This window comes from Pleurodeles waltl, chromosome 8 (genome assembly GCF_031143425.1).
Source record: "Pleurodeles waltl isolate 20211129_DDA chromosome 8, aPleWal1.hap1.20221129, whole genome shotgun sequence".
In the NCBI taxonomy this organism is placed as follows: domain Eukaryota; kingdom Metazoa; phylum Chordata; class Amphibia; order Caudata; family Salamandridae; genus Pleurodeles; species Pleurodeles waltl.
Genome location: NC_090447.1, coordinates 1,538,848,962 through 1,539,137,319, shown reverse-complemented (window position 1 = coordinate 1,539,137,319; position 288,358 = coordinate 1,538,848,962). Strand labels below are relative to the sequence as shown.

Sequence of the window (288,358 nt, the reverse complement as noted above, 5' to 3'; positions counted from 1 at the left end):
TCCAATTGTGCCAAGTATCACAACTGATTTAGGGAAAGAGCTCTGGCCCAGGGAGCCTGGTTAGCAGGGGCCCTGGGCACTACCAACTTCTAGAACACATCAACATCAGGCAAAAAGTGGGGCTAACCATGCACAAAGAGGCCTCCTCTCTCACTACCCCCCAAATGAAAGAGGATGAGACTACCCTTTCCCTAGTGAGTCTTCATCTTCTAAGTGGAAGAACCTGGAGAGGCCATCTGTATTGGCATGAGCAGTCCCAGGTCGGTGTTCCACTTTACTGCCCATCCCCTGTAGGGAAATAGACCACCTAAGCAGCTTGGGGCTTTCACCTTTCATTTGTTGTAGCAATCTGAGAGGCCTGTGGTCAGTCTGAACTGTGAAGTGAGAGCCAAACAATTAGGGCCTCAACTTCTTCAGAGCCCAAACCACACCAAAGGCTTCCCTTTCTATGGCACTCCACTTTTGTTCCCTAGGGAGCAGCTTTTTTCTAATAAAAACAACTAGCTGGTCATGTCCATCATCATTTCTCTGGGAGAGGACTGCTCCTATTCCCATCTGTGAAGCATCTTTCTGGACTGTGAATTCCCTAGAGTAGTCTGGTGCTTGTAGTACTGGAGCAGAGCACATTGCTTTCTTCAGAGTGCCAAAGGCCTCTTGACAACTCACTGTCCAGTTGATCTTTCTGGGCATCTTTTTGGAGGTGAGTTCTGTGAAGGGGGCAACCATTGTGCCATAGTTCTTCACGAACCTCCTGTAATATCCAGTCAAGCCAAGAAATGCCTTGACTTGTGTCTGGGTTGTAGGCGTTTCCCAAGCCAGAATAGTCTGAATGTTGGGATGTAGAGGTGTACTTGGCCTCCACCAACTAGGTGGCCCAGGTACACAACTTTTCCCTGTCCTATCTGGCACTTACTGACCTTTGTAGTGAGGCCTGCTTTTTGCAGGGCCTCAAGGACCTTTCCAAGGTGGATCAGGTGATCCTGCCAGGTGGAACCATAGACAGCTATGTCATCTAAGTAAGCTGCACTAAAAGTTTCCAACCCAGCAAGGACCTGGTTCACCAACCTTTGGAAGGTGGCAGGTGCATTTTTGAGTCCAAAGGGCATAACAGTGAACTGATAATGCCCACTACGAGTAGAAAATGTAAGCCTCTCTTTTGCTCCTGGGGTCAGGCCAATCTGCCAGTACTCTGATGTCAAATCACAAGTACGCAGATATTTGGCTTCCCCTAGTCTGTCAATAAGCTCATCAGCTCTTGGAATTAGGTGTGCATCAGTCTTGGTTACTGAGTTGAGGCCCCTGTACTCCACACAAAACCTCATTTCTTTGTCACCCTTGGAGTGAGGTTTGGGGTCTAACACTACTGGGCTGGCCCAGGGGCTCTCGGAGGGTTCAATGACACCCAAATCCATCAATTTCTTGACTTCAGCTTCTATGCTTTCTCTGACATGGTCAGACTGTCTGTACATTTAGTTTTTGACAGGCAGGCTGTCACCAGTGTCCATATCATGGGTACGCCAGTTTGTCTTCCCAGGGGTCAGAGAGAAAAGCCCAGCATACTGGTTGAGCACTTTCCTGCAATCAGACTGCTGTTGTCCTGAGAGGGTGTCTGACAAGATCGTTCCATCCACAGAACCATCTTGGGAATTGCTGAAGAGGAGATCAGGGAGAGGTTCACTCTCATCTTCCTGTCCCTCATCTGTGACAGTGAGCAAGGTCACATCAGCTCTGTCAAAGAAGGGTTTTAGGCTGTTGACATGGATGATTCTCTTGGAGTTTTTGCAACGGCCTAGGTCTATTAGATAAGTAACCTCTCCTTTTCTTTCAAGAATGGTATAGGGCCCAGACTATTTGTCCTGGAGGGCCCTTGGAGCAACAGGCTCCAACACCCAAACTTTCTGCCCTGGTTGGAACTCCACCATAGCAGCTTTTTGGTCATACCAGAGCTTTGAAGCTTTTGGCTGGCCTGAAGACTTTTGCTGGCTTTCTCCATGTACTCAGCCATTCTGGAACGTAGGCCAAGCACATAGTCCATAATATCCTGTTTGGGCTATTTGTGAGGTCTCTCCCAGCCTTCCCTTACAAGTCTCAGTGGTCCCCTAACAGGGTACCCAAACAGCAGTTCAAAGAGTGAAAAACGTACTCCCATTTGTGGCACTTCTCTGTAGGCAAACAGCAGGCAAGGAAGTAGGACATCCCACCTCCTTCTCAGTTTTTCAGGGAGTCCTCCAATCATGCATTTTAGGGTCTGGTTGAACCTTTCTACCATCCCATTGGTTTGTGGATGGTATGGGGTAGTGAATGTATAGGTCACTCCACATTCCTGCCACATATGTTTCAAGAATGCAGACATGAAGTTTGACCCCCTGTCTGATACTACCTCCTTAGGGAACCCCAGCCTGGTAAAGACACCCAGGAGGGCTTTGGCTACTGCAGGTGCAGTGATTGTCCTAAGGGGAATAGCCTCAGGATACCTAGTGGCATGATCCACTATACTAAAATGTATCTATGTCCTGATGCTGTTGGAGGGCCAAGGGGGCCAACAATGTCAACCCCTACCCTCTCAAAGGGAACCCCAACCACAGGCAGTGGAATTAAAGGGACCTTTAAGCGCCCACCTGCTTTGCCACTGGCGTGGCAGGATGGACAGGATTGGCAAAAGCCCTTCACTTTTTGTGACATGCCTGGCCAGTAGAAGTGGTTAACCAACCTACTCCATGTCTTGTTCTGGCCCAGATGCCCTGCTAGGGCGATGTCATGGGCTAAAGTGAGAAGGAAGTGTCTGAACTTCTGGGGCACTACCACCATCCTGGTTGCACCAGGCTTGAGGTCTCTGGCCTCAGTGAACAGGAGCCCCTCCTCCCAGTAGACCCTGTGGGTACCACTGATATTTCCTAGCTCCTCCTGAGCAGCTTGATGTCTCAGGCCTTCAAGAGTGGGACACTCATTTGTCCCTGGCATGGATCCTCCCTATAGGTCCCCCCTGGGCCCAAGAGCTCTGGATGGTAAGGCCCAAGCTCTTCAGGCTCAGTTTCCTTTAAGGTGGATGACTTCTGCTCCTGAGGAGAGGGGTCCTGTCTTGTGATCTATTATGAAGCTGGTCCCCCAGTTTACTTGCCTCTACTCTTGGGAGGCTGGTCCACTATTTCAGGAACCAGCTCTCCTTTTTCTCTCTGAAGTTTTCTCTGTGCCCTAGTCTTGACACAAGCCCACTCAGGGATTCCAAGCATTGCTGCATGGGTCTGTAGCTCTACCTCAGTCCAGGGGGAAAGCTCAACATCAGTACCAAGGATGGATGAGGACATAACCATTTCTTTCTGCCCTGCTACTCCTCCCCATTCGAAGTTTACCATAGCCATGAGGTGGAACTTGGTCTCATTGTCAGCATTTGTGACAGGATAAGACCTCCCTACTAGGAACTGAGATGAGGGAACTAGATGCTGAGACACCATAATGATGCTATCCCCTATATCCCTTAAGGCTTCTGTTTTTCTCCCCATTAATCACAGGGTACTGCCAGTATTTGTTCGTTATTAGTTGACCAGGCAGCACAGGATAAATCTACCCCACCCTCGATGACTAATGTTGCCTCTGTGGGGACACTGACATGGTCAGGCCACACCTCTGAACCCATCTGGATATTGGAAACTGCATTTACTGCAGGTTGACTAGAGGCATTCTTTTTGTTTGTACAGCAAGAGTGTCCAGTTTGGTGCCCTTTTGTCTTATAGTCTTGGCACCAAGCCTTGCTGGGGTCAAAGTGTTTCCCTTTGTACCCTCCCCTGGACTGTGAGTAGTCTCTGGGCCCACCCTCCTGTGAAGATTTTTTGGGGCCTTGAGAAGACTCTTTGTTGTTTTACCCTGGCTCCCATCTTTCCCTTGCAGGGGCTTTTTGGCTTCTTTCTTTTGGTCTCCCCCACCAGTGGTAGTTTTGGTAATTCTTGTTTTGATCCCATGGTCTGCCCTCCTCCCCGATTCTTTAGGGGAAAGTGGACTCAGGTCTACCAGATGTTGATGTAGTCTATCATTGCAACAATTACTCAACAGATGCTCTCTCATAAATAAATTATACAGCCCATCATAATATTGTACCTTGTTCCCAACTAACCAACCACCCAGCATTTTTACTGAATAGTCCACAAAGTCAACCCAGGTTTGGCTCTGGGATTTCTGATCCTCTCTGAACTTTATCATGTACTCTTCAGTTGTAAATCCAAAACCCTCAATCAGGGTACAATTCATGACATCATAGGATTTAGAATCTACCTCATTCAGTGTCAGTAGCCTATCACTGCACTTTCCTGAGAATAACTCCTACACCAGTGTGCCCCAGTGTTTCCCACCCAATACAGGGTCTTTAAAAGGCAGAAAAACCATTTCACTATATCATCCCCTTCAGTGAAGGGAGGGACAACTCATTTTGGGAGTCTAATGTTGAAAGCTTTTTCTTTCAACACTTGAATGCTGCCACCAGAGATGGGTGCCAAGCCCAACTCTTTTCTTTGCTTTTCTATCTCCAAAAGCTGGCTTTCTAAAGCCAGTCTCTTGGTCAGCCTGGCAATGTCCACGTCTGTATTTGTGGGTGCTCTAGAGCCTCCGAGTGAAGAGGAGCTACCCTCCTCCCCATTCCCCACAGGATCTTCATCCATCTCAGATGCATCATCATCATTTACTTCATCTGTGGGGTTGTCTCTTTCATACTCGACCACCAGAAAGAAGTTTCTCTGTTTTGGGGCTTTTACCAGTATGGATTTTGTACAGTCTGCAGAGTTTCTTTAATTGGTCATAGCTATATGCCTCATAAGGTTCCAGGTTGAGCTCCTGGTTTCTGGACTCTGAGTCAGACATTTTTATCTTACTAAAGTTGGAACCTTTTTGGAATTTAGAGTTCACCTTGTTGGATAACCAACTAAAGCAAAAACTTTTTAGAACTTTTTCTAAGTTGTAGGGACCTAACCAGGGCCCTGACAGATATTTTAGAAATTTGTAAAAAATGTTAGTCAATTAGAAAAATCAAAGACAATTTGGAGCGTTATTTGTGTGTTAACACAACTGTAAGAAAGTATCAGCAAACTCAAAGGCCCTCATTATGACCTTGGCGGTCGGCGGTAATTTGGGGAAAGGTACTGCCAACAGGCTGGCGGTACCTTTTCCCAAATTATGACATTGGAGGTGTGCTTCAAGCCAAAATGCCAATGTACCACTCCGTCCGCTGGGGTGGTAACGGCCAGTGGGCTGGAGACTTCAGTCTCCAGCCTTGCAGCCGTCACAATCCCACCCTCGGGATCATGACCGCTCCTACTGCCATGATTTTTGTGGCAAGCGTACTGCCACGAAAACCATGGCAGTAGGCACTATCAGTGCCAGGGAATTCCTTCCCTGGAACTGATATGGGTCTCCCATCCCCCCTCCTCCTCCCGAGAGTCCTCCCCCACCCCCACCCTCCCTCTCCTGCCCCCCACACATTTACACATCCACACGCACACACACATACACACACGCATACTCATATCCACCCACGTATGCACACATACATACCCACACACCGCAACACACACCAACATACTTTGTTGCACACTTGCATTCATAACACACAACATACACGTACACTCACATTCAGGCATTCACGCATCATTCAATGCGACACACACCCGCATGCATGCATTAAAAAACAGATACCCTCCCACACACAACACCCCCACACACACACACAACACCCCTTCCACCCCCCTCTACCGTTGAAGAACCCGACTTACCTGCTTACAGTGGGTCCTTTGGCAGTGGGATGCGGCGCTGCTTTCAGCAGCACTGTCTGCCAGAAAAACGGCGCCAGGCCGTATCATTGCTCATGATACGGTAGGTGGTGTGGCGCTGGTGTGGCGCTGCTGCTGACAGCAGCACCACCTTACCGCCGTCCGCCGCTATGACCGTCGGCGGTATTCCGCCAGCCTTCTGGCAGAATTCTGTCGAGGGTCATAATGCAGGTGGGAGGCTGGTAGCCACGGTGACAGTATGTTGGTGGCCGTCGACGTGGCAGTAGGTGGCAGTTAACACCAATGTTGTAATGAGGGCCAAAGTCTTTATTCCACCGCTGATATACCAATTGTTGGAGGCTGGCCCTCTATGTAGTGTACGAAATCGAGTACACTATTCAGAGGGTCCGGGCAACCACACGTTGGTTTGCAGAGGTAAAAATTACACCACCTAATGCTCCAATTTTTAAGGTACCTGGTCGAGCAGTTAGGCTAATCCAGGAGATGTGTTAAGTATTTGCTGTACTCACAAATCCAATGATGCACCACACATTCAATGAATAACTCAAGACCAAATTTTATTTACAAAACATACTTCAGACTTTTATATACATTTTAAGACCAAGATCTTTCAAATATGTTAAATACTTTTTGAGTTATGACTTTTTAAAGTTTTGATAAAGTTAGTCTTTCTGTGCATAATTATGCAACATAGGTTTCAATAGGCAGTCACTTTAAAAATGCATTAAAAATCGTACAGTTGAGTTACCAGTCTCTCCTTTTGCAGGGTGGTTGCAGCAGTTGGTAGTCACCTTATGCTAGCTGGAGAGTCTCAGGCGGGTTCCGGTTCCGGCGGGAGCAGTGTTGGAGAGGTTCTTGGCACAGTCACAGGGCCACCTGAAGGGGCTACTTGGAAAAGGAGCTGGTTTGCTGATTTTAAGATGGTGCCTTGGGGTCCTCTTGGGCTGTGGAGGACGCAAGGGGTGGAGGACCTGGGACGCACAGCATATCCCGCGATGCAAGGCCCAGGGCGGCCAGATGCAGGGCGAGTTGGAGATCCAGGAGCTGTGCGCAACGGAGTCCTTTGGAGCTGGAGGTGAGTCACTTTGAGGGCTGCTTACACGACAATAGGGGTGCTCTGGTTGGAGGTCCAGGGTGATCCTGAAGTTCCTCGACTGGGGCTTCCTCCTGATCCTTTTTCAGCTCTGGGGGAGCTGGTTTTCTGCTTGTCCAATGTTGGATGACCAGTACACAGAGTATTAGCGTAACTCGGCCACTAGAGGGCGCAGTGCCAACAAACGTGGCACACTTGTAGGTCACATCCGGGCGGCCATCCGTGTGTCGTCGGGTCCGGCTACAACGTCCGGTCATGGAGATATTGGCCCTTCAGTGAACTGACCCTCACCCATTTGTTGGTTCTTGCTTGGTTTTTGAGTAGTGCCTCCACTCAGAAGGAAGATCTGGAATGATTTTTGAAGCCTGGAGGTCCCCTGGGTTTCTTGGAATTGGTCCAGTGTCCAGCTCCTCCTCAGCAGCGATTTTTGGGTCCTCGATACAGCAGGCAGGGTCTGGCGCTTTTTCTTGTGCAGCAGGTCCACAGTTCTTCTTTGGTGCTGGTATTCTTTGTCTCTTACAGTTGAATCAAATTTCTTGGTCAAGGGGAGCCCACTAAATACTGAATTTAGTGGGTGTTTTAGGGGTAACCTGGTAATGTCCAATGGGACACTAATCCTTAGGTGGCTTCACCCACTACAGTGACCACGCCCTGTGGGAAGGGGCACTTCCCTAAACACTATTGGGTATTTTCCTACCATCCAATATGGAGGAAAATGAGATGGAGGGTCCAGTTTGCCTGCAAGCCCCTTGGGGTGCTGCATGCTCAGCGAGGCCACTCCTCCTACCCTTTGTCTGGTTTCCTGCCCTTGCTCCCCCAAAAGTGGGGGTTTCCAAAGGGGAAAGCCCTCTGCTGCTAGCAGCAGGGCTGGGGGCTCAAGTTTCAGGGATAGTAGCCCTTTGAAGCTCACCGCCAGGGTGTTGCACATTCCTGGAGAAGGGGGTGTTAGCTCCTCCACCCAGGAAAGGCATTATCTTACAAACCAGAGAGCCATGGCTTGCCCCCAGGTTTGTATATCGGCCATCTAGAGTGGCAGGCGGAATGGAACCAGTCAGCAACTGTGCCATTTAGGGATAGCTTTTGCAGGGTGCACCTCTAAGGTGACCCCTGGGTACATTTATGGTTAAATCCAACACTGGTACCAGTTTGGTTTTAATACTCTGAGTTGGTTGATACCAAACAACCCAGGATACAGAGTGGCCATCATGTAGCTTGGGAATTCGTGTTTGACCAGTGTCCAGTACATGTACTTAAAATGGCTGCTCTGTTCACTCACCATGTCCCCAGTTTAGCAGGGACACCATGGTGGCATATTGCTCATGCACCTATGCCCTCACATATAGTATGGTGCACTCTGCCTTAGGGCTGTAAGGCCTGCTAGAGGGGTGACTTACTCATAACTTGCGCAGTGTAGGGTGGACAGGGCACACAGAGTCAAGTGTCAAGTTTGTATTTTAGGTTTGCACCAGGGCACTCAGCCTGCTATGGCAGTGCTGGGTGCATCTGGGTGTAGGGCCCTTGAGGGTGGCACAATCAGTGCTCCTCCTCTCAGAGGTCACTCTTAATATCCCATGCCCTGGGTAGTGGGTTACCCATTTACTAGGGACTTATAGTGATATTTAGAGTGTATCCAATTGTGCCAAGTACCACAACCGATTTAGGGAAAGAGCTCTGGCTCAGAGAACCTGTTTAGCAGGGGCCCTGGGCACTACCAACTTCTAGAACACATCAACATCAGGCAAAAAGTGGGGGCTAACCATGCAAAAAGAGGCCTCCTCTCGCAGCTTTCACAGGCCTCATCCATGCACATGTCCTACTGAGTATGCTTTCACTGTCTTGGTTTATGCACAGGTCCTACTGAGGGTGCTTTCACAGCCCTGGTCCATGCTCAGGACTTACAGCGGATGCTTTCACAGTCCTGGTCCTTGCACATGTCATGCTGAGGATGCTTTCACAGTGTGGGCCAAGGATGGCCTACTGATGATGCTTTCACAGTCCTGGTCTATGCACATGTCCTACTAAGGATGCTTTCTCAATCCTGGTCCAAGCACATGTCCTACTAAGGATGCTTTCACAGATGTGGTCCATGCACATGTCCTACTGAGGATGCTTTCACAGACCTGGTGCATGCATATGTCCTACTGAGGATGACTTCAAAGTCCTGGTCCATGCACATGTTGGATGACTTCACAGTTCTGGTCCTTGCACATGTCCTACTAGGGATGCTTTCACAGCCATGGTCCATGCACATGCCCTACTGAGGATGCTTGCACAGTACTGGTCCATGCACAGGTCCTACAGAGGATGCTTTCACAGTCCTCGTTCATGGTTAGGTCCTACTGCGGATGCTTTCACAGCTCTTGTCCATGCATGTGCTCTACTGAGTATGCTTTCACAGTCCTGGTCCATGCACAGGTCCTACTGAGGATGATTACATTGGCCTGGCCCATGCAAGAATCCTACTGAGGATACTTTCACATTCCTGTTCCATGCACATGTCCTACTGAGGATGATTTCACAGTCCTGGTCCATGCATATGTCTTACTGAGGATGCTTTCACCGTCCTGGTTTATGCACAGGTCCTACTGAGGATGCTTTCACAGTCATGGCCCATGCACAGGTCCTACTGAGAATGCTTTCACAGTCCTGATCCATGCACGTATCCTGATGAGGATGCTTTCACAGTCCTCGTCCATGCACATGTCCTAGTGGGGATGCTTTTACAACCCTAATGAGGATGACTTCATTGTCCTGGTTCATGCACATATCGGATGACTTCATAGTCCTGCTCCATGCACAGGTCCTACTGAGGATGCTTTCACTGCCCTGGGCCATGCAAGTGTCCTATTGAGGATGCTTTCACTGTCCTGGTTCATGCACGGGTCCTACTGAGGATGCTTTCACAGTCATGGTCCATGCACAGGTCCTGAGGACGCTTTCACAGTCCTGATCCATGCACGTATCCTATTGAGGATGCTTTCACAGTCCTGGTCCATGCACATGTCCTAGTGAGGATGCTTTTACAACCCTAATGAGGATACCTTCATCGTCCTGGTTCGTGCACATATCGGATGACTTCATAGTCCTGGTCCATGCACAGGTCCTACTGAGGATGCTTTCACAGTCCTGGTTCATGAACATGTCCTACGGAGGATGCTTTCACAGTCCTGGCCCATACACTTGTCCTACTGAGGATGCTTTCACAGTCCTGGTTCATGCACATGATCTACTGAGGATGCTTTCACAGTCCTGGTCCATGCACATGTAGGATGACTTCACATTCCTGGTCCATGCACATGTCCTGCTGAGGATTCTGTCACAGCCATGGTCCATCCACATGTCCCACTGACGGTGCTTTCAGAGTCCTGGTCCATACACATGTCCTACTGAGGATGCTTTCACATCCTCATCCATCCACATGTCCTAATGAGGATGCTCTCACAATCCTGGTCCATGCACATGTCCTAATGAGGATGCTTCACAATCCTCGTCCATGCATATATCCTGCTGAGTATGTTTTCATAGCCCTGGTCCATGCACATATCCTTCTGAGGATGTAGTAGATAGTGGGCCGGGGAGAGGAGGCCCCCTAGATTTACTTGTGCGGGGGGGGACTCTCAAGCTTTGTTAAGCTACTGCCATGCACGTGTTCTACTGAGGATGCTTTCACAGTCCTGGTCCATGCAAGTGTTCTACTGAGGATGGTTTCACAGTCCTGGTCCATGCACATGTTCTACTGAAAATGCTTTCACATCCTGGTCCATGCACATGTCCTACTGAGGATGCTTTCATTTTCCTGGTCAATGCACACATCCTACTGAGGATGACTTCACAGTCCTGGTCCATGCACACGTCCTACTGAGGATGCTTTCACAGCCCTGGTACATGCACATGTCCTACGGAGGATGACTTCACAGCCCTGGTCCATGCACATGATGGATGACTTCACAGTCCCGGTCCATGCGCAAGTCCTACTGAGGATGCTTTCACAGCCCTGGTCCATTCACGTCATACTGAGGATGGTTTTAGAGCCCTGTTCCATGCACAGGTCGTACTGAGGATGCCTTCACAATCCTGGTCTATGCACAGGTCCTACTGCAGATGCTTTCACAGCCCTGGTCCATGCATGAGTCCTACTGAGGATGCCTTCACAGTCCTGATCCATGAACATGTCCTACTGAGGATGCTTTCACAGCGTGGTCCATAGGCATGTCCTACTGAGTATGATTTCACAGTCCTGGACCATGCATATGTTGTACTGAGGATGCTTCACAGCCCTAGTCTATGCAAGTGTCTTATTGAGGGTGCTTTCACAGTCCTGGTCCATGCACATGTCCTACAGAGGATGCTTTCACAGCGTTGTCCATGGGCATGTCCTACTGAGTTTGCTTTCACAGTCCAGGTCCATGCATAGGTCCTACAGAAGATGCTTTCACCGTTCTTCGTCCATGCGCATGTCCTACTGAGGATGTTTTCACAGCGCTGTCCATAGGCATGTCCTACTGAGAATGCTTTCACAGTCCTGGTCCATGCACAGGTCCTACTGAGGATGCTTTCACAGTCCTGATCCATGCATGTGTCCTACTGAGGATGCTTTCACAGTCATGGTCAAAGCATATTTCCTACTGAGGATGACTTCACAGTCCTTGTCCATGCACATGTCCTACTGAGGATGCTTTCACAGTCCTGGTGAATGCCAAAATGGCTTGGCAACTCTGACTCTGGAGAAGCTAATTTGTTCAAATCATTGTAAAGAGGCATTGGTAGGCGATGTTAGCCTCTCTGAATCAGACCTCACAGAATAAGAAGGCATAAATTGCTTCTGAATATTCTGAATCTTATCTTCAAAGTATGAGGGGATCTGATCACAGAGGTATTATGGTGGAGGAAGATCCCTAGTCAAAGTTTTAGGCTGTACGAGGGATCTAGCTATATTAAACATAGGCCCTCATTACGACCCTGGCAGTCAGTGATAAAGTGGGGGTAATACCGCCAACAGACTGGTGGTAACTACCACCAAATTATGACTATTACGGAAAGATCTCCGAAAGACAGCCAGTGTACCACACCGACCGCCTGGGCGGAAACAACAGGCACCACAGCGGTATCTGCCTACAGTCCGGTGGAAGTCAAAGTTCTGCCCACCATATTATGACCAAACAATCCGCCACCTTTTCCGGGGCGGTACCAACAACATCAAAAGCTTGGCAGAAACACTGCCCAGAAGTGAAAAGACTCACCACTGGAGACACAGGGAAGAACCACGCCGCCATGGAACCCAAACTGCAAGTATTTCCGATGATATTCTACGTTCTGCTCCACCACGAACACCAATGCCAGAGAAGACGACGACAGTGACTACAGGCGCCTAGCACACAAGGGAGGGGGGGAGGAAAGCAACAGTGACACACCCACACACCATACACACACACCCCACACACACACCATACACACAATCAGCTGCCCAAGAAAACAAGTTAATCGCCCTAAATTGGCTGAATAATGCAAGGACAACAGGAATGTACCATAGAGATTGTAATAAGATCAACACAGTATAAATAATAATTTAGCCAATGCTACAGATATGTACAAATACACAGAAAAAGGGACACTGCCCAGTCCTCAGTTCGCATGGACCACATGGCCGCAGGGCAAAGTCCAACTCCCCACTTGTCACCTGCATCAATACGGAGAGAACACTGCAAGGGCATCAGTTTGCAAATAGGCAGGCACCTTAGGGGGAGGGGAGGGGCATCTCAGATGGAAGCGGAAACAAGACCACTGGTTCTGGAGGGGGCAACATGCCCTGTGCTTTGTCCTGGGGAGTGAAAGGCCGCAGTCTTTTGAGTGGGTGTCTTCCCCACTGGTTCTGGAGTGGAGAGGCTGCACAGCAGCCCATGGATGCAGGATCACATTGCATCCACCTGCGGTGACGGCTGCACTGTGGTGGTGGTGGTGGGAGGCTCGGTGGGAGGCTCCTGCACAGCTCCTGCACCCTCGGATGGCTGCACTGTGGATGTGCTGGTGGTGGTGGTGGGAGGCTCCTGCACAACCCCTGCACCCTGCGATGGCTGCTCAACCACGGTTGGTGGTGGGGGCTCCGTGACAGCTGCTGGTGCAGGCTCCTTCCCCTTCTTGCCAGCTGTTGCAGGCTCCTTGCCCTTCATGCCTAGTGGTGCAGGCTCCTTCCCCTTTCAGATGGCATGGTGCAGGCTCCTTCCCCTTTCGGCTGGCTGGTGCAGGCTCCTTCCTCTTCAGTATATGTGGCCTAGAATCCTTTCCACCACAAGTAGGGGAAGATTGAACTGGGCCCGTGGACTGTGTGGCTGAGGTGCTTGGCTGGGTTCTTGATACCCTGGCCATGCGTGCAGAACGGGGGGGGGTAGGGAAGAGGTCAATGGTGGAAAGGAAAAGCTTTTTAGGGACATTTGGGAAGGAAGAGGGAGAAGTGATGGGAGTGGAGGATGAGGGAGTTTTTGTTGGAGGTGTCTGTCTGTTGGATTTGGATGCATGTGCATGGGCTTTATGCTGTTGTGAGGTAAATGGCTCTTGGGTATCTGAGTGCTTGCGTTTGTGTACTTTAGGAGGGGGGGGGGCAGACACACAGGGAGAGGACACAGGGGATGTGTGCATGGCTGTTGTGGAAGTGCCTGCCAGTGAGGTGTGTGTTCTGCTTGTGGTGATGATGCAGGTAGTGGATGATGATGTAGTTCATGCAAGTGTGAGTGTGGATGTAACTGGGTGGGAGGTGGAGGAGGAGGAGGAGGAGGAAGAGGGGGAGACAGTGGAAACAGTGGAAACAGTGGATGTTGTTGTGTCTACAACTGGATGGTGTTTGTGTGGGTGCCTGTGGGATGAAGTGTGGTGCTTGTGTTTGCCTGTGACACTCTTGCGTGTTGTCCTGTGTGCATGCTTGTCTGGCTGCGTGCTTGGGATGGGTTGGGGTTGAAGGGAATGGGACTGGGAAGTGGTAGTTAGAGGGGGGACGGTAGAAACAGGGACTATGGCTGCCATCAGAGAGGAGGCCAGATCCTGGATCGATCTCTGTTGGGCCATCAATCCACTATGAATGCCCTCCAGGAATGCATTAGATTGTTGCATCTGGGCTGCCAGCCCCTGTATGGCATTCAAAATGGTTGACTGCCCTACAGAGATGGAACTCAGAAAGTCGATAGCTTCCTTACTCAGGGCAGCAGGGCTCACTGGGGCAGGGCCTGAGGTGCCTGGGGCGAAGGAGATGCCCACCCTCCTGGCTGAGCGGGCACAGGCAACTCGCTGAGGGGCTGCTGGGAGGGCGGTGCTGGCACGGGGGTGGTGACTGTTCCTGTAGCTGGGGTGGTCACAGAAGTGTCCGCCACCATCAGGGAGCTTCCATCGGAGGACGTATCTGAGTCTGAATTGTCCCCTCCAGTCTCTGCCATGGTGCTCCCCTCGCCCTCCGTCCCACTGGTGCCCTCAGCATCGGTGGACTCTGCCTCCTGGGTCCTGTGAGATGCAGCTCCCTCCGTCGCCGGTGCCTCTGCTCCTCCGCCAGATGATGCTAATGCACATAAGGACAGGATGACAAAACAAGAAAGGGGGGGAGAGAGACAAAGGATACACTGGGTCAGTGGCTGCACCAACACCACAGTTGGCGTACACAGTACCCTCACACACAGGGAACAGTCTTATGCACTATGCATTGCATCACCACTGATATTGCTAGCCACCAAGGCATGAGGAGGGGCACACACCGCCAACTGCAGCACACCTGGGACCCACGCAGCCCTGACCAGTGGTGGATGCTTACATGCTAGGTAGGCAGGATTATCCCTTCAGAACCCTAGCCACCAGAGGATCTACGCTGCTATGTCAGGCCTGGCCTAGGGGTACCAACTAACACATATCTACCACCCCGATACCACCCCACCAGCCGTCAGTTGTAATGATAGCCACTGTACTCACCCCTTGTGGCTGCTGTGATGCCCTCAAGCACCCATCCAGCTCTGGATAGGCCACCACCAGTATGCAGGCCATCAGGGAGGTCAGGGTCTGACAGGCACCCCTTCCTCGTTGGGAGGCCATCCCCAGCTGGGCCTCCACCAACTTCCGTGCCCAGTGTCTCAGGTCCTCTCACCATTTCCTACAGTGGGGCCTCCGCATGCCATAGACACCCAGGGTTCGCACGTCCTTGGCGATGGCACGCCATATACCCTTCTTTTGATGGGCACTGACCTGCAGAGGCAATACACACAGGAAAACACCGTTAGACAAACAACCCAGCCGATTACACATATTGCCCACCATACCCGTTTCCATCACCATTGGCACACACATAACCCACCACACAATGTGTACACTGCAAAGAGGACATCCACCCATCCCCCTTACACGAGGCCTTTACACACACAACTCCATGCATTCATGCCACATGCATCGTGCCCACAGTGTACTCGCCTGTTGGTCTGGAGGCCCATCCAGCAGTCCGTACTAGGGTAGGACCCCATCCACCAGTCTTTCCAACTCCTCCGAAGTGAAGGCTGGGGCCCTTTCCCCGGTCACACAGGCCATGGTAGGTTCCAGACACAGGTCACAGCAGCACATGGAGTGTAGGTCCTCTCCTATGGAAGGTCAGGTAGCAAGTGAGGAATCAGATAGAAAATTACGGTCACGTCTGTGGCGGTGCATACCATCACCGCTGACGTAGATAACCAATGGCCACTGTACACCATAGGGCCCAATTTTAACCAATGAGGAATTGCACAGCGGTTCCCGACTGCCTCCCTCCACGGCGCATAACGTCAGAGAAATTACCTCACTTCCACCTGTCCCTCCACACAGGACGGGCAGAATTAATTTCATGGGGGGGGCAGCCCTATGGAATCATGCTGTGTCACAGGAGAAATAGGCACATACTGGACAAATCACACTTACCCATTACATGTTTACAGAATGCAAACTACTGTTGTGGCTCCAATGTTCATTTCATGACAGCCTCCTCACTCTTGTATCCCTTAAATACCTACCACTGTGGATGAATAGGAGATGGAGACATACCCCTGTGTACAGACCCCTGGTGGACTTGGCTACACTGGAGGACAGGCACATTATCCTCACCTATAGACTTGACAGGGCCACAATCACAGAGCTGTGTGCCCAATTGGAGCCTGACCTGATATCTGCTAGCCGTCACCCCACTGGGATCCCCCCTCTTGTGCAAGTGCTATCTGTACTCCATTTCCTGGGAACTGGTTCTTTCCAAGTGACAGTGGGCTCGGTAGCAGAAATGTCAAAACCTATGTTCTCAGTAGTGCTGACAAAAGTGTTGTCTGCCCTGATAAAACACATGTGCAGCTCCATTGCTCTCCCCCAGGTTGAGAATTTGGCCACTGTGAAGGCCGGGTTTTATGCAATGGGACATATCCCCAACGTAATTGGGGTGATCGATAGTACACATATTGCATTTGTGTGTCCCCCGGCAGAATGAACTGGTGTTCAGGAATCTTAAGAGTTTCCACTCCATGAATGCTCAGATGGTGTGCTTGGCGGACCAGTATATCTCCCACGTCAAAGCTAAGTATCCTGGGTCGGTGCATGATGCCTTTGTCCTAAGAAATAGCAGCATCCCAAATGTGATGGGCCAACTACAGAGGCACAGGGTGTGGCTAATAGGTGAGCCCTGGTTCCCACCCTGTAAATGCTGGTGCATTCCTGTGGTGTTGGCCATATAGGATAGTATGTGGCTAAATGTTGTCCCTCAATATTTGCAGGTGACCCCGGTTACCCAAACCTATCATGGCTGCTGACCCCTGTGAGGAATGCAGGACAAGGGCAGAAGAACATTGTAATAAGGGAACATGGGCGAACCAGAAGGATAATGGAAAGGACCTTCGGCCTTCTGAAGGCCAGGTTCCGGTGCCTCCATTTAACAGGTGGATCCCTGGGCTACTCACTCAAGAAGGTCTGCCAGGTAGTGGTGGCATGCTGCACAACCTGGCCCTAAGATGCCATGTCCCTTTTCTGCAGGAGGAAGAGACTGGAGATGCCCCTGTGGCAGCAGTAGAACCTGTGGACAGTGACGATGAGGGAGCGGAGAATGAGGAGGAAGACAACAGAACATCTGTGATCCAACAATACTTCCAATGACACACAGGTAGGAGAGTGTAACTTTACATTTCAATGACTTTGGTTGTAATCTGTGTGGAAATGGCATGCTGATATTGCTCACTTCTATGCCCACTTACTGTTCCCTCTGGCAATTCATTTTGCAGATGTTGGTGATTTGACAAATACTCCTGGTGTGATCACTACAGCCAGCTACAGGTCATTAATCTGTGCTCATTCTATGTACAGTTCATTTGTAATGATTGTACCTCTTTCAAAAAATACATATTTGATATTCATGAAATACCCCAAATTGATTTTTCAAAAGGTGTTTATTGAAGTGCTAACATATAGGGGGAAAGTGCAATGGGATGGGATGATGATTGAGGAAAGTCCAGGGTATTGTTCCAGTCTGTTTGTAGCACAGGTGCATTGTCCAAAGGGACATAGGAAGGGAAGCAATGACAGTTCAAGGTGGACAGGGTGACTGGGACACAAGGGGGACAATCAGGCGAGTTTAATTTCCTGGTGGGGGTCTTGGCAAGTGTCTCTGGCTCCTGTCTGGATCACAGGGAACGTTTGCAGGGTGGTTCGCCTTCTGCAGGGGGAGGGGTGCTGGTGGCCTGTGAGTCCTGTGGGAGGGCCTCCAGGCCACTAGCGGCAGCGGAAGTGGAAGGCTGTTCAGATGTCTGGCTAGTGGCAGGGGCCCGCTGGTGTGAGACTGCCTCCCTCATTATGTTGGCCATGTCTGCCAGCACCCCTGCTATGGAGATGAGGGTGCTGTTGATGGCCTGCAAGTCCTCCCTGATCCCCTGGTAGTGTCCCTCCTGCAGCCGCCTGTTCTCCTGCACGTTGTCCAGGATCTGGCCCATCGTGTCCTGGGAATGTTGATAGACTCACAGGATCTCTGTGAGCGCCTCCTGGAGAGTTGGTTCCCTGGGCCTGTTCTCCCCCGGCACATAGCAGTCCTCCCAGTTTCCCTGTTGGCCTGTGCCTCTGTCCCCTGAACCGTGTGCCCACTGCCACTGACCCCAGGTCCCTGATTGTCTTGTGTGTGAGTTGTGGCCTGGGGTCCCTGTAGAGGTGGACACACTGCTGATTGATGTGTCCTGGGGACAGAGGTATGGGTACACTGGGTGGATACTGTGGTGTTGTTTCCTGATGGAAGAGGCTCTGTGGTGGTCTGTGATTGGGCTTGGGTAACCGGCTGTCCAGTGGTCCCTGATGGGCCAGGTAGATCGTCCAGATCCTGAAGACCAGAGTTACTGTCATCACTGTGGGCCTCTTCTGTTGGGGGACTGGATAATGCTGGCAACTCCTCTCCGGTGACATTGGCTGGGGTACCTGTGGGGATGTAAATGATGTGTTATGGTTGATGTGTATGCCATATTGTACATGCCTGGCTTCCCCTCTATGGTTGGATTTGCTCTGCCAGCTTTCACGTTTGTATGTTAGTGTATGGTGGGATTGTTAGTTCTCTATGCTGTGCATGCTTTAGTGATGAGTGTCCATGCAGGGCTGTGAGGGTTGTCCAGGCATTGGTACAGCATGCAGGGCTTGGCATTGGGATAAAGGAGATGTCATGGTGGAGTGTGTGGGATGTAGTGGAGTGATGGGAGTTAGGGTGAGGGTATGTGATGGCATGCAGGTAGGGGGGTGATAATTGTTGAAAGTTCACTTACCAAAGTGCAGTCCTCCCCTGACTCCGGCTAGGCTCTCAGGTGCAGTATTGCCAAGACTTGCTCCACTCATGCTGTGAGTTGTGGGGGAGGAAGTGGGGGTCCAGCGCCAGTCCTCTGAATAGCGAGCTGGTGTTTTGTTGCTATGGAACGTACCTTCCCCCGTAGGTCATTCCACCTCTTTCTGATGTCATCCCTAGTTCTGGGATGCTGTCCCACAGTGTTGACCCTGTCCACGATTCTCCACCATAGCTCCATCTTCTTGGCTTTTAGAAATCTGCTGCACCTGTGCTCCAAATAGCTGTGGCTCTACCATGACAATTTCCTTCACCATGACCCTTATCTCCTCCTCTGTGAAACGGGGGTGTCTTTGTGGTGCCATGGGTGTTATGTGAGGTGTGTTGGTGAGGGTGTGTTGGGTAATGTGTTGGGGTGTGTGATGTGGAGTGAGTGAGTGGTGTATAGGTGTGAATAGTGTGTGGCTCTAGTTGTCTCAGTGATCTTGGTGTCTCTCTGGTGGCAATGATTTATAATTATAAAGGGTTGTGGGTGTTTTATAGTCGTGTGGGTGTGGTGTGTGTATTGGTGTCAGGTGTGTGTTTGAATTGTCCAATGTGGTGTTATTTTGTATGTGGGTGTCCACTGTGAGCGGTATGTACCACCAATGGTTTGCCGCCATTGAATGTCCACTGTGGTGATTTGTGGGTCATAATGCGATGGGCATTGTTCTGTTGGCATAACGGTGTGGGTTTTGATACCGCCAGTTTATCACTGGTCTTTGGACTGGCGGATTTGTGTATGTGGCTGAATTCTGTCGGATTGGTGTGTGTGTGTCATAATATGGTGAACGGATATCCGCCCTTGCGGCGGTAAGTTGGCGGCCGTCAGCGTGGCGGTAATTGGGATTTACCCGCCAATGTCATAATGAGGGCCATAGTGTTAGGATCATCTTTTGAAACTTCAATTTGATTGGTAAAGTAAACCCTTTTAACTAACCGAATCTGCTTATGATATTTCTTGAGGGCGTCTCTGTAATGCTGTGGGTCATGGAGATTGTATGCTCGTCTCCATTTTCGTTCAAGCCGCTTGCAGTTAAGGTGTTGCTCTGTAAGGGCTTGGGAGAACCAGGGGGCGAAGGGCCGTGATTTACTATTCTTCCTAATGGAATATTAGGGTTGAGCTCATCAATACCACAGCTTATCCAATTGTCAAAAAGTTGAACATCTGCTACATTACCTGACAATGTGGGAGTCGTATCGGAAAGCAGTTTCGCAAATTTAGGGTTGGCATGAAAATTACCCCATTTATGAGCCAATTGCAGGTTGATGTAAGGCAAGGGGGGATGTAGGAGGCTGGACTGGCTTGTAGTGAGTACCAAGGGGTACTTGCACCTTGCACCAGGCCCAGTTATCCCTTATTAGTGTACAGGGTGTCTAGCAGCTTAGGCTGATAGATAATGGTAGCTTAGCAGAGCAGCTTAGGCTGAACTAGGAGACGTGTGAAGCTACTACAGTACCACTTAGTGTCATATGCACAATATCATAAGAAAACACAATACACAGTTATACTAAAAATAAAGGTACTTTATTTTTATGACAATATGCCAAAGTATCTTAGAGTGTACCCTCAGTGAGAGGATAGGAAATATACACAAGATATATGTACACAATACCAAAAATATGCAGTATAGTCTTAGAAAACAGTGCAAACAATGTATAGTTACAATAGGATGCAATGGGGACACATAGGGATAGGGGCAACACAAACCATATACTGCAAAAGTGGAATGCGAACCACGAATGGACCCCAAACCTATGTGACCTTGTAGAGGGTCGCTGGGACTATTAGAAAATAGTGAGGGTTAGAAAAATAGCCCACCCCAAGACCCTGAAAAGTGAGTGCAAAGTGCACTAAAGTTCCCCAAGTGACAAAGAAGTCGTGATAGGGGAATAAGGCAGGAAAGACACAAACCAACAATGCAACAACAATGGATTTCCAGTCGAGGGTACCTGTGGAACAAGGGGACCAAGTCCAAAAGTCACAAGCAAGTCGGAGATGGGCAGATGCCCAGGAAATGCCAGCTGCGGGTGCAAAGAAGCTTCTACTGGACAGAAGAAGCTGAGGTTTCTGCAGGAACAAAAAGGGCTAGAGACTTCCCCTTTGGTGGACGGATCCCTCTTACCGTGGAGAAACGTGCCGAAGTGTTTTCCCGCCGAAAGACCGCCAACAAGCCTTGCTAGCTGCAAATCGTGCAGTGAGCGTTTTTGGATGCTGCTGTGGCCCAGGAAGGACCAGGAGGTCGTAAATTGGACCAGGAGGTAGAGGAGACGTCGAGCAAGACAAGGAGCCCTCTTAGTAGCAGGTAGCACCCGGAGAAGTGCCAGAAACAGGCACGACAAGGATGCGTGAAACAGTGCTCACCCGAAGTTGCACAAAGAAGTCCCATATCGCCGGAGAACAACTTAGGAGGTCGTGCAATGCAGGTTAGAGTGCCGTGGACCCAGGCTTGGCTGTGCACAAAGGATTTCCGCCGGAAGTGCACAGGGGCCGCAGTTGCTGCAAAAGTCGTGGTTCCCAGCAATGCAGTGTAGCGAGGTGAGGCAAGGACTTACCTCCACCAAACTTGGACTGAAGAGTCACTGGACTGTGGGAGTCACTTGGACAGAGTTGCTGGATTCGAGGGACCTCGCTCGTCGTGCTGAGAGGAGACCCAAGGGACCGGTAATGCAGCTTTTTGGTGCCTGCAGTTGCAGGGGGAAGATTCCGTCGACCCATGGGAGATTTCTTCGGAGCTTCTAGTGCAGAGAGGAGGCAGACTACCCCCACAGCATGCACCACCAGGAAAACAGTCGAGAAGGCGGCAGGATCAGCGTTACAGAGTTGCAGTAGTCGTCTTAGCTACTATGTTGCAGTTTTGCAGGCTTCCAGCGCGGTCAGCAGTCGATTCCTTGGCAGAAGGTGAAGAGAGAGATGCAGAGGAACTCGGATGAGCTCTTGCATTCGTTATCTAAAGTTTCCCCAGAGACAGAGACCCTAAATAGCCAGAAAAGAGGGTTTGGCTACCTAGGAGAGAGGATAGGCTACTAACACCTGAAGGAGCCTATCAGAAGGAGTCTCTGACATCACCTGGTGGCACTGGCCACTCAGAGCAGTCCAGTGTGCCAGCAGCACCTCTGTTTCCAAGATGGCAGAGGTCTGGAGCACACTGGAGGAGCTCTGGACACCTCCCAGGGGAGGTGCAGGTCAGGGGAGTGGTCACTCCCCTTTCCTTTGTCCAGTTTCGCGCCAGAGCAGGGCTAAGGGGTCCCCTGAACCGGTGTAGACTGGCTTATGCAGAATTGGGCACATCCGTGCCCAAGAAAGCATTTCCAGAGGCTGGGGGAGGCTACTCCTCCCCTGCCTTCACACCATTTTCCAAAGGGAGAGGGTGTAACACCCTCTCTCAGAGGAAGTCCTTTGTTCTGCCATCCTGGGCCAGGCCTGGCTGGACCCCAGGAGGGCAGATGCCTGTCTGAGGGGTTGGCAGCAGCAGCAGCTGCAGTGAAACCCCAGGAAGGGCAGTTTGGCAGTACCAGGGTCTGTGCTACAGACCCCTGGGATCATGGGATTGTGCCAACTATGCCAGGATGGCATAGAGGGGGCAATTCCATGATCATAGACATGTTACATGGCCATATTCGGAGTTACCATTGTGAAGCTACATATAGGTAGTGACCTATATGTAGTACACGCGTGTAATGGTGTCCCCGCACTCACAAAGTCCAGGTAATAGGCCCTGAAAAATGTGGGGGCACCTTGGCTAGTGCCAGGGTGCCCTCACACTAAGTAACTTTGCACCTAACCGTTACCAGGTAAAGGTTAGACATATAGGTGACTTATAAGTTACTTACGTGCAGTGTAAAATGGCTGTGAAATAACGTGGACGTTATTTCACTCAGGCTGCGGTGGCAGGCCTGTGTAAGAATTGTCAGAGCTCCCTATGGGTGGCAAAAGAAATGCTGCAGCCCATAGGGATCTCCTGGAACCCCAATACCCTGGGTACCTCAGTACCATATACTAGGGAATGATAAGGGTGTTCCAGTAAGCCAATGTAAATTGGTAAAATTGGTCACTAGCCTGTCAGTGACAATTTGAAAGAAATGAGAGAGCATAACCACTGAGGTTCTGATTAGCAGAGCCTCAGTGAGACAGTTAGTCACTACACCGGTAACACATTCAGGCACACTTATGAGCACTGGGGCCCTGGAGAACAGGGTCCCAGTGACACAAACAACTAAAACAACATATATACAGTGAAAAATGGGGGTAACATGCCAGGCAAGATGGTACTTTCCTACACAACCCCCCCCCCAAACGAAGGACAATAAGACTAGCCATGACCTGATGAGTCTTCATTGTCTAAGTGGAAATATCTGGAGAGTCCATCTGCATTGGAGTGGCTACTCCCAGGTCTATGTTCCACTGTATAGTCCATTCCCTGTAGGGAGATGGACCACCTCAACAATTTAGGATTTTCACCTTTCATTTGTTTTAGCCAAAGTAGAGGTTTGTGGTCTGTCTGAACAATGAAGTGAGTGCCAAACAGGTATGGCCTCAACTTCTTCAGAGCCCAGACCACAGCAAAGGCCTCCCTCTCTATGGCAGACAAACGCTTTTCTCTAGGGGTCAACCTCCTACTAATAAAAGCAACAGGTTGATCCTGGCCCTCAGAATTAAGTTGTGATAGGACTGCCCCTACTCCTAATTCAGATGCATCAGTTTGGACATAGAATTTTTTAGAGTAACAAGGGCTTTTCAGGACAGGTGCAGAGCACAAGGCCTGCTTCAGCTCCTCAAAAGCTTTCTGACAGTTTGCTGTCCATAATACCTTTTTAGGCATTTTCTTGGATGTGAGGTCATTAAGAGGGGCTGCAATGGAGCCATAGTTCTTAATGAACCTCCTGTAATACCCAGTGAGGCCTAGGAAGGCTCTCACCTGAGTCTGAGTGGTAGGGGGAATCCAATCAATAATTGTTTGGATTTTCCCCTGTAGTGGTGCAATCTGTTCCCCACCAACAAGGTGTCCCAGATAAACCACCTTACCCTGCCCTATCTGGCACTTTGAAGTCTTGATAGTGAGGCCTGCCTTTTGCAGGGCCTCCAAAACTTTCCATAGGTGGACCAGGTGATCATCCCAGCTGGAGCTAAAGACAGCTATGTCGTCCAGATATGCTGCACTGAAAGCCTCCAGCCCTTGCAGGACTGTGTTCACCAACCTTTGAAAAGTGGCAGGTGCATTTTTCAAACCAAAAGGCATTACAGTAAACTGGTAATGGCCTCCAATGGTTGAAAATTCAGTTTTAGGTTCAGCATCTTCTGACAATTTGATCTGCCAATACCCTGCAGTCAAATCAAAAGTGCTTAGATACTTGGCAGATGCCAGTGTATCTATGAGCTCATCTGCCCTGGGTATAGGGTGAGCATCAGTTTTGGTTACCAGGTTGAGACCTCTGTAAACTACACAAAACCGCATTTCCTTCTTTCCATCTTTGGAATGGGGTTTTGGTACAAGTACCACAGGAGAAGCCCATGGACTTTCAGAGTGCTCAACCACTCCTAGTTCTAACATTTTCTGCACCTCTTGCTTTATGCAGTCCCTGACATGGTCAGGCTGCCTATAGATCTTACTTTTGACAGGCAAGCTGTCTCCAGTATCTATAGTGTGCTCTCACCAAGAAGTGGTACCTGGCACAGTAGAGAAGAGTTCAGAGAATTGATCTAGGAGATTTATGCAATGGTCTTTCTGCTCAGCAGTAAGACAATCAGCCAAAACTACACCTTCCACCAGAGCATCTTGTTCTGTGGAAGAGAAGAGATCAGGTAGAGGATCACTGTCTTCTTCCTGTCCCTCATCAGTTGCCATGAGCAGGGTGAGATCAGCCCTGTCATAGTAGGGTTTCAGGCGGTTGACATGGAGCACCCTAAGGGGACTCCTGGCAGTGCCTAAGTCAACTAAATAGGTGACTTCACCCTTTTTCTCAACAATTGTGTGGGGTCCACTCCATTTATCTTGGAGTGCTCTTGGGGCCACAGGCTCCAAGACCCACACTTTCTGCCTGGTTTGTACTGAACCAAAACAGCCTTCTGATCATGCCATTGCTTCTGGAGCTCTTGGCTGGCCTGAAGGTTTTTACTGGCCTTTTTCATATACTCAGCCATCCTTGATCTGAGGCCAAGTACATAATCCACTATATCTTGTTTTGGAGCTTTTAAAGGTTGTTCCCAACCCTCCTTGACAAGTGTTGGTGGACCCCTAACAGGGTGACCAAAGAGGAGTTCAAAGGGGCTGAAGCCCACTCCTTTCTGGGGTACCTCTCTGTAGGCAAAAAGGAGGCATGGTAACAGGATATCCCATCTCCTGCGGAGTTGTTCAGGGAGACCCATAATCATGCCTTTGAGAGTTTTATTAAATCTCTCCACCAGTCCATTTGTTTGTGGATGATAGGGTGTAGTGAACTTGTAAGTTACACCACACTCCTTCCACATGGCCTTTAAGTATGCAGACATGAAATTGCTTCCCCTGTCTGATACTACTTCCTTTGGGAAGCCCACCCTAGAAAATATTCCCAGGAGGGCCTTTGCCACTGCAGGTGCTGTAGTGGTCCTTAAAGGAATTGCTTCAGGATATCTTGTGGCATGGTCCACTACCACCAAGATAAACCTATTGCCTGAAGCAGTAGGAGGGTCAAGGGGGCCAACTATGTCAACCCCTACCCTTTCAAAGGGAACCCCAACCACAGGCAGTGGGATAAGGGGTGCCTTTGGAGTACCATCTGTCTTGCCACTGGCTTGACAAGTTTCACAGGACTTACAAAATTATTTTGCGTCCTCAGACATCCTAGGCCAATGAAACAGGGGAACAAGTCTGTCCCAAGTTTTCATTTGCCCCAGATGTCCAGCTAGGGGAATGTCGTGGGCTAGAGTTAGGAGGAACCTTCTGTACTCCTGAGGAATCACTAACCTCCTGGCAGTTCCAGGTTTAGGATCCCTTGCTTCAGTGTACAAGAGGTTGTCCTCCCAGTAAACTCTGTGAGAGTCACTGACATCCCCATTAGCCTGTTTGACAGCTTGCTGTCTTAGACCCTCTAGTGTGGGACAGGTCTGCTGTGCCACACTTAGCTCCTCCCTGGCAGGCCCCCCTTCACCCAAAAGCTCAGCAGTGTCTGCTTCCAGCTCCTCTGGTGTAGGTTCTGCACAGAGTGGAAATTCTTCTTCCTCAGAAGTAGAATCCACTGTAGAGGTAGGGATAGTAGGAAGTGGTTTGCTTCTACTAGCCCTAGCTTTAGGGAGCACTTGGTCCATTGTTCCAGGATCCAAGCTTCCCTGTCCTTTTTGCTTTTTGGCCTGAGCCCTGGTTAAAGCAAAAATATGCCCTGGGATGCCCAGCATTGCTGCATGGGCCTCCAACTCCACATCTGACCAAGCTGATGTCTCCAAATCATTTCCTAGTAGACAGTCTACAGGTAAATCTGTGGCTACCACAACTTTCTTTGGACCAGTAACCCCCCCCCCCCAGTTGAGATTTACAACAGCCATGGGGTGGCTAAGTGTGTTGTTGTGAGCATCGGTTACTTGGTACTGGTGACTAAGTAGGTGTTGTTCAGGGTGGACCAGTTTCTCTATGACCATAGTCACACTGGCTCCAGTGTCCCTGTAGGCATGAACCTCAACACCATTTATTAGGGGTAGCTGCTTGTACTTATCCATATTAAGGGGACAAGCAACTAATGTGGCTAAATCAATAGCCCCCTCAGAGACTAATATGGCCTCTGTGGTCTCCCTAACCAGACCAACCCCAACTAAGTTACCAATAGTGAGCCCAGCTACTCCCTTGGATTGGCTATTAGTAGGTTTGCTCCCACCACCACTGCTATTAGTAGGGACACTAGGTGTAGCAGTAGGGGTTGTAGTGGTAGGAGGCTTGGTGCTTTTCTTTGGACAACTGGGATCTGTTGTCCAATGGCCTTTTACTTTACATAAATAGCACCATGGTTTCTTTTCTTTGTTTTGATTAAAAGAGGATTTGGGCCCACCACCCCCACCAGAGTGTTTTTGTGGGCCTGATGAAGACTCATTTTTAGATTTGTCCCCACCCTTGTCAGAAGACTTACCATCCTTCTTTTTGTTGCCATCTTTGTCACCCCCTGTATGAACTTTTCTGTTCACCCTTGTTCTGACCCATTTGTCTGCCTTCTTTCCCAATTCTTGGGGAGAGGTCAGATCAGAGTCCACCAAGTACTGGTGCAACAAATCAGACACACACTTATTAAGAATATGCTCTCTCAGGATCAAGTTATACAGGCTGTCATAATCAGTAACTTTACTGCCATGTAACCACCCCTCCAAGGCCTTCACTGAATGGTCAATGAAATCAATCCAGTCTTGTGAAGACTCCTTTTTGGTCTCTCTGAACTTTATCCTGTAGTGTTCAGTGGTTAAGCCATAACCATCCAGGAGTGCATTCTTAAGAACTGTAAAATTATTGGCATCACTTTCTTTCACAGTAAGGAGCCTATCCCTACCTTTTCCACTAAATGATAGCCATAGGATAGCAGCCCACTGCCTTTGAGGGACATCCTGTACAACACAGGCCCTCTCAAGTGAAGCAAACCACTTGTTAATGTCATCCCCCTCCTTATAAGGGGGAACTATCTTGTGCAGATTCCTGGAATCATGCTCTTTTGCAGGATGACTATGGGGAATACAGCTGCTGCCACCATGGGTTTCTAAACCCAACTTCTGTCTTTCCTTCTCTAATTCTAAAGACTGTCTATCCAAATCCAGCTGTTGCTTTTTAAGATTCAGTCTGGTTTGTTCCACCCTCAACTTATTGAGTTCCCTCTCTAACAATCTGTCATCAGGGTTGGTGGGAGGGACATTCCTAGATACAGAGGTATGATGGGAATGAACAGAAGGAGACCTGTCCCTTACAGAGGGCACCCTAACAGCTTGGCTAACAGAAACATCAGTACCACTGTGGTGAGAATAAATGCTTTTGCTATGATGTGAGACAACACTATTTGTATGGTGTGGCTCTTCATCATTACCAACTATGCTAGACTGTCTAGTAATGGGCAGGCAAGGAAGTTTCTTTCCTGAACTTTTTCCTGGGGGAGTCCCTGGATCAGATTGGGAACCATTAGCTACTTTTTCAACAGATGGGGCACTTTTAGCCTTATCTTGTTCTCTAAGCATGTTAAGTAACAGTTCCAAGGAAGGATTCTTCCCTACACTCAAACATCTCTCTACACAGAGACTCCTTGCTCCTTTCCAGCTAAGGTGGTCATATGCAAGTTTGGACAGATCAACATTTTGGCCTGTGCCAGACATTTTTAGAGAGAGTTAAAAGTGATAGAAAAAGAGAAAAAAGTTTGTTAGAGCTTTTTAGAAAGACAGACATTTTTTTTTTTAACTTTTAAGAACTTTTTGAAAGTTTAGAAGTACTTTTCAGCACTTAGAAAAGAGTGAAAAGAGGAAATGCAAAACTTTTTGGTTATGTGTATATACACTGAACTTGTTTTGTATATTTTTCTCTTATGAAAAGTACAATGACAAGAGTGGTAAGTAGTCTCAAAGCACTTATCCCACCGCTGCACAACCAATGTAGGAGGCTGGACTGGCTTGTAGTGAGTACCAAGGGGTACTTGCACCTTGCACCAGGCCCAGTTATCCCTTATTAGTGTATAGGGTGTCTAGCAGCTTAGGCTGATAGATAATGGTAGCTTAGCAGAGCAGCTTAGGCTGAACTAGGAGACGTGTGAAGCTACTACAGTACCACTCAGTGTCATATGCACAATATCATAAGAAAACACAATACACAGTTATACTAAAAATAAAGGTACTTTATTTTTATGACAATATGCCAAAGTATCTTAGAGTGTACCCTCAGTGAGAGGATAGGAAATATACACAAGATATATGTACGCAATACCAAAAATATGCAGTATAGTCTTAGAAAACAGTGCAAACAATGTATAGTTACAATAGGATGCAATGGGGACACATAGGGATAGGGGCAACACAAACCATATACTCCAAAAGTGGAATGCGAACCACGAATGGACCCCAAACCTATGTGACCTTGTAGAGGGTCGCTGGGACTATTAGAAAATAGTGAGGGTTAGAAAAATAGCCCACCCCAAGACCCTGAAAAGTGAGTGCAAAGTGCACTAAAGTTCCCCAAAGGACAAAGAAGTCGTGATAGGGGAATAAGGCAGGAAAGACACAAACCAACAATGCAACAACGATGGATTTCCAGTCGAGGGTACCTGTGGAACAAGGGGACCAAGTCCAAAAGTCACAAGCAAGTCGGAGATGGGCAGATGCCCAGGAAATGCCAGCTGCGGGTGCAAAGAAGCTTCTACTGGACAGAAGAAGCTGAGGTTTCTGCAGGAACAAAAAGGGCTAGAGACTTCCCCTTTGGTGGACGAATCCCTCTCGCCGTGGAGAGTCGTGCAAAAGTGTTTTCCCGCCGAAAGACCGCCAACAAGCCTTGCTAGCTGCAAATTGTGGCTAAGCGTTTTTGGATGCTGCTGTGGCCCAGGAAGGACCAGGAGGTCGCAAATTGGACCAGGAGGTAGAGGGGACGTCGAGCAAGACAAGTAGCCCTCTTAGCAGCAGGTAGCACCCAGAGAAGTGCCAGGAACAGGCACTACGAGGATGCATGAAACGGTGCTCACCCAAAGTCGCACAAAGAAGTCCCACGTGGCTGGAGAACAACTTAGGAGGTCGTGCAATGCAGGTTAGAGTACCGTGGACCCAGGCTTGGCTGTGCACAAAGGATTTCTGCCGGAAGTGCACAGGGGCCGGAGTAGCTGCAAAAGTCGCGGTTCCCAGCAATGCAGTCTAGCGAGGTGAGGCAAGGACTTACCTCCACCAAACTTGGACTGAAGAGTCACTGGACTGTGGGAGTCACTTGGACAGAGTTGCTGGATTCGAGGGACCTGGCTCGTCATGCTGAGAGGAGACCCAAGGGACCGGTAATGCAGCTTTTTGGTGCCTGCGGTTGCAGGGGGAAGATTCCGTCGACCCACTGGAGATTTCTTCAGAGCTTCTAGTGCAGAGAGGAGGCAGACTACCCCCACAGCATGCACCACCAGGAAAACAGTCGAGAAGGCGGCAGGATCAGCGTTACAGAGTTGCAGTAGTCGTCTTAGCTACTATGTTGCAGTTTTGCAGGCTTCCAGCGCGGTCAGCAGTCGATTCCTTGGCAGAAGGTGAAGAGAGAGATGCAGAGGAACTTGGATGAGCTCTTGCATTCGTTATCTAAAGTTTCCCCAGAGACAGAGACCCTAAATAGCCAGAAAAGAGGGTTTGGCTACCTAGGAGAGAGGATAGGCTACTAACACCTGAAGGAGCCTATCAGAAGGAGTCTCTGACGTCACCTGGTGGCACTGGCCACTCAGAGCAGTCCAGTGTGCCAGCAGCACCTCTGTTTCCAAGATGGCAGAGGTCTGGAGCACACTGGAGGAGCTCTGGACACCTCCCAGGGGAGGTGCAGGTCAGGGGAGTGGTCACTCCCCTTTCCTTTGTCCAATTTCATGCCAGAGCAGGGCTAAGGGGTCCCCTGAACCTGTGTAGACTGGCTTATGCAGAATTGGGCACATCTGTGCCCAAGAAAGCATTTCCAGAGGCTGGGGGAGGCTACTCCTCCCCTGCCTTCACACCATTTTCCAAAGGGAGAAGTCCTTTGTTCTGCAATCCTGGGCCAGGCCTGGCTGGACCCCAGGAGGGCAGATGCCTGTCTGAGGGGTTGGCAGCAGCAGCAGCTGCAGTGAAACCCCAGGAAGGGCAGTTTGGCAGTACCAGGGTCTGTGCTACAGACCACTGGGATCATGGGATTGTGCCAACTATGCCAGGATGGCATAGAGGGGGCAATTCCATGATCATAGACATGTTACATGTCCATATTCGGAGTTACCATTGTGAAGCTACATATAGGTAGTGACCTATATGTAGTGCACGCGTGTAATGGTGTCCCCGCACTCACAATGTCCGGGGAATTGGCCCTGAACAATGTGGGGGCACCGTGGCTAGTGCCAGGGTGCCCTCACACTAAGTAACTTTGCACCTAACCTTTACCAGGTAAAGGTTAGACATATAGGTGACTTATAAGTTACTTAAGTGCAGTGTAAAATGGCTGTGAAATAACGTGGACGTTATTTCACTCAGGCTGCAGTGGCAGGCCTGTGTAAGAATTGTCAGAGCTCCCTATGGGTGGCAAATGAAATGCTGCAGCCCATAGGGGTCTCCTGGAACCCCAATACCCTGGGTACCTCAGTACCATATACTAGGGAATTATAAGGGTGTTCCAGTAAGCCAATGTAAATTGGTAAAATTGGTCACTAGCCTGTTAGTGACAATTTAGAAAGAAATGAGAGAGCATAACCACTGAGGTTCTGGATAGCAGAGCCTCAGTGAGACAGTTAGTCACTACACAGGTAACACATTCAGGCACACTTATGAGCACTGGGGCCCTGGGTTACCAGGGTCCCAGTGACACATACAACTAAAACAACATATATACAGTGAAAAATGGGGGTAACATGCCAGGCAATATGGTACTTTCCTACAGGGGATCGTTCAGAAGTTTGAGTTTGAATCTTAGAAGGGATTAGTGCATGATCAGACTAGGCCTGCTGAATACCGTCCTTTACTGTCAAATATGGATAATTTGAACTGATACCATCAAGACTATGCCCTACTAAATGAGTAGGGGACAGGACTAATTGCTTCAGGTAAACAGTACTTAGCGAGTCATTAAGATTAATTGTATCAGGATCACTAAGACATTCTAAATGGAGATTAATATCTGCTAAAAGAGTGAAATTGGGGAAACAAATGATAAAAGGGGAGAGAGCTTGGCTAACAGAGGCAAGGATGACTTCACAGTCCTGGTCCATGCACATGTTCTACTCGGGATGCTTTCACAGTCCTGGATCATCCCCAAATATCAGGTATCCATCATGGGATCTTAACATTACACACCATGTTGGCCTTGGCATACAAATCGTATGGCCTTTCTAAAACTTAGAGACATCATCTAGGCCTCACTTTCATGATGCACACAATGTATACTCCACCTATGGGAATGTATATAGTCTGATTCTGCACTTTGAGCCTCTAAAACTATACCTCTAACATGGACTGTACGGCAAGTCCAGTGTGACAAAAGGGCATAAACATATTTACTCTCCTAAAGATTAGGACACAAAATTGGTAATGCTGACCCCAGGCAAAAAAACGTATTACATTTTGTGAGCAGTGAGTCATCTGGATGCGCAAATCAGCATCCATTAAGTCAATTGACACCAAAAGCATGCCAGGAGATATGAGAAGTAAGATATCCTAAAGACAAACCATCTTGAAACACTGATAAGGAGTGTAGAAGTTGATGTCCTTTAGATCTAAAACAGGGCAATACTCTCCTGAACTTTTCTGCACCAGGAATAAGAGCATATACCACCCCTGACCTCTCTCCCAAGGTGGTTCTGGAATAATTGCTCCCTTATTTAGCAGATCTTGGATCCCTTTCTGCTATCCTTGAAGCTTCAGAAGGTACGCAGAGTTGGTTTTGGAACAAAGAAGTCTTCTGAAGGAGAAGAATAAACAATTTCGTAATCACTTTCACCAAGCAGAAAACCCACGTGTCTGAAGCATCTCGCTTCCAGGCCACAAAACAAGTTGTTATTCTCCTTCCATCCTCCCTCTTTGCCTGGATAGTCATGACTTGGAGGATTAAGAGGTAGGCTGGGGAACTCAAGGCTGCTGCAGGGATTTTTGGGAGAAGGAAGCGCCGGGCTACTACCCTTCCTCGAAAGGGCTGACTATCTCCTCTTTTTGAAGAGTCCTGACCAAAGGTTCTGCAGAAACCACAGCCTCTTCCTTTTGAGGGAGGTTTCACAGGAGTGAGGAGCTTCTGATGCTCCACCCACATTTTCACAAGATCCTCAAGCCGAGGGCAAACAACTTTCCCCCACCAAAAGAAAGATGACTTAGAAGGCTTTTTAGGTATTATCCTCTCTCCTTGTACGCATACAGAGGTGCCGTCTGTCAGCAATAGATGATCCTGCAGAAGCCACAGTAGCCCAAAGAGAGTCAAACAAGATGTGGGAGAGAAATCTGACCTGTTGTGCCATAATGGCCAGTCTCAAAGCTGTATCTTCTCTTTCGCTGATGTCCCCGGCAAGAGTTTGGAAGTCATATAACAGGGGCTGCACAATATATAGCATATGCCCAGGCTCGAATTGCAAAATTGGCATCAGAAAAATATATTTTTATTGCAACTTCAATGTTTCTGTCTACTTGGTCAGATGGAGCGGCTTCCTAAGAAATTATAATGGCTCTTGATGCAACGACCGCCATGAGGGAATCCACCTTTACTGTTACTGGAAACTCTTCTGGAAAATTCATGAAAGGGTACAGTATGGCCAGAAATCTGGGGAAAGATGCTCTTTCTATGTCCAACCATGTTCTGGAAAGTTGTCCCCTTAAGTAAAGACTCTGGCTCTTTCCTTCTATGTTGTAGAAATAAATCCTCCTCATCAGACTGGAAAGGAGCATCTTTGAACTAAAGGTTTTGTCTAAGGTGAGCAAGTATCTCCTTGAGCTCAGGACTCTGCTCATACATTCCTCTGTGTTCTCCCTCATCCTCTGAGGGGTCAGAAATATATTTTTCCCCTGCAGACACCAAGGGGACCTTGGCCAGAGTTGGTCCTTCAAGAGCAGCAAAAGCTGCCTCCATTGCTTTCTCATCAGCTGCATAACTTCCATGTCTGCAGTAGGATCAGGATGAGAGATTGTCCTTGGTGCCTCCTCCTCCGAAGATACCTCCAGACGCTTCTCCCCCATGACCACGTTAGACAGATCCTGGAAGAGAATTCACAACTAAGTAAAGGAGAACATCATTTGTGATTTCTTGCGGGACCACCGCCATATTGAATTGGGCTGGCTGTCCAAAAAGTAGCCATGCACTCACAAATAACTTATTTCAAAGACGGCAATAGCGTGCTTATTCTTTCATGCATTAGATGCCGGCCTAGATGCTGGCAAGAATTACAAGGGACACTGCTGAAGCGGCCAACCAGCCTACTGGTAAGAGCGGCCAATTGAGCCCAGATTAATCACAATAGCAGAGAAACCACTTATCGGTCTGTAGCGGGTGAATCATATGAGGCAAACAACAAATAAAAAGTCTGTGCTTGGCCCATCCTATTTTTCCTTTCAGGATCTTTACTTCCTGCAGTGGCCATGTTGGGAGGGGCATGACTTGGAGTGTGTTTTGAAAATATTTGAGGGCTCAGGGGTGGGCGGTGATATGAGGAGGTCAAGGTGACTTAAGGGAATTGGGGGGTAGAAGTAATGGGAGGTGAGGGTGACTTGAGGGTCAGGGTTGGGTAAAGGTAAAGGGAGGTGATGGTAACTTTGGGATTCAGGGGTGGGTAAGGGTAAAGGGGGGTGAGGGGTGAGGGGTGAGGGGAAGCAAGGCTGCCTTAGACAGAATGCACCCCAAAGGAGGACAAGTCATAAACAAATCAAACCTTAGTGAAAGCTGCAACATGTAACTTTATTGCAATGTAATACATTTTGTTGTTGTGCTGTTATGTGGCTTGGACAAGACTGGCCGGAGAAAAGTGGCATACCGGAAAGTGAAGTTTTAAAGAATCCGGAAAGCAAACAATGAGGGAGGGAGGGGAGCATGGGACCAAGACAGAAAAGAAAAAAGAAGGGGCTGAAAAGCAACTAAAAAAACTGAGATAGAGTGGTATGGGAGCGTGTAAAAAAATAAACAATACATACTCACAAAAAAGTGCCACAATCTGAGCGCAAGCAGCGAGGAAGCACACTAATTAAGGAAGTCATCAGTGCATGGTCCCTTATCCAGGGAATGAAAACAAAAACACTGAGCCAATGAGAAGCTGACTGGCACTGACACACTCGCCAATGAAAAGGAAGAAAATAGCAGTGACAAGGAAGTCAACGAATGGTAAGTCATGGGCGAGCAAGAAGCCCCTATTTAAAGGTATTTATTTATGTTTTTCAGAAACAATGGGTCATTGCAAATGACAGAGCATGCGCACTGTCTCAGGGGAGACTTAAAACAATACTGCTGGGAAAGCACACTGTAGATGCAGAGGTGCCAGCCAGACAAAGAGATTGTACAGAGACTATGCTCCAGAGGAGGGACAAATACACGATGAAGAAGTTGGGACACAAATAAGAAACAGGTAAGTGAGTGTGACAAGGAAAGTGGACCAATGGTAAGCAATGGGCGGGCTCCGAGCCCCGGTGTGTTCTTGATCAGTCACAAGATGCCTCGCAACAGACCGTGCATGCTCTGGCCAGCAGGCTCCCCTTAAAAAGTAAGGGAACTGTTTTTATCAAATTAAAAAAGTATGGGCATGACGTTCCGTTCCCCACCCCCCTTCCCCACTTGAACCTCTGCCTACCGAATGCTCAATTCAATCATTTGTATTCTGTTTAAAAATCTCCAAATTCCATTTTATAACATATTTGAATGTTGTAAATACATATATGTTTATGTTAAAATTAAAATATATTGTACAAGTGAATGAAAAATAAGAGAAGATTCTTCTCTTTCAGCATTTTTTTCAACAAAACCACAATTACCACCTATCAAGTAAATAACCTGGTGACATTGCAAATGCTTGTTTTGTAAATTCCAGGGGTTAAAATTGAAATGAGATAGGGCCAGTGTTCAGTGTGCAAGAGTGTCTGCTGAATCTGGATTCAAATGCAGTTTCTCCCCCACTGGAAACATTGCAGTCTGATGAGAAAGGCCCCTAATCCTTCTTTCATATAAAAATGCAATATCAAATCAAGGTCATTTCTGTTCTTTTCTCAAATACTAATGCTGGCCACTGTGACACGGGGTGGCGGTAAAGTGGCTTCATAGGTGAAAGTGGTGAGACGCAGAGGGGGTGGAAGCCTGACGCCAGATGTGCAAAGCATTTTCACATTTGCAAATGGCCCAATGAACAGAATCGGGCATTTTTGTATGTACGAAGCCCAAACTGTGATTCAGTAACCCGTAACCGAATTGCAAATTGCGTTTGCATGTCAGTATTAGGAGGGGGCTTGTTTGGGGCATCCCTTCCTAACACCAACTGGCAGTGGTGTGTGTGAATGTTTTGCAACTGAAATGCAGTCGCAAATAATTAGCATTTTACCACCAACTTCAAGTGGGTGGTAACCTATTCGCAAATGGGAAGGAGCCCCCAAGTGTAGGAAAGTACCATCTTGCCTGGCATGTTACCCCCATTTTTCACTGTATATATATTGTTTTAGTTGTATGTGTCACTGGGACCCTGCCAGCCAGGGCCCCAGTGCTCATAAGTGTGCCTGACTGTGTGTAGGAGGCTGGACTGGCTTGTAGTGAGTACCAAGGGGTACTTGCACCTTGCACCAGGCCCAGTTATCCCTTATTAGTGTATAGGGTGTCTAGCAGCTTAGGCTGATAGATAATGGTAGCTTAGCAGAGCAGCTTAGGCTGAACTAGGAGACGTGTGAAGCTACTACAGTACCACTTAGTGTCATATGCACAATATCATAAGAAAACACAATACACAGTTATACTAAAAATAAAGGTACTTTATTTTTATGACAATATGCCAAAGTATCTTAGAGTGTACCCTCAGTGAGAGGATAGGAAATATACACAAGATATATATACACAATAGCAAAAATATGCAGTATAGTCTTAGAAAACAGTGCAAACAATGTATAGTTACAATAGGATGCAATGGGGAAACATAGGGATAGGGGCAACACAAACCATATACTCCAGAAGTGGAATGCGAACCACGAATGGACCCCAAACCTATGTGACCTTGGAGAGGGTCGCTGGGACTATTAGAAAATAGTGAGAGTTAGAAAAATAACCCTCCCCAAGACCCTGAAAAGTGAGTGCAAAGTGCACTAAAGTTCCCCTAAGGACAAAGTAGTCGTGTTAGAGGAATAATGCAGGAAAGACACAAACCAGCAATGCAACAACTGTGGATTTCCAATCTAGGGTACCTGTGGAACAAGGGGACCAAGTCCAAAAGTCACAAGCAAGTCGGAGATGGGCAGATGCCCAGGAAATGCCAGCTGCGGGTGCAAAGAAGCTTTGACTGGACAGAAGAAGCTGAGGTTTCTGCAGGAACGAAAAGGGCTAGAGACTTTCCCTTTGGTGGACGGATCCCGCTCGTCTTGGTGAGTCGTGCAGAAGTGTTTTCCCGCCGGAAGGACGCCAACAAGCCTTGCTACACGCAAATCGTGCGTTTGGCGTTTTTGGACGCTGCTGGGGCCCAGGAGGGACCAGGAGGTCGCAAATTGGACCTGCAGAGAGAGGGGACGTTGAGCAAAACAAGGAGCCCTCACTGAAGCCGGTAGCACCCGGAGAAGTGCCAGAAACGGGCATTACAAGGATGCGTGAAACGGTGCTCACCGAAGTTGCACAAAGGAGTCCCACGTCGCCGGAGACCAACTTAGAAAGTCGTGCAATGCAGGTTAGAGTGCCGTGGACCCAGGCTTGGCTGTGCACAAAGGATTTCCGCCGGAAGTGCACAGGGGCCGGAGTAGCTGCAAAGTCGCGGTTCCCAGCAATGCAGCCCAGCGAGGTGAGGCAAGGACTTACCTCCACCAAACTTGGGCTGAAGAGTCACTGGACTGTGGGGGTCACTTGGACAGAGTCGCTGGATTCGAGGGACCTCGCTCGTCGTGCTGAGAGGAGACCCAAGGGACCGGAAATGCAGCTTTTTGGTGCCTGCGGTTGCAGGGGGAAGATTCCGTCGACCCACGGGAGATTTCTTTGGAGCTTCTGGTGCAGAGAGGAGGCAGACTACCCCCACAGCATGCACAAGCAGGAAAACAGTCGAGAAGGCGGCAGGATCAGCGTTACAGAGTTGCAGTAGTCGTCTTTGCTACTATGTTGCAGGTTTGCAGGCTACCAGCGCGGTCAGCGGTCGATTCCTTATCAGAAGGTGAAGAGGGAGATGCAGAGGAACTCGGCTGAGCTCATGCATTCGTTATCTAAAGTTTCCCCAGAGACAGAGACCCTAAATAGCCAGAAAAGAGGGTTTGGCTACCTAGGAGAGAGGAAAGGCTACTAACACCTGAAGGAGCCTATCAGCAGGAGTCTCTGACGTCACCTGGTGGCACTGGCCACTCAGAGCAGTCCAGTGTGCCAGCCTCACCTCTGTTTCCAAGATGGCAGAGGTCTGGAGCACACTGGAGGAGCTCTGGACACCTCCCAGGGGAGGTGCAGGTCAGGCGAGTGGTCACTCCCCTTTCCTTTGTCCAGTTTCGCGCCAGAGCAGGGGCTAAGGGGTCCCTGAACCGGTGTAGACTGGCTTATGCAGAATTGGGCACATCTGTGCCCAACAAAGCATTTCCAGAGGCTGGGGGAGGCTACTCCTCCCCTGCCTTCACACCATTTTCCAAAGGGAGAGGGTGTCACACCCTCTCTCAGAGGAAGTTCTTTGTTCTGCCATCCTGGGCCAGGCCTGGCTGGACCCCAGGAGGGCAGCTGCCTGTCTGAGGGGTTGGCAGCAGCAGCAGCTGCAGTGAAACCCCAGGAAGGGCAGTCTGGCAGTACCAGGGTCTGTGCTACAGACCACTGGGATCATGGAATTGTACCAACAATGCCAGGATGGCATAGAGGGGGCAATTCCATGATCATAGACATGTTACATGGCCATATTCGGAGTTACCATGGTGAAGCTACATATAGGTAGTGACCTATATGTAGTGCACGCATGTAATGGTGTCCCCGCACTCACAAAGTTCAGTGAATTGGCTCTAAACAATGTGGGGGCACCTTGGCTAGTGCCAGGGTGCCCTCACACTAAGTAACTTTGCACCTAACCTTTACCAGGTAAAGGTTAGACATATTGGTGACTTATAAGTTACTTAAGTGCAGTGTAAAATGGCTGTGAAATAACGTGGACGTTATTTCACTCAGGCTGCAGTGGCAGGCCTGTGTAAGAATTGTCAGAGCTCCCTATGGGTGGCAAAAGAAATGCTGCAGCCCATAGGGATCTCCTGGAACCCCAATACCCTGGGTACCTCAGCACCATATACTAGGGAATTATAAGGGTGTTCCAGTAAGCCAATGTAAATTGGTAAAAATGGTCACTAGCCTGTCAGTGACAATTTGGAAAGAAATGAGAGAGCATAACCACTGAGGTTCTGATTAGCAGAGCCTCAGTGAGACAGTTAGTCACTACACAGGTAACAGATTCAGGCACACTTATGAGCACTGGGGCCCTGGGTTACCAGGGTCCCAGTGACACATACAACTAAAACAACATATATACAGTGAAAAATGGGGGTAACATGCCAGGCAAGATGGTACTTTCCTACACAACCCCCCCCCAAACGAAGGACAATAAGACTAGCCATTACCTGATGAGTCTTCATTGTCTAAGTGGAAATATCTGGAGAGTCCATCTGCATTGGAGTGGCTACTCCCAGGTCTATGTTCCACTGTATAGTCCATTCCCTGTAGGGATATGGACCACCTCAACAATTTAGGATTTTCACCTTTCATTTGTTTTAGCCAAAGTAGAGGTTTGTGGTCTGTCTGAACAATGAAGTGAGTGCCAAACAGGTATGGCCTCAACTTCTTCAGAGCCCAGACCACAGCAAAGGCCTCCCTCTCAATGGCAGACCAACGCTTTTCTCTAGGGGTCAACCTTCTACTAATAAAAGCAACAGGTTGATCCTGGCCCTCAGAATTAAGTTGTGATAGGACTGCCCCTACTCCTAATTCAGATGCATCAGTTTGGACATAGAATTTTTTAGAGTAACAAGGGCTTTTCAGGACAGGTGCAGAGCACATGGCCTGCTTCAGCTCCTCAAAAGCTTTCTGACAGCTTGCTGTCCATAATACCTTTTTAGGCATTTTCTTGGATGTGAGGTCATTAAGAGGGGCTGCAATGGAGCCATAGTTCTTAATGAACCTCCTGTAATACCCAGTGAGGCCTAGGAAGGCTCTCACCTGAGTCTGAGTGGTAGGGGGAACCCAATCAATAATAGTTTGGATTTTCCCCTGAAGTGGTGCAATCTGTTCCCCACCAACAAGGTGTCCCAGATAAACCACCTTACCCTGCCCTATCTGGCACTTTGAAGCCTTGATAGTGAGGCCTGCCTTTTGCAGAGCCTCCAAAACTTTCCAAAGGTGGACCAGGTGATCATCCCAGCTGGAGCTAAAGACAGCTATATCATCCAAATATGCTGCACTGAAAGCTTCCAGCCCTTGCAGGACTGTGTTCACCAACCTCTGAAAAGTGGCAGGTGCATTTTTCAAACCAAAAGGCATTACAGTAAACTGGTAATGTCCTCCAATGGTAGAAAATGCAGTCTTAGGTTTAGCATCTTCTGACAATTTGATCTGCCAATAACCTGCAGTCAAATCAAAAGTGCTTAGATACTTGGCAGATGCCAGTGTATCTATAAGCTCATCTGCCCTGGGTATAGGGTGAGCATCAGTTTTGGTTACCAAGTTGAGACCTCTATAGTCTACACAAAACCTCATTTCCTTCTTTCCATCTTTAGAATTGGGTTTTGGTACCAGTACCACAGGAGAAGCCCTTGGACTGTCAGAGTGCTCAACCACTCCTAGTTCCAACATTTTCTGAACTTCTTGCTTTATGCAGTCCCTGACATGGTCAGGCTGCCTATAGATCTTACTTTTGACAGGTAAACTGTCTCCAGTATCTATAGTGTGCTCACACCAAGAAGTGGTGCCTGGCACAGTAGAGAAGAGTTCTGAAAATTGTCCTAGGAGATTTATGCAATTATCTTTCTGCTCAGCAGTAAGACAATCTGCCAAAACTACACCTTCCACAAGAGCATCTTGTTCTGTGGAAGAGAAGAGATCAGGTAGAGGATCACTGTCTTCTTCCTGTCCCTCATCAGTTGCCATGAGCAGGGTGAGATCAGCCCTGTCATAGTAGGGTTTCAGGCGGTTGACATGGAGCACCCTAAGGGGACTCCTGGCAGTGCCTAAGTCAACCAAGTAGGTGACTTCACCCTTCTTTTCAACAATTGTGTGGGGTCCACTCCATTTATCTTGGAGTGCCCTTGGGGCCACAGGCTCCAAGACCCACACTTTCTGCCCTGGTTGGTACTGAACCAAAACAGCCTTCTGATCATGCCATTGCTTCTGGAGCTCTTGGCTGGCCTGAAGGTTTTTACTGGCCTTTTTCATGTACTCAGCCATCCTTGATCTGAGGCCAAGTACCTAATCCACAATATCAAGCTTAGGAGCTTTTAAAGGCTGTTCCCAACCCTCCTTTACAAGTGTGAGTGGACCCCTAACAGGGTGTCCAAAAAGAAGTTCAAAGGGGCTGAAGCCCACTCCTTTCTGGGGTACCTCCCTGTAGGCAAAAAGGAGGCATGGTAGAAGGATATCCCATCTCCTGCGGAGTTTTTCAGGGAGACCCATAATCATGCCTTTGAGAGTTTTATTAAATCTCTCCACCAGTCCATTTGTTTGTGGATGATAGGGTGTTGTGAACTTGTACGTTACACCACACTCCTTCCACATGGCCTTTAAGTATGCAGACATGAAATTGCTTCCTCTGTCTGATACTACTTCCTTTGGGAAGCCCACCCTGGAAAATATTCCCAGGAGGGCCTTTGCCACTGCAGGAGCTGTAGTGGTCCTTAAAGGAATTGCTTCAGGATATCTTGTGGCATGGTCCACTACCACCAAGATAAACCTATTGCCTGAAGCAGTAGGAGGGTCAAGGGGGCCAACTATGTCAACCCCTACCCTTTCAAAGGGAACCCCAACCACAGGCAGTGGGATAAGGGGTGCCTTTGGGGTGCCACCTGTCTTGCCACTGGCTTGACAGGTTTCACAGGACTTACAAAATTCCTTTGTGTCCTCAGACATCCTAGGCCAATGAAACAATGGAACCAATCTGTCCCAAGTTTTCATTTGACCCAGGTGCCCAGCTAGGGGAATGTCATGTGCCAGTGTTAGGAGGAACTTTCTGTACTCCTGAGGAATCACTAATCTCCTGGCAGCTCCAGGTTTAGGATCCCTATGCTCAGTGTACAAGAGGTTGTCCTCCCAGTAAACTCTGTGAGAGTCACTGACATCCCCATTAGCCTGTTTGACAGCTTGCTGTCTGAGACCCTCTAATGTGGGACAGGTTTGCTGTGCCACACTCAGCTCCTCTCTGGCAGGCCCCCCTTCACCCAAAAGCTCAGCAGTGTCTGCTTCCAGCTCCTCTGGTGTAGGTTCTGCACAGGGAGGGAATTCTTCTTCCTCAGAAGTAGAATCCACTGTAGAGGGAGGGATAGTAGGAAGTGGTTTGCTTCTACTAGCCCTAGCTTTAGGGAGCACTTGGTCCATTGTTCCAGGATCCAGGCTTCCCTGTCCTTTTTGCTTTTTGGCCTGAGCCCTTGTCAAAGCAAAAATATGCCCTGGGATGCCCAGCATTGCTGCATGGGCCTCCAACTCCACATCTGACCAAGCTGATGTCTCCAAATCATTCCCTAATAGACAGTCTACAGGTAAATCTGAAGCTACCACAACTTTCTTTGGACCAGTTACCCCCCCCCAGTTGAGATTTACAACAGCCATGGGGTGGCTTTGTGTTATGTTGTGAGCATCGGTTACTTGGTACCGGTGTCCAAGTATGTGTTGTTCAGGGTGCACCAGTTTCTCAATCACCATTGTGACACTGGCACCTGTGTCCCTGTAGGCCTGGACCTCAACACCATTTATTAGGGTTAGTTGCTTGTACTTCTCCAAGTTATGGGGGCAAGCAACCAAAGTGGCTAAATCAATAGCCCCTTCAGAGACTAAAGTAACCTCTGTGGTCTCCCTAATCAGACCAACCCCAACTAAATTACCAAAAGTGAGCCCAGCTACTCCCTTGGATTGGCTATTAGTAGGTTTGCTCCCACCACCACTGCTATTAGTAGGGACACTAGGTGTAGCAGTAGGGGTTGTAGTGGTAGGAGCTGTGGTGCCTTTCTTTGGACAACTGGGATCTGTTGTCCAATGGCCTTTTATTTTACATAAATAGCACCATGGTTTCTTTTCCTTGTTCTGATTAAAGGAGGATTTGGACCCACCACCCCCACCAGAGTGTTTTTGTGGGCCTGATGAAGACTCATTTTTAGATTTGTCCCCACCCTTGTCAGAAGACTTACCATCCTTCTTTTTGTTGCCATCTTTGTCTCCCCCTGTATGAACTTTTCTGTTCACTCTTGTTCTGACCCATTTGTCTGCCTTCTTTCCCAATTCTTGGGGAGAGGTCAGATCAGAGTCCACCAAGTACTGGTGCAACAAATCAGACACACAATTATTAGGAATATGCTCTCTCAGGATTAAGTTATACAGGCTGTCATAATCAGTAACTTTACTGCCATGTAACCACCCCTCCAAGGCCTTCACTGCCTGGTCAATGAAATCAACCCAGTCTTGTAAAGACTCCTTTTTGGTCTCTCTGAACTTTATCCTGTACTGTTCAGTGGTTAAGCCATAACCATCCAGGAGTGCATTCTTAAGAACTTGGAAATTATTAGCATCATTTTCCTTTACAGTAAGGAGCCTATCCCTACCTTTTCCACTAAATGATAGCCATAGGATAGCAGCCCACTGCTTTTGAGGGACATCCTGTACAGCACAGGCCCTCTCAAGTGCAGCAAACCACTTGTTAATGTCATCCCCCTCCTTATAAGGGGGAACTATCTTGTGCAGATTCCTGGAATCATGCTCTTTTGCAGGATGACTATGGGGAATACTGCTGCTGCCACCATGGGTATCTAAACCCAACTTCTGTCTTTCCTTCTCTAATTCTAAAGACTGTCTATCCAAATCCAGCTGTTGCTTCTTGAGCTTCAGTCTGGTTTGTTCCACTCTCAATCTATTGAGCTCCCTTTCTAACAATCTGTCATCAGGGTGGGTGGGAGGGACATTTCTAGATACAGAGGTATGATGGGAATGAACAGAAGGAGACCTGTCCCTTACAGAGGGCACCCTAACAGCTTGGCTACCAGTATAATGTGAGAGCACACCATCAGTATGGTGTGATTCAACCTCTGTACCAACTATGCTAGACTGTCTAGTAATGGGCAGGCTGAGAAGTTTCTTTCCTGAACCTTTTCCTGGGGGAGTCCCTGGATCAGATTGAGAACCATTAGCTACTTTTTCACCAGATTGGGCACTTATGGCCTTATCCTGTACTCTAAGCATATTAATTAACAGTTCTAAGGAAGGATTCTTCCCTACACTCAAACCTCTCTCTATGCAGAGACTCCTTGCTCCTTTCCAGCTAAGGTGATCATATGCAAGTTTGGACAGTTCAACATTTTTGCCTGTGCCAGACATTTTTTAGAGAGAGTTAAAGTGATAGAAAAAGAGAAAAAAGTTTTCAGAACTTTTTGGAAAGACAGAAAAAACTTTTTAAACTTTTAAGAACTTTTTGAAAGTTTTAGAAGTACTTTTCAGCACTTAGAAAAGAGTGAAAAGAGGAAATGCAAAACTTTTTGGCTATGTGTATATACACTGACGTTGTTTTGTATATTTTTCTCTTATGAAAAGTACAATGACAAGAGTGGTAAGTAGTCTCAAGCACTTATCCCACCACTGCACAACCAATGTAGGAGGCTGGACTGGCTTGTAGTGAGTACCAAGGGGTACTTGCACCTTGCACCAGGCCCAGTTATCCCTTATTAGTGTATAGGGTGTCTAGCAGCTTAGGCTGATAGATAATGGTAGCTTAGCAGAGCAGCTTAGGCTGAACTAGGAGACTTGTGAAGTTACTACAGTACCACTTAGTGTCATATGCACAATATCATAAGAAAACACAATACACAGTTATACTAAAAATAAAGGTACTTTATTTTTATGACAATATGCCAAAGTATCTTAGAGTGTACCCTCAGTGAGAGGATAGGAAATATACACAAGATATATATACACAATAGCAAAAATATGCAGTATAGTCTTAGAAAACAGTGCAAACAATGTATAGTTACAATAGGATGCAATGGGGAAACATAGGGATAGGGGCAAAACAAACCATATACTCCAGAAGTGGAATGCGAACCACGAATGGACCCCAAACCTATGTGACCTTGTAGAGGGTCGCTGGGACTATTAGAAAATAGTGAGAGTTAGCAAAATAACCCTCCCCAAGACCCTGAAAAGTGAGTGCAAAGTGCACTAAAGTTCCCCTAAGGACAGAATAGTCGTGTTAGAGGAATAATGCAGGAAAGACACAAACCAGCAATGCAACAACTGTGGATTTCCAATCTAGGGTACCTGTGGAACAAGGGGACCAAGTCCAAAAGTCACAAGCAAGTCGGAGATGGGCAGATGCCCAGGAAATGCCAGCTGCGGGTGCAAAGAAGCTTCGACTGGACAGAAGAAGCTGAGGTTTCTGCAGGAACGAAAAGGGCTAGAGACTTCCCCTTTGGTGGACGGATCCCTCTCGCCTTGGAGAGTCGTGCAGAAGTGTTTTCCCGCCGGAAGGACGCCAACAAGCCTTGCTACACGCAAATCATGTGTTTGGCGTTTTTGGACGCTGCTGGGGCCCAGGAGGGACCAGGAGGTCGCAAATTGGACCTGCAGAGAGAGAGGACGTCGAGCAAGACAAAGAGCCCTCACTGAAGCCAATAGAACCCGGAGAAGTGCCAGAAACAGGCACTACAAAGATGCGTGAAACGGTGCTCGCCGAAGTTGCACAAAGGAGTCCCACGTCGCCGGAGACCAACTTAGAAAGTCGTGCAATGCAGGTTAGAGTGCCGTGGACCCAGGCTTGGCTGTGCACAAAGGATTTCTGCCGGAAGTGCACAGGGGCCGGAGTAGCTGCAAAGTCGCGGTTCCCAGCAATGCAGCCCAGCGAGGTGAGGCAAGGACTTACCTCCACCAAACTTGGGCTGAAGAGTCACTGGACTGTGGGGGTCACTTGGACAGTGACGCTGGATTCGAGGGACCTCGCTCGTCGTGCTGAGAGGAGACCCAAGGGACCGGAAATGCAGCTTTTTGGTGCCTGCGGTTGCAGGGGGAAGATTCCGTTGACCCACGGGAGATTTCTTCGGAGCTTCTGGTGCAGAGAGGAGGCAGACTACCCCCACAGCATGCACAGCAGGAAAACAGTCGAGAAGGCGGCAGGATCAGCGTTACAGAGTTGCAGTAGTCGTCTTTGCTACTATGTTGCAGGTTTGCAGGCTTCCAGCGCGGTCAGCGGTCGATTCCTTATCAGAAGGTGAAGAGGGAGATGCAGAGGAACTCGGCTGAGCTCATGCATTCGTTATCTAAAGTTTCCCCAGAGACAGAGACCCTAAATAACCAGAAAAGAGGGTTTGGCTACCTAGGAGAGAGGAAAGGCTACTAACACCTGAAGGAGCCTATCAGCAGGAGTCTCTGACGTCACCTGGTGGCACTGGCCACTCAGAGCAGTCCAGTGTGCCAGCAGCACCTCTGTTTCCAAGATGGCAGAGGTCTGGAGCACACTGGAGGAGCTCTGGACACCTCCCAGGGGAGGTGCAGGTCAGGGGAGTGGTCACTCCCCTTTCCTTTGTCCAGTTTCGCGCCAGAGCAGGGGCTAAGGGGTCCCTGAACCGGTGTAGACTGGCTTATGCAGAATTGGGCACATCTGTGCCCAACAAAGCATTTCCAGAGGCTGGGGGAGGCTACTCCTCCCCTGCCTTCACACCATTTTCCAAAGGGAGAGGGTGTCACACCCTCTCTCAGAGGAAGTTCTTTGTTCTGCCATCCTGGGCCAGGCCTGGCTGGACCCCAGGAGGGCAGCTGCCTGTCTGAGGGGTTGGCAGCAGCAGCAGCTGCAGTGAAACCCCAGGAAGGGCAGTCTGGCAGTACCAGGGTCTGTGCTACAGACCACTGGGATCATGGAATTGTACCAACAATGCCAGGATGGCATAGAGTGGGCAATTCCATGATCATAGACATGTTACATGGCCATATTCGGAGTTACCATGGTGAAGCTACATATAGGTAGTGACCTATATGTAGTGCACGCGTGTAATGGTGTCCCCGCACTCACAAAGTTCAGTGAATTGGCTCTAAACAATGTGGGGGCACCTTGGCTAGTGCCAGGGTGCCCTCACACTAAGTAACTTTGCACCTAACCTTTACCAGGTAAAGGTTAGACATATAGGTGACTTATAAGTTACTTAAGTGCAGTGTAAAATGGCTGTGAAATAACGTGGACGTTATTTCACTCAGGCTGCAGTGGCAGGCCTGTGTAAGAATTGTCAGAGCTCCTTATGGGTGGCAAAAGAAATGCTGCAGCCCATAGGGATCTCCTGGAACCCCAATACCCTGGGTACCTCAGTACCATATACTAGGGAATTATAAGGGTGTTCCAGTAAGCCAATGTAAATTGGTAAAAATGGTCACTAGCCTGTCAGTGACAATTTGGAAAGAAATGAGAGAGCATAACCACTGAGGTTCTGATTAGCAGAGCCTCAGTGAGACAGTTAGTCACTACACAGGTAACAGATTCAGGCACACTTATGAGCACTGGGGCCCTGGGTTACCAGGGTCCCAGTGACACATACAACTAAAACAACATATATACAGTGAAAAATGGGGGTAACATGCCAGGCAAGATGGTACTTTCCTACACTGTGTTACCTGTTTATATGACTAACTGTCTCACTGAGGCTCTGCTATCCAGAACCTCAGTGGTTATGCTCTCTCATTTCTTTCCAAATTGTCACTAACAGGCTAGTGACCAATTTTACCAATTCACATTGGCATACTGGAACACCCTTATAATTCCCTAGTATATGGTACTGAGGTACCCAGGGTATTGGGGTTCCAGGAGATCCCTATGGGCTGCAGCATTCCTTTTGCCACCCATAGGGAGCTCTGACAATTCTTACACAGGCCTGCCACTGCAGCCTGAGTGCAATAACGTCCACGTTATTTCACAGCCATTTACCACTGCACTTAGGTAACTTACAAGTCACCTATATGTCTACCCTTTACCTGGTAAAGGTTGGGTGCTAAGTTACCTAGTGTGTGGGCACCCTGGCACTAGCCAAGGTGCCCCCACATCGTTCAGGGCAAATTCCCCCCCTCTATGCCATCCTGGCATTGTTGGTACAATCCCATGATCCCACGGGTCTGTAGCTCAGACCCGGGTACTGCCAAACTGCCTTTTCAGGGGTTTCACTGCAGCTGCTGCCAACCCCTCAGACAGGTTTCTGCCCTCCTGGCTTGGCCCAGGAAGGCAGAACAAAGGACTTCCTCAGAGAGAGGGTGTTACACCCTCTCCCTTTGGAAAAAGGTGTGAAGGCAGGGGAGGAGTAGCCTCCCCCAGCCTCTGGAAATGCTTTCATGGGCACAGATGGTGCCCATTTCTGCATAAGCCAGTCTACACCGGTTCAGGGACCCCTTAGCCCTGCTCTGGCGCGAAACTGGACAAAGGAAAGGGGAGTGACCACTCCCCTGACCTGCACCTCCCCTGGGAGGTGTCCAGAGCTCCTCCAGTGTGCTCCAGACCTCTGCCATCTTGGAAACAGAGGTGCTGCTGGCACACTGGACTGCTCTGAGTGGCCAGGGCCAGCAGGTGACATCAGAGACTCCTTCTGATAGGCTCCTTCAGGTGTTGCTAGCCTATCCTCTCTCCTAAGTAGCCAAACCCTCTTTTCTGGCTATTTAGGGTCTCTGCTTTGGGGAATTCCTTAGATAACGAATGCAAGAGCTCATCAGAGTTCCTCTGCATCTCTCTCTTCACCTTCTGCCAAGGAATCGACTGCTGAACGCGCTGGAAGCCTGCAAAACTGCAACAAAGTAGCAAAGACGACTACTGCAACTCTGTAACGCTGATCCTGCCGCCTTCTCGACTGTTTTCCTGGTGGTGCATGCTGTGGGGGTAGTCTGCCTCCTCTCTGCACTAGAAGCTCTGAAGAAATCTCCCGTGGGTCGACGGAATCTTCCCCCTGCAACCGCAGGCACCAAAGAACTGCATTACCGGTACTCTGGGTCTCCTCTCAGCACGACGAGCGAGGTCCCTTGATTCCAGCAACTCTGTCCAAGTGACTCCCACAGTCCAGTGACTCTTCAGTCCAAGTTTGGTGGAGGTAAGTCCTTGCCTCCCCACGCCAGACTGCATTGCTGGGAACTGCGTCTTTTGCAGCTACTCCGGCCTCTGTGCACTTCCGGCAGAAATCCTTTGTGCACAGCCAAGCCTGGGTCCACGGCACTCTAACCTGCATTGCACGACTTTCTAAGTTGTCCTCCGGCGGCGTGAGACTCCTTTGTGCAACTTCGGGTGAGCACCGTTTCACTCTTCTTTGAAGTGCCTGTTCCGGCACTTCTGCGTGTGCTGCCTGCTTCTGAGAGGGCTCCTTGTCTTGCTTGACGCCCCCTCTGTCCCCAGATGCAATTGGCGACATCCTGGTCCCTCCTGGGCCACAGCAGCACGCAAAAACCTTTACTGCATGATTTGCAGCTAGCAAGGCTTGTTGGCTGTATTTCCACAGAACAACACTTCTGCACAACTCTCCATGGCATGGGGGATCCATCCTCTAAAGGGGAAGTCTCTAGCCCTTGTTGTTCCTGCAGAAACCTCAGCTTCTACTGCCCAGTAGCAGCTTCTTTGCACCCACCATTGGCATTTCCTGGGCATCTGCCCATCTCCGACTTGCTTGTGACTTTTGGACTTGGTTCCCTTGTTCCACAGGTACCCTCGTTTGGAAATCCATTGTTGTTGCATTGCTGGTTTGTGTCTTTCCTGCAGAATTCCCCTATCACGACTTCTGTGCTCTTTGGGGAACTTTAGTGCACTTTGCACTCACTTTACAGGGTATTGTGGGCTATTTTTCTAACCCTTACTATTTTCTAATAGTCCCAGCGACCCTCTACAAGGTCACATAGGTTTGGGGTCCATTCGTGGTTCGCATTCCACTTTTGGAGTATATGGTTTGTGTTGCCCCTATCCCTATGTGTCCCCATTGCATCCTATTGTAACTATACATTGCTTGCACTGTTTTCTAAGACTATACTGCATATTTTTGGTATTGTGTACATATATCTTGTGTATATTTGCTATCCTCATACTGAGGGTACTCACTGAGATACTTTGGCATATTGTCATAAAAATAAAGTACCTTTACTTTTAGTATATCTGTGTATTGTGTTTTCTTATGATATTGTGCAAGTGACACTAGTGGTACTGTAGGAGCTTCACTCGTCTCCTAGTTCAGCCTAAGCTGCTCTGCTAAGCTACCATTATCTATCAGCCTAAGCTGCTAGACACCCTATACACTAATAAGGGATACCTGGGCCTGGTGCAAGGTGTAAGTACCCCTTTGGTACTCACTACAAGCCAGTCCAGCCTCCTACATTGGTTGTGCAGCGGTGGGATAAGTACTTTGCAACTACTTACCACTTTTGTCACTGTACTTTTCATAAGAGAAAAATATACAAAACAAGTTCAGTGTATGTACACCTAACCAAAAAGTTTTGCATTTCCTCTTTTCACTTCTTTTCTAAAGTGCTGAAAAGTACCTCTAAACTTTCTAAATGTTTCTAAAAAGTTTTTAAAAACATTTTCTGTCTTTCAAAAAGTTCTGAAAACTTTTTTCTCAATTTTTCTGTCACTTAAACACTTTCTAAAATGTCTGGTACAGGCCAAACTGTTGATCTGTCCAAACTTGCTTATGATCACCTTAGCTGGAAAGGAGCAAGGAGTCTCTGCATAGAAAGAGGTTTGAGTGTAGGTAAGAATCCCCCCAGAGAACTGTTGGTTAACATGCTTGTTGAACAAGATAAGGCAAAAGGTGCCCCTTCTGTTGAAAAAGTAGCTAATGGTTCCCAATCTGATCCAGGGACTCCCCTAGAAAAAGATTCAGGAAAGAAACTTCCTAGCCTGCCTCCTATCAGACAGCCTAGCATAGTTGGTACTGAAGTAGGGTCACACCATACTGATAGTGTGGCCTCACATCATAGCAAGAGTATTTCTTCTCACCACAGTAGAAGTGATGTTTCTGTTAACCAAGCTGTTAGGATGCCATCTGTTAGGAACAGGTCTCCTTCTGTCCATTCTCACCATACTTCTGTTTCTAGGAATGTCCCTCCCACCCACCCTGATGACAGAATGTTAGAAAGGGAGCTCAATAGATTGAGAGTGGAGCAATCCAGACTGAAGCTTAAGCAGCAACAGCTGGATTTAGATAGGCAATCCTTAGAAGTAGAGAAGGAAAGACAGAAATTGGGTTTAGAAACCCATGGTGGCAGCAGCAGTATTCCCCATAGTCATCCTGCAAGAGAGCATGATTCCAGGAATCTGCACAAGATAGTTCCCCCTTATAAGGAGGGGGATGACATTAACAAGTGGTTTGCTGCACTTGAGAGGGCCTGTGCTGCACAGGATGTCCCTCAAAGGCAGTGGGCTGCTATCCTATGGCTATTGACCCCCATTCTGCTTTGTGAATGTTGGTGAAAACATTTTTTAAGAGCGGGCTGTGGTCCAAGGAACCGTTGCCTACTCTAAAACAATGAAAGGAAACTTTTAATTTGTCTTTTTTAAACGCATCCGTTTTCCTTTAAGAAGAACGGGCTCCATTAAAAAAAAAAAAAAAAGAATGGCTTTATTCAAAAGATATCACAGACGGGGAGGTTTGCTGACCCCAGCAGGCAACCATCCCTGTGATTTTGCAATTCCCAATGGGTCGCAGAGACCTACCTATTTGCCCCCCACGGGGAAACACAGTGTGTAAAAAACATATTTCAACTTTGATGTTTTCAATGACCAAATAGAGAATCACAAAAAATCTCTATTTAGTGATCAGAAACAACTTTGTACAACTGACCCTTCCACACTCCCTTACACCCACCTACAAGGTAACTCCGAGGTTTCTAGTAATCCAACCAAATGCAGAACAGAACTGGTGCTGAATATCTTCACCTCGGGGTCCAGGCAGACACGAAGACGAACCCAAAAACCATTTAAGTGTCTTTAAATTGTAGCCAAAGAGAATTGCACTTACAAAGTTCTTTTTCGTCCTTTTCCACAGTCAAAACATTCTCCAAAGCATGTTCCACGTGGAGAAACGTGTTAATGAATACATTCAGGATATGTAAAGTGCAGCAGAAAATAACCAGTGAGAGTCTCAAGGCGCTGAATTGTAGGCACGGGGAGATTAAGGGTTCAAAGCATTTTCGTTTTGTGGCTTGAAAAATGCTTTTCGGGATGTACAAAGCCCAAACTGCGATTCAGTAACTTGTTACGGAATTGCAATTTGGGGTTTGCGATTCGGTATTCGGAAGGGGCGTGTCAAGGGCATCCCTTCCTAATACCGAATCGCAGAGGTATGTATGATTGTTATGTGACCGTGAATGCAGTTGCAAAACAATCACAGTTAGCACCAATTTCAAATTGGTGGTAACCCATTCACAAAGGAGAAAGGGTCCCCAAGGGACCCCTTCCCCTGTGAATGTATATGGAAATGTTTTTGAAGAGCAGGAGTGGTCCCACAGACCACTGCCTACTCTTAAAAAATTAAACTGAAACGTTTAATTTACATTCTTTTTAAACGCAGCCTGTTTTCCTTTAAGGAAAACGGTCTGCGTTTAAAAATAAAGATTGCTTTATTTAAAAGCAATCACAGACATGATGGTTTGCTGACCGCAACAGGCCAACATCCCTGCGATTTTTGCAATTCCCGGTGGGTCACAAATTGCGACCTACCTCATTAATACGCGCGAGCACTCACCAGCTGGGAATCTAGGGACTCCGTGTCCCAGAAAGGAGAGGAGGCAGGGGCGGAGCCAGCCCCAGTGAGCGCTACATAGCGCGAGGCACAAAATCGCCGCAAGGGACGCGTGCAGGGCGTACCCGGGCTTTGCCCGGGCTGCGCCGGGGCCAACGGCGGGCCCATCCTTCGCCCTTCATCGACCGACAGAGGCCAGGCTGGGCCACCCCCCTTATTCCTGTGTGGAGGGTGAATGTGAGTATTCTTTAGTGCCTTTAAGCTCCCTCCAGAGGCAATAAAAAAAACTTTTAAAAAACTATTATTATTTTTTTTTACTTGTGACTGCTGCTGACACGTCCTGTTAAAAGGCATCTCTTGTGTTTTATGAGGATGGGTAGAAAAAGGGGTCAGCAATCTGGAGTCCTAACTGGTGGTGGAGGGCAGGGAAGCTCAAATACTACACTGGATTCCTTTCTCGCCAGAGCTGTTGGGGTTGTGACCAAGGAGATTGATCTGGCGGAGAGGAGGCTTTCCTTGGAGATGGATGATTGGTGCCAAGTTTCTGCAGTAAATGATGCCGCGGGGTCCTGGAAGATGAGGTGGTTTATTCTGGGAGAGAGCAATGTGTTGCTCCTGAAACCCCCCTACCCGCAGAAATAGGGGCTCATGGTGGGCCAGGGCCTTCGAGGAAAAGTAAGAGGCTCCTGATGGTCTCCCCCCCGGCTAGTCCCTTGGATAACTGTAGCCCCCCCCCGAGAAAGAAAAAGGCATTGAAGAAAGCAGAGAATAAAGCGAAACCGTCCCTTTTCGAAAGTTCTTTGGCCTGACGGATGGCATTGATTCCTGCCAGCCCTCGGGATGTGGTCTAAACAAGTTACTGATGAAATTCAAGGAGATGGTTGAGGCCAGCTTGACTCCAGTTTTTGTGAAACTATTGGCCATTGAAAAAGCAGTCTCCCGGCTGTGTGAGTTGGAGAGACTTACCCAACTCACAGGTGGACCCTTGGCCCCCAGCTGTTTTAACCAACCAAGTGAGGGGGTGTTTCTGCATGAGGGTGCTCCTAGAGAATTGGAGAGAGTAACAGAGCAACCGGCTAACTTTGTAAATCCAGGGGCACAGGGCTCTTGTGTTGAATCTGTGCTGGCCCCACCAATTGTTTTATCAACATGTGCGAGGGAAGAAATCAGACCTAGTTGTGGAAGACTATCCAGCAAATAGTAGTAAGGGTGGTGGGTGACAACTGAAATTTGATCACGGGTATACTTCTATACTTCTGGCAGAGACCGCTAGTCCAAAGGAAGTAATGACTGCGACGCTTAGAGTGAACGAAGCCTTTAAAGACTGTCTGCTCTCACCCATTCAGCCCCCCTGTAAGCATATGGGTGGTTGGTTCAGTAAGGCCTGCTACGATGCTAAGAAAACCTTGAAGAGGGCCCTTAAAGACCACCCGTGAGATGTGGATCGTGTTAGAGATGTGAGTGTTAAGTATAAAAGTGCTCTGAGGGCTAGAAAGTTAAAACTCAAGGAACTAGCCTGGGAGACATTGGAACGTGCAGTAGAGCTCAAGAATCCTGGTCTGTTTTGGAAGGTTGTAAATAGGGGTCTCCTTGAATCTGAAACATCAGAGGGCCTGGGCTGTAATATTGCCCCTGAGGTCTGGGAGAATCATTTTTGTAGAATTTTTCAGGGGAGCCCTTTAAGAAATAATTGGGAGAGACAGTTTGAGGTGTCCCCCAACTTAGCTATTAGGTTCACACTCCGTGGAGACGCTCCATGGTAGCGCTAGCAGTAAAGCTCCGGGCCCGGATTCGATTCCCACGGATCTCTATAAATCCTGTCCCCAGTTATGGGCGCCCATCCTGTTGAATGTTCTCAATGCAGCCGTTAGTGTGGGAATTCCCGCCACTTGGAGATCGGCTTGTATCATCCCTGTGTTCAAAAAGGGGGAACGGAACGATCCCAAGACTTATCGGCCTATTTCCCTTCTTGGGCCTGATTATTTTAAGGCGCATTGAGGCTTGGATGGCTGATAATGAAATTCTGAGCCGGGTTCAGTACGGCTTCAGGGAAGGGCTTGGTACCCGGGAACAGTGTCTAAACCTGTTGATGGTGATTGGGAAATACACACACGCCAGGAAAGGCACCCTCTATGTTGCTTTTATGGACCTCTGCTGTGCCTTTGATAAGGTAAATCAGGCTGAGCTGTGGGAGAGGTTAAACCAGCTGGGCGTGGATCCTCATATCGTGGAGTTGCTTCGGTTCCTCCACTTAGGAACTGATGCTAATGTGAGGGTGGGGACAAATGGGGACTGGCCGGATGCTTTTGAGCTAAATAGGGGTGTGCACCCCTTCCCCTGTGAATGCATGCGGAAATGTTTTTGAAGAGCAGGAGTGGTCCCACGGACCACTGCCTACTCTTAAAAAATTAAACTGAAACGTTTAATTTACTTTCTTTTTAAATGCAGCCTGTTTTAATATTAATGAGGCAGGTCTATATGCGACCCACCGAAAATCGCAAAAGAAACTCAGTGGAGTTTCTTACATTTGGAATTGCGATTCCCATGGAATCACAATTAGGAAATCGCAAATCCAAATATTTGTACATTTGGCCATAAGTGATTTGGGGCCAGATGTATAATTCTTCACAATAGCGATTACCTAATTGCCATTTTTAGCGAATCACAAATAAGTAATCGCTATTGGAATGTATGAAACTCCAGGAGTTTCATACTGCGATTCACAAGGGCTCGCAAATGGACCTACCTCATTAATATTCATGACATAGGTCGCAATTTGCGAGCCATTGTGAATGGCTACAATCACAGGGATGGTGGCCTTCTAGGCTCAGCAGACCACCATGTCTGTGATTGCTTTTCAATAAAGCAATCTTTTTTTTTTTTAAATGCAGCCCGTTTCCCTTAAAGGAAACGGGATGCGTTTAAAAATTAAAAATTAAAAGTTTTCTTTTCATTTTTTAAGAGTAGGCAGCGGTCGGTGGGACCACCGCCTGCTCGTTAAAAAGCGTTTTTCATGCATTCACAAAGGGGAAGGGGGCCCTTGGGGAGCCCTCCCTCTTTGCGAATGGGTTACCAACAATTTGAAATTGGTGGTAACTGCGCTTGTTTTGCGACTGCATTCACGGTCACAAAACAATCATACACACCTCTGCGATTTGGTATTAGGAAGGGACGCCCTTGACACGCCCCTTCCGAATACCGAATCGATACGTAGTCGCATATGCAATTTGCGATTCGGTAACAAGTTACTGAATCGCAAATTGGACTTGTTACATACCAAAATGCATTTTTGCGATCATCAAAATTTTTTCGATACATCTGGCCCTTGCTCACCTCTCACCCTCACATCAGCTCAAGGAGTGCGCCCTCCTCGTCCACACCTCTAAAATGCATTTATTCCTGCTTTTAACAGGAGCAATCTACACAGGTTTTTAGTGCAAGAAACTCCCTGTGAAACTCGTGTGAATATTTTCATATCAGACAGTGTCAACTTTGCTTGCTCACCAACCTTTGCTGCTGGAAGAATTCTCATCCGGCTGCCAAACTGGGATAATTTAAACCTGCCGAGTGGAGCCGTGTGATCTGTGGCACCTTAAAGAGGTCCTGGCTTCTTGTGCAACACCGGCGTCCACTATGGAATTTTCACATCTATATATATCTTGTGGCAAAAAGCAAACCAAAGTTTCCGAATGCAAAGTGTTGTTGGCTAACAAAGAACGAGTGTTGCCTAACAGTGTGCAGGTGACATGAGGCGACCTTGGCACCTTGACTGTCATTCTGTCCTCCATGTGAGTGCGATGGGGTGATGGCTGCGCACTGCCCCCTGCCGGAGCATGGCTTTTAGGCAGCCCTCGTTATCTGGCCAAGGCTGGGGCCTGTCGATACTTGCAGTGCAATGAAAACTGTGAAACTACAAATCCCAGCATGCTCAGCGACGTCAACTGAATCAGAGGGCAGTCTTTGGATGCAAAGCAGTTTGAATTGTGTGGATTGTCATGTGTGACACTTTTAGTCACTCTTCGTTGTACTGAACATCCTGCGAGTTTTCAACCCGAACCAACAAACTACAAATCCCACAATGCAGAGTATTTTTGGATAAGTAGAACTGGCTGGGGCCATTTGGTAGTTTGGGACACAGATGTGCATATGGGTGATACAGGTTTGATATGCCCTGTCTCGAATAGCAAAAAGAAGCAAACACCGCTGGAATGGAATGCACCTATCATCAATCATACCGCAGGACCAGCGTTTTGTGTGGCAACAAATTGCATTCTGGGAGATGAAGTTTTGGTTTGTCTCCTTTGCGTAGACACGCCTGATAGCAGCAGAGTTCTAAAGTTTCCCAGGTCCATGCACAAGAGGCGCATCCAGGCCAGGCTTTTTGGTTTACATTCTAGGCTTGTAGTCCTGATTTTATGATGGGAACAGGACTACGATGCAAAGCGAGTATAAAAACCTGGACTGGATAAGCGACTTACACATAGAAATGGATGACTGGGGCGCTCTGCGCCTTGTAGTCCTGGGCCTTTGGAAGTCAGTGGTCCGGGGCCGGAAGCAGTGGTCCTGATGGCCGCCAGGTATGATTGATGGAAGTCTTGGTAGCCCTGGCTATTGTCGTGGGCCAGTGGACCGCCGTTCTTCACAGCCCAGCGCCCACACGCCCACACGCCCGGGTTTCAGGGCGCTAGTTACCTGGCTGAAGTTTGCTTCACATCATGTTCTACAGCGGATGAGCCAGAGAGGGGGATGGAGTGAGGGGCATTACTGACCAGCCACCCTCTCCCCCCGGGCACGCACGGACCAGGTTCATCGACCTCCCCGGCTTGTCAAACTTCTCAGAAACAAAGCCAACCTCTGTCAATCATTCACCCTGTGGGAGGCTGCCCGGGGGGCTTGTTTACTGCCCAGTGTGGTAGTTGCGGAGTCTGGAAACATGGTGGCCAGGAGACACTCGGGGGGTGCCCTGGGGGCTGCAGCCTTCTTCCTTCTCGCCTTGGCTTGTACAGGTAAGAAACACTTGGCTCTGCATGTGTCCCTTAAGCCAGCCCCTGCGCACGGCGCACCACACACACGCCATGTATGCCTTAAGGCAGACCCTGCACAGGGTGCACCACACACGGACTGTGTGTGCCTGAAGGAAGCCCCATACACAGGGCTGTCTCCACACACAGGCCCGTCTCCACACACAGGCCCGTGTGGGCCTGAAGGCAAATCCTGCACAGGGCGCACCACACACTCACCATGTGTACCTTAAGGCAGCCCCTGCACACATGCACCACACGCACAGCATGTGTGCCTGAAGGGACGCCCTGCACAGGGTGCACCACACGCCCATGTGTGACTGAAGGCAGACCCTGCACACCACACACACACAATGTGTGCCTGAAGGCAGACTTTGCACAGGGCACACCACACACAGATCATGTGTCACTAAAGGCAGAACCTGCGCATCACACACAGACAATGTGTGACTTAAGGCAGCCCCTAGACACAGTGCACCAAACACTCACCATGTGTGGCTGAAGGCAGACCCTGCACACCACATATAGACCGTGTGTGTCTGAAGGCAGACCCTGTGCATGGTGCACCACACACAGGCCATGTGTGTCTTAAGGCAGGCCCTGTGCACAGCGCACCAAACACACACCTTGTGTGTCTGAAGGCAGCCCCTGCACACAGCGTACCGCACATGGACCATGTGTGTCTGAAGGCAGCCCCTGCGCATGGCGCACCACACACGGATCACGTGTGACAAAAGGCAGCACCTGCACACGGCGCACCACACACACACACCATATATGCCTTAAGGCAGACCCTGCACAGGGTGCACCACACACAGACTGTGTGCCTGAAGGAAGCCCCATACACAGGGCTCTCGCCACACACAGGCCATGTGTGCCTGAAGGCAAATCCTGCACAGGGTGCACCACACACTCACCATGTGTACCTTAAGACAGCCCCTGCACACATGCACCACACACACACACCATGTGTGCCTGAAGGGACGCCCTGCACAGGGTGCACCACACGCCCATGTGTGACTGAAGGCAGACCCTGCACACCACACACACACACAATGTGTGCCTGAAGGCAGACCTTGCACAGGGCACACCACACACAGATCATGTGTCACTAAAGGCAGAACCTGCGCACCACACACAGACCATGTGTGACTTAAGGCAGCCCCTAGACACAGTGCACCAAACACTCACCATGTGTGGCTGAAGGCAGACCCTGCAGACCCCCCAGCCTCACACACACACCGTGTGTGTCTGAAGGCAGCCCCTGCACACCACATATAGACCGTGTGTGTCTGAAGGCAGACCCTGTGCATGGTGCACCACACACAGGCCATGTGTGTCTTAAGGCAGGCCCTGTGCACAGCGCACCAAACACACACCATGTGAGCCTTAAGGCAGCCCTTGCGCACAGCGTACCGTACATGGACCATGTGTGTCTGAAGGCAGCCCCTGCGCATGGCGCACCACACACGGATCACGTGTGACAGAAGGCAGCACCTGCACACGGTGCACCGCACACACACCATATATGCCTTAAGGCAGACCCTGCACAGGGTGCACCACACACAGACTGTGTGTGCCTGAAGGAAGCCCCATACATAGGGCTCTCTCCACACACAGGCCATGTGTGCCTGAAGGAAGCCCCATACACAGGGCTCTCTCCACACACAGGCCATGTGTGCCTGAAGGCAAATCCTGCACAGGGCGCACCACACACTCACCATGTGTACCTTAAGGCAGCCCCTGCACACATGCACCACACACACACACCATGTGTGCCTGAAGGGACGCCCTTCACAGGGTGCACCACATGCCCATGTGTGACTGAAGGCAGACCCTGTGCACCACACACACACACCATGTGAGTCTGAAGGCAGACCCCTCACAGGGATCTCTCAACACACAGACCATGTGTGCCTGAAGGCAGACCCTCTGCGCAGCTCTCTCAACACATGTTCCATGTGAGTTTGGTGGCAGCTCCTGCACACGACTCTCTCAACACATGCACCATGTGTGACTGAAGGCTGACTCTGCAAAGGGCACACCACGCACACACACCCCATGTGTGACTGAAGGCAGCCCCTACGCACCACACACAGACCATGTGAGTCTCAATGCAGTCCCTGTGCACCACATATAGACCATGTGTGTCTGAAGGCAGACCCTGTGCACCACACACAGACCATAAGAGTCTGACAGCAACCTCTGCACACCATGTACAGACCATGTTTCTCTGAAGCCAGACCCTGTGCACCAGATACAGCCCATGTGAGTCCAAGGGAAGCCCCTGCACACTACGTACAGGCCATGTGTCTGACGGCAGACTCTGAGCATCACACACTGACCATGTGAGTCTGAATGCAGACCCTGCACATCACACACAGAACATGTATGTCTGAAGGCAGCCCCTGTGCATGGAGCACCACACACACCATGTGCGACTGAAGACAGACGCTGCACACTGCGCACCACACACAGACCATGTGAGTCTGAAGGCAGTATCTGCTGCCTTCAGACTCACTGATGATGTGTGTTTGAAGGTAGCCCCTGGGCACGGTGCACAACACAACACATACACCATGTGAGTCTGAAAGCAGACCCTGTGCAATACATATAGACCATGTGTGACTGAAAGCAGACCCTGAGCACCACACACATCATGTGTGCCTGAAGGCAGCTCATGTGCACAGCACAACACACACACACCATGCGTGCCTGAAGTAGGACCCTGCGCATGGCCCTCTCCACACACTGGCCTTGTGTCATTGAAGGCAGACCCTGCACATGGTGCACCACAAACGCACCATGTGAGTCTGAAGGCAGACCCTGCACCCCACACAGTCCATATGTGCCTGAAGGCAGACCCTGCGCGTCACACACAGATCATGTGTGTCAGAGGCAGACCCTGTGCTCCACACACATATCATGTGTGTTGGAAGGCAAAGTCTGAGCACCACACACAGACCATGTGTGTCTGAAGACCGGCCCTGTGCACCACACACAGACCATGTGAGTCTGAAGGCAGCCCCTCTGCACCACACACAGACCATGTGAGTCTTAAGGCAGACCCTGCGCACCACACACAGACCATATGTGTCTGAAGGCAGGCCCTGCACACCACACACAGACCATGTGAGTCTTAAGGCAGACCCTGCGCACCACACACAGACGATATGTGTCTGAAGGCAGGCCCTGCACACCACACACAGACCATGTGTGTCAGAAAGCAGACCCTGGGCACCACACACAGACCATGTGAGTCTGAAGGCAGCCCCTGCACACCACACACAGAACATATGATTTTGAACGCAGCCCGGCATACCACACACAGACAATGTCTCTGAAGGCAGCCCCTGTGCACAGCACACCACACACAGACCACGTGTCACTGAAGGCAGACACTGCACACCAAACACATGCCATGTGTCACTGAAGGCAGACTCTGTGCACCAGACACAGACCATGAGTGACTGAAGGCAGACCCTGCGCACAGTGCACCACACACTCACCATGTGAGACTGAAGGCAGCCCCTGCAAATGGCACACCACACACAGACCATGTGTGACTGAAGGCAGACCCTGCACACGGAGCACCACACACGCACCAGACACAGACCATGTGTCTCTGAAGGCAGCCCCTGTACACAGCACACCACACTCATACACCATGTGTCACTGAAGGCAGACACTGCACACCACACGCATACCATGTGTGACTGAAGGTAGACTCTGTGCACCAGACACAGACCATAAGTGACTGAAGGCAGACCCTGCGCACAGCGCACCACATACTCACCATGTGTGACTGAAGGCAGGCCCTGCACATGGTGCACCACACACACAATTTGTGCCTGAAGGCAGACCCTGCACACCACACACAGACTGTGTGTCTGAAGGAAGGCCCTGTGCACGGCTCTCTCCACACACACACACTATGTGCGACTGAAGGCAGACCCTGCACAGAGCGCACCACACATGCACCATGTGAGACTGAAGGAAGCACCAGCGCACCACACACAGACCATGTGTGTCTGAAGGCAGACCATGTGGCCCACACACAGACCATGAAGTCAGATCCTGTGCACAACATACAGACCATGTGTGCCTGAAGGCAGACCCTGTGCATCACACCATGTGTGCCTGAAGGCAGCCCCTGTGCAAGGACCACCATGTGTGCCTGAAGGCAGACCCTGCACATGGGTCTCTCCACACACAGGTCATGTGCAAATGAAGGCAGACCCTGCACAGGGAGCGCCACACGCCCCATATGAGTCTGAAGGCAGCCCCTGTGCACTATACACAGATCATGTGTGTCTGAAGGCAGACCTTGCACGTCACATACAGATCATGTGTGTCGGAAGGCAGACCCTGCACACCACACAAAGACCATGTGTGCCTGAAGGCAGCCCCTGTCCACCACACGCAGACCATGTGTGTTGGAAGGCAGACCTTGCACTCCACACGCGCTAGATGTGACTGAAGACAGCCCCTGCACATACCGCACCGCACACAGACCATGTGTGACTGAAAGCAGACACTGTGCACCACACATGTAGCATGTGTGATTGAAGGCAGACTCTATACGCCACACACAGACCATGTGTGACTGAAGGCAGACCCTGCAGATGGCGCATCAAACACAAACCATGTGTGCCTGAAAGCAGACACTGTGCACCACACATGTAGCATGTGTGATTGAAGGCAGACTCTATACGCCACACACAGACCATGTGTGACTGAAGGCAGACCCTGCAGATGGCGCATCAAACACAAACCATGTGTGCCTGAAAGCAGACTCTGCACACCACACACAAACCATGTGTGCTTAAAGGTAGCCCCTGTGCATGATGCACCACACATGGAGCATGTGTGTCTGAAGGTAGCCCCTGAGCGTGGTGCACCACACACAGACCATGTGGGCCTGAAGGCAGCCCCTAGGCATGGCACATCACACACTGATGATGTGTGTTTGAAGGTAGCCCCTGCACACGGTACACAACACACATACCATGTGTGCGTGAAGGCAGCCCCTGCGTATTGCACACCACACACACAGACCATGTGTGACTGAAGGCAGCCCCTGCACACATAAACCGCACAAGCACCATGTGTGACTGAAGGCAGCCCCTGCACAGGTGACAGCTCACACACACACCCACCACGTGTTCATGAACTCAGCCCCTGAGCACGGCTCTCTCCACACACGCGCCATGAGTAACTGAAGGCAGCCCCTGCACACGGCGCACCACACACACTCCATGTCTTCGTGAATGCAGCCCCTGTGCACTGCTCTTTCCACACATGCACCTTGTGTGTCTGAGGGCAGGCCCTGCACACAGCTCTCTCCACACACACTAGATGCTAATAAATAACATGCTTCACTCTTGCTGGTATGCAAGAGGTGCCTGGGAAGTTATTCACACATTTTGGGAACAGTGCAAGCCATGTGACTGATAGCATTGCCAGTAAAAGTTTTGCAGTTTTATTTGAACCAACATTGCTGTCTAAAGTCTGCTTACATAGTGCAATGTATATTAAGTTCTCTCATTCTTTCGTGCAGATTATAATGATTTCCAGTGCTTTGATACCACTGTGCTTTACCCAATAAGAGCCATTTCCAGGTTATTCGCATGGTTTTGAATTCATTGCATTGGGAAACTCCACTGGGGAAACTCCCAGTGTAGGCAGAAATTAGAGACAGAGTGCTGGAGAAGTATATAATTTGCTCAGTATCACACAGTGCTACAGAATACGAATGCTGGGATCAGAGCCCATGTCTTCTGGTTTACATTATGCTCTAAAGAGCAAGGTACGTGTATGTGGGCTGCATTATTAGAGTGAATTGTACAAAAACAGTGTCCCATCAAAAATGAACACAGGGTTCTCCAGGGAGCCTCACAAGAACCTGCAGGGGCTGAACTGAAGCACTAGTGACAAGTCAGACTTACTAAGGCTTTACACAAAACTAGTGTAATGTAGGGCTATGAGGTGTCACGTGACAGTGGATAGCAAGATTTCTTTTACCTGGCTGTAATACATAGATCCCTTTAGATCACAGTTGGGATATTTGTCTGAAAAAGCCACAATTTTGCAATGATTCTTTTGAACATTTCTTGGGGAGGATGAACTCAACACCTCTGAGAAGCACAAGAGTTGTCTGGTAAAACACAAAAATATTGTAATATTTCCTTCAGTGATTATTGACTTTTCTAGTTAATTTATGTCCAGTTTATGTTGTAAAATGCACCATTTTTGCTTGTGTTTTTTCAGTCTTTACTCAGGTCAGTATGTCGAGGTCCCTGGACTTCTACAGGGTCACGCCGTCTCCTTGGTCAATGTTTACATCCCACCTCCGCTGTCTGCGGACTTCTTGAAAACTGTTGTGACTTTCTACTGCAGCTTCCTGTGGGACACTGGGTGCTAGGGGGAGACTTTAACGGCATTGGGGAACCATAGATAAACTGATCCACAGTGGCCCCCAGGCTGCTAGGGACCCGACCCTCTTGCCACGTTTCTGGTGACCATGTGTCTGACCAACGCTTGGTGTTTCCTCAATCCAGTGGAGAAGGGCTTCACCTTCTCCTCCGAAGAACATATGATGTTCTCATGGCTGGACTATTCCCGTCCAGATCCGAGATTCCAAGTTTGGTGGATGCCCACATCTTAGCAAGGGGTGTACTAGATCATTCCCCCGTTAAACTTGTTCTCCAGCAAGGGTTGCACTTAGCTGGCGCAGACTGGCAATTTGATGCCTGTTGAGGAGCAATCCTAACTTCAGGGACTTTCTCCACAACACCATAGAAGACTACCTCTGGACCAACACAGGATACCTTGTCTCCTCCGGGACATTGTGAGATGCTTTTTAGGCCACTCTGAGGGGACAGATCTTTAGCTACATCTGGCCTTGACACATGCATCTTCAAGTTGGAGTCACAATGCATCACATCCCAAGATCCTGCCCTCCACATACTTTACACACAGGCCGTGCTTCAGCAAACCTTACATGAGGTGCAGACAGTATGGCTGGCCGCCCAGAGTCGCATCTACCAGTGGGATGACAAAGCCAGAAAGACCTTGCATCACCTTTGCTCGAAAGCAAGGACACAAGCCACAATATCCTATATTCTTATTGAGCAAGGTAATAAACATGGGGCAAATCCCCTCCTTTTCCCTTAGATTTGCAGCTCATTGCAGTTCCCTCTACACACAGCCAGGCCACACCTCACAACATGATCTGAAGTCCTTCATGGTAGATCGCCTCTTCCCCTTCCATACATTGATGCGGAATGATCCTGCAGGCAGATGTCATGGTTGGGGAGATGGTTGAGGCTCTAGCCCATCTACAATCGGGTAAGACCTCAGACTCAAATGGGTTCCCAACTGAATTCTACAAATCCGAACAGTCACGCAGCTTCTAGACATATTGTGGTTACAGCTGGAGGATGGAGCGTTCCCACCTGATGTGTGCATGGCAGACATCATAGTGCTCTCTAAGCCGGGGCAACCACCTGACCACTGTGCATCCTAAAAACCAATGTGAAGATTTGGGCCAAAGTCCTGATGAATCGCCTAAGTGGTGTCATAATTGGTCCATTCAGACCAATTGGGCTTCATGCTCAAACATGTCACAAGGCACAATATTAGATGCGTTCAGAACACCTTGTCCCTTTCCAGATTGCTTCCCAGCCATCAAGAAATGCAACCAATGGTGGTGGTCGACTTGTACAAGTTCTTCAACTCAGTGGGGTGAGAGTATGTATTCTCCCTGCTAACAAAAATTAACTTTGGGCCACGCTGCATTAAATACATCAAAGAGGGTTGCCTGCTGTGCCTTTTGCTCTTCGCCCTAGCCATAAAATCTCTGGTAGAGTGGTTGATGCCCAGTTGAAGGGATTAGACTGGGCACTGGGACGCTCTACGTGGGCAGCGTCCTATTTTTTAGATGAATTGCAGTGGTCCAGGTCGCGTGTCCTCCAGATCCAACGGATTTTTGGAAGTTTCTCCAGTCTTTGATCAATACGGAAAAATCATCCATATATGCAATTAGGTCCTGCCCCTCTGATGTGGCTTGGACTGGAGACGTTCAGGTCTTTCGCAAGGGATTCCAGTACTTGGACATGTATGTGTCAGAGGACAGAGAGTGGGCCTGGGACCTAAATCTTCAGCCACAGCTAGACAGATTGATTAAAGATTTTGAATTCTCATCTGCTCTTCCCCTCTCCTTCATGGGCATGTCAGTGTTTTTTTTTTTTCATGATAGGATTACCACGTCTGCTCTATCGGCTCTGAAATGTCCCCTTCCCTATCCAGAAGACCCCTTTTCAGCCACCTCAAGACACTTCTAAGGAGGTTCATATGGAATCACCGACCCCCAAAATTAGCTCTTTGTAAATGCATTGAATCCACTTTTGAGGGCAGTATAGCCACTCCAGACATCATCTCATAGAACAGTGCCTCCCAGCTATTAGTCCTTAACGCAATGTGGTAGGGGGGGGGGGCTAATGCCCAGCTTATGTCTCTTAAGTGTGCGCAATGCATGAGTTCTACATCTCCAGCATGCTGGATGGACAGTCACCCCCCAGATACCCTCTCCCAGCCACGAAGAGCATACTCGGCATGTGGGGGTGCCATGATCATGGCACATGGATGGCATAGGCATCTAATGAAAGAGACCCCTCTAAGGGCCGGAACCTGGCTGCAGAGTTTTAGAGGGTAGGACACAGGGTGGGACACTAGCGGGATCTCTAAGTAGGGTATTTGGTGAGTAGGACCACCCACAAATTGCTCCTGAAGTTACAGGACAAATATGACTTACAGCAGGGCTAATTTTGGAGATATCAACAGATCAGACATGCCCTCACACCCTACATTTCAAACTAGGATGATAGGCCCCCATCACATCTTCTTAGATGCCAAGGTCCTTCCTGAGGGCCGACAGATCACAAACCTATTATATACAAACCACTTGTGGTTAACATCCCTGACACGTTCATCCACCTACGTAGTGTATGGGTTCGGGCCTACGTCCTCTCACAGATGATGGTTGGTGGGAGGCTCTGGCATTTCCTTGAGAGACCACTATTGAGGCCCAATTTGGTGCCATAGAGTTGAGATACTTACATTGAGACTAGTTCACGACGGACCGACTCATGTTGGGAGAGTGTACTTGCATGTTTGGGACAGGTGCCCAGTTGTAGCCTGTACAGAAACCCCAGGCTCACATTATCAAACATCACAGATGCTATTGATAATAACAGATACAAGAGGTCCCTTCTACGGCTCGGCTCGGTCGTAGCCAAGAAAGATATCAGTAAAGCCTGGAAGGATACTACAACCCCTTCGCTAAAGGGCTGGGGAAAGAGCTGGATTGCTTTCTAATCTTGGAATTACCCCTTTTTAGGTCACAGCCTACCAAACAGAGCAGCTGTCTGGTTTGCTATAGACATCTTGGGGACTTTCACAAAGTTAACTTAGGAATGCATTTCGCCCATTGATCACCACTGGCTTTGTGGTTTGTAACTCAAATTTTTTGGCTTTCTATTTGCTGGCTTTATTTGCTTTAGGCTCTCCAAGTTCAGTTTGCCCGTCCCGTTGCTTAAACCATGTTTAATGTATTCTACCATGAACTCACTTTCTGTAAACAGCCCTTTAAATCTTGTTCTTATCTTGTCACATGTGCTGTGTATTTAAAGACTGAGGTCAAATGTCATATGCTGTCTTCGGAGGGCGCTTATATAATTTTCTTTCTCTGATTTGTTATAGCTAAGGGATATCCGCAGACTTGTTATAGCTAGGGGTGTCCACAGAAACATAGCAAGCTATGGAAGAACTAGGGCCAATACCCGCGGATCCAGGTGGAGCGGTGCCATCAAGGGGCCCTGAGTGTTGAACAAAGAACCACATGTCTTTGAGACTCCGGGAGCATCCTAACTGTGAGAGACTCCTCAATCTTTGCAAGACACAGCCTGTGGGGGCTAATGAGATGGATGCCAGATTTACAATAGGCCATGTACTCCTCAACGGGGAACTTTTGATTTTAAGCTGATTGTGTTTATCTCTACATATGGCAGTAAAAAGTTTTATAAAGAAATTGTCTTGAGGAATAACCCAATAAACTTTTAATAAGATTCCTCGGACAATATAAAAAGAAATTGGAAGATGCAACAGGGTGTCAATCTCCCCAACATCCTATTCTTGTCAACATGTTTCGGCCGGATCAGTTTGTGGGTTTCATCAGGACGTCGCTGACAGTATAGACCCAACAAGAATCCTCAAGTAGTAATGGTTATGTCCTGGTATGTTCAAGGCATGTGTTCTAGGCTGTGACTCCTTTCCCAGAGTTTGATTAACAAGCCCAGAAGAGCTCCCCCTTCCAGTCTCATCAGCAGGTTTTTATTAGAGGCACTCTCTCACTCTAATTTGGCCTTGCAACAGTACAGGGAGGACTGCTATGGCTTTGGGTGAGTTCCCACTTTGCCATACTGCATTTCATTACTTACCCCGTTGTAGCAGTGGGCCAGGTGATAATAAGGACTCGGATGCTTGAGTGGGTGTGAAACCGTGAATTTATTTATACTTCTTTATAGTCTTTTGTTTTGTCAACAGTGTAGGGGTGGTGTGCTTCTTCCCATGGAGTGTCTCTTCTCTCTCTTTTCCCAGGTCCCCTCTTGACCGGCGAAGCTGTTCTTCATTAGCCACATCCCTCCTGGGGCGTGGCAGTATGCGCATGTGTCACTGTTCCTTTCTGTTCCCCGCTGGTCGGCTGCTTCCGAGGGAACCACGCTGTTCCCGTTCCTCCTGCCGTCGTCGTCGTCCTCCTTCCCTTCCTCATTCTCAGTGTTTTCTTCGTTCTCCTTCCTTTCTGGTTTCTCTGCGTTCTCCGCACTCCTCAAGGGTAGTCCGTCCTCCCTTTTAGTTCTGTCGGAAACCCGGATATCCGGGTTCCCGAGGGAGGTTCCGGCGTCTCCGTTGCCCAGGGAACAGGGCAAGCCGTCTTTCTCGCCGCGGACGCCGCGCGGCAACCGCCACTCTGGGGCGTCATGAGCCGGGTCCACCGACAACTGGCTACACACCCCATCCCAAGATCGGGACTGATACTGTACCGAAGGATCTGGAAAACGAGACAGAAAGTCCGCGGGACCTTGGAGAGCACACGAAATATGCCGGATCTGAAAGGAAAAGGGCTTAAGTTCCATAAACCATTGAAGTATTCGGGAGTTGGAATCCTTATGAGAAGCTAACCAAGTCAAAGGAGCATGGTCTGTAAACAGCACGAAAGGGCGGCCCAGTAAATAATATTTCAGGTTGTCCACAGCCCATTTAATAGCTAAGCATTCCCGTTCAATAATCGGATAATTACATTCCCTGGGAAGCAATTTTCTACTAATGTAAACAATAGGTTGGTCTCGTCCCTCCTTGTCGGGTTGTGAGAGTACAGCCCTAACCCCACATCCGATGCATCTGTGTGGAGATGAAAAATCTTAGAGAAGTCAGGACACTGTAAGACCGGCTCTGTAGTGAGGCATGTTTTCAATTGGTGGAACTAGATAATTGTGTATCTGATAGGGATGGCAATTTTGACGGGAAGTTTTTCTTGAGGAGATCAGTGAGGGGGGCGGCTAAGGTACAATATTGTGGTATAAATCAACGATAATACCCAACTAACCCCAGGAAGGAGCGAAGCCCCTTTTTTGTAGTGGGTATGGGGACCTGTTGGATGGCCTCAACCTTGTTTTTCTGTGGGCGTAGCTGGCCTTTCCCTATGAAATATCCCAGGTATGCAATGTGATCGTATCCTAGATTGCATTTCTTTGGATTGGCTGTGAGACCGGCCTGGTGCAAAGTGCGGAATATTTCATGGAGGTGCTTTAGATGGTCATCCCATGTGTTGCTGAATACTACAATATCGTCTAAATATGCGGCAGCGAAAGTTTGGAATGGTTTCAAAAGGTGGTCCATTAATCTTTGGAATGTGGCTGGGGCCCCGTGTAGACCGAAAGGGAGTACTGTAAAGTGGTACAACCCTGACTGTGTGGAAAAAGCTGTTTTTTCTTTATCAGCTGGCACGAGTGGCATTTGCCAGTGTCCCTTTGTTAGGTCTAGGGTTGACATATAACGGGCTTTTCCCAATTTTTCTAGTAAGTCATCAACTCTGGGTATGGGATAGGTGTCAAACAGTGATATTTCATTCAGTCGGTGGAAGTCAATACAAAAACAGATTGACCCGTCAGGTTTTGGCACTATGACCACTAGGGAGCACCACGGGCTCGTTGATGGTTCTTTTACTTTCAGTTTTAGCATATTTTGTACTTCTTCTTCAATTGAGTGTCTACGGGCTTCGGGAATACGGTAGGGTCGTAAACTTATTACTTTTCCCTCAGGGGTTCTTATATAGTGCCGGATTAAATTGGTTTTTCCAGGACTTCCTGAGAAGAACTGTTGATGATTTTTTTTTTAATAAGTCCTCTAGTTGGGTCTTCTGACCCTCTGTAAGATAGATATTGATATGGGGAGTGTTAACTGTTTCCTCTGTGTTTGCAGGATATAATTCTATGCCTAGGGGTTCTTCAGGGGTTACTAAGAAACCTGTAGCCAATTGCGTTGGTGTCCCGGTAGGTTCTTCCCACCTTTTTAACAGGTTAACATGGTAAATCTGTGTTATTTTGGGGTGTTGGGACAGTTCTATCAGGTAAGTAACCGGGGAAATGACTTTTAAGATGGTGTACGGACCCTGCCACCTGGCTAAGAGTTTATTATCAGAGCAGGGTCTTAATATCAGGACTTTATCATTCGGTTGAAAAGACCGGGTTTTCGTTCCTTGATCATAATATCTCTTTTGGTTAATTTGGGACTTTTCTAGATGTTTACGAACGTCTTCCCATACGGACTGTAGGTGAGTTTTCAATTTATGTACATATTCTAACAGAGGCTTTTCCTCCCCGCCCTCTTCTTCCCATAATTCCGCTGCCATGCCTAACAGACTGCAGGGTTGTCTCCCTAAGACCAGTTCAAAGGGGCTGTGCCCTGTTGAAGCCTGCTCGTGTGTCCTTATGGCATATAGGACTGTAGGGAGCTTTTGATCCCAATCACGTCCCGATTCAGAGAATGTTTTCCGTAGTAGTGTTTTTATAGTACGGTTATAGCGCTCAACCAACCCATCAGCCTGGGGGTGATAAACCGAGGTTTTTAGTTGCTTGATCCCAAGGATCTTACAGATATTATTCATCAGTGAGGACATAAAGGGCGTTCCCTGATCAGTCAGGATTTCCTGGGGAAATCCAACCCTAGAAAAGAAAGTGATCATAGCTTGGGCCACTGTTTTAGAGGTCATGCTAGAAAGGGGTATAGCCTCGGGATACCTCGTAGCATAATCGACTAACACTAAAATATAGGTGTATCCCTTTGTGGAGGGCAAAAGGGGACCTACCAAGTCCATACCGATCCGGGAGAAGGAAACCTCAATGATAGGAAGGGGTTGAAGTGGCGCTTTTCTGTGGGGTCCCGGATCTATTAGTTGACACCATGGGCACTGCGCACAGTATTGTCTGAGTTGAGCATACACCCCGTGCCAATAAAATCTCCTCAATAGGTATTCCTCTGTCTTTTCCCTACCATAATGTCCCCCTCCTGGTTGGTTGTGTGCCAAAAAAAGGACCTGTAAGCGATATGGTTCTGGTACAACTAGTTGCCTTTTTTTCAATGTTGTTATACTTTATGACCCTATAAAGGAGATTATTTTGGATAATAAAGTAGGGACCCACCTCATTAGTGGACTCGGATTTTGCTGTCCTCCAAGCATGACATAATGTCGGGTCTTCTCGCTGACTGACTCAAAACGACGGAGGAGGGACTGTAGCGTTGGCCACCACTCTCTCTACAACCCTTCCCTTTCCAGTGGCCTGATAGGTCTGTTTTACTTGTCTCTTTTCTCGCCTAGTAAGTCTTGTGCGACATGGGTTGTTTTCGATGTGACTATCATGAAATGGCGCTTCTGTCCACCAGTCTTCGGACAGGGTCTGCAATTTTACCCTGTTTAAAAGCTCAGGGAACCGTATATAGTCCGTTCCCAGAATACACTCTTCCACTAACCGGTCCATAACCCCAACAGGTAGTAAATCCTGGTTCTCTTCCCATTCTATGTGTACGAGTGACAGGGGGTAGTTGTTTTTGTCCCCATGTATGCAACAGATTGATACCCATTGATTGGTCTGAAGGGTTTATCACATCTGCTCGCACCATAGATTGGCTACATCCTGAATCTATGAGAGCCAGGAGTACCTTTCCATTCACTTTAATTGTTTGTACTTGGGATTACCCCCACCGGTACACAAGACCCTCCCTCTAGTGACCCCGATTTCTATGGGTTCCGCTCTTGCCCCTTTTCTAGGGCACAATCTCGCTATGTGGCCCCACTCGGCACAGCTATAACACTGTGGTTGCTGCGGTGGGTTTTCTCCAATTCTGGGAGGTCCTGCCTCTTCTGGGGGTTTTCAAGAAAAGTTCCTGAAAGGTACAACGGTCGGTTTTGGTGATATCTTAGGGCTAGGGTTCTTGAAGTCGACCGACCGATGGTAGGCACAAGCTAAGTCCACAGCCATATCGGTATTAACATTTGGGTGCTGCCTTATCCAACTTTGAGTGGATGAGGGAAGAGATTCCAAATATTGTTCCAATATTACGGCCTTTATGATGTGCTCCCTCTCAGTCCCTAGAGGTCTCAACCATTTCAAACCGAGGTCTTTGACTTTAAAATAAAAGGCCCGAGGATCCTCTGTCTGCCCCTACTTGATCTTCCGGAAGCGTAGATGGTAATATTCAGAATCATGGCCTACTCGCTCCAATATACTTCATTTGATCTCTTTGTAGGATGTGGTACCACCCAGGTTGGCAGCTTGATATGCCGTTTGGAGGATACCGGTTAATAGCGGTGCGATAGACTGACGCCAACGCTCTTCTGGACATTGGGCAGAGGAGGCCACTCATTCAAAATTAGTGAAGAAAGTGTCAGGATCCTCACCGTCTTGGAACTTCTGCAGCACTGAGCTAGGTACATTGGGGTGGACCTTACTAGCTGCTATGGTATCCGCAAGCTTTTGGAGGGCCGTCTCATGCACTAATTGGTTATTGGCCATGATGGTGGCTTGGCTCTTTAGTGCACTCTGTAGTGCTTCCCGGTCCTCCTTCGCCTCTCTCTGATGTGCCTCCCATACTAGCTGAAGGTGTCGTTGTCCTTCAGCCAGTTGTTGTATCATGTCCTCCAGTGTAGGTTTTTCCCCCATGGTTTCCTGTTTACGTTTATCCTTTTATCACCTTTCACAATCCCACTTCTGACACCATTGTAGCAGTGGGCCAGGTGATAATAAGGACTCGGATGCTTGAGTGGGTGTGAAACCGTGAATTTATTTATACTTCTTTATAGTCTTATTTTGTCAACAGTGTAGGGGTGGTGTGCTTCTTCTCATGGAGTGTCTCTTCTCTCTCTTTTTCCAGGTCTCCTCTTGACCGGCGAAGATGTTCTTCGTTAGCCACGTCCCTCCTGGGGCGTGGCAGTATGTGCGTGTGTCACCGTTCCTTTCTGTTCCCCGCTAGTCGGCTGCTTCCGAGGGAACCCCGCTGTTCCCGTTCCTCCTGCCGTCGTCGTCCTCCTTCCCTTCCTCGTTCTCGGTGTTTTCTTCATTCTCCTTCCTTTCTGTTTTCTCTGCGTTCTCTGCGTCCTCCACACTCCTCAAGGGTAGTCCGTCCTCCCTTTTTAGTTCTGTCAGGAACCCGGATATCCGGGTTCCCGAGGGAGGTTCCGGCGTCTCCGTTGCCCAGGGAACAGGGCAAGCCGTCTATTTAGCCGCGCGGCAACCGCCACTCTGGGGCGTCATGAGCTGGGTCCACCGACAACCGGCTACACCCGTATTCTCTTTCTTTCTCCAGGAGAGGGTGTAAAGTTTCAGAGAACATGCAGAGCAGGGTTGGTTTCAGCTGGCTTTAGGGAGGTAACTGTGAATCTTTTCCATAGATGTCTCTGTGGTACTAATTAAGCAGTGTGTGTATATATAGGACTGCACCAGCTGTTATTATACCTTCTTAAACTTTACAAAGAAAGCACTACTGTCCCAACCAACAATTTTGTTTTCAGCCTGTGTTATTCCCAATCTTGGAGTACATTGATGGACATAAACATGTTTTTACGCGTTCCTACAAGAGCTGTGGATTTTTATGTTACAAAAAGGTGAGTTAAAAGGCAGTGAGCTTAATTCTGTCCTTCAGTATTTGAAAGTGGGTTCAGTGAGGGAGTATCTGGGCAGGGATAGCATGACTTGAAGCCCCTACTCTACTGACAGTACTGGAAATGACTCTGAGTTAGGCTGGTGGTGTCAACAGGTCAGTTGCTAAGGATGCAATGTTCTGCATGAGTTACTTCCCTTCCCCTGTTATTCTACAAATAGGTCTGAACCAGAAATGGATATGAAAGCCCTCCAAAAATGCAGAGAGAATTGCAGAGGGGTCAGAACAGAGCCGGAGACCAAGAGTGTCTTTAAATGATGAGGTGTTGGGGACATATACCATGGCCATGTACTGGAAGGCATCAACAGCCCCCCACAGTAGTGAGATGGTAGAGGGAGCTTGTAAGATGGACCACAGATGAAATCAAGGTTATGATGCACATACATAGGCAGACTGGGCAAGGGACATCTACCACTGCACGGGACACCCTACTGATGGTGACGCAAGCGGAATATGATGAACTTCCCCGTTGATCATTAATGGGTGAATACAGTTGCACAGTCAGACAGCAAGGAAGGCAGGAAACCGCCACACAGGGCGAGCCAGATATCCCTTTTCAGCAGGCATGGGTCGAGATATGTACCTGAATATAACTCAGACAGAGATGGCAGCTGTGAGGTGAGCTAATGGTACCAAGGACAGTGGAGGATAACCAGAGGGGCAGCGGGCACTGGGGGCTCCTCTAAGTGGATGCAAGACTATGGACCTGATTGAGATATTGGCGGATGAGTTACACCGTCACATATTCCATAGGATTTAGATTTCAGCGGACGGGATACCCATCACCATTGTGATGGAGTAACTCATCTGCCAAGACCTCAATCAGGCCCATCATTTTGGTCCCAATGTGCAGATAGCCCAGAGAGGTGTCGACTATAACAGACTCTGTTAGGCTTGATTACGGTAAACAAGTTTATATGGTTATTTGTTCCTCTTATACTTTGATGAAGCCCATGTAACAGACGGACGTAAACAACAAAACAAATTGTTCAACAGTTGTTTACCAATAAGGGTACAGTTGAGAACTGTACATGGAAACGCTGTGCCATTATATGTAAAACAAATAAAGAGCTATCAATAAAAACTTATGAGATGTATAGAAATGGAATACTCCCGAGTACCTCAATAGTGCATTGTGTGCACTCATCGTCAGCATACAGCCTTGAGGTACATTCGACTTGCCTTGAAGCATTTTCGCAATTCTTTGTCGCTTTCTGTTAACAGTTTTTTTAAAATCTTCTTCGTATCTCATCACATTTGCTGTGCATTCTAAGACCAAGGTTAAATGTCAGCCACTGTCTTCCAAGGCTGCTTGTTTACTTTTCTTTCCCTGACTTCAAAGTGTCCCCCCTCGCAGACATCGTCAGATCCCACGGCCGCAACATATTTTCTTATGCAGACGAGACTCAACTCATCCTCTCACTCACTGAAAACCCCTCCCCCACCAGAATCAAATTCTGCAACACCATGACCAACCTAGCCAACTGGATGAGAGACAACTGCCCTAAACTCCACTCCGATTAGACAGAGTGCTGATCCTCAGGAAGAACACATCCATATGGAACTACAGCTGATGGCCAGCAGAACTCGAACAAACACCCACAGGCTATGTACCCATCATCCTAAACAGTGAACTGACCATGAAACAATAAATCAACGCAGTCACCTCTTTCTGGTTCCATACCCTTCGCGCTGTCAACAGATTCTTCAGGTGGATCCCAGTCAACACCAGAAAAAACATCACCCCGGCCCTTGTTATAGGCCTCCTCAATTATGCAAAACTATCTATGCCTGCATCTCCACACAGCTCCTCAAGACGGATTACTGCAGCCAGATTCATCCTGGACCTCCCAAAATGGACCCACTTCACCCCCACCTCAGAAACCTCCACTGGCCCCCCCATCCAGAAAAGGTGCCAGTTCAAGATCCTCACACACGCCTACAAAACTCTGCATGAGCAAGGACCCGCCTACATCAATCATTGACTGACCTTCCCCTACCCACTAGACACCTGCGCTCTGCCTCGCTAGCACGTGCACCCCCGCCATCCATCGCACCCACAGCAGGGGTCGCTCCTTCTCCTACATCGCCACAGAGTCCTGGAAGGACCTACCCCTCCATCTTCATAAAGCGCCCTCCCTGGTGGATTTCAGGAAGAAACTGAAAATCTGGCTTTGAACAGAGATGTCGCACCCATAGCTCCCAGATACCCCCAGGGGTGACAGTGCCACGCTATATAAATACAAATTGATTGAAAGTCAGAGGATTTATACAACAATCTTGCTGGATACTTGGGGTACGAAATATTATTTTTTATAGCACACAACAACATTTAAATGAACTGTATAAGTATTTCAGAATATATCAGAATTGTGAACACAAAAATGAAGCATAATTTTTTGTTATTTCTGAAGTATATTGGAAACAAATAATTTAATATGATCAAAAGAAATCATTAAACTAGGTGATGCAATTTCCACACATTTTTGTCTGTGCACTGTAGAGTTGTATTAGTAAAGCTGTATGTCTGCAAAAGTAATGGTCCTTTTGAAAATGTGTTGTCTGTAATGGCAGTGTGCTACCACAGCATGAATACTCCACTCTATGCCACTCCACTCTATTATGCACCACTGCACTTTACTCTGCACCACTCACACTACTGCACTCTCCACCTCCCCACTCTATGCCACTGCACTCTACGCCACTTCACGCTACCCTTCTCTATCCTGTACCACTCTACTCTAAGCCAATGAACTCCATGCCACTCTAATCTGCGCCACTGAACTCTACACCACTCCAGTCTAGGCTGCACCTATCTACTCTAAACAACTTTCCTCTATGCTGCTGTACTCTATGGCACTATGCAACACTGCACTCTATGCCATTACACTCAATGCCCTTTACTCTGTAACACTCAACTATATGCCCCTGCAATATATGCCAATCCACTGCATGCCACTCTAATCTACTCTGCACCACTGCACTCTACACCACTTCACTCTAAGCCATTACACTCTACACAACTGCACGCTACCCTGCACCACTCCACTCTAAGCCACTTCACTATACTCTGATACAATCTACTCTATGCCACTGCACTCTACACCACTCTGTGCCACTCCATTCTATGCCACTGCACTCTACGCCACTCTATTCGTAACCACTGCACACCATGTCAATGCACTCTACACAACTGCACTGTCACAGCACTCTGTCACTGCACTCTACTCTGCATCACTGACCTCTATGCCACTGCTCTCTACTCCACTCTGCATCACTGTACTTTGACACTCTACTCTGCAACACTGCACTCTCTGCCACTGAAATCGACACCACTTTAGTCTGCACTACTCCAGTCTATGCTACTCCACTCTATGCCACTCGCCAATACTCTGCGCCCCTCTACTCTACTCCACTTTACGCTACTCCACTCTGCACCACCCCACTCTATGCCTCTTGGCTCTACTCTGCACCACTGAACTCTGCACCACTCTACTCTGCACTACTCCACTTTACGCTACTCCACTGTGCACCACCCCACTTTATGCCTCTTGACTCTACTCTGCACTACTCAACTCTATGCTTCCCCACTCTATTCTACTCCAGGGCACTCTACTCTGTTCAACTTCACTTTGTGCCACTCCACACCACTGCACTCTACAATGCGCCACTCTAATCTTCACCACTGCATTCTACGACACTGCATTGCACGCCACTGAATGCAATGCCATTGTACTCAAAGCCACTGTACTCTACACCACTACTGTTGGAGGCGGCACGTTTGGCTAAAGCAGGGCCCCAGCCAGGCAGAGCCTACCACTCCTGTCAAGGGTGGGTGATTACACTCACAGTATAACCTGCGCTCACCCTTGGGTAGCTTGGCACAGGGCAGTCCGGCTTACCACAGAGGCAATCTGTAAAGCAAAGGCACAGCACTTCCCTGCCACAACCACACTGTATGGCACAAAGGAGACTTCACACACAGTGTATGTATAAAAAGATTGCATTCAACATACACATTGTCAACACAGTATGATCATAAGGTAACTCTGGGCCCATACCCCAATTAGCAATTGAAGTCATGATATGAAGCCCAACTGTGCTAGACAGTAGCTGCTGTATGTACACATGAGGAAAAAAGTACAGTCCCTCCCCACACCCACATAATGTGTCAAACGTTGCCAGCACAAGACCCACCCTAGAATTCCCCACAATCAGTGTAACACATAAATTTAGGGTGCACCCCGATTCCCAATGTTAGAGGCAAGGTTTACACATGGTTTGCACTGCGGTTGAAGCCCCACTAATAAGACGCAATGCCAACTGTAAGAACGTCCTGACAAGAGAAACGTGGCCAGCAGCACCACAGTACTGCCTTTGCATTCACATGCACTCACTCCTGCACATCCACTCTGCTCCATCGTGTGCTGCCATGGGTATCAGTCGGCATGTGCACCCACTCTATCATATGCGCTCACTCCTGGCACTCTAATGTGGTGCCCTGATATCCAGATAGTGGATGCCACTGTGCTTGCAAGCACCCTGGGTCCCAAACCACCCCTACCTCTATCTGGACTGAGGCACACTGGCACACAAAGACTTGTAGTTGCACCACACTCCCCAGTCACACACTTCAATGCAAGTTCAGCCATGCCATACGGGGCCAAGTACAGCACAGCTCAGGTTGCACCCCACCTCTGAGGGTTGCAACCAATGAACAGCGCACTGCACGCAATCAGCATGCAGCCGAGGCTCACACAAGAGAAATGCAACACAATCAACTATAGCAGGCCCCGCGGAGTTCCACACTGTGTGATCCTCTTCACACCAAGAGGATGCAGTGCTTAATTTGTGCTTGTTGTTTCCGGTGCTGAGCACCGGCACTTATTTTTGAGGGCCGGGGCTTATTATTCTGCCTCAAGCATTTGCTGAGAGCAAAAGACACATATGGGAAAGACGGATGAAGGGAAAAACAAAAAAAGTTACCAAAGGGAGAAAGTAGAAAGGTGCAAGAGTAAGCTGAAGGGGCAGGGAGTGGTTTTATATGGATTGAAGAGGCCAGAGGTGGCTTCAGGATTACGCCGCCTCAGTATTGCGTGTTCGCACATTTAATTGCAGCAGCCGCGCGTTTAAGAGGAGGGCTTTGGGCACCAGCACCTTTTTATTTACAAATTAAGCACTGAGAGGATGTTTTAGTGTGCAGTGGTCTCCACTCACCTGAAGTGTGGGCAGTCCTTGGCAAGCTCCGCAGCAGGCAGTTCAGGTCTCCAGACTCAATACTTAGGCCACGTTAAACCTGCTGCTGCCAGGTGAAGTCCAGCCTACGATGTAGACGCAGCAGCAGGCACGGCTCTCCAGGTATTACCGGTCATCGATGGTCTTTGATGTCCCTGAAACCTCCTCAGAGAACAAGGGGCAAGCCAACCTGCACTAGGAGAGTTTTGCTTCGGGATGCTACAGAGCAGCAGGCAATCAGCCCCAGGCCAGGCTCTGTGCAAGAACGGGAGCGAGGTTCCCATCCTCAGACAGTTATCCTCCTGGGCACAACAGATTGCTCTGGCAGTGTGCTCACACGGTCCAGCAGCATTGATCCTGCGTCACCATAAAGGTTTCTCTGCCTTGCAGATGTTGAGCACCCCTAGTTATATTAGATGGTTCCTTTGAAGTGGGGGTGGGAGTGAAGTGTCTCCCCTAAATCACCTGCCTGTTCACCCCAGGCTCTGGAATGCAGATCTTTATCTTAGGTGGGACTATGCTCTGGCTCCAAGAGTCCAAGTGTCAAAACCCTCTCCCCCAGTCCTACCAATCCAGGCCCCAAATGGCAGGGATCTGTCGTTCTGAATGGCCAAGTTTTATAGCTGTCTTTGGGGGAATGTGCTCTACTCCATGTCCCACGGAATGAAGCCTAATTTACAAGACATCGGAACCACTTCAGAACGTAGAAATGCCCACTTCCTAGAAGTGGCATTTCTAGGGCATAGATTACAAAACCACCTTTACCCTCAGAAGGGGTTTGTCATTCTGAATATAATTATACTAAATATCTTGAGGCTGCTCCCCTGTAATCCATTATTGCAGCCAGACCTAATAAGACTCATTCTCCCGTGTTACCTTATGGGTAGAGCAGCGCTCGTAAGTAGTGCAAACATGCCTGGGTGTTCGGCACTCCCTGGGGCACATATGCCCTGGCACACACCCATGCCTGCCAGGGCATGTGGGACACTTTTGTTAAAGCCACCACAGAGGTGCAAGTGCGCCAATAATGCCCTGCTCTTTCAGGCCTCAGTTCCTATATTAGAATACCCGTATGCAAGTCTGCACACCCAGGGAAGTGATGCCAGCTCCCGTACCTATATGGAAAAACCCTCCAGGTGCAAGTTGCGCACCCGGGCGAGTGATGCCAGTCTCCACTTACACATGGCAACACTTGTGTACAAGTATGCAGACAGTGGCAAGTTGTGCTAGTCTCATTTAAGCGTATGATGCCCTGGTGCAAGTAGGCACCTAGAGGCCATCTACGCCAAGTTCACAATATATGTGAACTCCCACATGCACATGGGTATGAAGAGGGCCCTGGGCCCGGCTCACTATATGATCCGGCACCCCTCGACAAGGGTGAACATATTGGCAAGTTGTGGTAGGCACAACTTACATGAAATCCCCCATCGTGTAAGTGTGCAACCACTGGCATTGTTTACCAGGTGGCTCAGTACCTCTGAAGACCCCATGGCCTCTCTGCACACCCTCAGGCCTGCCATGGCAGGGCCCACACACGCTGGACAGCGCCACCTCCCCTCCAGGGGAGGACATGCACGCACTTCCACTCTGCCCATACAGTGGGACAGTGCCCATGGTCCAAGGCCACTAGTAGGGGACTGTCCCACCCTTACGGATGCAGCCGACCCCAGCTTTTGTTAGGAGACACCCATATTTGGGTGCTTCTCTGCCCGGACAAGGTACACCTTTGTATACCCACCCTCCCCTGCACCTACCACCAGCCCCGCTGTCAGGCCTTCTGAGGAAGGCGTAATGCAGCTCAGGGTTGGACCCGCATAGGGACTGCCACCCTGAGCACAGGGGCACTAACAGGGCTATCCCATAGGCCTAGGACATGGTTAATGAGGTCTTCTAGGGAGTAGCACACCCAGTGCACATCCCCGTAGGAGCCAGGACCGTACCCACCCAGGTATGTGGTATACCTGTTTCACAGGGCCCTCCTGGGAAAAGCGCCTCAACTGTGTCCTTACTTACCCCTTCCTATCATAGGTAGGGTGGACCCCCCTGAGGGGCGGTTGCTTCACTCTCTGTTAGTATCTGGAATAAACTGTGCCAAGCTGCCCCCAGGTGCGCACCTGTCCCGACACCAGGAACATTTTGCCTTCTTATAATTTACTGTTCCAACTTGACCGAAGGCTGTCTTGGAACGGTAAAATAAAAAAAAGACAAACAAACAAACATTGGTAAAGCCAAAAGATTGGCATCTGCTTGCTTGAGACACTGAGAGGCGGAGGGGGCAGCCGGGTCACCAGAGCCCCTCAAGGTTCCCACGCGTTCTTCACGTGGCTCAGCCACTGACAGACCCTGTGTGAGAAAGTAGCCTCTTTCTAGCCTTGTTACCCCCACTTTTGGCCTGTTTGTGAGTGTATGCCAAGGTGTTTTCACTGTCTCACTGGGATCCTGCTAGCCAGGGCCCAGTGCTCATAGTGAAAACCCTATGTTTTCAGTATGTTTGTTATGTGTCACTGGGACCCTGCTAGTCAGGACCCCAGTGCTCATAAGTTTGTGGCCTATATGTGTGTGTTCCCTGTGTAGTGCCTAACTGTCTCACTGAGGCTCTGCTAACCAGAACCTCAGTGGTTATGCTCTCTCATTTCTTTCCAAATTGTCACTGACAGGCTAGTGACCAATTTTACCAATTTACATTGGCTTACTGGAACACCCTTATAATTTCCTAGTATATGGTACTGAGGTACCCAGGGTATTGGGGTTCCAAGAGATCCCTATGGGCTGCAGCATTTCTTTTGCCACCCATAGGGAGCTCTGACAATTCTTACACAGGCCTGCCACTGCAGCCTGAGTGAAATAACGTCCACGTTATTTCACAGCCATTTTACACTGCACTTAAGTAACTTATAAGTCACCTATATGTCTAACCTTTACCTGGTAAAGGTTAGGTGCAAAGTTACTTAGTGTGAGGGCACCCTGGCACTAGCCAAGGTGCCCCCACATTGTTCAGGGCCAATTCCCCGGACTTTGTGAGTGCGGGGACATCATTACACGCGTGCACTACATATAGGTCACTACCTATATGTAGCTTCACAATGGTAACTCCGAAAATGGCCATGTAACATGTCTATGATCATGGAATTGCCCCCTCTATGCCATCCTGGCATAGTTGGCACAATCCCATGATCCCAGTGGTCTGTAGCACAGACCCTGGTACTGCCAAACTGCCTTTCCTGGGGTTTCACTGCAGCTGCTGCTGCTGCCAACCCCTCAGACAGGTTTCTGCCCCCCTGGGGTCAAGCCAGGCTTGTCCCAGGATGGCAGAACAAAGGACTTCCTCTGAGAGAGGGTGTTACACCCTCTCCCTTTGGAAAATGGTGTGAAGGCAGGGGAGGAGTAGCCTCCCCCAGCCTCTGGAAATGCTTTCTTGGGCACAGATGTGGCCAATTCTGCATAAGCCAGTCTACACCGGTTCAGGGGACCCCTTAGCCCTGCTCTGGCGCGAAACTGGACAAAGGAAAGGGGAGTGACCACTCCCCTGACCTGCACCTCCCCTGGGAGGTGTCCAGAGCTCCTCCAGTGTGCTCCAGACCTCTGCCATCTTGGAAACAGAGGTGCTGCTGGCACACTGGACTGCTCTGAGTGGCCAGTGCCACCAGGTGACGTCCGAGACTCCTTCTGATAGGCTCCTTCAGGTGTTGCTAGCCTATCCTCTCTCCTAGGTAGCCAAACCCTCTTTTCTGGCTATTTAGGGTCTCTGGGGAAACTTTAGATAACGAGTGCAAGAGCTCATCCGAGTTCCTCTGCATCTCTCTCTTCACCTTCTGCCAAGGAATCGACTGCTGACCGCGCTGGAAGCCTGCAAAACTGCAACATAGTAGCAAAGACGACTACTGCAACTCTGTAACGCTGATCCTGACGCCTTCTCGACTGTTTTCCTGGTGGTGCATGCTGTGGGGGTAGTCTGCCTCCTCTCTGCACTAGAAGCTCCGAAGAAATCTCCTGTGGGTCGACGGAATCTTCCCCCTGCAACCGCAGGCACCAAAAAGCTGCATTACCAGTCCCTTGGGTCTCCTCTCAGCACGACGAGCGAGGTCCCTCGAATCCAGCAACTCTGTCCAAGTGGCCCCCACAGTCCAGTGACTCTTCAGTCCAAGTTTGGTGGAGGTAAGTCCTTGCCTCACCTCGCTAGACTGCATTGCTGGGAACTGCGACTTTTGCAGCTACTCCGGCCTCCGTGCACTTCAGGCGGAAATCCTTTGTGCACAGTCCAGCCTGGGTCCACGGCACTCTAACCTGCATTGCACGACCTCCTAAGTTGTTCTCCGGCGACGTGGGACTCCTTTGTGTAACTTCGGGTGAGCACCATTTCACACATCCTCGTAGTGCCTGTTTCTGGCACTTCTCCGGGTGCTACCTGCTGCTAAGAGGGCTCCTTGTCTTGCTCGACGTCCCCTCTACCTCCTGGTCCAATTTGCGACCTCCTGGTCCCTCCTGGGCCACAGCAGCATCCAAAAATGCTAACCGCACGACTTGCAGCTAGCAAGGCTTGTTGGCGTTCTTTCGGCGGGAAAATACTTCTGCATGACTCTCCACGGCGAGAGGGATCCGTCCACCAAAGGGGAAGTCTCTAGCCCTTTTCGTTCCTGCAGAAACCTCAGCTTCTTCTGTCCAGTAGAAGCTTCTTTGCACCCACAGCTGGCATTTCCTGGGCATCTGCCCATCTCCGACTTGCTTGTGACTTTTGGACTTGGTCCCCTTGTTCCACAGGTACCCAAGATTGGAAATCCATCGTTGTTGCATTGTTGGTTTGTGTCTTTCCTGCATTATTCCTCTAACACGACTTCTTTGTCCTTAGGGGAACTTTAGTGCACTTTGCACTCACTTTTCAGGGTCTTGGGGAGGGTTATTTTTCTAACTCTCACTATTTTCTAATAGTCCCAGCGACCCTCTACAAGGTCACATAGGTTTGGGGTCCACTCGTGGTTCGCATTCCACTTTTGGAGTATATGGTTTGTGTTGCCCCTATCCCTATGTGTCCCCATTGCATCCTATTGTAACTATACATTGTTTGCACTGTTTTCTAAGACTATACTGCATATTTTTGGTATTGTGTACATATATCTTGTGTATATTTCCTATCCTCTCACTGAGAGTACTCACTGAGATACCTTTGGCATATTGTTATAAAAATAAAGTACCTTTATTTTTAGTATATCTGTGTATTGTGTTTTCTTATGATATTGTGTAAGTGACACTAGTGGTACTGTAGGAGCTTCACTCGTCTCCTAGTTCAGCCTAAGCTGCTCTGCTAAGCTACCATTATCTATCAGCCTAAGCTGCTAGACACCCTATACACTAATAAGGGATACCTGGGCCTGGTGCAAGGTGTAAGTACCCCTTGGTGCTCACTACAAGCCAGTCCAGCCTCCTACACCCTGCAGCGACGTGTCAGTGGATGAATGTCACGGGCAGTGACAGTAAACATTCAGGACAAGTGGTCGACATTCAGGACAAAAGGATAACATTAGGGACCCCTCTGAGGCGGGAAAGCAATGACGTAAATGGCACAACTAGGTAGTATTCTTCGGTTTGTGTGACGCGGAGGACCAATGAGCAAACACTTCGATGTAGCTGGACTTATTTAAAATTAAAAACCAGCAACCTCCACACTAAGCAGAACTTGACGTGAGCTGAGCGGGTTTCTACCCGGTAACAATGGATGACCGGAAGGAAGCCAAATAGAGAGGGAGTCTCAGAAACACAAGCCACAGGAGCAGAACTTGAATGTATGTATATATATATATATATATATATATATATATATATATAAGTCATCCTAGCTGGAGAGAAGTCTCAGCAGAGAGGCCTTGCACTGTAGGGACGTCAGATGTGGCTGCATGAGTAAGTACACTGATAACCATTTATAAAGAAACAACTAAAGAGCTTGTTAACACCCAGAGGAAACCTGGTTAGTGATGTTAGGAGAAGGAGAGATTACGAGAACAGGTTAAGGGTCTTCATGCTGAGTCATATCTCACTGAGCTGCACTACAAGGACTGTCACTTCTCACCTGCCGGTACCACAAGAATATCTGTAGCCAACATGTGACACACTGGGCTATCTGCATAACCTACATGCTGAGCTCAGTGCTCTGTGGTGGGCACCTTAACTGAGAACAGCACAGTCACCTGAGCCAGAGGGCCCCTGATGGGAGCCCCTGATGGGAGCCCCTGATGGGAGCCCCTGATGGGAGCCCCTGATGGCAACCACTGATGGGAGCCACTGAAGGGAGCAGCGATGAGAGCTAATGATGGAAGCCACTAATGGCAGCCACTGAAGGGAGCAGTGATGAGAAACAACAATGGAAGCCACTGAAGGGAGCAGTGATGGGAGCCACTGATGGGAGCCACTGAAGGGAGCCATTGATGGGAGCCAATGATGGAAGCCCCTGATGGCAGCCACTGAAGGGAGCAGTGATGAGAGACAATGGCGGAACCTCTGATGGCAGCCACTGATGGCAGCCACTGAAGGGAGCCACTGATGGCAGCCACTGAAGGGAGCCATTGAAGGCAGCCACTGATGGGAGCCACTGATGGAAGCCCCTGATGGCAGCCACTGAAGGGAGCAGTGATGAGAGCCAATGATGGAAGCCACTGATGGGAGCCACTGAAGGGAGCAGTGATGAGAGCCAATGATGGAAGCCACTAATGGCAGCCACTGAAGGGGGCAGTGATGAGAGACAACGATGGAAGCCTCTGATGGGAGCCTCTGATGGCAGCCACTGAAGGGAGCAGTGATGAGAGACAATGACGGAACCACTGATGGCAGCCACTGATGGCAGCCACTGATGGGAGCCACTGATGGGAGCCACTGATGGGAGCCACTGATGGGAGCCACTGATGGGAGCCACTGATGGGAGCCCCTGATGGGAGCCCCTGATGGCAGCCACTGAAGGGAGCAGTGATGAGAGCCACTGATGGAAGCCACTGATGGGAGCCACTGATGGGAGCCACTGAAGGGAGCAGTGATGAGAGCCAATGATGGAAGCCACTAATGGCAGCCACTGAAGGGAGCAGTGATGAGAGACAACGATGGAAGCCTCTGATGGGAGCCACTGAAGGGAGCAGTGATGAGAGCCACTGATGGCAGCCACTGATGGCAGCCACTGATGGCAGCCACTGATGGCAGCCACTGATGGGAGCCACTGAAGGGAGCAGTGATGAGAGCCAATGATGGAAGCCACTGATGGGAGCCACTGAAGGGAGCCATTAAAGGCAGCCACTGATGGGAGCCACTAAATGGAAGACGCATTAAGGAGCTAACAGGAAGGGAGTTGTAGCTGAAACAGCCCCAAAATCCTCCTACCTGGACTTAGGGATGCCACCGTTGTGGAAAAACATACAGCCAATGTGACCCCTCCCCCCCCACCGCCTTCACTCGATCAGAGGCACTATCACCACTGACAAAAACACACAGGAGAGCAGGAGGTTCAAATATTACTAGAAGAAAGTGAGTGACAGCATCCTGTCACTGATGTCACCTTCCATTCACACCTCATCATGTGATGGAACTTTACAGTATGTTTCTAAGCTACCACATCCCCTCCCCCTCCCAACATAACAACATCAAAATAACTAAACAATAAACAAGCTATCATTAAACAAAACAGCATGTAAACATGTAGAAATATACAAATGTCCCTGAGACATATACACCGGCCTTGTGTTACACATTGGTCCGAAAACCGCCAGGGTAAAGGTGGTGGTTTACCCGCAGACGGGCTGGCGGTGAAGACTGCCATATTATGAGATTGAAGGGTTGGCTGCAGTCAACAGCCACTTCGCCACTCATACCTCCATGGTGGTATGAGCCGCCGGGCCAGAGATGTGAATCTCCAACCCGGAGGCCGACAGAGTACCGCCCCTGGCGTTATGAGCCGGCCTACAGCCATGATTTTCTTGGCGTTAGCAACGCCACAAAACCCCTGGCAGTAGGCCCTACCGGTGACAGGGAATTCCTTCCCTGTCACCGATAGGCGGCTCCCCCACCCCCTAACACTCACTGGATGCCCCAAAACCCCCCCTCTATCCAACCTCACACCCCCTTATACACACACAAACCCCTCAGACCCTCTGATACACATACTAACACTCCCACCTCCCTCTGGTCCACTCACTCACCCTCCCACCCCAATACATTCACATACCCCCACCCCCATACACGCACAGACCCGCAGACACGCACACACACACACACCACACAACTGACCCCACCTCTCACAGCCACACACGTACACATCACCCCTCCCCATCCACACTAAAGTCACAGCGACCCTCGCCCCACTCCCACTCCCCGCATACAAGCACACAGACACCCACACGCACCACGCATACACCCATTCACTAACACTGCCATACACGCATTCAAACATGCATACTTCCAGACATACTCACACACATTCTTTCACACATTCACACTGACATGCAGACACGCACTCACTTCACCATTCTTACATGCATTCACTCACACGCATACAACCACGCAAAACAACATAACACACACAGATGCTGTAGGAAGTTGGCTCTGTATGTACTATTTCAAAGTAAGAAATAGCATGCACAGAGTCCAAGGGTTCCCCTTAGAGGAAAGATAGTGGCAAAAAGAGATAATTCTAATGCTCTATTTTGTGGTAGTGTGGTCGAGCAGTAGGCTTATCAGAGGAGTAGTTTTAAGCATTTGTTGTACACACACAGGCAATAAATGAGGAACACACACTCAGAGACAATTCCAGGCCAATAGGTTTTTGTATAGAAAAATATATTTTCTTAGTTTATTTTAAGAACCACAGGTTCAAGATTTACAAGTAATACTTCAAATGAAAGGTATTTCATGTAGGAACTTTAAGAACTTTGAATTAGCAAAATAGCATATACAGTTTTTACACAAATGACATATAGCTATTTTAAAACTAGACACCGTGCAATTTTCAACAGTTCCTGGGGAGGTAAGTGTTTGTTAGTTTTTGCAGGTAAGTAAACCACCTACGGGGTTCAAGTTTGGGTCCAAGGTAGCCCACCGTTGGGGGTTCAGAGCAACCCCAAAGTTACCACACCAGCAGCTCAGGGCCGGTCAGGTGCAGAGGTCAAAGTGGCGCCCAAAACACATAGGCTTCAATGGAGAAGGGGGTGCCCCGGTTCCAGTCTGCCAGTAGGTAAGTACCCGTGTCTTCGGAGGGCAGACCAGGGGGGTTTTGTAGGGCACCGGGGGGGGACACAAGTCCACACAGAAAGTACACCCTCAGCAGCATGGGGGCGGCCGGGTGCAGTGTGTAAACGGGCGTCGGGTTCGCAATAGAAATCAATGGGAGACCAAGGGGTCTCTTCAGCGATGCAGGCAGGCAAGGGAGGGCTCCTCGGGGTAGCCACCACCTGGGCAAGGGAGAGGGCCACCTGGGGGTCGCTCCTGCACTGGAGGTCGGATCCTTCAGGTCCTGGGGGCTGCGGGTGCAGTGTCTTTACCAGGCATCGGGTCTTTGAAGCAGGCAGTCGCGGTCAGTGGGAGCCTCAGGATTCGCCCTGCAGGAGTCGCTGTGGGGGCTCAGGGAGGTCAACTCTGGCTACTCACGGTCTCGTAGTCGCCGGGGAGTCCTCCCTGTGGTGCTTGTTCTCCACAAGTCGAGTCGAGGGCATTGGGTGCAGAGTGCAAAGTCTCACGCTTCCAGCGGGAAACGTGTGTTGTTTCCAAGTTGCTCCTTTCTTGCAAAGTTGCAGTCTTTGGGGAACAGAGCCGCTGTCCACTGGAGTTCTTGGTCCTTCTAGATGCAGGGTAGTCCTTTGAGGCTTCAAAGGTTGCTGGACCCTGGGAACGCATCGCTGGAGCAGTGTCTTTAGAAGTGGGGAGACAGGCCGGTAGAGCTGGGGCCAAAGCAGTTGGTGTCTCCGTCTTCTCTGCAGGTTTGTCAGTTCAGCAGTCCTCTTCTTCTTAGGTTGCAGTAATCTATCTTGCTGTGTTCTGGGAGCCCCTAAATACTTGATTTAGGGGTGTGTTTAGGTCTGGGGGAGTAGTAGCAAATGGCTACTAGCCCTGGAAAACAACAACAACGACGCCAACACCGCATCACTGACCCTCAACCTCGGACTCCGTCAACTGGTCAACACCCCCACCCACATCGCCGGACACACGCTTGACCCACTCTTCAGCTCAAGCAACCACATCTCCTTCAGCCACACCTCCGAACTCCACTGGACCGACCATCACTGCGTCCACTTCACCTTCAGGAAAAACACCGAACACCACCGCATCCCTCTACCGCCACTGGGGAAAAGTCACCGAAGACCAACTGACCAGCACACTCGCCAAATTCCCACCACCCGAACCCACCGACCCGAGCACCGCCGCCATCAACCTCCATCAATGGATCCTCAACTGCGCCAACACCTTAGCCCCACTCAAGAAACCCACCGCCATCCAAGAAAAGAAAAAACCAGCCTGGTTCACAGACGAACTGACCACCTCCAAACGCACCTGCCAGAAACTCAAGAAGAAATGGATCCTCGAGCGCACACCCGACAACCTTGCCACAAGGACGCCAACCGTGAACACCACCAACGGATCCGACTCGCCAAGCGCGCCCACTTCACAGAACGCCTCAACAACAACGCCCATGACTGCAAAGAACTCTTCTGCATCGTGAAGGAACTCTCCAACCCTAACGCCAACGTCAACGACGTCCCTCCCTCCCAGAAACTCTGCGACGATCTCTCCACCTTCTTCCACCAGAAAATCGCAGCCATCCACGACAGCTTCAACACCGCACCTCCGCCAGACCCCACCCCCGACGACTCCTCCCATGCCTGCCGCCTCACCACCTGGACCCAAGTAGATGACGCCGAAACCCTAACAACCATGAATTCCATCCACTCAGGATCTCCCACGGACCCGTGCCCACATCACGTCTTCAACAAAGCCGACGCCACCATCGCCCCCAAACTCTACAAGATCATCAACCTCTCCTTCAACACCGCCACCTTCCCGGACAGCTGGAAGCACGCAGAAATCCAACCCCTCCTCAAGAAACCCAAGGCTGACCCCAACGATCTCAAAAACTTCAGACCGATCTCTCTCCTCCCTTTTCCAGCGAAGGTCATCGAGAAGATCGTCAACGCGCAGCTCGCCCACTTCCTAGAAGACAACTCCATCCTAGACCCCTCACAATCTGGATTCAGACGAAACCACAGCACTGAGACCGCACTCCTCGCCGCCACAGATGACATCAGACAACAAATGGACAACAGCGAAACCTCAGCCCTCATCCTCCTTGACCCATCAGCCGCTTTTGACACAGTCTGCCACCGCTCCCTGCTAACCCGTCTCCACGAAGCCTGCATCCAAGACAAAGCCCTCAACTGGATCTCATCCTTCCTCTCCGACAGAACCCAGAGAGTCCGACTCTCACCCTTCCGCTCCAAAGCCACCAACCTCATCTGCGGCGTCCCCCAAGGCTCATCTCTTAGCCCAACGTTGTTCAACGTCTACATGGCCCCCCTCGCACAACTGGCCCGTCATCACAACCTCAGCATCATCTCCTACGCCGACGACACCCTGCTCGTTCTCTCCCTGACCAAAGATCCGCTCACCGCGAAAACCAACCTCCACGAGGGACTAAAATCCATCGCCGAGTGGATGAACAACAGCCGCCTGAAGCTCAACTCCGAAGAAAACGGAAGTCCTCATCCTCGGACGCACCCCCTCGGCCTGGAACGACTCCTGGTGGCCCACCGCCCTCGGACACCCACCCACCCACCCCAGCCAGCCACGCACGAAACCTCGGCTTCGTCCTCGACTCTGCCCTCACCATGTCCAAACAGATCAACGCCGTCTCCTCTTCTTGTTTCAACACCCTCCGCATGCTCCGCAGGATCTTCAAGTGGATTCCATCAGGAACCAGGAAGACGGTAACTCAAGCCCTCGTCAGTAGCAGACTTTACTACGGCAACGCACTCTACACAGGCATCCCAACGAAAGACATCAAACAACTCCAACGCATACAGAACGCATCCGTCCGCCTGATCCTCGACATACCCCGCCGATGTCACATCTCCCCCCACCTGAAGGACCTCCACTGGCTCCCTGTGGATAAAAGGATCACCTTCAAACTCCTCACCCACGCACACAAGGCACTACACAACACCAGACCCACCTACCTAAACACCAGACTCAACTTCTACGTCCCCACACGTCAACTCCGCTCCGCCAACCTCGCCATCGTCCTCCGAATCCAGCGCAAGACCTCTGGCGGCAGATCCTTCTCCTTCCTCGCCGCCAAGACCTGGAACTCTCTCCCCACCTCACTACGCCAGACCCAGGACCTCCTCACCTTCAGGAGACTCTTCAAGACATGGCTCTTCGAACGCTAGCAGCAGCCCCACCCCCAGCGCCTCGAAACCTTGTCGGGTACATAGCGCGCTTTATAAATTCACTGATTGATTGATTGATTGAGGGTGGCTACATCCTCTTTGTGCCTCCTCCCTGAGGGGAGGGGGGCACATCCCTATCACTATTGGGGGAATCCTCCATCTGCAAGATGGAGGATTTCTAAAAGTTAGTCACCTCAGCTCAGGACACCTTAGGGGCTGTCCTGACTGGCCAGTGACTCCTCCTTGTTTTTCTCATTATCTCCTCCGGCCTTGCTGCCAAAAGTGGGGCCGTGGCCGGAGGGGTCGGGCAACTCCACTAGCTGGAGTGCCCTGGGGTGCTGTAACAAAGGGGGTGAGCCTTTGAGGCTTACCGCCAGGTGTTACAGTTCCTGCAGGGGGAGGTGAAAGGCACCTCCACCCAGTACAGGCTGTTACTAGCCACAGAGTGACAAAGGCACTCTCCCCATGTGGCCAGCAACATGTCTGGTGTATGGCAGGCTGCTAAAACTAGTCAGCTTACACGGATAGTCGGTTAAGGTTTCAGGGGTCACCACTAAGGCGCCCCTCTGGGGTGTATGTTACAATAAAATGTACACTGGCATCAGTGTGCATTTATTGTGCTGAGAAGTTTGATACCAAACTTCACAGTATTCAGTGTAGCCATTATGGTGCTGTGGAGTTCGTGCATGACAGACTCCCAGACAATATACTCTTATGGCTACCCTGCACTTATAATGTCTAAGGTTTTGCTTAGACACTGTAGAGGCATAGTGCTCATGCACTTATGCCCTCACCTATGGTATAGTGCACCCTGCCTTAGGGCTATAAGGCCTGCTAGAGGGGTGACTTATCTATACCTATAGGCAGTGTGAGGTTGGCATGGCACCCTGAGGGGAGTGCCATGTCGACTTAGTCGTTTTATCCCCACTAGCACACACAAGCTGGCAAGCTGAGTGAGGGGTCCCTAGGGTGGCATAAGACATGCTGCAGCCCTTAGAGACCTTCCCTGGCATCAGGGCCCTTGGTACCAGAGGTACCAGTTACAAGGGACTTACCTGGATGCCAGGGTGTGCCAATTGTGTACAGGTTAGGGAAAGAACACTGGTGCTGGGGCCTGGTTAGCAGGCCTCAGCACACTTTCAAATCATAACTTGGCATCAGCAAAGGCAAAAAGTCAGGGTGTAACCATGCCAAGGAGGCATTTCCTTACACAACCCCCCAGCCCCCAAACGAAAGAGGATGAGACTAACCTTTCCCAAGAGTCTTCCTTTTCTAAGTGGAAGAACCTGGAAAGGCCATCTGCATTGGCATGGGCAGTCCCAGGTCTGTGTTCCACTATAAAGTCCATTCCCTGTAGGGAGATGGACCACCTCAACAGTTTTGGATTTTCACCTTTCATTTGCATTAGCCATCTGAGAGGTCTGTGGTCAGTTTGAACTACAAAGTGAGTACCAAAGAGGTATGGTCTCAGCTTCTTCAGGGACCAAACCACAGCAAAGGCCTCCCTCTCAATGGCACTCCAATGCTGCTCCCTGGGGAGTAACCTCCTGCTAATGAAAGCAACAGGCTGGTTAAGGCCATCATCATTTGTTTGGGACAAAACTGCCCCTATCCCATGTTCAGAGGCATCAGTCTGCACAATGAAGTGCTTGGAGTAATCTGGAGCTTTGATAACTGGTGCTGTGCACATTGCTTGTTTCAGGGTGTCAAAGGCCTGTTGGCATTCTACAGTCCAGTTTACCTTCTTTGGCATTTTCTTGGAGGTAAGTTCTGTGAGGGGTGTCACTATAGATCCATATCCCTTCACAAACCTCCTGTAGTACCCAGTCAAGCCAAGGAATGCCCTGACTTGAGTCTGGGTTTTTGGAGCTGCCCAGTCCAGAATAGTCTGGATCTTGGGCTGGAGTGGCAGAACTTGGCCTCCACCTACATGGTGTCCCAAGTAAACCACAGTTCCCTGCCCTATCTGGCATTTGGATGCCTTGATAGAGAGGTCTGCTGCTTGCAGGGCCTTCAAAACCGTCTTCAGGTGGACCAGGTGATCCTGCCAGCTGGAGCTAAAGACAGCAATATCGTCAAGATAAGCTGCACTAAAGGACTCCAAGCCAGCAAGTACTTGATTCACCAACCTTTGGAAGGTGGCAGGGGCATTCTTTAAACCAAAGGGCATAACAGTAAACTGATAATGCCCATCAGGTGTGGAGAATGCTGTCTTTTCTTTTGCTCCTGGTGCTATTTTGATTTGCCAGTACCCTGTTGTTAAGTCAAAGGTACTCAAGTATTTGGCAGTACCTAGTTTGTCTATCAGTTCATCTGCCCTTGGAATGGAATGGGCATCTGTCTTGGTGACAGAAGTAAGTCCTCTGTAGTCCACACAAAACCTCATTTCTCTCTTTCCATCTTTGGTGTGAGGTTTTGGGACTAAGACTACTGGGCTAGCCCAGGGGCTGTCAGAGTGCTCAATGACTCCCAATTCCAGCATCTTGTGGACTTCCACCTTGATGCTTTCCTTAACTTGGTCAGACTGTCTGAAAATTGTGTTTTTGACAGTCATGCTGTCTCCTGTGTCCACATCATGGGTACACAGGTGTGTCTGACCAGGGGTTAGGGAAAAGAGCTCAGCAAACTGTTGCAGGACCTTCCTACAGTCAGATTCCTGTTGGCCAGAGAGGGTGTCTGAATAGATCACTCCATCTACTGAACCATCTTTAGGGTCTGTGGAGAGGAGATCAGGGAGAGGTTCACTCTCAGCTTCCTCGTCCTCATCTGTTACCATCAACAGATTCACATCTGCCCTGTCATGGAAGAGTTTGAGGCGGTTCACATGGATCACCCTTTTGGGGGTCCTGCTAGTGCCTAGGTCTACCAGGTAGGTGACCTGACTCTTCTTCTCTAGCACTGGGTAAGGGCCACTCCATCTGTCCTGAAGTGCCCTGGGAGCCACAGGCTCCAGAACTCAGACTTTCTGCCCTGGCTGAAACTCAACCATAGCAGCCTTTTGGTCATACCACATCTTCTGGAGTTGTTGGCTGGCCTCGAGGTTTTTACTTGCCTTTTCCATATACTCTGCCATCCTTGAGCGTAGGCCTAGTACATAGTCCACTATATCTTGTTTAGGCTCATGAAGAGGTCCCTCCCAGCCTTCTTTTACAAGAGCTAGTGGTCCCCTTACAGGATGGCCAAACAGAAGTTCAAAGGGGGAAGACCCTACTCTCTTCTGAGGCACCTCTCTGTAGGCGAAAAGCAGACATGGCAAGAGGACATCCTATCTCCTTTTGAGTTTTTCAGGGAGCCCCAGGATCATGCCTTTCAATGTCCTGTTAAATCTTTCGACAAGACCATTGGTTTGTGGATGGTATGGTGTGGTGAATTTGTAAGTCACCCTACACTCATTCCACATATGCTTCAGGTATGCTGACATAATGTTGGTACCTCTGTCAGACACCACCGCCTTAGGAAATCCCACTCTGGTAAAAATACCAATGAGTGCTTTGGCTACTGCAGGGGCAGTAGTCAACCTAAGGGGAATTGCTTCAGGGTATCTAGTAGCATGATCCAATACTACTAGTATGTATTGGTTCCCTGAGGCTGTGGGAGGTTCAAGTGGGCCCACTATGTCCACACCCACTCTTCAAAGGGGACCCCCACCACTGGAAGTGGAATGAGGGGGGCCTTTGGGTGTCCACCTGTCTTACCACTGGCTTGACAGGTGGCACAGGAGACACAAAACTCCTTGACCTTCTGGGACATGTTTGGCCAATAGAAGTGATTGACTAATCTCTCCCACGTCTTGGTCTGTCCCACATGCCCAGCAAGAGGAATGTCATGAGCTAAGGTCAGAATGAACTTCCTAAACTCCTGAGGCACTACCACTCTCCTAGTGGCACCAGGTTTGGGATCTCTTGCCTCAGTGTAGAGGAGTCCATCTTCCCAATAGACTTTATGTGTTCCACTGATTTTTCCTTTGGACTCTTCAGCAGCTTGCTGCCTCAGGCCTTCAAGAGAAGGACAGGTTTTTTGCCCCTTACACAACTGTTCCCTTGAGGGTCCCCCTGGCCTAGGAGCTCAACCTGATAAGGTCCTAACTCCATGGGCTCAGTTCCCTCAGAGGGCAGAACTTCTTCCTGGGAAGAGAGGTTCTCTTTTACTTGTTGTGTTGAAGCTGGTTCCCCAGTCTTCTTTCCTTTTCTATTGGAGAGTTGGGCCCTTTTTCCAGGCTCCAACACCTCTTTTTCACCCTGAGCCTTGCACTGTGCCCTTGTCTTGACACACACCAGTTCAGGGATACCCAGCATGGCTGCATGGGTTCTACCTCAGCCCATGCTGAGGACTCCAGGTCATTTCCAAGCAAACAGTCTACAGGGATATTTGAGGAGACCTCCACCTGTTTCAGGCCATTGACCCCTCCCCACTCTAAAGTTACCATAGCCATGGGATGTACTTTAGTCTGATTGTCAGCGTTGGTGACTGGATAAGTTTGTCCAGCCAGGTATTGACCAGGGGAAAACAGTTTCTCTGTCACCATGGTTACACTGGCACCTGTTATCCCTCAGGCCTTCTACACTTGTCCCATTAATTAAGAGTTGCTGCCTGTATTTTTGCATATTAGAGGGCCAGGCAGCCACCCCACCCTCAGAGACTAATGTAGCTTCAGTGTGAACCCTGATTTGCTCTGGGCACACTGTTGATCCCACTTGGAGACTGGCCATTCCACTGTTAGCTGGAGTGGAGTTAGAAGTGGAACCTTTCTCGGGACAGGCCTTGTCTCCAGTTTGGTGTCCTGGCTGATTACAGCTACGACACCAGGCCTTTTTGGGATCAAAGTTTTTACCCTTGTACCCAAAATTGGATTGTGAAGAGGCTCTGGGCCCTCCCTCCTGAGCAGGTTTTGGGGCCCTATAGAAGACTCTCTACTATTTTTCCTTTTGCATGTCTCAACACTCTTCCCCTGGGGAGTCTTTGTGACCCCTTTCTTTTGGTCACCCCCTGTGGAAGTCTTGGTCACCCTAGTCTTGACCCAATGGTCCGCCTTCTTTCCCAATTCTTGGGGAGAAATTGGTCCTAGGTCTACCAGATGCTGATGTAGTTTATCATTGAAACAATTACTTAACAGGTGTTTGTAGGAGGCAGGACTGGCTTGTAGTGAGTACCAAGGGGTACTTGCACCTTGCACCAGGCCCAGTTATCCCTTATTAGTGTATAGGGTGTCTAGCAGCTTAGGCTGATAGATAATGGTAGCTTAGCAGAGCAGCTTAGGCTGAACTAGGAGACGTGTGAAGCTACTACAGTACCACTTAGTGTCATATGCACAATATCATAAGAAAACACAATACACAGTTATACTAAAAATAAAGGTACTTTATTTTTATGACAATATGCCAAAGTATCTTAGAGTGTACCCTCAGTGAGAGGATAGGAAATATACACAAGATATATATACACAATAGCAAAAATATGCAGTATAGTCTTAGAAAACAGTGCAAACAATGTATTGTTACAATAGGATGCAATGGGGAAACATAGGGATAGGGGCAACACAAACCATATACTCCAGAAGTGGAATGCGAACCACGAATGGACCCCAAACCTATGTGACCTTGTAGAGGGTCGCTGGGACTATTAGAAAATAGTGAGAGTTAGAAAAATAACCCTCCCCAAGACCCTGAAAAGTGAGTGCAAAGTGCACTAAAGTTCCCCTAAGGACAAAAGAGTTGTGTTAGAGGAATAATGCAGGAAAGACACAAACCAGCAATGCAACAACTGTGGATTTCCAATCTAGGGTACCTGTGGAACAAGGGGACCAAGTCCAAAAGTCACAAGCAAGTCGGAGGTGGGCAGATGCCCAGGAAATGCCAGCTGCGGGTGCAAAGAAGCTTCGACTGGACAGAAGAAGCTGAGGTTTCTGCAGGAACGAAAAGGGCTAGAGACTTCCCCTTTGGTGGACGGATCCCTCTCGCCTTGGAGAGTCGTGCAGAAGTGTTTTCCCGCTGGAAGGACACCAACAAGCCTTGCTACACGCAAATCGTGCGTTTGGCGTTTTTGGACGCTGCTGGGGCCCAGGAGGGACCAGGAGGTCGCAAATTGGACCTGAAGAGAGAGGGGACGTCGAGCAAGACAAAGAGCCCTCACTGAAGCAGGTAGCACCCGGAGAAGTGCCAGAAACAGGCACTACGAGGATGCATGAAACGGTGCTCGCCGAAGTTGCACAAAGGAGTCCCACGTCGCCGGAGACCAACTTAGAAAGTCGTGCAATGCAGGTTAGAGTGCTGTGGACCCAGGCTTGGCTGTGCATGAAGGATTTCCACCGGAAGTGCACAGGGGCCGGAGTAGCTGCAAAGTCGCGGTTCCCAGCAATGCAGCCCAGCGAGGTGAGGCAAGGACTTACCTCCACCAAACTTGGGCTGAAGAGTCACTGGACTGTGGGGGTCACTTGGACAGCGTCGCTGGATTCGAGGGACCTCGCTCGTCGTGCTGAGAGGAGACCCAAGGGACCGGTAATGCAGCTTTTTGGTGCCTGCGGTTGCAGGGGGAAGATTCCGTCGACCCACGGGAGATTTCTTCGGAGCTTCTGGTGCAGAGAGGAGGCAGACTACCCCCACAGCATGCACAAGCAGGAAAACAGTCGAGAAGGCGGCAGGATCAGCGTTACAGAGTTGCAGTAGTCGTCTTTGCTACTATGTTGCAGGTTTGCAGGCTTCCAGCGCGGTCAGCTGTCGTTTCCTTATCAGAAGGTGAAGAGAGAGATGCAGAGGAACTCGGCTGAGCTCATGCATTCGTTATCTAAAGTTTCCCCAGAGACAGAGACCCTAAATAGCCAGAAAAGAGGGTTTGGCTTCCTAGGAGAGAGGAAAGGCTACTAACACCTGAAGGAGCCTATCAGCAGGAGTCTCTGACGTCACCTGGGGGCACTGGCCACTCAGAGCAGTCCAGTGTGCCAGCAGCACCTCTGTTTCCAAGATGGCAGAGGTCTGGAGCACACTGGAGGAGCTCTGGACACCTCCCAGGGGAGGTGCAGGTCAGGGGAGTGGTCACTCCCCTTTCCTTTGTCCAGTTTCGCGCCAGAGCAGGGGCTAAGGGGTCCCTGAACCGGTGTAGACTGGCTTATGCAGAATTGGGCACATCTGTGCCCAACAAAGCACTTCCAGAGGCTGGGGGAGGCTACTCCTCCCCTGCCTTCACACCATTTTCCAAAGGGAGAGGGTGTCACACCCTCTCTCAGAGGAAGTTCTTTGTTCTGCCATCCTGGGCCAGGCCTGGCTGGACCCCAGGAGGGCAGCTGCCTGTCTGAGGGGTTGGCAGCAGCAGCAGCTGCAGTGAAACCCCAGGAAGGGCAGTCTGGCAGTACCAGGGTCTGTGCTACAGACCACTGGGATCATGGAATTGTACCAACAATGCCAGGATGGCATAGAGGGGGCAATTCCATGATCATAGACATGTTACATGGCCATATTCGGAGTTACCATTGTGAAGCTACATATAGGTAGTGACTTATATGTAGTGCACGCGTGTAATGGTGTCCCCGCACTCACAAAGTTCAGGGAATTGGCTCTGAACAATGTGGGGGCACCTTGGCTAGTGCCAAGGTGCCCTCACACTAAGTAACTTTGCACCTAACCTTTACCAGGTAAAGGTTAGACATATAGGTGACTTATAAGTTACTTAAGTGCAGTGTAAAATGGCTGTGAAATAACGTGGACGTTATTTCGCTCAGGCTGCAGTGGCAGGCCTGTGTAAGAATTGTCAGAGCTCCCTATGGGTGGCAAAAGAAATGCTGCAGCCCATAGGGATCTCCTGGAACCCCAATACCCTGGGTACCTCAGTACCATATACTAGGGAATTATAAGGGTGTTCCAGTAAGCCAATGTAAATTGGTAAAAATGGTCACTAGCCTGTCCGTGACAATTTGGAAAGAAATGAGAGAGCATAACCACTGAGGTTCTGATTAGCAGAGCCTCAGTGAGACAGTTAGTCACTACACAGGTAACACATTCAGGCACACTTATGAGCACTGGGGCCCTGGGTTACCAGGGTCCCAGTGACACATACAACTAAAACAACATATATACAGTGAAAAATGGGGGTAACATGCCAGGCAAGATGGTACTTTCCTACACAACCCCCCCCCCCCCCAAACGAAGGACAATAAGACTAGCCATTACCTGATGAGTCTTCATTGTCTAAGTGGAAATATCTGGAGAGTCCATCTGCATTGGAGTGGCTACTCCCAGGTCTATGTTCCACTGTATAGTCCATTCCCTGTAGGGATATGGACCACCTCAACAATTTAGGATTTTCACCTTTCATTTGTTTTAGCCAAAGTAGAGGTTTGTGGTCTGTCTGAACAATGAAGTGAGTGCCAAACAGGTATGGCCTCAACTTCTTCAGAGCCCAGACCACAGCAAAGGCCTCCCTCTCAATGGCAGACCAACGCTTTTCTCTAGGGGTCAACCTCCTACTAATAAAAGCAACAGGTCGATCCTGGCCCTCAGAATTAAGTTGTGATAGGACTGCCCCTACTCCTAATTCTGATGCATCAGTTTGGACATAGAATTTTTTAGAGTAACAATGGCTTTTCAGGACAGGTGCAGAGCACATGGCCTGCTTCAGCTCCTCAAAAGCTTTCTGACAGCTTGCTGTCCATAATACCTTTTTAGGCATTTTCTTGGATGTGAGGTCATTAAGAGGGGCTGCAATGGAGCCATAGTTCTTAATGAACCTCCTGTAATACCCAGTGAGGCCTAGGAAGGCTCTCACCTGAGTCTGAGTGGTAGGGGGAACCCAATCAATAATAGTTTGGATTTTCCCCTGAAGTGGTGCAATCTGTTCCCCACCAACAAGGTGTCCCAGATAAACCACCTTACCCTGCCCTATCTGGCACTTTGAAGCCTTGATAGTGAGGCCTGCCGTTTGCAGAGCCTCCAAAAATTTCCATAGGTGGACCAGGTGATCATCCCAGCTGGAGCTAAAGACAGCTATATCGTCCAAATATGCTGCACTGAAAGCTTCCAGCCCTTGCAGGACTGTGTTCACCAACCTCTGAAAAGTGGCAGGTGCATTTTTCAAACCAAAAGGCATTACAGTAAACTGGTAATGTCCTCCAATGGTAGAAAATGCAGTCTTAGGTTTAGCATCTTCTGACAATTTGATCTGCCAATACCCTGCAGTCAAATCAAAAGTGCTTAGATACTTGGCAGATGCCAGTGTATCTATGAGCTCATCTGCCCTGGGTATAGGGTGAGCATCAGTTTTGGTTACCAAGTTGAGACCTCTATAGTCTACACAAAACCTCATTTCCTTCTTCCCATCTTTAGAATTGGGTTTTGGTACCAGTACCACAGGAGAAGCCCATGGACTGTCAGAGTGCTCAACCACTCCTAGTTCCAACATTTTCTGAACTTCTTGCTTTATGCAGTCCCTGACATGGTCAGGCTGCCTATAGATCTTACTTTTGACAGGTAAACTGTCTCCAGTATCTATAGTGTGCTCACACCAAGAAGTGGTGCCTGGCACAATGGAGAAGAGTTCTGAAAATTGTCCTAGGAGATTTATGCAATTATCTTTCTGCTCAGCAGTAAGACAATCAGCCAAAACTACACCTTCCACAAGAGCATCTTGTTCTGTGGAAGAGAAGAGATCAGGTAGAGGATCACTGTCTTCTTCCTGTCCCTCATCTGTTGCCATGAGCAGGGTGAGATCAGCCCTGTCATAGTAGGGTTTCAGGCGGTTGACATGGAGCACCCTAAGGGGACTCCTGGCAGTGCCTAAGTCAACCAAGTAGGTGACTTCACCCTTCTTTTCAACAATTGTGTGGGGTCCACTCCATTTATCTTGGAGTGCTCTTGGGGCCACAGGCTCCAAGACCCACACTTTCTGCCCTGGTTGGTACTGAACCAAAACAGCCTTCTGATCATGCCATTGCTTCTGGAGCTCTTGGCTGGCCTGTAGGTTTTTACTGGCCTTTTTCATGTACTCAGCCATCCTTGATCTGAGGCCAAGTACATAGTCCACAATATCCTGCTTAGGAGTTTTTAAAGGTTGTTCCCAACCCTCATTTACAAGTGTGAGTGGACCCCTAACAGGGTGTCCAAAAAGAAGTTCAAAGGGGCTGAAGCCCACTCCTTTCTGGGGTACCTCCCTGTAGGCAAAAAGGAGGCATGGTAGAAGGATATCCCATCTCCTGCGGAGTTTTTCAGGGAGTCCCATAATCATGCCTTTGAGAGTTTTATTAAATCTCTCCACCAGTCCATTTGTTTGTGGATGGTAGGGTGTTGTGAACTTGTAAGTTACACCACACTCCTTCCACATGGCCTTTAAGTATGCAAACATGAAATTGCTTCCTCTGTCTGATACTACTTCCTTTGGGAAGCCCACCCTGGAAAATATTCCCAGGAGGGCCTTTGCCACTGCAGGAGCTGTAGTGGTCCTTAAAGGAATAGCTTCAGGATATCTTGTGGCATGGTCCACTACCACCAAGATAAACCTATTGCCTGAAGCAGTCGGAGGGTCAAGGGGGCCAACTATGTCAACCCCTACCCTTTCAAAGGGAACCCCAAACACAGGCAGTGGGATAAGGGGTGCCTTTGGAGTGCCACCTGTCTTGCCACTGGCTTGACAGGTTTCACAGGACTTACAAAATTATTTTGTGTCCTCAGACATCCTAGGCCAATGAAACAATGGAACCAATCTGTCCCAAGTTTTCATTTGACCCAGGTGCCCAGCTAGGGGAATGTCATGTGCCAGTGTTAGGAGGAACTTTCTGTACTCCTGAGGAATCACTAATCTCCTGGCAGCTCCAGGTTTAGGATCCCTATGCTCAGTGTACAAGAGGTTGTCCTCCCAGTAAACTCTGTGAGAGTCACTGACATCCCCATTAGCTTGTTTCACAGCTTGCTGTCTGAGACCCTCTAATGTGGGACAGGTTTGCTGTGCCACACTCAGCTCCTCCCTGGCAGGCCCCCCTTCACCCAAAAGCTCAGCAGTGTCTGCTTCCAGCTCCTCTGGTGTAGGTTCTGCACAGGGAGGGAATTCTTCTTCTTCAGAAGTAGAATCCACTGTAGAGGGAGGGATAGTAGGAAGTGGTTTGCTTCTACTAGCCCTAGCTTTAGGGAGCACTTGGTCCATTGTTCCAGGATCCAAGCTTCCCTGTCCTTTTTGCTTTTTGGCCTGAGCCCTTGTCAAAGCAAAAATATGCCCTGGAATGCCCAGCATTGCTGCATGGGCCTCCAACTCCACATCTGACCAAGCTGATGTCTCCAAATCATTCCCTAATAGACAGTCTACAGGTAAATCTGAAGCTACCACAACTTTCTTTGGACCAGTTACCCCCCCCCAGTTGAGATTTACAACAGCCATGGGGTGGCTTTGTGTTATGTTGTGAGCATCGGTTACTTGGTACTGGTGTCCAAGTATGTGTTGTTCAGGGTGCACCAGTTTCTCAATCACCATTGTGACACTGGCACCTGTGTCCCTGTAGGCCTGGACCTCAACACCATTTATTAGGGTTAGTTGCTTGTACTTCTCCAAGTTATGGGGGCAAGCAACCAAAGTTGCTAAATCAATAGCCCCTTCAGAGACTAAAGTAGCCTCTGTGGTCTCCCTAATCAGACCAACCCCAACTAAATTACCAAAAGTGAGCCCAGCTACTCCCTTGGATTGGCTATTAGTAGGTTTGCTCCCACCACCACTGCTATTAGTAGGGACACTAGGTGTAGCAGTAGGGGTTGTAGTGGTAGGAGCTGTGGTGCCTTTCTTTGGACAACTGGGATCTGTTGTCCAATGGCCTTTTATTTTACATAAATAGCACCATGGTTTCTTTTCCTTGTTCTGATTAAAGGAGGATTTGGACCCACCACCCCCACCAGAGTGTTTTTGTGGGCCTGATGAAGACTCATTTTTAGATTTGTCCCCACCCTTGTCAGAAGACTTACCATCCTTCTTTTTGTTGCCATCTTTGTCACCCCCTGTATGAACTTTTCTGTTCACTCTTGTTCTGACCCATTTGTCTGCCTTCTTTCCCAATTCTTGGGGAGAGGTCAGATCAGAGTCCACCAAGTACTGGTGCAACAAATCAGACACACAATTATTAAGAATATGCTCTCTCAGGATTAAGTTATACAGGCTGTCATAATCAGTAACTTTACTGCCATGTAACCACCCCTCCAAGGCCTTCACTGCCTGGTCAATGAAATCAACCCAGTCTTGTGAAGACTCCTTTTTGGTCTCTCTGAACTTTATCCTGTACTGTTCAGTGGTTAAGCCATAACCATCCAGGAGTGCATTCTTAAGAACTTGGAAATTATTAGCATCATTTTCTTTTACAGTAAGGAGCCTATCCCTACCTTTTCCAGTAAATGATAGCCATAGGATAGCAGCCCACTGCTTTTGAGGGACATCCTGTACAGCACAGGCCCTCTCAAGTGCAGCAAACCACTTGTTAATGTCATCCCCCTCCTTATAAGGGTGAACTATCTTGTGCAGATTCCTGGAATCATGCTCTTTTGCAGGATGACTATGGGGAATACTGCTGCTGCCACCATGGGTTTCTAAACCCAACTTCTGTCTTTCCCTCTCTACTTCTAAAGACTGTCTATCCAAATCCAGCTGTTGCTTCTTGAGCTTCAGTCTGGTTTGTTCCACTCTCAATCTATTGAGCTCCCTTTCTAACAATCTTTCATCAGGGTGGGTGGGAGGGACATTTCTAGATACAGAGGTATGATGGGAATGAACAGAAGGAGACCTGTCCCTTACAGAGGGCACCCTAACAGCTTGGCTACCAGTATAATGTGAGAGCACACCATTAGTATGGTGTGATTCAACCTCTGTACCAACTATGCTAGACTGTCTAGTAATGGGCAGGCTGAGAAGTTTCTTTCCTGAACCTTTTCCTGGGGGAGTCCCTGGATCAGATTGAGAACCATTAGCTACTTTTTCTACAGATTGGGCACTTATGGCCTTATCCTGTACTCTAAGCATATTAATTAACAGTTCTAAGGAAGGATTCTTCCCTACACTCAAACCTCTCTCTATGCAGAGACTCCTTGCTCCTTTCCAGCTAAGGTGATCATATGCAAGTTTGGACAGTTCAACATTTTTTTCTGTGCCAGACATTTTTTAGAGAGAGTTAAAGTGATAGAAAAAGAGAAAAAAGTTTTCAGAACTTTTTGGAAAGACAGCAAAAAACTTTTTAAACTTTTAAGAACTTTTTGAAAGTTTTAGAAGTACTTTTCAGTACTTAGAAAAGAGTGAAAAGAGGAAAATGCAAAACTCTTTGGCTATGTGTATATACACTGACCTTGTTTTGTATATTTTTCTCTTATGAAAAGTACAATGACAAGAGTGGTAAGTAGTCTCAAGCACTTATCCCACCACTGCACAACCAATGTAGGAGGCTGGACTGGCTTGTAGTGAGTACCAAGGGGTACTTGCACCTTGCACCAGGCCCAGTTATCCCTTATTAGTGTATAGGGTGTCTAGCAGCTTAGGCTGATAGATAATGGTAGCTTAGCAAAGCAGCTCAGGCTGAACTAGGAGACGTGTGAAGCTACTACAGTACCACTTAGTGTCATATGCACAATATCATAAGAAAACACAATACACAGTTATACTAAAAATAAAGGTACTTTATTTTTATGACAATATGCCAAAGTATCTTAGAGTGTACCCTCAGTGAGAGGATAGGAAATATACACAAGATATATATACACAATAGCAAAAATATGCAGTATAGTCTTAGAAAACAGTGCAAACAATGTATAGTTACAATAGGATGCAATGGGGAAACATAGGGATAGGGGCAACACAAACCATATACTCCAGAAGTGGAATGCGAACCACGAATGGACCCCAAACCTATGTGACCTTGTAGAGGGTCGCTGGGACTATTAGAAAATAGTGAGAGTTAGAAAAATAACCCTCCCCAAGACCCTGAAAAGTGAGTGCAAAGTGCACTAAAGTTCCCCTAAGGACAAAAGAGTCGTGTTAGAGGAATAATGCAGGAAAGACACAAACCAGCAATGCAACAACTGTGGATTTCCAATCTAGGGTACCTGTGGAACAAGGGGACCAAGTCCAAAAGTCACAAGCAAGTCGGAGGTGGGCAGATGCCCAGGAAATGCCAGCTGCGGGTGCAAAGAAGCTTCGACTGGACAGAAGCAGCTGAGGTTTCTGCAGGAACGAAAAGGGCTAGAGACTTCCCCTTTGGTGGACGGATCCCGCTCGCCTTGGAGAGTCGTGCAGAAGTGTTTTCCCGCCGGAAGGACGCCAACAAGCCTTGCTACATGCAAATCGTGCGTTTGGCGTTTTTGGACTCTGCTGGGGCCCAGGAGGGACCAGGAGGTCGCAAATTGGACCTGAAGAGAGAGGGGACGTCGAGCAAGACAAAGAGCCCTCACTGAAGCAGGTAGCACCCGGAGAAGTGCCAGAAACAGGCACTACGAGGATGCGTGAAACGGTGCTCGCCGAAGTTGCACAAAGGAGTCCCACGTCGCCGGAGACCAACTTAGAAAGTCGTGCAATGCAGGTTAGAGTGCCGTGGACCCAGGCTTGGCTGTGCACGAAGGATTTCCGCCGGAAGTGCACAGGGGCCGGAGTAGCTGCAAAGTCGCGGTTCCCAGCAATGCAGCCCAGCGAGGTGAGGCAAGGACTTACCTCCACCAAACTTGGGCTGAAGAGTCACTGGACTGTGGGGGTCACTTGGACAGCGTCGCTGGATTCGAGGGACCTCGCTCGTCGTGCTGAGAGGAGACCCAAGGGACCGGTAATGCAGCTTTTTGGTGCCTGCGGTTGCAGGGGGAAGATTCCGTCGATCCACGGGAGATTTCTTCGGAGCTTCTGGTGCAGAGAGGAGGCAGACTACCCCCACAGCATGCACAAGCAGGAAAACAGTCGAGAAGGCGGCAGGATCAGCGTTACAGAGTTGCAGTAGTCGTCTTTGCTACTATGTTGCAGGTTTGCAGGCTTCCAGCGCGGTGAGCGGTCGTTTCCTTATCAGAAGGTGAAGAGAGAGATGCAGAGGAACTCGGCTGAGCTCATGCATTCGTTATCTAAAGTTTCCCCAGAGACAGAGACCCTAAATAGCCAGAAAAGAGGGTTTGGCTACCTAGGAGAGAGGAAAGGCTACTAACACCTGAAGGAGCCTATCAGCAGGAGTCTCTGACGTCACCTGGTGGCACTGGCCACTCAGAGCAGTCCAGTGTGCCAGCAGCACCTCTGTTTCCAAGATGGCAGAGGTCTGGAGCACACTGGAGGAGCTCTGGACACCTCCCAGGGGAGGTGCAGGTCAGGGGAGTGGTCACTCCCCTTTCCTTTGTCCAGTTTCGCGCCAGAGCAGGGGCTAAGGGGTCCCTGAACCGGTGTAGACTGGCTTATGCAGAATTGGGCACATCTGTGCCCAACAAAGCATTTCCAGAGGCTGGGGGAGGCTACTCCTCCCCTGCCTTCACACCATTTTCCAAAGGGAGAGGGTGTCACACCCTCTCTCAGAGGAAGTTCTTTGTTCTGCCATCCTGGGCCAGGCCTGGCTGGACCCCAGGAGGGCAGCTGCCTGTCTGAGGGGTTGGCAGCAGCAGCAGCTGCAGTGAAACCCCAGGAAGGGCAGTCTGGCAGTACCAGGGTCTGTGCTACAGACCACTGGGATCATGGAATTGTACCAACAATGCCAGGATGGCATAGAGGGGGCAATTCCATGATCATAGACATGTTACATGGCCATATTCGGAGTTACCATTGTGAAGCTACATATAGGTAGTGACTTATATGTAGTGCACGCGTGTAATGGTGTCCCCGCACTCACAAAGTTCAGGGAATTGGCTCTGAACAATGTGGGGGCACCTTGGCTAGTGCCAAGGTGCCCTCACACTAAGTAACTTTGCACCTAACCTTTACCAGGTAAAGGTTAGACATATAGGTGACTTATAAGTTACTTAAGTGCAGTGTAAAATGGCTGTGAAATAACGTGGACGTTATTTCACTCAGGCTGCAGTGGCAGGCCTGTGTAAGAATTGTCAGAGCTCCCTATGGGTGGCAAAAGAAATGCTGCAGCCCATAGGGATCTCCTGGAACCCCAATACCCTGGGTACCTCAGTACCATATACTAGGGAATTATAAGGGTGTTCCAGTAAGCCAATGTAAATTGGTAAAAATGGTCACTAGCCTGTCAGTGACAATTTGGAAAGAAATGAGAGAGCATAACCACTGAGGTTCTGATTAGCAGAGCCTCAGTGAGACAGTTAGTCACTACACAGGTAACACATTCAGGCACACTTATGAGCACTGGGGCCCTGGGTTACCAGGGTCCCAGTGACACATACAACTAAAACAACATATATACAGTGAAAAATGGGGGTAACATGCCAGGCAAGATGGTACTTTCCTACAGTGTTCCTTCACAAATAAATTGTACAGCCCATCATAATCATTTACACCACTGCCTTGAATTCAACCATCCAGTGCTTTTACTGAGTAGTCAACAAAATTAACCCAGGTCTGGCTCGAGGATGTTTGAGCCCCCCTGAACCTAATTCTATACTCCTCAGTGGAGAATCCAAAGCCCTCAATCAGGGTACCCTTCATGAGGTCATAAGATTCTGCATCTTTTCCAGAGAGTGTGAGGAGTCTATCCCTACACTTTCCAGTGAACATTTCCCAAAGGAGAGCACCCCAGTGAGATCTGTTTACTTTTCTGGTTGCACAAGCCCTCTCAAAAGCTGTGAACCATTTGGTGATGTCATCACCATCTTCATATTTAGTTACAATCCCTTTGGGGATTTTCAACATGTCAGGAGAATCTCTGACCCTATTTATGTTGCTGCCACCATTGATGGGACCAAAACCCATCTCTTGTCTTTCCCTTTCTATGGCTAGGAGCTGTCCATCTAAAGCCAATCTTTTGACCATCCTGGCTAACAGTAGGTCATCTTCACTGAGGCTGTCCTCAGTGATTCCAGAGGTGCTGGACTCTCCTGTGAGAGAAGCAGCATCTCTGACTATCACATTTGGAGTCAGGGTTTGAGGAGCCCTGGCCTCCCTAACTAGGACTAGAGGTGGGAATTCCTCCAATTCACCAGCTTCCCCCTCTGGGAGGTCATCCTCAGAGGGGTTGTTCTTGGCAAACTCTGCCAAAAGCTCCTGGAGCTGTATTTTGGTAGGGTTTGAACCAGTTCTAATCTTTTTTGTTTTGCAGAGAGACCTTAACTCTGACATCCTAAGATTCAGGTAAGGGGTGACGTCGAGTTCCATCACATTCTCGTCTTCATTAGACATTATGGTGGTCATTACAACCCTGGCGGACGGTGTTAAAGGTGCGGTAATACCGCAAACAGGCCGGCGGACAAAAAAATGGAATTACGACCCTGGCGGAAACCGCCAACAAAGACAGCCACTTTAATACACCGGCTGCCACGGCGGTACAGACAAGCAGCGCGGCGGTTACCACCAACAGACAGGCGGGAGCCAATATACCGCCCACACTATTACAACCCGCCAATCCACCACCTTTTCCGGGGCGGATTCACCGTGGATAAAAACACGGCGGAAACAGTTTCTGCAATGGGAAAACGCTCACCTGAACACATCCCACAAGGAACCAGGACACCATGGAGCCGGAACTACAAATACTCCCTGCCCTTGTCTTTCTGCTCCTTTACGACCAACAGCTACGTAGGCGCAGAAGATACCGGTGAGTACTGCATCTACGACACAGGGGAGGGGGGAAGCAAAAGTCAGGGGGACACCCACCAAACACCCCCACCCCCACCCTCGCATTATACAACATACACACCAATGCAGTCACAAAAATCACATTAACAACCCACAATCCCCCCAGAAGAATGCAAAGACAATGCAAAATTCGGGCAAACATTGTAATGTGCCAATATATATGTCATACAAAAATATACAGATATATATCTCTAAATCACTCTTATTTACACATACAATCCGAGAAGTAGTGCAGATATGTACACAACAATGTCCGTGCACCAACAGTCCAAAAATGCATGGGCGAGGCCCACAATAGATACCTGACCAAAATCGGAGAGAACACTGCCGGGGCATCAGATGGAAACACTACAGGCACTTCAGGGGGAAGGGAAGGGGGGGGGGGGGGCACCTCAGCCACATGAATGCAAAGCCAGATCCACGACGGGGCTCCATGCCCATTGATGTATCCTGGGGAGTGCAAAGCCACAGTCTCTCAAGTCTCTACAGTGGGTGGTTTGCCCACTGTGCCATCCTGGGGAGTGCAAAGCCACAGTCTCTCAAGTCTCTACAGTGGGTGGGTTGCCCACTGTACCATCCTGGGGAGTGCAAAGCCAGTCTCAAGTCTCTACAGTGGGTGGGTTGCCCACTGTGCCATCCTGGGGAGTGCAAAGCCACAGTCTCTCAAGTAGATGCAGGTCTCCACTGGTTCAGGAGGGGGACTGGTGCCCAGACTGGATGAGTCTCCCCGTGAAAGTTCCTGTCCTGTGACTGTCCCAGCTGCACATGGGATAAGGATGCCTGATGTGGCGGTCCATTCATTCCTACACGGTGCATGCCCTATTCAGCGGTGCTTTGACATGGCGGTTCAGGACTGTTCAGCGCTGCTTTGACATGGCGGTCTTTGCCCTGTTCAGCGCTGCTTTGACATGGCGGTCTTTGCCCTGTTCAGCTGTGCTTTTCCATGGCGGTTCAGGACTGTTCAGCGGTGCTTTGACATGGCGGTCTTTGCCCTGTTCAGCTGTGCTTTGCCATGGCAGGTCTGGACTGTTCAGCGGTGCTTTGACATGGCGGTCTTTGCCCTGTTCAGCGGTGCTTTGACATGGCGGTCTTTGCCCTGTTCAGCGGTGCTTTGACATGGCGGTCTTTGCCCTGTTCAGCAGTACTTTGCCATGGCGGGTCTCGACTGTTCAGCAGTGCTTTGACATAGCGGTCTTTTTCCTGTTCAGCGGTGCTTTGACATGGCGGTCTTTGCCCTGTTCAGCGGTGCTTTGACATGGCGGTCTTTGCTCTGTTCAGCGGTGCTTTGCCATGGCGGGTCTGGACTGTTCAGCGGTGCTTTGCCATGGTGGTTCTGATACGTACATTGGTGTGTGGCATGACGATCTCCACACTGGACATTGGTGTGTGGCATGACGATCCCTACAATGGGCACTGGTGTGTGGCATGACGATCCCTACAGTGGGAATTGGTGTGTGGCATGACGTTCCATCATTGCCCAGCGGGGCTGTGGCATCCTGGCCCCTCCTGGGCTGTGACTCCGGCGGTGGTTTCTGGACCAGTAACGATACTTGTGCCCTCCTGGGCTGTGACTCCGGCGGTGGTTTCTGGACCAGTAACGATACTTGTGCCCTCCTGGGCTGTGACTCCGGTGGTGGTTTCTGGACCAGTAACGATACTTGTGCCCTCCTGGGCTGTGACTCCGGCGGTGGTCTCCTGACCAGTGACGATACTTGTGCCCTCCTGGGCTGTGACTCCGGCGGTGGTTTCTGGACCAGTGACGATACTTGTGCCCTCCTGGGCTGTGACTCCGGCGGTGGTCTCCTGACCAGTGACAATACTTGTGCCCTCCTGGGCTGTGACTCCGGCGGTGGTTTCTGGACCAGTGACAATACCTGTGCCCTCCTGGGATGTGACTCCGGCGGTGGTCTCCTGACCAGTGACGATACTTGTGCCCTCCTGGGCTGTGACTCCGGCGGTGGTTTCTGGACCAGTGACGATACTTGTGCCCTCCTGGGCTGTGACTCCGGCGGTGGTCTCCTTACCAGTGACGATACTTGTGCCCTCCTGGGCTGTGACTCCGGCGGTGGTTTCTGGACCAGTGACGATACTTGTGCCCTCCTGGGCTGTGACTCCGGCGGTGGTCTCCTTACCAGTGACGATACTTGTGCCCTCCTGGGCTGTGACTCCGGCGGTGGTTTCTGGACCAGTGACGATACTTGTGCCCTCCTGGGCTGTGACTCCGGCGGTGGTTTCTGGACTAGTAACAATACTTGTGCGCTCCTGGGCTGTGACTACGGCGGTGGTTTCTGGACCAGTGACGATACTTGGGCCCTCCTGGGCTGTGACTCCGGTGGTGGTTTCTGGACCAGTGACAATACTTGGGCCCTCCTGGGCTGTGACTCTGGCGGTGGCCTCTGGACCAGTGACGACGGTGCTGGCGGTTGTGTCTGGACTGCCGGAAGTGATGGCGCATTTCTCCGCCGTGACACTCACAACAGGCTGGGCAGACTTCCTCTGGACCTTCCCCACCTTTTTTGGAGTTACAGCTGACTCACCAATCGCCTTCGATCCCATGTCACTTGTTGTCCCACCAGGAGTCTTAACACGGTCCTGTCGTCCACTCTCCAATTTCAGAGCCTTTACAGGGGGTGGGCTGCCAGTGCCTTGGCTCCGGGTCCTACTGCCTGCCCTGGTGGCCGGTGCACTCCAAAAACCTGGAACACGCACCACTGGTACTTGAGGCCTTTTGGCTGAGGCGCTACGACGGGACTGATGAATTGGAGGGGGTGGTGGGGGCAAAAAGGTCAATTTGACATAGGGACAGTTTCTGACGGACACTGGGATGGGTAGCTGGAGGGGGTCTGGGAGTGGAGGAAGAGGAGGTGGTTGTAGGAGGTGTCACTTTAGGTGTTTTGGGTGCAGGTGCAGGTACTGGAGGCTGTTGTGAGGTGGATGGATGTTGGGTGGGTGATTGCAGGCGTTTGTGTACTTTGGGAGGGGGCGTCACAGACACACTGGGAGAGGACACAGGGGACGTGTAAATGGCAGTGGAGGTGGTGAGCGGCTTGTGGTGCTGGGTGTCCTGGTGCGAGTCCTAGTGCCTGTAGATGTGGTGCATGCAGGTGTGTGTGTAGACGAGACTCGGAGGGAGAAGAGGAGGAGGGGGACACAGTGGAGACAGTGGATGTTGCTGTGTCTGTATGTGGGTGAGGCTTGCGTGAGTGCCTGTGGTGTGTGTGGTGCCTATGTTTGCTTGAGCTACTTGTGTGTGTTGACTTGTGTGCATGCTGGTCTGTAGGTGTGCTTGGGATGGGCTGGGGTACAGGGGATTGGGTCTGGGTGGAGGAAGTTGGAGGGGGGAGGCTGGACACAGGGACAATGGCTGCCATCAGTGCTGAGGCCAGAGATTGCAGGGTTCGCTGAAGGGCAGCCTGACCAGAATGAATGCCCTCCAGAAATGCATGTACTCGTTCTACACCCTGGATGGCATTCACAATGGTAGACTGCCCAACAGTGAGTGACCTGAGGAGGTCAATGGCCTCCTCACTGAGGGCAGCAGGGGTGACAGGGACAGGGCTTGAGGTGCCTGGGGTGAAGGTGATGCCCCCCCTCCTGGGTGAGCGGGCACAGGGCGAACGCTGAGGGGCTGCTGGGAGGGCGGTGCTGGTAGGGGAGGTGGCGGCTGCACCTGTAGAAGTGGGGCGCACAGATGGTGCCGCCACCACAGGGGAGCTCCCATCGGCGGACGAGTCCGTATCGCTGGTTGGTGATCCGGTGGCCGACGTGAAGCTCCCCTCGCCCTCCGTCCCACTGGTGCATTCAGAGTCTGTGGTGTGGCCCTCCATGGCCATGTGGGATGCAGCTCCCTCGTGCTCCGGTGCCACTGTACCTCCGCCTGATGATGCTGATGTACAAAAGGACAGGGAGAGCAGGAAAAGGGGGGAGACAGAACAAAGAGAGTTTTAGTGCATGGCATACCGCTACCGTTGGCGGACAAGACAGACGCAGCAGCCCCATGCATTACGCTGTGCTCCTGACCTCTGCACATGTAATTTCTCGGATATGGCCTACATGGCAATGGTGGAAATCTGCGCACGTGGATGCCACAGGGGCAACTATACCTCAACTTGGCACTCTGCTGAGGTGGGGTTGAGTGCCACATGGCCTACATAACGGAGGGGCCTTGCCTACCTAACTCGCCCTGGCCTAGGGACACCCACAGCCCACCTCCCCCACCCAGACCCCTCCACTGCACGCAAAGTCCGCAGAAGGAGGTTGTACTCACCCCCTTGTGTCTGCTGTGATGTCCTCAAGCGCCCATCCAACTCCGGGTAGGCCACCGCCAGGATCCGAACATCAGGGGGGTCATGGTGCGACGGGCACCCCTCCCACGTTGGAAGGCCATCCTCAGCTGAGCCTCCGCCGTCTTCTTGCTGCAGCGGCGAATGTCCTCCCATCTCTTCCGGCAGTGGGTGCCCCGTCTCTGGTGGGCCACCAGGGTCCGGACCTCCTTGGCGATGGCACGCCAAATGTCCCTCTTCTGGTGGGAGCTGACCTACATGACATGCACAAGGGAAGAGGAACAGTCATTACCAACTGCACCGTCAATGTGAGTGGCCCCCTCCCTACTCTGACCATGTGGCCCATTCATTCCCATGCATTAATGTACTATGAACTCTGGCCCCTTCCCTCTTCCACCCAGCCCTCTCCACCCAGGGCCTAGCCCATACAACGTTCTCCCTCTGTACTAACCTGTTGGTCTGGAGGACCGTAGAGTAGCATGTACTGGGGGAGGACCCCATCCACAAGTTTCTCCAACTCCTGTGCAGTGAAGGCGTGGGCCCTTTCCCCAGACGCAGCAGCCATCGTCGCTTCCAGACTGAGGTCACAGCAGCACTAGCAGTGTAGGTCCTCTCCTGTCGAAGGTCAGGTATCTAGTGATTGAACAGATAGAAAATGGCGGTGACGTCCACAGCGGGGCGCATCATCACCGCCAGCGCACCTGCTCATTGGCTCCTGGGACCCATAGGGTCCAATGTTAACCAATGCAGCAGTGCGCCGCGGTCTGCGACGGTGTACAACGCCAGCGCAGTTACCCCACAATCCCATTGTCCCAGTTTAGAGGTCAGGCAGCCGCCATTTCAGGGGCCCACATGGCTTCATTTACTACTGCGTCACACATAGCTAGGCCTATACTCAACACACATACAGGAAGGGTTTATTGTCTGGTGTAGTCTTGTGTGTAACTGTGGGTACATACCTGGAGGAATAGTGACTGGTTCTTCGCTGTTGTTCTTCTTAGGCACCGTCAGCTGGGACATATGAGAAGATGGCGGAATCCTCCGGTGTACTGACCGCTGGTGGACCTGTTGACAATGGAAGAAAGACATGTCATCGTCACCTACAGGTTTGACCGTGCCACAATCCAGGAACAATGTACCCAGTTGGAGCCAGACCTGATGTCACCAATCCGCCATCCGACTGGAATCCCCCCTGACGTGCAGGTGCTGTCAGTGCTCCATTTCCTTGCAAGTGGGTCTTTTCAGACAACTGTGGCCATGCCATCAGGGATGTCCCAGCCTATGTTTTCCAACGTCTTGTCCAGAGTGTTGGCTGCCCTGCTGAAACACGTAAGGAGATACATCATATTCCCTCAGGTGGAGGATTTGCCTACAGTGAAAGGTGACTTCTATGCCCTTGGACATATCCCCAACGTCATAGGTGCCATTGATGGGACCCATGTAGCTCTGGTCCCCCCCCCCCCCCCACAGGAGTAAACAGGTGTACAGGAACAGGAAGAGTTATCATTCGATGAATGTCCAGATGGTCTGTTTGGCAGACCAGTACATCTCGCAGGTAAATGCTATGTTCCCTGGCTCTGTGCATGACGCCTACGTCCTGCGGAATAGCAGCATCCCTGATATGATGGGTCAACTCCAGAGGCACCGTGTATGGCTATTGGGGGACTCCGGTTACCCCAACCTTTCCTGGCTTTTGACCCCAGTGAGGAATCCCAGGACCAGGGCAGAGGAACGGTACAATGAGGCCCATGGGCAGACTAGGAGGGTAATCGAATGCACCTTCGGCCTTCTTAAGGCCAGGTTCAGGTGCCTCCATATGACAGGTGGATCCCTATTCTACTCACCGAAGAAGGCGTGCGACATCACCGTCGCCTGCTCCATGCTCCATAATTTGGCATTGCGACGCCAGGTGCCTTTTTTGCAGGAGGATGATCCAGATGACTGTGTTGTGGCAGCTGTGAAGCCTGTGGACAGTGAAGAGGATGAAGCTGAGGAAGAAGAAAACGACAACAGGGATTCAGTCATACAGCAATATTTCCAGTGACACACAGGTGTGAAAATTTTCTGGTTTAACATTACATTAACTTTCACACGTCTACCTCTATCCTGTACCTACATTTCACTCACTATTTGTTAATTGAGTTGTACCCTTCCATTTCAGTTTCACAAGTGTGGTAACCTACGTGTCAACTGCTTGCATCCTTGAAGGGCTTGTGATGTGTCACATTGGTATGATGGCCTTACAATGGGTAACCCATTATGACACTGTAATTGATAATACAAAGTTCTAAATCATAGACTGACTCCAGATTTTTGTTTTTCAAGGATGTTTATTTAAGTGCCCAGAAAATGAAGGGGGGTTGTAAACTGGTGATGGGGGATGGTGGAGGAATGTCCATGGCAGAGTCCAGTCTATTAGTCTCACAGGTGCACTGGCCATCTGGGCATTGGAAGTGGAGCTGGGGCAGTTTGAATATGGACAGGGTGACAAAGTGGGACAGTGGGATGACAATCAGGGTGGTCTCATTTCTTGGCGGGGGTCTTGCCATCGTGCTCTGTCCTGTTACTGGATCTCAGGGCCCGCTTGCGTGGTGGTTGTCCGTCTGCAGGGGGTGGGGTGCTGGTGTGGTGGTCCTGTGGCGGGGCGTCCTGTCCACTAGCGCCGGCGGAGGTGGTGGGCAGTTCATCGTCGTAGCTAGTGTCAGGGGCCCCTTGGAGTGCCACGGTGTCCCTCAAGGTCTGCTGTATGTCCTTCAGCACCCCTACGATGGTGCCCAGGGCAGAGCCGATGGTCCTGAGCTCCTCCCTGAACCCCAAATACTGCTCCTCCTGCAGACGCAGGGTCTCCTGCAACTTGTCCAGGACCGTTCCCATCGTCTCCTGGGAGTGGTGGTATGCTCCCATGATGGAGGATACGGCCTCGTGGAGAGTGGGTTCCCTTGGCCTGTCCTCCTTCTGTTGCACAGCAGCCCTCCCAGTTCCCCTATGTTCCTGTGCCTCTGTCCCCTGGACCGTGTGCCCACTACCACTGCCCCCAGGTCCCTGTTGTTGTTGGGGTGGTGGATTACCCTGGGTGCCCTGTAGTGGTGGACACACCGCTGATTGACCTGTCCTGGGTAGGGAGGTTTGGGCCCGCTGGGTGGGTGCTGTGCTGGAGTTACTAGAGGGTGGAAGCTCGGTGTTGTGGCTGGGCAAGGGGAACCAACTGTCCTGAGGCCCACAATGGTCTGGGCTGGTCATCAAGATCCAGTGGGGCAGAGCTGCTGTCGTCACTGTGGGCCTCTTCTGTGGGTGGAGTGGTGTTGTCTGGATCCTCTGGTGTGGTGACGTTCCTTCGGGTTCCTGCAGGGGTATAAGAACATGATTATTGCATGTGTGTGTTTCATGGTGTGCAATGGGTGGGTGTGCGTGAACCCCAGTGCAGGCATTCCTGTGTGGGGGCTTGTGTGATGATGGTTGGTGGGGTGTCCTGGGTATGTGCAGTGAGCATGCTTTGGTGAGGGGTGAGCATGCTTAGTTGTGTCATGCAGGGCTTGGTGTTGGGATGGGTGGTTGGTGTCATGGGTAGATTAGTGAGGATTTGAGGTGATAGGGGAGGGTGTGAGGGTGGGGGTGTGTGATAGCATGCAGGTAGGGTGGGGGATGTGATAGTTAAGATTTGACTTACCAGTGTCCCATCCTCCACCGACTCCTCCGAGGCCCTCAGGATGCATGATGGTCAAGACTTGCTCCTCCCATGTTGTTAGTTATGGGGGAGGAGGTGGGGGTCCGCCGCCAGTCCGCTGTACCGCGATGTTGTGCCTGGAGTCCGTGGAACACACATTCCCCCGTAGGTCGTTCCACCTCTTCCTGATGTCCTCCCTATTTCTTGGGTGCTGTTCCACGGCGTTCACCCTGTCCACTATTCTTCACCATAGCTCCATCTTCCTGGCTATTGATGTGTGCTGTACCTGTGAGCCAAATAGCTGTGGCTCTACCCGTAGGATTTCCTTCACCATGACCCTGAGCTCCTCCTCGGAGAAGGGGGGGTGTCTTTGGCGTGACATGGGGGTGGTGTGGGTGATGTGTGGGGTGGTGTATGTGTTGATGAGTGTGGTGAGTGTAGTGGTATGTGGTGTTTTGTGCGTGGATGTTGTGTGGGTGATGGTGTTGTGTGCCTTGGTGTGATGGGGTTGTCAATAGCTGTGCTCTATCTCTCGCCTTCTCTCAGAATGTTTGGTTGTAGGGGTTTGTGGGCGATGTGGGTGTGTATTTTATATTATGTTGGGTGTGTGGGAGTGGTGTGTGTATGTGTCTCAGGTGTGTGTATTTGGAATTGTCCAATGTGGCGGTGTTTTGGAGCTGTGTGTGTATTTTGAGTGTGGCGGTGTGTACCGCCAATGGAATACCGCGGTTGAAAGACCGCCACGTGGATTCGTGGGTCGTAATAGCATGGGTGTGTTTCTTTTGGCGTGGAGGTGGAGGATTTGTTTCCGCATGTTTATCGCTGACCTTTGGTGTGGTGGTGTTGTGTGGGTGTCTGCATTTCGGCGGATTCCGAGATGTGTGTCATAATAGCTGTGGCGGTCTACTGCGGCAGTGTATTGGCGGTCTTCTGCACGGCGGTAAGCGCCTTATACCGCCAATGTTGTAATGACCCCCTATGTTTCTAAAAGTTGGAATACTTTTTAAGAATCTAAAACTATCTCTAGAACTTAATTCAAACTTTTACAAAACTTTTAAACTCAAAAAGAAATGCTAACAGGCACCAACACAAGGCCCTAGCAGGACTTTTAACAATTTAGAAAAATAGCTCAAATTTCAAAAATCAGTTTCTAATGACAATTTTTTGAATTTAGTCATGTGATCAGGTATTGGCTGAGTAGTCCAGCAAATGCAAAGTCTTGTACCCCACCGCTGATCCACCAATATAGGAAGTTGGCTCTGTATGTACTATTTCAAAGTAAGAAATAGCATGCAGAGTCCAAGGGTTCCCCTTAGAGGTAAGATAGTGGCAAAAAGAGAGAATTCTAATGCTCTATTTTGTGTTAGTGTGGTCGAGCAGTAGGCTTATCAGAGGAGTAGTGTTAAGCATTTGTTGTACACACAGGCAATAAATGAGGAACACACACTCAGAGACAATTCCAGGCCAATAGGTTTTTGTATAGAAAAATATATTTTCTTAGTTTATTTTAAGAACCACAGGTTCAAGATTTACAAGTAATACTTCAAATGAAAGGTATTTCATGGAGGAACTTTAGGAACTTTGAATTAGCAAAATAGCATATACAGTTTTCACGCAAATGACATATAGCTATTTTAAAACTAGACACAGTGCAATTTTCAACAGTTCCTGGGGGAGGTAAGTGTTTGTTAGTTTTTGCAGGTAAGTAAACCACCTACGGGGTTCAAGTTTGGGAACAAGGTAGCCCACCGTTGGGGGTTCAGAGCAACCCCAAAGTTACCACACGAGCAGCTCAGGGCCGGTCAGGTGCAGAGGTCAAAGTGGTGCCCAAAACACATAGGCTTCAATGGAGAAGGGGGTGCCCTGGTTCCAGTCTGCCAGCAGGTAAGTACCCATGTCTTCGGAGGGCAGACCAGGGGGGTTTTGTAGGGCACCGGGGGGGACACAAGTCCACACAGAAAGTACACCCTCAGCAGAACGGGGGCGGCCGGGTGCAGTGTGTAAACGGGCGTCGGGTTCGCAATAGAAATCAATGGGAGACCAAGGGGTCTCTTCAGCGATGCAGGTATGGGGGGGGCTCCTCGGGGTAGCCACCACCTGGGCAAGGGAGAGGGCCACCTGGGGGTCGCTCCTGCACTGGAGGTCGGATCCTTTAGGTCCTGGGGGGCTGCGGGTGCATTGTCTTTACCAGGCGTCTGGTCTTTGAAGCAGGCAGTCGCGGTCAGGGGGAGCCTCGGGATTCCCTCTGCAGGCTTCGCTGTGGGGGCTCAGGGGGGTCAACTCTGGCTACTCACAGTCTCGCAGTCGCCGGGGAGTCCTCCCTGTGGTATTTGTTCTCCACAAGTTGAGCCGGGGGCGTCAGGTGCAGAGTGCAAATTCTCAAGCTTCCGGCGGGAAACGTTTGTTGTTTCCAAGTTGCTCCTTTCTTGCAAAGTTGCAGTCTTTGGGGAACAGAGCCGCTGTCCTCAGGAGTTCTTGGTCCTTCTAGATGCAGGGTAGTCCTTTGAGGCTTCAGAGGTTGCTGGACCCTGGGAACGCGTCGCTGCAGCAGTGTCTTTAGAAGTGGGGAGACAGGCCGATAGAGCTGGGGCCAAAGCAGTTGGTGTCTCCGTCTTCTCTGCAGGTTTTTCAGTTCAGCAGTCCTCTTCTTCTTAGGTTGCAGGAATCTATCTTGCTGTGTTCAGGGAGCCCCTAAATACTCAATTTAGGGGTGTGTTTAGGTCTGGGGGGTTAGTAGCCAATGGCTACTAGCCCTGAGGGTGGCTACACCCTCTTTGTGCCTCCTCCCTGAGGGGAGGGGGGCACATCCCTATCCCTATTGGGGGAATCCTCCATCTGCAAGATGGATGATTTCTAAAAGTCAGAGTCACCTCAGCTAAGGACACCTTAGGGGCTGTCCTGACTGGCCAGTGACTCCTCCTTGTTTTTCTCATTATCTCCTCCGGCCTTGCTGCCAAAAGTTGGGCCGTGGCCGGAGGGGGCGGGCAACTCCACTAGCTGGAGTGCCCTGGGGGCTGTAACAAAGGGGGTGAGCCTTTGAGGCTCACCGCCAGGTGTTACAGTTCCTGCAGGGGGAGGTGAAAGGCACCTCCACCCAGTACAGGCTTTGTTACTAGCCACAGAGTGACAAAGGCACTCTCCCCATGTGGCCAGCAACATGTCTGGTGTGTGGCAGGCTGCTAAAACTAGTCAGCCCGCACTGGTAGTCGGTTAATGTTTCAGGGGGCACCTCTAAGGTTCCCTCTGGGGTGTATGTTACAATAAAATGTACACTGGCATCAGTGTGCATTTATTGTGCTGAGAAGTTTGATACCAAACTTCACAGTATTCAGTGTAGCCATTATGGTGCTGTGGAGTTCGTGCATGAAAGACTGCCAGACCATAAACTCTTATGGCTACCCTGCACTTACAATTTCTAAGGTTTTGCTTAGACACTTTAGGGGCATAGTGCTCATGCACTTATGCCCTCACCTATGGTATAGTGCACCCTGCCTTAGGACTGTAAGGCCTGCTAGAGGGGTGACTTATCTATACCGATAGGCAGTGTGAGGTTGGCATGGCACCCTGAGGGGAGTGCCATGTCGACTTAGTCGTTTTATCCCCACTAGCACACACAAGCTGGTAAGCAGTGTGTCTGTGCTGAGTGAGGGGTCCCCTGGGTGGCATAAGACATGCTGCAGCCCTTAGAGACCTTCCCTGGCATCAGGGCCCTTGGTACCAGAGGTACCAGTTACAAGGGACTTACCTGGGTGCCAGGGTTGTGCCAATTGTGGAGACAAAAGTACAGTTTAGGGAAAGAACACTGGTGCTGGGGCCTGGTTATCAGACCTCAGCACACTTTCAAATCATAACTTGGCATCAGCAAAGGCAAAAAGTCAGGGGGTAACCATGCCAAGGAGGCATTTACTTACAGATACCACACATTCTGAGGCAGTGGGACCATCACTCAGTACCAATGCAAAGCATCCTGAGGCAGTAGGACAGTGAACTTACTGACCCACCTACTGCGACTGAGCGTTCAGTTTATCTGTGTAGTGCTCTCATACTGACCCTGCCTACTGCGACTTATTGTTCAGTGTACATATGTAGTGTACACATACTAACCCCTCCTAATTGGCTGATCCTCCAGTGTATCTATGTTTACACTCATACTGACCCAACCTACTGCGACTTATTGTTCAGTGTACATATGTAGTGTACACATACTAACCCCTCCTAATAGGCTGATCCTCCAGTGTATCTATGTTGTACACTCATACTGACCCCGCCTACTGCGACTGATTGTTCAATGTATCTGTGTAGTGTACTTATAATAACCCCTCTTATTCTGACTGCGCGTTCAGTGTATCTAGGTAGTGCACTCAAACTAACCCCTCCTACTATGGCTGATCCTTCTGTGTATCTGTGTAGCACACTTGTGCGCTAATACTGACCCTGCCTACTACGACTGATCATTCAGTGTATCTATGTAGTGGGCTCATACTGACCCCACCTACTGCGGCCGATCCTTCAGAGTATCTATGCAGTGCACTCATACTGACCCCGCCTACTGCGACTGATCCTTCAGTGTATCTACGCAGTGCACTCATACTGACCCCGCCTACTGCGCCTGATCCTTCAATGTATCTATGTAGTGTGCTTGTACTGACCCTGCATACTACAAATGATCCTTCAGTGTATCTATTCAGTGCACTCATACTGACCCACCTACTGTGACTGATCCTTCAGTGTATCTATGTAGTGTACTCATGCTGACTCCGTCTGCTGCGAGTGAGCATTCAGTGTATCTATGTTCTGCACTCATACTGAACCCGCCTACAGTGACAGCACTCATACTGACTCCTCCTACTGCGACTAATCCTTCAATGTATCTATGTAGTGCACTCATACTGACCCACCTACTGCGGCTGAGCGTTCACTGTATCTATGTAGTGTACTCATACTGGCCCCGCCTACTGTGACTGATTGTTTAGTGTACCTATGTAGTGCACTCATACTGACTCCGCCTCCTGCATCATGTTCTTTTCCTTGGAATCACAAGAACAGAATTTGAGGCACACAGAGTAATATTTTGTATTGCTGGCCCCAAAACTGCGTAAACAGTCCAGCGCTTAGGTGCATACCCGTGTCAGACTTCTGTGGAGAAACATAAACATGTCCCCTATAAAAAACATCTTGTAGGACAAAGGGCATTAGAGGGGGTTTCAGCCAGAATTTCCATCCATGCTGCACTGCCGGTGTTCATTCGATCCGACTTTGTACCAAAGTAACGGGGTGGGGTCTGCCTCACATGGACACTGTATGGACAGATTTGGCTTACATTGCCATGCGCTTGCTTAGGGGCTCGAGTTTAGACTTTTAGGTAGGAATTGTACACTCATGTCATGACAGTATGTTAAAGTTGTTTATATTTACATATCTAATTTTCACAATCCTGATTTTGTTATTCCTTATTATTCTAACTATTGCAGCTCGTACTTCATCGTAAATATATTGAAAGCTGTCCTGCATCTCTTCTCTTGCCTCTGTGTGTGTGTAAGAGACTTGTATGTGGAGAGAAAAGGGGAAGGCTTGTTTCACGTTGTTTTTCAGAGTCCATGCAAGGCTGCCACAAATCACCTTTACCTGTTGGGTTTTGGTGAGGTGCTGTTAGTGAGCCGGGTGGGTTGGGCCGACAGTTGCCAACTGGTGTGAGAGTAACTCAGTCGCCTACAATGCAGAGGTGCTGCCATACAAAATCCAGCAGACATTGTGCCACCAACGATGGCAAAAAGTAGGAACTAATTTTATGAGTCTGCGGAGTATCTCTGTTTCACACACACTAAAGATACCCTCAGTATGATTACACAGAGATGTCCCCCTCAGTTAAATAGGGAGCACCCATCTAGCCTGTAGGCTGTTCATTCTTAAAAGGATCTTTTCCCCTGTTGGTGTTCCCAACCCTAATACCTATTCACAAATATGGCACATCCTGTAAACATCAGGGATAACTGCTGACATCCGCTCACGCAGTTTCTTTTAGCCCATGGCTTAAATGAAGTCAGTGGGGAACTCACATTAGTCATGGACTCCCACGACGCATACAGGACAGAAATATTCCTGGGTCAACTTTCCTGAAGTAGATGCAAATGCACATACATTTCATGCAAACAGAATAGCAAACGTACCACAACACTGCAGAGCGTACCAATACTTAGAGATACCTCTCTTTTATCAAGAAAATCAAAGCTGTTCAATGGAGCCCTTCCACATGTAATACAACCCATGAGATTAGGTCCTTTAAGCAATGATGGACCAACACGACCCACACTGGGCACGTATACACCACATCCCAATGTGCAGGCTATGACAGTAGCTGAATTATGCACACTTTACAATAAGCTGGTAGCAATATATAGATGAGTAATACAATGTGCGATACGGACGTCGGACACCGCCCCAGTGAGGGCTGAAAGCAGTCCACTCAATAATGGGAAAAGCATCCACAGAATGGGAGAAGATTCTGTTCTAGATAGAACAGAAAACAAACCAGCTGGAAGCAGTGCTTCCTCATACGGGACCACAAGACAAACCTAAAATTCTCACCGTGTGCTTGCCGTTTGGCATAGTCCCCTCAATAAAGGACGGTAACACTTGGGGTTCTCATGTCAACCAACAGAATTTTCAAATAAATAGATTATATTTTATGTACTTAAACTAGGGTAAATATTACTCCTGTTTTCACCTATTTGATACTCTCTGTACTTTTCCCCTACTGACCAATCATGGCAACAGCGAGTATGTTCCAACCACCACCAATTTTGAACAAAACTGGCACATCTGTGAAAAGGGAGATTATATTTGAAGGTTTAAGAGTGTATCTGGCGAGCTTCCAGGTTTCACAAAGCAACTCCGGTCGTAGGAGTTCACACACCTTCTATTTCCTATCAGTTAACAGTCATTCAGCAAGGTGGCTGGAGTCCATTTCCAAACCTGGGATTGTGAGTGGGTTCAAGTTCTAAGGGTGCCTGACAGGTGGCGTAAAGCGCCTTGCTTGAGTTAGATCTTTAATGGGAAAGCATGTATGGGTCACTATGGAAGGAACTTTCAAACTATGCATCAATGTGTCCTAAACACAACACTGCTCATGTGAGGTTTGAGTCTACTGGGGGTTTGAAGACGCCGGTGTCTTTGAGCTCTTTGGCCATGTCCCTTTAATTTATACATGTCTGGGGCTGTGAAGCTGCCCTCAGGCCCAGAATCCGTCCACTCCACTGGCGTGTCCAAAAACACATAGGCTTTACTCACGAGTACACAAAGGACAGCAGAGCTGTAGTGGTACTCATGGGTACACAAAGGACAGGCGGTGCTGCAGGGGTTAGTAAGCTGTACACAAAGGAGAGTAGAGCTGTGGTGCTACTCATTGGTACACAAAGAACAGGACAACTGTGCTGCTACTCGCTGGTACACAAAGGACAGCAGAGCTGTGCTGCTACTCACTTGTACTCAAAGGACAGTAGAGCTGTGTTGATACTCATGGGTACACAAAGGACAATAGAGCTATGGTGCTATTCATGGGTGCACAAAGGACAGCAGAGCTGTGCTCCTAATCCCAGGTGCACAAAGAACAGTACAGCTGTGCTGCTACTCACCGGTACACAAAGGACAGCAGAGCTGTGCTGTTACTCACTTGTACTCAAAGGACAGTAGAGCTGTGTTGATACTCATGGGTACACAAAGGACAGGCGGTGCTGCTGGGGTTAGTAAGGTGTACACAAAGAAAAGTAGAGCTGTGGTGCTACTCACAGGTATACAAGGGACAGGCAGTCCTGCAGAGATTAGCGAGGGGTGCACAAAGGACAGCAGAGCTGCGCTGCTACTCACAGGTGCACAAAGGACAGCAGAGCTGTTGGGGTACTCAGGTACACAAAGGACAGGCGGGTCTGCAGGGATTAGTAAGGTGTACACAAAGGACAGCAGAGCTGTGATGCTACTCACGAGTGCACAAAGGACAGCAGAGCTGTGCTGCTACTCACGAGTGCACAAAGGACAGCAGAGCTGTGCTGCTACTCACTTGTACACAAAGAACAGCAGAGCTGTGGTGCTACTCATAGTGCACAAAGGACAGTAGAGCTGGTGTGCTACTCACGGGTGCACAAAGGACAATAGAGCTGTGGTGCTACTCAGGGGTGCACAAAGGATAGCAGAGCTGTGGGGGTACTCAGGTACACAAAGGACAGGCGGGGCTGCAGGGATTAGTAAGGTGTACACAAAGGACAGCAGAGCTGTGCTGCTACTCACCGGTACACAAAGGACAATCGAAGTGGCCCCTTGATCCTCAGTATTACTGTGGTTGTGCACAAAGAATAGACTAGAGGCATTTGGTTTATGGTGTCAGAGAAGGCTCAGTTTACTTGACTGCACCATAAGATTTTCTTTCATCCGTAGACCCCCACACATTCCCTTTTTGGTCTATTTTTGTGCCTATTGCCTCTGGACAACCCAGTGCAGGAACCAGCTAAGAGCCGGCATCATATGAAATAGCATAAAGGGACCTGCGGAGCTGTTCAAAGCTAACAGCATCCTGAAAACCATAAAACCGGGTGTCTGTCTCATGCACGTCATCATGCAACACGCTGCGTCACATGACAAGGTAACCGTACCTCACGCACGATGTGAGAACACTTCCTACATAGGATCAAAACAAAAACAGCATCTTTCCAGCCACACACCCTGCATGGTGTAGCGTGCTACTCATGTGGGCAAGTGCTTCAGCGCCTCACATGAAAGTAGTAAGCGCTATATAAATGCAGCAGTATGGTACAGTACAACCATCCTTGCAGTGGAAACAATGGGTGAGTCTTTGAATGTTATCTGATTTCCTTCAGAGAAGAGAACAGTTCTCCCCACTGAGGAGACTGTGGAGCCCCCTACATGGCCTCAGGGAGGGAGCAGGGGGGGCTATGGTCCTCCCCCCGGCACCCAGCGTGGAAAGGGCGGAGGAGAACACCTTGATGTGCTCCAGTCGTCTTTGAAAGGTTGGAAGGTGATACCCTGGGGAGACTGGGTGCTGGCTCTTCCATTAAAAGGCATTAAGCAGGGAGGGTGGAGGCCTGCAGAGGAGCAGGACGGGGCTATAAATCACATGAAGGAACTTGAGCAGCTGCGTTGGACTCTTAAATGAGTTGGCTGAATGATGAAGTCAAAAAATCCAAGAGAAATGCACATAAAATGTTTTATTGCAGATTCAGCAGTGTAGGCACAGTTCTATCTCAAGAAGTCCCTCCTCCAGTGCCCAGGGCTTCATTGATGCAGAGCCACCTGTGCAGTGGCACCCGTACAAGGCGCCTTGAAGATCACACTTGATAATACGTAAAGGGAAGATACTCAGTACAAAGCTGAAGTTCTGAAGGTGTATTGGGAATTAAAGATGACATGTGTGTTCAGGATGGGAAGTTAGAAAGGCAAATGGAGACGCTGCCAACTTCCCACGGCGAGTAAGGGGATGAGTTGTGGCTTCGGTGGTCGAGGTCACTTCAGAAGAAGTCCAATCAAGAGTGGAGCAAGGAGGTATTTGTGGCCAGGGTGGATCTCATGGTAGACCACAAAGTGTGTGATTGTGCTTGGTGTGTGTCCACGAGAAGGTGGGATTTACCAACAAACTGCTAGTGACTCCAGTAGAACCTCCTGACTTTCGTCTAATCCTTCCGTGGATATTACTGGCGGGAAGGCGTCTACTCTCCTTGGTTTCTACCACACACAATAGCTTGTCATGAAAGTGGTAAATGACACAGTCACAGAGGCTCTGGCTGGATTATTGAGGGAGACATTTTAAGAGGATGGTACACCAGAGGTGTTTGTGTTGGACAATGGCGGCAGTTCACATCGGATCGCATGAGGCGGATCCTTGCGGAAAGGTCCTTCCAACATCACAAGACCTCTTTGTATTCTCTTGGCCAACGGTATGGTCGAGAGGATGAACCGTGTGACCACAGGGAGTTTACCATTAGTGTTAATTAATGGTCTTCCATGGAAAGTGGCCATACAAGGCAAGATGTGGGCTTATCGCGCCTCCCCACGTGCAGTTACCTATGTCTTTCAGAGGGAGGCACCCAGGGGTGGCGTTCGCGCCTTCCTCGGTAGGTTTGAACCAAGAAGTAAAGGTTAATAAGGATAAGATTATGAATGAGGTATAGATCCACCAGAGCCAGCACAAGCCTTGGAAGGCGGAGAATGAGGTCACAACACAAACCCCTAAACCGACGGTAGTGAGGTCTCGGCCGTCACTCGCCCCATGAAGGTGTCTGAGGGGTGGTACTGTGGTGTCACTTGAGGATGCACAGGTGTGAGGCGTGCACAGAACCTGCACAGTCCATGTTTTCACAATATGTGAACTATCGCCTTTGACCTCTCTGTACCCTTTGACCTACTGCTCCGTTTTGGTCTTCGCGACGCAATGTGTTTGCTTATCCATCTAAGGTTAACCTGTAAATGTGCATTTAATGTTCTCTTTGTTTCTATTCCTTCTAGGACGTAAATGTGTCATGAGGTTCCTTTGTAAACCTTCTCCTGGGTTCCGCCCCCTCCCTTCCCGCCTTTCCTTGGTCTCTCCTTGCACCTACCTTTACGAGGTTGGCTCCTAGAGGTGAAGTTTTTTCCCTGAGGCGCTGCTTTTTTAGCTGTGACAGTGCTCGTGTCGTCTAGAACAGTGGTTCTACACCTTCTGTGGACTCCGACATTCATTTCTGGGGCCCGGAGACCCCCCCTGAATCAGAATTGGAGCCCGTGGACCCCCACTGAATCATAATTGCAGCCCGGGGACCCCCCTGAATCATTATTGGAATCCGGGGACCACTCCTGAGTCATTATTAAAGCCCAGAGACCCCCAATGAATCAATATTGGAGGCCACAGACTCCTACTGAATCATTGTTCGAGCCAGTGGACCCCCACCGAATCATAATTAGAATCAAGAAACCCCTCCTTAAACATTATTGGAGCCCGGAGATCCCCAGTGTATCATTATTGGAGGACAGAGACTCCTGCTGAATCATTATTGGACCCCGAGGACCCCCACTGAATCATAATTGGAGCCTGGGGAACCCCCTGAGTCGTTATTGTGATCTGGGACCCCTCCTGAGTCATCATTGGAGCCCGGAGACTCCCCAGTGTATCAACATTGAAGGCCAGAGACTCCTGCTGAATTGTTATTGGACTCCGGGGACCCCCCTGAATCATTATTGGACCCCGAGGACCCCCACTGAATCATTATTGGAGCCCGGGACCCCCCTGGATTATTATTGCAGCCCGGGGACCCCCCTGAATCATTATTGGAATCCGGGGACCACTCCTGAGTCATTATTAAAGCCCAGAGACCCCCAATGAATCAATATTGGAGGCCACAGACTCCTACTGAATCATTGTTCGAGCCAGTGGACCCCCACCGAATCATAATTAGAATCAAGAAACCCCTCCTTAAACATTATTGGAGCCCGGAGATCCCCAGTGTATCATTATTGGAGGACAGAGACTCCTGCTGAATCATTATTGGACCCCGAGGACCCCCACTGAATCATAATTGGAGCCTGGGGAACCCCCTGAGTCGTTATTGTGATCTGGGGACCCCTCCTGAGTCATCATTGGAGCCCGGAGACACCCCAGTGTATCAATATTGAAGGCCAGAGACTCCTGCTGAATTGTTATTGGACTCCGGGGACCACCCTGAATCATTATTGGCGCTCCGCCGAATCATAATTGGAGCCCGGGACCCCCCTGGATTATTATTGCAGCCCGGGGACCCCCCTGGATTATTATTGGACCCCGAGGACCCCCACTGAATCACTATTGGAGCCTGGGGACCCCCCTGGATTATTATTGCAGCCCGGGGACCTCCCACTGAATCATTATTGGACCCCGAGGACCCCCACTGAATCACTATTGGAGCCTGGGGACCCCCCTGGATTATTATTGCAGCCCGGGGACCTCCCACTGAATCACTATTGGAATCCGGGGACCCCCACTGAATCACTATTGGAATCCGGGGAACTCTACTGAGTCATGATTGGAAGCTGGGGACCCCCCTGGATTAGTATTGCAGCCCGGGGACCTCCCACTGAATCACTATTGGAATCCGGGGAACTCTACTGAGTCATTGTTGGAATCCGGGGAACTCTACTGAGTCACTGTTGGAAGCTGGGGACCCCCCTGGATTATTATTGCAGCCCAGGGACCTCCCACTGAATCACTATTGGAATCCGGGGAACTCTACTGAGTCATTGTTGGAAGCTGGGGACCCCCCTGGATTATTATTGCAGCCCGGGGACCTCCCACTGAATCACTATTGGAATCCGGGGAACTCTACTGAGTCATTGTTGGAATCCGGGGAACTCTACTGAGTCATGATTGGAAGCTGGGTCACTTTCGATGATTTGGACCACGAAAGAAATCGCCAAAAATACATTCATCAAACAAATACGCAAATCATTAAATATTTTATTTAATCCACAAACAAATATTAATAAATCAAAATTGAAATTTTAATTGGAAAGTTGTAGTTTTTTCCAAATTCAAATTAGGCCACTCACCATCAGTAATATAGCCTGTTTGATGCACTAACGCCGCCCCTGTAAATCAGCCAGAGGATACTAACTTCATTTGAAGGCTCCAATCTCAGATTCCTTCACTTTTATAAAATGTTTTACATTTTCAAATTTACATTTTGTTTCTTTATTTATATACTTTTTATAAATGTGTTAATGCTATGTAACTTACAGAGCACTTATAGACCCCTTGAGTAAGCTTTGCGGACCCCAGATGTCCCCGGACCACAGGTTAAGAACCACTGGTCCGGAATAAACTCTGCCCAGTCACCTACTGGGCAGGAATGCACCCAGGGTTAGAAGGGGCTCCCTAGCTTAGGGTAACTTTACATTGAAATCAGTAACTATGACACATAATTACCGGATGATGTGGACAGGTGGTTCCATGAAGATACTCATTAAAATACCAGCTAGAAGAGTTCCGAAAGTTCTACCTGTGATCTACCCGGATCAGGTGGGGTTTCTGCATCGAACACCCATGAGGAAAAATCTCCGCTTGCTGAACAATTGGATACAGTGGCAAGCAGATCTGCCAGCGACCTTCTGTGCTGGACGCATTTGATCCTATTCACTGGTGCTATGTACAGTGCTTAATTTCAGCCAGTGGTTTCTGGTGCTTGGCACCAGCACTTAACTGTCAACACCGGCACCTATGACAGTCTGCCACATGGTGGCACTGTTTATTTTATTTAGAGATAAGCACTAGAACAGTTGTTTATAAATTCAATATACATAAAAATTGTCTAATACCTGCCGTAGAAGCCATTTTGTTTTCCTACAAATTAAGCACTGGTTATCTGCCTTCAGTCTGGAAGCTCTGGTTTAGATCCACCTATCAGGGCCTAGACAGTTCTCCTATATGCTGCCAGCAGCAATAAACATGCTTGCAATGGAAGAGGAGGGCAAAATCTCTCTCTATGCTGATGACGTCATTTTAGATGGTTTATGATTCTTGACCTTATTTGGAAAATACACTGAGTATCGGATTCGCTGCAGCAGGTCTGTCATCCTGAGAGGGTGTAAGAATGACTGGTTCAAGTACCTGAGGATAGGGGTGACCGGCGCAGACCAGGGTCCATAGTCTGGAGGTGGCGCCGTCTGGTATCGAACTTGAGGTGAGGGATGTGGGAAGAGCCCTTCTCTCCACATGGAGCTGGGTAAAAGGTAGAGACCTCTGTAGGTAGCACTAGCTACCTTATATAGAAGTTTGTGCCATCACTAACGTGTCATATGTTGCACCTGCTCCATCATGTGTCTCGTGCTGCTGTCATGCCTTTACTAATCTCTCACATGCTGCAGCTGTGCTATCACTAGTGTCTATTGTGCTGCAGCCGTGCCATCACAAGTGTCTCATTTGGTGCAGATGTGCAATCACTAGTGTCTAATGTGCTGCACTGTACCATCACAAGTGTCTCTCATGCTGCAGCTGTGCAATCACTAATGTCTAATGTGCTGCCCCTTACCATTACAAGTATCTCACATGCTGCAGCTGTGCAATCACTAGTGTCTAATGTGCTGCACCGTGCCACCATCACAAGTGCCTCACATGCTGCAGCTGTGCAATCACTAGTGTCTAATGTGCTGCAGCCCTACCCTCACAAGTGTCTCACATGCTGCATCTGTGCAATCACTAGTGTCTAATGTGCTGCAGCCGTACCATCATAAGTGTCTCATTTGGTGCAGCTGTGCAATCACTAGTGTCTAATGTACTGCAGCCCTACTATCACAAGTGTCTCATTTGGTGCAGGTGTGCCATCAATAGTGTCTTGTGCTGCAGCTGTGCCGGACCTAATGTCTGATGTGCTGCAGTCGCACATTTACTAGTATCCCATTTGCTGCAGCTGTGCTGAAGTCATGCCATCAATATTGTGTCTAATGTGCTGCAGCCATGCATGCACAAGTGAATTATGTATTACAGCTGTACCATCACTAGTGCCTAATGTGTCATGATTGTGTCCCCACAAATGTGGATTGTGCTAGCCATGCCATCACAAGTGTGTAATGTGCTGCAGCCGTGCATTCACAAGTGAATTATGTATTGCAGCTGTACTATCACTAGTCTCTAATGTGTCATGATTGTGTCCCCACAAATGTGTATTGTGCTATAGTCATGCATCACTAGTGTCTAATGTGTTCCAGTTGTGTCCTCACTAATGTATATTGCGCTGCAGTCCTGCCATCACTAGTGTCTAATGTGTCATGATTGTGTCCCACTAATGCTTATTGCGCTGCAGTCATGCCATCACTTGTGTCTAATGTGTCGTGATTGTGTCCCACTAATGCTTATTGAGCTACAGTCATGCCATCACTCATGTCTAATGTGTTGTGATTGTGTCCCACTAATGTCTATTGTGCTACAATCGTGCCATCACTAGTGTCTAATGTGTTGTGATTATGTCCTCACTAATGTCTATTGTGCTACAGTCGTGCCATCACTAGTGTCTAATGTATTGCCGTTGTATTATCACTAATGTCTCAACTGCTGCAGCTGCACCATTGCAAGTGTTATCTGTGCCATCACTAATGTCTTGTGCAGCAGTTGTGTCCTCACTAATGTCCCTTGTTCTGCAGCCGTGCCTTCACTAATGTCTCGTATGCTGCAGCTGCACCATTGCAAGTGTTATCTGTGCCATCACTATTGTCTCATGCAGCAGTCGTGTCATCACTAATGTGTTGTATAGCAATTGTATCCTCACTAATGTCCCATGTGCTGCAGCCATGCCTTCACTAATGTCCCCTGTGCTGCAGCTGCACCATTGCAGGTGTTATCTGTGCCATCACTAATGTCTCGTGCAGCAGTCATGTCATCACTAATGTCTCGTGCAGGAGTCTTGTCATCACTAGTGTCTCCTGTGCTGCAGCTGCACCATTGTAAGTGTTATCTGTGCCATCACTAATGTCTTGTGCAGCAATCGTGTCATCACTAGTGTCTCGTGCAGCAGTTGTGTCATCACGAATGTCTTGTGCAATAGTTGTGTCATCACTAATGTCTCGTGCAGCAGTCGTGCCATCACTAATGTCTTGTGCAGCAGTTGTCCTCACTAATGTCTCATGTGCTGCAGCCGTGCCATCACTAGTGTATAATGTGTTGCAGTTGTGTCATCACTAATGTCTCATGTTCTGCACCAGCACCATTGCAAGTGTTATCTGTACCTTCATTAATGTCTCGTGGAGCAGTCACGCCATCACAAATGTCTTGTGCAGCAGTCATGTCATCACTAATGTCTCATGCAGCAGTCGTGCCATCACTAATGTCTTGTGCAGCAGTCGTGGCATCACTAATGTCTTGTGCAGCAGTTGTGTCATCACTAATGTCTCATGTGCTGCACCGGCACCATTGCAAGTGTTATCTGTGCCTTCACTAATGTCTTGTGCAGCAGTCGTGCCATCACTAATGTCTTGTGCAGCAGTTGTGTCATCACTAATGTCTCATGCAGCAGTCGTGTCATCACTAGTGTCTAATGTGTTGCAGTTGTGTCATCACTAATGTCTCGTGTTCTGCACCGGCACCATTGCAAGTGTTATCTGTGCCTTCACTAATGTCTTGTGCAGCAGTCGTGTCATCACTAATATCTTGTGCAGTAGTCATGTCATCACTAATGTCTCGTGCAGCAGTTGCGTCCTCACTAATGTCTCATGTGGTGCAGAAGCACCATTGCAAGTGTTATCTGGGCTTCACTAATGTCTCCTGCAGCAGTCGTGCCATCACTAATGTCTCATGCAGCAGTTGTGTCATCACTAATGTTTTGTGCAGCAGTCGTGTCATCACTAATGCCTATGGTGCTGCAGTTGTGCCATCACTAAGGTCTCGTGCAGCAGTCATGCCATCACGAATGTCTTGCGCAGCAGTCGTGTCATCACTAATGTCTTGTGCAGCAGTTGCGTCATCACTAATGTCATGTGCAGCAGTCGTGTCATCACTAATGTCTCATGTGGTGCAGCGGCACCATTGCAAGTGTTACCCGTGCCTTCACTAATGTCTTGTGCAGCAGTCGTGCCATCACTAATGTCTCGTGCAGCAGTCGTGTCATCACTGTCTTGTGCAGCAGTTGTGTCATCACTAATGTTTTGTGAGCAGCCATGTCATCACCAATGTCTATTGTGCTGCAGTTGTGCCATCGTTAATGTCTCGTGCAGCAGTCATGCCATCACTAATGTCTTTGCAGCTGTCATGTCATTACTAATGTCTTTTGCAGCAGTCGCATCATCACTAATTTCTTGTGCAGCAGTCGTGTCATCACTAATGCCTATGGTGCTGCAGTTGTGCCATCACTAAGGTCTTGTGCAGCAGTCATGCCATCACTAAGGTCTTGTGCAGCAGTCATGCCATCACAAATGTCTTGCGCAGCAGTCGTGTCATCACTAATGTCTTGTGCAGCAGTTGCGTCATCACTAATGTCATGTGCAGCAGTCGTGTCATCACTAATGTCTCATGTGGTGCAGCAGCACCATTGCAAGTGTTACCCGTGCCTTCACTAATGTCTTGTGCAGCAGTCGTGCCATCACTAATGTCTCGTGCAGCAGTCGTGTCATCACTGTCTTGTGCAGCAGTTGTGTCATCAGTAATGTTTTGTGAGCAGCCATGTCATCACCAATGTCTATTGTGCTGCAGTTGTGCCATCATTAATGTCTCGTGCAGCAGTCATGCCATCACTAATGTCTTTGCAGCTGTCGTGTCATTACTAATGTCTCTTGCAGCAGTCGCATCATCACTAATTTCTTGTGCAGCAGTCGTGTCATCACTAATGTTTTGTGCAGCTGTCGTGTAATTACTAATGTCTTGTGCAGCAGTCACATCATCACTAATGTCTCGTGTGCTGCAGTGGCACCATTGCAAGTTTTATCTGTGCCTTCACTAATGTCTTGTGCAGCAGTCATGCCATCACTAATGTTTTGTGCAGCAGTCGTGTCATCACTAATGTCTTGTGCAGCAGTCATGCCATCACTAATGTCTCGTGCAGCAGTCATGCCATCACTAATGTCTCGTGCAGCAGTCATGCCATCACTAATGTCTTGTGCAGCTGTCGTGTCATCACTAATATCTCGTGCAGCAGTCACATCATAACTAATGTCTCGTGTGCTGCAGTGGCACCATTGCAAGTGTTATCTGTGCCTTCACTAATGTCTCGTGCAGCAGTCGCGTGACCACTATTGTCTTCATCTGTTTCTTGCAGCGGAGGACGAGCTCGTAACCCCCACACCATGCTACGACTTCCAGAGCGCGAGCTTCTTTGGTGGTGGGAACCTCAATGTCCAGTTCTTGCTCTTCACAGCCAGGAACCCAAAATGTGGGCAACTAATCAATGGCAACACTACCAATGGCCTCTCCATTCCTAACTTCAATGCCACTGTGGGCACCAAGATCGTGATACACGGCTTCAGGTGAGGGCTGACAATGGGCTCACCGGGTCGCAGAGGTGGCCTTGCGCTGCCGGAGAGCAGTGTTTGTATCCCAGGTTTGGACTGTGCCACTGTGGGTGCAAAACACAACTGCAATGTCCCAAGAGACAATGTGTGTACCGCTATGTATTCATTCTTTTCCATGGTTGATGTCTTATATATTATATGTAATGTGAGCTTTGCAAAGCGATGCAAGTATTTTCGCCTCAGGGCCTGATTCAGAGTTTGCGGATGGGTTTCTCCGTTACAAAGGTGACGGATATCCCGTCCGCCGTATTACGATCCCGTTATATCCTATGGGAATCATAATAGGGTGGCCGGAATATCCGTCATGTTTCCAACGGAGTAACCCCTCCGCCAAACTCTAATCCAGATCTCAAGTATTGTACCTGTGCGTAGCACCCTGTGTGGAGAATATAAACTTAGCAAAACAAAACTTTCCCTCTGATAAACTCTCCTCTCCCCATTTCCCTACATGACCAGTTTCAAACTATCGATCTCCAAAACTTAAGAGAGTGCCTGTTACTCTAACTGTTGTATGTAACTTACAGGCAGCCATGGCCAAGGCCATTCCAGTGCAATCAATGTTACATAGCCCCCTTAGGTTGTCACTAATTGATCTTGACCTCTCCAAATAACACTGCACAGTTTGTTTCTGGTTGTGTCCTACAGGCCAAGTTATCATTCAAACTTATCAAGGTGCATCCAATCCCTTGGGCCTCAGTCAGTCAATGCTGCTTCACAAGGTCCCACTTGTTGGCTTCTAGTGTGGATCTTTAACCTCAGCGTCCTCTCCTAGTTCCCAGCTCATGAGTTTCATCCACTCTCTCCCACCATGGTTGATCTGTCTGAGGGCCTTCCTACCTGGGCCTTTTCAGTCAGGTACCTGTTTGGACCTACAGGACGTCTTGTTGAAATCCAACCCTTGAGCCAATCCCATGCATCATCTGCTGATCCAAAGTGCCAGGTCTTATCTTCTGTCACCACAATCAGTTTTGCAGGAAATACCATCATATATTTGACTTGTGCTCTCAGATCTTTTTTAGTCTTATCAAAGCTATGCTGCTTCCTTTGAATTTTCAATGTGATGTCCAGAAAAATTCTGATTGTGGCATTCTCATATTGCATATTGTTTTACTGCTATGCTGCCTGTGGTGTGGCATTCCAGTCATGATAGCTCAATATCCATGCTACTATGGTCCGGGACGGAGCCCCGTGTGAGGTGGAGGAACCTGGTCTCTATGCACACAGTCTCTGGAAAAAAACATAGACAGTCTTTTAGGTTCCAAAGTCTGTGTTATGAGGTCTTCTAAGAATACTTCAACACTGGGCCCCTCTGCCCTCTCTCGGAGCCCCACCAATCTTGTATTATTCCTCCTCACTCATGCCTCATAGTTCTCCAGTTTTGTCAGTATCAGTTCATTGTCCTTCATGACCGAGTTACCGTTGCTCAGAGAGTCTTTGTGTCAGCTTTTCACTCCCCGTTTTTTTAATGTCTGCCCTAAGGGGGGTAACCTTCATTGTCACCAAACCAGCTTTGGGTTCCTGGGAACATTTCACCTCATGGATCATGGCCATAATATCTTTCAGAGAGGCTTCCGGTTCTTGATGCAGTTCTATCTGTGCGGGGTCAGCTACCCTCTTAGAGACCTATGAGGTTGAGTCCAGTCTCACCATCGTCACCATATACTTGTTTATTTCATTTTGCTGGGTCCCTTTCCCTCCACGCTTGTGCTGGAGCCTCCTCTCTTACTGCCTTTGCAGTGGGAGTGCTCCCGGACCCCTATCACCGGTGCCAGATGGAAGTACTCACTGACGCCTGCCAGTTCTAGTAGCGCAACCAACGTCTTGCTGCGTCACGGTCTCATGGTTTTCCTTACTGTGTGTCCTGCCATCTCGACTGTCCTTGAGTGATGAGGTGGGGTTAGCTAGGTGTGGGACTGACTGTTGTTCCATGTAGTGGGTCAGCACTTTGGTTTGACCTGGTTTGTAGCACAGAAGTCAGTGAGAATCTCCTTTTCTATTTTGGCCATTTGCACCCACATGTCCAGTGCGGGTGGGGAGACATGCGTGTGGGACTCCCGTCCCGCTGCTGAGGAGATGTTACCAAGGGTCTTGATGGCCAGGGGAATGAAAAGGCGAATGTAGGCTGTGACTGACTCTTGGAGGAGTTTATGTGTCCATCCAATGTGTCTATAAGTATTTTCTTCCGGGTGTGTGCTGGCCACATGATCTTTTTGAGTCCAACAAACTATCTTTACTTCTAATGCAGAGTCTAGAAGCGCTACTGCCCACATCAACTTTATACCCAAATCGACTACCAAGCAGCAGTTTTCATTCTCTATTTGTTTAGAGCATCAAGTAATACTGCCATGCGTAGTAGTGTGTTACTAGCCAATATGTTTCCCCATATAGTACAATCCTCCACAGGTGGTGCCGTTCCAAGAGAAACACATATTCAATATTCTAGTTTATCTTGGGGTATTGTAGGGGAATAGACTGCCTCTAATGATTATTATTATGAGCAATCCAAAATGGGATTTTGTTTTGCTTAGTGGGCACTTTGCCCATAGCAGCATTTCTAGTCTGTGGACTAAGTGGCTGCATAGCTGCAGGAGATGCAGCGTTATAATACATACCGTTGACGTTGTCTATATAGAGTCACCAGCACATTAAGTAACTTTCTCAATTGGACGTGATTCCAGTTTCTAGTATCTTGATATGTGCCATAAGCAGCCAATTCTGGCCAGGGCGGTCCTAAAAGATGTAAGTGACCCAATCTACAGTCTCCACTATGTGTAGTAACTCCCCGTCAAACCTTAATGCTTGCTCCTGACCTATGGACATTTGTAGTCTGTCATAGGATACATTCGGTGCAGGGATTGGAGCGGGCTTATGTGTAGTAAAATGTCCAGTGGCAGAATCCAGTGGGACACTCATCACCCAGGAGTAAACAGATTCTGTATAATACAACTCAAAATATTATATAGAGCCTTTACACGTGTACTACCTTGGCAAACATGGGCAGAGCCATTGATGAACAATGTTGTAGACACTGTGGTCACATAGGCAAGTTTTTGTTAATATTGTATGATTTGCCCTGTGTTACAACAGTATTGGACAGCTGCGACTAACGGTATGAGGACATGGCATGGAGCCTACTGCAAAATGATGCCTCCTTAGTATATGGAAAAAGAACAAATGATGGATGGAATGCTGAACAATGCAAACATTCACCCCCGGTCACAAAGATCTGGGTTTAATTCATCGTTTTTTTGCTCACCACGCCACCCCAGTTTGGAACCAGCCATATGCAAATCAGTCTTGACCCTCTTGTTTTTGCATTTGTCTCCCCAAGTGGGAAGGGTATGCCCAGACATGGGTCCCATGCTTGCTATGCCACCACAAGCTAGCCTGGCTGATGAGGGGTGATACCCTGAAACCGTCCCAGGACGCTTGTTTCTGGTCCAGAGAGGAGCTGGCCTGGCAGTTCGGGCTGGACTGTTCCCTTGGGGAGCAGGGTCAAGACTGATTTGCATATCACTGGGTACAAACTGGAATGGCATGGCAGGCAAAAAACTGATCTGTCACTAGGGGTGAATGTTTGATTTGCTCTGCATTTCGTCCATCAACTGTTGTTTTTGTCCTTAATATATAGGACACATCGGATCTGACCCGCATTAAATGAATTTGGGTCACATTGGGACTAATGGTAGTCAAATGCAACATTGCTCGTTAATGGGGTTGGAGGAACCGCCGCAATTGAGGGACTGGGAAAATGACATGGATTGGTGCATATTTGCTGAAAAGGAGGTGTACAAAGGGAGGGGGTGCCACCAAAAGTCAGAAACTATATGCAAAAATTGGAAGGAATATATAGGGAACCCCTGTACAGCAATTACAAAGACTGGTATAGATTTATTATCCGCTGATCAACCTGTTTCACTGGGAACCATGAGATTGGCGGGAGAGGAAATTATGGGAAACACGTAGGCGACTGTGGGAGGATGGATCAATATCGCTATCTATTCACATTATTGTATGACAGTGTATTGCTCTGTTGACTTCTCTTTTGCAGTATTTTTTTTTTTTTTTTTTACAATAAATAGAGCTATTTAAAAGAAGAGTATCAGCTAAACTTGCTGTAACGTCTAGAATTACTACACCCTGTGCCATGAGACCCTCACACCATCAAATATTGTGTCACCTGACCTCTGACTCAACAGTGCCCTTATGTGGAGAGGAGCACCTGGCATCTCAACACAGGTTCAGAACACAGCTGAAAAATCAATTGAGAAAAACCTTTCACTACTCATGAGCTTGACAAACTCTTCAGCAGATCCAGACTCCTGTCCTGCCTGAGCTCAGGGATGAGACTAAAATTACAAGGGAAGTCCCACATTAGTAATAATTAGTGTGCACTGGTGTGTGGCCCCTAAGGGTACTCAGAAAGTCTAGCCCTTGAGTTGCATGCAGTGATTCATTGTAAGGAGTCCCATTGTTAATATGGACCAGTGATTTAAACTCCCTGCGGCCCTTTGGCAAGTGCAGGTTAGGACCAACTTACCAACTCAAGTTGTGGAGTCAGACCAGCTGTAACCCACGCCCCTCACACAACTTACTTGGACATGATGTGTAACAGGCAAAGATTAGTCCTGTGACAAACTTCAGAGAACAGATGTGTATATTTGTAGGTTCTGGAACACCTTTCCACAACGATGGACACACAGAAGAAATCCACACCATATCTTTTTTCATTTCAAATAGTCTTTCTTGGTTTTGTGGGATATGAAAGACAGGGGGAGGTAAGTGGGTTGGATATTGGTCAGTCATAATGGAGATCATCCTTGTGAACATCCATACATCCATGAATAAGGCAAATCAGATGGTTATATCAGATAGATATCTCTCTAAATCGGACCAGTATAAATTTGAAGCACATACGGATGTTCAGCAGTAACATGAATATCAAGAGAAACCACAGGGGAAGAGGCTATGGGAAAAGGTACCCTCGGGAGAGATGGAGAGCGAGAAAGATGAAGATAGAGACAGAGAGGAGGAGAGGGGGAGAAGACAGATGTCTCTGACGAAGAAGTGGCCACCATGGAAGAGTGGAGATTTGTGGTAACACATTTAGCAACACTCAAAGGGTTGTTATGGGTTTGCCTTGCAGGCAAGGGGACGCCATGAATCAAGGAGGCTTGACTTTTTGCTAGTATGAATCTAGTTTATTCCATGGTTTCTGTGATGTCTGACAGTTGTTGTTGGAAAGTATGTTGTCAGCACTTCTTGGAAGCAAACCCAAGCCCACTAGGTATGTTAAAAGAGGTTTTGAAATGATTTCCATTTGCATAAGATGTTTTTTTATTCTTAGTTAGTAGCAGGCATAAGAGACACATGTCTGATTGATTTAGCTCCAAGGTGGGCAAATGGAACCACTGGCCTAAGGTGACTGTGTGGAAATTCAGGAAAATTTCAAAGTTAAATATTTCATTTATGGTTTTCTGAATCTCATTCCAGAAATGGTGACGTTTTTTACATTGAACAAACATGTGTGAGATGGTGCCTGGGAAGTTGTGGCAGTTCCAACACAAGTCTGAGACTATAAGCCTTAATTTCGATAGTTTCTCAGGCATCCAGTATGCTCTATGTAGAATCCAGAACTTACATTGTGCAAGAGTGGGAGATATTGTTTGTGAGGGCATATGTCCTTGTCTTTCTCCAAGATTTATCATCTAGTGCAAAGCTTGAGTGGTTATCAGGGGGCTCAGACCATTCAAATTCAATTTTGAAAGTCATCCTTTTGCTGGTGTTGGAAGAGTTCAAGATTTTATAGATTATCGAGGCTACGTGAGATGTTTTAAACAGTTTATCAAGATGGATTTGTGTGGGGCGGGAATCTTCCTTATTGCAATCTTTAGTTTGAGGGAGTTGTAGAATTCAATGTTCTCGAGGTTGTGTGAGATTTGTAATTCTGCAAAAGTTTTAGGTTGCAAAGGTGGACCGAGGTCTATGAGGAATAAGATATTTATAGAAGAGCATGAAGTCCATGATGGAGGCGCACCTTCAATTTTAATATTAGCATTGATCCATAGGGACGCAAAATTAGAGTTTTGGATTCTATGTGGGAGCAGTTTATCTGGCGTCTTGAGAGCCGTTATGGTGTCTTTGAGTGTAGACTGAGAGTGTTGTGATGGGACAGATTTCATTGCTAGCATTGCACTTGGAGCATATGGTTTTGCTAGGGATTCTTCAATATACACCCATAGTGGTGTATTTAGGGTTTTAGGTTGGAACCACCAAATGGCTTTTTTGATCAGGAAGGCGACTTGATATTTGATAAAATCTTGGATGTTGAGGCCTCCAGAGCCTTTGTTTACTTCTAGTATCTTGGGAGCTATTCTAGCTTCTTCCCTTTCCAGAGGAATTCAGAAATAAACATGTTTATATTTTTGAAGAAGATATTCTACAGCTATAAAGAGAACATGAAAGTGATAAAGTTTATTTGGGGAGGGGGCGATCATCATTTTGATGCAATCCATGTGACCCCACAGGTCAAGAATTTTGGCAACCATGCTGATAAGGTTTATTTGATCTTCTTGTGAAGCTCCTCATTTATTTTCTTTGTGTGTTCCCAGTTATTTCTGAAGTGTCTTCCGAGGTATTTTATCTGTGTGATTGTCAATGTAGTTTAGTGCTGTTCAGTCATGATGGAAAGGTTAGAATATTCAGGGGGAAGACTTCTGTCTTTTCAAGATTCAGGGTGTAACCAGAAACCTGCGCATAGGAATTTATCGCTGATAAAATTGCAGGAATAGCATTTTCGGCCTCTTGTGAGAAAATGAGAACTTCGTCTGCGTAGGTGGCGACTTCGTAGGGGGTGTTTCCGATAGGTATTCCTTCTATAAGTACGGTGCTTCTGATAGAGGTGAGAAGGGGCTCACTGGCTAGCAGGTAGAAAAGGGGAGAGAGGGGGCATCCTTGCCTAGTGCCTTGTGCAAAGCTTAGTTTATCGTATAGGAACCCATTAACTCTGACACAGGCAGAAGGTTGGGCGTATAGTGCAAATGTTTGACGGATAAAGTGTTTTCCAAGATTGATTTTACGCACAACCGCATGCAGAAACGGCCAAGACACCTTATCAAAGGCCTTTTCCGTCTTTAAGGCCATGTCTATTGAAATGTGGCAGAAAAGTCTGACATTATCCGAGCCATGTTTCCTTTTGAGGAAGCCAGTTTGTGATCTGTGAATTAGGGATGGGAGAATTATCTGTAGTCTGGATGCCAGGATTTTTTCATAGATTTTACAGTCCAGGTTTAGAAGGGAAATAGGTCTATAATTTTTTACCTCTAAGGGGTCCTTCCTCTCTTTATTGATCAGGGTAATAGTGGTTTCAGAGGTTCTACTTGAGAGTTTTCCAGTTTTGTCAAAGGGAGTGAAGAGAGATTCCAAATGAGGGGTCAGTTCATTTTGGAAAGTTTTGAAGAAGCTGGTCGAAATGCGTCTGGTCCAGGTGCTTTCTCAAGTGTTAGCGAGCAGACGGCTTTTGTAATTTCAAAGCGGAAAGGGGTTGATTGAGGGAGATGAGGTCAGTGTTGGATATTCTCTAAATGTTTCTCGCATTATAGAGGTCATAGTAGAATTCTCTGAAGACCTTCACTATTTCAGTGGATTTGTGGTGATAGCTCCGGTCTTGCTTTTAATAGATGGGATGCAGATCTGGCTCTGTTTGAACTGTAAGTAGTTTGCAAGTGTTCTGCCTGCCTTGTTGGAGTCTTTAAATATTTTTGTTTTGTTGTGCTGCACCCAGATATGCTCCCTGGCATCAGTTCATTACATTCATATCCTAAGGTTCTAAGTTGTTGTAGGAGTTCCTATTTTTTATTAGCTGAGAATTCCTGTTCAAGTCATTTAATTGTTTGTTCTAAGTCTTTGATTTGTTTGTTCGTACATTTATTTCTGTCGGACATATTACTAACCACATTGACCCTAATGGCAGCTTTCATAGCATCCCATAGGGTACCTTTAGAAATGTCTTTGGTGTCATTTTCACAAAAGAAGTTAGTAATACACCCTTTGATCTTTTCAATCAGTGATTGATCTTTAAGGACCTTGTCATTAAATCTCCACTGGGGCTGCTAGGGGAGCTTATGGCCCAGTTTTAACTCAACTGATATACAGGCGTGGTCTGAGATTAGTATTGGTTCGATTGTTGGGGCGGAGGCAGCGGGCGTGAGAACATTATGGCCCTCATTCCAACCCTGGCGGTCTCTGGGGCGGAGGGCAGCGGAAGCACCGCCAACAGGCTGGCGGTGCTTCCCGGGCTATTCTGACCGCGGCGGTAAAGCCGCGGTCGGAAAAGGGGAACCAGTGGTTTCCCGCCGGTTTTCCCCTGGCCCAGGGAATCCTCCATGGGATTCCGACCCCCTTCCCGCCAGCCTGTTTCTGGCGGTTTTCACCGCCAGAACCAGGCTGGCGGGAACGGGTGTCGTGGGGCCCCTGGGGGCCCCTGCACTGCCCATGCCACTGGCATGGGCAGTGCAGGGGCCCCCTAACAGGGCCCCACAAAGATTTTCACTGTCTGCTTAGCAGACAGTGAAAATCGCGACGGGTGCCACTTCGCACCCCTGCAACTCCACCGGCTCCATTCGGAGCCGGCTTCATTGTTGCAGGGGCTTTCCCGCTGGGCCGGCGGGCGCTCTTTTGGAGGTCATTTGCGGTCATTTGGCGGTGACCGCATGGCGGGCGGCGACCGCCGCCCGCCGCGGTCAGAATGGCCGCCTATTTGTCAACATGTAGTCAGATCTTGACAGTGTGCTGTGTGGGTGTGAAAAGAAGGTGAATTCACTTCCAGTCGGGTTATGAAGGCCCCAGATGTCATGCAGGCCGTGTTTAGTTACCAAGACTCCTCATTTCTTTGGTCTGTGTTTGTGAGCTGAGTTCCTATCCAGTACAGTGTCCCACGGCAGGTTAAAGTCTCCTGCTAGGAGTATGTTAGAGTTGTTTGGTGGTTCACGGAGGTGTTTATTTAGAGTCTCCCAGAATTCAGGGGCATCAGCTGTGAGAGTCTATGGCCCTCATTTCAACCCTGAGGGTCGGTGATAAAGCGGCGGTAATACCGCCAACAACCCGGCGGTAAAAAAAAATTGAATTATGACCACAGCGGAAACCGCTCACACAGACAGCCACTTTAACACACCGACCGCCACGGCGGTAGCAACAAGCACCACAGTGGTAACTGCCAACAGCCAGGCGGAAGACAATGTGCCGCCCTCACTTTTACAACAGGCCTATTTGCCACCTTTTCCAAGGCGGTACCAACAACATCAAAAGCACGGCGGAAACACTGCACAGAAGGGAAATGACTCACCTCTGGAGAGTCAAGAAAGAATCAAGACGCCATGGAGCCCGAGTTGCACATCTTCCCCATGCTTGTATACCTCCTCATGCATTACGAACAGCAACGCCGGTGAAGAGGACCACGGAGAGTACTGCCGCCTAGCACACACGCAACACTCCCACCCCCAACACCATACACACAACCAGATGGAGCAACATAACATATCCACCCCGTAACCCTCAGGAATAATGCAAGGACAAAAGGAATTGATTAAAGTAAGTATAGTATGATAAAATAGTGGAAAGTTGTGCTACAAAATAAAAACTGTATATACATATATGCAAATGGAGGGACACTGCCCAGTCCTCAATGTCTGTGGGCCACAGGGCCATATCACATAGGCCAAGGCCCCACTTGACTTCCTGCAACAACACGGAGAGAACACTGCAGGGGCATCAGGTTGAAAATATACAGGCACCTCTGGGGGACAGGGAATGGGGGGGGGCCCTCAGCTGGAAGATGGAACACCACTGGTCCTGGAGGGGGCTACATGCCCTGTGCGATGTCCTGAGGAGTGCAAGACCACAGTCTCTCAAGTGGGTGGTTTGCCCACTGCTTGTTCCTGGGGAGTGCAAAGCCACAGTCTCTCAAGTGGGTGGTTTGCCCACTGCTTGGTCCTGAGGAGTGCAAAGCCATAGTCTCTCTAGTGGGTGGTTTGCCCACTGCTTGGTCCTAGGGAGTGCAAGGCCACAGTCTCTCTAGTGGGTGGTTTGCCCACTGCTTGGTCCTGGGGAGTGGAAGGCCACAGTCTTTCTAGTGGATGGCTTCTTCCACTGGTTCAGGAGGGGCCCTTGTGCCCAGTGTGTGTCATCCTGGCAAGGAGGGGGTGAGTGGATGGCTTCTTCCACTGGTTCTAGAGAGAGCCTTGTGCCCAGTGTGCTTCATTCTGGCAAGGATGCGGTGACTGGATGGCTTCTTCCACTGGTTCTGGAGGGGGCATTGTGCCCTGTGATGCAGCACTTGGGGAGTGCAAGGTCACAGTCTCTCACCTGGGTGTCACACCTACAGGATTTGCATGGGCCAGGATGCACTACAGCCCATGGAGGCAGGACTACACACTGTCTGCCGGTGGTGACGGCTGCTCAGTAGTGGCAGTGGCAGTGCTGGTGTCGGGGATGCCAGTGGTGGGGGGAGGCTCCAGCTCTTCCCCTGCAGCCTCGATGGCTGCCCACTGTGGCTGCTGCCAGTGGTGCTGGTGGCGGTGCTGGTGGCAGGTATGCCAGTGGTGGGGGGAGGCTCCAGCCTGTCATTGAGCCCAATGGAGTATAGTGGCCAATGGTGATGTACGCCGGCGGTGACAGTACGTACCGCCGAGGACGTCACCGCCATTTTCTATCTGTTCACTCACTTGCTACCTGACCTTCAACAGGAGAGAACCTACACTGCAAGTGCTGCAGTGACCTGTGTCTGGAACCGACCTTGGCTCGTGTCACTGGGGAAAGGGCCCCTGCCTTCACCGCTGTCGAGTTGGAAAGACTGGTGGATGGAGTCCTACCCCAGTACCGAATGCTGTATGGGCCTCCAGACCAACAGGTGAGTACGATGCAAGAGGCATGGATGCATGGAGTGCTGTGTGTGAGGGCCTCATGTGGAGGGGGTTGGTGGAAGGGTTCTGGGCACATACATGTATGGTGGGCAATGTCTGTGCGTAAGGGGATGTGAGGGCTATGGTGGGCCATGAGTGTAACAGTTCGGAAGGTCTGACTGATACCTTTTTCTATGTTTCTTTTCCTGCAGGTCAATGACCATCAGAAAAAGGGTATGTGGCGTGCCATCACCAAGGACGTGCGCACCCTGGGGGTCTATGGCAGGCGGAGCACCCCCTGTCGCAAACGGTGGGAGGACCTGAGACGCTGGGCAAGGAAGACAGCGGAGGCCCAGCTGGGGATGGCCTCCCATTGAGGTAGGGGTGCCCGCTGAACCTTGACCTTCCTGATGGCCCGCATACTGGTAGTGGCCTATCCGGAGCTGGATGGGCGCTTGGGGCATCACAGCAGCCACAAGGGGGTGAGTACAGTTTGCCAATATACTCCTTGCTCGTGGTGGGGTGGTCACCAGGTGGGGGATGTGGGCATGTGGGTGTCTCTAGGCCAGGCCGGACATTGCAGGGTAGGTCCCATGTTGGGCAGGGGCTGATGAACACCACCTCCGACCAAGCTAGTAGGCTTCCACTACTAGGCAGGGGTCTGTGGGTGTCAGGTATGCTGCTATTGGCGTTAGGTATTCATGTCCATGGGCTGGTGACTAGCATTTTGACTGGTAGTGCATTGCCTACTGCATAGGGCTGTTCCCTGTGTGTGTGTGTGTGTGTGTCGTGATGTGATGTTGCTGCCATTCACCAAGTGTATCTTTTGTCTCTCCCCCCCTTTTTGTTTTGTCACCCTGTCCTTATGTGCATTAGCATCATCTGGCAGAGGGGCAGAGGCACCGGTGACAGAGGGAGCTGCATCCCACAGGGCCCATGAGGCCGAATCCACCGACCGTGAGGGCACCAGTGGGATGGAGGGTGAGGGGAGCACCACGGCAGAGTCAGGAGGGGACAGTTCGGACAGTGATACCTCCTCCGATGGGAGCTCCCTGGTGGTGGTGGACACTTCTGTACCCACCCCAGCTACAGGTACAGCCACCACCCCATACCAGCACCGCCCTCCCAGCAGCCCCTCAGCGAGTTTCCCGTGCCCACTCACCCAGGAGGGTGGGCCCTGCTGCCCTGAGTGAGGAGGCTATTGACATCCTGCAATCCATCGCTGTTAGGCAGTCAACCATAGTGAATGCCATCCAGGGGCTGGCAACCCATTTGCAACAAACAAATGCATTCCTGGAGGGCATTCACTCTGGCATGGTGGCCCAACAGAGATCAATCCAGGCCCTGGCCTCCTCCCTGATGGCAGCCATTCCCTGTCTCTAGCCTCCCCCCTCCAACTTCCTCTACCCAGTCCCATTCCCCACAACCCCAACCTATCCAAAGCACACATTTAGACCAGCATGCACCCAAGACAACACACAGGAGTGGCTCAGGCAAAACCAAATACCACACATCATCCCACAAGCACTCCCACAAACAGCATCCAGATGCAGACATACCAACATCCACTGCCTCCACTGTGTCCCCCTCCTCCTCCTCGTCCACAACCCTCCCAGTAGCATCTCCACTCACACCTGTATGTACTACATCCTCATCCACTACCCCCATCACGCGTATCACTACACACCCTTAACTGGCAGTCACCACCCCCACATCCATGCACATATCCCCTATGTACTCTCCCACTGTGTCTGTGCCCCCTACTCCCACAGTACACAAACGCAAGCACTCAGACACCCAACAGCCATCCACCTCATAACAGCATCCATCCCATGCACCTGCACCCAAACACCGCAGACAGACACCTCCTACAACCACTCCCTCTTCCTCCACTCCCAAACCTTCACTCTCTTCCCACCCTAGTGTCCCTAAGAAGCTTTTCCTCTCTGCCGTTGACCTCATCCCTACCCTTCCCCCCGTCCTTCACGTCGGGCCAGGGTGGTCAGAACCCAGGAGAACACCTCAGCCACCCAGTCTACGGCCACAGTAGTGTCGGCAGCTACTGCAGGTGGGAGAGGCTCCAGAGAACCAGCCATCAGCACTGACAGTGTGCCTGCACCAGCCAAAGGGAAGGGCAAGGAGGCACCACCAGCTGCCAAGGGGAAGGGCAAGGAGGCACCACCAGCTGCCAAGGGGAAGGGCAAGGAGACACCACCAGCTGCCAAGGGGATGGGCAAGGAGGTACCACCTGCTGCCAGGGGAAGGGCAAGGAGCCTGCACTTGGAGGCAGGAAGGACAGGATGCTTGGTGCTGGGACTGATTATGAGCCCCCACCACCAACCATGGTGGTTCAGCTGTCCGAGACTGCAGGGGATGGGATGGAGCCTCCCCCCACCAACACCAGCACGAGCACCAGTAGTGGGCAGCCGTCTGAGGCTACAGGGGATGGGCAGGAGCTTTCTCCCACAACCACCAGCAGCAGCAGCCATCCAAGGCTGCAGGGGATGGGCAAGAGCTTCCCCCTACAACCACCACCAGCACCACCACCAGCAGTGGGCAGCCATCCGAGGCTGCAGGGGATGGGCAGGAGCTTCCCCCCACAACCACCACCAGCAGCAGCAGCACCACCACCACTAGCCGCAGCATCAGTGCGCTGCCGTCTGAGGCTGCAGGGGATGGGCTGGATCTTCCCACCACCACCAGCGGCACCACCAGCGTCCATGGGCTGTTGTGCGGGCTGTCCATGCAAATCCTGTGAGATTGACACCAACCTGAGAGACTGTGACCTTGCACTCCCCAAGACCTGCATCACAGGGCATGATGCCCCATCCAGAACCAGCGGGTAAGCCACCCACTCACCCCATCCTCCCCAGGATAAAGATCACAGGGCACGATGCCCCCTCCAGAACCAGTGGGTAAGCTACCCACTCACCCCATCCTCCCTAGGATGAAGATCACAGGGCACGATGACCCCTCCAGAGCATGTGGGCAAATCACCCACTTGAGAGACTGTGGCCTTGCACTCCCCAGGACAGTGCACAAGGCATGTTGCCCCCTCCAGAGCATGTGGGCAAATCACCCACTTGAGAGACTGTGGCCTTGCACTCCCCAGGACAGTGCACAAGGCATGTTGCCCCCTCCAGAGCATGTGGGCAATTCATCCACTTGAGAGACTGTGACCTTGCACTCTCCAGGACAGCGCACAGGGCATGTTGCCCCTTCCAGGACCAGTGGTGTTATTCCATCAGCCAGCTGAGGTGCCCCTGTTCCCTGTCCCCCTGAGATGCCTACCTATTTTCTAACTGATGCCCATGCAGTGTTCTTTCCGTCTTGTGGCAGGAGTCAAGTGGGGCCTTGGACTTTGTAATGTGGCCCTGTGGCCCACGAACATTGAGGACTGGGCAGTGTCCCTTGATTTGTAAATATGTATATACTTTTAGATTGGATGCACGTATTACTACTTTATTTATCTTATTACACTCACTTTTATCTATTTGTGTTGTCCTTGCATTTTTCCTGAAGAGTACGGGGTGAATATGTTTTATTACTGCATCTGCTTGTGTGTATGGTGTTGGGGGTGGGGGTGTTGCATGTTGCCTGTGTGTGTCACTCTCTTTTTCCTCCCCCCTTCCCCTGTGAGCTAGATGGCTGTACTCACCATGGTCGTCTTCGTCGTCGTTGGTGTTCATGGTGGAGCAGGACGTAGAACAGCATTGGGAATATATGCAGTTCAGGCTCTATGGCGGCGTGGTCCTTCCATGAGTCTCCACAGGTGAGTCGTTTCCCTTCTGTGCAGTGTTTCTGCCAGGCTTTTGATGTCATTGGTGCCATCCCGGAAAAGGTGGCGGTTTCCTGTGTCTTAATACAGTGGGCGGAACATTGCCTTCCGCCTGGCTGTAGGCGGCTACCGCTGTGGTGCCTGTTGTTTCCACCCTGGCGGACGGTGTGGTAAAGTGGCTGTCTGTCTGAGCTCTTTCTGACATGGTCATAATTTGGCGGTATTTACCGCCAGACTGTTGGCGGTATTACCAACATTTTATCACCGACTGCTAGGGTTGTATTGAGGGCCTAAATGCTCTACATGAAATAACAAGCTCAACCAAAATAAACACAGAGAACCTACAAGTGGATATGCAAGGACTCAGGGAAGAACTTTAAAACATAACACTAAGAGAAAATGAAGTTGAGAACAGAGTTAGCAGGGTCGAAGATCAATCTAATTCCTTGCAAAAGAAACTACAAGCCAATTGAAATCAATTGACATCAAGACTCAAAAAGAAATCACAGACCTGGAAGACAGGATCAGAAGGGGGAATCTTTGGATTTTTGGCTAATCGGAACACCATATCTTTTTAAAAGACTTTATCAAAATTGTCCCAGGTGCGTCTCCCAGGGTCCCAGTATGTCCCACATGTTCTGGACCTGCCCAGAGGTGCATTCATTATGGAAGATGGTCACAGATACCCTAACAACTGGCATGGGGAGGGAGAACTTATGCAGTATGGAAATTGGCCTCCTAGGGTTATTTAAACGTAATATCTCAGGAAGTGCTGCCAAGTGACTCAGAGTTAGCCCTACTCATAGCCCGAAAAGCCATTACCATGAAGTGGAAGGATACTCAGCTTCCTGACATGACATACTGTTAGCAGCTACCCGGAAGTGGGGCAAGGCTGACTCAGTAGCCCTTTGTAGCGAGGAGGTTAGAGGCTTACGCAGAACCCTCATTACACTAGAGTTTGGCATGCTCCTGCATGAGCTACAGGTACTCTCTGACAAACACCGAGCTGGCACATTGGACGGTGATTCGTGAACAAATAACCCTCTTTGTAATGTGCTGAGAACGATGATTGACTCCGTCCACTGTATTATGAGCAGTAATACGGCGTGTCGGTGTACTAATGGTGGAGCTTTGCCCTGAGGTGGAAGCGCCAGGTCCCGTTCCCTGGCAGACAACTTCCTTGCCGGACTATGGAATTTGATCGTCCAACAGGGGAGGGGGAGGGGGATGTTAGGGTGTGGGGTGTTGTGTGTGAGTGAGTGTTGTCTGCGTGTGTATATGCATGTGTGTATGGGTGTTTGTTAGAAATTGGGTCTTTGGTTGACAGTCAGGTTACCCCCTGTCCAGGCAATGACCCTGACTCTAGTCAGGGTAAAGAAGAATCACCCTCAGTTAACCCCCACTCACACCCTTGGTAGCTTGGCACGAGCAGGCAGGCTTAACTTCAGAAACAATGTGTAAAGTATTTGTACCAACACACACAGTAATACAGTGAACCACTACAAAAGGACACAACACAGGTTTAGAAAAATAGGTAATAGTTATCTAAACAAAACAAGACCAAAACGACAAAAAACCAACATACACAAGTCAAGATATGAATTTTCAAAAGAATAAAAGTCTTAGGCCCTCATTACATCCCTGGCGGTCAGTGATAAAGCGGCGGTAATACCGCCAACAGGCTGGCGGTAAAAAAAAAATGGAATCACGACCATGGTGGAAACTGGCAACACAGACAGCCACTTTAACACTCCGACCGCCACAGCGGTAGAAACAAACACCGCAGCGGTAACCGCCAACAGACAGGCGGAAGACAATGTACTGCCCACACTTTTACAAGGCACCAATCCGCCAACTTTTCCGGGGCGGTACCAACGCCATCAAAAGCACGGCAGAAACAGTCTTTGGAAGGGAAACCACTCACCTCTCGACACTCAACGAACAACAAGGACGCCATGGAGCCCGAGTTACAGGTCCTGCCGATGCTGGCCTACCTCCTCATCTACCAGGAACATCAAAGACAGCGGCGGCGGCGACGACGACGGTGAGAACTGCACCTAGCACACCAGGGAGGGGAGGAGAGAAAAGAGAGTGACACACACACGCAACATGCAACACACCCACCCCCCAACAACGCACACACATATCCAATCGCATCACAGATACACCCGGTCACCCCCTGGATTAACGCAAGGACCAAACTAAATGAGTTTAACAAGTGTAATATTCGAACAATCAGATAGCCCAAGATAACTTTAAATTATCATCATATACAAATATTAACAGCAAGTACACCAGTCGGTACACTGTCCCATTAAATGTCCGTGGACCATTGGTCCCAAAAAGCATGGGCAAAGCCCACACATGACACCTGCCTCAAAACGGAGAGAATACTGCAGGGGCATCAGCTCGAAAACAAACAGGCACCTCAGGGGGAAGGGGAAGGGGGGCACCTCAGCCGGATGATGGGACGACGCCACTGCTCCTCGAGGGGGCTCCATGCCCACTGCTTGCTCCTGGGGAGTGCAAAGCCGCAGTCTCACAAGTCTCTCACGTGTGTGGTTTGCCCACTGCTTGGTCTTGGGGAGTGCAAAGCCACAGTCTCACAAGTCTCCCAAGTGTGTGGTTTGCCCACTGCTTGGTCCTGGGTTGTGCAAAGCCACAGTATCACAAGTCTCCCAAGTGTGTGGTTTGCCCACTGCTTGGTCCTGGGTTGTGCAAAGCCACAGTATCACAAGTCTCCCAGGTGGGTGGTTTACCCACTGCTTGGTCCTGGGTAGTGCAAAGCCACAGTCTCTCAAGTCTCCCAAGTGAGTGGTTTGCCCACTGCTTGGTCCTGGGGAGTGCAAAGCCACAGTCCCTCAAGTGGGTGGCGTTTTCCACTGGTTCTGGAGGGGCCTTTGTGCCCAGAGTGCTTCATCCTGCCAAGGACTGTGTTAGTAGATGCTTTTCTCCACTGGTTCTGGAGGGGGCTTGGTGCCCAGTGATGCTGCACTTGGAGTGTGGCAGTTCACATTCCCTCACCTGGGTGTCTAAGCCACGAGATTTTCTGGTAACAGGTAGCATGATACTCCATGGAGGCAGAGCCACACTCCACCTTGCGACGACTTAGGCTGCAAACTGCTGGTAGTACCACTGCTGGTGGTTCTGTAGTGTGTGCAGGGTCCAAGACGTCTCCTGCAGCCTCAGACGGCTGCCCACTGGGGATCCTGCTGATGTCCACTGCAGTAGCACTGGCTGGGCACGTCGCAGGGCAGGTGGCAGTGGCTGTGGCTGTGTCTGCGGCGGAGATGCTGCCGGTGCTGCCCGTGGTGCAGGTAGTAGTGAAGGGAGAAACCAGGCCATCTCCTGCAGCCTCGGAAGGCTGCCCACTGGGGATGATGCTGGTGACTGTAGTTGTGGCAGCTGCCGTGCAGGTGGCGGTGCAGCTGGCGGTCGTTGCGGCGGTGCTCAGCGCCGTACAGGTTGCTGGCCTGTCTTGAGGAATGGGGGTCACCAGTCCCTCACCCGGATGCTCCGTGCCCTAAGGTGACTTTACTTTGCTCTTGTGTCCCTTCCCCACCTTGGAAGTTGCTGCTGGGACCTTGGCACTGTCTTCTTTGGTTCTGGATGAGGCCTTGCTGGGTGGGTGGTGCGGCTTTTCTCTTCTGCATGCTGGCCCCTTCTTTACCTTGGCAAGTGGCGGAATAGCGGGGTCCTTGGCTTCAGTAGGTGGCACAGTGGCAGCCCTGATGGGTGCCCCCTTCAATCCTCCCGGACTTGCAGGGACCACAGTGGCTGACGATTTGGTGGCTGAGGTGCTGGTCTGGGCTCCAGACAACCTGGCCCTAGGAGAAGGACAGGGGTGGGAGGTGTAGGGAAAAACTTTTGGACACACTGGGATAGGAAGATGGAGGGGGTATGGGAGTGGAGGAAGAGGTAGTGGTTGTAAGAGGTGTACGTCTGCTGAGTTTGGGTGGAGGTGCATGGGTTGGAGGCTGTTGTGAGGTGAATGGCTGTTGAGTGGGTGTGTACCGGCATTTGTGTACTTTGGGAGGAGGGCTCACAGACACACTGGGAGAAGACACAGGGGACTTGTGAATGGTGGTGGAGGTGGTGATTGCACGTGAGCGGTGTGTAGTGATGGACGTGCTGGTGATGGAGGTAGTGGCTGAGGATGTAGTGCATGCAGGTGTGAGTGGAGACAAGACTGGGAGGGAGCTGGAGGATGTGGAGGAGGGAGACACAGTGGAGGCAGTGGATGTTATTGTGTCTGCATGGGTATGGTGCTTGTGTGAGTGCCTGTGGGATGTGTGGTGCTAATGTTTGCCTGAGCCACTTTTGTGTGTTGCTATGTGTGCATGCTGGTCTGATGGTGTGCTTGGGATAGGCTGAGGTAGAGGGGATTGGGTCTGAGTAGTGGATGTTGGAGGGGGAGGCTGGACACAGGGACAATGGCTGCCATCAGTGCTGAGGCCAGCACCTGAAATGTTCTCTGTTGGGCTGCCACACCAGAATGAATGCCCTCCAGGTATGCATTTGTTTGCTGCAAATGCCTCTCAACACCCTGGATGGCATTCAGAATGGTTGACTGCCCAACAATAGCCTCCTCACTGAGGGCAGCAGGGCTGACGGGGGCAGGGCCTGAGGTGCCTGGGGCAAAGGAGATGCCCACCCTCCTGGGTGAGCGGGCACGGAAACACGCTGAGGGGCTGCTGGGAGGGTGGGGCTGGTAGGGGGGTGGCGGCTGTACCTGTTGTTGCGGTGGGCACAGAGGTGCCCACCACCGCAAGGGTGCTCCCATCAGAGGAGGAATCGCTGTCACTGGTGTCCCCTCGTGTCCCCGTCATGGAGCTCCCCTCGCCCTCCGACCCCCACTTGTGACTTCAGATTCCGTACATTCACCCTCCTGGGCTATGTGGGATGCAGCTCCCTCCTGCTCCGGTGCCTCTGCTCCTCCGCCAGATGATGCTAATGCACACAAAGACAGAATGACAAAACAAAAAGGGGGGGGGAAAGACAGAGGAGACACATGGTCAATGCCAGCAACACCACTACTGTTGGCGGACACAACACACAGGGAGCAGCCCTATGCACTAGGCCATGCACTAACAGTTTGTAGGTGTAGGAAAGTACCATCTTGCCTGGCATGTTACCCCCATTTTTCACTGTATATATGTTGTTTTAGTTGTATGTGTCACTGGGACCCTGGTAACCCAGGGCCCCAGTGCTCATAAGTGTGCCTGAATGTGTTACCTGTGTAGTGACTAACTGTCTCACTGAGGCTCTGCTAATCAGAACCTCAGTGGTTATGCTCTCTCAATTCTTTCCAAATTGTCACTGACAGGCTAGTGACCATTTTTACCAATTTACATGGGCTTACTGGAACACCCTTATAATTCCCTAGTATATGGTACTGAGGTACCCAGGGTATTGGGGTTCCAGGAGATCCCTATGGGCTGCAGCATTTCTTTTGCCACCCATAGGGAGCTCTGACAATTCTTACACAGGCCTGCCACTGCAGCCTGAGTGAAATAACGTCCACGTTATTTCACAGCCATTTACCACTGCACTTAAGTAACTTATAAGTCACCTATATGTCTAACCTTTACCTGGTAAAGGTTAGGTGCAAAGTTACTTAGTGTGAGGGCACCCTGACACTAGCCAAGGTGCCCCCACATTGTTCAGAGCCAATTCACTGAACTTTGTGAGTGCGGGGACACCATTACACGCGTGCACTACATATAGGTCACTACCTATATGTAGCTTCACCATGGTAACTCCGAATATGGCCATGTAACATGTCTATGATCATGGAATTGCCCCCTCTATGCCATCCTGGCATTGTTGGTACAATTCCATGATCCCAGTGGTCTGTAGCACAGACCCTGGTACTGCCAGACTGCCCTTCCTGGGGTTTCACTGCAGCTGCTGCTGCTGCCAACCCCTCAGACAGGCAGCTGCCCTCCTGGGGTCCAGCCAGGCCTGGCCCAGGATGGCAGAACAAAGAACTTCCTCTGAGAGAGGGTGTGACACCCTCTCCCTTTGGAAAATGGTGTGAAGGCAGGGGAGGAGTAGCCTCCCCCAGCCTCTGGAAATGCTTTGTTGGGCACAGATGTGCCCAATTCTGCATAAGCCAGTCTACACCGGTTCAGGGACCCCTTAGCCCCTGCTCTGGCGCGAAACTGGACAAAGGAAAGGGGAGTGACCACTCCCCTGACCTGCACCTCCCCTGGGAGGTGTCCAGAGCTCCTCCAGTGTGCTCCAGACCTCTGCCATCTTGGAAACAGAGGTGCTGCTGGCACACTGGACTGCTCTGAGTGGCCAGTGCCACCAGGTGACGTCAGAGACTCCTTGTGATAGGCTCCTTCAGGTGTTAGTAGCCTTTCCTCTCTCCTAGGTAGCCAAACCCTCTTTTCTGGCTATTTAGGGTCTCTGTCTCTGGGGAAACTTTAGATAACGAATGCATGAGCTCAGCCGAGTTCCTCTGCATCTCCCTCTTCACCTTCTGATAAGGAATCGACCGCTGACCGCGCTGGAAGCCTGCAAACCTGCAACATAGTAGCAAAGACGACTACTGCAACTCTGTAACGCTGATCCTGCCGCCTTCTCGACTGTTTTCCTGCTTGTGCATGCTGTGGGGGTAGTCTGCCTCCTCTCTGCACCAGAAGCTCCGAAGAAATCTCCCGTGGGTCGACGGAATCTTCCCCCTGCAACCACAGGCACCAAAAAGCTGCATTACCGGTCCCTTGGGTCTCCTCTCAGCACGACGAGCGAGGTCCCTCGAATCCAGCGACGCTGTCCAAGTGACCCCCACAGTCCAGTGACTCTTCAGCCCAAGTTTGGTGGAGGTAAGTCCTTGCCTCACCTCGCTGGGCTGCATTGCTGGGAACCGTGACTTTGCAAGCTACTCCGGCCCCTGTGCACTTCCGGCGGAAATCCTTCGTGCACAGCCAAGCCTGGGTCCACGGCACTCTAACCTGCATTGCACGACTTTCTAAGTTGGTCTCCGGCGACGTGGGACTCCTTTGTGCAACTTCGGCGAGCACCGTTTCACGCATCCTCGTAGTGCCTGTTTCTGGCACTTCTCCGGGTGCTACCTGCTTCAGTGAGGGCTCTTTGTCTTGCTCGACGTCCCCTCTCTCTGCAGGTCCAATTTGCGACCTCCTGGTCCCTCCTGGGCCCCAGCAGCGTCCAAAAACGCCAAACGCACGATTTGCATGTAGCAAGGCTTGTTGGCGTCCTTCCGGCGGGAAAACACTTCTGCACGACTCTCCAAGGCGAGAGGGATCCGTCCACCAAAGGGGAAGTCTCTAGCCCTTTTCGTTCCTGCAGAAACCTCAGCTTCTTCTGTCCAGTCGAAGCTTCTTTGCACCCGCAGCTGGCATTTCCTGGGCATCTGCCCATCTCCGACTTGCTTGTGACTTTTGGACTTGGTCCCCTTGTTCCACAGGTACCCTAGATTGGAAATCCACAGTTGTTGCATTGCTGGTTTGTGTCTTTCCTGCATTATTCCTCTAACACGACTTCTTTGTCCTTAGGGGAACTTTAGTGCACTTTGCACTCACTTTTCAGGGTCTTGGGGAGGGTTATTTTTCTAACTCTCACTATTTTCTAATAGTCCCAGCGACCCTCTACAAGGTCACATAGGTTTGGGGTCCATTCGTGGTTCGCATTCCACTTCTGGAGTATATGGTTTGTGTTGCCCCTATCCCTATGTTTCCCCATTGCATCCTATTGTAACTATACATTGTTTGCACTGTTTTCTAAGACTATACTGCATATTTTTGCTATTGTGTATATATATCTTGTGTATATTTCCTATCCTCTCACTGAGGGTACACTCTAAGATACTTTGGCATATTGTCATAAAAATAAAGTACCTTTATTTTTAGTATAACTGTGTATTGTGTTGTCTTATGATATTGTGCATATGACACTAAGTGGTACTGTAGTAGCTTCACACGTCTCCTAGTTCAGCCTGAGCTGCTCTGCTAAGCTACCATTATCTATCAGCCGAAGCTGCTAGACACCCTATACACTAATAAGGGATAACTGGGCCTGGTGCAAGGTGCAAGTGCCCCTTGGTACTCACTACAAGCCAGTCCAGCCTCCTACAGTAGGAAACTGACCTGCCCATGGGGGACTATGCCTAACCCCATTTGCTACACACCTGGAACCCACAGGAGCCTGACTTGTTTTAGATGGCCACTACCACTATTGGGGTTGGAGTGCCACAGAGCCTGCCTAGCAAGGGACCTACCCTACCTAGTTCACCCTGGCCTAGGGGACCCCACAGCCCACATCCCCCACCCAGGCACCTTGTAAAGCACGCAGAGTCAGCTGAATGAGACTGTGCTCACCCCCTTGTGGCTGCTGTGATGCCCTCAAGCACCCATCCAACTCCGGATATGCCACCACCAGGATCCGGAACATCAGGGGGGTCATGGTGCGACGGGCACCCCTTCCACGTTGGGAGGCCAGCCCCAGCTGGGTCTCCGCCGTCTTCTTGGTCCAGCGGTGCAGGTCCTCCCATCTCTTGCGGCAGTGGGTGTTTTGTCTATGATAGACCCCCAGGGTCCGCACTTCCTTGGCGATGGCATGCCAAATACCCTTCTTCTGGTGGGTGCTGACCTAGAGGAAAGGTAAAGTATGAAAGGAACTTACTCCTCCTTCTGGTTCGTCATACTCATTGGCCACCAGTTCCCACCCATGCCCTGACACACATACACTCACCATCCTCACATGCAGGCCTCAGCCCCCCCAACATGTATCTTCCATCAACACCACTCTATACATTCGTGTCCCATGCATCATGCTCACAGTTTACTCACCTGTTTGTCTGGAGTACCGTAGAGTAGCGTGTACTGGGGAGGACCCCATCCACTAGTCTCTCCAACTCATCCACAGTGAAGGCAGGGGCCCTTTCCCCAGTCACTCGAGCCATTGTCGATTCGAGACTGAGGTCACAGCAGCACTTGCAGTGTAGGTTCTCTCCTGTTGAAGGTCAGGTATTAAGTAAGTGTACAGATAGGAAATGGCGGTCACGTCCGCGGCAGTGTGTACCGTCATCGCCGGCGTACATCGTCATTGGCTCCTGGAACCCATAGGGCACAATGATAACCAATGCTGAATTGTGCGGCGGTCTTTGACCGCCTACCGTGACGCTGCACAACGCCAGTGCAGTTACCTCATTTCCCATTTGTCCCTCCTTACAGGGCAGGCAGCCGCCATTTCAGGGTGGCACATAGCAGGGCACCCAACTGCTAACTGCGTCACAGCACATTTGTGCACAAATACAGACAGACAATGCCACACACAGATTTAATCACATTAGTGTAAAAACCTGGGATATATCCCCAACATCATTGATGCCATTGATGGTACACATGTGGCATTTGTCCCCCCCTGCAGGAATTAACAGGTGTACAGAAATCGAAAAAGCTACCATTCAATGAATGTGCAGATGGTGTGTTTGGCAGACCAGTACATCTCCCATGTGAATGCCAAGTATCCTGGCTCTGTGCATGATGCTTACATTTTGAGGAATAGCAGCATCCCTTATGTGATGGGCCAACTCCAGAGGCACTGTGTGTGGCTAATAGGTGAGCCCAAGGTCCCCACACAGTATGAATAGGTGTCTGGGTATGGGGTAGTCCCTAAGGGTTGGTGTATGTCTAACAGATATCCCTCAACATTTACAGATGACTCTGGTTACCCCAACCTCTCATGGCTACTGACCTCAGTGAGGAATGCCCGGACAAGGGCAGAGGAATGCTACAATGAAGCACATGGGTGAACTAGGAGGATTATTGAGCGGACCTTCGGCCTCCTGAAGGCCAGATTCCGGTGCCTCCATCTAACAGGTGGCTCCCTATACTACTCACCCAAGAAGGTGTGCCAGATCATCGTGGTGTGCTGTATGTTGCAAAACCTGGCTTTGCAACACCAGGTGCCTTTTCTGCAGGAGGATGGGCCTGATGTTGGTCTTGTGGCAGTTGTTGAGCCTGTGGATAGCGAGGAAGAGGAGGCAGAGGAAGAAGATATTGACAACCGAAACAACATCATCATGCCTTACTTCCAGTGAGACACAGGTAAGAGACTGGCACTGCTCATTTCATATCTGGCTACTGTAGGACATTGTATAAGTCTGCCTTTTTACCTCTGTGTATGGACCCTGACAGTTCACTTTGGCTTTCCTTTCCAAAGATCTGAGTACCACATTCTGCCTTCTGCTATGTTTACTGCTGCCCAACAACTGTCATACTTTGGTATGTGCAAATGAACATTTACATTGATATTTGTCTAAGAGGTTGTAATAACACATTGGTGAAAGTACAGACTGACTCCAGATTGTTTTGTGATTTAAGGGTGTTTATTTAAGTGCTAATAAGTAGAGGGGGATGTGTAATGGGCTGGAGTGATGGTGGAGGAATATCCATGGTAGATTCCAGTCTCTTTGTATCACAGGTGCATTGTCCAATGGGGCATAGGAAGTGGAGCAATGGCAGTTCAAGGTGGTTAGGGTGACACAGTAGGACAGAAGGGTGACAATCAGGAGAGTCTTATTTCCTGGCGGGGGCCTTGGCAATGTTCTCTGTCTTGTGCCTGGATCGCAGGGACCGTTTGCTGGGTGGTTCGCCTTCTGCAGGGGGTGGGGTGCTGGTGGCCTGTTGTTCCTGTGGCGGGACCTCCTGTCCACTAGCGCCGGCAGACGTGGAAGGCTGTTCATCGTTCGGGCTGGTGTCAGGGGCCCGGTGGTATGCCACTGTCTCCCTCATGGTGTTGGCCATGTCTGTCAGCACCCCTGCAATGGTGACCAGGGTGGTGTTAATGGAGTTCAAGTCCTCCCTGATCCCGAGGTACTGTTCCTCCTGCAGCCGCTGGGTCTCCTGAAACTTGGCCAGTACTGTGCCCATGGTCTCCTGGGAATGGTGGTATGCTCCCATGATGTTTGAGAGTGCCTCGTGGAGAGTGGGTTCCCAGGGCCTGTCCTCCCCCTGTCGCACAGCAGTCCTCCCAGCTTCCCTATGGTCCTGTGCTACTGTCCCCTGAACCATGTGCCACTGCCACTGACCCCAGGTCCATGATCGTCCTTGGTTAGTGGGGTTGCCTGGGGTCCCTGTAGTGGTGGACACACTGCTGATTGACGTGTCCTGGGGACAGTGGCATGGGCCCGCTGGGTGGGTGTGGTGCTGGTGTTTCCTGAGGGGGGAGGTTCTGTGGTGGGTTGGGACTGTGGCAGGGGAACTGACTGTCCAGAGTTCCCTGATGGGCTGGGCTGGTCATCTTGATCCAGGCGTGCAGAGCTGCTGTTGTCACTGTGGGCCTCTTCTGTGGGGGTACTGGACATGGCTAGCACCTCCTGTCCGGTGACGTTGTGTAGGGGTCCTGTTGGGGTGTAAATGCACTGTTATTGTATCTGTGTGTGCCATCTTGTGCAATGGGTGTGTTTCCCTCTACTACTGTGCTTGCATTATCGCCTTGGCCCTTGTGTGAGTGGTGATTGTGTGGGGTGGGTGAGTCTCTCCCTTGGACATGCTTTGGTGATGGGTGTCCATGGATTGTTTTGGCATGCAGGGCTTGGTATTGGGATGTGTGGGTTGTGATAGTGGGGTATCTGTGAGGTGTTGGGGTGATGGGTGTGAGGGTAGGGGTAGAAGTTTGTGATGGCATGCAGGTGGGGGATATAGTAGTAAAGATATGACTTACCAGATTCCAGTCCTCCTCCTACTCCTGCGAGGCCCTCAGGATGCATGATTGCCAAGACTTGCTCCTCCCATGTTGTTAGTTGTGGAGGAGGAGGTGGGGGTCCACCGCCAGTCCTCTGTACAGCTACCTGGTGTCTGGATACCACTGAACGTACCTTCCCCCGTAGGTCGTTCCACCTCTTCCTGATGTCATCCCGTGTTCTTGGATACTGTCCCACTGAGTTGACCCTGTCGACAATTCTCCGCCATAGCTCCATCTTCCTTGCAATGGAGGTCTGCTGCACCTGTGATCCGAATAGCTGTGGCTCTCCCCGGATGATTTCCTCCAGCATGACCCTGAGCTCCTCCTCAGAAAACCTGGGGTGTCTTCGAGGTGCCATGATGTGGTGTGGGTGATGTATGAAGTGATGGTTGATGTGATGTGTGGGGTGATGTGTTTGGGTGTATTCTTTGAGGTGCGTGGATGGTGTATGAGTGATGGTGTTGTGTGCCTCGGGATGCTGGTGTTGTCGCTTTTCCGTCTCTCTGCTTCTTCCAAAAATGTCATTGTAATGGGTTGTGGGTAATGTGGGTGTGTTTTATTGTGGTGTGAGTGTGTGGTTGTGGTGTGTGTATGTGTATCAGGTGTGTGTATTTTGGATTGTCCAATGTGGTTGTGTTTTGTATATGTGTGTGTATTTTGAGCGTGGCGGTGTGTACCGCCAATGGATTACCGCGCTGATTGACCGCCGCGTTGATTCGTCGGTCATGATACTGTGGGCGTATTCCTGTTGGTGTAAAGGTGTGGGTTTGGGGGAGGGGGTGCTGATATGGAAGGTGGGGGTGGGGGAGGCGGGTGCTTTACTGGAAGGGGGTAGGTGGGTGCTGTTCTGGAAGAGGGGTGGGAGGTTCTGGTATGGAAAGGGGTGTGGGGGGTATTGGGATTGCAGGTGGGGTTTGGGGGAGTCATCTGCCGGTGACAGGAAATACATTTCCTGTCACTGGTAGTCTTTCCACTAGGGTTTTCGTGGCGGTGCTAAGGAGTTTTGAAAAGAGCACGTGATCTTCAAGCAGACGGTTGAGGACTGTGATGCTCCCTTGAAAACCTGAAGGGTCTTTCTCCTCTAACATGCCTGTGCCTAAGACCTAGATACCTTATGAGTAAGACAAGTCTTGTGATGTGTGATGTTAAGTGTGCCAGGAAAACATGAATTGTTCTACCCATCTACTTAAACCCATTGTACTTATTTCTACAAGCCATATTGCCAATACAAAATATAGGAAAATACAAAGCAAATGACATCAGAGGAACAGCAGCTTCCCTTTTCCAATTAGTTACCGCCCCATCTCGGGTGTCGGCAACTGGCCAGAGGTTTGCAATCTCAGTTGTAGACCTAAACCACTGACACACGTCATTGTGACTTGTGAAGGGAAGGACAGCCTCTCTCATGTCCTCCTCACTGCAGTTTGGCAAAGGTTGCAAAAGCCCTTTTATTACTCCAAAACTAAATTCTAACTCATAAAAGAGCCTCTGTGCATTGCACAAAGGCATCTGGTGGTTGCAGACCTCGTGATATGTGAATCGCAAGCTTTGCGACCGTAAACTGCATTTTTACGTCAGTGCCCCGGTTTCTTTCTTAGAACTTACAAGTTGGCAGCCCTTGTGAATGCAGAAGATATTTGATAAATCTGTTGTGATGTTAACAAATGTACTTTGGGTCAGACTACAAATGGAAAAGTGTGTCTGCTGCTTACAGTTGGGTTCACTATTAATGTGATGATACAAATTATGAAATTGATGGAAAGAAACATTTACTTCCAAGTGCTATATCTTAAGAAAAGCTAGTTAGCCCTCCCTTGGCCTGCAGCAGAGATCTCTTGCTCTTGATTGGGCGCTGCAGCTCCGTAGTTTGGATAAATCTGGAACAATTGACTAGTCAAGTGGGCCATGGCTCAGATTCAGAGATGGACAACCATTCTCTGACTCTGTTTACATTCTGGGGCTCCTCCAATGAAAGCCTGCATGGTTACCACCAGTGTGTGGACAATAGGAGCCTCTCCTTTGTAGGTCCCAGCATGCACCAGGCACATACGTGTATCCAGCATCAAACCAGTAGGACGCAGGGTTTGAGCTGCTTGAGCTGCTAGAACGTTTTTGGGCTTTGTGGCCAATGATGCTCCATCCAGGAGGACGACAGTCACTAATGATGCATCAGGGAGAATGCTGATGGGCTAGCGAGGGGGGCACTGATGGGCTAGCAAGGGTGGACACTGATGGGCTAGTGAGGGCGGGCACCAATGGGCTAGCAAGGGTGGGTACTGATGGGCTAGTGAGGGTGGGCCCCGCTGGGCTAGTGAGGGTGCACACTGATGGCTAGTGAGGGTTTGCACCAAAGGGCTAGCTAGAGTAGACACTGTAGTACTACTGAGGGTGAATGCTGAAGGGCTAGTGAGGGGGGCACTGATGGGCTACCAAGGGTGGACACTGATGGGCTAGTGAGGGTGAGCACCGATGGGGCAGCGAGAGTGGGTACTGATGTGCTAGCAAGGGTGGACACTGATGGGCTAGTGAGGGTGAGCACCGATGGGGCAGCGAGAGTGGGCACCGATGTGCTAGCAAGGGTGGACACTGTTGGGCTAGTGAGGGTGAGCACCGATGGGGCAGCGAGAGTGGGCACCGATGTGCTAGCAAGGTGGACACTGATGGGCTAGTGAGGGTGAGCACCGATGGGGCAGCGAAAGTGGGCACCGATGTGCTAGCAAGGGTGGACACTGATGGGCTAGTGAGGGTGGGCACCGATGGGGCACTGAGAGTGGGCACCAATGTGCTAGCAAGGGTGGACACTGATGGGCCAGTGAGGGCGGGCACCAATGGGCTAGCAAGGGTGGGTACCAATGGGCTAGTGATGGTGGGCACCAATGGGCTAGTGAGGGTAGGCACTGATTAGCTAGCAAGGGTGGACACCGATGAGCTAGTGAGGTTGGGCACCCTTGGCTAGCTAGGATGGACACTGTAGTACAACTGAGGGTGAATGCTGATGGGCTAGTGAGGGTGGGCACCGATGGGATAGCAAGGGTAGACACCGATGGGTGGGGAGGATGGGCACCGATGGGATAGTGAGGGTAGACACCGATGGGCTAGTGAGGGTGGGCACCGATGGGATAGCGAGGGTAGACACCAATGGGCTAGCAAGGGTGGACACTGATGGGCTAGTGAGGTTGTGCACCGTTGGCTAGCTAGGATGGACACTGTAGTACTCCTGAGGGTGACTGCTTATGGGCTAGCGAGGGTGGGTACTGATGGGCTAGTGAGGTTGTGCACCGTTGGCTAGCTAGGATGGACACTGTAGTACTCCTGAGGGTGACTGCTGATGGGCTAGCGAGGGTGGGCACCGATGGGCTAGTAAGGCTCGGCACCGTTGGCTAGCTAGGATGGACACTGTAGTACTCCTGAGGGTGACTGCTGATGGGCTAGCAAGGGTGGGCACCGATGGGCTAGTGAGGCTGGGCACCGTTGGCTAACTAGGATGGACACTGTAGTACTCCTGAGGGTGACTGCTGATGGGCTAGCGAGGGTGGGCACCGATGGGCTAGTGAGGCTGGGCACCGTTGGCTAACTAGGATGGACACTGTAGTACTCCTGAGGGTGACTGCTGATGGGCTAGCGAGGGTGGGCACCGATGGGCTAGTGAGGCTGGGCACCGTTGGCTAGCTAGGAGGGACACTGTAGTACTCCTGAGGGTGACTGCTGATGGGCTAGCGAGGGTGGGCACAGATGGGCTAGCAGGGGTGGACACCAATGTGAGGGTGGGCAGTACTATCTGTGGCTCAAGCTTACGCTCATCAGCAGGAGCTTGTCAGCTGTGGCTGTGTTTTATACGTGTCGTTCGGTCCCATCTGTGGCTCACAATTCCCCCGTTTACTATCGCCAGTGGTTCGGTCCCATCACTGGCTCAGAATCTCCCCAGTTTACTATCGCCAGTGGTTCGGTCCCATTACTGGCTCAGAATCCCCCCAGTTTACTACGGTCAGTGGTTCGGTCCCATCACTGGCTCAGAATCCTCCCTGGTTGAGTCTCTTTCGTGGTACAGTATCATCAGTGGCTCTGTATTAATAGTAGTTCAGTAATATCAGTGTCTCAGAATTAATAGTGCTTCAGTATCATCGGTGGCTCAGCATTAATAGTGGTTCAGTAACATCAGTGGTTCACTATCATCAATGCTTCAGTATCATTAGTAGCTCAGTATCATTGGCAGCTCACTATCATTAGTAGCTCAGTATGATCAGTGTATTGATATTAATCATATCTCAGTGTCATTAGTGGCTCAGTATCATCAGTGGCTCAGTATTAATACTAGTTCAATAATATCAGTGTCTCACTATTAATAGTACTTCAGTAATATCAGTGTACCAATAGTGGTTAAGTATGATCAGTGGCTTAGTAGTAATAGTGGCTAAGTATCATCAGTGACTCAGTATTAATAGTGGTTAAGTATCATCAGTGGCTCAGTATTAATAATAGTTCAGTATCATATGTGGCTCAGTATTAATAATAGTTCAGTATCATCAGTGGCTCAGTATTATTAGTGGTTTAGTATCATCAGTGGATCAATATTAATAGTTGTTCAGTATCATCAGAGGCTCTGTATCATTACTAGCTCAGTATCATAAGTGTCTCAGTATTAATAATGGTTCAGTGTCATCAGTGGCTCAGTATCATTACGCGCTCAGTATCATCAGTGTCTCAGTATTAATAGTGGTTCAGTATAATCAGAGGCTCAGTTTTAAATGACGTTAGGTATCATCAGTGGCTCAGTATCATTAGTAGCTCAGTATCATCAGTGTTACTAGTGGTTTAGTATCATCAGTGGCTCAGCATCATTAGTAGCTCAGTATCATCAGTGTTACTAGTGGTTTAGTATCATCAGTGCCTCAGTTTTAATAGTTATTATGTATCATCAGTGGCTCAGCATCATCAGCGGCTCAGTATTACTAGTGGTTTTGTAACATCAGTGGCTCAGTATTAATAGTGGTTACGTATCATCAGTGGTTCAGTATCATCAGTGGTTCAGTATCATTAGTGGTCCAGTATCATCAGTACCTGGGTATTAATAGTGGCTCAATATCATCAGTGTCTCAGTGTTAATAGTGGTTCAGTATCATCAGTGGCTCAGTATTTTCATTGGTTCAGTATCATTAGTGGCTCACTAATAATAGTGGTTCGGTATCATCAGTGGTTCAGTATCATCAGTTGTTCAGTATCAACAGTACTTCAGTACCATTACTGGTTCAGCATAGGCAGTGGTACAGTTTCATCAGTGTCTCAGTGTTAATAGTGGCTCAGAAACCATCAGTGTATCAGAATTAATAGTGGTTCAGTATAATCAGTGGCTCAGTATTAATAGTGGCTCATTATCATCAGTGGCTCAGTATTAATAGTAGCTCAGTATCATCAGTGTCTCAGTATTAATAGTGGCTCAATATCATCAGTGTCTCAGTGTTAATAGTGGTTCAGTATCATCAGTGGCTCAGTATTTTCATTGGTTCAGTATCATTAGTGGCTCACTAATAATAGTGGTTCGGTATCCTCAGTGGTTCAGTATCATCAGTTGTTCAGTATCAACAGTACTTCAGTACCATTACTGGTTCAGCATAGACAGTGGTACAGTTTCATCAGTGTCTCAGTGTTAATAGTGGCTCAGAAACCATCAGTGTATCAGAATTAATAGTGGTTCAGTATAATCAGTGGCTCAGTATTAATAGTGGCTCATTATCATCAGTGGCTCAGTATTAATAGTAGCTCAGTATCATCAGTGTCTCAGTGTTAATAGTGGTTTAGCATCATCAGTGGCTCACTAATAATAGTGGTTCAGTATCATAAGTGGTTCAGTATCATCAGTGGCTCAGTAATAACAGTGGTTCAGTATCATCAGTGGCTCAGTATCATCAGTGGCCCAGTATTAATAGTGACTCAGTGGCTCAGTGTTAATAGTGGTTCAGTATCATCAGTGGCTCAGTATTTTCAGTTATTCAGTATTAATGGTACTTCAGTACCATTACTGGTTCAGCATAGACAGTGGTTCAGTATCATTAGTGGCTCAGTATCATTAGTGACTGGGTATCATTGGTGGCTCACTATCATTAGTGACTCAGTATTTTGAGTGGTTCAGTATCACACATGGTTGACTCAGCATTGGCCGAGTATCATTACTGATTCAGCATGGACAGTTGCTCAGTATTTTCAGTGGTTCAGTTACACATCATTAATGTTCATAGTGCCTTGAGACCCTATGGGTGATTAGCCGTGCTCTACAAATCCTTGATTGATTGACTGATTCATACAGTAATAGGTGGGACGGATCCTGACTCAGTTCCACAGTTCATCTTGAAGGAGGTGTAATGTCCTATTTCTGATTCCTCACCAGGGTCCTGGGCACAAAGCCATCATGGATCGATGGACTGACAGACGCTCTGCTTCGAGTGGCGGACGTGAATGTGGTAGTCGTGGACTGGTTATCCGGATCCACAGCTCAGTATAACAGCGCAGTGGAGAATATGACCAGCCTGGGGCTGCAGCTGACGGCATTCATAAGGCGACTGCTGGTAAGAGTGAGCATAAGGGCTGAAAGAGCTTAGTGCACCACAAACCCAAAGACTGAATGCTCAAGTGTAGGAACAAGAGGACACATGAAGAACCTGCAAGCATCACTATTTCCATAAAGGGGGGTCTTTTAATCTCAGCCTTTCCACCAGACAACCACAGTGGTCTTCATCACTGGACACACCAGCCGCCCATGTTCCTACCAGCTTCTGGGAATGGCCGTCTGAGGTCTGTGGCTCCATGAGTCCCTACCGGTGTCCCAGGTGTAGCCAGGTGTGCCCAGTGCTAAATTTGTAAAAAAAGGAATGCCAGGGCCCTAGTCAGGAGGCCACTGCATCACGCACCTCCCATTGCTCCCACACGCGCTGTCAATTACAGTAAAATCACTACTGGTCATCACACTCATACAACTCACACTCATTCAAACTTCAAATATGCATTGACATGACTAATACATGCCATCCAAGCCATTCTTATAGCTTTTAGTGGCAGGTATTAGGGATTTCAATGTGTATTCAATTATTAAACACCAGCTGTTGTGCTCCTCAAAAAATAGGACAAACAGCGCCACCATGTGGCATGCTGTCATAAGTGTTTGTGCTGACAATAATGTGCTTGTGCCGAGCACTGGAAAGCACCGGCTCAAATAAAGCACAGGGTGTAGCCAAATCCCTTCTGTTTTCTCTGCTGGTGATAGGGTGAATTTCTCAGACTGCTACAATGAGTGAATTCCCTGTTGGGTGCTACCCCCTTCAGGAATGGAAACCAAGCACAGTGAGTGAGGGACGTCCTTGGCTGCAGCTGCATTACAGGCAAAGATTTCCATCACTGACTCCCCTCTCTGACACTTCTTTGTTTCCTCCTCACCCCTAGACGGACAATGACTCAGTACCACAGTTCTAATGGAAGCTGTGATGGACACTGACTCAGTACTACAGTTCTAATGGAAGTGATGACGGACACTGACTCAGTACTACAGTTATAATGGAAGCGATGACAGACACTGACTCAGTACTACAGTTCTAATGGAAGCTGTGATGGACACTGACTCAGTACTACAGTTATAATGGAAGCTGTGACGGACACTGACTCAGTACTACAGTTATAATGGAAGCTGTGACGGACACTGACTCAGTACTACAGTTCTAATGGAAGCGATGACGGACGCTGATTCAGTACTTCAGTTCTAATGGAAGCGATGACGGACACTGACTCAGTACTACAGTTATAATGGAAGTGATGATGGACACTGACTCAGTACTACAGTTTTAATGGAAGCTGTGATGGACACTGACTCAGTACTACAGTTATAATAGAAGTGATGACGGACACTGACTCAGTACTACAGTTCTAACGGAAGTGATGACGAACACTGACTCAGTACTACAGTTCTAATGGAAGTGATGACTGACACTGACTCAGTACTACAGTTCTAATGGAAGCGTTGACGGACACTGACTCAGTACTACAGTTCTTATGATCTAATGGAAGGGATGACGTACACTGACTCAGTACTACAGTTCTAATGGAAGCGATGATGGACACTGACTCAGTACTACAGTTCTAATGGAAGCGATGACGGACACTGACTCAGTACTACAGCTCTAATGGAAGCGATGATGGACACTGACTCAGTACTACAGTTCTAACGGAAGCGATGACGGACACTGACTCAGTACTACAGCTCTAACGGAAGCGATGACGGACACTGACTCAGTACTACAGTTCTAACGGAAGCGATGACGGACACTGACTCAGTACTACAGTTCTAATGGAAGCGATGACGGACACTGACTCAGTACTACAGTTCAAATGGAAGCGATGACGGACACTGACTCAGTACTACAGTTCTAATGGAAGCGATGACGAACACTGACTCAGTACTACAGTTCTAATGGAAGCTGTAACGGACTCTAACTCAGTACTACTGTTCTAATGGAAGCAATGACGGACACTGACTCAGTACTACAGTCCTAATGGAAGCGATGACCGACACTGACTCAGTACTACAGTTCTAATGGAAGTGATGACGGACACTGACTCAGTACTACAGTTCTAATGGAAGCGATGACGAACACTGACTCAGTACTACAGTTCTAACGGAAGGGATGACGGACACTGACTCAGTACTACAGTTCTAATGGAAGCGATGACGGACACTGACTCAGTACTACAGTTCTAATGGAAGCGATGACGGACACTGACTCAGTACTACAGTTCTAACGGAAGGGATGACGGACACTGACTCAGTACTAGAGTTCTAATGGAAGCAATGACGGACACTGACTCAGTACTACAGTTCTAATGGAAGCGATGACGGACACTGACTCAGTACTACAGCTCTAATGCAAGCGATGACAGACAGACACTGACTCAGTACTACAGTTCTAATGGAAGCGATTACGGACACTGACTCAGTACTACAGCTCTAATGGAAGCGATGACGGACACTGACTCAGTACTACAGTTCTAATGGAAGCAATGAGGGACACTGACTCAGTACTACAGTTCTAATGGAAGCGATGACGGACACTGACTCAGTACTACAGTTCTATTGGAAGCGATGACGGACACTGACACAGTACTACAGTTCTAATGGAAGCGATGACGGACACTGGCTCAGTACTACAGTTCTAATGGAAGCGATGATGGACACTGGCTCAGTACTACAGTTCTAATGTTCTAATGGAAGCGATGACGGACACTGACTCAGTACTACAGTTCTAATGGAAGCGATGACGGACACTGACACAGTACTACAGTTCTAATGGAAGCGATGACGGACACTGACTCAGTACTACAGTTCTAATGGTAGCGATGAAGGACACTGACTCAGTACTACAGTTCTAATGGAAGCAATGAGGGACACTGACTCAGTACTACAGTTCTAATGGAAGCGATGACGGACAATGACTCAGTACTACAGCTCTAATGGAAGCGATGACGGACACTGACTCAGTACTACAGCTCTAATGGAAGCTGTGACGGACACTGACTCAGTACTACAGTTCTAATGGAAGCTGTGACGGACACTGACTCAGTACTACAGTTCTAATGGAAGCTGTGACGACAACTGAGTCAGTACTACAGCTCTAATGATCTAATGGAAGTGATGACGGACACTGACTCAGTACTACAGTTCTAATGGAAGCAATGACGGACACTGACTCAGTACTACAGTTCTAAGGCAATCGATGACGGACACTGACTCAGTACTACAGCTCTAATGGACGTGATGATGGACAGTGACTCTACTACAGTTCTAATGATCTAATGGAAGCTGTGATGGACACTGACTCAGTACTACAGCTCTAATGCAAGCGATGACGGACATTGACTCAGTACTACAGTTATAATGGAAGTGATGACGGACACTGACTCAGTACTACAGTTCTAATGGAAGCGATGACGAACACTGACTCAGTACTACAGTTCGAATGATCTAATGGAAGTGATGAGTGACACTAACTCAGTACTACAGTTCTAATGGAAGCGATGACTGACACTGACTCAGTACTACAGTTCTAATGGAAGCGATGACGGACACTGACTCAGTACTAGAGTTCTAATGGAAGCAATGACGGACACTGACTCAGTACTACAGTTCTAATGGAAGCGATGACGGACACTGACTCAGTACTACAGTTCTAATGGAAGTTGTGACGGACACTGACTCAGTACTACTGTTCTAATGGAAGCGATGGCGGACACTGACTCAGTACTACAGTTCTAATGGAAGCGATAACGGACACTGACTCAGTACTACAGCTCTAATGCAAGCGATGACAGACAGACACTGACTCAGTACTACAGCTCTAATGGAAGCGATGACGGACACTGACTCAGTACTACAGTCCTAATGGAAGCAATGACGGACACTGACTCAGTACTACAGTTCTAATGGAAGCGATGACGGACACTGACTCAGTACTACAGTTCTATTGGAAGCGATGATGGACACTGACTCAGTACTACAGTTCTAATGGAAGTTGTGACGGACACTGACTCAGTACTACTGTTCTAATGGAAGCGATGGCGGACACTGACTCAGTACTACAGTTCTAATGGAAGTTGTGACGGACACTGACTCAGTACTACTGTTCTAATGGAAGCGATGGCGGACACTGACTCAGTACTACAGTTCTAATGGAAGCGATAACGGACACTGACTCAGTACTACAGCTCTAATGCAAGCGATGACAGACAGACACTGACTCAGTACTACAGCTCTAATGGAAGCGATGACGGACACTGACTCAGTACTACAGTTCTAATGGAAGCAATGAGGGACACTGACTCAGTACTACAGTTCTAATGGAAGCGATGACGGACAATGACTCAGTACTACAGCTCTAATGGAAGCGATGACGGACACTGACTCAGTACTACAGCTCTAATGGAAGCTGTGACGGACACTGACTCAGTACTACAGTTCTAATGGAAGCTGTGACGGACACTGACTCAGTACTACAGTTCTAATGGAAGCTGTGACGACAACTGAGTCAGTACTACAGCTCTAATGATCTAATGGAAGTGATGACGGACACTGACTCAGTACTACAGTTCTAATGGAAGCAATGACGGACACTGACTCAGTACTACAGTTCTAAGGCAATCGATGACGGACACTGACTCAGTACTACAGCTCTAATGGACGTGATGATGGACAGTGACTCAGTACTACAGTTCTAATGATCTAATGGAAGCTGTGATGGACACTGACTCAGTACTACAGCTCTAATGCAAGCGATGACGGACATTGACTCAGTACTACAGTTATAATGGAAGTGATGACGGACACTGACTCAGTACTACAGTTCTAATGGAAGCGATGACGAACACTGACTCAGTACTACAGTTCGAATGATCTAATGGAAGTGATGAGTGACACTAACTCAGTACTACAGTTCTAATGGAAGCGATGACTGACACTGACTCAGTACTACAGTTCTAATGGAAGCGATGACGGACACTGACTCAGTACTAGAGTTCTAATGGAAGCAATGACGGACACTGACTCAGTACTACAGTTCTAATGGAAGCGATGACGGACACTGACTCAGTACTACAGTTCTAATGGAAGTTGTGACGGACACTGACTCAGTACTACTGTTCTAATGGAAGCGATGGCGGACACTGACTCAGTACTACAGTTCTAATGGAAGCGATAACGGACACTGACTCAGTACTACAGCTCTAATGCAAGCGATGACAGACAGACACTGACTCAGTACTACAGCTCTAATGGAAGCGATGACGGACACTGACTCAGTACTACAGTCCTAATGGAAGCAATGACGGACACTGACTCAGTACTACAGTTCTAATGGAAGCGATGACGAACACTGACTCAGTACTACAGTTCGAATGATCTAATGGAAGTGATGAGTGACACTAACTCAGTACTACAGTTCTAATGGAAGCAATGACTGACACTGACTCCGTACTACAGTTCTAATGGAAGAGATGACTGACACTGACTCAGTGCTACAGCTCTAATGGAAGCGATGACGGACACTGACTCAGTACTACAGTTCTAATGGAAGCAATGACGGACACTGACTCAGTACTACAGTTCTAATGGAAGCGATGACGGACAATGACTCAGTACTACAGCTCTAATGGAAGCGATGACGGACACTGACTCAGTACTACAGCTCTAATGGAAGCTGTGACGGACACTGACTCAGTACTACAGTTCTAATGGAAGCTGTGACGGACACTGACTCAGTACTACAGTTCTAATGGAAGCTGTGACGACAACTGAGTCAGTACTACAGCTCTAATGATCTAATGGAAGCTATGATGGACACTGACTCAGTACTACAGTTCTAATGGAAGCTGTGACGGACACTGACTCAGTACTACAGTTCTAATGGAAGCAATGACGGACACTGACTCAGTACTACAGTTCTAAGGCAATCGATGACGGACACTGACTCAGTACTACAGCTCTAATGGAAGCTGTGACGGACACTGACTCAGTACTACAGTTCTAATGGAAGCGATGACAGACACTGACTCAGTACTACAGTTCTAATGGAAGCGATGACTAACACTGTCTCAGTACTACAGTTCTAATGGAAGCAATGGACACTGACTCAGTACTACAGTTCTAATGGAAGCGATGACGGACGCTGACTCAGTACTACAGTTCTAATGGAAGCGATGACGGACACTGACTCAGTACTACTGTTCTAATGGAAGGTATGACGGACACTGACTCAGTACTACAGTTCTAAAGGAAGCAATGACGGACACTGACTCAGTACTACAGTTCTAATGGAAGCTGTGACGGACACTGACTCAGTACTACAGTTCTAACGGAAGCGATGACGGACACTGGCTCAGTACTACAGTTCTAATGGAAGTGATGACGGACACTGACTCAGTACTACAGTTCTAATGGAAGTGATCACCGACACTGACTCAGTACTACAGTTCTAATGGAAGCGATGACGGACACTGACTCAGTACTACAGTTCTAAGGCAATCGATGACTGACACTGACTCAGTACTACAGTTCTAATGGAAGCGATGATGGACACTGACTCAGTACTACAGTTCTAATGGAAGCTGTGACGGACACTGCCTCAGTTCTACAGTTCTAATGGAAGCTGTGACAGACACTGACTCAGTACTACAGTTCTAATGGAAGTGATGACGGACACTGACTCAGTACTACAGTTCTAATGGAAGCTGTAACGGACTCTGACTCAGTACTACAGCTCTAATAGAAGTGATGATGGACACTGACTCAGTACTACAGTTCTAATGGAAGCGATGACGGACAGTGACAGTACTACAGCTCTAATGGAAGTGATGACGGACACTGACTCAGTACTACAGCTCTAATGGAAGTGATGACGGACACTGACTCAGTACTACAGTTCTAATGGAAGCTGTAACGGACACTGACTCAGTACTACAGTTCTAATGGAAGCGATGACGGACACTGACTCAGTACTACAGTTCTAATGGAAGCGATGACGGACAGTGACAGTACTACAGCTCTAATGGATGTGATGACGGACACTGACTCAGTACTACAGCTCTAATGGAAGTGATGACGGACACTGACTCAGTACTACAGTTCTAATGGAAGCGATGACGGACAGTGACAGTACTACAGCTCTAATGGAAGTGATGACTGACTCAGTACTACAGTTCTAATGGAAGTGATGACGGACACTGACTCAGTACTACAGTTCTAATGGAAGCGATGACGGACACTGACTCAGTACTACAGTTCTAACGGAAGCTGTAACGGACTCTGACTCAGTACTACAGCTCTAATAGAAGTGATGATGGACAGTGACAGTACTAAAGCTCTAATGGAAGTGATGACGGACACTGACTCAGTACTACAGTTCTAATGGAAGCTGTGACGGACACTGACTCAGTACTACAGTTCTAATGGAAGCTGTGACGACAACTGAGTCAGTACTACAGCTCTAATGATCTAATGGAAGCTATGATGGACACTGACTCAGTACTACAGTTCTAATGGAAGCTGTGACGGACACTGACTCAGTACTACAGTTCTAATGGAAGCAATGACGGACACTGACTCAGTACTACAGTTCTAAGGCAATCGATGACGGACACTGACTCAGTACTACAGCTCTAATGGAAGCTGTGACGGACACTGACTCAGTACTACAGTTCTAATGGAAGCGATGACAGACACTGACTCAGTACTACAGTTCTAATGGAAGCGATGACTAACACTGTCTCAGTACTACAGTTCTAATGGAAGCAATGGACACTGACTCAGTACTACAGTTCTAATGGAAGCGATGACGGACGCTGACTCAGTACTACAGTTCTAATGGAAGCGATGACGGACACTGACTCAGTACTACTGTTCTAATGGAAGGTATGACGGACACTGACTCAGTACTACAGTTCTAAAGGAAGCAATGACGGACACTGACTCAGTACTACAGTTCTAATGGAAGCTGTGACGGACACTGACTCAGTACTACAGTTCTAACGGAAGCGATGACGGACACTGGCTCAGTACTACAGTTCTAATGGAAGTGATGACGGACACTGACTCAGTACTACAGTTCTAATGGAAGTGATCACCGACACTGACTCAGTACTACAGTTCTAATGGAAGCGATGACGGACACTGACTCAGTACTACAGTTCTAAGGCAATCGATGACTGACACTGACTCAGTACTACAGTTCTAATGGAAGCGATGATGGACACTGACTCAGTACTACAGTTCTAATGGAAGCTGTGACGGACACTGCCTCAGTTCTACAGTTCTAATGGAAGCTGTGACAGACACTGACTCAGTACTACAGTTCTAATGGAAGTGATGACGGACACTGACTCAGTACTACAGTTCTAATGGAAGCTGTAACGGACTCTGACTCAGTACTACAGCTCTAATAGAAGTGATGATGGACACTGACTCAGTACTACAGTTCTAATGGAAGCGATGACGGACAGTGACAGTACTACAGCTCTAATGGAAGTGATGACGGACACTGACTCAGTACTACAGCTCTAATGGAAGTGATGACGGACACTGACTCAGTACTACAGTTCTAATGGAAGCTGTAACGGACACTGACTCAGTACTACAGTTCTAATGGAAGCGATGACGGACACTGACTCAGTACTACAGTTCTAATGGAAGCGATGACGGACAGTGACAGTACTACAGCTCTAATGGATGTGATGACGGACACTGACTCAGTACTACAGCTCTAATGGAAGTGATGACGGACACTGACTCAGTACTACAGTTCTAATGGAAGCGATGACGGACAGTGACAGTACTACAGCTCTAATGGAAGTGATGACTGACTCAGTACTACAGTTCTAATGGAAGTGATGACGGACACTGACTCAGTACTACAGTTCTAATGGAAGCGATGACGGACACTGACTCAGTACTACAGTTCTAACGGAAGCTGTAACGGACTCTGACTCAGTACTACAGCTCTAATAGAAGTGATGATGGACAGTGACAGTACTAAAGCTCTAATGGAAGTGATGACGGACACTGACTCAGTACTACAGTTCTAATGGAAGCAATGACGGACACTGACTCAGTACTACTGTTCTAATGGAAGCGATGACGGACACTGACTCAATACTACAGTTCTAATGGAAGCGATGACGTACACTGACTCAGTACTACAGTTCTAATGGAAGCGATGACGGACACTGACTCAGTACTACAGTTCTAATGCAAGCGATGACGGACACTGACTCAGTAATACAGCTCTAATGGAAGCGATGAGGGACACTGACTCAGTACTACAGTTCTAATGGAGGCGATGACGGACACTGACTCAGTACTACAGTTCTAATGGAAGCTGTAACGGAGTCTGACTCAGTACTACAGTTCTAATGGAAGCGATGACGGACACTGACTCAGTACTACAGTTCTAAAGGAAGCGATGAGGGACACTGACTCAGTACTACAGTTCTAATGGAAGCGATGAGGGACACTGACTCAGTACTACAGTTCTAATGGAAGCTGTGACGGACACTGACTCAGTACTACAGTTCTAATGGAAGCGATGATGGACACTGACTCAGTACTACAGTTCTAATGGAAGCGATGATGGACACTGACTCAGTACTACAGTTCTAATGGAAACGATGACGGACACTGACTCAGTACTACAGTTCTAATGGAAGCGATGACGGACACTGACTCAGTACTACAGCTCTAAGGCAAGCGATGACAGACAGACACTGACTCAGTACTACAGCTCTAATGGAAGCGATGACGGACACTGACTCAGTACTACAGTTCTAATGGAAGCGATGACTGACACTGACTCAGTACTACAGCTCTAATGGAAGCTGTAACGGACACTGACTCAGTACTACAGTTCTAATGTTCTAATTAAAGTTGCACCTGGGCAGTTTGGTAGAAAACTCTGAGAGTCTGACGACATAAACAAAAGACAATGGCCTTTATTATAGCAATGGCGGAAAAGATGGCCTACCGTCACGGTGACGGCCGCCAAAAATACCGCCACCGCGGCTACCGTTCTTCCGCCAAATTATGATCACTGCCGGAGTTCTGCCACAAGGAAGGTAGAAATCTGGCAGTGTTGATGGTGGTAGACGGTGATAAGGTGGCGCTGCTAGCACCAGCACCGCCTCGCCAGTAGAACACTGCCAGGCGTATTATGACAGTTCATACGGCCTGGCGGGCGCTGCTGGTGGAAGAAGGGCCCCTTCCCGATCCCTGGCGGATGACCTCCTCTACCAAGGTAAGTCGGGCTTCTCATAAGGGAGAGGGGTGGCAGGGCAGGTGGTGTTGTGTGTGTCTGAGTGTGTGCATGAATGTCTGAGTGAGTGTGTGTGTGAATGCGTCTGTGTGTGTTATGTTGTTTGCGTGTTTGTATGCGTGTGAGTGAATGCGTGTAAGAATGGTGAAGGGAGTGCGTGTCTGCATGTCAGTGTGATTGTGTGTAAGAATGTGTTCGAGCATGTCTAGAAGTATGTGTGTATGAATGCGTGTATGCCAGTGTGAGTGATTGGGTGTATGCGTGGTGCGTGTCTGCAGGTGTGTGCGTGTATGGGGAGAGTGAGAGGATCAGAGGGGCGGGAGGGTGAGTGAGAGGATCGCAGGGGGTGGGGGTGCATTTGAATGTCGGGGATGGGAGGGTTAGTATGTGTATTTGGGGTAGGCGGGCTTTAGATGGAGGGGGTTGGTGGGAGTATGGTGTGTTTTGGAGGGGTGGGGGAGCCGCCTTCCGGTGACATGGAAGGAATTCCCTGTTATTGGTAGGGCCCATCGCCATGGTTTTTCTTGGCATTGCTAACGCCATGAAAACCGTGGTGGTATGCAGGCTCACAATGCCGCCAGAGGTGCTGTGCCGGCCGTCGGACTGGAGATAGATATCTCCGGCCCGGCGGCTGATCCCACCATGGTGGTATGAGTAGAGAAGTCGTGGGTAGGCTGCAGCCAACCCGACATTCTCATAATGTGGTGGTATTTAAAGCCAGTCTGTTGGCGGTACTGCCGCCACATTAACACTCACCGCCGGGGTCATAATGACCCCCAATGTGTTGGCGAAGACAGCCTGGCATGGGTCACTTGAGGAAGAGGGCTAGGATGTATTGTTACTTGAAAAATGTTTATTAAGTATGAATATTCTGTACAGCAGTATACTCTCCTGCCCGGCATAAGGACGAGGGTGGGGTTTGATGTTCTGGTTCCCTGATTCTGCAGTTGGTCTCGGCTCCACTTCTGGTAGATACCCTATTGACCAGAGTTGCCTCAAAAGCTGTTTCCTCTTGAAAGTTGTTTCCTCTTGGAAGCTGTTCCTTCTCGAAGGCTGTTTCCTCTTGAAGGCTGTTCCCTCTTGAAAGCTGTTCCCTCTTGAAAGCTGTTCCCTCTTGAAAGCTGTTCCCTCTTGAAAGCTGTTTCCTTTTGAAAGCTGTTTCCTTTTGAAAGCTGTTTCCTTTGGAAAGCTGTTTCTTCTTGAAGGCTGTTTCCTCATGAAAAGCTGTTTCCTCATGAAAAGCTGTTTCCTCATGAAAAGCTGTTTCCTCTTGAAGGCTGTTCCCTCTTGAAGGCTGTTCCCTCTTGAAGGCTGTTTCCTCTTGAAAGCTGTTTCCTCTTGAAAGCTGTTCCCTCTTCGCATGCAAGTTCTTCACAGCTGGTGCTGAGGATGGCCCTTGGTTGAAGGAAAGAGGTGTTTGAAATGTACTCACCTTCACGTGTCCTTTATCAAGCCTTAGATTGCTCCAAGTACTCTCCGCCACTTGGGCCCACATTTGAGCCTCTGTGCACCTGGTGTAGGTTTGGGACAGTGTGGCTGGCATCAGTGAACATCGATGAAGTTGTTGCACTCGGTTTACCTAGATAATGAGGACCAGATTTACGAGACACCCACGCAGCGCAGTGCAGCAGCCAAAAAATCTGTGCTGCGCGAGAAGGAGAGAGCAGGAGAGAGCCATATTTACAGAAATATCCCTTCTCCCCAGCGCCGGTGCTGATTTTAGCTGCTGAGTGCCACGCACACACCTTTGCACCACAGTGCAAGGATGTGTGCGTGAGTCTAGCATAGGGTTTGTAAGGGAAGGGTTCCCTTCCAGCACATAATACTATGCATAGATACACTTTAAAACTTTTCCTACATTTTATGTGCGCTGCACAGTGCAGCACGCATGCAAAGTCAGAAAAGCACGGAGAAATGAAAACTTTTCTCATTTTTTACACCTGCTTTTCAGCAGCATTCATTTTTGGCACTAAAGCCTTTCTACCATTGCTTGTAGATAGGGTTTAGCATCAAAAAGCATGAGTGGCTGCATGGGAACATTCATGTACCACCCATACAATGCCTCCTTGGCACTAAATAATGCAATGTAGACCTTTGTGCTGCTTTGCGTTACTTTTAGGGTAGTTTCCAGTGCAAGACAAGTTTTGCGCTGGAAAGTAATCAGGTAAAAAACATATTTTGCATTGATTTGTGTCACTTTTGTGACGCAAACACAATGTCAAAATCTTAGTAATTATACCCTTGAGTGGTCATTGCCTTGTCCTGATGATGGTTCGTATTGTTTAGAGGTCGAAACGCCATCGTCGAACCCCCTATAGAACCCACTCCTTGAACTTCAAAAATAAAGGAAGGAGTTGGGAGTCATAAGTCTTTTTATCTTAGTTGTACTGATGTTCCACTTGTCACTTATGACTCCACATCTCTTTTGCGTTTGTGAGCAGCAGATCTTACAATAATAATTGCAAAAAAATGCTAAAAAAATCTTTATAAAACTGCTTAAAATTAATAATTTCTTGAAAATAAATTGTTATACAATATATTTGTCTGACATTTACTTATTTGAAAGCTGTGTTTTGGGGGATCTTCGTAAATGACATATTGACTATGTGTATGCTTGGGCTGATATACCCATAAGCAATCAGTATTGTCCTCTATATGGAATATAGAAAAACCTGCTGTGTGACTGATGATAGAGCGGTCCGTACTAATAATTTTACCTGTGTTCGGACGCTCTTTAGGCCGATGAATCTTTTGACTAAGTGGGACTCTCTGTACTCTATATCGATCAACTTCCTCAAATCAATAATTAATAACGAACATAAGCAATACCTTGATCAACATAACACTTGACAATTAATCCAGAATACATTTCGGCGAACCCTGACCTTTCAGTCAGGAATAACCACACCAGTTTATTCAAAGTTAGTGAATTTTATTTCCCTATATTAACAAAGCTAGCACAATATAGATGTGTCTCAACACCAAATGATAAACATAAATGAACATTAATAGCTGTCCATAGCGGCGAAACAGGTGCAATCTATGTAGCATTTGAATCACAAGGCATTCGATAATAGCAATGCAAATCACTAATACGATAATCTGTAGTGAACTAATTGCATACATTTAGTCAGCATAACAAGATCTCAAATTGCATCGTGCGACATATGGAATCCTCGTCTAACCTCAAATTAGCATCGGCATGTGGGACTTCATGCGAAAACAATTTAACAACATTAATTTAGTAAAACTCCTAACTAGGGATCTTATCAAAATCAGCAGTTGGTTACCTAAAGGAAACACAATGCAATTTTACAATTTCCTTTCATATTTACCAATTACGATCAGCAATCAAGGAAGTCTTCGTCTCACAGGTACCGTTTCTCGATCAGCATGGGACGGGGCAAAAGGGGCAGGGTGGACGGGGCAATTGCCTCACGGCGGCAAGGTAAAACTACTACTTCATGCAAAGGGATCAAATCAAAGTTAAAGTCTCTAGGGCAAGAATCATTCAAAGTCTCTTTCTCTCGATTAGAGAAAGCATCAAAGTCTCTTTCAAAATGGCGTCGCAGCAAAGTGGGCCATAATAGCTGCAAAGTCTACAAAATGGCGGGATGTCCAATAATGGCCTAATTTCTTCTCATGCACCTGGGTTTTATAGACAACAGTTCAAATCCAGTAGGGTCTTCCATTGGAGGGTTCATAGGTTAGCTTCAAATTGTCCAATCAAAAACGACAGTTCTCAAGCTTTTACTTAAGCATACATTATCCTTGGAGATGGGTACGCAAGTTGCAACATTTTATACCAATTAACTCACTTTTAGAGCTTCCATTGTCCGCACCTGCAGATCGACCTTGGAGTAAAGAGAAAATATGCCAGGCTGGCACGAAACTTTAAGATAAGCATGTGAACGGTCTCAGTGGAAAAGTACAGCTTCAAGCAAAAGTACACGTTTAATAGCACATTGGAAAAATACGAGCATCTAAACCGTGATACCAGGCCACTAGGCCGAAGCCTGCACTAAAGTAATGCTAAGCTAAAACATTTCAAACAAGCAAATCATAGCACACGTTCACGATTATGTCGGATTGGTGCAATTCTAATACACCACGTTATATAAAGCACGCTTATAAATGTTGGCAAACTACTCTGAGGGCACATTTTGTCCCCGTACAATCTTTATTAGTTCGGTTAGAGTCACACATGATTATTTCAACACTACGTTTACGTGTTAATAAATGTAAAACCTTCATTTTCTGCTTCATCAATCCCTCCTCTGATGACTACTTGTCATCACACCAAACCATGCCCACAAATGTTATTTCATTAAAATTCTGTCAGTTCTCTTTTCCTTTTAGTTCCCCTAGTTTGCCCTTTGTATTCTTCTGCCATTCTTTTCATAATTTTCTCTTCTTTTCTTCTCTTAATTCTTTCCATAATCATTATTATTCCCCTTTTTATTCCCCAAATTCCAAATATGCAAATTATCACTATTAAAATTCCCTCTATTATTTTTAACAATATTCCATTCCAAATTCCCCCAATCCAATTTCCCACTGAAACAATACCTTTTCCAACCTTCTCCCACACTCCTGGTTCTTTCAATTCCTTCAAATCTGCACTCTCTTTTGTTAGATTAGCAAGCATAGTTTTAATTTTCACACTATTGTCAGGAATATATGTACAACAGTGTTGTGTACCAAGCATTTTGCAAACGCCACCATCCTTTGCTAAAAGAATGTCTAAAGCAAGCCTATTTTGAAGAGTCATAGCTCTTTCCGCTGCAAGTTCAGCATCTATCAGGATTATAGCACCTGAAAACTTCGTCAACATGTTATCCACTATAGTAGACAACTTTCTTATTTTGATGGAATTCAACACGACTCCCAACGAAGGAATCATGGCTCCAAATATATCTCCTACCACAGCAGCTGCGGTCTCTCTTTTCTGGATACGATGGGATCCAGATGTCTTTTGAATCATCGATAGGTCATCCAGTTGATAAACCTTTGGGAACACTATACCCAAATAACATCTCCCCCACCATCCCTTTGGAAGACGATAATAGGCATTATACCCACAAATGTAATATACACCTGGAATGACAGGGTCAAGTCCGTCCATCATGAATGTCCATTTGGCCTTAAAGATAAACGTATGTTTACACTCACTCGCTCCTACAAAAATGTTGTCATAATAAGATTCACATCGATATATACAAAATTTCCCTACATGCCAAGCATCTAAAGCTATTTTCCCTTGTGTCTTTATTGCAGCAAAATCATAATTATCTACTGAAGTCCTCTTATGTAGCTCCTTTTCTAATTTCGCATTCATTTGTGCCCTTCTATCATCTGTGCGATCTAAAAAGCTTATTTCTATTGCAGAGAGCGAACAGGTAAGGTTTTCCCTATGAGCGTGAGCCGTTTCAAAAGGTTGCATTGGCTCGAAAAATTCCCTCATTATTTTAGCATCCCAATCTTTAGCAATCTGGCTTAGCTGCGCTATTATAGGAACATATGCAAAGGTAACATCATAATTTGGGTAAAAATACTGTATGTTAGTTTGACCATAAAATCTAGACATTACTATACTACATGTAATCCCGTATGTAAGAGGCATGTGGTGATATGTCACCCCTTCCTTCACTGATGTCGGTATCTGTGTACACACATAACAATCTTTTGCATCCATAGTCTCAACATATTCTGTTAGCAAGCGATAGAAAACGTTATACGAAAGCTCTTTCTTATCGTGCAAGAGCCTCTCATCCAATGCTAGTCTTTTCAATGCGGTTAGTTCGGTGACAGTAACAGGAGCAAGAGTAGAAGCATCAATTCTCTCATTCTCAGTCTTACCATGTATTCCAAGCACAATTGCCATTATTATTAGTACACATGCAATTATCAAACCTATACACACATATTTACAATATTTCTTTCTATTGTTTTGCGTCATGATCTGTATAGAATCAGAGAGCTAGAAGCACTTGTAAAGGAAACTATTTAGCAATTCAGTTACAAAGCTGAACGAGCACAATGTTCACACCGTCTTCTTCAGGAGGCCAGTCACTTATCGGTTAGCAGCATTTGTCTCAATTCGGCAATAACTCAGTCTTTATCAGTTCAGCAAGTCTCATCCGGTTTAGGAATGTCTCAGCTGGTTGTTTGTTTCACGTTATATTGTAGCAAGCAATATCATTTATTACCCTTTCAATCGACAGAGTCCATAAAACTTTTCTTTTCTATTGGTATCTCTTCTTCTTCTTCGTTCTCGATGCTTAGAGATACAAACTCGTCAGTCCAATCGTCATTGACTACATATGCCCATTCAGGACCGGAATATCTCCTGTTTGGTATCCTTTTCCTTTTCAATTTTGCTTCTCTTTTTGATTCTGCTTCGCTGGTACTTTCCTCTTTTGTCAAGTCTTTTTCTTCACTTGAGGATTGTTCCACAACAGTCACTTCCTTTCTTTTCTCTTTCACTTTTGGCCTTTCTCCGTCGTTCAAACTTTCTTTAGTCCTTTCTTTTATTGGTGAAATACTTAGGCGGTCATTCTGACCCTGGCGGTCAAAGACCGCCAGGGCGGAGGACCGCGGGAGCACCGCCGACAGGCCGGCGGTGCTCCAATGGGGATTCCGACCGCGGCGGTAAAGCCGCGGTCGGACCGGCAACACTGGCGGTCTCCCGCCAGTGTCCCGCCGCCCCATTGAATCCTCCAAGGCGGCGCAGCTTGCTGCGCCGCCGAGGGGATTCCGACCCCCCCCTACCGCCATCCAGACCGCCGGGAACCGGATGGCGGTAGGGGGGGTCGCGGGGCCCCTGGGGGCCCCTGCAGTGCCCATGCCACTGGCCTGGGCACTGCAGGGGCCCCCGTAAGAGGGCCCCTACAAGTATTTCACTGTCTGCTGCGCAGACAGTGAAATACGCGACGGGTGCAACTGCACCCGTCGCACAGCTTTCACTCCGCCGGCTCGATTCCGAGCCGGCTTCATCGTGGAAGCCTCTTTCCCGCTGGGCTGGCGGGCGGCCTGAAGGCGGCCGCCCGCCAGCCCAGCGGGAATGTCAGAATTACCGCCGCGGTCTTTCGACCGCGGAACGGTAACCTGACGGCGAGACTTTGGCGGGCGGCCTCCGCCGCCCGCCAAGGTCAGAATGAGGGCCTCAGTCTCCTCTTTGCACCATGTCCATGTGTTGGACCTGCGACCTTTTCTGTAGAAGTTTGAACTGTTTCGTTCTGTTCTGCCTTGTCCCCTCCTCCTGGGGAATCAATCACTTTCTCCTTTTCTTTTTCTGTATCGTCTGCTTCTGGGAAAGCCCTCCTCTGATCGGGCTCTCCTGCTTTTTCACCCTTTTCGAGCTCTTCGTCACCGTTACTTTCGTCAGGCTCTGTATCACTTTCGGCTGCTTCAGGTTCCTTGTCACCTTCAGCTGCTTCAGGCTCTTTGCTACCCTCAGCTGCTTCAGGCTCTTTTTCACCTTCAGCTTCTTCGTCGCTGTCTGAACTTTCTCCTTGGTCTCCCCCAAGCGAATTGGTCTGTTCGTCCTCAGAGAATATCTCCCTCTCTCCCGTTTCTGCCTGTTCGCTTTCAGTTCGGTTTTGCTCTGTCTCAGCACTCAGCACTGTTTTGTCAGGCACTGGCAGTTTTAGCGCTTCAACTTCCTCATCTGTGGGACACAACACCTTCTTTGTGTGACTGGCGTGAATCCAGTTGGGAACCCCCGCACACTTCACAGCGGTAGTTGTCGTCAGGATCACTTGGAAAGGGCCTTTCCAACGGGGCTCCAGACACGACTTCCTCACGTGCTTCTTTACCACGACCCAGTCACCTGCTTTCAGTGCGTGTCCTGGACCTTGGATCGGTGGCAAGGTGGTCGCTTCCACCTGGTGAGAGAAAGAGCGAACCACGTCAGCCAGACCCTTGCAGTAGTCTAACACCATATCATCTGTAATATTCAAAAGCGCGTTTGCGGGAACTGCAGGAAGTCTCATAGCCCTGCCCATGAGAATTTCGTGCGGAGACAATCCAGTCTTTCTATCAGGGGTGTTTCTCATTGACATTAGCACTAAGGGCAATGCGTCAGGCCATTTCAAATTTGTCGATGCACATATTTTTGCCATTCTTGATTTCAGTGTACCATTCATTTGCTCCACCAGTCCTGAGGCTTCAGGGCGATAGCTACAATGTAGTTTTTGCTCAATGTTCAGCGCTTCGCAAAGTAACTTTATCACCTCGTTATTGAAGTGACTTCCCCTATCTGATTCTAAAGAGATCGGGAATCCGAAACGTGGTATCAACTCTCTCAACAATAGCTTTGCAACTGTAAGGCTGTCATTTCTACGTGTGGGGTATGCCTCAATCCAGTGACTAAAAATGCACACAATCACCAACACATACTTTAGACCTCCATGCACAGGCATCTCAATGAAGTCCATCTGCATACGACTAAAAGGCCCGCTTGCCCTACCAATGTGGCTCGCGTTCACAACTGTTCCCTTTCCTGGGTTCATCTGCTGGCAAGTGACACATCGATGGCAAACTGCTTCTGCAGCTTGACGAAATCTGGGGTTAAACCAATCAGTTTTGAACAATCTTATCATGGCATCTCTCCCTAGGTGAGCCTGCCCATGATAGAACCGCGCAAGCTGTGATAAGAGACTGTTTGGCAAAACAAATTTTCCCTCATTTAAAACCCATAGCTCATCTGGTCTCTTTATACATTGTGATTTAATCCAGGAATCTCTTTCATCCTCCCTGACATTATTTTGTAATGCTTTTAATTCATCTATTGTATCTACGACCTTCAAGGCAAATGCTTCAGCTGGTTCTAGTTCTGGCTCACTTATTGAATTCCATTCGTCCCTGAGTAATATACAGTTCAAGGCACAAAATCTCGCGACTTGATCCGCATATGCATTTCCCAGAGAAACATAGTCCTGTCCTTTCGTGTGAGCACTGCACTTTACCACTGCAACTTCGGCTGGCACTTGAATGGCGTGTAACAATTCCCTTATCCTCTCCCCGTTCTTCACTGGGGATCCTGAAGAAGTCAGGAAACCTCTCTGTGACCATAGTTGTCCAAAGTCATGCACAATTCCGAACCCGTACTGACTATCAGTGTAAATGGTGACTTTCATCAATGCAGACAGTTGACATGCTCTGGATAAGGGCTACAAGTTCTGCTACTTGTGCAGAATAGACTCCTTGAAGCCATCCCGCTTCCAAGACCCCTGTTACAGTACATACAGCATATCCTGCTTTCAAAATCCCCATCCCGTCTTAGACATGAACCATCAACAAAAATAATTTGGTCATTTTCATCAAGCTTAGTATCCTTAATGTCCGGTCGAGGTTTTGTGCAAAATTCAGTCACCTGAAGGCAGTCATGCTCGACGTCTTCAGCGTTCTCAATTTCGGCATTTTCTCCAGGGAGCAAGGTTGCTGGATTTAACGTAGTGCACCTTTTCAGCTGCACATTCGGTGAGCCCAGAATTATCGTTTCATATCTTGTAAGTCTCGCTCCGGTCATGTGTTGCGTTCGGGAGTGGGTCAAAAGTATCTCAACTGAGTGAGGGACCATGACTGTTACTGGGTGTCCCATCACTATTCCTTCACTCTGAGTGAAGCTGATACCAACTGCTGCTACGGCGCGCAAACACCCTGGGAGTGCTGCTGCGACCGGATCCAAAGTAGCTGAAAAATACGCTACTGGTCTGTTTACGCCACCATGGGCTTGAGTCAAGACAGACAAAGAACATGCATCACGTTCATGACAAAACAATGTGAAAGGCTTTGTGTAGTCAGGCATACCTAAAGCTGGAGCCCTGCACATGCACTCTTTCAATTCAACAAAAGCATCCATCTCATCTCCCTTCAGCTCAATTTGATCCAAGGCATCCTTCTGGGTCAATTTCAGTAAAGGCTTTGCTAGAGTCGAGAAGTTGGGAATCCACTGGCGACAATAACCCACCATTCCCAAAAACTTCCTCACCTCCCTCCTTGTCTTTGGTGGACTCATTTGAAGTACGCTTGTTATTCTTTCCTTCATTATTCTCCGTGACCCTTTCAATATCTGGTGACCCAAGTATTTCACTTTCTTCTGACAGAACTGCAATTTGGAAGGAGACACCTTATGTCCATTCCTTCCCAAATGATTCAACAGACCAATGGTATCGGCTGTGCAGCCACTTTCTGTCTTTGATGCAACCAGTAAGTCATCAATGTACTGTACTAGGGTTGACTCGAATGGCAATTCTAATGCTTCCAAATCTTTCTTTAGAATCTGATTAAAGATTGACGGTGACTCAGAAAACCCTTGAGGAATTCGACACCAACTGTACACTCTGTCTAGGAATTTGAAACAAAAGAGAAATTGGCTGTCCTCATGAAGAGGCACCGAGAAGAATGCTTGTGACAAATCGATGACTAAGAACCACTCAGCATCGCAAGGGACCTGGAACATTATCACAGCTGGATTCGGTACTACTGGGCAGCATTTGACTATGATGTCATTTATTTTCCTCAAGTCCTGCACGAGTCGGACCTTTCCACTCGGCTTTATTAGTCCCATCATTGGTGAATTACATGGACTGCTTAACACTTCTTTCAGTACTCCCTGTTTTACAAATTCGTCAATAAGTTGAGCAACTTTCATGAGGGTGTCTTGTGCCATGTGGTATTGTGGGGTCTGGGGAAAGATTGCATTGGGCTTTACAGTCACTTTCACTGGTTCCACTCCTTTCATCAATCCCACCTCTTTCCCTGTCATGTCCCACACTTCCTTTCCGACTGTCTCCCGTAATTCGGCTGGAATATCTTCTTCAGTTATCATCGGGAAAAGACAAATCAGAGGATACTCTTCATCTACAGTTTCCATCTCATCCCCCTCTACACTGTCCTCTTCTTCCCCATCACTGCTCGTCTGTATTGTTATTCCTTTGTTCGAACACATGATCGAACAACCCAATTTGCACAATAGATCTCTCCCTAATAGTGCTATCGGGCTTGAGTCACATACCACAAACTGATGTACCCCTTGATAGTTACCGATGCTGACTGGTACCGGATCTGTTATTGGGTTCGTCAGATGTCTGTTTGCTACTCCCACCACTTGAACTGTCCTCCTTGAGAGTGGCAAATTTGGTACTTCACTGCTCTTAACAGTTGAACGTGTGGCTCCCGTGTCAACCAAGAACGAGACACGATGACCCATTACTCTTCCCTCTACGTACGGACCCTTTTGATCAACTTCCAAGGATGCTGCAAGCACACAATCTCCTTCTTCTTCTGAGCTTTCACTCTCCCATACATTGTTTATTCCACTCTCACTGTGTAGTGGGAACTGTTGCACGGTGCCATTTGTACTCATTACCTGACCCGAGACCTGTGGAGGAACCATCACTTGCTGCTGACTCATTGGTGCCAAAGGTATTTGCATTTGCTGATTAGGTACCATGGGTAACTGCTGTTGCATTGGCTGCATTTGCGTCACCTGCATACGAGGCATTTGCATCTGCTGCGGCTGCATAGGTTGCAATCCCTGCAATTGATTTATGGTCTGAAAATTTGGGTTTGGACCTCTCATTTTCGGTCCCCTCATTGTCTGAAATGCATTGACATCATTGTTTTGCTGACCAACACCTACACCTGCACCTGCACCTTCCTGCACCACCATCGGGCACTCGCGTTTCCAATGACCTACGATTCCGCACGCGTGACACGGCATCACCTTCTTCATTGCCTGCACACCCGTCACAACAGTGTTCAAATCCGGACCATTATTCGCAAAACCTCCTCTGCCTCTGCCTCTGGCCTGTGGCTGAAACGCTGTGTTTCCCTGTAACTGCGGCTGCGGTTGCGGTATCTGCTGTTGGAACCCTTGCAACCCTTGCAGACCTTGCAAACCTGTCTGAGCTGCCTTAAGCTGCATCATCATCACCTTCTCTTTCAACTTTTTCTGTTTCACTTCAATTTCGTCGCTACAGTATTTCGCATAATTCAAGACTTCGTCAATCGGTTTAGACTGCCAGCAAATCAAATGCAACTTTATCATCTGACTTATCTCTGGCCTCAACCCTTCCACAAATCTAAACACAAAATGAAGCATGTCCTTCGCCTCTATTGTTTCCGTGCCACTGTAGTTCTTAAACGCCTTCAACAACCTCTCATAGTAACTATGAATCAATTCTTTAGCCTCTTGGGCAGTTCGATCAATCTTCTGCCAATCCACATTTTTCGCGGCAACCTTCGTCTTCAAATGCTCAATCACCTTATAGTACAAGCTCATCACCATAGGTGATGGTGCACCAGTCTCCCTGTCTCTCTCTGGTTCACTTGTCGGCCAACCTACAGCTCTTTTGCAATCCTCCCACAAATCTGCCGGAACCACAATCTCAAAGAGAGTATTCAGGTCTTCCCAGAGACATTTTGCAAGCTTCACAAACCTGTCAGTCTGCTGATACCATTCAATCGGTTTCTCTCTCAGTTTGGGAAAATCATCCGTAAAAGACTGAATGTCACTTCTGTGCCATGGAACATGTATTAATTTCCCCCCTGCTGTCTCCCTCATTGGTAACATAGTTACTGTATCACTGCTCTGTGGTCTTTTCTCATTGTGCTCTGTAGCGCTGTCCCTCCTCTTTTCCTTTCTCTTTACCCACCTGCTTTCCCACTTGTCTAAACACCTCCACACTTGTGCACTCTGCAACAATTCTCTAAGGTGTGCCTTCATGCCTGCTGACCTCATGTGCTCAAAATCTGTGGTCCCAAAATCCAACCTGTAGCTCCTGCTCAAGTGTTTTGTCTTGTCTATGTCAACTCCGTTTTTGTCAGCTATTTCCTGCAAGCTTTTATGTACCTTGTTCACTTCCTTCGTAATCTTTGGACATAGATACCTCAGCTCCTCTTCCGAGTAGGACTCTAACCTATTCACACCCATAGTCCCTTCCACCAATTCTTGTGCTTCCATGTTTAACCTCATCCTATTCAGATAATCTTCTCCTTTCCCACTGGCTGAGCCCTGGGTGGAATTCAAACTGTTGAACCACTGTGTCAGCTGTTGCGCATTCACCCCCATCAGTGTAGCGTTCACATCGACTGCCATTGATGGTTGCGGCAACTTTTCAGTGTTCGATGTTAGAGGTATTATCAGGGGGGGGCTCGACCTCACCAGTGTTGACTGAGCACACATGGGACTAAACTCCATCAAGGACCCAGATCCATTTGGCTGAGCCGCTATCGGAGTTATCCCTGGAGTGTTTTCTATGCACCTCCTTTCGGTCCCATTCTGCAGCATTGATCCCTGACCGCTCATACCTAAGTTAGGCTGACTATACAAAGGTACCGGTGGACCTACAGTAATGGGTAGTGATATCGCATCTGGGTTTTGTCCATTTCCCATGTTCTGAGGCACGTTCATTCCCACACTATGGGTCATCATTGCCGGCATGCCCATCTGACTCCCCGTCATTTGAGCATGTGCGTTTCCCCCCTGCATCTGCTTTTGGGGCATCAAAAACTGAGTTGATTCAGCTTGTGCCAATGTCTGGTTGTGACCATTCTGTACTCCCCTTACGGTTTGTTCTCGAATCATTCCTCCACTGTTGTCACTGCTGTAGTACCCTGGCATCTGCGGCTGATAATTTTCTGCTGGTTTCAACATGGGCACATCTGGATATATTCTCCTAACCTGCGGTATCTGCGGGGTGAACAATAAACTCGGGTCCTTAGATCCCGATGACGCTCCTGAACTCTGGGTTTCACTGTTCCGTACCGGTGCCGGAGGGGCAGAACTGGTACTTGGACCTTGTCCATTCTCCGCATAAGGTGGTGGACGGTCGTTCAGCAATTGCATTATTAACTCCTCATCCTCTAACTCCTCTTCTCTTCTCAACTTTTCCTCGTCCTCTCTATCCTTGGAACACTTCCTGTCTGTCTTACAGGTAGCTTTCTTACCTGCCTCCCCTTCTTCCTTAGTAATTGCGGGAAACAATTTTATCCCCTGCAATACATCTGACCTCCACACCTTCTGTGCATTATCCCACCTAGCATCCGCTAGTGTCTTTTCTACCTTTCTCATCCTGGTCTCAAACTTCTTCTGCTGTTGCTGTCTGGCCATTAGTTCCCAAATCGCTAGAGCCTCAAACTGGGCTGGCCTTGGAGGCACCTTCATGTCGTACATCGTGAATCTCAAATTCTCTAGGATCCTTATATTGAATGTCCCATGTATCGGGAACGCTACGCTCCCATGTTTCTCTGTCAGTTTGTGCCATTGCTTTAGCCAAAGACACGGAGCTACCCCCTTCTCTTCCATTACAATGTAAGCTGGTGTGCCCTCGGGCGGCGTCTCCTCTCCTACGCTCGCTTTAATGTAAGACACCCCCTTCATCGCACTCCTAAATGCTTTAAAGAATTTCATTTTCTCGTCTTTTATTTCACAAAGTTTGTAATCAATAGGTGACTTTAATTCCCGGAATACTCTTCGCTTGCCTTTCCCCTTCCAATCGAGTCCCACGGACTGCGTCCAATCCGTGCGCGACCCTTCTCTGCAACCAACCTATCCCAGCGCGGCTCCTAGTGACGTCACACTCACACACTGCGGCTGACAAAGCCTCGCGGCTAGTCTTCCTTCACTCAGCTCCTCTCGTAACAACTTCTTGCATGTATCGCGAGCTACCAAAAAAATAAAACAGATCTGTCGGTTTACTACAGGAGGGGTAACACAATCGCTTCAGGACCTTAGGGATTTTTCACTAGCCTCGGCAGTTATTCCATCTTTCTCGGTCCCCACGTTCGCAAGCAAATCTGACCCGCAGATCTACTCTCAACTTGTCAATGATCTGTTCTAGTGCACTTAGAATCTTCTCAAAGCCCGAAGTCGAAGTTTCTTTCACTCCCTTACACGCGTACCGACTCGTTGACCACACCCGATCAACCTACTAAACCGCCCAGACCACAACATAAAACAACATACTCCGGAGTCTCTTGACCTCGCAGGGCCCGTCTCAACAACAACAACCACGTGGACCTTTTTATGCACAAAGCGCCACACGCACATGAAGTTCGACGACTTCCCTACTCTCACACTCGGAGTCGCACCTCCGCTATTTCTATGAAGTTCGACGACTTCTCTACCTCTACACCCGGAGTCGCACCTCCGCTATCCTCTAAAAAAGAAAAAAGAATTCCTCGCAACCTTCTCACACAATCTGCGGCAATAAGCTGTGCAAGCGCAAAACCCTAACTTCACTCATACCATCACTAGTACCGCCAACGCCGAATCCACACCTCCATTCTCTCCATTCGCAAGCTCCGAGATCCCGGGAAAGTCGCGGTGGACCTAGCCCATCATCATTCTGTCAATCTATTTTATCCAAGAAAAATCTAATTCAACTTCTCGAGTGGGGTCTCAAAATGCGTAACCGTTAATTCAACACCATGTACTTTAAGAGTACAGGGTCCCAAAAGACGTAACCGTCCTCTGCTACCATCTACTGATAGAGCGGTCCGTACTAATAATTTTACCTGTGTTCGGACGCTCTTTAGGCCGATGAATCTTTTGACTAAGTGGGACTCTCTGTACTCTATATCGATCAACTTCCTCAAATCAATAATTAATAACGAACATAAGCAATACCTTGATCAACATAACACTTGACAATTAATCCAGAATACATTTCGGCGAACCCTGACCTTTCAGTCAGGAATAACCACACCAGTTTATTCAAAGTTAGTGAATTTTATTTCCCTATATTAACAAAGCTAGCACAATATAGATGTGTCTCAACACCAAATGATAAACATAAATGAACATTAATAGCTGTCCATAGCGGCGAAACAGGTGCAATCTATGTAGCATTTGAATCACAAGGCATTCGATAATAGCAATGCAAATCACTAATACGATAATCTGTAGTGAACTAATTGCATACATTTAGTCAGCATAACAAGATCTCAAATTGCATCGTGCGACATATGGAATCCTCGTCTAACCTCAAATTAGCATCGGCATGTGGGACTTCATGCAAAAACAATTTAACAACATTAATTTAGTAAAACTCCTAACTAGGGCTCTTATCAAAATCAGCAGTTGGTTACCTAAAGGAAACACAATGCAATTTTACAATTTCCTTTCATATTTACCAATTACGATCAGCAATCAAGGAAGTCTTCGTCTCTCAGGTACCGTTTCTCGATCAGCATGGGACGGGGCAAAAGGGGCAGGGGTGGACGGGGCAATTGCCTCACGGCGGCAAGGTAAAACTACTACTTCATGCAAATGGATCAAATCAAAGTTAAAGTCTCTAGGGCAAGAATCATTCAAAGTCTCTTTCTCTCGATTAGAGAAAGCATCAAAGTCTCTTTCAAAATGGCGTCGCAGCAAAGTGGGCCATAATAGCTGCAAAGTCTACAAAATGGCGGGATGTCCAATAATGGCCTAATTTCTTCTCGTGCACCTGGGTTTTATAGACAACAGTTCAAATCCAGTAGGGTCTTCCATTGGAGGGTTCATAGGTTAGCTTCAAATTGTCCAATCAAAAACGACAGTTCTCAAGCTTTTACTTAAGCATACATTATCCTTGGAGATGGGTACGCAAGTTGCAACATTTTATACCAATTAACTCACTTTTAGAGCTTCCATTGTCCGCACCTGCAGATCGACCTTGGAGTAAAGAGAAAATATGCCAGGCTGGCACGAAACTTTAAGATAAGCATGTGAACGGTCTCAGTGGAAAAGTACAGCTTCAAGCAAAAGTACACGTTTAATAGCACATTGGAAAAATACGAGCATCTAAACCGTGAGACCAGGCCACTAGGCCGAAGCCTGCACTAAAGTAATGCTAAGCTAAAACATTTCAAACAAGCAAATCATAGCACACGTTCACGATTATGTCGGATTGGTGCAATTCTAATACACCACGTTATATAAAGCACGCTTATAAATGTTGGCAAACTACTCTGAGGGCACATTTTGTCCCCGTACAATCTTTATTAGTTCGGTTAGAGTCACACATGATTATTTCAACACTACGTTTACGTGTTAATAAATGTAAAACCTTCATTTTCTGCTTCATCACTGACACTTCATTGGACCATTGTTTCCTGAATCAATTTTCAGTGAAACCGTCGAGTACCTGAAACTCTGTCTGAGTGGTTTCTGTTTTTAGAAATTCTGTCAAATTAGAATCCCAAATCCTGGTACTACTTGAGCAATAGTTCAAAATGTGGCAGAGAACCTCAGGTTAATGAGCTGAAAGGTTGTGATAGGACATCAGCAACCAAGTCTTTACCAATAATGCACCAGTGGCTCTGATTAACAATGGTTTACGTCACCAGCCTTCGAGTTCTGAAAGTGGCTAAAGTCATCAAGGAATCGTTCTCCTGATGGTAGAGAGACCTGTCTTGGAGCAATGATGCCTGTCCCACCAGTGGGGACCCCTCCATCGGAGAATTCAACCACAGGACAATGATGCATGACCCACCAGTGGGAACCCTCTCCATCAGAGAGACCCACCGCAGGACTGTGATGTTTGGCCCACCAGTGGGACCTCCCTCCATCTCAGAGACTGACCACAGCACAGAGATGCTTGACCCACCAGTGGGAACCCCTGCATCGTAGAGACCTACCTGAGCACAATTATGCTTGACCCACCAGTGGGGACCCCTCCATCGTAGAGACCTACCTGAGCACAATTATGCTTGACCCACCAGTGGGGACCCTCAGTCGGAGAGACCGACCACAGCACAATGACCCGTGACACATCAGTGACCCCCCCACATTGAAGAGACCGACTTTAGCACAGTGATGCTTGATCCACCAGTGGGGACCTCTCCAGTGGAGAGACCGACAACAGCACAGAGCTGCTTGACCCACCAGTGGGGACCCTTCCACTGTAGAGACCTGCCTGAGCACAATGATACCTGACCCACCAGTGAGGACCCCTCTATTGAAGAGACCTACTTTAGCTCAATGATGCCTGGCCCACCAGTGGGACCCCCTCTCCAAAGGAGAGACTGACCACAACACAATGATGTTTGACCCACCAGTGGGGACCCTCCGTCGGAGACACAGACCACAGCACAATGATCCGTGACACATCAGAAGGGCCCCCCGCATTGGAGAGACTGACTTGAGCACATTGATGCTTGATCCACCAGTGAGGAATTCTCCAGTGGAGAGACTGACTGCAGCATAACGATGCATGGCCCACTAGTGGGGACTCTCCAATGGAGAGACTGACCAAAGCACAATGATGCTTGGCCCACTAGTGGTGACTCTCTCCAATGGAGAGACCGACCACAGCACAATGATGCTTGGCCCACTACTGGGGACCCCTCCATCAGAGAGACCTACTGCAGCACAGTGATACTTGGCCAACCAGTGGGAACCCCTCCATCAGAGAGACCTACTGCAGCACAGTGATACTTGGCCAACCAGTGGGAACCCCTCCATCAGAGAGACCTACTGCAGGACTTTGATGCTTGACCCACCAGTGGGAACCCCTCCATCAGAGAGACCTACTGCAGGACTTTGATGCTTGACCCACCAGTGGGACCCCCATCACAAATACATGTCAGTTGCTTCTCTCTCACCACCAGAATACAACATAGTCACTATTTTCTCCTTAATATGTTGTTGTGCTCTCCCTTGCTTTTATTCTAGGACTGTGGAATGTAAACACCAATTTACACATTCTTGTGAGCTTCTTCACAAAATCACAATACTTACGTTCGAGTGCATCTCCACCGTCCAATCAGAAGGCTGCTTAGACTTGTAGATATTCCAGGGAAGAAGGTGTACCACCTACAACGGGGGCTGCTGAGGGGTGTAGAATAAGTCCGATACGAACACCAGGCATAAGCAGAAGCTTCCAGTCTCTGACCCTAAATACCCTAGGGCAGAGGATCTTAAACTTTTGACTTCTGTGGATCCCCACCCACTACTGGTGACCAGGGACCCCCCACTGAGTCATTATTAGAATCCAGGGATCCCCACTCAGTCATTTCTGGAACCCATTCCCTAGTTTAAGCAATTTGAATAATCTGAACTGAAAAAAAACACAAACATACTCCAACATAGTTCAAACAAATACACAAATGATGATATATTTTATTGAATTCACAAACAAATCTAAAAATAAATTATAATTTTAATTTTAATGGGACTTTTGGGGCTTTTCCAAATTCAACTGAGGCCACCCCTTGCCCATACGGTATTCCCTTTTATGCACGTGCACTGCTTCCACGAATCAATTTGAGGAGACCAACTTAACTTTTAGCCCCAATTAGAAGTCCCTTTACATTTACTTTTTTAAATTGTACATTGTTACTTTATTTACATACACTTCATTACTTTGTTATTATTATTTAATTTTATAAGTATTCACTGACTTACTGCGTAGCCTTCGCGTACCCCAGTGGTCCCCAGAAAACACGTTAGTAACCACTGCTCTAGGGTCCAGCTTCCATGGTCGCACGGCTAACACATATGTAGTCAATGTCATGCAGTGTCAGCTGTTGCTCTCACCCTGTTCTAAATATAATTTCATAAATGTTTTCATCTTCAATTTCCAGGCTTTGGGTGCACCAGAGAGCTCAATCCATCTCATCGGTGCCAGCCTGGGCGCACACGTCGGTGGGCTGGTGGGGCATTTCTTTGGTGGAAAGCTGGGAAGGATCACAGGTATGTAGTATGTGAGAACTTGATCATGTTGCATGTAAACCACTTAAAGATCAGCTAACCAAGTCTAGGCTTCTTCTGTCACACCAGCACATCTCTTTTAGTGGGACCCCAAAGCAGGCTCTACAATCTTACTTCTCTGCAGTACTTTAGGGAATGAAAATTACATCAGGACAATCTCTTAAGGTCTTTAGTGAACCTGCCTATCAGGTATTTTAATTTGTCATTTTCTAAACTAACCACATTTCTATAGACCTTTCGCCCAGATGAACCCTAGCCACTATTGGCAAGGCAAGATAAAGAACCTACCAGCAGAAATCTTAAATCCTGTGAGGCCACTGCACCCCCGTCCTCTGTGAACTCCTCTGAGAGGACCTTTCATGGTTGCTTGAGTGGACAAAACATCCCGTTTGAATTAGAGTGTCCTGTACTAGTTACTTTTACAAGCAATGGCCTCAGCTCCTCACCCTTTCTAATCTAACTGGCCAGAGTTACCATTGTGGGAGCCAAAGCAACAGTAATTAACCTCACTAGTGAATGGCATTTATGTGTCATTTAAAGTAATTCAGAGTGTCAGATGTGGGTGTCCAATCAGTGACTCTCATCATGGGGGTGTCAAACGGGGCTTTCACTCGCAGCGGAAGCACATTCCCAACCCTATGTTCCACTGCACTATCTCTTTCAACTTCCATAGTATCATGTCAAAAACCTTTACGGTATCCAGGGAGAATACCGCTGCGTCTAATCGCTCTGTGTGAGCCCGGTACGGCAGATCCATAGTTTGCCTAATGCTGCCCGCCCGTTGCCCATTCTGGATAAATCTCACTTGATCCCTTTGGATCAGTCGCCTCAGTAACTTCTCCATTCTTACTTCTGTAACCTTCACCAATATCTGATACAACTGGAGTTTGGGGTTCTTTAGGGTGTAGACACACAACTGAAGTTTGGGGTTCTTTAGGATATAAAGACACACATTAATAAAGGTGCGTATCACTGACCCGCACACTCAAACCCACCCAGTGGATAGACTCTTGCCAGCTTTCTGAAACTAACATTTTTAATTCCTGGATCCAAGAGTTGAATTCCATAATATCTTATGAGTAGTCCTAAGTTATGGATAAACATGTTTTGTGGCATCATTGATCCTAACTACTCGCTTGTAAACGACGGTCTGATTTAGAGTTTTGGCGGATGGGGTTACTGCGTCACAAACGTGACGGATATTCCGTCCGCCGTAATATGATCCCATTACATCCTATGGAAATTGATATACAGCAGACAGAATAACCTTCATGCTTGCGACAGAGTAACCCGTCCGCCAAGATCTAAATCAGGCCTAGGGCCACCATGAAATAAAATAAAATGAGGCTATCATAATAATGCAATCTATTGATCTACATTAGATTTACATTCTTTATATATATTATTTGTGAGATACTAATGTTATCAATGATGTCATATAACATGTCATGAGTCATGTAATATGTTACGTCATAAGCAATGAATGGCAAAGGCATAAGTTAATGTTAGCTTAGTAAACTATAACTTGTGAATTTCAGTGGGTTTTTTGTTTTTAAAGTTTAGCTTTTATTTGATTTCAGTCCCTATCTGTAACTCTGCTTTAACATTTGCCTTTACAGTGAATTCTGTTTTGTGTAATATAAGCATAAGATGTTATTACCACACTGAACTATAATGTTACTTTAACCTTTGTTTTTTCAGTAAATTTTTGGTTTTATTAACCATATTTAGCCAATGTCCCCACTGCAGCAATCTTCAGGTGTGTGCACTGGGGCATGGCTGCTGGCCTCTGGCCAGGCCCTGCACCACGCCGACCCACCGAAAGGCCAACTCTCTGCTCAGCCTTCAGCCATGCACAGCAGGCAGATGGCCACAACCAGCCAACTCCTCCACAGTCAGTAGTGGGGGTTGGCCACAGGGACTGGATTCCGGACAGATCTCACCCCCCACATGGGTATCTTTTTTTCTCGTACCATGATACTCCCACAATACCCATCACACATGCTTCACCCCCTTAGTACACGGTACCATGCAAGCTTTCCTGAGGAAACCCTGCAACATACTGCAGTACCATGGGGATGAAGCTTGAAGAGCAGTTGCTGCAGGAGGGCGACGTACTTCATGGAAGGGTTCTGCTGCTCCCGCATGAGTACTGCAGTACCCGCAACCTGAAGTTTGGTTTTCAAATGTAATGTCTCTAGAAAGGGAGCCCTCTGAATCTAATCATCCTCGTTAGTGCCTGGTGTTCAGGGTATCCCTGGAGTATTTTCATGCAGCATTTCGGTTCTTAGGAGCGTTTCCAGGGATGCTCGTGTAAGGTGACTATGGCCTTTACTATATTCATCATGAGAAATTTCCTTTTGAGACAGTTTCTCTTTTTATGTCGAAGTGTCTGGTGTGTTACCAACATCTTGTAAATATTCCTAGAGCTTCCCTGAGAATTAATTCCTCCCATTGGTTTCCATTGGCTTTGTGTTTTGTAACTCACATTTGCTTGCTTTCTATATGCTGGCTTTATTTGTTTAGGCTGTCCTGCTTGAGTTCTCCCCTTCTGAGGAGCATAGCCTATGTACTGTATTCTTCCACAGTGGTCACCCTCTGTAAAAATGCCTTTCAATCTTGTTCTTATCTTGTCACATTTGCTTTGCACTCAAAGATAGAGCTTAAAATACAGGCTCTGTCTTACGAGGGAAACTGGTTTTTACTTTTCGTTCTCTGACTTCAAAGTGAGAGGAATTATGTGACTATCTTACTGTGAATTCAAAGGCATCCTTCAGGCACACCACAACATTTAAATATCCATAAATGAAATGGGAAGATATTTCATAATATATCAGAATTAGGAAAGCACAAATGCAGCACTTTTTTGTAATTCTGAACAGTGTGGAAAACACGTATTTTAATACAATCAAAACAAATCAATACACTAAGTGATGACATTTCCACATATTATCATTATCACTGTATACTTTTATAAGTAAAACTGTATATATCTGCAAATGCAAAGGCAATTTCAATTTAAAATGTATTGTCTGTAACGGCAGTTTGCTACCACCCCATGCATAGGTAATACCATACCATGCCACTCCACTCTACTCTAGTCTACAACACTCTATTCCACTCTATGCCCCTCCACTCTATGCACTCTAATCAACTCCATTCTTCAACATGCCACTCCATCCTATGGTACATGCCATTCCACTCTAAAACACTCCACTCAACTCTACAACACTCCACTCTGCGCCACTCTACAGCATGCCACTGCATCCTATGACATGCCATTCAACTCTAAGACACTCCACTCTACAACACTCCTCTCTGTGCCACTCTTTAGCATGCCACGATCTCTACGACATGCCACTCTACTCTGACACTCTAATCCACACTGTGCCACTCCACTTCACTACACTCTTCTCCAGTCCACAACACTTTACTACACTCCACAACACTTCACTATATGCCACTCCATTCCACGCCACTCTACTCTACTCCACTCTACAACACTCTACTCTACACCACTCTGTGGCAGTCTACTCCACTCTGACACTCTACACAACTCACTCTTTGCAGCTACATGCCACTTCACTCCACTCCACTGCTCTACGCCACTCCACTATATGCCACTCCAGTCTACAACACTCTACTCCACTCTATGCCACTTTACTTCACTCTGCTCCACTTTGGCACTCCACTCCATGCCGCTCTACTCTACACCACTATTTGGCAATCTACTTCACTCTGACACTCTACACAACTCACTCTTTGCTGCTCCATGCCACTTCACTCCACTACACTGCTCTACACCACTCCACTCTATGCCACTCTACTCTAGGCCACTCCAGTCCACAACACCTTATTACACTCCACAGCACTTCACTATATGCCACTCCACTCCATGCCACTTTACTCTACTCTACAACACTCTACTCTACGCCACTCTTTGGCAGTCTACTCCTCTCTGACACTCTACACAACTCCCTCTTTGCCGCTCCATGCCACTTCACTCCACTCCACCGCTCTACGTCACTCCCCTCTATGCCACTCCAGTCTACAACACTCTACTCCACTCTATGCCACTCAAGTCTACAACACTCTACTCCACTCTATGCCACTTTACTCCACTCTACTCCACTTTGGCACTCCACTCAATTACACTCTGCTAGACTACTTGACAACACTCCACTCTACTCTACAACACTGCACTCTGATGCTTCACTCCACTGTATGCCACTCTACTATACACCACTCTACTCCACTCTATGCAACTCTCTCTGTGCCACTACATGCCACTTTACTTCACTCTTCGCCACTCTACTCTACTGTACTTTACGACACTCTATGCCACTCTTCAACACTTTACTGCTCTCTACGCCTCTACACTCCATGCCCTTCCACTTCACCCCCACTCTACGACACTCCACATCTTTCCACTGTACGATGCTGTATGCCAGTCCACACTCCATTCACTACCACTCTTCAACACTTTACACCACTCCACTGTACAATACTGTAAGGAAATGCCTCCTTGGCATGGTTACCTCCTGACTTTTTGCCTTTGCTGATGCTATGTTTTGAATTGAAAGTGTGCTGAGGCCTGCTAACCAGGCCCCAGCACCAGTGTTCTTTCCCTAACCTGTACTTTTGATTCCACAATTGGCACACCCTGGCATCCAGATAAGTCCCTTGTAACTGGTACCTCTGGTACCAAGGGCCCTGATGCCAGGGAAGGTCTCTAAGGGCTGCAGCATGTATTATGCCACCCTAAGAGACCCCTCACTCAGCACAGACACACTGCTTACCAGCTTGTGTGTGCTAGTGAGAACAAAATGAGTAAGTCGACATGGCACTCCCCTCAGGGTGCCATGCCAGCCTCTCACTGCCTATGCAGTATAGGTAAGACACCCAGTGCAGGCTTTGTTACTGGCCTCAGAGTGACAAAGGCACTCTCCCCATGGGGCCAGCAACATGTCTCTAGTGTGGCAGGCTGCTGGAACCAGTCAGCCTACACATATAGTCGGTTAAGTTTCAGGGGGCACCTCTAAGGTGCCCTCTGTGGTGTATTTTACAATAAAATGTACACTGGCATCAGTGTGCATTTATTGTGCTGAGAAGTTTGATACCAAACTTCCCAGTTTTCAGTGTAGCCATTATGGTGCTGTGGAGTTCGTGTAAAACAGACTCCCAAACCATATACTCTTATGGCTACCCTGCACTTACAATGTCTAAGGTTTTGCTTAGACACTGTAGGGGCACAGTGCTCATGCACTGGTACCCTCACCTATGGTATAGTGCAGAAATTGATCAGGTCAACAACTCCAGACCGGTGATGGTGCTTCCCTCCATGACTGAAACAGTATAGAAAATGATGAATATATAACTGGAAGGATATCGAAGGGAACGACCTCGTAGATGCAAACCAATCCGACTTTAGGGAAGGCTACAGCACAGAAATACCCACACTCATGGCACTTTCTGATGCCCTGAAAATCATGTGGTAAGAAGAAACCTCTATCCTTGTCCTCCTGGATCTCACCACTGCTAGGGATGGGAAGGACCATACCCTACCCTCCTGAATACTTACGTTAAGCCTCTATGCAGAATCCCTAAATAAAAAATTAAGAGCCATTGGTCTGAATCTCCACAGAACGCTGATGACAGTCAGCGCCATCTGGAAATAAACTCCAAATAAGGCGCCACTTTTTAAAACTAAGGGCCTCTTTACGAGTCTGGCGATCCGAGGATCGCCAGACTCGTGGTGACGGTTGGACTGCCACTCTCCAGGCAGTCTGACTGCCAGGGGACCGCCGTCACCACCAGGAACATTATTCCTGACGGGCTGACGGCAGTTTGAGTTGTACTCAGCCACGGCAGCACTGAAGTCAGAGCCGCCGTGCTGATTACAACTCAGCTTTCCACCAGCCTTTCCATGGTGGTCTCACCGCCATGGAAAGGCTGGCAGAAAGCCAGTGCCGGGGGCCATATGGGGTCCGCTACACTGCCCCAGCCCATAGCATGGGTAGTGCAACCCCTCCTGCCCAGCACCTTCAGAATGGGCATTGTCTGCTTTGCAGAGAGTGAGCACTCCGAGGGTGCTGTATTGCTACGGTATTGGTCTCAGCTCGCTTAAGGGAGCCAAGACCAATACCGTAGCACTGTTCCCACCAGTCAGCCCGGCGGGAACATTGTAATACGACCGGGGGGGGGGGAGGGGGGGACGAGTTTGGCAGTCGGCTCATCCGACCACCAAACTCATAATCAGGCCCAAAATCCTAACAAAATAGATTTGTTGCTCTTCACTCTTATTAACAGCTGATCTCTAGCCAATAAGGTGGTTATGGACTCAGACCCTCCTGGAACAACGCAGATTATTTTAAATGAAGCAAAATCTCTAAGCTTTATTCGGGACAGCAAACTCTCTATGCAGGGTCACATAAGACGCTTAGCCAATAATGCTCCATGGGAACTACCTACGCTTCCCATCTTAGAGTACTTGGTCCCGCCACAAGATTATAAGACCCTGGGACAGTCAGATGTTTTTTCCCAACTTTACTATGGAATTACTTTGCTCAAAGGAAACCATATATCCAGTCTTTCTCCCCTCAAACCCGCTCTGAGCGCATCAATCAGTCTTATTTCTAACATGAAAAAGATGAGTTATCTCAGTTCAAGGATCCTGAACTGGGTCGCTTAGGACAGAAGACGCCTTCTTGGAAAGCAACGCATCACATATGAGGTTCTTCATCATAACTTTCCTTCTTATTTACCATCAAATTGACACATTTTAGGAGCAAATAAGTGCTCATTCTAGATATACCGAAATTCAAGAATCAAAAATCCCTCCACTGGTCCGTTTGGGGGGGCGGAACCGAAAGTCCTGTGACTAGGGCTAAGAAAAACAGCCTCTTATTTTGTCATTAAGAATGGGACAAAAGAGTTCTAACTGGGTAGTATGTTCAACAATAAGGGTGTTTGAACAAAATATCAGGTTTTTAATATTTGAATACAGTAATAACAGAAAAAAACTATTGTGATACAGAAATATCGTAATGTAGAAATATCGTTAACAATAAAATCGTTGTTGTTAATATGGTTTTCAATAATATAGTTGTAAAGACTATTGTTAATTATTTTAATTGTGTTTTAGTTTACATACTAATTTTATGTTTTTTATTGTTTGTATAATTATCAGTTTTGTTTAAGAATAGTTCGTAATATTAAGTAATTTCGGAATTGTAATTTAATTGGGAGTAGTAATTTATAGTGTTATAGCAGGTTGTTGGGTTTGTAGGGGGATAGGATGGGAAGATAATTAAGTAATATATAATTATTAATGATTTCATGTTTAAGTAAGTATGTGATTGAAATAATGTAATAATGATTTAATTATTTATATTTTAGGTGTGGGTTGCCATGTTTGTAGGGGAATTGGGTGGGAAGTTAATTAGGTAACAAATAAACAATTTATTTATTATCAATGATTTAATTGATTATTAATTGTCAATGATGTAATCATTAATTTTAGTTAAATTTTAGCTGTGGGTTGCTGGGTTTCCAGGAGGTGAGTGATGAAATGAAATGAGAGATGGTGCCCAGGAAAAGTGTAATGTCCGCCAGGAGGTGAGTGATGGCAGGAATGAAATGATAGTGTACAGGAAATGAGTGACAGTGTACGAGAAATTAATGGAGCCGTACAGGAAGTGAGTGATGGCATGCAGGAAGTGAGTGATGGCATACAGGAAAAGAATGATAGCGTATAAGAAATTAATGGTGGTGTACAGGAAGTAAGTGATGGCATGCAGGAAGTGAGTGATGGCATACAGGAAGTGAGTGATGGCATACAGGAAAAGAATGATAGAGTATAAGAAATTAATGGTGGCGTACAGGAAGTAAGTGATGGCATGCAGGAAGTGAGTGATGGCATGCAGGAAGTGAGTGATGGCATACAGGAAAAGAATGATAGCATATAAGAAATTAATGGTGGTGTACAGGAAGTAAGTGATGGCATGCAGGAAGTGAGTGATGGCATACAGGAAGTGAGTGATGGCATACAGGAAAAGAATGATAGAGTATAAGAAATTAATGGTGGCGTACAGGAAGTAAGTGATGGCATGCAGGAAGTGAGTGATGGCATGCAGGAAGTGAGTGATGGCATGCAGGAAGTGAGTGATGGCATACAGGAAAAGAATGATAGCGTATAAGAAATTAATGGTGGTATACAGGAAGTAAGTGATGGCATGCAGGAAGTGAGTGATGGCATACAGGAAAAGAATGATAGCGTATAAGAAATTAATGGTGGCGTAGAGGAAGTAAGTGAAGGCATACAGGAAGTGAGTGATGGCATACAGGAAGTGAGTGATGGCATACAGGAAAAGAAGGATAGAGTATAAGAAATTAATGGTGGCGGACAGGAAGTAAGTGATGGCATGCAGGAAGTGAGTGATGGCATACAGGAAAAGAATGATAGAGTATAAGAAATTAATGGTGGCGTACAGGAAGTAAGTGATGGCATGCAGGAAGTGAGTGATGGCATACAGGAAAAAAATGATAACATACAAGAAATTAATGGTGGCGTAGAGGAAGTAAGTGAAGGCATACAGGAAGTGAGTGATGGCAAACAGGAAGTGAGTGGTGGCATACAGGAAATTAATGATAGTGGACAAGAAATGGATGGTGGAGTATAGGAAGTGAGTGATGGCATATATGAAATTAGTGATGCTGTACAGGAAATGAACGATAGAGTGAAGAAAGAGAGCCATGGTGTACAGGAAATGAGTAGCAATATATACCTTTTGAGGGTTCAGGATAGGAGTAATTTTTGATGTATCTTCAGACAGGTACACAGATGAAATTGAAAGCCAGGTTGAATATTAACACATTCTAAGACCTTGTATGACACATGTTATGAAGGTGACACAGATGATCAGTCTGCCATTTTAGTAAAGAGAGAGGTTTTACTCCCAGGGAGTACTGCAAGTACATGTAATGTATATCTTCTGTTTCTTCTGTTGTAGGGCTTGATCCAGCATCATACAAGTTCACGAAGGCCAGTACCGAGGAGCGCCTGGACCCTGGAGATGCCCTTTTTGTGGAAGCCATTCACACAGATTCTGACAGTAATGTGATGCATGCATTCATTCATTCCTTCATTAGTTCATTTGTACCTGCTTGTACCGGAACTAGGCATGGGTGCTTTGTGATTTAATACCAAGGTATGTTGGGACAACATTGATCTGTTGGCGATCATTTTACTGGGGTACAGCAACTCTGTGCTGCTATGAAACCATCCCGGGGGTGCACAGACATCCAGGAGCTTCACCCTGACCAAAGGACTTGCTTACAATAAGAACAGGTGGTTCAAAACTTAGACCTCCTTCTAGTGAAGATGTGCTGGGTACTTGAACAAGGCTCGTGCTGCAAGGCAGATCCCTTGACGTCTGAAGGTGGGGACATCCATGGCACCATGTCACATAAGCAGGGACTTCCCCATTCAATGAAGCTAACAGGTGGGAGGGATTCCTGCTTGAGCCCAAAGAGAGTTATGTAGCAGGTGGGGCCCAGGGAGAAGTACCAGGGCTTCACTCACATCCACACTTTACATTCACATCAACAAAGTTACATTTCCCATTTAATCTCCTTTGCTAATAAATTGTACAAATCTTTAAATATCCCATGTGAACTATATTCTGCAGACCACCCGGGTCACCCTATCGTATCCTGTGATCACCTGAAGGTTTTTGGTTTTACCAAACCATTGGAGCAGAACCATGATTGGTGTCCACCGATGAAAGTTTGCCTTGTCCATGTCCTATGTCCTGGACAGTCCCGGGGTGGAAAAAGACCTGGCAGCCTCTTCATTTCCCACCCAACGAAGAGCAAGCCATCGTACAACTTCCCCAAATATACATTTTCTGAAAATAAATTATTTGCCAGAATAAAAAAAACACCATTGGCTGTGATGCCCACTGCAATGACTTAACCTTTTGGTTCTATTTGGCTGGCAGATGTCTCACAACTTAGGGGGTCATTATGAACATGGCGTGAAACCCTGCCCTGTTCATGCTGGTGGTGTTTTCACAGACTGCCAGCCCCCTTGAGACCCCGATGCCGTATAATAGACATTCTGCTGGGCCGGGACATTGCCGACAGCTCCACATGGAGCCGTCATTAATGCTGCTGTGTGGCGGGTGCAGTAGCACCCGTCGCACAGATCACTGCCCGTAATCGGGCAGTGACCTGCGCAACAGGGCACTGCACGGGGGCCCCTGCACTGCCCATGCCAAGAGGGGAACCTGCCAGGGAAAGGCTGGCTGGAGGAACAAGGGTTCTTTATCCGTAGCGCTGCCCTGTCGGATAAAGTATACTGCCATAGTCAGGCTGCCTGTCGGCGGTAGTCTGGCAGTGGCGGAGGGCCACCTGTGGCGGCCCTCCCTTGTTCATAATATGGCGGTTCAGACCGCCATGCCGGTGGCGGTATTTTCCACCACCGCCGGCATGGTGGTCTCAACCACCATGTTCGTAAAGAGGGCCTTGATCTTTTGACTGTTCTTGCAGTTCTTTGTTTTTTAAAGTTTATTGTGTAATTGTAGGAGGCTGGCCTGGTGTGTGGTGGGTATCTATGGTACTTACACCTTACACCAGGTTCAGATATCCCTTATTAGTGTAGTGTAGTCAGTGTCTAGAAACCAGGCTCCCTAGAGGTAGTTGTGGATGAGCAGCCAAGGCTTATCTAGGAGACATGCAAAGCTCATGCAATACCACTGTAGTCACACAGCATTCACACTCATGAAAGAAAACACTCAGTGTTACAAAAATAAAGGTGCTTTATTTCGGTGACACAAATACCAAAAATACCATAGAGGCAATACTCCCTTAGGAGGTAAGTAATACACAAGTTATATACACTAGTATGCAGAAAATAGACATAAAAACAGTTAGAAAACAGTGCAATTAGTGAAAATCCCAATAGAAAGAAACAGCCCTAGGGGAAACACAAACAATATACTCAAAAAGTGGAATGCGAGAGTCAGTCCCCCACGTAGGCAGGTGTAGTGTATAGAGGGGAGCTGGGAGTACTAGGAAAGCCCAAAGGTAAGTACCACAACTCACCCCAGCGACCAGGAAAACAGGAGTAAATCACTGTAAATTCCCCTGAACACCCACTTGGAAGAAAAGAAGAATAATGCAAAGCCCAGAAGAGACTGCAAGACACCAACAGTGGATTCCTGGACAAGATGTCCTTTGGAAGAAGGGGACTAAGTCCAACAAACACAGAAGAGTCCAGGAAGGGCAGCAGCCCCTACCCACCAGACTGAAGGTGCAAGAGATGAGTCTACAGCGATGAAGGAGAGTCAGCACTGGCCCCAAGCAGACGATGGCAAGTTCCTGGAGGATGCAGGTGATGTCCCATGCAGGAAGGAGGGTTTCAGTTGGGTTTGTATCTTCGGATTCTACCAACAAGCCTTGGCACACGCAAAACTCACGGTTAGTGGAAAGTGGAGCTGCCTGGGACCAGGAAAGACCATATGGACTCTACCCAGGAGGGGGAACAAGAGGGGGGGGGAGTGACTCCTTCATCCCAAGGGAGATTCCTTCTTCTTTCTGGTCAGTCTGAAGACAGGCTGTTCTCAGAGGATGCAAAATTGGGGAAATGTTGCAGTTGCTGGAAGGAGCCATGGATACAATGTTGCAGGAGGCATCTTGCTTCTTTGTTGCAGCTTTTCAGGACCTGGAGCATCCAGATGATGCAGTTTCTTCAGTCAGAAGTTGAAGTGGAGATTACAGAGGAATCCTGCTGAAGTCTTGCAGACCGAATCTGAGGAACTACCCAAGAGAGAGACCCTCAATAGCCCTGAAAGGGCGATTGGTCACCTAGCTGGGTGACCACCTATCAGGAGGGGCCTCTTACATCACTTGCCTGCACTGGCCACTCAGATACTCCCAAAGCTCTCTGCCAACCTTGAATCCAAGATGGCAAAACCGAGGAACCCTCTGGAGGAGCTCTGCGCACCACCCCTGGGGTGGTGATGGACAGGGGAGTGGGCACCTTTGTCCAGTTTTGCACCAGAGCATGGCTTGGGGATCCCTGAACCAGTTTAGATTGGTTTATTCAAGGAGAGCACCAAATGTGCCCTTCAACGCATTACCAGTGGCGTGGGGAGGCTACCCCCTCCCAAGCATGTAACACCTGTTTCCAAAGGGAGAGGATGTAACACCACTCTTCCAAAGGATATCCTTTGTTCTGCCTTCCTGGACTTGAGCTGCTCAAGCAACAGGAGGGCAGAAACCTGTCTGCGAGGTGGCAGCAGCTTGGATTCCCTGGAAAACCTCAGAAGGCTGTAATGACAATACTGGGGGTCCTCTAAGGAGCCCCCGAAGTGCATGGAATCATGCAACAAATGTTTGAAAAAGCATTTGGGTATGATTCCAACATGATTGATACCAAACCTGCCTATGTTCAGAGTTACCATTATGTAGCTAGACATAGGTATTGACCTATGTACAGTATATGCGTAAAATGGTGGCTCCGCACTCACAAAGTCCGGGAAAATGGGCCTGGAGTTCATGGGGGCACCTCTGCTAGTGCAGGGGTTCCCCCACACACAGGTACTTTGCACCTTGCCCTCTGGGCTAGAAGGCCTGCCATAGGGGTGACTTATAAGTGACCTAGTGCAGTAAAAAGTGTCAGTGAAAGGGTGCTTGCACCTTTTTACGCAGGCTACAATAGCAGTCCTGCAGAACCCTTTGCTTGGGCTCCCTATGGGTAGCAAAATAAATGCTGCAGCCCATAGGGATTCCCTAGAACCCTAATGCCCTGGGTACCTAGGTACCATATACTAGGGACTTACAGTGGGGCTCAGTGTGTCAATAGTGGGATGAAATACAGAGTTTTGGGAGAGAGAGTGTAGGAAAGTACCATCTTGCCTGGCATGTTACCCCCATTTTTCACTGTATATATGTTGTTTTAGTTGTATGTGTCAGTGGGACCCTGCCAGCCAGGGCCCCAGTGCTCATAAGTGTGCCCTGAATGTGTTACCTGTGTTATGACTAACTGTCTCACTGAGGCTCTGCTATCCAGAACCTCAGTGGTTATGCTCTCTCATTTCTTTCCAAATTGTCACTAACAAGCTAGTGACCAATTTCACCAATTTACATTGGCATACTGGAACACCCTTATAATTCCCTAGTATATGGTACTGAGGTACCCAGGGTATTGGGGTTCCAGGAGATCCCTATGGGCTGCAGCATTTCTTTTGCCACCCATAGGGAGCTCTGACAATTATTACACAGGCCTGCAACTGCAGCCTGAGTGAAATAACGTCCACGTTATTTCACAGCCATTTACCACTGCACTTAAGAAACTTATAAGTCACCTATATGTCTAACCTTTACCTGGTAAAGGTTAGGTGCAAAGTTACTTAGTGTGTGGGCACCCTGGCACTAGCCAGGGTGCCCCCACATTGTTCAGGGCAAATTTCCCGGACTTTGTGAGTGCGGGGACACCATTACACGCGTGCACTACACATAGGTCAATACCTATGTGTAGCTTCACAATGGTAACTCCGAATATGGCCATGTAACATGTCTATGATCATGGAATTGCCCCCTCTATGCCATCCTGGCATTGTTGGCACAATCCCATGATCCCACGGGTCTGTAGCTCAGACCCGGGTACTGCCAAACTGCCTTTCCCGGGGTTTCACTGCAGCTGCTGCTGCTGCCAACCACTCAGACAGGTTTATGCCCTCCTGGGGTCCAGCCAGGCTTGGCCCAGGATGGCAGAACAAAGGACTTCCTCAGAGAGAGGGTGTTACACCCTCTCCCTTTGGAAAAAGGTGTTAAGGCTGGGGAGGAGTAGCCTCCCCCAGCCTCTGGAAATGCTTTCATGGGCACAGATGGTGCCCATTTCTGCATAAGCCAGTCTACACCGGTTCAGGGACCCCTCAGCCCTGCTCTGGCACGAAACTGGACAAAGGAAAGGGGAGTGACCACTCCCCTGACCTGCACCTCCCCTGGGAGGTGCCCAGAGCTCCTCCAGTGTGCTCCAGACCTCTGCCATCTTGGAAACAGAGATGCTGCTGGCACACTGGACTGCTCTGAGTGGCCAGGGCCAGCAGGTGACGTCAGAGACTCCTTCTGATAGGCTCCTTCAGGTGTTGCTAGCCTATCTTCTCTCCTAAGTAGCCAAACCCTCTTTTCTGGCTATTTAGGGTCTCTGCTTTGGGGATTTCCTTAGATAACGAATGCAAGAGCTCATCAGAGTTCCTCTGCATCTCTCTCTTCACCTTCTGCCAAGGAATCGACTGCTGACCGTGCTGGAAGCCTGCAAAACTGCAACAAAGTAGCGAAGACGATTACTGCAACTCTGTAACGCGGATCCTGCCGCCTTCTCGACTGTTTTCCTGGTGGTGCATGCTGTGGGGGTAGTCTGCCTCCTCTCTGCACTAGAAGCTCCAAAGAAATCTCCTGTGGGTCGACGGAATCTTCCCCCTGCTACCGCAGGCACCAAAGAACTGCATCACTGGTCCCCTGGGTCTCCTCTCAGCACGACGAGCGAGGTCCCTTGAATCCAGCAACTCTGTCCAAGTGACTCCCACAGTCCAGTGACTCTTCAGTCCAAGTTTGGTGGAGGTAAGTCCTTGCCTCCCCACGCCAGACTGCATTGCTGGGAACCGCGACTTTTGACTCTACTCCGGCCTCTGTGCACTTCCGGCGGAAATCCTTTGTGCACAGCCAAGCCTGGGTCCACAGCACTCTAACCTGCATTGCACGACCTCCTGAGTTGTCCTCCGGCGGCGTGGGACTCCTTTGTGCAACTTCGGGTGAGCACTGTTTCACTCCTCTTTGTAGTGCCTGTTCTGGCACTTCTGCGGGTGCTGCCTGCTTCTGAGAGGGATCCTTGTCTTGCTGGGCGCCCCCTCTGTCCCCTGACGCAATTGGCGACATCCTGGTCCCTCCTGGGCCACAGCAGCATCCAAAAACCCTAACTGCACGACTTGCAGCTAGCAAGGCTTGTTTGCGGTCTTTCTTCAGGAAAATACTTCTGTACGACTCTCCACGGCGTGGGGCATCCATCCTCCAAAGGGGAAGTTTCTAGCCCTTGTCGTTCCTGCAGAATCCTCAGATTCTACTGTCCAGTAGCAGCTTCTTTGCACCCACAGCTGGCATTTCCTGGGCATCTGCCCACTCTCGACTTGGTCGTGACTTTTGGACTTGGTCCCCTTGTTCCACAGGTACCCTCGCCTGGAAATCCATTGTTGTTGCATTGATGGTTTTGGTCTTTCCTGCAGAATTCCCCTATCACGACTTCTGTGCTCTTTGGGGAACTTTAGTGCACTTTGCACTCACTTTTCAGGGTCTTGGGGTGGGCTATTTTTATAACCCTAACTGTTTTCTTACAGTCCCAGCGACCCTCTACAAGGTCACATAGGTTTGGGGTCCATTCGTAGTTCGCATTCCACTTTTGGAGTATATGGTTTGCGTTGCCTCTATCCCTATGTGTCCCCATTGCATCCTATTGTAACTATACATTGCTTGCACTGTTTTCTAATACTATACTGCATATTTTTGGTATTGTGTACATATATCTTGTGTATATTTGCTATCCTCATACTGAGGGTACTCACTGAGATACTTTTGGCATATTGTCATAAAAATAAAGTACCTTTATTTTTAGTATATCTGTGTATTGTGTTTTCTTATGATATTGTGCATATGACACTAGTGGTACTGTAGGAGCTTCACTCGTCTCCTAGTTCAGCCTAAGCTGCTCTTCTAAGCTACCATTATCTATCAGCCTAAGCTGCTAGACACCCTATACACTAATAAGGGATACCTGGGCCTGGTGCAAGGTGTAAGTACCCCTTGGTACTCACTACAAGCCAGTCTAGCCTCCTACATTGGTTGTGCAGCGGTGGGATAAGTACTTGCAACTACTTACCACTTTTGTCATTGTACTTTTCATAAGAGAAAAATATACAAAACAAGTTCAGTGTATGTACACCTAACCAAAAAGCTTTGCTTTTCTTCTCTCACTTCTTTTAAAAGTGCTGAAAAGTACCTCTAAACTTTCTAAAAAGTTATTTAAAAGTTTTTAAAGTTTTTTTCCTGTTCTTTAAAAAGTTCTAAAAAACATTTTTTTCTCACTTTTTCTATCACTTAAACACTTTCTAAAATGTCTGGCACAGGCCAAACTGTTGATCTGTCCAAACTTGCTTATGATCACCTTAGCTGGAAAGGAGCAAGGAGTCTCTGCATAGAAAGAGGTTTAAGTGTAGGGAAGAATCCCCCTAGAGAACTGTTGGTTAACATGCTTGTAGAACAGGATAAGGCCAGATGTGCCCCTTCTGTTGAAAAAGTAGCTAATGGTCCCCAATCTGACCCTGGGACACCCTCTAGAAAAAGATTCAGAAAAGAAACTTCCTATCCTGCCCATTATCGGACAACCTAGCATAGCTGGTACTGATGTAGAGTCACACCATACCAATAGTTTTGTCTCACATCATAGCAAGAGTATTCCTTCCCATCATAGTAGAAGTGATGCTTCGGTTAACCAAGCTGTTAGGATGCCTTCTGTTAGGGACAGGTCTCCTTCTGTTCATTCTCACCATACTTCTGTTTCAAGGCATGTCCCACCCACCCACCCTGATGACAGAGTGTTAGAAAGGGAGCTCAATAGATTGAGAGTGGAACAAACCAGACTGAAGCTCAAGAAGCAACAGCTGGATTTGGATAGACAGTCCTTAGAAGTAGAAAGAGAAAGACAGAAATTGGGTTTAGAAACCCATGGTGGCAGCAGCAGTATTCCCCATAGTCATTCCTTCTAGGAATCTGCACAAGATAGTTCCCCCTTATAAGGAGGGGGATGACATTAACAAGTGGTTTGCTGCACTTGAGAGGGCCTGTGTTGTACAGGATGTCCCTCAAAGGCAGTGGGCTGCTATCCTATGGCTATCATTTAGTGGAAAGGGTAGGGATAGGCTCCTTACTGTGAAAGAAAGTGAAGCCAATGATTTCAAAGTTCATAAGAATGCACTCCTAGATGGTTATGGCTTAACCACTGAACAGTACAGGATGAAGTTCAGAGAAACCAAAAAGGAGTCTTCACAAGACTGGGTAGACTTTGTTGACGATTCAGTGAAGGCCTTGGAGGGGTGGTTACATGGCAGTAAAGTTACTGATTATGAAAGCCTGTATAACTTAATCTTGAGAGAGCATATACTTAATAACTGTGTGTCTGATTTGTTGCACCAGTACCTGGTGGACTCTGATCTGACCTCTCCCCAAGAATTGGGAAAGAAGGCAGACAAATGGGTCAGAACAAGGGTGAACAGAAAAGTTCATACAGGGGGTGACAAAGATGGCAACAAGAAGAAGGATGGTAAGTCTTCTGACAAGGGTGGGGACAAATCTAAAAATGAGTCTTCATCAGGCCCACAAAAACACTCTGGTGGGGGTGGTGGGTCCAAATCCCCTTCAAATCAAAACAAAGAAAAGAAACCATGGTGCTATTTATGTAAAATAAAAGGCCATTGGACAACAGATCCCAGTTGTGCAAAGAAAAGCACCAAGCCTCCTACCACTACAACCCCTGCTGCTACACCTAGTGCCCCTAGTAATAGCAGTGGTGGTGGGAGCAAACCTGCTAATAGCCAATCCAAGGGAGTGGCTGGGCTCACTTTTGGTAACTTAGTTGGGGTTGGTCTTGTTAGGGAGACCACAGAGGCTGTGTTAGTCTCTGAGGGGGCTATTGATTTAGCCACCTTAGTTGCTTGTTCCCTTAACATGGATAAGTACAAGCAACTACCCCTAATAAATGGTGTTGAGGTTCAGGCCTAAAGGGACACAGGTGCCAGTGTTACAATGGTAATAGAGAAACTGGTCCACCCTGAACAACACCTACTTGGTAACCAGTACCAAGTAACCGATGCTCACAACAACACACTTAGCCACCCCATGGCTGTTGTAAATCTCAACTGGGGGGGGGGGTTACTGGTCCAAAGAAAGTTGTGGTTGCCTCAGATTTACCTGTAGATTGTCTATTAGGGAATGATTTAGAGACATCAGCTTGGTCAGATGTCGAGTTGGAGGCCCATGCAGCAATGCTGGGCATCCCAGGGCATATTGTTGCTTTAACCAGGGCTCAGGCCAAAAAGCAAAAAGGACAGGATGACTTGGATCCTGGAAGAATGGACCAAGTGCTCCCTAAAGCTAGGGCTAGTAGAAGTAAAGCACTACCTACTATCCCTCCCTCTACAGTGGATTCTACTTCTGAGGAAGAAGAATTTCCACCCTGTGCAGAACCTACACCAGAGGAGCTGGAAGCAGACACTGCTGAGCTTTTGGGTGAAGGGGGGCCTGCCAGGGAGGAGCTGAGTGTGGCACAGCATACCTGTCCCACACTAGAGGGTCTAAGACAGCAAGCTGTCAAACAAGCAAATGGGGATGTCAGTGACTCTCACAGAGTTCACTGGGAGGACAATCTTCTGTACACTGAAGCAAGGGATCCAAAACCTGGAGCTGCCAGGAGATTGGTGATTCCTCAGGAGTACAGAAAGTTCCTCCTAACTCTAGCCCACGACATTCCCTTAGCTGAACATTTGGGGCAAATGAAAACTTGGGACAGGCTTGTTCCCTTGTTTCATTGGCCTAGAATGTCTGAGGACACAAAGGAATTTTGTAAGTCCTATGAAACCTGTCAAGCCAGTGGCAAGACAGGTGGCACTCCAAAGGCACCCCTTATCCCACTGCTTGTGGTTGGGGTTCCCTTTGAAAGGGTAGGGGTTGACATAGTTGGCCCCCTTGACCCTCCTACTGCTTCAGGCAATAGGTTTATCTTGGTGGTAGTGGACCATGCCACCAGATATCCTGAAGCAATTCCTCTAAGGACCACTACAGCTCCTGCAGTGGCAAAGGCCCTCCTGGGAATCTTTTCCAGGGTGGGCTTCCCAAAAGAGGTGGTATCAGACAGGGGAAGCAATTTCATGTCTGCTTACTTAAAGGCCATGTGGAAGGAGTGTGGTGTTACATACAAGTTCACTACACCCTATCATCCACAAACAAATGGACTGGTGGAGAGATTCAACAAAACTCTCAAAGGAATGATTATGGGACTCCCTGAAAAACTCCGCAGGAGATGGGATATCCTTTTACCATGCCTCCTTTTTGCTTACAGGGAGGTACCCCAGAAAGGAGTGGGCTTCAGCCCCTTTGAACTCCGATTTGGACACCCTGTGAGAGGTCCTCTAACACTTGTTAACGAGGGTTGGGAACAACCTTTAAAAGCTCCAAAGCAAGACATAGTGGACTATGTACTTGGCCTCAGATCAAGGATGGCTGAGTACATGAAAAAGGCCAGTAAAAACCTTCAGGCCAGCCAAGAGCTCCAAAAGCAATGGCATGACCAGAAGGCTGTTTTGGTTCAGTACCAACCAGGGCAGAAAGTGTGGGTCTTGGAGCCTGTGGCCCCAAGAGCACTCCAAGATAAATATAGTGGACCCCACATAATTGTTGAGAAAAAGGGTGAAGTCACCTACATAGTTGACTTAGGCACTGCCAGGAGTCCCCTTAGGGTGCTCCATGTCAATCGCCTGAAACCCTACTATGACAGGGCTGATCTCACCCTGCTCATGGCAACAGATGAGGGACAGGAAGAAGAAAGTGACCCTCTCCCTGATCTCTTCTCTTCCACGGAACAAGATGCTCTAGTGGAAGGTGTAGTTTTGGCAGATTGTCTTACTGCTGAGCAGAAAGACCACTGCATAAATCTCCTGGGTCAGTTTTCTGAACTCTTCTCTACTGTGCCAGGTACCACTTCTTGGTGTGAGCACACTATAGATACTGGAGACAGCTTGCCTGTCAAAAGTAAGATCTATAGGCAGCCTGACCATGTCAGAGACTGCATAAAGCAAGAGGTGCAGAAAATGCTTGAACTGGGAGTGGTTGAGCACTCTGAAAGTCCATGGGCTTCTCCTGTGGTACGTGTACCAAAACCTCATTCCAAGGATGGAAAGAAGGAAATGCGGTTTTGTGCTGACTACAGAGGTCTCAACCAGGTAACCAAAACTGATGCTCACCCTATACCCAGGGCAGATGAGCTCATAGATACACTGGCATCTGCCAAGTATCTAAGCACTTTTGACTTGACTGCAGGGTATTGGCAGATCAAATTATCAGAAGATGCAAAAGCAAAAACTGCATTTTCAACCATAGGAGGCCATTACCAATTCACAGTAATGCCTTTTGGGTTGAAAAATGCACCTGCCACTTTTCAGAGGTTGGTGAACACAGTCCTGCAAGGGCTGGAAGCTTTTAGTGCAGCATATCTGGACGATATAGCTGTCTTTAGCTCCAGCTGGGATGATCACCTGGTCCACCTATAGAAAGTTTTGGAGGCCCTGCAAAAGGCAGGCCTCACTATCAAGGCTTCAAAGTGCCAGATAGGGCAGGGAAAGGTGGTTTATCTGGGACACCTTGTTGATGGGGAACAGATTGCACCACTTCAGGGGAAAATCCAAACTATTATAGATTGGGTTCCCCCTACTACTCAGACTCAGGTGAGAGCCTTTTTAGGCCTCACTGAGTATTACAGGAGGTTCATAAACAACTATGGCTCCATTGCAGCCCCTCTTAATGACCTCACTTCAAAGAAAATGCCTAAGAAGGTATTGTGGACAGCTAGCTGTCAGAAAGCTTTTGAGGAGCTGAAGCAGACCATGTGCTCTGCACCTGTCCTGAAAAGCCCCTGTTACTCCAAGAAATTCATTGTCCAAACTGATGCATCTGAATTAGGGGTAGGGGCAGTCTTATCACAACTTAATTCTGAGGGTCCGGATCAACCTGTTGCTTTTATCAGCAGGAGGTTGACCCCTAGAGAAAAGCGTTGGTCTGCCATAGAGAGGGAGGCCTTTCCTGTGGTCTGGGCACTGAAGAAGTTGAGGCCATACCTGTTTGGCACTCACTTCATTTTTCAGACAGACCACAAACCTGTACTTTGGCTAAAACAAATGAAAGGTGAAAATCCTAAATTGTTGAGGTGGTCCATATCCCTACAGGGAATGGGCTATACAGTGGAACATAGACCTGGGAGTACCCACTCCAATGCAGATGGATTCTCCAGATATTTCCACTTAGACAATGAAGACCCATCAGGTAATGACTAGTCTTATTGTCCTTCGTTTCGGGGGGGGGGGGGGAGGTTGTGTAGGAAAGTACCATCTTGCCTGGCATCTTACCCCCATTTTTCACTGTATATATGTTGTTTTAGTTGTATGTGTCACTGGGACCCTGCCAGCCAGGGCCCCAGTGCTCATAAGTGTGCCCTGAATGTGTTACCTGTGTTATGACTAACTGTCTCACTGAGGCTCTGCTACCCAGAACCTCAGTGGTTATGCTCTCTCATTTCTTTCCAAATTGTCACTAACAGGATAGTGACCAATTTCACCAATTTACATTGGCATAATGGAACACCCTTATAATTCCCTAGTATATGGTACTGAGGTACCCAGGGTATTGGGGTTCCAGGAGATCCCTATGGGCTGCAGCATTTCTTTTGCCACCCATCGGGAGCTCTGACAATTATTACACAGGACTGCCACTGCAGCCTGAGTGAAATAACGTCCACGTTATCTCACAGCCATTTACCACTGCACTTAAGTAATTTATAAGTCACCTATATGTCTAACCTTTACCTGGTAAAGGTTAGGTGCAAAGTTACTTAGTGTGTGGGCACCCTGGCACTAGCCAGGGTGCCCCCACATTGTTCAGGGCAAATTCCCCGGACTTTGTGAGTGCGGGGACACCATTACACGCGTGCACTACACATAGGTCAATACCTATGTGTAGCTTCACAATGGTAACTCCGAATATGGCCATGTAACATGTCTATGATCATGGAATTGCCCCCTCTATGCCATCCTGGCATTGTTGGCACAATCCCATGATCCCACGGGTCTGTAGCTCAGACCCGGGTAATGCCAAACTGCCTTTCCCGGGGTTTCACTGCAGCTGCTGCTGCTGCCAACCACTCAGACAGGTTTATGCCCTCCTGGGGTCCAGCCAGGCTTGGCCCAGGATGGCAGAACAAAGGACTTCCTCAGAGAGAGGGTGTTACACCCTCTCCCTTTGGAAAAAGGTGTTAAGGCTGGGGAGGAGTAGCCTCCCCCAGCCTATGGAAATGCTTTCATGGGCACAGATGGTGCCCATTTCTGCATAAGCCAGTCTACACCGGTTCAGGGACCCCTCAACCCTGCTCTGGCGCGAAACTGGACCAAGGAAAGGGGAGTGACCACTCCCCTGACCTGTACCTCCCCTGGGAGGTGCCCAGAGCTCCTCCAGTGTGCTCCAGACCTCTGCCATCTTGGAAACAGAGGTGCTGCTGGCACACTGGACTGCTCTGAGTGGCCAGGGCCAGCAGGTGACGTCAGAGACTCCTTCTGATAGGCTCCTTCACGTGTTGCTAGCCTATCTTCTCTCCTAAGTAGCCAAACCCTCTTTTCTGGCTATTTAGGGTCTCTGCTTTGGGGATTTCCTTAGATAACAAATGCAAGAGCTCATCAGAGTTCCTCTGCATCTCTCTCTTCACCTTCTGCCAAGGAATCGACTGCTGACCGCGCTGGAAGCCTGCAAAACTGCAACAAAGTAGCGAAGACGACTATTGCAACTCTGTAACGCTGATCCTGCCGCCTTCTCTACTGTTTTCCTGGTGGTGCATGCTGTGGGGGTAGTCTGCCTCCTCTCTGCACTAGAAGCTCCGAAGAAATCTCCCGTGGGTCGACAGAATCTTCCCCCTGCTACCGCAGGCACCAAAGAACTGCATCACCGGTCCCCTGGGTCTCCTCTCAGCATGACGAGCGAGGTCCCTTGAATCCAGCAACTCTTTCCAAATGACTCCCACAGTCCAGTGACTCTTCAGTCCAAGTTTGGTGGAGGTAAGTCCTTGCCTCCCCACGCCAGACTGCATTGCTGTGAACCGCGACTTTTGCAGCTACTTCGGCATCTGTGCACTTCCAGCGGAAATCCTTTGTGCACAGCCAAGCCTGGGTCCACGGCACTCTAACCTGCATTGCACGACCTCCTGAGTTGTCCTCCGGCGGCGTGGGACTCCTTTGTTCAACTTCGGGTGAGCACCATTTCACTCCTCTTTGTAGTGCCTGTTCTGGCACTTCTGCGGGTGCTGCCTGCTTCTGAGAGGGCTCCTTGTCTTGCTGGGTGCCCCCTCTGTCCCCTGACGCAATTGGCAACATCCTGGTCCCTCCTGGGCTACAGCAGCATCCAAAAACCCTAACCGCACGACTTGCAGCTAGCAAGGCTTGTTTGCGGTCTTTCTTCAGGAAAATACTTCTGCACGACTCTCCATGATGTGGGGCATCCATCCTCCAAAGGAGAAATTTCTAGCCCTTGTCGTTCCTGCAGAATCCTCAGCTTCTACTGTCCAGTAGCAGCTTCTTTGCACCCACAGCTGGCATTTCCTGGGCATCTGCCCACTCTCGACTTGGTCGTGACTTTTGGACTTGGTCCCCTTGTTCCACAGGTATCCTCGTCTGGAAATCCATTGTTGTTGCATTGCTGGTTTTGGTCTTTCCTGCAGAATTCCCCTATCACGACTTCTGTGCTCTTTGGGGAACTTTAGTGCACTTTGCACTCACTTTTCAGGGTCTTGGGGTTGGCTATTTTTCTAACCCTAACTGTTTTCTTACAGTCCCAGTGACCCTCTACAAGGTCACATAGGTTTGGGGTCCATTCGTGGTTCGCATTCCACTTTTGGAGTATATGGTTTGTGTTGCCCCTATCCCTATGTGTCCCCATTGCATCCTATTGTAACTATACATTGCTTGCACTGTTTTCTAATACTATACTGCATATTTTTGGTATTGTGTACATATATCTTGTGTATATTTGCTATCCTCATACTGAGGGTACTCACTGAGATACTTTTGGCATATTGTCATAAAAATAAAGTACCTTTATTTTTAGTACATCTGTGTATTGTGTTTTCTTATGATATTGTGCAAGTGACACTAGTGGTACTGTAGGAGCTTCACTCGTCTCCTAGTTCAGCCTAAGCTGCTCTGCTAAGCTTCCATTTTCTATCAGCCTAAGCTGCTAGACACCGTATACACTAATAAGGGATAACTGGGCCTGGTGCAAGGTGCAAGTACCCCTTGGTACTCACTACAAGCCAGTCCAGCCTCCTACAGAGAGCATAATCACTGTGGTCCTGGTTAGCAGGATCCCAGTGAACACAGTCAATCACACTGACATCAGGCAGAAAAAGGGGGTAACCATGTCAAGAAAGAGGGTACCTTCCTAGAGTAATTTAGTGTTGTTTAGTATCAGTAGTGCTTAAACTACCTGAAAAATGATAATAATTGCAACGCTGTTCCCAACAGTGGGCCCCAAAAGATGTCTTGCTCAGTGTCCCAAAAGATCTTAGGATGCACTGATTTTTGTGTCTTGTTGAGAAGCTTTGGAAAGAGGAATTCTAGTGTGTGTGGGATGGTTTCCCTCAGTAACGCAGAAGTAGTGCTGGGTGGGCTCAGTCATGAACTGTGCAACGATAACTACTGTATGGAGAATGTATAGTTTTAGGAATGTGTTGCAGGTGTCTATTGTGGCAAAGGCCAACCCCCTTCATATAGATTTCAAGGATAAAGTCTATGACTGTGTTGGGTTAAGCGTACATGCAGGCTTGCCAGATGGCTCAAGGTCCAGTGTGCTCATGTGCGTGGACTCGGGAGCCTTCTTGCAAGTTGCAGGATTCTGCTGTACACATCTTGCCTCATGGTGACTCCTCAGGGAGCCACTCTGTTTCTTGGGCCTTTGAGAGGGTGGAAAGATGCAGAATCCATGTTTTTTGTTGAGGGAGTTGGGATTTCATGGATTTTTCTTTCTTTTACAGACTTTGGAATCAGGATTCCAGTGGGACACATTGACTACTACATCAACGGAGGCAAAGACCAGCCCGGCTGTCCATCTCCCCGAAATTGTAAGCGCTCTAGGTGTATATATAATCAGGTGACATGCCCAAGACATGCTCAAGATTTCCTGTTCAGGTATGAGTTTGTAAGTGAAAACATCAACAAGAGCTTATGGTTAGAAGATCTGACCACATACAAATGTTAAAATACTCCTTAAGAAAAAAAGAATTGTTTCATCATTGAAAGTACAATAAAGTAGAAAACTAAATGGCCCCAGGGCATTAACAGTATTGGAGAAGAGTAAAAAAGAAATACAAAAGTACTAGCTAGAAGGAGAAGGTAGAGCATGTATTGTGCTGTTATATGCTGTTATATGCATACTTGAGAAAAGAGCAATAAAACAGCAACTGTTACATGAATGTTACATGAGAAAGACCAATCGTCACACAGTTTCATCAACTGAACCTTCGTCACATGCCCCTACTGAAGCCATCAACATAAGTCAATTATGCATAATTATCAATCAGACTAAATGAACTTAGCATCGAGGGAAGCATCCTTGATGGGATTTCTCTCCACCTCCCTGACAAACTCAGCATCATCCTGGTACCTCCATTTACATCTCTTCCTGTCAGTATCAACGCTGGAATACTTCAAGACTCAGTCGTCTCTCTTCTCTTCAACTGATGCCTCATCAAGTCCTTCAACTCACCATCCTGCATCTGCATCCACAACACTCGTATCATCTAAAATCTGGAAAACACAGTGGGTGTAGACACATGAAGACTAGACCCTGCCTCCTGGAAAACAACAAGTGGATGCTGAAACTCATCTTAAACTTAACTTCTTCAAAATAGAGATCCTAACGTGTGAAGAATAGAAGATCTACCAGCCTACACCCATGGGGCCCAGCAATCCAGTGTACCACCTTCGACGTCAATGGAAGTCCAAAATCTGGGAGTGAACATGGATTCAAGCGTATCCCTGATCCTCCAAGTCACATAAAGACTCCTGCATCAAAGTTTCCCTCAAGCCCCAGGTTGTGACTTCCGTCAACCTTTTTCGTCTTGACTATACGGATGGTCTCTACCTGGGGAGCTCTCAGGAGCATAAGTGGTAGCAAGGTAACTCTTACACCTTCATCCATGTGACCAGATCTTTCCTGCTCTCCTTGTGCTTCACTGGTTTCCACTTCTAGACCAGGTCTGCAAAACTCTCTACTTCACTTACTGGGCCATCTATCATCTACCATCACCAAGGTGCAGCTGCAAAGAGGTTCATAGGAGAGAGCTTTCTACTGTAGACAGATACCCCAATGGACCACCTCTCCATACAAAAAGCTGGAATGTACTTCTTTGTGCAAGCAACAAAACTCTGAAATTGTTCCCCAGCAAAGACGAGAAACAGTTAACACCATCTGGAATTCAAGGAGGCACTGATGACTTTGCTCTTCCCAAGATGACCGCACACCATGCAGACAGAACCCATTTCTATGACTCTGAGGCTTGGATGGTACTGCACTCTGGATCATAGCCACACAAAAGGAAACACGTAATCCTTAGGATGGGAAGAAAGACAACGTATGGCTCCATGGCAACTCTTCTTCCCTACACTTGTTAAAAATGCACCTTCCTGATAGAGCTTCAAATGCCTCCACAGGCTCCTTGAGAAGCACCTGTTAGTCTAATCCCCTATTCATGGTGCAGCTTCTTCAGTACCACCTGATTCTTTGCTTACTGATGCCATGAAACATCCTCCCACCCTCTGTGCCAGGGTTTGTCCTCTAACTTGTAGCCATTGGATGCTCTGCCTGTGCTCTTGCTCTCTATGTGTATGTGTTTACCATTAATGATACCGACCCTTACTCCGTGCGGTTGTAATCTTCTAGTTACATATGTATTGCTAATAAATGCAAAAGCTGAAATATACCACAATCCCTGAAACAAACATGCACTGCATCACATAAGTGCTGTGAAGAAGCTCTTTGGCTACGAAGGCGCTGTACAAAAGTCATGGAAGGTACCTTAATTTGTGTCAAGGATACATGGCCTGAAAGAAATGGAGCAGGGCACACAGTAGAATAAGAAGGCATTCACACGCACCATCCAGTAGGTTTACACTGACAAAAACTCATGCGTCTGACTAGGGGTGGGCGGAATGTTTCATTCTACCCGTCGAATTGGCAGAATTTGGCAGTTTCTTGAGGAGATTTGCTGACCCTTGAGTAGATTTTATACTGAAGCAGCAGCAAAATCAGCTTGAATGGCCGCACACTGTTGTGCACCACATGGTGCCAGACCCGCTGATTTTTCAGCACTGCTCACACAACTGGTACTAAATTGCAGCATGACATGCACATTTCCATCCTTTAGAGAAACTTCACTGAACCTCATGGAATTTTTCTGTAGCTCCCTGGAATTCCATGGAGTGAAACTCTGTGAGATCCACCCACCCCTAATTCTAACCCACATTCACCATGGACTGTATGTTTTATTTCATTTCTCTTCAGTTTACAAGTATTTGATCTGCGACCACATGAGAGCCGTCTCCATCTACATAAGTTCTTTGGAAAGTTCCTGTCCATTGGTGGGGTTTCCATGTTCCAGCTACAAGAACTTCACGGCCGGCGACTGTCTAAACTGCTCTAGTGACCTCATCCAGACCTGCCCCAGAATAGGTATGGAATGGTATGTTTGGGTATATTTTGGTAGGGGACAGTATGGCATGATATGGTAAACTTTTTGATGGCTTTTTGGTATGGCATAGTTTGGCATCTTGTATGGTAGGATATGTATATCATAACATGGCAGACAATGGTAATCCATGGCATAACTTTAAAAGTTTAACAAACGTTTTGAAAGGGAAATGAAAGAGGGAGACTAACCTAGTGTGAAAGTTTTAGGAAGTCCACTGTACATGTCTGTGTTGCTGGGTAACAAACATACCCAAATAAATAGACACAGTCAGCATCTATTAGAGTGCAGATGGACAGTGCTATAGTGGAGAGGAATATGGCTAGGTGATTTTATTTTTCGTTCTGCTGTAAATGAAATTAAATCTCTTTAGTATTTTCGCTTACCACAGATGAAAAAAGGCATAAGGCATTCGGTAATCTCCCAGTGAACTACAAACCACTGGAAGATTACCTGCCAGCCTATCCCTTCAGTCACAGAAGAGTCCATGACAGGATGGCTGGGCAGGGATAGGGCAAAAGTCAGAATAGTCTAACTAGGGAGTCCCATTCTGATTGGCTGATAGCAGGCAATCAGGATTGTTGTAAGAGTATAAATCAACAGCCTCCTTCAGCAATTCTGATTGGTCCGAACTGGTCTCTGTAGTTACACCCTTCTGATTTGCAGATGGCTGTTCATTCCCAAATACAATTGGTAGCTTGGACATCAGAAAAAGTTCAGGTTGACACGGCTCCTCAACCACCAGCGAAAGCTCAAGGATCAATTATGATATTGCTGTGGGCTGGGCCCAGAGAGCCATGTGCTTGCTTGGTAACACGACTGTGCCCTTTCGGCAGGAAGGCATCACTCCCTTCACATAAGAATCAATCCCACATTGACAGAGTCAGCGTCAGCTGAAGCAGGCCTGAACTCAGAATCTCTTCTCTTTGGAGATCCCATTGCTAAGGATTTGGGAAAGTGTTAAATACTTTGCATCTGTTGAGAAAGCCCACCTCTCCTTGCAACACGTTTTTCAACCTGTTGTTTCTGGAGGATATGGATGAGACAAGGGGCACTCATCAGCCTTATCCTTCTTTCAAAGCTCCTTGAAGGTAAATGTGTCATGGACAAGGGGTGGGTGCTATGACAGCTCCAGAGAAGGCAGCATTAGTCCATCCTGCGTTCGAGGTGGGCATGCTAGTGGTGCCAGGTGAGGAGGCTGAGGTCCTGCAAGCTTCAATGCCAACATAGGGTTTACAGGTAACCATCATGCCTGTGGCTTGTAACCCGAGATGGGGATAAAGAGTGCATTGGTATCTGCACGCTTAGCACGTGCTAATGCAAGATGCTCGAGCTGGGGTGGATTCAGTTACTCCACTTCCAGTTTTATGGAACTCCCTTTCTTTTTTTTCAGTCCGGACCTCTGAATTGTTCTCTACGAGAGCAATGCCATATTGACAAAGAAGTTCATGAATCGCTGCAGGAACTATGCTCTACTACTAAACTAGTGGCAAAGCCCTCACTTCGTGTAACAATATATGTAAGTCTCCCCTAAGGAAGGCCCAAGGAGTCCTAAGGCAGGGGACTGTGTATTATTAAGTAAGACATATAATTTTAATGTGTCCTAATAGCAAAACATCCAAATTGTTGTTTTTGCTGTGAGAAATTAGTAGCCCCATTGGCTAAAACAGAGTCACCTTCTGACCTCTCAGCCCGGCTAAGTTCTGAATGGGACTACTAAAACGGGTACTCCAAGGGATCGAAGTAATTGTGGCACTGAGGCTGACTTGATGCCCAAGTCGAATTTAATGTGAATATTTCACTCTGTTGTCCAGTGGCTTCACACAGCTGTTGGCCAAGAGACAGCCTTCTGTCCTCCTGGGGAGCAGGGTGCATGACACCCAGGCTCAGGAGTATTTGAGACTGCTACAGGGAGAGGTGTCACCTCCTTATCGCAGGAAACCACTGCAGGGTGGGCTTCAAACACAAAGCAACCTTTGGTGGGCAAATGGTGACCACACTCTTGAAGGGTCCCCTTCGTTGAGGTAGAAGAGCTGGAAACAGAGCGGGGAGACCAGCGCCCAAACCGGTTTTCGCTTGGGCGTGTAACCCACAGGTAGCCACACTTCTAGGGTGGACTACCAAGCTCTTAACATCTGAGGACAGGCTCATCCATCTTGGAAGTGGGCAGAATTGTGCACCCTGGGATTGCTAGATGCCACATACAGCCAGAAGTCATCACAGGGTGGAAGGGATCCTGGTAGCCCACTGGATAGTGACTGCAACATTCCCCATGGCACTTTCTGGACATAAATATTGCACTTCTGGCCCCATGAAGCTCAGATCATGACAGAACTGGAGAAAGGCCCAAAGGAGAACTGTCCTGCTGAACGCTGGACCCGGCAAGAGAGGCTGCACCTGCCGCACCTTGGGCTAGCACAGAGAGGAGTGTGCCTGTGGCTCCTGGCTTGGGGAAACGTTGCTCCTGAGCTCCAGACCAAATAAGTGACTCCAAGGGTCAGTCAACTGACCCCCCGGAACCAGCACCAGGGCCATCAAAGCTCAAGATGCCCATTCCGGCAAGTCAGTAGCCACTTGCTCAATATCGTCACTGACTGCCGCTGGGTGACGCAAGAAACCAGTCCTTAATGATCAAGTGTTTCAACCAAGTCTGCTCGACCTGGGAGTGTCACCCGAGTCTAGATTGGTTACCCAAGAGAGACACTAGCCTTCACCAAAGCATTCCGACCCAAGACAGTTTTGCGAGTGTATTACATGGTAGGTCTCTCTACCATAGAATTCACCACGATCCTCACATATGCCTTTCTGCCATTCATGATGATCTCTTGCATCCCAGACGAGGAGGCAGATGGTGCATCTGGTGCTGATGACTCTGAATTGAAAAGCTGGATCCTGCTTCTTCCGAAAATGCCATGGAACTCCGCAGTTATAATTCCTCCCTCTCTGGATCTCCTGATGGTCTCAATGGACCAGTTCCACCCACTAACACTGGCAGGCCAACTATGCCTAACAGCATGGAACTTTTCAGGGGCCGTTGCCAGACGCCAAGAATTTCAGAAAATTCTGTGTTTCACATTTAGCAAGTATGGTTCTGTGGTACCCATAAAAGAAACTCTTCTTCCTGGAAGAGACTGGTATGTTGGTTTGTCGAACAAGATGTGGATCCCATGAAGGCAGATATACAGCTGGTTATAAACATTTATTCCAAGCTAGCTTCACATGGACTGGATTACGGATCAGTAAACAATTTTCAGTTGGCTTTTTCTATGGATTATGCCTCTGTAGCTAGTAAGTCAGTAAGGGAACATCCCTTGGTTTTAAGGATTAGGGGCCAGATGTATCATTATTTTAAATAGGGATTATCTAATTGTGATTCCCTGTGAATCGCAATTAGGTAATCGCTATTCTCATGTGTGAAACTTCATGAGTTTCATTTAGTGTTCCCTAACGGGTTGCAAATCGACCTACACCATTATTATTAATGAGGCAGGTAGCAATTTGCGACCCATTAGGAAACGCAAACATCACAGGAATGGTGGCCTGCTGAGATCCGCAGACGACCATGTCTGTGATTGCTTTTAATAAAGTAATCCTTTTTCTGTAAATGCAGCCCATTTTTCTTGAAGGAAAACAGGATGCGTTTAAAAAAAAGAAAAGTTTAAAGTTTTGTTTTTATTTTTTAAGAGTTTGCGGTCCGTGGGACCACTGCCTGCTCTTAAAAAACGTTTTCGTACCATTCCCACAGGGGACCCCTTCCCATTCGTGAATGTTTCCCACCTACTTGAAGTAGGTGGTAAAATGTGAATGTTTTGCGACTGCGTTTCATCAGAAAACATTCTTGCAAAGCGCTACAATTCGGTAGCAGGAAGAGACGCCTTGATCTCGGCCCTTCCTAATACCAAATTGGTATGTATTCACAATTCCAATGTGTGATTCGGTAACATGTTACCAAATCGTAAATCGAAATTCATACATATCAAAATGCATTTTACCAATGGCAAACGGCCCGATTCTGCGAATCGGGCTGTTTGCAACCTGTAAATGCACGATAGATATGGCCCATGATTGTTAAATCTTCCTGCTTCCAGGTATTCTGTTCCCTGGGCTGTGAGTGTGGAACTGAGGTTTCTTGAGAGATTGCCTGCCGATGATGATATGTCTCAAAAGCAGCTTTCAGCAAAGTTGACAATGCTCTTATGCCTGGCTTCATTTAGATGAGTGTCTGATGTGAAAGCCTTGGACTTAGCAGGCAGAGAATTTTTGCCTGAAGGCATTTCTTTACATACCCCCCAAAAGGACTAATACATATTCAAAATGTATTTCATATCCCAGTTTCTTCTGATGACCCTAAATTGTGTGTGGTTTGTTGTCTCGTGGCCTCAGAAGATGGTACCAGGTATTGCGCTTTGATCGTTTCCTTGTGTTAGGCTTTCCAAATGGGTGAAATTGCTTGTGGCGGAAGCAGGAATCGATGATAGTACCTGTGGGGAGTACTCTGAGAAGCGGCTCTGGATTCCAAATCTTACACTTTGGGTTCTAGGCTGGAGGACGTCATGACGGCAGCGGATTGATCTTCGGATTCAACTTTGACATCATGTTATTTAAAACCCATTGTTGACTTTGCATCATTGGTGTTAAAACAGCTTTGAACAAGCATAATCTGAGCCTCCAGGCCTGACATAGATTTAAATAAATCTTCTAGCTAATGACTCAAAGATTTTCAGTTCTACTGAGGAGGTGAGGATTATCCTACCCGCCTTTGGATAACAAATGTGCATGACCATCATTGGTGGCGAATACTAAGTAATGATTTTGCAATGTTCTCTTACACTATTTGTGATAAAAACTGTCCTGACCTCAGATGTGCCTCTAGCATGTCAAGCACCTTCTGTATTGTGGCAGCACCCCAAAAGGCTGGAAACCCCCAAACTGGCAGGAAGTGGGCCTTGGGGTTGAGGATGCAGCCAGCACATCCCAAGAGAGCTGCAGACCTGAATCTCTGATCACCTGCTTTCTCATTCTCTGCTCTGTAGGAATTATGGAAAGAGGTGGCGTCCCAGTGGGAGAGCTCAGCGGCCAGACGCAGGTGTACCTGATGACCAGAAACACAGCGCCGTACTGCGGTAGGTGGTCATGGAAGGGTGGGGGAGAACGACAGCGCTTCCTGTGTTTAAACTTCTAATGAATGCAAGGACCAATGGAGCACAAAACTCAGAGATGTAATTTATATTCATTAGCACATCATGTATAACAGAGCTTTTCCACTTATTTAAAATTACATAAACAGCTCCACATCCTGTATCTCTGATGAGCCTCTCTAAAAAGAATCACTGACTTGTGTCTCTGAGTACCCTTGTCACACCCTCAGCTGTTCTGTATTGTCAGCTTTCTTGAGTTGCACTGTTGTGCCACCAGCTGAAGCTGGAGTGCTGATCTGCTGTGTGTATCAGCTTCCACTTCTGTTGCTTTTCCTTAACAACTCCATTCACAGTCCAGACTTAGAACAGACTTCCTCTGCCAGAGTGCACAAACTGTACCTCACGCTCAATAATTACTTGAATGCACCCTTTGGGTAAAATCATAACTCACAAATGTGATTTTCAGTTGATTTCCAGTTGGTTGCATTCAGAATACTGGTGCTTGTGTACAGATCTGTAGTTTGCACTCACAGTCTACCCAAATGGTTCAGTGTGTAAAAAGATCTGCCTAAACCTTTCTTGATCGCCCACGTTAAAGGAACTGCTGCTCATGTTCAAAACATTCAGATTTATAGTTCCACTCTCAAAAGTTACCCGAACGGTCTGCTCAGGTAAAAATTGTACCTGAAATGACTCTCAGGTTAGAAAATTACCCAAACAGAAAATGTTTGCTCAAAATTACACGATGTGGTGTAATTATGTTATTCTAATCATTTCATTATGCAAAGTTATCAAAATTAGAATTTCACCCAGGCCTTTTTTTAATGTATCACTTTGCCACTAGTAGAAGGAAAACAAATCACCCACAAAACCCAAGCGACGGGTGGCCATGCATCCTCCCTTTTGAAGCATTAGTCTTTGGGGTCCCCTGGTTCCTCCAGCCCCTACCCCTCCTGGAGAATACTTGTCCATGTCCTTAGCCTTCTGGAATATGCTGCAGTCTTCCTGCAGTCCATTTCATAAATTATCACTACCCCACTGATCGAGCCATTTTGGGGTGTCCTTGGTTCACTTCACTATTACCATTCCTTGGGGCCTCTGCATCCCGCCCGTGATGCCATTTTGCGGATTCAGCACTACTTCCCAAATATGGCAATTAGATGGATGCAACATTCTGTCTAAGGTGTCAAATTTGGGGGAGTCCATCCATTGACTGCTGCAATGGCCCGTTTGGAGAATTTGTATGTTGTACATCTGGGTGGCTGGACTTAGAAGAATTTACGCCAAACCACAATATTTTGGAATGTCAGGTTATTCCAGTCAGCTCCACATACCTCACCGTGGTCCAAAGGTCCTGGGGGAGAGTGCACATGGATGTTCATCCAATGCGCAACTTCCAGCAGTTTACTGCAAAATTCTTCGAAGGTTGAGTACACAAGGCTACCAACAACCAATGGACTTAGTGGGAAAAGCAGTCAACGTGCTCTGGGCGTCTTCTAAGGTCCCAAAGTTCATGAACTTCCACAGAAGTGATAACCCTTGTGTGCTTCAAGAGCGACCAGCCTGGATGAACCGTGGTCCATCTGCAGCGAGCACAGCCCCACCACACGGGCATCACTGGTGTCCTGTTCATTAGACATTCACTCACCTCTGGAGCCTGCCTAGGCATGCCTACACCCCTTCCCTGGAGTACACAGTCCTTCAATCCTTACACCACTGCCCCAAGAGACTGGCAGGCGCTGAATCAAGTGTGTGCATATGGGGTACCTATTGGGTGCCCTGTCCATGCCTCCGGACGGGGGCGCCCTTAAGAGGTGGTGCCCGGTTCAGACCATGACAGTAAGTTTAACACTGCACTCCTCAGTGCAGGTGACCTCTGGCAGGTCACACCTGCACTAGTAAGAACAGATCAGTGAAAGGCAGAGCCGTGGTTTGAAAGTCCCAGACCCACCTCTCCCCGTGCTGTGTTCTTGCTTTTCCCTCATTCTCACTGCTTTCTCCTTGCTTCCCCCCCCCCCCATTTTTTGTGCCATCGGCCTGCTTGTCCCTCGTTTTTCACAACTTTCTCTGGGACCTGCAAGTGCCTGGATACCCTGTTGGGTGATTAGCTGCACTTTACAAATCCTGATTGATTGATTGAAACTGCAGACCTTTCACTTCCACTGGACTCATTTTCAGAGAGAAGCAGAGATCCCTACACTGGCGGGTGAAGCCTGTGACACCCTCCCAGGGGTTTCCGCCCGGGGGTGCACGGACTCCTCCACCCATATATGGTGCACAACCAGCGTACCCACTGATGGGATCTTTGCCCCCGTGCCTATATCTGTCATAAAGCAAGGGTGAAAAGGCAGAGGTATTCCCTCATTTGCTTTGGGCCACAACACATACGAATACGGCAGCAATCTGAGATCACGTCTGTGCATATTTTGTGCCAGCTTCATCCACGATGTGGGCAGCGCATGCATCTACCATCCTTTCTTGAATACCAGGTTCTCAAGGGGCAAAGCATTTTGTGTAATATGGCTCATGGTTCAAAAATGGTTAAGCAGGACTTTCTTCAGGGGTGCTAATGCAGGCCAATTTCATTAGAGTGCATTATACAAAATGATTCCTGATTAAGCATTTACTTTTGTCAATTATGGTGTATTTTAGTGTGTGAAATTCAGTAGTTAGCAGTGTTTATGCATTTAGGCACCTAAAGAATTTCAGAGTGGTGCGTTTTCAGTCTTGCTTCTATTGCAGTGCCATCGCCCCCCCCATTAAACTTATCTATACATTGAATGTTGCCATAATCTAACTCCCCCTCCCCCATGTAGAGCCAGGCCATTGGCTTCCTGCCATTATCCCACACCAAACACCTCATATCTGCTGTTCTGCCATCCCATACTGCCAAGCATGCCTTCCCTCACCCGGCACCCTGCCATCTCTGCTACGTTTAATCAAGGACTTTGTACTATATACATTAGAGAGAAGCTGGCCTCCATTACAGGCCCTTCCGATATCCTACACAGTTGGGTGAGGGGATGTTTGAAAAGTTAAACACCACTTAGACTTGACCAATAAGATTCCAAACCTACATTAATGACTGAAGCAAAAAGAACAGATGATGGACGGAGTGCTGAACAAATCAAACATTCACCCCCAGTCACAAATCTGGGTTTATCCATTGTGGTCTTTACTCACCGTGACACCCCAGTTTGGACCCAGCCATGTGCAAGTCTTGACCCTGCTCCCCATGAGAACAGTCCAGCCCGAACTGCCAGGCCAGGTCCAACATTGTTCAGCATTCCGTCCATCGCATGTTCTTTTTGCATTTGTCTCCCTAAGTGGGAAGGGTAAGCCCAAACATGGCTCGCATGCTCACTGCGCCCCACTGGGTTCAAGTTAGCCTGGCTGATACGGGGTGATACCCCAAAACTGGTACCAGGATGCTTGTTTCTGGTCCAGGGAGGACCTGGCCTGGCAGTTCAGGCTGGACTGTTCCCATGGGGAGCAGGGTCAAGGCTGATTTGCATATGGCTGGGTCCAAACTGGAATGGCATGGGCAGCAAAAAACAAGGATGTGTTTAGTCCCCGCTATGTGCCTGGGGGTGAATGTTTGACACTGTTTAGCATTCCGTCCATCATCTGTCCTTTGTACATTAATGACTTAGCACAGGTCACACTCATGGTGACAGTCCTGCAGGATGTGTCGTGATATCAGAGCAAGGGAGGCAGCAAGCCTAAGGAGTAGTGTGTGTTGAAGAGAAACTATGGGGCTGTCGCTGTGCAAGATACAGAGGAGTGCTTCAGGTTAGGATGTGGGTTAGACATAAGAACCTGAGTCACTGGGTGAGAGAGAGGACCTCTGCAGGAGGACACATCAGCACATCAGTCTCTGGAAGCACAAGGGGGGCACCAAGGAAGCCCTGCACTAATGCACCATGAAGAAGGGAAGGTTCCTGTGACATTGTTGAAGGATAAACGTCCTTGCGTATGACTGTGTCTCTTTCCTCCTGGCAGTGTTTCACAGTGTGGTGGACTTTCAGCTGAACAATCCCCGAAGCACCAGCACCATCATCGAAGTGTCATTCATGGGCGAGGACAGCAGATCTGCCATACAGATCAAAATGTGAGTTTCAACAGCTGATCACTGTCTCTTCTTTGTATGCACCTGCCCTAAAGCACCCCAACACATCCTCCCTGACTCTGCCCTGCAGCTGCCATGCTCCATCTCTGCCACTCTACCAGATAGCTGTTCTGTAACAAGACATGCACCATCCCCTGCATCTATGCCCAGTATCCCTCCTTGTATCGCCCTGTATTCTTTACTTACCTCCTCTTTTGCTCCCATCTTTATCGACCTGAGTCTAAGTGGGTCTCTCCATCTTGCACCCTGTGGGAGTGCACAGACCTCTCCATCAGTGATCACTGTCCTCTGAGTGGATTCCCTCCCTGCCCTGAACCTGCTTGGTCATCATCTCTCTCTACCCCTCCTCCTGTGGCATACTGTGAAATAAGGCTTGCTGCATCCCACCCATGATGGTACCCCAGAGACCCCCTCAGCAGTCATGTCCCAATCTTCAAAGCCCGGCTCGAAGAACCTCTGGAGCAGGGGCGATGACTCAAGGCGCTACATTAAGTATTTACTGGGAGGCCCAGGTGCATGATGACAATCAATGGAGGGGTAGAATCTACAAGAACATCACCTCCAGAGTCTCATTCAGGATACTACCTGAACCCCCTTTACTAACCCAAGATCAAGAGCCCCACTATAGCGCCCACCTGTCAGTTTGGGTATAAGGCGCATGTAAAGCGTAAGTTGTGGCTAGTCCTACCCCCCTGAGTGTATATGTCACTATTGAGGGTTTATCCCTCTAGAGACACAGGGATATTCTACAGGGTGAGGGTGGGATTGATGGGTGATACGTGCGACTGATACCTCGCACCCCAGTGCCCAGATACCCCACAGGGTGACAGTGCCGCACTCTACAACTGCTGATTGATTGATATTTACATAAGGCTGATGATGGGTAGAGTATGTGAGCTCTGCATTATCTGCGCTTGCTCTGATTGGCTGCCTAGCTGTGATGTCAGAGTTGAATGTTGTGGATAGACTGAGTAGAAACAGGTGACAGCTCGTGTTGAAAGTCAACGTTTAAAGGAGAGAGGCGGTCGCGACAAGAGTAGGCTTGGCCACAATTTTGATGAAAGTGGATTAATAGAAGTAATTTTTGTTATTCCACGTTACTCTTTGATGCGGAATTACAAATAATCATGTGATTACTCCTGCTTGTATAGTCAGGAATAATCTTTTAAGGAAAAATCTTACCACAAGAGCATAATTAGCGAGCGAGAGGGGCCGCTCACACTCTTCGTGTTCTGCTGCATTTAAACTGTTTCTTGCCGAAAAGAGCCCTAAATGCTGGTAGTAAATTGAGGGAAATCCCATGAGCACAAGCGGCTGCTCACGCTCACTAGGCGTGTTCTGCTGCAATTCGTGCTATTTCTTTGTACAAAATGCATCCTTGCGTGCACACATGGAGGAATTTTTGTGCTAAGAAATAGCACTAAATGCAGAATGACTGCTCTCGCGTAATTCAAGTGTAAACTTGCAGAAATTTTAGGTAATTCAGCGTGACTACGCTACACAGAATGATGCGAGTTATGCCCGCCTCTAGTCGAGAGTCGCATCTGCCACTCATCCAGCTGAGGTTCGGCACCGGGTAGACTCCCCCAGGTGCACTCAACATTTTGGAGTTGCCCTGTGAGCTCCTCCCTCATACTCAGGTACTTAGGTACTTCAGGTACCCCGAAGTGAGTGTTGCGCTTCTTGGCAACAAGAGGCATAGTCTAGGACAGTGGCTCCCAACCTGTGGTCCTGGGACCCCTGGGGGTCCGCAAAGCCTCCTCTGGGGGTCCGCGACTGATTAGAAAATTAAATAATATTAACAGATCAGGCCCCCACCTTTCAGTAATGACTTTGTGGGGGGGGTCCCCAGATTCCAATAATTCAAGTAGGGGTCCCCGAGCTCCAGTAATGGTAAAGTGGGGGTCCACAGAAGTCAAAATGTTGGGAACCACTGGTCTAGGAGAACAGTGCCTCAGGTTTGAAGTTCTTTTGTTACATTCTGTTGTTAGGTATATTTGTTGAGTGCTTATTCCCCAGAGCTTTTTGGCGCCACAAAAGCATCAGCTTACGCGGAAAGAGATATCCAGGGACTGAGAATTCACTTTAATGATTGATATTTCTAGAGTTCATGTAGGAACCAACATAAGATGCATAAAGAAACATTGAGTAGACGTAGGGAATGATAGCCACTCACTTCTCACATCTATTGTCTGCGGTCACTGCATGTTGTTATAGTCAGTGCCACTGGAATATTGCGGCGGCAGGGGGCCAAATGATGTGGCAAGAAAAGCTAAATTATGTGGCATAATACAGCGCATTTTGTAATAGTATTACTTCATTATTTCATAATTTTAAACTTAGTAACACTGTCTGGGCATTGGCTGCACCTCAATAGTACTAGTTTAATACCCAAATATAGCAATAAGCAACAAAAAAGTGACAAGTCCATTTGTGAACTGCAACAACGCTGCAACACGTATTGCTGCATTTTTAGTAACTTTTGAGCCATTTCAGCTAGAAAAATGTTTTTCTTAAAATCTGCAGATTATGCAGCAGATGATGGATTATGTGGCGATTGTGGCAAATCGATAATTATGCGAAAATTTCATCTGCCTCATAATCACGTACTTCCAGTGGCCCTGAGAAAGGAGTAGAGCAAGTTAAGGAACCTGTTGGCTTTAGATGTTCTCGTGTAAGGTTTGTAGGAGGGTAGGATCTGTAATAATCCAGTCTCTTGCCCGATGAATGTGTGACTGATGGGTGTGTACTTTTTGTGTAGGTCACCCCTTCGCTATTGGGGGGGGTTGCCCAGCTGGACCCTATGGTTCCCTCTGCATGAGGGCTGGATGTGTGAGATCAGCTCGTCCTCAGCTCATGAGTGGCAGTCAGGTCACTGTTCACTTACCATGGTCATGGCCGGACCAAGGGAGGACACTGACATGGACGAGCGGGGGTCCAGCAGTGGCATAACTACTACCTGTCACCGCACGGCTCAGATGTCCCTCACTGACCACTAACAGGGCTACTAGTGCGTTATAGCTCTGAGACATTTTCACTGAGTTAAAAGATTTGGAGGGGTTTGGGGGTTTGGAATGTACTGTCTCCCATGGAGACCACAGGGAGCGATGGGCGTCTGGTATGTACAACCCTCACGTGAGGTCATTGGACACCGAACCTCCAAGAGAGGGTCCTTAACCTGGGTTAGGAATTATAACTCAACCAACGGAGAGCAAAGTGGTGGTAGCCCATTCGCAAACAGGAGGGGGAGCCCTCTCCCTTTGTGAATGGGGCGACAACATTTTTTCATTTTTGTTTTTCAAGTGCAGCCTATTTTCCTTTAAGGAAAACAGGCTGCATTTTTTAAAATAAATGCTTTATTGACAAAGCAATCACAGACATGATGGTCTGCTGACCCCAGGAGGCCAGCAACCCTGTGGTTGTTACCATTCGCAAATGGGTCGCAAATTGTGACCTGCCTCATGAATATTGATATGGCAGGTCCCTTGCGACCTATTTGCGAATCGCAAACAGTGCGGTTGACAATGTTGTACATTTTGTTTTGCAACTCACAATTTGTGATTCACAAACAATTGCAAATTGCGGGTCGCAAAACAAAATGGTGGTACATCTGGCCCTAGAAGCTTCATTCATCTGGGAAAGGGCAGCCAAATTTCCATCAACCACCGGTGTCACAGACATGCAGGCAAATATTTTATATGTAGCTCCTCCCCCCACCCATTATGGATTTCAACCCAATTTGGGCAAGGCAGGGCAAGTTGATGTAGATTGTGTAACTGTTACAAAGAATCTTGGTTTCATTTATTGTGCTGACGGCCAAAACTTTCCAGTGAACATCACCGCCTGCTAGTTCACATATTGTTAGAAATGTGGTCTTTGATTGGCAGTCAGGTTAGCCCCTGTTCAAGCAAGGACCCTCACTCTAGTCAGGGTAAAGGAGAATCACCCTCAGTAAACCCCGCTTACCCCACTGGTAGGTTGGCACGAGCAGGCAGGATTAACTTCAGAAGCAAGGTGTAAAGTATTTGTACCAACACACACAGTAACTCAGTGAAAACAATACAAAATGACACAATACAGGTTTAAAAAAATAGATAATATTTATCTAAACTAAACAAGACCAAAATGACAAAAATCCAACATACACAAGTCAAGGTATGAATTTAAAAAACAAGAGTCTTAAATCCTTTAGAAAACAGTGAGAACGTTATTAGCGTACAAAAGTACCTGGGTAGCGTCGAAATAAAGCCTCACAGGTGAGTCTGCATCGGAAATGGCCAGCGATGCGTCGCTTTCTCACTCTAAGCATGCGTCATTCCTCCTCCGATCGGGGCAGCGTGCGTCATTTCTTCTCTCCCGCAAGAGAGCTATGTGTCGATCCAGACGGGCACCTCGGGTCCGGGCAGGCTGTGTGTTGATTTTCCGCGCCCAGCGATGTTGCATCGAAATTCGGTCGCACGGTGTCAAGAAACCGCGCTGTGTTGGGGCTTGTGTCGTTAACAGCAGCTGCTGCAGGTGTTGTGCGTTGTTTCTCCAGCCACGTTGCATCGATCTCCCAGCCATGATGCAGATGGAGCGTCGATTTTAGCCTCGAGGCCGGCGGTGCGTCGTTTTTCAGCCACGAAGTGGGTGGTGTGTCAAAGGTTTCCCCGCATGACGGTCTTTGCATGGATTTCTGTCCTTTTCCACCAGCTGCACCTTTCAAGGGCCCAGAGACAGGTTAGGACACCACTTGGCAGGCAGGACTCTCAGCAGAAAGCTCAAGTGCTGGCAGAGAGAAGTCTTTGTTGTCCCTGAGACTTCAACAACAGGAGGCAAGCTCAATTCAAGCCCTTGGAGACTTCACCAGTGGGAAGTCACACAAAAGTCAGTCTCTGTCCTCTCTCAAGCAGAAGCAGCAACTGCAGGATAGCTCCACAAAGCACAGTCACAGGCAGAGAAGCACTTCTCAGCTCTTCTCCAGGCAGAGATTCCTCTTGATTCCAGAAGTAATTTGATTTTCGGGGGTTTTGGGTGCTCTTATACCCCTTTCTGCCTTTCAAGTAGGCCTAGTTCAAAGGAAAGTCTCTCTTGTTTGTGAGATCCTGCCTTGCCCAGGCCAGGCCCCAGACACACACCAGGGGGTTGGAGACTGCATTGTGTGAGGGCAGGCACAGCCCTTTCAGGTGTAAGTGATCACTCCTCCCCTCCCTTCTAGCACAGATGGCTCATCAGGATATGCAGGCTACACCCAAGGTCCCTTTGTGTCACTGTCTAGTGTGAGGTGTAACCAGCCCAACTGTCAAACTGACCCAGACAGGGAATCCACAAACAGGCAGAGCCACAGAATGGTTTAAGCATGAAAATGCCTACTTTCTTAAAGTGACATTTTCAAACACACAATCTAAAAACCAACTTCACTAAAAGATGTATTTTTAAATTGTGAGTTCAGAGACCCCAAACTCCAAATGTCTATCTGCTCCCAAAGGGAATCTGCACTTTAATCATATTTAAAGGCAGCCCCCATGCTGACCTATGAGTCAGATAGGCCTTGCAACAGTGAAAAACGAATTAGGCTGTATTTCACTGTCAGGACATATAAAACACATAAGTACATGTCCCACCTTTAACAGACACTGCACCCTGCCCATGGAGCTACCTAGGGCCTAACCTAAGGGTGCCTTACATGTATAAGAAGGGAAGGTTTAGGCCTGGCAAGTGGGTACACTTGCCAAGTCAAACTGACAGTTTAAAACTGCACACACAGACACTGCAGTGGCAGGTCTGAGCCATGTTTACAGGACTTCTAATGTGGGTGGCACAACCAGTACTGCAGGCTCACTAGTAGCATTTGATTTACATGCCCTGGGCACCTCTAGTGCACTGTACTAGGGACTTACTAGTAAACCAAATATGGCAATCATGGAAAGCCAATTACACATACATTTTACATAGGAGCAGTTGCACTTTAGCACTGGATAGCAGTGGTAAAGTGCCCAGAGTAACAAAACAGCAAAAACAGAGTCCCGCACACATCAACAACCTGGGAAACAGAGGCAAAATGTTAGGGGAGACCACGCCAAGGATGCCAAGTCTAACTAGGTGTTTTTCGGTGCTCAGCACCAGCGCTTGTCAACACTGGCACTTATAGCAACTCGCCACATGGTGCCGCTGTTTGTCTAATTTATAGATGAGCACAACAACAGTTGTTTAGTAATTCAATATACATTAGAAATGACTAATACATATAGCCCCATCAATCAATCAATCAGATATTTGTTAAGCGCGCTACTCACCCGGAAGGATCTCAAGGCGCTGGGGGGGAGGTGCTACTTTTTGAAGAGCCTGGTCTTGAGGCACTTCCTGAAGGTCAGGAGTTCCTGGGTCGTATGTAGGTTGACGGGGAGGGAGTTCCAGGTTTTGGCGGCAAGGTGAGAGAAGGATCTGCCACCAGTTGTGGTACGGTGAATGTGGGGGACGGTTGCAAGGGCGAGGTTGGCGGACCGGAGCTGGCGTGTCAGGAAATGGAAGTTGAGACGCTCTTGAGGTAGATAGAGTCACTTGGCAGCACTGGCGGGTGCAAAGAGTGGTGCAAGTTGGGTTTGCCTCCACATGCGGGGCCTGGCGTTTTTTTTTTTTTTTTTTACAATTTAAGCACTGCCATTATTACATGTTTTTGTGCTCTGGTAATGGACGTCCCAGTGTGCCCGCTGCTGCACATGTTTGTGGGAGCTTTAGTTGTGATCTCTTCTGGCCTGTGGATTTGTTGGACTCTATGAACATGATTTTGTTGTTTTGGTTGGTCCGTGCACATGCTCACTACCAGGTGGTCCAGAAGGGCCAGTTCCATGCCAGATTTTTAGGATAACCACTAAGTTAATTCATTCTATTCAGAATTACTACATGTACATTTATTTTATGTGGCTTTCCTTACACTCTTGCATGGATGCTGTTGCATGGACAAATGTTGGACAGGCGTACTATGTGAATGCACACGCAGAGAGGCTGGTGAAACAGGACATCAGTTCATAAGTATTTAAAAAAATGTTCTTGCAATCCCATCTCCACTCCAAGTGCAATGGAAATCCTCTGATTTCTGAAGAAAGTGCTAAACTGGGGCAATAATCCATGCGTTAAATATTCCCTCTGGAGGATGTACTTCCACTGGTGGGATCCCCTACTGATCTCACATTTCCTCCAGAACTCACTTTCCAGTGCCACTGAGCTCTAGATCAGGTCTTTTCGGTGCAACCATCCACCTGCTTAATCAGTTTAAAGCTCTTGTTTATGGGGGTGAGTGCCATACTTTCTGGATATGAAACGGTGGTGCCACCATGTTTACAATACATGTCACACATCGGCACTGACTCTTTACCATATGCGCGGTCCATAAAACCGCCTCCTCTGGCAATCGGGCGAAGCTATGAGCTATAGAGTATGTGTGCCCAGGTTGGTACCTGTGCCACACAGGAAGATGGCTATCAGCCGCCTTGAGTCCTCCGACATAGTGGTGACTGGCCGTGTAAACCAGACAGGGACTGGTTTTAGCTAGAGTGAGGGTAGATAAATTAATTAGGGAAAAAGATAAGTGTTTGAGTGTTAGAAAGCAACTCAAAACGTATATTTTCCCTTAATTTGTTTATCTACTGTCACTCTAGCTAAAACCAGTAGCGCTGGGAAGCCCAGCGATTAGTTCAGAATTGGCAGGTGGTCCATTAGCCACCTGGTCAGCAAAGGATGCCCTCCACTTCCTTAGCATCATTAGAGCTGCCTGCCAGGCAGGCGGGGTCTCCAGGTCTCCACTGAAGGCACTGAAGCTTTGCTGAGCGGGGACCATGTTCAATGTGGCTGCTCACTAAAGTTTGTTATTGTAAAGTAAAAAACAAATGCTGAGGGAGTTTTCTTGCAGCATGTTGAGGTTGCCTCTTTGGCTTTCTCTTTGGGACCGCCAGGGTTTACCAGTTCTTGAGGGTGCTGAAATGAGGACAACATACTCCCTAAAGATCAGCTGCTGGTAAAAAATGAAACAATATACTCTGGGAACTACCAGTTGTGGCAGGAGGTGCACAAGAAGCAGGAAAAATAGGTCACAATGACAGGCAGCTAAGAAGCCTGTAGGCCACTGACACAGGTGCAAAGCTTACATGGCCATCAGTTCAGCCCCTACCCCACTTTCCTCCTGTACGCAGGGTGTCCCTGGGTGATCACAGCTGAGGGGTCACGTGTAAACCTTTAATGACCATCCCCTGTCTGTCTTCTTTGCATTTACAGCCCTAAAAACAGCCACAATGGCAGAGGCGTGATTCCACATGAAGTGCCGCTTTGCCAGATCCAAACTGTGGTCCTGAACTTTGTGGTGAGGAGTCAACTCATCAGCCTCTGGAGAAGCAAGGACACCAAGGAAGTGATTGAGGGCAGGTTCTGCACAGAGCAGCTGTCTGCCAAGGCCAGGTGAGTCAACACTCTCAGTCCAACATCAATATTGAGGGGATGGCAGGGTCTGCACCGTGCCACTGCCCACCAAACACTGGTAAGTGGTAACCCTCATGCCAACATCAACACAGAAGAGACAGCAGGGTCTGCATGGCACCGGTGCCCACCAAACACAGGTTAATGAAGACCCTCAGTCCAACATCAATGTGGAGAAGACATCAGAGTCTGCATAGAGTCACTGCACACCAAACCCAAGTGGAGATCCTCAGACTAACATGCAGTGGCTGATTTGTAAAAAAAAAAAAAAAAAAATACTTGCCAGGAGGCCACTGCAGTTTGCACCACCCATTTCCCCTCTATGCGCTGCCAATGACTGTACTGACACAACTACTAACCCTCACACTACTAAACATGTGATGATACAGGCGATTCCAGGCCCCTAAAGCTATAAGAATGGTTTGGACAGCAAGTATTAGTCATTTGTAAAATATTGAATTAATAAACAACTGTTGTTGCGTTCTTCTCCAAAGCAGATGTATAGCACCACCGAGTGACAGACTGTCATAAGTGCTGGTGCTGACAATCATGTGCCAGTGCCAACCACTAGAAACCACCAGCTCAAATTAATCACTGCCATCGTGAACATGAGGGAGACAGCAGGCTCTGCACTGAGTAGTGGGCTTAGGCCACACAAGTCAATCAATCAATCAATTTTTGTAAAGTGCGGCTACTCACGCATGAGGGACTCAAGACACTAGGGGGAGGGGAGGGGCCTCCTCCGAAGAGCCATGTCTTAAGGTTCCTCCTGAAGATGGTGAGTGATAGGCTTTGTCTGAGGTGCAGGGGAGGTTGCTCCAACTCTTGCTGCAATGTAGGTGAAGGGTCGTCCTCTGGTGGTGGTTTTGCGAATGCGACGGATGGTGGCCAGGGCCATCTGGGCGGAGCGGAGGGATCTGGCAGGGGTGTGGAAGGAGACGCTGGGGTTCAGGTAGGCTGGTCCTGCGTTGTGTTTGGCGTTGTGCATGTGGGTGAGTAGCTTGAAAATGATTTGCTTCTCAACCGGTAGCCAGTGGAGGGTCCTCAGGTGTTGGGAGATGTGTTCTCAGTGAGGGAGTCCAGAATGAGTCTGGCAGCAGCGTTCTGGATGAGTTGTCGTTTTTTAATGTTCCTAGTTGAAGTGTCAGCATAGAGGGCGTTGCCATATTCGAGTTTGCTCCTGACTAAGGAATGGGTGACTATCCTGCGACAGTCTGCTGGGAGCCATCTGACGATCTTCCGAAGTTTGCGGAGTGTGTGCCAGCAGGCAGAGGCGACTGAGTTTACCTGGCAGGTCATGGATAGGGAGGAGTTGAGGACCATTCCTAGGTTGCGGGTGTGTTCAGTCACTGCAGGGGGGGGGGGGGGGGCACTAAGGGATGTGGGCCACCAGGAGTCATCCCAAGCTGAGGTGGCGTTTCCGAAGATGAGCTCAGTCTTGTCGGAGTTGAGCTTGAGGCAGGTTTCTTTCATCCAGGTGGCGACGGCTTCCTTTTGGCCATGTCTGGGTCTTTGGTAAGGGAAATTATGAGTTGTGTGTCATCGGCATATGACACAATGTTCATACCGTGGCTTCTGATGATGGCAGCGTGAGGGGCAATGTATACGTTGAATAGTGTGGGACTCAGTGAGGATCCTTGGGAGAATCCGCAGTTGATGCTTGTGGGTCTGGAAGGGTAGGGAGGGAGTCTGACCCTCTGCGTCCTCTCGGAGAGGAAGGAGTGGATCCATTCCAGGGCTCTTCCGCAGATTCCTATGTCGTGGAGTCTGATGTGCAGAGTGCTGCGGGAGACCGTGTCGAATGCTGCTGAGAGGTCTAGGAGTATGAGCGCTGCGGTGTTGCCGCGGTCTAGGAGTAATTGGATGTCGTCGGTGGCTGCCAGGAGAACTGACTCCGTGCTGTGGTTGCTGCTGAAGCTGGACTTGGAGCTGTCCAGGGAGTTGTTGGCCTCGATGAAATTCCGTTGTTGTGCGTTGATTGCTTTCTCCAGTACTTTGGAGGGTAGGGTAGCAGCGAGATGGGCCGAATTTTCTTTAGTTCTGATGGGTCGGCCAAAGGTTTCTTCATGAGAGGGCATATTTTGTCGTGTTTCCAGTCCTCGAGGAAAGTGCCAGTGTTGACAGAGCAGTTGATAGTGTTACGAAGCTTGGGGGCGATGGATACGCTGGCTCTGATGTATATGTGGTGCGGGAAGGGGTCCGAGAAGGCTCGGGAGTGGGTGCTGTTCATGATGTTGACTGTTTCCGCTGTGGTGAGCGTGGACCAGCTGTGGATGGTCTGGGTGGTTTCTAGGGGGGATGGGTTGATCACAGGTTCCAGTGCCAGGATTTTCTGGGAGGAAGCTGTTGCAGATGTCCTGGATCTTGTGGTGGAAAAAGGTGGCGAGTTTGTCGCATGGTTCCTGTGACGGGGGATGCTGGTGGCTTCGGAGGGAGGGAATCTGTGAACTCATTGATGACTGAGAAGAGTTGCTTAGAGTTGTGAGTGAAGGAGTTGATGCGCTCACAGAATGCGTACTTCCTTGCATTCTTGGTTTTTCGTCAGTGGGTGGTGGTTGCGGCTGTGAATGAGGCAATGTCTAGTCCCGAGGTGGGGTTGGTCCATGTCTCTGTAAGGAAGGCGATGTCCGGTCGGGCGGTGTCCATCAAATCCCAGAGTTCAGTCTTGTGTTTGTGGAGAAAGCAGATGTTCACGAGCAAGCAGTTGATGGGTCTGTGGAGGTTGCTGGTATCTTTGTGTACCTTTAGCTTGTTGAGGCCGGTGCTGAAGTTGCAGTTCCTGCAAGTGAAAGGTCCGTGGGTGTCCTTGAGGGAGATGATGCAGCAGTTGCTGAGACATCCAGTGTTGGGGCATAGAAGGATCTTGGAGTCGTAACAAAGGCAGGCCAGGTGGTGGTTTAACCGAGATCCATGGTTCCTGGTGCTGGGCGTGGTCCAGGCGCAGACGGGCATAGACGGGCTTCCCTTTAGCACACCTGCTGTGCACCGCCGCCATTAAGAAGGGGAAGGGGGCAGGGGAGGAGTCAGCTGGGAGGCGGGAGGGCGGGCAAGGTGCTTCGAGGGGGGCAGAGGAAAAGAGGGGAGAAAGGAAAATAAAAGGAAAAACGATAGAAAAAAGGCAAAAAAAGCAAGAGTGAAAGAGTGACAGAGCGAAATACTTACTTGTGCTGGCCACTAGACCACCAGGGATAAGGTGCAGGGATGAGCCTGTGGGTGGAGGAGGATCTCGAACTGAGAGTCAACTCGTCCCAGGCAAAAGGCAGAGGCAGCAGCAGCCAGAGGAGCTGGGGAGGGCAGCAGACGCTGACTAGGAGGTCAGTGAACACCTTCAGTCCAACAGTGATTTGAGGGAAGGGACAGGGTCATCACCAAACTGGTGCCCACTAAGGGCAGGTGAATAAACAACTTCAATCCACAGTGATGTGAGGGGTGAGTCAGTATTTTCACCAATCAGCTACCTGCTAAGACCACTCGAGTGAGGAATTTCTGAGCATTTCCACAGGAGATGTGAGACAATACCTTCACCGCATGGGGTCGCACACCAAGACCTGTAACCCTTACTCGGGGTTCATGTTGGTCTAAGGTCCGCCTAGCGGTGTCACTAGCTGTCTATGTGGCCGACATAATAACCAAGATCTAGTTAGTGAAGATCCTCGGCATTAAGCCTCAGTCACTGCCTGGCTGTGGGATGCTGCTAGAATCATAAGCTGAGGTTCAATAAGCTGAAAAGCCACTATTAGTCGGACTGCTGACTTTTTGTGGTTTCATGTGCACTGGGCTAAGTACCAGAAAGTATCTGTATAATCCACACTCTTATAAATTTGTGAGATTAAAAGTTCAACATTTTTGTTTAGTCTGTGACCCCTTATGCTAATGAAAATTAGAAATATTATGTCCAATGGCCTTTTGCTTTGTCAGCGATGCAAACTTGTAGGATACAGGGAAAAGTTGTTTTCACTTCTGGGTGTTCTCTATAAACACTTGTCTTGAATTCATTGCATTTTTTTTCCATGTGCTTTTTATGTATTATTCTTACTGGTCATTTTGTGCAGAATACAATCTGCAGAAATTTACCCAACAAAAAGGATCATGAAACAAATCAAGAAGCTAGAAACCAAGATAATACCATTGTCATAAGTAAGGCTGATAAGGGGGAGGGATTGCAATAATGGTAGATCATGCTGCAGCAAAAAATTAAAAAAAGAATACCTGAAAGAAAATGTAGCCCAAGCATGCAAGAATGGAGGCACAGATGAGAAAACTCTTTATTGATTCTTGAAATTGCTTTTATTTCAGTGTTTCACTGTTATCCACCAGGATATTAATAACCCTACGCTATGAACAGTAGTTTCGGGGAATCGGTGTAGATCAGAAAATCCTTCCGAATTTGTAGGTTTCTGGTTGAAAAAGAATCATGGGTTATCCACCATCTCCAATTAAAAGTACCACAGATTTGATCAATAAACTGGCTGATAAATTGAACCAGAAAAACCTTTGATCCCCTCAATGGCACCAATCTATGTGTTTCAGTCCCACTCAGTAAAGGTTTCCAAAGCACTTAGCAGAAGCTCAAAGAATATACAGACATCAGAACTGCACTCAGTTTGATATGACCATTGTTAAAAACTATTGGTTTCAATACTTATTGAAGTATCAATGGAAAAAACATACTTAATTTAAAAGAAAACACCACTGCTCACAGACGTCTGACATGCGTTGAATGCAAAATAGCCAGCAAGCATTCAAAAATTGAGCAAGGCTTAATTAAATTAAATTAAACTCTTTCAACAGACCACGGCTTTGCTCAGGTGGAGCACGTGATGTTAAGATCCATATATTTCTCAGTTACAAGTACTCAGTTTTTATCAATACAAGTGAATTGTGACGGCAACATGCGACATAAATCAAACTAAATGATAGCCAGATTCTGTTATAGAGAGATACAGTTAGCACTAACAAGAGTTGGTTCTTCTACTTTCTGGAACACCCGCTTTACTGTGCCAACTTTAGAGCAAAGTTACGCCCTGCTACCAAGGTCCAGCAGAAATGTGGAATGTACAACTTGGATTGACAGAATTCTAATTTGTTTTAAATATGTCTACCTGTGAAACAATTCTAAAGCGTTAGTAGCCTTCATGCAGGTCGAAAAACAACATGGCTATTGTTCAATAAAAAGTAACAGAACACGTAAAACTACACATGACAATGAGCATTTTCATATTAAACATATAAATGTTACGTGAGTGACTTTTTCTCACTAAGATTCAGCTGGGACAGCTATGGGTAGTTACACCGCTAGCTAATATGCCAATTGTGCATCTGCATGGCTCTGTAGAAGAATACATTTTACAGAGTACTCATTGTAAGCCAATGAAATAACAGCGTTGGTGTCACATGATGATGTGTCAGTATGGAGAGGGACTCAGAAAACGATTAAAATGTTCTGATTTTCATCAATAATCACTCCATTCAATCAAATCAACAATAACAAATGGAAAATCTGAGCAGGTTCTCTCAGTACAATATGTCCACAGGACCGTAAACGTCACATTGATATGTGTGTATATATATATATATATATATATATAAGTGTATGTGAAGAATTGTTTCAGATGAACATATGTTTACGCAGCCGCAAGGTGAACTGATAAAATTCAAACAACAGTCTAAGGGCCTGATTACGACCTCATATAGAACACATCCAATAATATCCTATGGAACTTGTGAAACGGCAGGTGGGATATCCGTCACATCTGTTACAGAGTATCCTATCTGCCGAGGTTGTAATCGGGCCCTAAACCTTGCCAGATTACCGGGAGGATTTGCAAAATAACCAGCGATCAGGCATTGGAACCCAAAGAAAAAGGCAATACACACCAGATGAAGGGCGTTCATCCTTCAATCCCAACAAACATGCAGAGTAAAAGAAAACATTATGGACTTTGAAAAACAATCGTGAAGCACATGCAGATGCCAAGAGCGAGCCTCTGTTTGTGACAAAAGAAAGTGCAACTGAAGTGACAAACTAACAGGAACTGATGATATGAAACTGGAGTCTCCATCACACATCTCACAAAACCTTTACCTTTACCTGTCTGCACTGAGCAAATTGCAGTTTTCATAATTAAGGTATGTCATGTCCCACCCAAAGACAGGTGAGCAAACCCCCTCAACACATATGCAACTTGTGACAGAGAATCCATACTTTATTCCATAAAATGTCCATGCTCCAAAATGTATATTGGACAAACTGCAAAAAAAACGAATAAAAATGACTGGTGAGCATAAATCACCTATGCACAAGAAATACCTTATAGCCAGTCAATAATCAAGTATCCAAGATAAGGTACCAACTATGTGAAAAAACGCAAGACCCCTACCTGGGGGGGGCAGTGGAAGGAACTGTTTGTATTGGATGCTGGGACTAAACTTATCAGAACCCAAAGGCCTAAATGACATCTAAGAATATCTGTGGCTTATTATATACATTGTAATACAAACACAAAATCAAAAAATAAAAACTGACACATGTATCCCTCCCACAATCCAGTCTGAAGGAACAACATCCCTAGTCATGGAATGTAAAAAGCCGATCTTTTGAAATACAGCATCCAACAAACCAAGCTACACCGAGGCTTGCTGAATTAGAACATGAGCCCGAAGGAACAACAAGCTTTACCTGAAATACAACCAAACCAAAGGAACCATTTCACATAACAACATGTGGGATAACTTGTGAAACCCATCGTATCCCAGATCAAAGCCGGAAGAAAAGAACAAGCTGCCAATCAAACGGCAACTACAGAGCAGTAAAACACCATACTGGGAATGTGAATGAGTATGGACATTTAACACCAGATAATGAAACACTGAGCTCGGAAAGGAGGGGTAACTGAGCATGGTCCCTAGCATGATGTGTAAAAATGTACAGGACCTCAGAGTGGGGTATAACAATCACCTTAAAATGTTAATGAACTAAATGAAAATATTAACCTTATCTAAATTACTGCAAAGAATTTAATGATTGTTATTTTAATATGTTTTCCAAGCTAGAAAAGAGACAATATATGAAACCTCTTGCTTACTCAGTTGTTGCCAAACCACTGCAATTGAAGATGGTTACAAGTAAAACACTTGTATAAACGCGACACCTCGTTGTTATTAGATTAAAATATGACTCCTGGTCAAACTCATTTATTCCGTATGAGCTGCAAAGAAAATATACCCAATGTTTCAGTGATGAAACAGAACTCCGCAGGGCTGATTGCAACATGAAGCTTTGGTCAGTGTTCCAATAAATGTACATAATACACACAACTATAGATGGGTTAAGTGATTTACGGGGATGTTTTTCACCGAGGAGCTCTGAGTGACATCAAAGGAACAACAAACGTGAAGCTTGAGTTGTCTATTGTCACTCAGAACCCAAGGTGAGAACATCCCCATCTTTCACTATTAACTCATCTATAACTTTATGTTACGTGTGACCCCCAAAATCACCTGCCCCCGTTTCCAGCTGCTACACAGGTGCCGAAGAGTAATGGGGGAGCCATACATGAAAATGCCTCTCCTCACTGTCCCAAATAAAAAAAGCACAGCCTCCTGCAACCCACACCCACCACTCTCTGTGCCTTCCCTCCCGCCCAGATGCCCTGCCCCTGCCGTCCAGCACTGGCCGGCTCTCACTGAGGTCCGCCAGAGCAGCCTAGAATTCCTTTATGGCGCAGCACCAGTGGTATCAAGTTCTGTTGCCCTGGGCTGCCACGTCATTGCTGTGAATTACTGGATGTAGACTTTTATCATTGAAGCTGATGGATCTCTGTGACAACCGTGCACAACAAGATGCTTCTTGATTAAATGTTGGTTATGATTCATGTGTAATGATATCTATTTTGAACACTGAAAGCTCTAATTGAAAGTAAAGAAATAATGCCATTGTCCGTGTTTCTTCTTTAATAAATAAGTATAGAGAGCAATGTCCTGATGAAGGGCATTAACCCGAAACGCATAAAGAGAAAAATACACCGAAACACATGAAACATACAATTGACTGAATTCTAAAAAAAAAAAAACCAGAGGTGAAGCAGAGTTTTTTCTCGTTATCCAACAAGTGTGCAGCACCACCAAGACAAAAAGGGCCTTGGATTGTTCAATACTTATGCACCAGAGGAGCCAAAGCGCCACCACCCTAGGGCGATAGGAGCAGTGAGGTCGTGCAACCCACTGAAAGCTTAAACTGGAGTTCAGGCATTTCAGGATTCACAGCTCCAGCACTGCCTCTCTGTGTGACTTGGGAAGCCTGAGGTAAAGTGACTGAAGTTCCTCAGATCTAATGCTGAGAGAGTAGGCCCTCAGGAGCAGCATGAACCCCAAGATTGTACCCTGAAAGTATGCTACAGCAAAGGTGTCCAACACTGCTCCACGGGGGCCGAATCCATGCCATATTACCAAGATGACCACTGTGGGGCATAGTTACAAGAGCCTTGCGTCATGTTTGCATCACACAAAGAGGTACATGCATGACGCAAGGTTCTAAGTCAGATTTATGAAGCCACCCAAAGCCACTTTGCATAGTTTTTAATGGCCACATAAGTCTGGGGTAGCGCAATGCAGTGCAAGCCTCTGCGTTATGCTACTCTGCCTTGGATAGGCTATCAGTGGGTGTTGCGGTGGGTGCTCCCATACAACTCTCATGGATTTTGATGCATCCCCTGATTTACAAGACTTATGGCGCTAGGCAGCAAATTGTGTGCCAGAGGAGGGAGAAAGGACAGGAATGTGCCCTATGACTTAAATACGGCACATAACCACCCTTTCACAGTGACGCAGGATTTCCATTTGTTTTCAATGCATGCAATGTGCTATTTTAGAACTAGAATGAATCTGGTCTTTGTGAATGGACTTTGGATCCCCCTGTGCTAGAGCAATGAGGCATCTCCGCTCCCAGCTTCCCCTCTGACGCTTTGCCTTCCCCTACAGTCATTCAGTTTGACTGCAGCTCCTTCTGGGGCTCGGAAACAGTGGGAGATTTAACTTCCATTGCTGAGCATCAGCCCAGATAAATGAAAATACTTCCTCGAGACTCATTCCACGTATGTGTTCCTTCCTCTTTATGTCTGGCGTATGGCATATGCACGGTACGAGGTGTGTGATTGGCTGAGCCCATTTTAATAATTGTTGAAGTAGAGGGGGATGTGTAACAGAAATGGAATCATGACACCTGGTGTAGAGATGGTCTCATGAGACCTGGTGGTAGAGATGGTGTGATGAGACCTGGTGGCAGAGATTATGTAATGAGACCTGGTGGCAAAGATGGTCTCATGAGACCTGGTGGCAGAGATGGTGTGATGTAACCTGGTGGCAGAGATGTGTCATGAGATCTGATGGCAGAGATGGTGTGATGAGACCTGGTGGCAGAGATTATGTAATGAGACCTGGTGGTAGAGATTATGTAATGAGACCTGGTGGTAGAGATGGTGTCATGAGACCTGGTGGCAGAGATGGTGTCATGAGACCTGGTGACAGAGATGGTGTGATGTGACCTGGTGGCAGAGATGGTGTGATGAGACCTGGTGGCAGAGATGGTGTGATGAGACCTGGTGGCAGAGATGGTATCATGAGACCTGGTGGCAGAGATGGTGTGATGAGACCTGGTGGCAGAGATGGTGAGATGAGACCTGGTGGAAGAGATGGTGTGATGAGACCTGGTGGCTGAGATGGTGTCATGAGACCTGGTGGAAGAGATGGTGTGATGAGACCTGGTGGCTGAGATGGTGTCATGAGACCTGGTGGCAGAGATGGTGTCATGAGACCTGGTGGCAGAGATGGTGTGATGAGACCTGGTGGCAGAGATGATGTGATGTGACCTGGTGGCAGAGATGGTCTCATGAGACCTGGTGGCAGAGATGGTCTCATGAGACCTGGTGGCAGAGATGATGTGATGAGACCTGGTGGCAGAGATGGTGTGATGTGACCTGGTGGAAGAGATGGTCTAATGAGACCTGGTGGCAGAGATGGTGTGATGTGACCTGGTGGCAGAGATGGTGTGATGAGACCTGGTGGCAGAGATGGTGTGATGAGACCTGGTGGCAGAGATGGTGTGATGTGACCTGGTGGCAGAGATGGTCTCATGAGACCTGGTGGCAGAGATGGTCTCATGAGACCTGGTGGCAGAGATGGTGTCATGAGACCTGGTGGCAGAGATTATGTAATGAGACCTGGTGGCAGAGATTATGTAATGAGACCTGGTGGTAGAGATGGTGTCATGAGACCTGGTGGCAGAGATGGTGTGATGAGACCTGGTGACAGAGATGGTGTGATGAGACCTGGTGACAGAGATGGTGTGATGAGACCTGGTGACAGAGATGGTGTGATGTGACCTGGTGGCAGAGATTATGTGCTGAGGCCTGGTGGCAGAGATGGTGTGATGTGACCTGGTGGTAGAGATGGTGTGATGAGACCTGGTGGCAGAGATGGTGAGATGAGACCTGGTGGCAGAGATGGTGAGATGAGACCTGGTGGCAGAGATGGTCTCATGAGACCTGGTGGCAGAGATGGTGTGATGAGACCTTAGGGCAGAGATGGTGTGATGAGACCTGGTGGCAGAGATGGTTTGATGAGACCTGGTGGCAGAGATGGTGAGATGAGACCTGGTGGCAGACATGGTGTCATGAGACCTGGTGGCAGAGATTATGTAATGAGACCTGGTGGCAGAGATGGTGTAATGAGACCTGGTGGTAGAGATGGTGTCATGAGACCTGGTGGCAGAGATGGTGTCATGAGACCTGGTGACAGAGATGGTGTGATGTGACCTGGTGGCAGAGATGGTGTGATGAGACCTGGTGGCAGAGATTATGTAATGAGACCTGGTGGCAGAGATGGTGTGATGAGACCTGGTGGAAGAGATAGTGTGATGTGACCTGGTGACAGAGATGGTGTGATGAGACCTGGTGGAAGAGATAGTGTGATGTGACCTGGTGGCAGAGATGGTGTGATGAGACCTGGTGGCAGAGATGGTGTGATGAGACCTGGTGGCAGAGATGGTGTCAGGAGACCTGGTGGCAGAGATGGTGTGATGAGACCTGGTGGTAGAGATGGTGTGATGAGACCTGGTGGAAGAGATAGTGTGATGAGACCTGGTGGCAGAGATGGTGTGATGAGACCTGGTGGTAGAGATGGTCTCATGAGACCTGGTGGCAGAGATGGTGTGATGAGACCTGGTGGCAGAGATGGTATCATGAGACCTGGTGGTAGAGATGGTGTGATGAGACCTGGTGGCAGAGATGGTGTGATGAGACCTGGTGGCAGAGATGGTATCATGAGACCTGGTGGTAGAGATGGTGTGATGAGACCTGGTGGAAGAGATAGTGTAATGAGACCTGGTGGCAGAGATGGTCTCATGAGACTTGGTGGCAGAGATGGTGTGATGAGACCTGGTGGCAGAGATGGTATCATGAGACCTGGTGGTAGAGATGGTATCATGAGACCTGGTGGTAGAAATGGTGTGATGTGACCTGGTGGAAGAGATAGTGTGATGTGACCTGGTGACAGAGATGGTGTGATGAGACCTGGTGGAAGAGATAGTGTGATGTGACCTGGTGGAAGAGATAGTGTGATGTGACCTGGTGGCAGAGATTGTGTGATGAGACCTGGTGGCAGAGATGGTGTCATGAGGCCTGGTGGCAGAGATGGTATCATGAGACCTGGTGGCAGAGATGGTATCATGAGACCTGGTGGCAGAGATGGTGTGATGAGACCTGGTGGAAGAGATAGTGTGATGTGACCTGGTGACAGAGATGGTGTGATGAGACCTGGTGGAAGAGATAGTGTGATGTGACCTGGTGGAAGAGATAGTGTGATGTGACCTGGTGGCAGAGATGGTGTGATGAGACCTGGTGGCAGAGATGGTGTAATGAGACCTGGTGGCAGAGATGGTGAGATGAGACCTGGTGGCAGAGATGGTGTGATGAGACCTGGTGGAAGAGATAGTGTGATGTGACCTGGTGACAGAGATGGTGTGATGAGACCTGGTGGAAGAGATGGTGTCATGAGACCTGGTGGCAGAGATGGTGTGATGAGACCTGGTGGCAGAGATGGTGTCATGAGACCTGGTGGCAGAGATGGTGTGATGAGACCTGGTGGCAGAGATGGTGTGATGAGACCTGGTGGCAGAGATGGTATCATGAGACCTGGTGGCAGAGATAGTGTGATGTGACCTGGTGGCAGAGATGATGTGATGTGACCTGGTGGCAGAGATGGTCTCATGAGACCTGGTGGCAGAGATGGTGTGATGAGACCTGGTGGCAGAGATGGTGTGATGAGACCTGGTGGCAGAGATGGTGTGATGAGACCTGGTGGAAGAGATGGTGTGATGAGACCTGGTGGAAGAGATGGTGTGATGAGACCTGGTGGCAGAGATGGTGTGATGTGACCTGGTGGCAGAGATGGTGTGATGAGACCTGGTGGCAGAGATGGTGTGATGAGACCTGGTGGTAGAGATGGTGTGATGAGACCTGGTGGTAGAGATGGTGTGATGAGACCTGGTGGCAGAGATGGTGTGATGAGACCTGGTGGCAGAGATGGTGTGATGAGACCTGGTGGCAGAGATGGTCTCATGAGACCTGGTGGAAGAGATGGTGTGATGTAACCTGGTGGCACAGATGGTGTGATGAGACCTGGTGGAAGAGATGGTGTGATGAGACCTGGTGGAAGAGATGGTGTGATGAGACCTGGTGGCAGAGATGGTGTGATGAGACCTGGTGGCAGAGATGGTCTCATGAGACCTGGTGGCAGAGATGGTGTGATGAGACCTGGTGGCAGAGATGGTCTCATGAGACCTGGTGGAAGAGATGGTGTGATGAGACCTGGTGGCAGAGATGGTCTCATGAGACCTGGTGGCAGAGATGGTCTCATGAGACCTGGTGGCAGAGATGGTGTGATGAGACCTGGTGGCAGAGATGGTCTCATGAGACCTGGTGGAAGAGATGGTGTGATGAGACCTGGTGGCAGAGATGGTGTGATGAGACCTGGTGGCAGAGATGGTCTCATGAGACCTGGTGGAAGAGATGGTGTGATGAGACCTGGTGGCAGAGATGGTACCATTAGACCTGGTGGCAGAGATGGTGCTGTGAGACCTTGGGACAGAGATGGTGCTGTGAGACCTTGGGACAGAGATGGTGTGATGAGACCTTGGGACAGAGATGGTGTGATGAGACCTGGTGGCAGAGATGGTGTGATGAGACCTGGTGGCAGAGATGGTGTGATGAGACCTGGTGGCAGAGATGGTGTGATGAGACCTGGTGGCAGATATGGTGTGATTAGACCTGGTGGCTGAGATGTGTCATGAGACCTGATGGCAGAGATGGTGTGCTGAGGCCTGGTGGCACAGATGGTGTGCTGAGGCCTGATGGCAGAGATGGTGTCAGGAGACCTGGTGAAACAGATGGTGTCATGAGACATGAAGTCAGAGATGGTGTCATGAGACCTGGTGACTGAGATGTGTCATGAGACCTGGTGGCAGAGATGGTGTGCTGAGACCTGGTGGCAGAGATGGTTTGATGAGACCTGATGGCAGAGATGGTGTCATGAGACCTGACGGCTGGGATGGTGTCATGAGACCTGGTGACTGAGATGTGTCATGAGACCTGGTGGCAGAGATGGTGTGATGAGACCTGGTGGCAGAGATGGTGTCATGAGACCTGGTGGCAGAGATGGTTTGATGAGACCTGACGGCTGGGATGGTGTCATGAGACCTGACGGCTGGGATGGTGTCATGAGACCTGGTGGCTGAGGTGCTGTCATGAGTCCTGTTGACAGAGATGGTGTCATGAGACCTAGTTTAGGTTAACGCTTGCTATCCTTCTACAACTGTCTCTTCTTCTCTTGCAGAGGGAAGATGTTTTGCTTGTCCCAGAATCTGTCCATGACCGAGAACATTCCTGTGATCCATAACCTTTACACAACATGCCAATAATGTGATCCTGCCTCAAGAGACCACACTTCAGGTACCATACAGGACTTCTACAGAGTGATCTGATCATCACATGTATCGCTCAAAACCTTTCTGTGACCATCTCTGCCAGATCTCCGTTTTTGGCTGGAACTTCCATTGTTAGAACAATGGATGCCCCAGATAATGCCATTGTGCGTCAGTTATACCCATGAAACATTTCTTGGTCTCCGTGCAAAAGATATGAACTTCATTCACTGTTGCAACAATTATACAAGAACCCTGTTCTTCCTGTTCCAGCTTAATAATCCTACAACAGGTGCATGTGGAGCTCTATGAGAAGATCTTGTTGTAGACCAGCTCATGACTCCTTGGTTCTGTCCATCAAGATCTGAAGTCATGACCCATAGTTTGCACAAGCACCTCAACAACTTGAGCATGAATCAAATGAGGTACCATGGCACTGCTGCCTTCTCTGTGACAGTTTAAAAAGGGGTCATTTACACCAACACAGCATTCATAGTCAGTGGTAAAGTAAAGATCCCGCATTTTGCCAGATCATCCCCACATTTTCTCATAAAGGACAATCAATGTATGGTCGGTCCACATTCCAAGCATCGTCGAAATCATTCCAACTGTAGGCTCATTCAGGGCCAGCATTCTCTGGTCCAAAGATTAACTTCACAGAATCCAAAGTTTGAGAGCGGAGGAATGGTCCATCAAGATGTAAAGGATACAGGAAGATGGAGGGTGAGCTTTAGATTCCAGAGAACAGCATCTTTCCTTCTCAGATACCAACAGCTGTCGGAGCATTCTCTCTCCTTTCCACGTGGAGACACTCAGCAGTGTAGCATTGACCGGCCTCTAGTAAGGCATGCCTTGCATCGAGTGTTGTTTTCACTGACTACTGGAACCTGGAGCAAGTATTCATGGAGTCCACTTCATCCTGAGACATTCATGGATAAAGAAGCACTGCTGGTGACCATTTCAAGGTGTCCCTCTCAAATCAGTTGGGGTTCAGTACCATCCCACCCCCCAATTGGCCTGGTTGGGGTTCATGTAAAGGGGGTACTTAAAATCGATAAAGAGAAGAAAGCCATGACCATCACCAGCAGAACATGGTGGTGAAGTAGGGAGACTTCTGCTGACTAGGGGTGTATCTTGTGATAAAGGCTTGCAGATATTTCTTACTGAAAAGAGATGTTGTACCATAATACCAAACCTTTAATATTAATCTCATTTTATATCTACTCCACAGTCTTGACTATTACTATATTATCAAGGGAAGCAGATGTGCAGTTAAGAACAGTAAATCTATACTTACCTATATGTGCTTAGTGCATGTACACTTACAGACAACACTATGGAGTCGATATATGTGCAGGTCAATATTTTTACGATTGATATTATGAACTACAACCACAGAGGAACACCTTAAGAAAAAGAGGAAATCAAGTGCTTTGCTCAAGAAGGGGTCATACCAAATATCGGATACACAGCGGCTGCAGTATGCCCAGCTGAGAGTGGCTTTACGCCTCAGCATCGCTGCAAGTCAGAGACACAGGAAGATGCCCCCTTGGAACTGAGACTTTTAGCGAGCACGATTCCAGGGAAACTTATTTCTCTCACATATGGCACTATAATGAGAAACACGCAACCCTCATTAAACACACTATGGGAGAGGTGGAGAGGGGACTGTGGGAAGCTGAAGGAAGCAGATTGGGTGGAGGTTCTTATGTTCCCAGCAGAGATAGCTATTCCTGCATGGCTCGAACTAATACAGTTTAAAATCCTGCACCATGTGTATTACACATGATTCTTAGGACCATATGTGCGAACATATTTTCCCATTGACACAGAATGGGAAAACCCTTTGCTACATCTGGCCCTTACTGTACAAAAATAGGAAGTGCAGCGACTGCAGACTGCCTGCGGGGTTATCAGGACAGTGTCATGTTCTATCACACACTATGGAGCTGCCCTAAGAATGAGGGGTTTTGGAGGGAGGGGGAACAGGCCTCGGAGGATGCCACAGGGACTCCCCTGGAACTGAAACCAGAAACAGTACTCCTGGGAATTTGGGGACAAACTCATCATACCAGGTATCAAAAGCTATCTTGGCTTCATGGTGGCAAAAAGAGACATAGCTGGAAAATGGAGATCAGGGGACACCACCAGGAAACAATGAATGGTGGGAAGGTAGGGATAGCTGCCGGATGAAGGGAAGTTTACCAGGGTAGAGGCAACGAAAAGAAGTATGAGAAGATATGGGGCGGATGGGAGGTGGGCTAGATGAACCATTGGAACCTCAGATGGACTCCGGGACCCGGTGGAAGATCCTGGGAATGGAGGGGGAGATGATGGGCCACGGGGCACTCGAAGGACACTGAAGGGCTTAAGGAAGCAACAGCTTACAGACATTGAAATTCCACAGCACTAGAACACAATATGTATTGAACTGCACTGATAAGGAGATGTACCGAGGTGAAGTGGTGGGGGTGTGGAGTTCTTCTCATTGTATTCAGACAGTATCTCCGTTTCTTCTTGCAACCAAATAAAATTAAATAAAATCTCAAAAAAGAAGGGGTCGTTAACATGTGATTATTATATAAATTTACATCAGGCGTGTACATAAAAATCCCGAAAGTTGACTCCAATTTGTAAATGACAGCCAATGTAATAGCTTTAACTGGATGCAAAGATTGAATTAATGTGTTAGGTGTTGGTCACATTTTGTTGGTTACAAAGTCACAACTTTTTCTGATATTGTTATTTATTTAGAAATGTGAAAAGTGGCTGATTTAGAACTTATGAGAAATGGTAGTTATCAAATCTTTTGTTTTAATTTCTAACAATCGTGCATTTAATGTATATTTTTATTTAATAGATGATGGTGGAAGCATAAACAAGAATATTTCGTAGTTATGTCCTAAGGTTTACGGATCTTTTGACATTTCTGAAGAACTAGCTTTTTAAATATGTGTTATTTGTTGTGTTAATAAAGCGCTAAGAAGTGCAAGCCATGAAATGTCAGAGGTAGGAGCATATTCCGTGGAAGTTCAGACTAAGAAGGCTTACTGCATGAAAGGTAAGATAATATAAGGTTCTCCATGGAGGTCAGAGGCCTCTTCATGAACATCAGTTTGGGTAGATTACACTAGAGAATGTCAAAAGGAAACGTATAGTCCATAGAAGGGCAGAAGGAGTGAAAGATCAGAGGAAGAATGGTGCTCAGTGAACATAATAGGAAGCTGAGTGCTCTAGAGAAGGTCCGAGGAAGGACAGTACTCAGTGGAAGGTCAGAGTACACCATGAAAGGTCAGAGAGTAGAGTACTCTAAGGAAGGCCCAAAGGAGGAAAGTACTCAATGGAAGGTCAGAGTACCCCATGGACGGTCAGCGAGGAGCGTACTAGATGGAGGGTAAGAGGGATGGACATAGACTATGAAATGGCAAAGGGATGAAAGTTCATCATTTAAGGTCTAAAGGAGGACAATATTCCATGGAAGGAGACAGCATGATGAGCAGTCAGTGAAAGGTCAAAAGAAAAAAAGGACTTCATGGTAGGTCTGAGGGACTAGAGTACTGCATGAACACTCTCAGAGTTAAATGAACTCCTTGCAAGGACAAAGGCGATAGAGTACTGCACAAACAATCAGAGAGTTGAATGAACTCCTTGGAAGGTCAGAGGGTCTAGAGTACTGCACGAATAGACAGAGAGTTGAATGAACTCCTTGCAAGGCCAGAGGCGATAGAGTACTGCACAAACAATCAGAGAGTTGAATGAACTCCTTGGAAGGTCTGAGAGACTAGAGTACTGCACGAACAGACAGAGAGTTGAATGAACTCCTTGGAAGGTCTGTGGGGCTACAATACTGCACGAACAGTCAGAGTTGAATGAACTCATCTGAAGGTCAGGCGGACTAAAGTACTGCACAAGCAGTCAGAGAGTTGAATGAACTCCTCCAAAGGTCACAGGGGTAAGAGAACTGCACAAACAGTCAGAGAGTTGAATGAACTCCTTTGAAGGTCAAAGGGACTAGAGTACTGCACGAACAGTCAGAGAGTTGAATGACCTCCTAGAAGGGTCAGAGGGGCTAGAGTACTGCACGAACAGTCAGAGAGTTGAATGAACTCCTCAGAAAGTCAGATGGACTAGAGTACTGAACGAACAGTCAGAGAGTTGAATGAACTTCTTGGAAGGTCAGAGCGACTAGAGTACTGCACAAACTGTCAGAGAGTTGAATGAACTCCTCGGATGGTCTGAGGGACTAGAGTACTTCACAAACAGTCAAAGGGTTGAATGAACGCCTTGGAAGGTCAGAAGGACAAGAGTACTGCACAACAGTCAGAGAGTTGAATGAACTCTTTTTAAGGTCAGAGGGACTAGAGTACTGCATACACTGTCAGAGAGTTGAAGGAACTCCTTGGAACATCAGAGGAAGGAGAGTATATTGTGGAAGGTCAGAGGGACTAGAGTACTGCATGAATAGTCAGAGAGTTGAGTGAACTCCTTGGAAGATCAGAGGGGCTAGATTACTGCATGAACAGTCAGAGAGTTGAATGAACTCCTTGTAAGGTCATAGGGACTAGAGTATTGCACGGACAGTCAGAGAGTTGAATGAACTCCTTGGAAGGTCAGAGGGGCTAGAGTACTGCACGAACAGTCAAAGAGTTGAATGAACTCCTTGTAAGGTCAGAGGGGCTAGAGAACTGCACGAACACTCAGAGAGTTGAATGAAGTCCTTGGAAGGTCAGAATGACGAGAGTACTGCATGTGAGAAGGTAGCCTCTTTCTAGCCTTGTTACCCCCACTTTTGGCCTGTTTGTGAGTGTATGTCAGGGTGTTTGTCACTGTTTTCACTGTCTCACTGGGATCCTGATAGCCAGGCCTCAGTGCTCATAGTGAAAACACTATGTTTTCAGTATGGTTGTTATGTGTCACTGGGATCCTGCTGGTCAGGACCCCAGTGCTCATAGGTTTGTGGCCTATATGTATGTGTCACTGGGACCCTGTCACACAGGGCCCCAGTGCTCATAGGTGTGCATGTATATGTTCCCTGTGTGATGCCTAACTGTCTCACTGAGGCTCTGCTAACCAGAACCTCAGTGGTTATGCTCTCTCATTACTTTCAAATTGTCACTAACAGGCTAGTGACCAATTTTACCAATTTACATTGGCTTACTGGAACACCCTTATAATTCCCTAGTATATGGTACTGAGGTACCCAGGGTATTGGGGTTCCAGGAGATCCCTATGGGCTGCAGCATTTCTTTTGCCACCCATAGGGAGCTCTGACAATTCTTACACAGGCCTGCCACTGCAGCCTGAGTGAAATAACGTCCACGTTATTTCACAGCCATTTTACACTGCACTTAAGTAACTTATAAGTCACCTATATGTCTAACCTTTACCTGGTAAAGGTTAGGTGCAAAGTTACTTAGTGTGAGGGCACCCTGGCACTAGCCAAGGTGCCCCCACATTGTTCAGAGCCAATTCACTGAACTTTGTGAGTGCGGGGACACCATTACACGCGTGCACTACATATAGGTCACTACCTATATGTAGCTTCACCATGGTAACTCCGAATATGGCCATGTAACATGTCTATGATCATGGAATTGCCCCCTCTATGCCATCCTGGCATTGTTGGTACAATTCCATGATCCCAGTGGTCTGTAGCACAGACCCTGGTACTGCCAGACTGCCCTTCCTGGGGTTTCACTGCAGCTGCTGCTGCTGCCAACCCCTCAGACAGGCAGCTGCCCTCCTGGGGTCCAGCCAGGCCTGGCCCAGGATGGCAGAACAAAGAACTTCCTCTGAGAGAGGGTGTGACACCCTCTCCCTTTGGAAAATGGTGTGAAGGCAGGGGAGGAGTAGCCTCCCCCAGCCTCTGGAAATGCTTTGTTGGGCACAGATGTGCCCAATTCTGCATAAGCCAGTCTACACCGGTTCAGGGACCCCTTAGCCCCTGCTCTGGCGCGAAACTGGACAAAGGAAAGGGGAGTGACCACTCCCCTGACCTGCACCTCCCCTGGGAGGTGTCCAGAGCTCCTCCAGTGTGCTCCAGACCTCTGCCATCTTGGAAACAGAGGTGCTGCTGGCACACTGGACTGCTCTGAGTGGCCAGTGCCACCAGGTGACGTCAGAGACTCCTTGTGATAGGCTCCTTCAGGTGTTAGTAGCCTTTCCTCTCTCCTAGGTAGCCAAACCCTCTTTTCTGGCTATTTAGGGTCTCTGTCTCTGGGGAAACTTTAGATAACGAATGCATGAGCTCAGCCGAGTTCCTCTGCATCTCCCTCTTCACCTTCTGATAAGGAATCGACCGCTGACCGCGCTGGAAGCCTGCAAACCTGCAACATAGTAGCAAAGACGACTACTGCAACTCTGTAACGCTGATCCTGCCGCCTTCTCGACTGTTTTCCTGCTTGTGCATGCTGTGGGGGTAGTCTGCCTCCTCTCTGCACCAGAAGCTCCGAAGAAATCTCCCGTGGGTCGACGGAATCTTCCCCCTGCAACCGCAGGCACCAAAAAGCTGCATTACCGGTCCCTTGGGTCTCCTCTCAGAACGACGAGCGAAGTCCCTCGAATCCAGCGACACCGTCCAAGTGACCCCCACAGTCCAGTGACTCTTCAGCCCAAGTTTGGTGGAGGTAAGTCCTTGCCTCACCTCGCTGGGCTGCATTGCTGGGAACCGCGACTTTGCAAGCTACTCCGGCCCCTGTGCACTTCCGGCGGAAATCCTTCGTGCACAGCCAAGCCTGGGTCCACGGCACTCTAACCTGCATTGCACGACTTTCTAAGTTGGTCTCCGGCGACGTGGGACTCCTTTGTGCAACTTCGGCGAGCACCGTTTCACGCATCCTCGTAGTGCCTGTTTCTGGCACTTCTCCGGGTGCTACCTGCTTCAGTGAGGGCTCTTTGTCTTGCTCGACGTCTCCTCTCTCTGTAGGTCCAATTTGCGACCTCCTGGTCCCTCCTGGGCCCCAGCAGCGTCCAAAAACGCCAAACGCACGATTTGCGTGTAGCAAGGCTTGTTGGCGTCCATCCGGCGGGAAAACACTTCTGCACGACTTTCCAAGGCGTGGGGGATCCATCCTCCAAAGGGGAAGTCTCTAGCCCTTGTCGTTCCTGCAGTATTCACAGTTCTTCAGCCTAGTAAGAGCTTCTTTGCACCAACCGCTGGCATTTCTTGGGCATCTGCCCATCCCCGAGCTGCTTGTGACTTTTGGACTTGGTCCCCTTGTCCCACAGGTACCCTCAGTCAGGAATCCATCGTTGTTGCATTGCTGAGTTGTGTTTTCCTTGCATTTTCCCCCTAACCCGACTATTTTGTCCTTAGGGGAACTTTAGTGCACTTTGCACTCACTTTTCAGGGTCTTGGGGAGGGTTATTTTTCTAACTCTCACTATTTTCTAATAGTCCCAGCGACCCTCTACAAGGTCACATAGGTTTGGGGTCCATTCGTGGTTCGCATTCCACTTCTGGAGTATATGGTTTGTGTTGCCCCTATCCCTATGTTTCCCCATTGCATCCTATTGTAACTATACATTGTTTGCACTGTTTTCTAAGACTATACTGCATATTTTTGCTATTGTGTATATATATCTTGTGTATATTTCCTATCCTCTCACTGAGGGTACACTCTAAGATACTTTGGCATATTGTCATAAAAATAAAGTACCTTTATTTTTAGTATAACTGTGTATTGTGTTTTCTTATGATATTGTGCATATGACACTAAGTGGTACTGTAGTAGCTTCACACGTCTCCTAGTTCAGCCTAAGCTGCTCTGCTAAGCTACCATTATCTATCAGCCTAAGCTGCTAGACACCCTATACACTAATAAGGGATAACTGGGCCTGGTGCAAGGTGCAAGTACCCCTTGGTACTCACTACAAGCCAGTCCAGCCTCCTACATTGGTTGTGCAGCGGTGGGATAAGTGCTTGAGACTACTTACCACTCTTGTCATTGTACTTTTCATAAGAGAAAAATATACAAAACAAGGTCAGTGTATATACACATAGCCAAAAAGTTTTGCATTTCCTCTTTTCACTCTTTTCTAAGTGCTGAAAAGTACTCCTAAACTTTCAAAAAGTTCTTAAAAGTTTAAAAAGTTTTTTTTCTGTCTTTCCAAAAAGTTCTGAAAACTTTTTTCTCTTTTTCTATCACTTTAACTCTCTCTAAAAAATGTCTGGCACAGGAAAAAATGTTGAACTGTCCAAACTTGCATATGATCACCTTAACTGGAAAGGAGCAAGGAGTCTCTGCATAGAGAGAGGTTTGAGTGTAGGGAAGAATCCTTCCTTAGAACTGTTAATTAATATGCTTAGAGTACAGGATAAGGCCATAAGTGCCCAATCTGTAGAAAAAGTAGCTAATGGTTCTCAATCTGATCCAGGGACTCCCCCAGGAAAAGGTTCAGGAAAGAAACTTCTCAGCCTGCCCATTACTAGACAGTCTAGCATAGTTGGTACGGAGGTTGAATCACATCATACTGATGATGTGCTCTCACATTATGCTGGTAGCCAAGCTGTTAGGGTGCCCTTTGTAAGGGACAGGTCTCCTTCTGTTCATTCCCATCATACCTCTGTATCTAGAAATGTCCCTCCCACCCACCCTGATGACAGATTGTTAGAAAGGGAGCTCAATAGATTGAGAGTGGAGCAAACCAGACTGAAGCTCAAGAAGCAACAGCTGGATTTGGATAGACAGTCTTTAGAAATAGAGAGGGAAAGACAGAAGATGGGTTTAGATACCCATGGTGGCAGCAGCAGTATTCCCCATAGTCATCCTGCAAAAGAGCATGATTCCAGGAATCTGCACAAGATAGTTCCCCCTTATAAGGAGAGGGATGACATTAACAAGTGGTTTGCTGCACTTGAGAGGGCCTGTGCTGTACAGGATGTCCCTCAAAAGCAGTGGGCTGCTATCCTATGGCTATCATTTAGTGGAAAAGGTAGGGATAGGCTCCTTACTGTGAAAGAAAATGATGCCAATAATTTTAAAGTTCTTAAGAATGCACTCCTGGATGGTTATGGCTTAACCACTGAACAGTACAGGATAAAGTTCAGAGAGACCAAAAAGGAGTCTTCACAAGACTGGGTTGATTTCATTGACCATTCAGTGAAGGCCTTGGAGGGGTGGTTACATGGCAGTAAAGTTACTGATTATGAAAGCCTGTATAACACAATCCTGAGAGAGCATATACTTAATAATTGTGTGTCTGATTTGTTGCACCAGTACCTGGTAGACTCTGATCTGACCTCTCCCCAAGAATTGGGAAAGAAGGCAGACAAATGGGTCAGAACAAGGGTGAACAGAAAAGTTCATACAGGGGGTGACAAAGATGGCAATAAGAAGAAAGATGGTGAAAAATCTCAAGATAAGCATGGGGATAAGGGTAAAACCAAAGATCCCACTTCAAATCTTAAACACTCTTCAGAGGGTGGGGATAAAACAAATTCTTCCTCTTCTTCCCAACCTGCACACATTAAAAAGCCTTGGTGCTTTGTGTGTAAAAACAGAGGCCATAGGCCAGGGGATAAGTCCTGTCCAGGTAAACCCCCTGAGCCTACCACCACTAATACATCAAGCTCTAGTGCCCCTAGCAGTAGTGGTACTAGTGGTGGGACTGCTGGCAACAGTCAAGCAAAGGGTGTAGTTGGGTTCACTTATGGGTCCATAGTGGAAACTGATGTAATCAGTCCCAAGACAGTTTCTGTCACACCTAGTGGCATTGGCCTTGCCACACTGGCTGCTTGTCCCCTTACAATGGATAAGTACAGGCAGACAGTTTCAATAAATGGTGTTGAGGCCTTGGCCTACAGGGACACAGGTGCCAGTTTCACTTTGGTGACTGAAAACCTAGTGCCTCCTGAACAACACATCATTGGACAACAGTATAAGATTATTGATGTCCATAACTCCACTAAGTTTCTTCCCTTAGCTATAATTCAGTTTAGTTGGGGTGGAGTTACTGGCCCTAAGCAGGTGGTGGTATCACCTAGCTTACCTGTAGACTGTCTCTTAGGTAATGACCTAGAGGCCTCAGGTTGGGCTGATGTAGAGTTTTATGCCCATGCAGCCATGCTGGGCATCCCTGAGGAATTGTTCCCTCTCATTTCAAGTGAAATGAAAAAGCAAAGGAGAGAAGGCCTGAAAACTCAGGATCCCTCTCCAGCAACAGGTAAAAAGGGTATCACAGTATCTCCTAACCACCCTACCATTCAGGATACCATTCCTGTGGTGGGAGAAACCTCTCCTGGGGTGGCACCTGTTCCAAGGGAATCATCAGCTGGCAAAGCTGGACTCCCTGAGGTGGAAGTACCTCTCTGTGGGATAACTAACATTGGTGAGAAAAACAGCACCATTTTAGTTAACATGGAGCATCCCTCCAACCCTCCCAGAGAAACTTTAGTGCAGAAACCCTGCACTATCTCACAACACTTAGGACAGCATCCCTGCCCTAGTGTGGAGCTCATAGGACAGCATCCCTGCCCTGCTCCAACTCAAGAGAAACAGCATCCCTGTTCTCTCTTCCAGCCAAATGGACAAAGTTTTTGCCCAGCTATGGCTTTACTGAGACAGCATCCCTGTCTGGCATTTCCATCATTACAAATAGGTTCAGTGGATAATTCCCACTGCTCTAAACTAAAACTTACTGATAGAAACTCTGAAAATACATCTTCACATTGTTGGTTAGCTAAAAAACTTCAAACAGGGTGGTTTACATCCCCACAGGGAAGTAACCATATAGTGGATGATAAAGGGAGTAACCAGTCTATTGCAGAGCTACTCTCTACTTATCACCACTTAGACAAAAAAGTCTCAACTGGCCAAGGTTAGCCTTATTGTCCTTCGTTTGGGGGGGGGTTGTGTGAGAAGGTAGCCTCTTTCTAGCCTTGTTACCCCCACTTTTGGCCTGTTTGTGAGTGTATGTCAGGGTGTTTGTCACTGTTTTCACTGTCTCACTGGGATCCTGATAGCCAGGCCTCAGTGCTCATAGTGAAAACACTATGTTTTCAGTATGGTTGTTATGTGTCACTGGGATCCTGCTGGTCAGGACCCCAGTGCTCATAGGTTTGTGGCCTATATGTATGTGTCACTGGGACCCTGTCACACAGGGCCCCAGTGCTCATAGGTGTGCATGTATATGTTCCCTGTGTGATGCCTAACTGTCTCACTGAGGCTCTGCTAACCAGAACCTCAGTGGTTATGCTCTCTCATTACTTTCAAATTGTCACTAACAGGCTAGTGACCAATTTTACCAATTTACATTGGCTTACTGGAACACCCTTATAATTCCCTAGTATATGGTACTGAGGTACCCAGGGTATTGGGGTTCCAGGAGATCCCTATGGGCTGCAGCATTTCTTTTGCCACCTATAGGGAGCTCTGACAATTCTTACACAGGCCTGCCACTGCAGCCTGAGTGAAATAACGTTCACGTTATTTCACAGCCATTTTACACTGCACTTAAGTAACTTATAAGTCACCTATATGTCTAACCTTTACCTGGTAAAGGTTAGGTGCAAAGTTACTTAGTGTGAGGGCACCCTGGCACTAGCCAAGGTGCCCCCACATTGTTCAGAGCCAATTCACTGAACTTTGTGAGTGCGGGGACACCATTACACGCGTGCACTACATATAGGTCACTACCTATATGTAGCTTCACCATGGTAACTCCGAATATGGCCATGTAACATGTCTATGATCATGGAATTGCCCCCTCTATGCCATCCTGGCATTGTTGGTACAATTCCATGATCCCAGTGGTCTGTAGCACAGACCCTGGTACTGCCAGACTGCCCTTCCTGGGGTTTCACTGCAGCTGCTGCTGCTGCCAACCCCTCAGACAGGCAGCTGCCCTCCTGGGGTCCAGCCAGGCCTGGCCCAGGATGGCAGAACAAAGAACTTCCTCTGAGAGAGGGTGTGACACCCTCTCCCTTTGGAAAATGGTGTGAAGGCAGGGGAGGAGTAGCCTCCCCCAGCCTCTGGAAATGCTTTGTTGGGCACAGATGTGCCCAATTCTGCATAAGCCAGTCTACACCGGTTCAGGGACCCCTTAGCCCCTGCTCTGGCGCGAAACTGGACAAAGGAAAGGGGAGTGACCACTCCCCTGACCTGCACCTCCCCTGGGAGGTGTCCAGAGCTCCTCCAGTGTGCTCCAGACCTCTGCCATCTTGGAAACAGAGGTGCTGCTGGCACACTGGACTGCTCTGAGTGGCCAGTGCCACCAGGTGACGTCAGAGACTCCTTGTGATAGGCTCCTTCAGGTGTTAGTAGCCTTTCCTCTCTCCTAGGTAGCCAAACCCTATTTTCTGGCTATTTAGGGTCTCTGTCTCTGGGGAAACTTTAGATAACGAATGCATGAGCTCAGCCGAGTTCCTCTGCATCTCCCTCTTCACCTTCTGATAAGGAATCGACCGCTGACCGCGCTGGAAGCCTGCAAACCTGCAACATAGTAGCAAAGACGACTACTGCAACTCTGTAACGCTGATCCTGCCGCCTTCTCGACTGTTTTCCTGCTTGTGCATGCTGTGGGGGTAGTCTGCCTCCTCTCTGCACCAGAAGCTCCGAAGAAATCTCCCGTGGGTCGACGGAATCTTCCCCCTGCAACCGCAGGCACCAAAAAGCTGCATTACCGGTCCCTTGGGTCTCCTCTCAGAACGACGAGCGAGGTCCCTCGAATCCAGCGACACCGTCCAAGTGACCCCCACAGTCCAGTGACTCTTCAGCCCAAGTTTGGTGGAGGTAAGTCCTTGCCTCACCTCGCTGGGCTGCATTGCTGGGAACCGCGACTTTGCAAGCTACTCCGGCCCCTGTGCACTTCCGGCGGAAATCCTTCGTGCACAGCCAAGCCTGGGTCCACGGCACTCTAACCTGCATTGCACGACTTTCTAAGTTGGTCTCCGGCGACGTGGGACTCCTTTGTGCAACTTCGGCGAGCACCGTTTCACGCATCCTCGTAGTGCCTGTTTCTGGCACTTCTCCGGGTGCTACCTGCTTCAGTGAGGGCTCTTTGTCTTGCTCGACGTCTCCTCTCTCTGCAGGTCCAATTTGCGACCTCCTGGTCCCTCCTGGGCCCCAGCAGCGTCCAAAAACGCCAAACGCACGATTTGCGTGTAGCAAGGCTTGTTGGCGTCCATCCGGCGGGAAAACACTTCTGCACGACTTTCCAAGGCGTGGGGGATCCATCCTCCAAAGGGGAAGTCTCTAGCCCTTGTCGTTCCTGCAGTATTCACAGTTCTTCAGCCTAGTAAGAGCTTCTTTGCACCAACCGCTGGCATTTCTTGGGCATCTGCCCATCCCCGAGCTGCTTGTGACTTTTGGACTTGGTCCCCTTGTCCCACAGGTACCCTCAGTCAGGAATCCATCGTTGTTGCATTGCTGAGTTGTGTTTTCCTTGCATTTTCCCCCTAACCCGACTATTTTGTCCTTAGGGGAACTTTAGTGCACTTTGCACTCACTTTTCAGGGTCTTGGGGAGGGTTATTTTTCTAACTCTCACTATTTTCTAATAGTCCCAGCGACCCTCTACAAGGTCACATAGGTTTGGGGTCCATTCGTGGTTCGCATTCCACTTCTGGAGTATATGGTTTGTGTTGCCCCTATCCCTATGTTTCCCCATTGCATCCTATTGTAACTATACATTGTTTGCACTGTTTTCTAAGACTATACTGCATATTTTTGCTATTGTGTATATATATCTTGTGTATATTTCCTATCCTCTCACTGAGGGTACACTCTAAGATACTTTGGCATATTGTCATAAAAATAAAGTACCTTTATTTTTAGTATAACTGTGTATTGTGTTTTCTTATGATATTGTGCATATGACACTAAGTGGTACTGTAGTAGCTTCACACGTCTCCTAGTTCAGCCTAAGCTGCTCTGCTAAGCTACCATTATCTATCAGCCTAAGCTGCTAGACACCCTATACACTAATAAGGGATAACTGGGCCTGGTGCAAGGTGCAAGTACCCCTTGGTACTCACTACAAGCCAGTCCAGCCTCCTACACTGCACAACAGTCAGAGATTTGAATTAACTCCTTAGAAGGTCAGAGGAATGAGAGTATACCTTGGAAGGTGAGAGGAACTAGAGAACTGCATGAATAGACAGAGTAGAATGAACTCCTTGAAAGGTCAGAAGGACTAGAGTACTGCAAGAACAGTCAGAGATGAATGAACTCCTTGGAAGGCTAGAGAAAAGAGAGCATATCTTGGAAGGTCAGAGGGACTAGAGTACTGCACAAACAGTCAGAGAGTTGAATGAACTCCTTAGAAGGTCAGGCGGAAAATATACTTTGGAAGATCAGAGCAACTAGAGTACTGCACAATCAGTCACATAGATGAATGAACTCCTTGGATGGTCAGAGGAAGGAGAGTATACCTTGGAAGGTCAGAGGAACTAGAGTCAGAGAGTTAAATGGGCTCTGCTAATCAGAACCTCAGTGCTCATGCTGTCTCTGACTTTAAATCTGTCACTATAGCCTAGTGACTACATTTATCAATTCTAATTGGCATACTGGACCCCCATTATAAGTCCCTAGTATATGGTACCTAGGAACCCAGGGCATTGGGGTTCCAGGAGTTCCATATGGGATGCAGCATTTCTTGTGCCACCCATAGGGAGCTCAGACAAACCCTTACACAGGACTGCCATTGCAGCCTGCGTGAAATAACGCACACGTTATTTCACAGCCATTTTCACTGCACTTAAGTAACTTATAACTCACCTATATAAGTAACTTATGAGTCACCTTATAAGTCACTTGCTGAAGGTTAGGTGCAAATTACTAAGTGTGAGGGAACCGTTGCACTAGCAAAGGTGCCCCCACATAGTTCATGGCCATTTCCCTGGACTTTGTGAGTGCGGGGACACCATTGCATGCGTGCAATACATATAGGTCAATACCTATCTGTAGCTTCACAATGGTAACCCCGAATATGGCCGTGTAACATGTCTAAGATCATGGAATCGTCCCCCCATTCCAAATCTGGTATTGGGGAGACAATTCCATGCATCCTGGGGGCTCCACTGTGAACCCCAAGATCTGCCAAACCCGCTCTCTGAGGTTTGCACTGCAGCTACAGCTGCTGCCATCTCACAGACAGGAACAACAAACAGATGTCAAAGCACTCGTGAATTAAGAGTTCAGTGTTCATGAGTTTTCCGTCCTGGTGTCTTGTTCACAGTAATCAACCATACATCCGACCAGGATAGAGGAGAGAGTTGTTAATTTATTCTTGTCGTATAATGTCCTTTGCAACAACAGCCAACACGTGTTTCGTCCTGTGAGAGAGTTGCTCCCAAAGACTTCATCAGGGCTGTAAAGATTCAATTTATGACCAATGTTAAAATCCATATTTACAATGTTGTTCCTTCACATAGGAAAACCCATGCTCCAAACCACGTGACTTTTGTTCCACACCCTAATTTTATATGAGACAATTTGTGAGAAATTAGAAAATGCCAAAATTCAAAGATATTTTTCGAAATTTACAATTTAACATTTTTTAACATTTGTGAGAGACAGACGTTGAGCAGTCTAGAATTGTGATGAGACTCGGAGCCACCGATATATATGCTGCTCTGGAAATGATAACTGAATTACTTGGCATTATCAGTAAGTCATTACATTAGTGTTATGTGATGGCATAAAGCATTATGTAAGTCGTGACACCCGTGTGTATGGACCAAATGAAAATCGAAAATCCGAAAAGTGGAAATGATCCCAGTTACTCTACAACCGTGTGATGATAGCAATATAATATGAGGGAGATGTCAATACCCTAGAGTGAAAGGTAGTGTCCTTGTGGACGTCTGAAAAAATATCCAGCATACCTTTCTCTCCGTTAAGCAAATAGCGCAATTTCATAAATGTTTTGATCCCTCTCCTGAGAGTCTAATATTAATTCCATTTAGGAATATAATTATAAGGTGATGAACCTTAATCTCGACACTACTGTTAATGAGCAAAAACAACACGTATGTAAAATTGGGCTATTAAGCCTAAAGGATAATGTTGTGCAATATTTTAAGACACGTACCCCAAACAGTCAGTCCAAGTATTTATGCGTGTGCCCAATCGGTGTGTGGACACATTTGGTTAGAATAAGAATAATCAGAAGAAATGGTTCATTAAGTCTATCCATGAGTCTTAATGACCCAACATAGGTGTCCCACAGACGCTTCAAAAACAGCCCGACTCTCCCCACTCACCTCCGTGCTGAAAAATTAGAAAGCAAAGAGTTCTGCAGTCTAGTGGCATTGTTTCAAGTATTGTTAGAAACGCAGTAACCAGGAAGTGCTGCCTTTATACTCTATTGCAACGATCCCTCGTGTGATAGCAGTAGAAAGAGGACTGAGGCACTCTCCAGCGAGGGCGCCATCTTGGAGGAGAAGCACTCATTCTAAAGTAACGTCCAATCTCATGCTCGGCAATTAAAGCCGACCGCCAGCTAATTGTGCGCACCCCATAGATATTGAAAGTATATATTCAAATTCTAATTAGACAAGAGCTTATGGGAAAGTAGCCCTAGAGTGTAACCCCTACAAAAGTGCTATTCTGGAACTGTCATTGGGCAAAATTAAGTAGATGAGTATACAACCCAAATTAAATATAATAAATTAGATGGCAATATCCAGTGGTTGTTAAAGTACCACGACGAACACATATGGATCACCAAAATCAAGCAATATTACCGGAGCTGCAGCTCGTGCCCCATATTAGGTAAACAAATAATTTTCAGGATGTTAAATCACAAATGGGAAAATTATATAATAGACAGTCCCAGATTATGGATTAAGGGCGCCATGTGTGAAATATGGCCCTAGTTGTGGCTATGGAACCTGTGTAAAGTAACAACACACAGACGAAAGTTAGTAGCACAGAATTTGCATGGGCTAATAGGGAGAGATTGGTTGCTGCGATTCTTAAAGGAGAGAGTAGGTAATATATGTATGAATTAAAATGACAGATTCTATCATAATATCCAATTGCCATATTAGACCCGTGTGTCATAAGTCACATATGCTTTATGCCATTACTTTCAGTGTGTAAACATTGATTACATTATACATTATCAATGATAAAAACCAGATATACCTATTGAAAGTGTTTGAGAAAATATATTAAGAGTTGACAATGATTGGACTGATGAATTCACCCATTCATAGCACCAAAGGCGATCTTTAAATCCAATTAATGCTAAATTATTCACCCAAATAGTATTCCATCTCAAAGTTCGTATTGAGTCCCTCTTCAACTGCTTTAAGTTTGAGGATCCAATAGCATTCCCGCTTTCTCAGGGCCAGTTCTCTGTTACCCCCTCTGGGGTTCCTGGCTACCTGATCGAAGCCAAGGAATTCAAAACCTTTCATTTGGCCTTGTGCAGGGCATTGTCTCCTATGAGTCACTGTAGGGTATCTATCATCGTTACCTCTCAAAGCCCTATAGTGTTCACTTGCTCTAATCTTGAGAGGTCTGATCGTACTGCCTACATAGTAGAGTCCACATTTACACACAATCATGTAAACAACAAATTTGCTGTCGCATGTGAGATTATACTTGATTGAAAATTGATCCCCTGCAAGGCTCTGAAACGTGGATGCACCCGATCTAGCCCATCTACACATCCCACAGTGTCCACATTTGTGGAACCCTTTGTGGCGACTAGTAAGCCAATTTTCCTGTTGATGAGTGGCGCGATAACTGGGACACAGCATATTCCTAAGGGTCTTGCCTCTACGGTATGTGAATGCTGGGGTGTCTGTGACCAGCCCCTTGAGTATTGGGTCTGCTGTCAATATATACCAGTGTTTATTCATACATTTACGCAGAAACGTGGATGTAGTTGTGTAATTCATGATACATCGAGTGCTGTTATTCATTGATCTCTCCTTATGTTTCAGTGTGTCATTCCTGTCCAAACGTATTATTCTGTCATGTGCTTTTTTGAGGATGCGTGAAGAATATCCCCTAGATTTAAATCTAGTTTCCATATCACCTACACATTGTGAAAAATCCATCACAAGACTACAATTCCTCCTTGCCCGTACCATTTCACCATATGGTATCGAGTTTATTTGGTGTGTTGGATGTGAACTTTGTGCGTGTAAAATAGAATTGCAGGCTGTGCTTTTCCTGAAGAGACGGCTCTCAATCTTGTTATCTTGGATAAAGAGTTCCACATCTAAAAATGCTATGTTAGTTGTACTGTATTCGGAGGTGAATCTAATGTTAAGGTCATTGGAATTCAAGTAGGTCAGAAAATCTTTGAGTTTTTGTGTATCACCCGTCCAGATCATTATGCAGTTGTCAATATACCTACCCCAAAAGAGTATATCTGTATTCCAAAAACTGCCTTCTTTGCTCCAAATAATTTTCTGTTCAAAGAATCCCATAAAGAGATTGGCATAGGCTGGTGAAAATTTAGATCCCATGGCCACACCCTGTTTCTGACGATACCAATCCTTTCCGAATAAGAAATAATTATTGTTCAGAATCAATTTAACCATGTTAAGTACCATGTTAGTGTGGCCATAGAGGGTCGCTGATCTCTTGTAAAGAAAATGACGTAAGGCTAACATACCCAAATCATGTTCTATACACGTGTATAGGAAAGTGACATCCAATGTTACTAGAGTCATCCCAAGTTCCCAATTGATGTCCGCCATAGTGCTCAAGATATGTTTGGTATCCTTGAAAAAATATTTTGCACTTCACACTGACAATAGGGATGATACTTTTTTATCTCCCAGCAACAGGGATTCTTACCCTCCCTCTATCAAAGATATGCTGGACACAGCTGCACTACTATCAATTACAGATATTGAGCAGGATCCGACTACTATATCTCAGATTCTAAATGATCTTGATATCCCAACGGATACTTCATATAGTGGACTAAGGAATAAATCCATGTGCATACCTACCCTTAGCAGTGGGAATTGTATTGATACATTCTTTAGTTTAGTTTGGCGTGACCTAAACAAGTTGGAATCTAAGAGAAGTTCCCAGTACACAACTCACCATAAGAACTTCAACCAGGAGGAACTAATGTCCCTCAGGCGCCTACAATCGAGCACTGACATTACGATCAAGGAGGCTGATAAAGGGGGAAATATTGTGATCATGAATAGTCTTGATTATGAACGGGAGATTTTAGGACAACTAGGTGACAACACCTGTTATGAGAAGATCAGTTTTGATCCCATCCTGTAAATTTCGAACAGGATCAATAAATTTCTGTGGGATAGTTTTGAGCAATCCTTGTTGAGAGAAGATGAGTTTATGTATCTTAGATTATTCAGGCCCAGAAACCCTTGCATCGATACATTACCAAAAATACACAAGAACCCCTTTTTCCCCTCCAGGCAGGCCCATTGTCTCAGGCATAGGTGGCCCAACGGAGAGACCTTCAGAATATGTAGATATTTGTTTGCAGCCCTCTGTAGTCAATCTACCTTCTTTTATCAAGGATACCAAACATATCTTGAGCACTTTGGCGGACATCAATTGGGAACTTGGGATGACTCTAGTAACATTGGATGTCACTTCCCTATACACGTGTATAGAACATGATTTGGGTATGTTAGCCTTACGTCATTTTCTTTACAAGAGATCAGCGACCCTCTATGGCCACACTAACATGGTACTTAACATGGTTGAATTGATTCTGAACAATAATTTTTTTCTTATTCGGAAAGGATTGGTATCGTCAGAAACAGGGTGTGGCCATGGGATCTAAATTTTCACCAGCCTATGCCAATCTCTTTATGGGATTCTTTGAACAGAAAATTATTTGGAGCAAAGAAGGCAGTTTTTGGAATACAGATATACTCTTTTGGGGTAGGTATATTGACAACTGCATAATGATCTGGACGGGTGATACACAAAAACTCAAAGATTTTCTGACCTACTTGAATTCCAATGACCTTAACATTAGATTCACCTCCGAATACAGTACAACTAACATAGCATTTTTAGATGTGGAACTCTTTATCCAAGATAACAAGATTGAGAGCCGTCTCTTCAGGAAAAGCACAGCCTGCAATTCTATTTTACACGCACAAAGTTCACATCCAACACACCAAATAAACTCGATACCATATGGTGAAATGGTACGGGCAAGGAGGAATTGTAGTCTTCTGATGGATTTTTCACAATGTGTAGGTGATATGGAAACTAGATTTAAATCTAGGGGATATTCTTCACGCATCCTCAAAAAAGCACATGACAGAATAATACGTTTGGACAGGAATGACACACTGAAACATAAGGAGAGATCAATGAATAACAGCACTCGATGTATCATGAATTACACAACTACATCCACGTTTCTGCGTAAATGTATGAATAAACACTGGTATATATTGACAGCAGACCCAATACTCAAGGGGCTGGTCACAGACACCCCAGCATTCACATACCGTAGAGGCAAGACCCTTAGGAATATGCTGTGTCCCAGTTATCGCGCCACTCATCAACAGGAAAATTGGCTTACTAGTCGCCACAAAGGGTTCCACAAATGTGGACACTGTGGGATGTGTAGATGGGCTAGATCGGGTGCATCCACGTTTCAGAGCCTTGCAGGGGATCAATTTTCAATCAAGTATAATCTCACATGCGACAGCAAATTTGTTGTTTACATGATTGTGTGTAAATGTGGACTCTACTATGTAGGCAGTACGATCAGACCTCTCAAGATTAGAGCAAGTGAACACTATAGGGCTTTGAGAGGTAACGATGATAGATACCCTACAGTGACTCATAGGAGACAATGCCCTGCACAAGGCCAAATGAAAGGTTTTGAATTCCTTGGCTTCGATCAGGTAGCCAGGAACCCCAGAGGGGGTAACAGAGAACTGGCCCTGAGAAAGCGGGAATGCTATTGGATCCTCAAACTTAAAGCAGTTGAAGAGGGACTCAATACGAACTTTGAGATGGAATACTATTTGGGTGAATAATTTAGCATCAATTGGATTTAAAGATCGCCTTTAGTGCTATGAATGGGTGAATTCATCAGTCCAATCATTGTCAACTCTTAATATATTTTCTCGAACACTTTCAATAGGTATATCTGGTTTTTATCATTGATAATGTATAATGTAATCAATGTTTACACACTGAAAGTAATGGCATAAAGCATATGTGACTTATGACACACGGGTCTAATATGGCAATTGGATATTATCATTGAATCTGCTATTTTAATTCATACATATATTACTTACTCTCTCCTTTAAGAATCGCAGCAACCAATCTCTCCCTATTAGCCCATGCAAATTCTGTGCTACTAACTTTCGTCTGTGTGTTGTTACTTTACACAGGTTCCATAGCCACAACTAGGGTCATATTTCACACATGGCGCCCTTAATCCGTAATCTGGGACTGCCTATTATATAATTTTCCCATTTGTGATTTAACATCCTGAAAATTATTTGTTTACCTAATATGGGGCACGAGCTGCAGCTCCGATAATATTGCTTGATTTTGGTGATCCATATGTGTTCGTCGTGGTACTTTAACAACCAATGGATATTGCCATCTAATTTACTATATTTAATTTGGGTTGTATACTCGTCTACTTAATTTTGCCCAATGACAGTTCCAGAATAGCACTTTTGTAGGGGTAACACTCTAGGGCTACTTTCCCATAAGCTAGAATTTGTAGATATACTTTCAAAATCTAAGGGGCGCGCACAATTAGCTGGCAGTCGGCTTTAATTGCGAAGCATGAGATTGGACGTTACTTTAGAATGAGTGCTTCTCCTCCAAGATGGCACCCTCGCTGGAGAGTGCCTCAGTCCTCTTTCTACTTCTATCACACGAGGGATTGTTGCAATAGAGTATAAAGGCAGCACTTCCTGGTTACTGGCGTTTCTAACAATACTTGAAACGACGCCACAAGACTGCAGAACTCTTTGCTTTCTAATTTTTCAGCACGGAGTTGAGTGGGGAGAGTCGGGCTGTTTTTGAAGCGTCTTTGGGACACCTGTGTTGGGTTATTAAGACTCATGGATAGACTTAATGAACCGTTTCTTCGGATTATTCTTATTCTAGACAAATGTGTCCACACACTGATTGGGCACTGTAGGAAAGTACCATCTTGCCTGGCATGCTACCCCCATATTTCACTGTATATATGTTGTTTTATTCTATGTGTCACTGGGACCCTGCCAGGCAGTGCCCCAGTGCTCATAAGTATGGGCCCTGTATGTGTTCCCTGTGTGATGCCTAACCGTCTCACTGAGGCTCTGCTAACCAGAACCTCAGTGGTTATGCTCTCTCTGCTTTCCAAATTTGTCACTAACAGGCCAGCGACTAAATTTACCAATTCACATTGGCATACTGGTACACCCATATAATTCCCTAGTATATGGTACTGAGGTACCCAGGGTATTGGGGTTCCAGGAGATCCCCATGGGCTGCAGCATTTCTTTTGCCACCAATACGGAGCTCTGACAATTCTTACACAGGCCTGCCAGTGCAGCCTGAGTGAAATAACGTCCACGTTATTTCGCAGCCATTTACCACTGCACTTAAGTAACTTATAAGTCACCTATATGTCTAACCTTAACCTGGTGAAGGTTAGGTGCAAAGTTACTTAGTGTGTGGGCACCCTGGCACTAGCCAAGGTGCCCCCACATCGTTCAGGGCAAATTCCCCGGACTTTGTGAGTGCGGGGACACCATTACACGCGTGCACTGTACATAGGTCACTACCTATGTACAGCGTCACAATGGTAACTCCGAACATGGCCATGTAACGTGTCTAAGATCATGGAATTGTCACCCCAATGCCATTCTGGCATTGGTGGGACGATTCCATGATCCCCCGGGTCTCTAGCACAGAACCCGGGTACTGCCAAACTGCCTTTCTGGGGTCTCCACTGCAGCTGCTGCCAACCCCTCAGACAGGTTTCTGCCCTCCTGGGGTCCAGGCAGCCCTGACCCAGGAAGGCAGAACAAAGGACTTCCTCTGAGAGAGGGTGTAACACCCTCTCCCTTTGGAAATAGGTGTGAAGGCTGGGGAGGAGTAGCCTCCCCCAGCCTCTGGAAATGCTTTGATGGGCACAGATGGTGCCCATCTCTGCATAAGCCAGTCTACACCGTTTCAGGGATCCCCCAGCCCTGCTCTGGCGCGAAACTGGACAAAGGAAAGGTGAGTGATCACTCCCCTGACCTGCACCTCCCAGGGGAGGTGCCCAGAGCGCCTCCAGTGTGTCCCAGACCTCTGCCATCTTGGAAACAGAGGTGTTTGTGGCACATTGGACTGCTCTGAGTGGCCAGTGCCAGCAGGTGACGTCAGAGGCTCCTTCTGATAGGCTCTTATCTCTCTTGGTAGCCAATCCTCCTTCCTAGGTAGCCAAACCTCCTTTTCTGGCTATTTAGGGTCTCTGCTTTGGGGATCTCACCAGATAACAAATGGAAGAGCTCACCAGAGTTCCTCTGCATCTCCCTCTTCACCTTCTGCCAAAGGATCGACCGCTCGCTGCTCAGGACGCCTGCAAAACCGCAACAAAGTAGTAAGACAACTACTAGCAACCTTGTATCGCTTCATCCTGCCGGCTTTCTCGACTGTTTCCAGGTGGTGCATGCTCTGGGGGTAGCCTGCCTCCTCTCTGCACCAGGAGATCTGAAGAAATCTCCCGTGGGTCGACGGAATCTTCCTCCTGCAACCGCAGGCAACAAAAGACTGCATCACTGGTCCTCTGGGTCCTGTCTCAGCATGACGAGCGTGGTCCCTGGAACTCAGCAACTCTTTCCAAGTGACTCCCACAGTCCAGTGACTCTTCAGTCCAAGTTTGGTGGAGGTAAGTCCTTGCCTCCCCACGCTAGACTGCATTGCTGGGTACTGCGTGATTTGCAGCTGCTCCGGCTCCTCTGCACTCTTCCAGGATTTCCTTTATGCACAGCCAAGCCTGGGTCCCCGACACTCTAACGTGCAGTGCACAACCTTCTGAGTTGTCCTCCGGCGTAGTGGGATGCCCTTTTGTGACTTTGGGTGGTCTCCAGTTCACTTTTCTTCTAAGTGCCTGTTCAGGTACTTTTGCTGGTGCTGCCTGCTTATGCGAGGGCTCCCTACTTTGCTGGGCACTCCCTCTGTCTCTTCATCCAAGTGGCGACATCCTGGTCTCTCCTGGCCATAGCAGCATCCAAAAACCCTAACCGCGACCCTTGCAGCTAGCAAGGCTTGTTTGCACTCTTTCTGCGTGGGAACTCTTCTGCAAGCTTCTTCACGATGTGGGACATTCATCCTCCAAAGGGAAAGTTCCTAGTCCTCTTCGTTCTTGCAGAACACCAAGCTTCTTCCACCCAGTGGCAGCTTTCTTGCACCCTCAGCTGGCATCTCCTCGGATCCTGCCCACTCTCGACACTGTCGCGACTCTTTGACTTGGTCCCCTTGTCTTACAGGTTCTCAGGTCCAGAAATCCACTGTTGTTGCATTGCTAGTGTTTGTTCTCCTTGCAGAATCCCCCTATCACGACTTCTGTGCTCTCTGGGGGTAGTAGGTGCACTTTACACCTACCTTTCAGGTTCTTGGGGTGGGCTATTTTTCTAACCCTCACTGTTTGCTTACAGTCCCAGCGACCCTCTACAAGCTCACATAGGTTTGGGGTCCCTTCGTGGTTCGCATTCCACTTTTGGAGTATATGGTTTGTGTTGCCCCTATACCTATATGCTCCTATTGCAATCTACTGTAACTTTACATTGCTTGCATTACTTCCTTCTGCTATTATCTGCATAATTTTGGTTTGTGTACATATATCTTGTGTATATATCTTATCCTCATACTGAGGGCACTCACTGAGATACTTTTGGCATATTGTCATAAAAATAAAGTACCTTTATTTTTAGTATTTCTGTGTATTGTGTTTTCTTATGATATTGTGCATATGACTCCAGTGGTAGAGTAGGAGCTTTACATGTCTCCTAGTTCAGCCTAAGCTGCTTTGCCATAGCTACCTTCTGTCAGCCTAATCTGCTAGAAACACCTCTTCTACAATAATAAGGGATAACTGGACTGGCAAAAGGTGTAAGTACCTCTGGTACCCACTACAAGCCAGGCCAGCCTCCTACATTGGTTGTGCAGCGGTGGGATAAGTACTTGTAACTACTTACCACTTTGTCATTGTGTACTTTTCATAAGAGAATAATATACAAAACAAGTTCAGTGTATGTACACTTAACCAAAAAGTTTTGCTTTTCTCCTCTTACACTTTCTACTAAGTGCTGAAAAGTACTCTAAAACTTCTAAAAGTTTCCAAAAAGTTTGAAAAAGTTTTTTCTCTATTCTTTAAAAAGTCCTGACACTTTTTCTTTCTTCTCACTGTCTCTAAACCTTCTTCTATCATGTCTGATGTAGGGGCTGCTCTTAAAATGGTCAATACTACCTATGACAATTTAAATTTCAAGAGCCTAAGGAGTCTTTGCTTAGATAGAGGTTTAGTGATAGGAAAGAACCCTACAAGAGAGTTTCTATATAACATGCTCATTGTGAATGATTAGTCCCAAGCAGGCACTTCAAATGAGAAGTTAATAGATGGCTCCCATTCTGACTCAGGGGAACTCCTTGAGGGAGGTGGAGAGGGTTCTGTTCAAAATCTGCCCCTTAGCAGACGACCTAGCAATGCTGGTAGCAATAGGAGCTCCCATCATAGTAGGGAAGTTTTTATTCCTGGAGGCCAGGTTGTTAGAGTCCAAGCAGTTAGGGACAGAACTCCCTCTGTTGTTTCCAATTTATCTTCTGTGTCCAAACATTCCCAACCCACCCACCCTGAAGACAACATGTTAGAAAGGGAACTCAAAAAGTTGAGAGTGGAAGAGACCAGACTGAAGCTTAAACAGCAAAAGCTGGCTCTAGACAGGGAATCCCTAGACCTGGAGAAAGAGAGACAGAGATTGGGGTTTGGACCCCATGGTGGCAGCAGCTGTATTCCTGATAGTAATCCTGTTATCCACACAATAGTTCCCCCTTACAAGGAGGGGGATGACATCAACAAGTGGTTTGCTGCACTTGAGAGGGCCTGTATGGTACAGGGGGTCCCTCAAAGTCAGTGGGCTGCTATATTGTGGCTATCTTTCAATGGAAAGGGTAGGGATAGGCTCCTTACTGTTAGAGAAAGTGATGCTAACAATTTTGCTGTTTTGAAGGATGCACTCTTGGATGGATTTGGCTTAACCACTGAACAATACAGGATTAAGTTCAGAGACACCAGAAAAGAGTCCTCACAAGACTGGATAGACTTTGGTGACTGTTCAGTGAAGGCCTTAGAGGGGTTGTTACATGGCAGTAACGTTTCTGACTATGAAAGCCTGTATAATCCTATTCTGAGAGAGCATATTCTGAATAACTGTGTGTCTGACTTGTTACACCAATATCTAGTGGACTCAGACATGACCTCTCCCCAAGAATTGGGAAAGAAGGCAGACAAATGTGTCAGAACAAGAGTGAACAGAAAAGTTCATACAGGGGGTGAGAAGGATGGCAAGAAGAAGGATGGTAAGTCTTCTGACAAGGGTGGGGACAAAACTAAAACTGAGTCTTCATCAGGCCCACAAAAATCCTCTGGTGGGGGTGGTGGGTCCAAATTCTCTTCAAATCAAGTTAAAAAGCCTTGGTGTTATTTGTGTAAAGTCAAAGGCCATTGGACAACTGATGCCAGTTGTCCAAAGAAAAACACCAAACCTCCCACTACCACACCCCATACTGCAAATTCTAGTGCCCCTAGTAATAGCAGTGGTGGTAGGAGCAAACCTACTAATAGCCAATCCAAGGGAGTAGCTGAGCTCACTTTTGGTAATTTAGTTGGGTTTGGTCTTGTTAGGGAGACCACAGAGGCTGTGTTAGTCTCTGAAGGTGCCATTGATTTGGCCACCTTGGTTGCTTGTCTCCTTAATATGGATAAGTACAAGCAACTTCCCCTAATAAATGGTGTTGAGGTTCAGGCCTACAGGGACACAGGTGCCAGTGTTACCATGGTAATAGAGAAACTGGTACATCCTGAACAACAACTACTTGGTCACCAGTACCAAGTGACAGACGCTCATAACAACACTCTTAGCCTCCCCATGGCTGTTGTGAATCTCAACTGGGGAGGGTTACTGGTCCAAAGAAAGTTGTGGTTGCCTCAGATTTACCTGTTGACTCTCTACTAGGAAATGATTTAGAGACATCACTGTAGGAAGCTGGACTGGCTTGTAGTGAGTACCAAGGGGTACTTGCACCTTGCACCAGGCCCAGTTTTCCCTTATTAGTGTATAGGGTGTCTAGCAGCTTAGGCTGATAGATAATGGTAGCTTAGCAGAGCAGCTTAGGCTGAACTAGGAGACGTGTGAAGCTACTACAGTACCACTTAGTGTCATATGCACAATATCATAAGAAAACACAGTACACAGTTATACTAAAAATAAAGGTACTTTATTTTTATGACAATATGCCAAAGTATCTTAGAGTGTACCCTCAGTGAGAGGATAGGAAATATACACAAGATATATATACACAATAGCAAAAATATGCAGTATAGTCTTAGAAAACAGTGCAAACAATGTATAGTTACAATAGGATGCAATGGGGAAACATAGGGATAGGGGAAACACAAACCATATACTCCAAAAGTGGAATGCGAACCACGAATGGACCCCAAACCTATGTGACCTTGTAGAGGGTCGCTGGGACTATTAGAAAATAGTGAGAGTTAGAAAAATAACCCTCCCCAAGACCCTAAAAAGTGAGTGCAAAGTGCACTAAAGTTCCCCTAAGGACAAAGAAGTCGTGTTAGAGGAATAATGCAGGAAAGACACAAACATACAATGCAACAACGCTGGATTTCCAATCTGGGGTACCTGTGGAACAAGGGGACCAAGTCCAAAAGTCACAAGCGAGTCGGAGATGGGCAGATGCCCAGGAAATGCCAGCTGCGGGTGCAAAGAAGCTTCTACTGGACAGAAGAAGCTGCGGTTTCTGCAGGAACGCAAAGGGCTAGAGACTTCCCCTTTGGAGGACATATCCCCCTCGCGTTGTAGAGTCGTGCAAACGTGTTTTCCCGCCGAAAGAACGCCAACAAGCCTTGCTAGCTGCAAATTGTGCGGTTAACATTTTTGGATGCTGCTGTGGCCCAGGAGGGATCAGGAGGTCGCAAATTGGACCAGGAGAGAGAGGGGACGTCGAGCAAGACAAGGAGCCCTCTCAGCAGCAGGTAGCACCTGGAGAAGTGCCAGAAATAGGCACTACGAGGATGCGTGAAACGGTGCTCACCCGAAGTCGCACAAAGAAGTTCCACGTCGCCGGAGAACAACTTAGGAGGTCGTGCAATGCAGGTTAGAGTGCCGTGGACCCAGGCTGGACTGTGCACAAAGGATTTCCGCCGGAAGTGCACGGAGGCCGGAGTAGCTGCAAAAGTTGCGGTTCCCAGCAATGCAGTCTAGCGAGGTGAGGCAAGGACTTACCTCCACCAAACTTGGACTGAAGAATCACTGGACTGTGGGGGCCACTTGGACAGAGTTGCTGGATTCGAGGGACCTCGCTCGTCGTGCTGAGAGGAGACCCAAGGGACCGGTAATGCAGCTTTTTGGTGCCTGCGGTTGCAGGGGGAAGATTCCGTCGACCCACGGGAGATTTCTTCTGAGCTTCTAGTGCAGAGAGGAGGCAGACTACCCCCACAGCATGCACCACCAGGAAAACAGTCGAGAAGGCGGCAGGATCAGCGTTACAGAGTTGCAGTAGTCGTCTTTGCTACTATGTTGCAGTTTTTCAGGCTTCCAGCGCGGTCAGCAGTCGATTCCTTGGCAGAAGGTGAAGAGAGAGATGCAGAGGAACTCGGAAGAGCTCTTGCATTCGTTATCTAAAGTTTCCCCAGAGACAGAGACCCTAAATAGCCAGAAAAGAGGGTTTGGCTACTTAGGAGAGAGGATAGGCTAGCAACACCTGAAGGAGCCTATCACAAGGAGTCTCTGACGTCACCTGGTGGCACTGGCCACTCAGAGCAGTCCAGTGTGCCAGCAGCACCTCTGTTTCCAAGATGGCAGAGGTCTGGAGCACACTGGAGGAGCTCTGGACACCTCCCAGGGGAGGTGCAGGTCAGGGGAGTGGTCACTCCCCTTTCCTTTGTCCATTTTCGCGCCAGAACAGGGCTAAGGGGTCCCCTGAACCGGTGTAGACTGGCTTATGCAGAATTGGGCACATCTGTGCCCAAGAAAGCATTTCCAGAGGCTGGGGGAGGCTACTCCTCCCCTGCCTTCACACCATTTTCCAAAGGGAGAGGGTGTCACACCCTCTCTCAGAGGAAGTTCTTTGTTCTGCCATCCTGGGCCAGGCCTGGCTGGACCCCAGGAGGGCAGATGCCTGTCTGAGGGGTTGGCAGCAGCAGCAGCTGCAGTGAAACCCCAGGAAGGGCAGTTTGGCAGTACCAGGGTCTGTGCTACAGACCACTGGGATCATAGGATTGTGCCAACTATGCCAGGATGGCATAGAGGGGGCAATTCCATGATCATAGACATGTTACATGGCCATATTCGGAGTTACCATTGTGAAGCTACATATAGGTAGTGACCTATATGTAGTGCACGCGTGTAATGGTGTCCCCGCACTCACAAAGTCCGGGGAATTGGCCCTGAACAATGTGGGGGCACCTTGGCTAGTGCCAGGGTGCCCTCACACTAAGTAACTTTGCACCTAACCTTTACCAGGTAAAGGTTAGACATATAGGTGACTTATAAGTTACTTAAGTGCAGTGTAAAATGGCTGTGAAATAACGTGGACGTTATTTCACTCAGGCTGCAGTGGCAGGCCTGTGTAAGAATTGTCAGAGCTCCCTATGGGTGGCAAAAGAAATGCTGCAGCCCATAGGGAACTCCTGGAACCCCCAATACCCTGGGTACCTCAGTACCATATACTAGGGAATTATAAGGGTGTTCCAGTAAGCCAATGTAAATTGGTAAAAATGGTCACTAGCCTGTTAGTGACAATTTGGAAAGAAATGAGAGAGCATAACCACTGAGGTTCTGATTAGCAGAGCCTCAGTGAGACAGTTAGTCACTACACAGGTAACACATTCAGGCACACTTATGAGCACTGGGGCCCTGGGTTACCAGGGTCCCAGTGACACATACAACTAAAACAACATATATACAGTGAAAAATGGGGGTAACATGCCAGGTAAGATGGTACTTTCCTACACAACCCCCCCCCCCCCAAACGAAGGACAATAAGACTAGCCATGACCTGATGAGTCTTCATAGTCTAAGTGGAAATATCTGGAGAGTCCATCTGCATTGGAGTGGCTACTCCCAGGTCTATGTTCCACTGTATAGTCCATTCCCTGTAGGGATATGGACCACCTCAACAATTTAGGATTTTCACCTTTCATTTGTTTTAGCCAAAGTAGAGGTTTGTGGTCTGTCTGAACAATGAAGTGAGTGCCAAACAGGTATGGCCTCAACTTCTTCAGAGCCCAGACCACAGCAAAGGCCTCCCTCTCTATGGCAGACCAACACTTTTCTCTAAGGGTCAACCTCCTACTAATAAAAGCAACAGGTTGATCCTGGCCCTCAGAATTAAGTTGTGATAGGACTGCCCCTACTCCTAATTCAGATGCATCAGTTTGGACATATAATTTTTTAGAGTAACAAGGGCTTTTCAGGACAGGTGCAGAGCACATGGCCTGCTTCAGCTCCTCAAAAGCTTTCTGACAGTTTGCTGTCCATAATACCTTTTTAGGCATTTTCTTGGATGTGAGGTCATTAAGAGGGGCTGCAATGGAGCCATAGTTCTTAATGAACCTCCTGTAATATCCAGTGAGGCCTAGGAAGGCTCTCACCTGAGTCTGAGTGGTAGGGGGAACCCAATCAATAATTGTTTGGATTTTCCCCTGAAGTGGTGCAATCTGTTCCCCACCAACAAGGTGTCCCAGATAAACCACCTTACCCTGCCCTATCTGGCACTTTGAAGCCTTGATAGTGAGGCCTGCCTTCTGCAGGGCCTCCAAAACTTTCCATAGGTGGACCAGGTGATCATCCCAGCTGGAGCTAAAGACAGCTATATCGTCCAAATATGCTGCACTGAAAGCTTCCAGCCCTTGCAGGACTGTGTTCACCAACCTTTGAAAAGTGGCAGGTGCATTTTTCAAACCAAAAGGCATTACAGTAAACTGGTAATGTCCTCCAATG

General features: G+C 48.1%; 1 protein-coding gene across 1 annotated transcript; it reads left to right on the top strand.

Annotated features, from left to right (window-relative positions):
• The first annotated feature begins 56,914 nt into the window (after positions 1–56,914).
• Positions 56,915–259,727, top strand: PLA1A (phospholipase A1 member A). Its single transcript, XM_069202990.1, has 11 exons — positions 56,915–57,388; positions 134,736–134,943; positions 167,759–167,936; positions 197,781–197,889; positions 206,919–207,020; positions 222,803–222,889; positions 225,331–225,498; positions 230,548–230,637; positions 234,655–234,763; positions 243,032–243,211; positions 257,117–259,727. Exons 1-11 carry the CDS (start codon positions 57,316–57,318, stop codon positions 257,199–257,201), a joined length of 1,389 nt encoding a protein of 462 aa, XP_069059091.1. The 5' UTR covers positions 56,915–57,315; the 3' UTR covers positions 257,202–259,727.
• The last annotated feature ends 28,631 nt before the right edge of the window (positions 259,728–288,358 follow it).

What these genes read in the sequence shown, in the direction of transcription:
- PLA1A (XM_069202990.1), top strand. Translation starts at nt 57,316, where the DNA reads ATGGTGGCCAGGAGACACTCGGGGGGTGCCCTGGGGGCTGCAGCCTTC. An exon ending in TCTGCCATACAGATCAAAAT is followed by an intron (nt 234,764 to 243,031) that starts GTGAGTTTCAAC and finishes TTGCATTTACAG; the next exon opens with CCCTAAAAACAGCCACAATG. An exon ending in CAGCTGTCTGCCAAGGCCAG is followed by an intron (nt 243,212 to 257,116) that starts GTGAGTCAACAC and finishes CTTCTCTTGCAG; the next exon opens with AGGGAAGATGTTTTGCTTGT.